Raw genomic sequence first — 288358 nt, forward strand, 5'->3', positions numbered from 1 at the left:
AAAAGATAAAAATATTATGCTGTGATCCGCATCCAATTCCCATTGTACTCCCTGGATGCAAATGGTTTTCTCTAGCACAAGTCTATTGGAATTGGCCTGAATCATCTCCTTGTTGAGAAGAGCCATGTCCATCAGGCTTGATCATGACATAATTTTGCTGTTATTGTGCATGGTGTTCTCCTGGTTCTGTTCATTCCACTCAGCATCAGTTCATATAAGTCTTTCCAGGCTTTTCTGAAATCAGCCCTAAGCAAGTCTCTTAATCTTAGTTTTCTCAGTTGTAAAATGGGGATAACACCCCCCACAGTTGTTGTGAGAATCAAATGAGATCATTGTGAAATTTTTAGTCCAGACCACATTTATTATTCATTATAGAATTTCTAGCTGTTACAATGTAGGTGCAATCAGATTTAAGACTCGAGATGCTGTTGCCAGAAACCCCTAAAAGAACACAGACTGGGTTCTGGAATCCTCTCAACTCCTTTAGATTGCGTATTCCCTGAGGTCAAGCACTGTCCAGTTTGGGGTTATTATATTTTTAATGCCTATCGCAAAGCAGACATGCAGAAAGTGAAGAATCAAGATGCCTTTGTTGAGGATGAAAGAGGAGAGTATAAAAGCTGACTTTAAAGCTTAACATGAAAAAAGAACTACTAAGATCTTGACAATTCATCCCATCACTTCCTGGAAAATAGAGGGAGAAGAAATGGAAGCAGTTATGAGACTTTTAATTTTTGGACTTAAAGATCATTGAAGATGGAGACTTTGGTTGTAACTGAAAGATGCTTGTTTCTTGGAAGGAAAGCTCACTAACAAATAGAGATATCACCTTGTTGGCAAAGGTCCATATAATCAGTTTTGATTTTTCCAGTAGTAATGTATAACTGTGAGAATTAGACTATAAGAATAGCCCAGTGCTGCTGAATTGATGCTTTCAAATTGTGGTGCTAGAGAAGACTTTTGAGCATCCCATGGACAGCAAGAAGGTCAGATCAATCAATATATAAAGAAATTAATTTAGTCTATTCACTGAATGGTCAAATACTGAAGCTGAAGTTTCAATGCTCTGGCCAAGAAGGGACTCATTGGAAAAGACCACTTTGTTAGGAAAGATTGAAGACAAAAGAAGAAGGCGGTGGCAGAGAAGCAGATGGATAGAGAAGGTCATGGAAACAATGAACATGAACCTGTGTTCATAATGATGTATAAAAGACCTGGCATGCTATGGTCCATGGGGTCATGAAGAACTTTTCATGACCAAATAACAACAAAAACCACTAGTGCCTACAACAGTACAGATGCTTAATAGAGTTTGATGAATTAAATGACTCGATCAGGAAAACTGAAAAAACAAAGATTCATGGTTTGGTGGAGCTTGGGATAAATCACTTCTGAAGCTTCTTCATATTAAGAACCTCAAGCAAAAGCAGTTAAAGGAAGAGGTAGAATTCAAAATCATTATGTACCCAGGGGACAAGAACAACCCATTTCAATTTTGGATCTCATTCTTTGTTGGAGATTTTTTTTTTTTACAATAAGCTAAAAATCTACTTTCCCATCAGTTGGCCCTAGTTGTGTGCTTTGGACGTGTTAAATATTTATTAAGTATCTACTATATGCTAAGCACCGGCTATAAAAAGAAAGTAAAATCAGTTCCCACCCTAAAAGTATTTATGGCTGACCTCCTTCAGGTACACACACAATCTCAGTGTCCTTTTTAAAAATGTGTCAGTCTGTATCCCAAAGAGATCTTTAAAAAGGGAAAAGAACTCCCATGTACAAAAACATTGGTAGCAGCCCTTCTTGTAATGGCAAGGAACTGGAAACTGAGTTTCCATTAGTTGGAGAATGACTGAATAAGTTATGGTATATGAATGTTATGGAATATTATTGTTCTATAAGAAACGATCGGGAGGATGATTTCAGAGAGGCCCGGAGAAACTTAAATGAACTGATGCTGAGTGAAATGAGTAGAACCAAGAGAATATTGTACACAGCAACAACAAAATTATATAATGATCAATTTTGACAGATGTTTCTCTTTTCAACAATGAAATGATGATTTAGACCAATTCCAATAGACTTGTGATGAGAGAGCCTTCTGCATCCAGAAAGAGGACTATAGGCACTGAATATGTATTACAGTATAGTATTTTCACCTTTTTGTTGTCGTTTGCTTGTTTTTTTCTCTCATTTTCCCCTTTTTGAGCTTATTTTTCTTTTGCAGCATGATAAATGTGGGAATAAGTAGAGAATCATTGCACATGTTTAACATACATTACATTGTTTGCCGTCCAAGGGAAGGGTATGGGGGGGGGAAGAAAGAGTCAAATTTGGAAGCAAGGTTTTATAAGAGTGGATGTTTAAAACTTATCTTTATATGTATTGTGAAAATGAAAAAGCTACTGTTGTAAAAAAATATATATCATCCAGAATCAGACACAGAACTCTTAACAGGGATCTAAGAAGAGCTTTCAAATTCAAGTCCTCGTCTCCCTGGTTCTAGATGCTGGCTGCTCCCAACAGCCTCTACTGATCCAGCAGCTAGAGATCAAATCTCTAGGTCTATGTAAAATGAACTGCTTCTGAACATGATTTAATGAATCTGATTCTGGGATATTACTTTTTTCTCATTAATTTTCACCTTCACAATAACTTTCTCCTTCTGAGGGGTTTTTAGGTGAATTCTACTGGCATGAAGTTATCAAAGGCTGGTTGTCTTAAGGACCAAGATTTAAACTCTTTATAGTCATACAAATTCCATCCATTTGGTCCCTATTTGTCTCCTCAAAACTGGATCCTGAATTAATTTATTAGATCATTCTTATAACAAAATCCCAGCTCTTGCAATTGACTCATGTTCAATACTAGTTTTCTAATATAAGTGTTTCATCTTACATTTATTCTTCTTCTAGTGGTTATTGGTTATACTCTGCTGCCCTGCCATCCTCAGCCCTTCCTAGGACATAAGGCTCTGTCTAACATGATGGGCTTGTCCAGGATCACATAGCTAGTAAATATATGATGAGAAAGAATTTGAACTCAGGTCTTTCCTACTCCAGGCCCAGCATTCTCCATTGCATCACCCAATTTAAACCAATTTTAAGATATTCATTCAACAAACGTATATTAAGTATATTAAGCCTGCCTGTGTATAGAGGGAAGAACCAATAAAGCCCAAATTTGACTGTACACAAATGACTCCTTTTTCTGGCCTTGCTAGAAGTCCATTCATAGAACTATGGCACCAAAAGATAAAGCTTTCTTCTTTGGAAGTCGATTCCCTTGGAATAGAGTGCACCTCATTTTGCTTTTGTGAGATCCATCAACATTTCCACTGCAATAGGAAGTAATGGTGGCTCTTCCTCAGACAACAGTTCAATTCTAGTACCAATTTCTGGGTCCAGAAATAACTCCTTATCAAGGATGTCCAAATCGGGAGTTGTTGGATGCCTTGATGCCTTTGTGAATTTCTTCATTTCAATGATGAAGGCCCCAACCTGTCCCTTGCCCATATCCTCTTCCAAATTTGCCATAATGGGTGGTCTACCCGACTTGCTGGAAGTAGTCCTCACTTTCTCTTAGAATTTTGAGGATATCAGTGGATTACATAGGTTGTCCTTTGTTCTTTTCCCATGACTGTATCTCATAACAAGAGAGCAAGCAGTTAGATATAGATTATGCATATGCAGTCCTGCAAAATATATTTCCACGTTGTAAAACAAAACAGCCAAAAATCAACAAGATAAAGTGTTTTCTTAAAGTATCTCCAAGCTGCATTCAGACTTTCTCAGTCTCTTCTTCAGGGGTGAAGAGCATTTTTCATCATGATTCCTTTGGAATTGTTTTGAACCATTTTATGGCTAAGATAACTGAATCATTCATAGCGGACCATTACACAGTCTTGGTCGGCCTCCAATTTATTTCTTTGATGACATCTTTTTTCTTTACTTTTTTACTTTTTTAACCACTCTTAATAGATAGAACTCATTCCCTCTAGAAATTAGTTTATATAAGCTTTGTGTTCCCTTATGTGGGTAGATGCTGTACCCTTAGTGAGGGCAAGAATGATTTTGTTTCCATAGCTCTGGTACTAGAAGCCTGCCTGGCACATAGTGAAAGCTCAATAAATGTTGGGGACACATTGATTTGTAGCCTCAACCCCAATGGAATAAAAATTTCTTTAGAGCAAGGGATATTTAGCTTTGATCTCTCTATTGCCAGTACCTAGCAGCAAGTCTGGCATAAACCAGGAATTTAAAACTGATGAACTGAAGCTGTGACAATGTGACATTAGTTGCAATATGTCCCTCAATAGACTATGAGCATCTTGACGGTAGGGATTGTTTTTTACCTTTCTTTATATCCCCAGCTATTATCACAGGTCACAGCACATAATGTACATTTAATGAATGTTTGTCAACTTGACCTTAGTCTCCATTAGTGAAAATTCCTACTATGTTTAAGCTCAGTATTTCAAAACTTCCTGTTCCCCATGGTTTCTGACCACTTTCAGGGAGTTTTCAATAAATTTCCATGGAAACAGATTACTATTTATATCCTGTATTCTCTAGCAGATGGATTTCATGGTTGGCCCTAGTCTGATTACTGTGACTGTGGTAATCTCTTTCAATTTGATCTCAATCTTAAAACGAGTCATTGACTTATATTTCTAAGTGATTATTATGTCATAGAACCCAACCACTTTTCCAATAGTCACTTAATTAATCAACAAGCATTTACTGAGTGCCTGTGCACATGCTCCCATCAGTAGTCACAAGAGTAAAAGGATGAGCAAAAAAGAAACCACTTCTCCAAGAAGTACAAGCTGTTTTCTTTGAGACGCAGTGTTACATAGTACATATACCGCTGACCTTGGAGTCAGGAGGAACTGGATTTAAATTCTGCCTTCAATTGTATGATTCTGGATTAGTCTGAGCCTAAATTTCTCCATCTGCAAAATGGAGGTGAGGATTGGACTTTATAACCCCTCAGATAATAAGATTCTCAACTTGAAAGATACAATTTAGGCAACCTATATAAATATTGTCCAAATCTATCACCAAGAGTTCTCAATGTGGTCTTGGATTAGGACTTCAAAAGCCTGGAAGATAAAACTCAGAACATCTAAAAACCAATCTAGCCTTGTTTGAAGAGGTTTATCATCAAGAATATGTAAGATTATATTTTTGACTATATCAGTTCAGGAAGACCAGGATGAAGATAAAAGTATAACCTTGTAATTCGATCGATCTCTCTCTCTCTCTCTCTCTCTCTCTCTCTCTCTCTTTCTCTCTCTCTCTTTCTCTCTCTCTCTCTCTCTCTCTCTCTCCCCTCCCCTCTGTCCCTCCCGCCTACTCTTCTTTCTTTTCTTTTCCTTTTTTTCTTTTCCTTCTTTCTTTTCCTTCTTTCTTCTTTTTTTTCTTCTCCTTCTTTTCCTTCTCCTTCTTCTCCTTCTCCTCCTTCTTCTCCTTCTCCCCCTCATCTCAAAAATCTAACAAAGAACACCTGAAAATTATAGATGGATGCAATGAGAAAACCGAGTGAGACTAAGGCTCTATTTGGCTTTCTGGCTAACTTTCAAGGAAAAATGTTTGTGAGGAATATTAGAATTGATGTTCTTGTCCACTCAGTCTATTGAGAAGGTATCATGGCACAATTCCTGGGATTTCGTCACTGGCTTACCTATTTGGTTCTTCGTTCTCAATATTTACTTTGCTAAATTGATTTAAATAAGTAGCTTGATGGGGAGGTTTAACCTCAAGAAAAAAAGGCTCTGAGAACACAAGAGCTGGCCACAGGTGTGTGAAGGTCTATCACATAGAAGATGGCTCAGATTCATTTTGCTTGAGCTGGGCTGGTCTTTCTCCAGATATGGTGTTTTTCTTTTCTCTGGAGGTCTTCAAGTAATGGCTGAGTATCTTTTTGTGAGGTAAAATAAAGAAAAAATTCTTAGATATAAGTTAATTTGGATGGCCTTTGAGACAACTTCCTTTCTCTTCCTTCCCTTTTTCTCTCTGAGACTCATTCTATGATTTTGTAACTTGATTTCAAAAGCTTAATCTTAAAAGCAAATTAGGTAGAGCTCATGGAAAGTGGAAGAAATAGCTCCAAGGAATTATCTTTTAGATTTTTGGCTTCCAAATAAAGCTTTCAGCACATGATGTTGCTTTTCCCTAGGCTTGCCATTGATCTTATTGACTGGTCTGTGGTCTGTCTCCTCACCTGGATTATCTTGGCTTCCCATATAAATAGGATCTCCTGGGACTAATGTACAAAAGCAGTTATCTCCCTCTCCAGGGAGGCTGAGATGCCTTAATACTGTCAAACTGCTTCTAATCTGACTGTCAGATCATGGCCTGGCTGGGGTGTCTATATACAAGAGTGATGATTTCCCCATCACACTAAGCAGTTCACTAGCTGAAATGCTTAGATAAGATCTAAGCTATTTCTTAGAGTTGTCACCTATCGAATTAAGAAGTTACCTCTCCCAACAGCTCAATGGCACCTGGTTTGCTAGATTTGAAGAAATAATAGGTTATTCCCCACCCCCACTCCCTTTTTCAGTCCACGCAATCTCAGTGTGTCAGCATCTCAGCTTTATGTCACGTTTTGTGTTATATTTTTGGGTTTGTCATTCTAGAAGCTGAAGCTTTATCCGATCATTGCAGAGAAGACACGTCTCATATTCCCAATCCATTACTGAAGCATCAAGGTGAATAGAATAATAGCCTTGAAGGCAGGAGAAGCTAAATCCAGAAATGCCCTCAGATGCTTAATTAATATGCAATTTATTTAGCAATATAGTTTTAGAGTTACAAGAAACCCTAAAAGCCAACAAATCCAATCCTCTCATTCTCTAGATTGTAGGAGGTTAAAAGACAGGCCTGGTATCACAAAACAAGTAAGTGACAGACAGAGGATTTGAACTTAAGTCTTCTTGGCTCTAAATCTAACCCTATATCCTCTGTAATATCAGACTAATTTCAGTTTCCCCATCTGTAAATGGAGTTAGTAGTATTTACTGTGGGTCATTGTAAGAATTAAATGAGATAATATTTGTAAAGCACTTAGCAAACGTTAAAATGCTTAATAAATGTTAGTGATGATGGTGATGAAGATGATTGATAAAAATTGTGATGGGGGTGGTGATAATTTTGGAAAATCATGGAAAATGGGAGAGATTCCACTCAGATTGAAGTTGGGAAAATATTGTCCTGTTATTAAAAAAAAGAAAGAAAGGGAAAAAGAAAGAAAGGAAAAAAGAAAGAAGGGAGAAAGAAAGAAAGAAAGAAAGAAAGAAAGAAAGAAAGAAAGAAAGAAAAGAAAGAAGAAGAAGGAAAAGAAAGAAAGAAAAAAGAAGGAAAAGAAAGAAAGAAGGAAAAGAAAGAAGAAAGAAAGAAAGAAGGAAAAGAAAGAAAGAAGGAAAAGAAAGAAAGAAAGAAAGAAAGAAAGAAGGAAAAGAAAGAAAGAAGGAAAAAGAAAGAAGAAAGAAAGAAAAGAAGGAAAAGAAAGAAAAGAAAGAAAGAAAAGAAAGAAAGAAGAAAGAAAGAAAAAGAAAGAAAGAAAGAAAGAGGAAAAGAAAGAAGGAAAAAGAAAGAAAGAAAGAAAGAAGGAAAAGAAAGAAGGAAAAGAAAGAACGAAAGAAAGAAAGAAGGAAAAGAAAAAGAAAGAAGGAAAAGAAAGAAAGAAAGAAGAAAAAAGAAGGAAAAGAAAGAAAGAAGGAAAAGAAGAAAGAAGGAAAAGAAAGAAGGAAAAAGAAAAAAGAAGAAAAGAAAAAGGAAAAGAAAGAAAGAAGGAAAAGAAAGAAAGAAAGAAGGAAAAGAAAGAAAGAAGGAAAAAAGAAAGAAAGAAGAAAGAAAGAAGGAAAAAAGAAAGAAGGAAAAGAAAGAAAGAAAGAAAGAAGGAAAAGAAAGAAAGAAAGAAAGAAGGAAAAGAAAGAAAGAACCAGTCAATTATAGCCCATTGAGTTCGACTTTGAGTCCCAAAAACATTCTAGAGCACATGATTAGAGAGGTGGCTGATAAACATATAGAAAGAGAAGCAATGGTTCTAAAGAATCAGCTTGGTTTATCAAGTACATGCTTGTGAAGGTCATGCCAGACTAAGCTAAAGTTTTGTTTTATTTTGTAACAGGATTGCTAAGCTAGTAGGTAAGAGAAACATCATAGATATAGTTTATTGAAAATTTTAAATGTTTTTTAAATAATATCTAAAGACAATTTTAACATTTATTTTTAAAAATTTTGAATTCCAAATGATCTCCCTTCTTCCCTTACTACCCTCTCCCTAAGATGGTAAGCAAATTTTTATACAGATTTTAATAAGTTTTTGATAAAATATCTCATTCAATTCTTATGGAGAAGGTAGAGATACAAATCTATGATATATACAATCAGATTGATTCAAAGCTGATCAGATGTCCAGCCCCAGAGAATAGTTGTGAATTATATATTAAGGTTTCTGGAGGATCATCCCAGGGATCTGTACTCTGTCATGTGTTGTTTAGTACTTTTATCAATGACCTGGATAAAGTCGTGGATGTAATTTGATGATGATTTTGAGCTGCGAGGAAAACTAAAATGTTGGATGAAAGAATCAGGATCCAAAAGGACTTCGATAAGCTAGAACATTGGACCAATGTTAACAAGATGAAATTCAGTAGGAATAGAGATAGTCTTGCACTTGAGTAAATATAAGACTTTCAAAAGGATAAAGAGGGGTAGGCAGGGTTGTAGATAGTGAGTGTTGTGAAAAATATCTAGAGGGTTTTAATAGATAACAAACTCAATAGGTTTTACCAGTGGTAAAGAGGGAAAAAAAAAAAAAACTAATGTAATCTTGGACCATATTAAAAAAGGCAGAGCTTCCAGGAATGGGGAGGTAATAGTTTCATTGTATTCCATCTTTATCAGATTTCATTTGAAGTACTGGGCTCAGTTTTGGGCACCATGGTTTAAAGACATTGAAAAACTGGAGTCTTCAAAGGAAGGAGGCAACCACGATAAGAAAAGGCTTTGAGTACCTGAAATATGAGGATATAGGTTTAAACTGGAGAGAAAAAGGGAGCCATGATAATTGTCTTCAAATAGTAAAATGCTGTCTTGTGTAGGAAGGAATAGACTTGCTCTGTTTGGCTCCAGAAGGCAGAATAAGGGGTAAGGGAAGGAAAAAGACAAAAGGAAACTTAAGTTTATGTCAGGAAAAAGCTTCCTAAAATGGGATCTTCTGACGGTGGGCTCCTCTTCTGTAATGATCCTGAAAAAGATTTGGATGACCAACTTGTTGGATTTTTGTAGGTCCCTTCCAATCCTCAGCTGCTTTAACAACAATGGCACTTACCTCCCAGAGTTGTTTAAAGGATGAAGTGATCATTTGAGAATGTGTAACTTAGTCCAAACATATCATGTGTCACCTCTCTGCTCAGAGAACAGAGGTGTTTCATTGTCAGTCCTTGGAAGTCAGGATGGGTCACTGCATTGACAAGAATTCTGTTGCCTTCAATGTTGTTTTGAATAACATTTTGTAGTCACTGAATTAACAATGTATTACTTAATGCTGGGAGGCCCTATGTGTGTGTGTGTGTGTGTGTGTGTGTGTGTGTGTGTGTATAATGTATGTATGTATATATATATATATAAAATGTATGTAGGTATATATGTATGTATTAGAAACACATTATTTGCAAACCTTACAATACAAATGAGCTATCATTATTATTCTTCATGCATATAATCATTTGAGAGAAAGTGAATAGAGATCCTGCTTCAGAGTCAGCATATTAATTAGTATTGATGAATGTAGTCTCCACTTCTATAGAGATAAAATCACATCCAGACCCTCCCTACTTCCCCAAAAAGTTCTACTCCAATTCAGCCAGTTGATTAGGATTAAACAATGATGTCCATTGATACCATTACTATTTCATTTAGTGCTAGAAATTTTAGCTGTATCAATGAGACAGACAAGAAAAAGAAGATTAAGGAATAAATACAGGAAGGAAGGAGAAAAAAGCATTTATTAAGTACCTACTATGTGCCAGGCACTGTCCTAGGCATTTTACAAATATTATCTCATTTGATCCTCATAAAGAACCTGGGACATGAATGTTGTTACTATGCCTATTTCAAGTATAAATGAGACAACTGAAACATAAGTTAAGTGATATAATATAAGTGACTTGCCCAGAGTCACATGGATAATATATAAGGCTGGATTTGAATTCATCACCTGAGTCCGGTCTCATACCCTAACCACTGAAACACCTAGCTGCCTTTTGTTAAGGGGCAAAGAGGAAACGAAGTTATCATGTTTTACATCATTAAAGAACTTTAATCAACTAAAATTAATAGAAACAAGTTCAGCAAAATTGTAGTATATAAAATAAACCCATATACATTGCCAGTACTTCAGTATGTTACCAACACAATCCAAAAGGAAGCAATCAAAAGAGAAATTCATTTAAAATGACTGTAGAATGTATAAAATATTTGGGAATCTACCTGGGAAGGATGCATACAGGAACTATATGAATACAACTACAAAATATTCTTTACATAAATAAAGATATCTAAATAATTGGAGAAAAATTGGTTGTTTGTAGGTAGGTTGAACCAATATAATAAAAACAACAATGTTACATTCAATTAATTTATTTATTCAGTACCATATTAATCAAAAAACCAAAGGCTTAATTTTATTGCTAAAAAATTCATCTGGAGAAACAAAATGTCAAAATTCTAAGGGAAAAATGAAAAATTAGCAAGAAAAAGATTGTAGACATACCAGATTTCAAACTATACTACAAAACAGTAATCATCAAAACAATTTGACTAGGCAAAAATATAAAGATAGAACAATACAATTGGTTAAGTATATAATATGTAGAAGTTAAATGAGCACAGTAGAATAGTGACTGATAAATTCAAAGATCCTAGCTGTTGGAATTAAAAATTTACTATTTGACAAAAATTTCTGGCAATAGCAGAAGGCAATTGGACAGAAGCTATGTATATGTATACATATGGCAACCAAGCATGTCCCTAATGAGTACGTGATCTAGACACAAAGGAGAACAAGAGAGACCATAAATAAGTTAGAGAAGCAAGGAATAAATTACCTTTTAAATGAAGAGAAGAATAATTTTTTTCCATTTTCCATTTTGATTATATAAAAGTAACTAATTTTTGCTCATACAAGATCAAGTCAGATAAAATTAAAAGAAAAATAGATAAATGCAATACGTTTCATTGACAAAATTTCACTTCTAAGTAGGAAACCGATTCAAATCTCTAAGAATAAGTGACATTCCCCAATTGATAAATAATCAAAAGACAGGAGAGGCAATTTTCTTTTTTAATTTATTTTTATTTTATTTTATTAAAGCTTTTTATTTATAAAACATATGCATGGGTAATTTTTCAGCATTGACCTTTGCAAAAGTTTCTGTTCCAAATTTGCCCCTCTTTCCCCCTACTCCCTCCCCAAATGGCAAGTAGTCCAATATATATTTAATATTTTAAAAATATATATTAAATCCAATATATGTATATATATTTATAGAGTTATCTTGCTGCACAAGAAAAAATGGATCAAGAAGGGGAAAAAAACCTGAGAAAGAAAACCAAATGCAAGAAAACAATAACAGAAAGAGTGAAAACACTATATTGTGCTCCACACTCAGTTCCCACAGTCCTCTCTCTGGTGTAGATGGCTCTCTTCATCACTGAACAATTGGAACTGGTTTGAATTATCTCATTGTTGAAGAGAGCCATGTCCATCAGAACCAATCATTGTATAGTCTTATTGCTCTGTATAATGAACGGAGAGGCAATTTTCAAAGGAAAAAATTCAAACTATCAATAGCTACGTGAAAAATACTCTAAAGCAGTAATTATTACAGAAATGTAAATTAAAGCAACCCCAAGTTTCTACCTCATATTCATCGGATTATTAAAAAAGGCAAATGACATGTTAGAGTGGAGCATATGAATGCAGCCACATTAATGCACTATTAGTAGAGCAACTATAAACTGGTCAGATCATTTTAAAGAGCAATTTTGAAATATGTGCGAAAAGTCACTAAACTATGCGAGGTTTTTGACTGTGTAAAACCACTACTAGTTAAATACTCCAAATAAATCAAAGAAAGAGGAAAACTACACATTTGTTATTCAGTCATTTCAGTTTGTGTCTGACACTTTGAAACCTCATTTGGGATTTTCTTGGCAAAGATACTGGAATCATTTGCATTTCTTTCTCCGGCTTATTTTTGCAGATGAAGAAATGGAGGCAAACACATTTAAGTGATTTGTTCAGGGTCATAAAGCTAGTAAATGTGTAAGGCCTCAAGTCTTCCTGATTCCAGGCCTGGTGCTCTATCCACTGCACCATCTATCTGGGGAAAAAAGAGTCATGTATGACTGAAAGAACTGAACAATAAAAAATCATGCTTATAGACAAATATTTATAGCAACCCTTTTTGGTGGCAGTGAACTGGAAAGAGAGGAAGGGAAATGGGTCATTTGCTCATACAAATGGAAGAGGCTAAAGAAATTATGAGTGTATGAGGGTGATGGAATACTCTTCTAGTCTAAAAAGGATAAAAGAGATAGTTTCAGACAAAACTGAGAAGTGTAAACTAAAGCAGAGTAAAATGTGTAGAATCACAGGCCAATTCTCTCTCTCTCTCTCTCTCTCTCTCTCTCTCTCTCTCTCTTTCTCTCCATATATATACATATACATGTCTCTGTCTCTCTCTCCTTAGGGCAGAGTAAGATCTATAGAATCATAGGCAAATTCCAGTAGACTTGTGGTAGAGAAAGCCATCGGCATCCAGAGAGAAGAATATGGGGATGGAATGATTTCTTTTGTGTATCGTGATTAATATGGAAATATGTTTAGAAATATGTTGCATATGTTTAACTTATATTGGATTACTTGCTGTCTAGGGGAGGGGGCAGAGGGAAAGGAGGGAGAAAAATTTGGAACACAAGGTTTTGCAGGGGTGAATGTTGAAAAACTATTTTTGCATATGTTTTTAAAATAAAAAAAATAAAAACACAAAAATGTGTAGAATCTGAAGAATAATTTATACAAACACCAATATTGTAGAGATAAATGACTTCCAAAGACTTGTCAATACAATGACCAACCACAATTTCAGATTTATTTTGAATCCTTACCATTGTGAAAGGAATTTGTTTTATTCGACTATGGATATTTGTTATAAATTTTGGTTTCTTTCTTTTTCAATGTGAAGTGAAAGGTAAATGGGAGAAAAGGTTCATTTTCACTAATGGAAAAAAAATAAAATTAAGTTTAAAAATAAATAAATAGTGCATAATTATGACAGGAAATCAAATCCAGGGCCTTTTACATGCAATGAATAAACTCTCCATTAGGCTATCTCATAAATGAAGAAATTCAGAAAACTGAAATTCAGTGAAAAAATTCAATAAATTCAGTAAAGAAAGTTACACTCTTGGACATTAGATCCAACAGATTTTTTTATTAGTTGTGTAGGCTGTTTGAATTTTGAGTGTATGAGTGTGATGGAATATATATAACTATATATCTCCTCGATCTCTGATTCTCTGTCTCTCCCTTCCTCCCTCCGTCATTCCCTCTTTTTCTGTCTCTCCTCTTATACAGCCCTCTGATACAGTAAAGTCACTTCTAGAAAAGGGGTCAGTAGATGATTGCTAGTTTCTCTTACTGGGACAGAGTTAACAGAGAATGAGTTTTCAGGACCTGGGGGGTGGACAGCTCTTCGCATTAGCCAATGCTTTTTATTGTTCACAGTCAAGTTCATGGTGTTCAACTTCATGACATTTGGAGTTTTCTTGGCCAAGATATGGAGTGGTTTCCCATTTCCTTCTCCAGCTCATTTTTTTAACTTTTTAATTTTCCTTAAAATTTTAAAATATTATTTTATCTTTCCAAATACATGCAAAGATAATTTTTTGTATGTGCCTTTGCAAAACGTTATGTTCTCTGCTTTCCCCTCCCCTTCCCCAAGACAGGAAGTAATCCAATATAGGTTAAACATATGCAATTCTCCTAAACATGTTTCCATATTTGTCATGCAGCACACACACAAAAATCAGATCAAAAGGGGGAAATCCTGCTTCTCCAACTCATTTGACAGATATGAAAACTGAAGCAAATGATGTTAACTGACTTTTTCAAAGTCACACAGCTAGTAGGTGTATGGGGCCAGAGTTGAACTCAGGAGGGATTCTTCCTGACTTACGCTCAGCACTCTAACCACTGTATTACCACCTAGATGCTCTTAGCAGACTCTTTCAATAAATAAGGTCTTCCAATGAGATAAAATAATCACTAACATGACCAGGAAAAGTGAGAACCTCTACATTCAGGTAGGGTAGTAAAAACAATCCTCTTTCTTTGTAGTTTGCAGTCATAGCTGGTAAAATTACCATTCTTACCATGTAATTCCCATGGCCCCATTTGGAGAAAATTTCAGTGTAATCACTTTTACTGAAAGAGTAGTGTCAAAACTGAATGGAAAGGGGATGAAGATGTGTCTCACAAACTCTGACATCTGCATTTTCATGCAAATCTCCTTATTCATGACACATCTCTTTTGTTTGGGAAATATTGGATAAAGCTGATGTACTGGTGGTTTAGCCTTTGCAGCCCCATCTGCAAACTCCCTGATGGGATTTTCAATAACTGTCTTCAGTGTCTCTATTCCCTTCCTATTCTTTGAAAATTAGATTATAAATTTCTTATGGATTTCCCATCCTCCTCCCTCATACCACCCCGTATACCCAACTGAATGCCGGGTTTCTGGGAAACATTAGAGTACTTTGAAACATTCTCCCTCCAAAAATAACACAAATAAATATTGACCTTTTTAGTGATTATGGTATTCTTCTTGTCAGTATTCCATAGTTCTAGTCCTTGCTTTTGACTGGAATTAACATAATTCAAAGTTACATTGCACATTATTTCCACGTGCATTATCTCATATGACTCTCGGAGACAGATAATAGTTTAATAACTCATTTCCCAGATAAGGATTCTGAGACTCAGAATGGTTAGATGATTCACATAAGGCTATATCACTACCAAGTTAGGGAACTTGCTGGTTCCATACCCTTTGCTCTGTCCACAAAGAGGACAGTTTTCCCTGGGAATCAAAGCTGTAACTCTCCTATGATGACTTGGGCTTTGCTCCGGGTTTATGAAATAAAGAGCTCACCTGCAGAACTTGTTGGAACCTGAGTTTGATACCTAAAATAAGTAGTAAAATAGTACGAGTGACAATGTCACATAAGTACTTCCCTTGCCCCCTTATGACAGGTTTCCTAGCAGCATTTGAGGACATATTTCATGCTTCTGTGTTTTGGGCTTAACTGAAGTGTAAAAAATTGCTAGTTACAACTCCATGGGAGACAACGGTCTGCAGCTTTGAAAGACCACTTGCACCAATATATGGCTAGACAAATTCCACTCTTCATGTAATTAGATTTTGCCTTATTTCCTTCTCCATTTGGCTTCCCTAAGGGGATGGAGAATGCAGGAAGGTGTCACATAGGAAAGGAAAAAAAGAGAAAGTTGTTCAAAGTTGCTCCTGATCTTCAGAATCCAAGCCTCCCCAGTTAACATCTGACTCTCCTGCCTCACCCTCCTATCTTTCCTTTTCCCCAACTTCTGCCATAATTAATCATCTCAGAATTCAGCCCAAAGCCATGTATGTCCTCTGACAGTTGTGAGTAAGTATGTCTTGTCTCTAACAAGAGTGGATGCTCCCTGAGGGCAGGACTTCATCTTCTGTTTCTTTTTCTTTTCTTTTCTTTTCTTTTCTTTTTTTTCTTTTCTTTTCTTTCTTTCTTTCTTTCTTTGGCATCCCTCCTCTCTTTCAAAGTGGCAGTTCAGTACAGGACGGGGAATATATAATATGCTTAATGAACAATTGTTCATTGAAAAATGAAACTCTCATCAACTCTAGAAATAGCACTGGGCTCCAAGTCAAAGAGACTCAAGTTCATAGGATCACAGATTTGGAGCCGGAAGGAACCTTAGAAGTTAAAAAATTCAATCCTTTCATTTTAGACTTAAATAAATTGAGGTCCAAAGAGATTAACTGACTTGCCCAAGATCATACTGCTAGCAAATATAAGAAGTAGGAGTTCAAATCTCTACTCCATCCTTAATTTCATCCTCCTTAAGTCCTCTGCAGTTTTTGATTTTGTTAGGTACTTTTTTCTCCTGGACACTCTGTCTTCTCTGGACTGTCATGACGTTGCTCTGTGCTGGTTGTTCTCTGTGTGTTCCTTCTGTTTTGTTTGCTGGATCTTTCTTGAGTTCATGCTCACTGACTGGGGGTCCCTCCAGGACTCTGTTCTGGGTTCTCTTCTCTCCTCACCCATCCTATCTCACATAGTAATCTCCTCAACTTTGATAGGTGCTATTTTTCCCAGATCATTCTCTGGGTTACATAGTCATCCCTAGTCTCTCCTGAGCTCTAATTTTACACAATCAAGTGACATCTGTATTCTTTGAAATGGATGCCCCAGGATATTTCAAAGGAACCCAAAGAAAACTCATCTTTCCCTTCAAATATTCCCTTTTTCCTGATATTCTTCTTATTATTTTCTTATTATTCTTATTATTTCTTATTATAATCAAGGTCACCATTCAGTCATCCAAACTTGCAATATCAGTGTTATGGAGTGTAAGTGAGGAATCACTTACACTCAGACCAAATATTCCATCTGTTGTCAAGAATTGTTCTGTCTACTTTCGGAAGAACTCATAGATATGTCACCTTCTTCCCATTCATACTGCTACCACTATGGTGACCTGGTACAGGTCCTCATCATCTCAAGGTTGGACTATTGTATCACCTGCTGATTGGCTCCTTTGCCTCAAGTCTCTCTCCACTTCAGAGTATCCCCCATTCAGCTGCCAAACTGCTTTTCTTACACTGCAAGTGTAATCACATCAGTATCCTCCCATCTTTACTCCATAAACTCAATAAATAGACCCTTATTATCTTTAGAATTAAATAGAAAATCCTCTGGCATTTAAAGTCCTTCACAATCTGCTACCTTTCTTTCTATTATCTTATGTTTTATTCCCTTCCATGTACTCTCCTATACACCCAGACCAGTCTTCTTGTTGGTGCTCTAGGCTTTGAGGCTATGCCTTTTCATTGGCTGACTCTCACACCTAGGATGCTCACCCTTCTCACTTCTGACTTCTGACTTCCCTGTTTTTATTCAATAATTAGCTCTAACTGCATTTTCTGCAGGCAGCCTTTCCTGGGACACATTCTTCTCATTTCACAGGTCTTTCCTCTCACAGATTCTTCCATTTGGGAATATTGTCTCTGCCATTAGAATGTAAACTGTCTTAGGGCAGGGGTCATAGTTTTGCATTTATTTGTAATTCCAGTATTTAGCCAAGAGCTTAATAAAATGCTCATTGACTGACTCACTCAATCCACTACATTAGATTGCCTTGGCTCTAACCCTGTCTTTGAACCAGTCATTTTTTCTCTCTTTGGGACTTAGTTTCCACATCTATCAAATAGCAAGATTGGACTAGATGAACTGTAAGGGTCCCCTCAGTTTGCGATATGTTGTTTTTAAAGTCAGAATATTGGCTAGAACAGAGGAATCTGCTGTTGAATAAGGCAAGCTTGGTATTCAGAATCTATGACTCCATCATGTCACAGACCAACTATTCAGCCCCCAAAGGGAAGATCGGCCAATGGAGAGCCAGGAAATACTCCCTGGGTCTGGAGGTCAGAAAATCTGAATTTGAAAGAACCCCAGGGCAACTGGAGACATTGGAGTACTGTAATGAAAAGGCTGCTAAATGTGAGGTCAGAGAATTTGAGTTAGTTTGGTAAAAATTGTGAAGAACATTTAAATCTGATAAAAGAACAGAATCCCTAATTAGAGTCTTTGAAAAATAGAATGAGTGGTCTGGGGAAGCGGTGGCTTCCCCTTAATTGGAAACTCTGCACCACAGTCTAGAAGACCACTTGTCAGAGACATTGTAGGGGGATTAGATCACATCTAAGATCCCTTTCCACAATCTTGGATTTGGGGACTCTTTAGCTTCTTAACCAGGATGTAGCCACTGTTAAAATATGCAGAGGAAAAACTCTGAAACCGGCTAGCTAGAGAAGAAGAAACATTTTTAGCAACAAACAGAATTTTCCCCCTGATGACTAAGAAAATCAACACAATTCCCATGAAAGCAAAAACTGGTGGTAAGACTGTTTCTATGCAGACTTGTTTCCTAAACATCATCCATGCTAAATGAAGATATTGTATTCAGTGCAAAATAGGAATTGAGGAAGATAAAGGAACCCTTTTTTCATTTGTATTAACAACAGACAGATGCTGCCAAATGAGCATATTTTTTCATATTTATGAATTTGTTAACCATGTCAGGAAAGGTACGGAAGGATTAGAGAAGGACAACTGTCCCAGATATCAAAAAAAGGGAAAAAATGGAGACTGAAGACTACAAGTCAATGAGAAATCATTCCTGGAAAAATTTTAGAAGAGATTATTAAAGTGGTGGTTAATAAACACCTAGAAAGGGAGGTTCTAAAGAGACAACATTGTTTTATCAAGAACAGATCAGGTCAGAATAATTTTATTACCATATTCAATATCAAAGGCTATTAAGCTAGTGGATCTGGAGTAGGAAATAATAACAACAACAATAATAATAACACTTTTCAAGTTTTCAAATTTGAGTCTCACAACAGCCTTGTGAAGTAGGTGCTATTGCATCATTTTACATATGCGGCACAAAGAGATGTGGGGTATGAAATGATAATAATAACACTTTCAAGTTTTTAAAGTTTAATACACAATCTCATTTGAGCCTCAGAACAGATGCTATTACACCTTTTTACATATGAGGAAACTGAGGCACAAAGCGATTATGTGATTTACCTAAAACAGAAATCCAGGAAATATCTGAGACAAGATTTGAATTTGACGTTTTTGCCTTTGGGTTCAAAGGCTGTACCACTTAGCTGTCTTCTTAGATATAATTTATATATCTATCTATATCTATCTATATATATATAGGCTGTACCACTTAGCTGTCTTCTTAGATATAATTTATATATATATATATGTATATATGTGTGTGTGTATATATATATATATATATATTCCAGCAAAGTATTATGCAAAGTTTGCCTTATTATTCTATGGGAAAGATGGAGAGAAGATAATAGTTCAAATTTGCTGATTATTGAAACAGGTTGAATGTTTGTTTGTAAAACATAATCATTGATGATTCAATGTCAACATAAAAGAAAGTTTCCAGAGCAGCACACCAAGATTCTGGGCTTGGCCTTTTGCTCATTAAAACTTGTGAGTTTCTTAGAAGAAGGCAAAGAGAGCATAGTTATCAAATTTACAGGTGGTACAAACCTGAAATACTTGACTACATATTGGATAACATATTCAGAAAGGGAAAAATTTTGACCTAAGATATTGAGCTGACAACAAGAATATACAATTCTACAGGCATAAGTTTCAAAAAAATCAATCCACAAAAACAAAATGAGGAAGGTATGGGTAAACAGCAGTAAAAATCAGGATTTTAGTGGATCTCAAGCTTAATTTCAGACTACAGTGTGGAATGTCTGTCAAAAAAGCTAAAGAAAACTTGGATTTTATCAAGAAAGGCATCATATTTATGATAAAGAAAGGTGATAGCCTTGTAATACTCTGTGTTCTGGTCAAGTCAAGATCATATTTAATTTTAGAAGTCATATTTTAGGAAGAATGTATTGATGGGTTGGAAAGCATTCAGAAAAGGGAGCTCAGGATGATGATAAGTCTCAAAATTAGGAATTTTGAAGAAGAAAAAAAGAAGAATCAGGATTGGAGTTAGAGCAAGCATCATACCTGACTTTAATATCTGTCCCAAGAAAGCAGAAAAGGGAGCAATGAATAAAAGCTGGATGCAAAGAGGCAAATTTGGGCTTAATGTCAGGAAGACATTTTCCCTTCACTTGAGAGTTTCAAGAAAAGGCTATACCAACACTTATCAGATACATCGTTTATTCAAGTAAAGTTTCATCTATGAGATCCCTTCCTACTATGAAACTCTGCAATGGAGTCTCGGATTTGATTTCTAGATGTCTTTCTTTTTGTCTTCTACCAAAACCATTTGTTATATTCCTTCAAGAAACACTTTGAATTCATCAACAAACTTTTTTTTTTTTGGTATTCCCAGGACGTGGCCTAATTCCTTGTCTATAGTAGGCACTAATTTTGTCATCTAGCTTAAATAGAATGGCTCTATCTTTTCACTTGCTGTTGTATATTTCACATATTTAAAAATAATTAGTACATCGTCTTCATTCTTCTGTTTGAAGCATAAAGAGCTTGATAAAGAGTACTTTGTTCTATTCCAGAAAGGTTCTTAGGAATAGAACTAAAAAAATACTAATCCCTACCTGTTATGTGCACTACCGAACACCAGAGGGCACTCTGGGAGAAGCACCAAACTCTATGGCTCTTTCAATTCAATTCCACAAACATTAAGAACTACCCAAGTACTAGGCACTGCTCTTGAGAAAGGGAATACAAAAGGGGGGGGGGAGAGGAGAAATCCTCTGCCCTCAAGGAGTTTATCTTCTACTTTCAAAAGAACAAGCTGTCAGTCAATTCTTGGCTTTTTCCCTCTAGAGATAGATAGTCATATATTTCTAAGATTATAGGTAGTATTTCCACCAATCTGATTATTGCATTACAATCAGGAAAACTTTCCCATCATTCTCCCTTATTTTAAGACTTCATTGATTCATTGCTTTCCAGATCACTTATAAATAAGCATTTAATCAGATTAAATAATTTAAGATAATTCTTGCATTTAATATAGACATTGGCAGTAAATCCCCTTCAATCTTCAGCTTCAGTCCCTCCTAAAGATAGAAATGCTCTGAGCATTAAAATCTGTTTTTTGCTTCCCATCCTGGAGAGAAGAGCTATCCTGGAAATTCCATTCTCTGTAGCTCCCATCTGGAAACTTAGTCAAAGTTATTTTTTTTTCCTTCACTTACAAAGTCCATGCATCTGGCAGATACATTTCCTATTAATCCCATTCAGAAAATTTGGAATACCTTGGGACCCTCTCCTGAGAACAGTGAGCTTCAAGAAAACAAGGTAGCACCAGGTGCTGAATGTGTGGTCTTGGCTCCCTGATTTTACATGGATCTTCTCTTTATAGCTCTGCCTCCTTAAACTTGGGCTTCAACACAGGAAAAGGTAGTCTGCTGCTGGAGTCCTTCAAAAGCTAATTCCAAGGCAGAGATGGGGGGTTGAGTGAAGAGTGAACTGTTTCCAATTGGTTGTCATTTTTTTATCCTTTCCCTGCCCCCTCTTCCCAGGTTCCCCTTGTGTGCTAGTGGTGTTTCTTATGCAAGTGTACTCTGCCTAGTGTCAGGTCTCCTTATGGAATAGGTGATCTAGATTTTACAAGGTAAATATTTCCAGGTCCTATAACTGTTCTTCAGATTGTAACAATGCAAATACTTATAGCTCCTATGAGATTCTGGATGAAGACCGAGATGACATCACTAGGTTAGAGTCGAGTTATACTGTGTCTGATCAATGTGAGCTTGGAGTCCTCTGCCACAGGTTGGATACAGATAGTCCCTATGAACATTTGGAGGGGACTCTCTAATTTGGCACATCTCACATTTCTTCTGAGCTACTTCAATTCTGCTTTGTTCATAGAGCACAGCACCTTCTCTGGTCAGGGCACGCCATGATGGATGATCCTTTTCCAGGTTCTCTTTTGTCATACAATCAATTCTGAAGTTGTTAAGAGAGACCTTGAGCGTGTCCTTGTATCTCTTTTTCTGACCACCTTGCGAGTGCTTGCCCTGTGAGAATTCTCCATAACATATATGTGTGTGTGTGTGTGTGTGTGTGTATACATAATATATATATATATATAATATTGGCAAGCGTACATTTGGCATTTGAACACTGTGGTGAGCCCAATGGGGTTGTGCTCTCTGCACTAAAGTTTCCTTTTTCAGCTCATTTTACAGATGAGGAAACTGAGGCAAGCATGGTTAAATGACTTGGGTCACTTAACTAATAAGTGTCTGAGGCAAGTTGAATGAATTCAAGTCTTCCTGACTCCAGACCCAATGCTCTATCCATGGTGCTACTTAATTATGTCAGTCATTATCTCTAACATCCCATGGAGATCTACATCCTTGAATCCTAGGAACCTACTATACAGCATGAGTCTTTCTTCATATGGCTAAGTCTTTAGAACCCTTTCCTCACCTCTTAAAGTGTAAATTCCTTGATATTCATACTGTGGACATAGTTGTCCAGACTACTAAATTGAGAGAGCCATGAACAGACTCCATGGGGAAAGAGAAATTGGAAAGGTACATTTTGAGGAAAATGAGGAAGTTGAGAAAGATCCTCCTAAAGGAAGCAGAGGTTGGCTCAGGTAAGGTCAAGGAGGATAGCCTAGGTTAACAGAGAGCAGAAGGATGGGAACCAGTGTCTGGATTTGGTAGACAATGCAAAGAAGGGAAGAGATGGAGAACACTGAACTCCCTCCTATCACTTCTAAATCATATTTTTCTAATTTTTTTTTGGATTCTAGAAGCCTCCTTTCAAGTTTAAATGGACAATTTTCTTAATAAGAAGAGCTATGGGAATATATTTCCAAAACCAACTTTCATTACTTCATCATTTTGCCCAAGGCCACTCCTGATGGATTTTCATTACAGAAGAGCAGATGGGAGGTAAGGCTCTGATAAGGGAAGTTAAAGAGATCAAGGCAGATCTAAAGCTGGCAAAGGTTTCTAGTCATCTCTTTTATAGATAAGGAATCTGAGGCTTGGAGAGGGTGAGGGATTGTTAAAAGTTATGCAAACAGTGGATGACACAGAATTTAAGAGAAAGGATCATCTATTCAGAACTGGAAGGGACCTCAGAGGCCATCCTGCCCAATTCCCTTATTTTAAAGGTAAGGAAGCTGGATTTGAACTCCAGTCCTCTGTAGAATCTGTGCTCTTCTCCCTGTCCCTTATTGGGCATGTCCTTGAAGCAACTGTGACCTTTGAGCAACAGGAGTGATTAAAGAAAGAAGCTGAGAAAGTAGTGGTGGGAGGAAGGTGTCCTGGACTGTGATGGGAATAACCATAGGCTTCTTGTCTTTCACAATTAATTCCTTTATTCTTGTTGTTGGCACCTATGAAACCCACCCCAAACAGAAATGGCAGCTGACTTGACTAGGCTTTATAATGAGTCTGAAATTTTCCATCCCAAGAGCAATTAGCCTTTTTTCCTGTCAACATTTTCCTTGTCAACTGAGTCTCATTAGTCTACAGTCTGGATTAGAGAATGAGGAGCCGGAAGGAACTTTAGAACAAGATCAACAATGCCAAATCCCTCACTTCACTGATTGGGAAAACAAACCCCAAGAGTCAAGGGCACTTGCTCAGTCAATCAATCAATAAGTCAATCAGTCAATAAGCATGGAGGATGCAAAGACAGTCCCTGGTTTCAATGGTAGAGACAATAAGCAAACCACTATGGACAAAACAAGATACAGGATTAAAAAGTTGGGATTCCCATTCTGGCCCTCTAATTTCAAATATCCTGTCATTCGTTTCAGCCAGACTGCCTCATATCTTCTGCTAGAAATCTCCCTTTAGTCATCGTGATCAATGTGATGGTTAATTGTTGCCTGGAGCAGGGTGCCTGGAACATAGGAGATTCTTTAATAGCACTTGTTGATTGTTTATGGGAACCAGAGTCAGTGAATTTCACCACAAATACATACACACACACACACACACACACACACACACACACACACACACACATTTTTGTAAGTCCTTAGTCTTTACCACATTCCCAAGGCTGGATACAGGGAAACAATGAACAGCACAAAGGTACATAAAATTTAACTGTGCAGTGACAACTTCCCTACCTCTAAAGGGAAATGTGGAAGTCGAAGAAATCAGTGAATTTAAATGACTTTTATTAAATATGTCAAAGAATTATAGAAGTTTATGTGTGGATTGTTCTGATTTTTAAAGTTCCTCCAAATCTATGACTAGCTAAAATATTTCCTAATGATTTCAGTTCTATTCTCTAATTTATTTACTCACTAATCAGGTAGACAAATGTAAAACTTATTAGCCCAATTTTAAAGTAGAAAAAGTTGGAGCAGAAAGCTATTGACATGTAATCGGTGACTCAAAGTACATTTGCAAGCTCTCCTTATTGGTGGAGATAGTTTAGCCAGTGCTGTGCACCTATGTAAGAAGTAGAGTTAGTGAGAGCTTGGGAGAAATCTTTTTCTTCTGGCTTCCAGGTTTAAATGAGATGTTTGGATCCAGACTTTCTTCAAGTCCTTTAAAGGAGAGAAAGACTCAGAATATGTAGAAACTCCAGCACATGGATCATGTCCCTAATTTCTTAGATCCTCAGAGATGTTAGAGAATTTTCCCTGAGTTCTAATATTCTCACTGTCTTGATTGAGTTGAGTTATCTCACTCCTAATGGGAAAGTTTATTTATACTGTGTATTATCTGGCATGAATTCTCCTGTATGTACTTTCTCCGCTCCCTATTTTGCTCTGGAATTGGATAAATGGCCCTGTTACCTATTGTATATTTGTGTTCATTATGGTCAATCAATAGAGGAGCAATCCTTTTCCTTTAAGGAATAGTGATCAGGAATGTTGAATTTAAAAATTATTTTCCCTAAACTAACACTATTTAAGAAAGAAGTTGATTTAACATATAAAGGACTGCTTACCATCTGGGGGAGGGGGCGGAGGGAGGGAGGAGAAAAATCGGAACAGAAGTGAGTGCAAGGGATAATGCTGTAAAAAATTACCCTGGCATGGGTTCTGTCAATAAAATGTTATTTTTTTAAAAAGAGAGAAAAAGAGAGGAAAAAAAAGAAAGAAGTTGGATATAACTCTAGTCTGCTACCACCTATCTCTTGGTTCCCCTTTGACAGAAATCAGTTTCTTTTGGATAAAAGTGGTAGGGATGGAAAAACAGTCTAGAGATATTTAAAATTGCTTCCCTATCAGCCACATGTAGACACATATAACCTACAAGGACAAATACAGTGTTCCTATATCTCACTCCTAACCTACTCCTCATGTCTTACAGACCTAATAATTATATTCCACATTTATAGAGAGCCTTAAGATTTTTACTGTGCCTTTCTCACAATACCTCCATGAAGAAAATAATGATAATTGCTACAATTTATGTAGCCCTTTGAAGTTTACATAACTCTATGAGATAGATGTTATTAAAGTCCCAATTTTTAAAATGAAGAAACTGATCTGCAGAAGGTTTAAGTGATTTTCCAGAGTCGTATAATTAAGTACCTGAGGCTGGATTCAAATACATTACCTTTATGCAAGATTGTGCCAATAGTATTCATTAACTTCTTATTGATGAGGAAATTGAGGCTCTGAGAAGTTGTGACTTCTGCCATGATCTCATAGTCAGTAATTGAAATTCAGCCATCTTGATTCTTAAACCAGCACTCTGAGGGAGCCAGAGCTGGAATTCATCAGTGTAGAAAGTTTTAGGAAGAAAACTTTACCCACACAGATTGGCCACAGTGTCTATCTGTCTCTGTCTCCATCTGTCTCTCTCTCTCTCTCTCTCCCGCAATAAAAATAGTGAGCGTAAATATTGTGAATGACTCAGAGGGCAGAGCATGGCAGCTTCTCTCAAATTAAGAAAGATATTTTTTTAAAAATAATCAGAACTGTCCATCAAGATAATGAGCTTTCTCAGAAGGCACTGATCTAGAAACCAAGTATAGTTGACCATCTGTTAGAGACAGTCTAAGACCAATTTCTTGAGTTGAAAAAGAGGCTGTAAAAGAAAATCTCTTCTATTATGATTGGCAATGTAGAAATGTAGAAAAATGTAGAAATTATGATGGGCAATGAACTTGGTGTTAATGGATTAAGTTTTGAGTTCTGATTCTGCTACTTACATTACATCTGTACATACTTACAACTTACAGTTGTATGGTTTAGTCATTTTTTAAAAACTGTGTCTCAATGTCTTCATCTTTAAAATGGGTTAATGATCCCTGCACTGTTCAATACATATTCATTAAGTACCCAAACATTGGAGATACAAATAGTATGTATTTCTTACCTTCAAGAAACTTATATTCCATCGAGGAGAGGAGGTTATAATGTATATATGTCAAAATCAGTGGATATAAAGTAATTTCAGGAATGATAAAGCACTAAGAAGAGGATGGGGGAAAAGGTTTGGATTATTTAATGAGAAAAGGCTTCATAAGAGAACAGAAAAGAAGGAAAAAGAAGAACTTAATAATGTATTCTTTTTTCAGTCATCATATTAAATGAATAATCAACTAAAATACCCAAATCTTTTTTTCCCAAGAACAGCTATTAAGCCATCTCCATATCCTGTGCTCAATGCAATTTTTTGTTTAGTTTTATTGTAGGATTTAGCATGAATTCTAATTCAATTCTACCTTTTTTTTTGAACCATCATTCTATCCATTGTATTTTCTTTTGGATCTTTATTCTGATAGTCAATGGCAGCTAGGTGTTACTGTGTGTGGTTAGTTGATAATACAAAGATAAAATAACATGTCTACAATGGTGAACTAGACATTTTTTCTGTACTTCTTCAAGTCTCTCCAAAACAGAATTTATGTACAAAAGATAAAGCATCTTCAGCTATCTACAAGATCTTAAACTCCCAGAATTCAAGAGAACGTAAAAAGAAAAAACCCAAACCCAGGAACTGATGCTCACTGACCCTGAGCTCACTCAGCATCTCTTCCCCACCTCCCAAGCAATATATTGGCAGTAAGGTTGCACTAGCAGATGCAGGATATCACAAAAGCACACATTAAAAGTCACCTTTGTACTCTAGTTATCGCTCCTTTCAATGTCATACTGAGGTGCTAAAATTTGTTCCATTTGTTGATGGCCAATTTTGTCACAGTTTTTCAGGAACAAAAGCCTACCAGGGGTGATATTCCAGTATTACCAGCATTGTAAAGCTCTTAGCTTCTGTTGCTGGGAAAATCAGCTTTTTCTGCTGCTCCAGAGAACTAAGGAACAGAGAATGAATGTACATGTGCATGTAAAGAACACACTGTGCATGTGAGGGGATATGTAACACTCTACCGAGCCTGAGGGCAAGAACACAGTATCCAGGTGGAACTAGTTCTGATTATTTAAAAATCACTTGGGGTGGACAACAAGGCTGGTGAACCACAAATTGCCCAGTGTGGAGGAGGCTGGGATACTTTGAGATCCAGTCCCAGTTTTGAAATCATAACCATAGGGGAGAGAGTCAGAAATTGAATAATAAGAAAAATAAAGAGGGAAGGAGAGAATGAACGTACCAAAGATTTCAGGAAGCAGAAAATTAAAGACCTTAATCATACACAGATAAATCAAGAGAAAAAAACAATAGCATCAGAAGGAAATGTAGCCGCTTCCAGATCTGGTAAACAAATTCAGGCACTTATGAATAAATAGTGCAAAATAAAGGAAAATGATTCCACACTTGTTGAGAAACAGCATCAAAGCAAGGGCTAGAAATGAGAAAAAGATAATTCTATGGTTTCAGAAAGAGAAAAAGCAACAGAGTAGTGGGTGAAGAGATGTAGAAAAGATTTAAAAAGTGGAGGGAAAGAGGCTTTACTTTAGAGGTAGAAAGAGTTCCACTAATGAATATTTCTATGGGTGAAGAAAGATAATTGGTGAAGTTTTAACACTGAATAAAACTTAAGAATTTAATGCTTGGAAGTTTATTTTTTCCTGGAGAAGGGGAGATGGAATCTCTGGGACAACTGGCACCTGGAGGAGTACGAGAGCATGGACATAGAGAGATATCCAGGCAAAGATAGAGAAAAGATCAATAGGAGAGGGCATAAATGCACTCAGTATCCTAGGCCTCTGTAAATATCTAGAAGGTACCAGGTAGCAACTGTGATATATTGCCAAGAGAAAAGAGAAATGGGGAAGTAAAAGGGCTTCAGCATCTTGTTATTATTGTATCCTTCTACTTTGCACAGCATTCTTCATGCTATGCATGAATCATTCCTGTAAACTCCCCCTATCCCTACCCCGTCATCCCACGTCCCTGCCTTCTTGGTTCAGAGAGATCGGGGCAAAGAAATATTAAAGTGTGCATTTATCATAATGTTGCCTCTGTAGAAGTGATAACAATGGCTTTCAACTAAATTTACTAAGTGCTAGAACTTGCTTTTCTCCAATTGTTGCCAAAGCTGGTATTGTTCAGATATTGAAAAGTCCCCGTGTTAATTATTCCTCACATTGACTTTACCAGTAATAATGAGCTTTCTGAATGTCCTCAGAGAAAAGGAAGGATGTTAGTGTGTATGGGAGGTTAATAGCCTTGATCTTTGAGGAACAGATGACAGTCACCAAAAAGAAAAGGAAGCTGATGCCTAAAGAGGCCCTTGATTTAACTTACTTTTTCACATTGATTATGTGCCTAGAGACCTGCATCCAGAACATAGGGCTCACCGGCCAGAATTTGTCACTAGGAGATTGCGCAGGGCTAGTTTCCACGTAAGATCATAGATCTAGAATTGAAGGGATGTTTTGGTCCTTCCTCTCAATTGTACAGATGAGGAAACTGAGACCTAGAGAGGGAAAGTAACTTGGTCGATAATAAATGGCAGATTTGAAGGAGTATTTGAACTGGTCTTGCCTCAATCCACTGTGCCATACCACCATACAGATGAGACCGAACTATGTGAGTCTGTCTTGAAAGTGAGTCAGCTTGGAACATGGGGAGGGCATGTAGTCCGTGGAGTGAGTCCTGAACAGAACACAAAACAATTGCTTTCTCCAGGCTTCCCATCTGGGATCATGGCAGACATGGGGTACATCTTTGAGAGCCTCCAATAAATCCTGGTTGGGACTTTAAATGATTGGCTGGGAAGAGCCAGACTGGGAGACATCCTTTCCTTCCAGGACTTGCCAAAATTCTGTTCTCAGATGCATTCTTCCTTATTTCACCTAAAAGTTTATTTCTTCTCCAGAACTCCTCCTCTTCTTCCCTTTTCCTCCACCTTTCAAGGTTTTTTCTATGACTGAGAGGGAAGGGTGTTTGCTGCAATTCTTCCAGGCCCAGTGCCTTCCTTTTCCTTGAAAAGCAGCAATTCAGGGCTAACTGACAGGGGCGTATCTGGGAAAAGGGATCCTGCCATCCTTTATCTTTCCCAGAGAAATCATGGCATTGGTAAAGCTGCTTTTAGAGCTTGATGCCCCATCTTAGTCTTCTTCCACCCATCTCACAGACTGCTAAGCTGGCAGAGTTCCCAGATGCCCCTCTAGGCATATGGGCAGTTGCACATGGATTCTTGGTGGTGGAACTACATTTCTTGTCCCAAAGAAGAGGAATCTGGCCCTGAAAAGTTGAGCATGTCTTCTAAAACAAAAACATCTACCTACTGTGATCTTGGCCCATTTCCCAGTGCTGGCGACTAAGGTACTGGTAGCAGACTTGATCTTCCTAAACCCTCCTCTTCCCTTCTCCTCCATGAGGGAGAATTCCCATCAGAAATAACTTTCATGTATATTCACTGCATCAAGCACTATGTTCTTAATTCCCTGACTATCTTCATACATATTCCTGCTCCCCAGCCTTCACCTCATGGGAAACTCAAATTAATATCGTTGTACTTAGAAAGGATGTCAATCAGTTGTTTTATGACTCCATCCACTGTGCATTTGACATTCTGGACAAAAATACTCCTTCCTGGCTTCCACTACCCAATATATATTATCTTCTAATAGGCTGGCTATGAACTCCCTGGGGTCCAAAACTGACTTGCTTTTTACATTTATGTCTGTAGTGCTCAGCACAATACCTGACATAAACTGCTTCCTTTCTTCTTTCTTTTCCTCCCTCCTACCCTCCTTCCCTAGCCTTCTTTCCTCTTTTCTTCTTTTTCCCCTTTTTCTTGTTTTTTTTCCTTCCTTCCTTCCTTCCTTCCTTCCTTCCTTCCTTCCTTCCTTCTTCCTTCCTTCCTTCCTTCCTTCCTTCCTTCCTTCCTTCCTTTCCTTGACTCTTTCCTTCCCTCCTTTTTTCTCACCTTTCCTTACTTCTTTCTTTCCCTCATTCCTTTCCCCCACCAAATTAAACAACAAAAAAATAAGAAAAATAAAACTCTTATAGCAACTATGCATGATTCAGCAAAAAAAGTTCTAACATCAACTCTATTCAAAAATAAACATGTCATTGTGCATCATGAGTCCATTACCTCTCTGACAGGAAAGCGTTGGTGATTAGTAGTTTTGCCTTGCAATTAAACCTAAACCTGGCTCTTGGAATATTCCAATTCCTCAGAGTTCTTCCTTCTGGGGCCAAGCAGAACACTTATAATCCCTCTTTAGCATGATAGCTCCTTCAACACTCAGTCAGCTATCATGATCTTTTCCCTCTCCCATACTTCTCTTATTCAACCTAATTCCTTCCACTGTCTTTAATGGATCTTCATATAACATGTTCCTTAGATCAGTCATCTGATCATCTTTCTCTGGATGTTCTAGAATTTATCAACATTGTCCCTAAAGCCCAGACTAGAAGGCAGTACTCTATATGTAACCTAAGTAGAACCATCACAGCTCCCTCCCCACCCCCCCTAGGGATAGGCTCAGAGGATAAAGAATCGAGATCTGAACTTCAAGGGCCAATTATCCCAGTCTCCTAATTTTACAGATAAAGGAATTTAGGCCCAGGGAGTTTAAATAACCTATCCAAGGACATTATTTTTCCATTAATGCAATCTAACATTATGTTAACTTTTTTGGCTGCCATATCAAAATGTCAATAACTATTGAGTTTGTTGACCACTAAAACCACAAGATCTTTTTTTCTTTATAGATGGCTGTCTAGCTATTCTTCCCTAATATTTTTGTGAAGCTTAAGTTTTGAAGCTAAGTGGAATATTTTGCAAACATCTTTGTTTAATCTCAGTACATCGCTCTACCACGCTACTCATCTACCATTTTAGCATCCCTCCTACCATTGAGTCATTTGCGAATTTGATAGACGTGCCATCTATGCTTCTGTACACGTCATTGATTTAAAAACTTTGAGCAGTACAAGAACAAGAAGACGTGCTTGATCTCTATACTAGAGATTTCCTTTCAAGTTTACATTGACCTATCAATGCCTACTCTTTGGGGTCATTCGTTTAACTAATTTTGAATCCACCCAACTATATTCTCATCTTTTCCAACTTTTTTTTATTTTGTCTATCTGACATAAGACTCTTCTAAATGCTTTGCTAAAGTTTAGGTAAGTCCTTTACATAGCGTTCTCCTCACCTATAAGTCTAATAACCTTGAAATAAAAGGAAAGCAGATTAGCATCATATGGTCTATTCTTGACAAAGCCTAAGTGATAGTTTGATGAAGCTGTCTTTAAATGATGATGTCTTCCTTTTCTAGATTTCAAAAGTCCATTTACAATGGACTTTTGGAAGATAATAAATGAAAAATAATAAATTAATGAATTTCCCCAGAAATCAAAATCAAGCAAATGAATTAATAAATTTTAGATTCCATTCTCTATCCTTCTTTGAAAGTGGAGACAATTTTCGCTCTTTTCTAGCCCTGTGGTACATTTTCCATCACTTTTCACAGACTATTGACAGTGGTACAGGTATCATATATTCCAGTTCTTTCAGTTTCTTGGCATGCAGTTCTCTCAGGCCTGAGAACTGGAGCTCATTGAGGGCATCTTGGTACCCTCTTACAGTCTTCTCATTTGTCTGGGGTTTCAAATCTCTGATTACCATTTTTGTTCTGTGCTTCCCAGAGTGAAGATCATTGTTCTTAGGAGAAAATTACATTCTAATTCAGCTTTTTTCTCTGTTGTCCATAAGCATCAGTCCATTCACACTAATCAGTATGTTTTCTTCTTTGGACCCTTCTCTTACCCACAATATAACTCAACAAATCTCTGTGTTGTCCTTGGCTCCTGGTCAGCTTCAGATCATTCTGGTCTTTTGCTCCTGACACTACCGTTACAACCCTTTGGCTTCATTCTCCAATTGATAAATAGTCAAAGGATATGAACAATTTTCAGATTAAGAAAGCAAAACTATTTCTAATCATATGAAAAGGTGCTCTAAAGTACTATTGATCAGAAAAATGCAAATTAAGACAACTTTAAAGATACCACTACACACCTCTCAGATTGGCTAAGTTGCCAGGAAAAGATAAAGATGAATGTTGGAGGGGATATGGGAAAAGTGGGATGCTTTGTTGGTGGCACTGTGAAGAGATCCAGCTTTCTGGAGAATGATTTGGAACTATGTCAAAAAGTTATCAAACTGTGCATACCCTTTGATCCAGCAGTGTTTCTACTGGGTCCGTATCCCAAAGAGATCTTGAAGGAAAGAGCCCCACATGTGCAAAAATGTTTGTGACCCTTTTTGTAATGGCAAGGAATTGGAAACTGAGTGGATGTCCATCAGTTGGAGAATGGCTGACTAAATTTTGGTACATGAATGTTATGGAATATTATTGTTCTATAAGAAACAATCATCAGGATGATTTTAGAGAGGACTGGGGAGACCGACATGAACTGATCCTAAGTGCAGTGACCAGAACCAGGAAATCATTGTATATGACAACATTAATATTATATGATGATCAATTCTGATGAACATGACTCTTTCCAACAATAAGATGACTGATCCCAGTTCCAATGATCTTACGATGAAGAGAGCCATCTACACTCAGAGAGAGAACTGTGGGAACTGAGTGTGGATCACAACATAACATTCTCACCCTTTTTGTTGTTGTTCATTTGCATTTTGTGTTCTTGCTCATTTACTTTCTTTTTTGATCTGATTTTTCTCGTGCAGCAAGAGAATTGTATAAATATGTTTATACATAAAAAACAACCCTTTGGCTTCACATTCCTGCTCTTGCTTTCATTTTTATAAATATGTCTTTTTTCTTCCTATTTTATTTTTTTAAATAGCTTTTTTATTTTCAAAATACATGCAAAGATAGTTTTTACATTCATCCTTAAAAAACCTTGTGTTCCAAATTTTTCACCCCCTTCCTCTCCCCAGACAGCAAGTAATCCAATGTATGTTAAACATATGCAATTTTCTGTACATGATAAATATATCTTTTAAAGAAATCTAATGTGATTAGTGTATTTTCTGGATAGCCATTGCTTTATCATTAATTAAATGTTCATTTTCCATCTCATCCAAATCATCCTTTTTTATAGTTTCATTAACAAGAATTTCTCATTCTTCTTGGATCAACTTCTCCTGTATGAGATTTTACCTATACTTTCTCTGAACCCTTTAAAATCTACTTTCCAAAGATGTAAGGTACTTGTCAAATCACACTTGGTTTTCTTCTCCTTATCCAATATGAATTCTATAACAGAAGAGTCATGTGCCCCAAGGTTACCATTGTTAGTAATTGAAACCAACCCCTACTTTAGAATCCTTTTGATCTTTTAGAAAGACTGAATTATCCTTAAGGTGCATTTTGTATATTTTCAAGGATTCTGCTTCTGATGGAGGGATAGTTATAAGAGACATTGAAATAAATGGACCTCTTCTTCACCCATCATGATAATATCGCGATCCATGTGAGGTTTGTTTTAAATCTGTTTCCTTAATTCCTCATGCAATCCCTCCCTCCTGGAATGTAGGATGATTTCCAACAAAATAGCAACAAAATACCAGGTTTTTTGATGGTTGAAATTGATTTCTGGGTTTCCATATATTGGACTGACATCAGGTAGAGATTGTAGCATGTGCTCTGTATAACCCAATTATTCTCCAAGGATTCCAACGGCCATTCTCAGCCAATCCCCCACCACAAATATCTAAAAAGAAGAAAAAAGTTTCCATAAAATTAACTAGTTTATATTTTTTAAAAGTCCAATGTTATTATGATATTTCATAATTATGGTCCCTCAGCCCTTCAGAGAAGAGGGGAGAGATGCCTTCTAATATTTTTCCTTTGAGTTAATCCTGTTCTTTACAATTTCACAACATTCACCCTTTGATTGCTTTGTTGATTTTCCATTTGTGAAGTTGTCATCATTGCACACATCGATTACCCGGTTCTGCTGACTCCAATCTGCATCAGTTCACATGAGTCTTTCTATATTTCTGTGCATTCTTCCTGAAACCAAGCATTTTCTCTATTAACCTAGAAAGTCCTTCTTTCAGCCTTTACATCTTCTTCAGGACAAACTTTTATCTTGTGAATCCCCAGGTACCACTAAACAGAAATAAACATAGTAACCCCTCTGCCTGCCTCTCAGATGGACATTTAACCCCCTGGTCATCTCACTTCATCTCTCCATTCCTCCAGGTAATTCTTCACAAGTACAAGGTACAGAGTGCTTGCTATTCTATATTAATAAAGGGAATTTCCTCACTGGAAGTTCTCTGTATCAGTGAAATCATAGATCTCATCTTCCTAAAGAAATCTCCCTAATACAATGCCAGCCTAAGGAAGGCAGGAACTTGCTTTCCTTTTTCTTTTTGTATCTCCAGCATCCCACACAATGCCTAAGACACAGTGGGTGCTTAATAAATAAGTAAAGAATCAATAAAGAAATCAAAGCAGATGCAGAACTGTGGAAACCAATGAAACCTTGCCCGCTAGTGAAACAGTTTAAGTCAGAATAAGGCAGGCACAGGGAGGGAGCATGAATTCAAAACAGAAAATTGTTAGTTTTTTTGCTGCTACTTCTACCTTTGTCAAGGTATAATTTGGAGTCAATTTTAACAGATTTGCTGCTAAGTTATAAAGTTAATGTTTATTTACCTTCCCTGAGCATGGTCCTGTCACTTCTTCTATAAGTACATCCATAATTTGAGCGTGTGATTTCTACTTTTCGTTTAGGAGCACTCTCTCAGAGACATAAGAGAGTCAAAGGCAAGCAAGACATAAATAAGACTCTCCAGGAATCATCTCTCAGGACTGAGTAATTAAAAATAAATAATAAATAAAAAGTAAATCTAAAAAAAAATTCCTTGGGAAAGATATGCACAACCATGGAAAGGTCTTATGTGTCCATTTCTCCTAGATAGTTTGGTATTACCCATAGTTCCTCTTAAAGAGGGAGCCTGACATAAGGGATAAATTTGACCTTGAAGACAGGACATCTGACTTCTGATCCACAAGATCTGTGTAATCTTGGAGCTCTCACTTAACTACTTAGCACTCTAGGCCAGTTAGAGTCTCCAAAGAGAGGGCTGTGGTCTAATATGAAGGAGGTTGTGATAACCTTCAAATTATCACAGTGGAAAAATCAGAGTGGGAGTCTTATCTCATCCTCTATCCTCTCTCACTTCCATAGCCATTAGTCTTAAACATTTATACTGCTTCCTTCAATACTGTTCACTCCTTTCCCCTTTACCTCTGGACCACCATGGCTGTTGCTGTGGGAGGTGAAATCCTCTACTCCTCACCCTAACATTTTTAATCTATCTAACCTCTCCTCATTCTCCTCTGTTGTACCTCAATCCTAGATATGTTCACTAACCATGAGTTTCTTTTAAGGCTCTATATTATTTTGTTTGATAATCTTATCACTTCACAATTGTTAAATTATTTTTTTAAATATATAGATATATATGTATACATATATTTTTCTAAAGCTTTTTATTTTCAAAATACATGCATAGACAGTTTTCAACATTCACCTTTGCAAAACCTTGTGTTCTATATATTACTTTTATGCAAATGATTCTCCTAACTGCTCCCCCAGCATCCAGATTCATATTTTCAAGTCTCCTTGTGCATTTTGAATCGGATGTCCTATAGTCATTGTAAACTCAATGAGTTCAAAATTGAAGTCATTGTCTTTCCAGTCCCCCTCCCTCCTCAAGCCTTAGTTACTTCCTAACTTTCCTATTATTAGGGAACACCACCAAGCTCCCTAGGACCAAGGATCATAATTTAAGTCCCATCCATGTTTCTTGACTTTTAAGTCCTAGCCAAAATCTCTCCTTCTTCAAGAAGACTTTCCCAATCTTCTTTGAAAATAATACCTTCCCTCTGTGATTTGCTCTGTCTAGATATTATTTATACTAATTGTTTTCTTGTTGTCTCTCCTATTAGGAGACACAGAGAGACTGAGAGACAGAGACAAAGAGAAAATTATCAAATTCTCTGTAGGTAATCCAATTGGGAAACTGAGGCTCAAGTGAGTGAAATTATTTATTGCAGAGATCACACAATTAGAAAGTGGTAGATCAAGGATTGAAAGCTGAGGCTTCTGGTTCTAAATCTAATGCTCTTTCCAAAGCAAAACAGCTGCCTTTCCCACAGTCTCATAATATTCATAAAGTGTTCATACATTATCCAGAGAAGAAATTTCTTAATTGGAAGGAAAGTTTCTATTAAATTGAAAGTAGAAAAAAACTATCTATGTGAAACAGAAGATTGACTGAGATTGGCCTTTAATTAAAATAAAATTTGAATCTTCAGGCCAACTTAAATGTCACAGAATGAGTTCTTAAATCTTTAATATATGAATATTTTCAACTCATCTTTTTTTACAATAAATATATTCACATTCAATTCTGAATTTTACATTTCTGCTGGCTAGATTGACCCTAGTATTTAAGAAGATGCTCCTCTGAATTCTGTGTATTTGATGAAAAGTCTACATTCTGACAAGTCACTATAATAATGTGCAAGAAATGCAGTAAGCTACTAAATAAAATTTCCTTGATATTCCCAGGTCCTTTTTAAATATGAATTTTTTTCTACTTTGAGCATATTTTCATCAGAAATCTTATGAAGAAGAATGACCAACTTCTTGACAACCAATGTGTATTGTCCTTGCAATATACTTCACTGGAAATTATCCTGTCCTTGAGAATTGTGATTGAAAGAGACCCCCTGAATTCTAAGTAAGTATATATTTTTTTAATGGAGAGAACAACTTTCTTTAAACAGTGATACACACAGATATCTAAAACTAAAAAATTATTTTTGATTTATCATGAACCATTTTTTTTTGCTAGAATTGTTCAGGTGTTGAGAAAAAATAATTAGTTGCTCAAGACATCAATCTATGAGACTATTATGGTATCGATGGATAAGAATGGTCTGACTTCCTGAAATAGTTTTATCATTTTGTAAAAACAAACAAAAATCAAACTCTGTCCTCTTGCCTCACATAACTGATCTCCAAGCTTTATTCTTTGTAAGTCACAACTCACTACAAGTGGGCTATACTTCCTGCCATTTCTTCCTCACTTGGTGAATTCCTTTTTCTCTCATTCTCTTAATTTCAAATTCCCTTGTCATCACCTTTCATTATTCCCTCTCTTTTTTCCCAGTCTCTGACAAAAAAGTGATCCTTTTATTTGCTAAAGACAATCCTTCTACACAAGGATTTAATCCATCATCTCCCACCTTCTCCAGATAATTTTATCCTCAGTTACTGACTTCCCTCCTCATTTTTATTCCCCTATTTATTAGTTCTTTCCTACTAACTTCAAACAAGTCAAAATCTTCCCCTTATTTAAAAAAACAAAACAAAACACTGTAATTAGATCTTACAATCATTCCATCAATCACTTTGTATCTTTCTTCTCATTCTTAGCCAAACCCACTTATAAAAGCTGTCTGTACTTTCTGCCTCCATTTCCTTTACTCCTTCTCTTAAGACCATTACAATTTGGTATCCAACTCCATCACTCAACTAAAAATGGCTCTCTCCAAAGTTACTCTTTAACTCAAATTGAGTTCTTAAGATATACAAAGTCATCTCTTAATTGCCAAATCTGAAGATCTTTTCTCACTCTGAATGTCTCTCAATCTATCTGATGCTTATGGCATTGCTCTTCACTCTCTTATCAGTTACATCCCATAAGATCAGATGTCTGCTTCTCAGTCTCCTTTCCTGATTTATTTCCAATATAATTCAATCTAACCGTATTTTTTGGAGATTTGGGGTCTTCTGAGAATCAGACCCATAGCTGCATCAGATCATATGGCTGTAGACCCTATTTCCAATGGTCTTTGGAACTTCTTTTGATCTCATTCACTGAAAATCCCTTAAGATCAGACTGATAAAATAGGTGGGGTGACTAAGTTTCTTTCAACTCCCATCCTGCCTCTAGGAGCTAGCACAAAGATTATGCATGTTAATCTGGAGTTTCACTTTGCAAGAAAAGAAGAGACATGATGGATTTGGCAATTGTTTTTACTAGTATCCCTGCAGTTATGCAAACTATTCCCTTTACTATATTTAATTTATCTGTCTATCATTTCATGCAAATGCTTCTAAGCTCAACAATACTTTTTTCTTGACAAAATTAAATTCTCTCTTCCTAATTCTCATTCTTAAAAATATATCTTTTGTATTTGTCTCAGTGTTCCCCAAATTCTTTCTTTTTTAAAATAACTTTTTATTGACAGAACCCATGCCAGGGTAATTTTTTACAGCATTATCCCTTGCACTCATTTCTGTTCCGATTTTTCCCCTCCCTCTCTCCACTCCCTCCCCCAGATGGCAAGCAGTCCTTTACATGTTAAATAGGTTACAGTATATCCTAGATACAATATATGTTTGCAGAACCGAACAGTTCTCTTGTTGCACAGGGAGAATTGGATTTGAAAGGTATAGATAACCTGGGAAGAAAAGCAAAAATGCAAGCAGTTTATATTCATTTCCCAGTGTTCTTTCTTTGGGTGTAGCTGCTTCTGTCCATCCTTGATCCATTGAAACTGAATTAGCTCTCTTTATCGAAGAGATCCACTTCCATCAGAATACATCCTCAAACAGTATTGTTGTTGAGATATATAATGATCTCCTGGTTCTGCTCATTTCACTCAGCATCAGTTCATGGAAGTCTCTCCAAGCCTTTCTGTATTCATCCTGCTGGTCATTCCTTACAGAACAATAATATTCCATAACATTCATATACCACAATTTACCCAGCCATTCTCCAATTGATGGGCATCCATTCATTTTCCAGCTTCTAGCCACTACAAACAGGGCTGCCACAAACATTTTGGCACATACAGGTCCCTTTCCTTTCTTTAGTATCTCTTCCCCAAATTCTTTCTGCCAAAGACTTCCATGACATTGTTTGATCTGGATTCTCCTCATCTCTTTGACTACTTGTTCATTGGGTTCCAACAGTACCATACAATGATTAGTCCCAAACTGTTCTGCTCAGTTCTTTCAGGATTCCTGGCCCCTTAAATGATTTCTACTGCATACAATGGCCAAATTCTCTATCTCCATCTGCTGTTGTCTGTATAGAGTTCCACACTTGAAGTTCACTAATTTGAATTCATCTTTCCCTCCCAAGTAAACACCCCATCCCAGATCCCTATAACAGAAAACATTACCTCCATCCTTCTGGCAGCCTCAAAACTCTTTTCCTTTCCTTGCTCTCACAATGAATTCATTACTGATCATTTATGTTTTGCTACTTCTTTATCTACCTTCATTTCATCATAACATCTTTTTTACAATGAATTAGAATGTCAGATGTTATATATCCACATCTGGGAACCGAAAACATTCTCTTTGCTTTTTCTTGTGTAGAGAATAATGACATCTCCTCCACTGGTTGGGAATTTCTTGAACAGAGATTGTATTTGTCTTTGTTTTGCCTTTCTTTGTATTTATAGCCCTTACCACAATGCTTGACCCATAGTAGATGCTTAATAAGTTGCTATTGAAGTGACTGATTGATACTTGATACTTTGTGAGTCAGAGTAACTTGTACATATCTATATCTATATATCAAATGTTAGAAATACAAGCTCAACCATAGATTGTTCTCATCATTACATTCAAGTGTCTGATTCCTAACACTATACATGGAATTGTTATGACCAAAAACAGTGATTAAGTAAGCCATATAAAATTTTTTCAGAAAGTGTTGTGGTTCATTAATGCTTTTTTTAAACAACCCCCCTGATCTTTCATTTGATTTGTCTTCCTTGAATGCAGCATAAGCAAATCCATTCTCAGTGTAGCAGTGATCTCTGTGTATATTTTACATTATATTTCAGTCTAATGCTTTGGTAGTCTTGGAGAATTCTTCAGTCCCCAATGGCACTGCTTATGAGGCTGGTACGGTTATTATAGCTTTGTCTGGGTGAAGCGAGTTTGTGCATCTGTTTTGCTTTTCTGGCTACATTAGTGATGCATTATTAATGCAGGTAGAAGATGGTTATTTTTGGACTTGGTCAAATTAGGAAAGAAAGAGCATAGAAAGAACATGGGGTGATTTAAGAGAAGGATAATCCTAACCAGGAAGTGGAGAAATGAGTGTTGGGTCTGGAGTTAAAAGAAAGGGAGGAATCATTTAGACTATAGCTTCTTAAACTGTGGGTTGCAGCCTTATGTCTTATAATTGAGAGTAGGGGGGTCAGGAAATTGTAATGAGCAAATGTTTGAGTTGTACACCCTTTTTTTTACATACCTACATACTCAGGATGAAGGAAAAATTTCGTAGAAGAAAAAGGGTCATGAGCTTCTTAAACTTTTCATAGGTGAAAGAATTGAGGGCCAGAGAAGTGAAAACACTGATCCAAGATCTCACTGACAGAAAAATTGGATTTGAATGCAGGTCCAGAGCCAGAGATGATAATTCAGGGAGCTATTAGTTCAAATTCTACCTCTGACAATTATTGACTGTGTAATCTTTATGAGACTCAGACAATGACTGTCCATTGTAAATGGCTGCAATGTGGAACCACAGGCTTGTTGGGAAATTGCAAAGTTCTTTAACAACTTTCAAGTTTCTCCCTGAATCAAAAGGACCATCTGTTCTTTTTGGTGGCAAGGTATGGTTCTGAGTCTCAGATGGCCATGATTTTCAGAGAATTAAAGGTGAGGATGATCCATGATATGGAGAGCAATGTGGAGGCGAGAATGTCACAACACCTTATGGATAAGGGACAGCCCAGGAGAAACTGCTTGAAGGATGCAGAACACAGACTACAGATGGGCTGGTCACACAGCAAGGTCACCTGCCTGAAAAGTTCTTCATTATTGTCTCTGGATAAAACACCTTGATGTTTGTTTATGGCATGATGCATCTTGGGCAGATCTTTATTTTAGAAATCTCAAGCTGATCAGAAAACAGTTTGGAGAGGGGAGCTTAGAAAGAAGGAAACTGATGAGGTAGCTTTTAGGAACCAGTCATGTGACGAGCCTCTGAATGATCTCAGGGGCTGTGTGGTGGAGTGAAGTGAGGCAGGTGCAAGAGTTGTGGACTGAGCACTAGGAGACTCTGGTAATTGACTGGCAATTCCCAAATTGCAGACCTGGAGTACAGAGAAGATGACAGCACCTTCAGCATAAATGGGGGAGAAAGGAGGAGGAATGAATTTAGTCCCTTTGAACAACTGGTATTTGACCATCCCAACGTGGAAAAGGACAAGTTCATAGGGGATTCTCACCTGATAGTGTCTCAGTATCTTGAGACATGGTACACCCTCATTTCTTGGTACTCCCAGAAATCTAAAACCTTAGATTTCTGAAATCTGGGCTGCATGGAAGAATAAGGTGCTTATTATGTCCTAGAGAAGGAATATTCACATGGAGGGGATCCCAATCACTAAGAGAAGCATGACCCCATTTTTAAATTCAGGATTAAAATGCTGCTTTTTTACCCAAATGTTCATGTAGTAGAATCACACTAACTTAAAGGACATTTGTGAAGGGGAAACATTCATTTAGACTCTTCCAAGTGATTAAAGTGGAGGAGTTAATAGCAGTTGGAGGTGGCCCAGGAACTCACTAGGTTCCAAGATTACTTAGATGAGGTTGCACTAATTAACAGATCAATATGATGATAACAATAGTAAAATTGAATTGAAGACTTCAACCACATCTTAAAGGGCATCCAAGAGAAAAAGGAAATAAAACCTGAATGTTGTAAAGGGAAGCCTGAGGTCCCCTGAAAAGTGCATTATAGATCTAGTCGGAAGACAAGGGTGCAAATTCACCTTTGTTCCTTATTCCCTGTGAGACCTTGGGGAAAACCCCATTTTTTTTCCCTTCTGTGAAATGAGGGGATTTGACTAATGATCTCTGAGGCACTTCCAGCTTTAAATATGTGTCCTTGGGATCCACAGGTTTAAAAGTAAAGGATGAAGTTAGATATGAGATGTCAGGAAGAAAGGTGACAGGATACAGCAGAGAGTCCTGGACTTGGGGTCTACAAGACTCCCAGTTCAAATTCTGCCTTATGACCTTTGCAACTTGGCCGATTCACTTGGCCTTTCCAAACCTTGGTTTCCTTATCTGTAACATGGGTATCTTAGTCACATTTTTCTCACAGAGCTTGTATGTAAAGTACCTTGGTGACTTAGATGTACAATATAAAAAGTGAATTACGATTATTATTCTTAATGATTATATAGATTTGTCTAAGAAGAAGGGTTAATTCCTTGAGTCTGGAGTCCTGAGATAACAATAGCAAAGAGTTCTGAGGCCATTCTGGATCCTGCCACAAACATCTTAGAACTGTCTCCAGGGCAGGTAGGTGGTGCAGTGGATAGAGCACCAGTCCTGAAGTCAGGAGGACCTGAGTTCAAATCTAACCTCAGACACTTAACACTTCCTAGTTGTGTGACTCCAGGCAAGTCATTTAACTCAATTGACTCAGGGGAAAAAAAAAAAACCTGTCTCCAGATATCATTGATGTATGGCACAAAAGAAAGAGCCCTGGGTGAGGAGTTCAAATACTACTCCTGGTACTTGGAGTGTCTATGACCTGGGCAAGTTATCTCAATTATCAAAGCCTCAGTTACTTCATCTGTAAAAAGAAGATTGGACCCGAATATCCTTCCAGTTTTAAGTTGAAGGGCAAATAACCCTATATGTTGAGGGATTTGGAGGAAAGAATAGTCAGTAGAGAAAAAAATGATTCAAAAACATGGGATGACATCAAAGAATAGCTACTGCTGGAAATATGAGGGTACCCAGTGAACAAAAGAGCAGAAAGGCATCAGATGGCATCAGACTGCTCCCTTTCTAATGGTTTTATGTAACTCAGCACTGGATGGGGTTGGACAAAGTGACCGCCTTTTAGTCCTGAAATTCTAGGATGCAGTGACTAAATCTCAGGTCTTATGAGCTAACCCAAAGTACTTCCTTTGATCCTGTTACCTCTTTAGTGGAAGAAGCACAGCAAGAACCATAGGAGGGTATTAGCCAGAGGCAACTTGGGAGCTGGCCATCATCTTGTATACGAGGGCTGAAGGCTACGTGGGCAGGTGTAGCAGGCTATAACCAGGACCACATCCCAGACAAGTGACCATCCAGTGTTGGCTGAAAGACTTGAGTTGGGAAGGAGGAAGGATGGATGGCGGAGGCCGGACTACCTCCCATGAAATCTGCCTCTTTGCAACTTCCCCCTCATTCATTAGTCTAGCGAATCGAATTCCTTTGTTAGATGATGCTCTTAAAAAACCTAAGGACAGTCGTCGGGGCCCCCTAGATGTCTTCTCTTTTCCAGGTCAAAAAGGTCCAGTTCCATCCCCTCATCTTCACATGGCACCAAGTTGAAAGGTCATGCAGCTTCTTTATTAAGCAATGGCAACTTCTTGATTTGACAAGTGTCAAGCATCTTCAGGCTAAGAAAATGACCCGTTATCTACTCTTTATCTAGAACTTTTCCCTCTAGAATTCTGAGTAAATTCTGGGTCGGTGACTGTTGCATAGCAGGTACTTTACAGACTGCTCTGTGGCTGAGCATCTTGGAGGGTTAACTGGGGCACCAAGGATTCAACAACTTGTCTGGGGGATGGTTCACTGCCAGGCTATCAGAGGTGGGACTTAGATTCGAACCCTGCTCTTCCTGTCAATATGGCTGGCTCTGTCCATCACCGCACCTCTGGGGAGTCCCTGTTATTTGCCTCTGGACTGTCACTAGTAGTCACTCATTGGGTTGAATTGCTTTGGAGAGCTCCAGGGATATGAAAACTTACAAGAGTCCCCTAGATTTAGGAAGAAGTTCTTCCTTGGCTCTTAGTTGCTGCTCTGAACTGGAGAAATACGGGCATGGGCTACTGACTCAATGTCCACCCAAAGTTCCAAGGCTGGCTATGGGAAGGAGCAGAGGATGTCTTGGATACTCAGTTACTTTAGTGATGCTGGGTCCTAGAACCCTCTCTCCTCTCCAACACACCACCCACACAGGGAGGAGTAGATGGGCTGGACAGAGCCCTGAGTGATTCCGCCCCGGGGGAGCTGGAGGCACAGGGCACAGGCCAGGAGGACTTCCGTCACACATAGTGGAGCTGTTCAGGGCAGCTCCTAAGGACTTTTACCCAGAGACTCTATTTATATAGTCTTTAAGTTAAAAAAAGAAAATTCCCCTCCCCCTTCGTAATTCATTATATCCTGCTTAGAAAGAGAAGCACTCTCTTTCCCTTTCTCCAAAGAAAACTTCAGGTAAAATCAGCCCCACCTCCACTTGCGCTCTCACAAATGGGAATGTCCTGGAGCTGTGCAGCAGGAGCTTTTCTTGCCCATCTGTGACCTCCCCCCCACTCCGTTTCACACCCCCCCCAGTCTTCTCTCGCTATCTGTGTCTTCTCTATGTGTCTCTCTCTGTATGTCAGTCAGTTTCTGTCTCTCTCCGTCCATCCCTTCCTCCCTCTCGTTCTCTTTCTTTCCCTCACTTCTCTTCTCTCTCTCTCTCTCTCTCTCTCTCTCTCTCTCTCTCTCTCTCTCTCTCTCTCTCTCTCCTCCTTTCTCCCTCTCCCTCTTCCTCTCTCTTTCCCTCTTTCTCTTCCTCCCTCCTCCCTAACCCGCCTCCCTCGCTCCCTCCTCCCTGCGCCTCTCCTTCCTCTTGCTCTCCGTCGCTCTCCATCATTCTATCCTATACCTCTCCGCCGGCTCCAGCTTCTCGCTGCCTCCCTGCTCTCCCCCTCCCCCCTCTTTTCCGCAGCCCCGTGCCCCCAGCCCCAGCTTCACTGCCGGGCTCCCTGGGGCCTTGCTGCGCCTTTAAGCTCTCCCCTCCTCCCCGCGGCCCCTCCCGCCCTCGCCCGCGGCCGGTGCCCCCTTCCCTAGTCCCTCCCCCTGCATCCCTGGGTGTCTCCATCCTGCCGCTCGCTCGCTCGCTCGCTCGCTCCCCGGCTGGCTCCGTAGTCCCCGCTCTGTCGGTGGGTCGGGCTTAGCCGCCACCCGCCGCCCGCCGCCGCCGGCCTCGGCCCGAATCTCCTCCTGCCGCCTCCATCCCCTGCCTCCTGGAGCCTCAGCAGCAGCCCCAGCCATGGCCGACATCAAGACGGGCATCTTCGCCAAGAACGTGCAGAAAAGGCTCAACCGAGCTCAAGAGAAGGTGCTCCGGGGAGCGGGGCGGGGTGCGCGCGGGGGCGCGGGGGCGGGGGCGGGGAGAACCAGGGTACGGGACCCGAGAGGAGAGGACCAGGGAGGGGGAGGGGGCGGCTCCGGCCAACGTGTTGGGGAATCCCTCCTCCCTGTGCCCACGGCACCCACGGGGACACACACGCTGCGGCACACACACGGGGACACACAAACACACCACTCACAGTCACAATCACACAAACACATCACTCACGGACACACACATACAAAAACACATCATCCACAAACACATTACTCACGGACACACACAGACAAACATCACTCACGGACACACACAGACAAACATCACTCACGGACACACACAGACAAACATCACTTACGGACACACACAGACAAACATCACTCACGGACACACACAGACAAACATCACTTACGGACACACACAGACAAACACATCACTCACGGACACAAACACATCACACACAACACATCACTCACGGACATACACAAACACACAAACATCACTCATGGACACAGACACACGCAAACACATCAGTCACGGACACACATACACACACATATCACTCAAACACATCGCCACACAAGGACACACAACTTAGAGAAGCACAAGACAGACACATACACAACAACCAGAGATCTGGCAGACACGAACCCGACACTCAGCCGAGCCGCAAAGACCAACTCACATTTATGGACCCGAACTCTGGGATCCTCAGACCGGCCTGCTCCGGAAGTCCCCTCTCCTCCTCCCTTCTCCGCCCCTCCCCCACTATTCGACTTCCCTCTTTCCCGGAGATTAGGGGTGTCGGGCGCGTGGGGAGCAGCACACCTGGGTGACGGGAGGAAGAGTTGCCTTGGAAAGGGCCAAGGAGTATCGGGAGGAAGCAGCAGTAGCTGCTGGAGGGGGCTTTAAAGGAGGGATGCGGGCCGGAGGGGGATTTGCGAGCATCCTTTCCCGGGTCCGCGGGGCGCGCATAGGGGTTGCACACGCGCACTTTCGTTCCTACCCACCCGCGTGGGTGTCTCCCCCCCGCAGAGGTCGCCAGTGACCTATCTCCCTGAGGGGGTGGGGGTGGAGGTCAAGGGGCTGGACCCAAGGCTTAGGCTTGCCGGCCGGAGCCGGGAGCTGACGGAGAGGAGAGCTCTCCTGGCAGAGGGAACACGGCGTCCGCGTCCCCGGCTCTGGCATCCTCCTGCACTTGGCTGCAGCGGGACGGAGAGATGCAGGGAAGTGCTGCCCATCGCTCCCTTGGACGGGGGAGGGAAGCCGCTGGCTTGTTAGCCGAGCAACTCCGAGCTGGGAGCCGAGAAAGCCAGGGTCCATCCGGGCTGCGTGCGGCCAGGGCGCGTTGGTGCAGTGTGTCCCGAGCACGCGGACCCAGGCCTCTCGGGCTCTGGCCTGCGCCGCCTCTACCACCCCGAGGGGCTGGCTGGCGACGGGGAGGGGGGAGCCTTGGAGCCGACCTGACCCTCACGAGAAGAGGCAGAGCATCTCCGGTTCTGGCGGCTGGCAGCCCCCTCGCGACGATGCCCTCTGCCAGTGGGCGGAAGAAGCAGCCGCTCCTTCTGTCCAGGGCTACATTCAAGGCATTCTGGAGCTCAGGAATGGCCCCTCTGCGGGACTACGGACAGCAAGGCCGCCTCACGGCTGCGCCCCCGAACTCCCTAATATTTGTGCTTTGCATGCAAGGGGTGGGGGCGGGGTAGGAGGGCTCCTCCACCGGGGCTGAGCCGGGGACCGGGAAAAGAATCTTCCTGGCAGTGACAATGGCGTGCCTCCCAGGCCGGCTTGCGTTCACGTGGTGGCAAGATTTTCCACCCTGGGGAGGGCCCCAGGTGTGCAAGCCGAGGCTCTCCCTGGAAGGCGGGCAGGCCTTGGCTGCCTCATTTTTGCAATTAACTCGCACCTTCCGGGCTTCTGCCTCCAGCCCTACATTTATAACCCTGGGAGAGCTGGGGGTTGGGGGAGCTCCTGGAGAAGGCCCGGTCCCCGAAGGAGGGCGTCCTCGGGGATCCAGTCCTGGTGCCCCTGCGGCGCGGCTCGCACATGCCCACTGCCAGCCTCGTAAGAGGATTGTCATTCTTTTAATATCCACCCAAGCCCTTCTTGAGCACCTATGACCTGTCTCCTGGGCGGCTCGAGACAGCTCAGTGACCCACTCTTCCAAGTGCTTCCTGCAGGGTTTCCGGTCTTCAGAAACTAGACTACTGGGGCACTTGGAATCCGGGCTGGCTTCTTTTCCTCGTTTTGAGATGTTCCATTTTTCCTAACTGTATTTACTCTTGTCTCTTCCCTGTCTCGCCTTCAGAATGAATACGGATTGTCTAGATGGCGTTACAAGAGATCCACCCCCATCTTTAAAAAATCTCTCTTTTTGTTCTTGTTCTTCCTTCCCTTCCTTTTTTCCTTCCTTCCTTCCTTCCTTCCTTCCTTCCTTCCTTCCTTCCTTCCTTCCCTCTCACTCACTCACTTCCTCTCCTTTTCCTCTTCTAACTTTCTCCCCTTTTCTTCCTCCTCCTCTTCCTTCTCTTTCTCAGCTGGTGAAATGCATGCTGGTATATTAGACAACACTGGATTTAGTACTAAGGGACTGGAACTTGAATGCCAGCTTACTATGGTGATCTTGGATGAGATGTAGTTACACCGAAGAGAACAGAGGTCTTGGAGTTAGAGGAACAGGGTTCTTCTTCTGCCTCTGTTACTGGCTAAGTGACCAAGAGGAAAATCATCACCTCCCTGTCACTCAGTTTCTTGACTGCAAATTAAGTGGCACTAGATGCCCTCTAATGGCCTTCCAGAAATGTCTATTTATGATTCGGTGACCTTTCTGAGCCTCTTTTTTCTCACTTGCAAAATGAGAGATAATAAATCCTGTGCCTTTTGGGGAAAAAGGTTGTTTTGAAGATCTAGTGAGAAATCAGGTGCTATATAAAAGGCAAAGCATGGCTTGTCTAGTTATTGTTATTATTGATATTAATCATAATCATTATTTGGTGATCATGATGGGACCTTGTAGAAAAATAGAGAAAAGAACAAAAATGACAAGAAAAAAGAGAGGTGTGGTGATGAGTAAATGAAAACATCTTCACTAAACTTGGGAAAACACAAGACACTTGTCAAATGAAAAGATTTTTATTTTTCCACTTTCAATCTTTTATTTTTAATTAATTCCATGTAAAAATTTTATATTTTATTGTTAAAAATTTTGAGTTGCAAGTTCTTTCCTTTCCCTCCCTCCTCTTTTTCCTCATTGAGAAGACAAGTGTGTGTAATCATGCAAAACATGAATATAGATGTATATATATATACATATTAAATAGAACAATTTGGATGATCATTGTCCTTTTACTTTTTATTTTTAGCTCTATGTTCTCTCCTTCCTTTCACCTTCTCCACACCCACTGAGAATGCAAGAAACATGATACCTCTTATAATATACAGCCATGCAAAATATATTTCTACATTAGCCAAATTCTCAAAAAAATTAAAGGAAAATATGCCTTAAAGTGTACTCTCAGTTCATCAGCTCCCAGTATGGAAGTTTAGCATTTTATATCAAGAGTCCTTTATATTTGTGGTGGATCATTGTATTGAGCTGAGTTAATAGATCATTTACAGTTGATTTTCCTGAAAATATTGCTGTTACCGTGTGCATTGTTCTTTTGGTTCACTTTGCATCAGTTCATATATATCTTTCCAGGTTTTTCTGAAACTACTGCCATCATCTTTTCTGACAACACAATACTATCACTTTCATAATCTGTTCAGACATTGCCCTATTGATGGGCGTCCCTTCAGGTTCCAATTCTTTGCTACCACAAAAAAGAGCTGCTATAAATATTTTTGTACGTGACTCATTTTCCTTCTTCTTTGATGAATGATTGTTTTCACTGAAAAGGATGTGGTGTGGTGGGAATGGATTTGGAAGCAGGAAGAACTTTAGTTCAAAACCAGCCTCAGACATTTACTAGCCTTGTGACCCCTGGCAAGATCCTTAAAATCTCTTTGCTTCAACTTTATCATATTAAAAATATATAATTCCCAGAATTGTTGTGAGACCCAAATGAAAAAATGTCAGTAAAATACTTTGCAAACTTAAAAGTAGTAAAGAAATGTGGGTGGTACTATTATTGCATATCAATTTTACACCTTTTTTTTTTTTACCTCTTTTTTACCTCTTTTCAAAGAAGCAGCTGGAAGGCATAATGGATAGAAGGCCTGTGCCTCAATTTCTTCAGCTGTTAAAGTGGAAATAATTCGAGCACCTACCTCTCAGAGTATATATACTCACACAATATAATATTTATAAAATGTTTAACACAGTAGCTGACTTATAGTAGGTACTTAAAAATGCTTATTTCCTTACCTACCACAAAGAAATCTCATTTGAGGTGTATGATCCTTATTTGGCACCAATCGGTCAAGAAACACTTATTAATGTCTGCCAAGCACTGTGCTACCTGGCCATGTTCCTCAGACAAAACCAACTCCCATGATGCTGGCTGGGTGATGGTCCCTGTGTGAACATTGTCTCTCTGTACTTTTGTGCTGGTCTTTATAAGTTGCTAGGAATAAAGAATCCATCACGCGTCACCTTGTCGCACCGTAAACTGAGGTAGACTGATGCTGTGCTCATGTAGTCAGGGTCAAAGGCTTCATTCTTTTGTAAAGATGGACGTGCTCCATGGCAATAGGCGATTTTCAATACTCATCCTTCAATACCCACTTGCCACTTGAAGACAAAGTGACCGAGTGGGTGTGAAACTGTGGTGGAAGGATCGGTCCATTTTTGATATTCCCAGTGTCTAGTACAGTACGTGGCACAAAGTAGATGCTTAATATATGTTTGTTGCTTGGTTTGACTGATGACTAGTCAACTTTGAATAAAGAAAATGTTACCCTTGGAGGTTTCATTGTGTTCTTCCATTCTGTTCCTTCATTTAGCCCCATTCCCTTTTCTAGCATCTTTAGTTTCTCCCTTTCCACCGGAAGCTTTTTTCTGTGTCTACAGAATGTAGTGTTCTCATCTTAAAACAAGAGCAAATTCTTCCTGGCTCCCACTCAATACTTCCAATTGAAGTATTTCCTTCCTTTCTTTTCCTTTCCTCTCTGTCAAATTTGTTACATTTCTCTGCAGTTATGGCCCTACCACATAATGTTCTCTTCCCACCTTTTATCTGATCCCTCCATGTCACTGATGCTGGTGGCCACATCCAGAAGAACCTTGATTTCATGGTCTTTGACATCTCTACAACATCTGATACCCCTGCCTCTTTCATAAACCGTCCAGTTGTCCTCTTGCTGTGTTTTCTGTGGCACTGGCCTGTCCTGGCTTCTTCCTAACACTCTTGTTGCTCCCCATGTTGGCATTCCCCCAGAAGTCTATACTCAGACCATTTCTCTTCCCTCTTACCTGAGCTTTTACCTGCTCCTAAGGTTTTGACTATTGGCCCACATGAATGTTTCTTCTTTCCTTTTTCTGTACATCTATAATAATTGCTATCCAACTCTTTTAGTAATTAATTTCGTCCTGCTGTGTGGTATCTCTTTCAGATTTTTGTTGGGCTATTATTTAAATCTTAGATTGTAACTGAACTTTTCATGTTGTAATAATCTGGGGGAAAAATATGTTTTCATAGTTCTGCTTAAAAAAATCAGCTCTTAAAGTCCAAGATTGCTGAGATACAGCTAAGCCAACAATTCATGTGAAGAACATTTAGGGGTCAATTGTCTGTAGAAATCCATAGCGTGACATGAAATCTCAAAGGGCTAATGCTATCCTAGATTACATTGGAATACATAGTGATTATAACAAGGTTAAGGATTAGTTTTCTGTTTGGTGCTCTGGTCATATCACAGGGCTCTAATTCTGCATTCAATCCGAGCAGCACATTTTAGGAAGGAAATCAGCAAGATGGAACGTATGCAAAAGAGGGTAATTGTGATGGAGAAGAAACCAGAGATCATTCCATAAAAAGATTCATTAAAAGAACTGGAGGTGTTTAACCCAGAGAAGGGAAAACAAAAGGTGCATGAAAGTTGTTTTCAGGTAAATGAAGTGCCATCAGATGATAAAGAGAGTCAGCTTATTTTGCATGAATTTAGAGAGAAAATTAGAAGCAAAGGGTAGAAGTTTCCCAGAGAAAGATTTTAGATTTGATGTAAGAAAACTCTTCCCAATAATCAGAGCTGTCCAAAAATGGAATGAGTCTTTTGGGAGGCTGTGGGCTTTCCTATATTGGAGATCTTCAAGAAGAAATAGGATTACTTGGGTATTTTGTAGTGACAATTCTTATTCAAATATGGCTAGAACTAGGTAGCCTTTGAAGTCCCTATCGGCTCTGAGATTCTGTGATTCTATGATTCATATAACTGTTGGTATTCACAATATGAGATCCTTGTCCAATGACTAACTAGTTGACATACAACCAGAGGAAATGAACCACATTCAATATTGATGTTCTTGTTATAAATGAAAAAACAAGACATAAGTTTATTAAAACAGAGTGAAGAGAAAGTTCAACATGTAATAGCAAATACAAGCATTGATGCAGCTGGTTTTATCATATGCCCAAAGACAACTAGGAACATCATTTCATCAATCCTTGGTCATCTCATCTTTTGTCCTTAGTGATTATTAATTTTTTTGCTAAGGCAATTGAGGTTAAGTGACTTGCCTGGGGTCACACAGCCAAGGAAGTGTGAAATGTCTGACACTAGATTTGAACTCAGGTCTTCCTGACTTCAGGGCTGATGCTCTATCCACTACACAACTAGCTGCCCCTCTTAGTGATTATAAACAAAAAGATTACCTTAAAATAATTTCATCTTGCTCAACAAAATCTGTTTTGAAGGATGAAGAGAGAGCTAGAGAAGTTATACAAAGAACCTGATGGGATCCTTCAAAACGATTCCTTACATACATATATTGGCAAGTGGAAAGTCAGTGCTTAGGTACAAGTGAATCTGGGATGATGGAAATGCTCAGAAAAAACCTTGGCTATAGTTCTGACAAAGGAATGTTCCTCTGATAGTCTCCCTTGGTCACATTTGGGGCATGGAGAATCTCAGACCTAACATTCAGTGGAAGAGTTCTGCCGCCACCATCCTTATTCTCCATGGCAACAGTTGTTTAAATGGTTTCAGACAGCTAGTGAATTTGCAGGACTGAGAAGACTGAATTTTCTGGGTTAAATGAACATTTTCCATCTATTTCAGTCAACTGCTGGCTCTATCTACAATTCCTTAAGGCATCTGTTTCCAAAACTCACGGGACTTAGGCTTAGGGCTAGAAGGGATGTTAGAGAACATCACATATATACACCTATTTTATAGATATGGAAATGGAGGAACAGCAAGGCGAAATTACTTACCTGGGGACACACTACTGGGTAAGGACCTAAGGCAAGATTTGAATAGGAGTCTTCCTGATTGCCAAGAAAGTTCTCTATGTATCATAAAAGTGTGCCTCTCAGTGTCCCATGGTGCATCTCCATAAAATCCCCTTTGTAGTTTAAAAAAAATAACAGCATATAGTTTTAATCTATAGGGAAGATCATTTCATTCTAGAAATCCATGATTTTTTAAAATTTATTTATTTAGCCTTCTATTCTTTATAAATTTTGAGTTCCAAATTCTCTCCCATCCCTCTTCTCACTCACTAATAATGCCTTCCAGCCATCCTCTGTGCATGTCAAATCATGTAAGACATATTTCCATGATCATCATGTCACTAAAAAGCAAAAACACCAAAAGAAAACAAGAATACTTCAATTGACACTTATAGGTCATTAGTTCTCTCTCTGGAGGAGGATATTATTTTGCCACCATTCTTTTGGAATTGTCTTAGATCGTTGCTTTGACTGAAGTAGCTAAATCTTTCACGTTTGATCATTATTATTATAACATTTGTTATTACTGAAGATTGTGATCTCCCAGTCTTTTCACTTTACTTTCCATCAGTTTGTATTTTTTTTTTCTGAGCCATTCCCCTTATCATTTCTTATAGCACAATAGTAGTTCTTCACAATCATGTATATCAACTTCTTTAGTCATTCTTCAATTGATGAACAACATCCCCTTGGCCAATTCTTAGCCACCACAAAAAGAATTGCTGTAAATGTTTTTATATTCATAGATCTTTTCTCCTTTTTTTAAAAAAAAATTCTTTGGGATAGACCTAGTAGTGGTATCAGTGGGTCAAAGGTTATGCACAGTTTTGTAGCTCTTTGGGCATAGTTCCAAATGATCCTCCCAAATCACTGGACCAGTTTACTACTCCACCAAACAGTTCACTAGTGTGGCTCTTTCCCTTTGCCCTTCTTCATTTGTCCTTTCTTATAGATCTGAGATGGTACCTAAAAAGTGTTTTAATTTGCCTTTTTCTAACCAATAGTGATTTAAAGCATTTTACATGATTATAGATTACTTTGTTTTCTTCTGAAAATTGCCTGTTTATATCATTTGGGGAATAGCTCTTGTTTTTTTTTTTAATAGATTTGATTCATTTCTATACTCAACATATTTTATAAATGAGGTTTTTATCAGAGAAATTGCTGTAAAAAGTTTGATATTTCATTTTCCATGATACTTTTTAACAAAATGATGTTTCCCTGATTATCCCCGTTAATTTTATCTATTTTTGTTTTTGCTTTGACATGATGATTGCTACCCCCTGCTTATTTTTTCCTTCAGTTGAAGCATATAAGATTCTGCCCCAGTCCTTTATTTTAACTCTTTCACTTCTGTTTCAACTGTATGTCTTGTAAACCAAACTTCTCAAACTGTGGGTTGTAACCCACATATGGAGCTGAATGTGGGCTCATGAAAAATTGGCAGCAATAATGTAAAAGCCAAAAATTAATTCCAAATCATACGTGTAATGAATCTGAGGTGTCTCTGGAAGTACTTGCTGATTCTGTTTCTTGCAACTTCACTGCAATCTTGGTTCTGGATACACAACATGCACTTTATATCATGCATGTATGAATGCTGCCAGAAATACTTTGTCTCAGATACAAGATGAGGTCACGTACAGATTTTTTGAGTGAAAAGGGGTCACAAGTGAAAAAAGTTAAGGAATCCCTGTTGTAAACAACATATCACTTTATGCTGGAATCTAATCCATTCTGTTGAGTTCCTCTGTTTTATGGGTGACCTTATCCCATTCACAGTCAATTATGATTATTAACCGTATATTTCTCTCCATCCTATTTTCTTATTTCTCCTCTCTTGTTATCCTGTCTCTCCTCAAAAGTGCTTCTAATCACTTCTTCCCTTAATCTGTCTTCCTTTATATATACTTTTTCTTATTTCTTTCTCTTCATATTTCCCTATTGGGTAAGTTATATTCCTATACACAACTGAGTGTATGCATTTGAATTATGTATTATACATTATATATTATATATACATATGTATATAAATATGTGTATGTATATATGCATATGGATACATATAAACACATATACATACATATATTCTTTCCCCTTTAAACCAATTGTGATGGGACTGAAGTTCAAGCATTGTCTGCCCACCTCCCTTCCTGTCCTCTCCCACTATAAAAACTCTTCGTTATGTGTCTCTTTTAGGTAAGACATTTTCTCCCATTCTGCCTCTTCCCCCATTTTCCAGTGCATCTCTCTTTCTCACCCCTTCATTTTTTTGTGATCCTTCCAACATAATAGACTACCATCCATGCCTTCTATGGAAACTCTTTTTAACTGCCCTAATAATGATAACATTCTTAAGAGTGACACAAATCATCTTCCCATATAGGAGTATAAACAGTGTAACTTTGAAACCTTTATGATTATTTTTTCATGGTTATCTTTTAATGTCTCTCTTGAGTCTTATATTTGAATGTCAAATTTTCTATTCACCTCTGGTCTTTTCATCAGAAATGCTTGAAAGTCCTCTATTTAATTTTAAACCTCCATTTTTTCTCCTCGATAAATAGATTATTCTTGGTTGTAACCTTAGCTCCTTTGTCCTTCAGAATATCATATTCCAAGCCCTCTGATTCTTTAAGGTAGAAGCTGCTAAATGGTGTGTTTTTCTGACTAGCTCTCTGTTTGAATTGTTTCTTTCGGGCTGCTTGTAATACTTTCTCCTTGATTTGGGAGTTTTGGAATTTTCACTTTGTGATCTCTTTTTTAAAAAATCATTAATGGATTCTTTAAATTCAATTTTAGTCTAATCTAAGATCTAAGATATCAGGGCTATTTTTCTTGATAATTTCTTGAAATATGATGCCTAGGTTTTTTCTTTAATCGTAGCTTTCAGGTAATCCGGTAATTCCTAATTACTTCTCTTTGATCTATTTTCCAGGTCAGTTGCTTTTCCAAAGAGATTTTTCACATTTTCTTTTGCTTTTTTTTATTCTTGTGACTTTGTTTTATTGTTTCCTAAAGTCTCATGAAGTCATTAACTTTCACTTGCCTCATTTTGGATTTTAAGGAATTACTTTCTTCAGTAAATTTTTGTATAATCCCCCCCTTTTTAACCACTAGTCCAATTCTGTTTTAAGGGGATATTTTCTTCAGTATTTTATGCTCCTTTCTCCAAGCTGTTAATTCTCTTTTCATAGTTTTCTTACATCAGTCTCATTTCTTTTCTCAATTTTTCCTCCCCCACTAATCTCTTTCCTTAATTATATCAGTAGTCCTTGGTAAGTTTGGATCCAGCTAGCATTTTTTGAGGCTTTGTTTATAACTATTTGCATATTGTTATGGTCTTCTGAGCTTATCATGATCTTCTGTGCCACTGTCGTAGCTTTTTATAGTCAAAATTTTCCTTGTTTGCTTTTTTCCCCATCTTCTTTCTTGACTTTGAACTTTACATTAAAGTTCAGCTCTGCTCCCCTGCGAGAGATGAGGAATTGTCCCAAGCTCCAGATGCTATTTTCAGACATAGTTCCAGGGGTGTGCGAGTTTTCAATACTTCCAAGATGGTGGTGTTAAATCTTTTTTTTTTTTTTTCATAACTTTCTTACATCATTTCTTTTCTCAATTTTTTCTCCACTACTCCCCATGCCTTAAATGCAGTTTCTTCTTATCTCCACCTTGTGTAATTTCCAAGTTTATTGATACCCAGAGCATTTATACAAATATAGGCAGCATGACTGTCCCTGCAAGGAGTATGGAGTCTAAGGGATGGGGCAGAACACACATAGAGAATTGATGGAAAAGGAGGATCAATATAGTGGGGATCTATAAAAGCCTCCTCCCAAATAGGGCCTTTTTTGATCTCTCTCTCTCTCTGTCTCTCTGTCTCTCTCTATATATGTATATATGTATACATATATACATATGTATATATGTATACATATGTGTGTATGTATATATATATATGTATATATATATATATATATATATATATATATATATATATATATAATATATATATATATATATATAAAACTTCCTTATTTGGGCATACATTATCCACTGTCCTTCCCTTCCTTCTTTGACTCCAAAATAACATGGAAGCTCTTTGAGGGCAGGGAAATGTTTGGTTTTGTTTTTGTATCCCTTGCACTTAGCATAGTGTCTGGTGCATAGTAAGCACTTAATAAATGTTTATTGGATTAGATTTAAATGATCACTTCCTTTAAAAACAACTATACATGCAAAATAGGCCTTCACTCTTGCCAAGTTGGTTTATAAACAGGTAGTTCTATACTTTTCTTCTGGAATTGTGTTCTAGCTGGAAAATGGTAACTGTTTTGAGAAACCCATTTTGGGAGAGGTCCAGTTAGCTTTTATCTCATCCTGTGTGGAGCAGGTCTTGATTGTCTTTGAATTATCCCCAGTTCAGACTCTCTTGGCCCTCTGACTCCACTGAGATCAATTGCTTGTTCATAACTGATTCAGGGCCTGAATAATAAGCTATATACAAAGCTTGTTTTGTAGTGGCCAACTCAGCTCTGACCCTACTTGTCTTCAGGGGGTTATGAAAGGCATGTCTCTTTCTTTCTTCTGGGTTACCCCGAATTTTGATGGGGACCCTTATATTCTTTCATGTTACATACACAGTAGAAAATTGGGGTTAATGAGAAGGATTCACTTATTTTAAGGCCATCCTAAACATTAGTGGGCACAGTCGGTCATGAGTTTTTCTTTTGGAGAAAATAGAAAAATCAGGCATTGACTGGCTGTGTAAAATAAAAAAAAAAAAAAATCCCAGAAAGGAATTTTCTGTGTCAGCTATTTCCTCATACTGAATGAAGTACATAGAGAATCAACTTGGAAACTAGAGGACATGAATTTGAATTTCAATTCCGTCACTCACTGAATCTGTGACCTGATAAAAGTCATATCACCTTTTAGACTCAGTTTCTGCGTCTGTTAAATAATGAAGAGATTGGACTGATATTTGAAATACCTTCTGATTCAGATCTCATAACAAACTCTGGGATGCACTAATAAAGGGTTCTTTTGTATAGTGATGTGTCCTTTAAATGAGCATGTGTTCATAAATGACAAATCACATCAGAATTCATCTCCTTCGTGGGCAGGGAGACCAGCTAAGAGACTGGGAGAAAAGGAGCAATTTTTTTTGGCTCCAAACTATGATTTCATTGGTATAGGGAATTCCAACAGAGGAAACTCCCTCCACTCATGCAGACTAGTACTGATAAATTGCATTGCAATTTATAGTCTTAGATAGTTACTTGGATCATTGAGAAGTAAAATGATTTGCTTATGTTCACATGACTAAAATGTGTCATGGGTCAGTGGGATTTGAACCTAGCTATTGCTCTCTCTCTGCTTTGGCATGTGACCTCTCTGAAAAGGAAACGTTATACTGGAATTTCTTAAAAGCGCTTGAAAAAGCCCCTCACAAAGTCATTATGAACAAGAGGAAGATGTGACAGAGAAGGGGTAATAGGTAGATTAAAGACAGGATGAATAAGCAGACCAAATGACTGATTTGTTGAAGCACATCAAATGGAAGGGATGTCTCCAATGAAATGCCATAGAGCTCTAGATTGAAAAAATCATTGGTATAAAGACAGGATGGAGAAGATATGGCCACACAGTTGGAAAGAATCTGGGGGTTTGAAGTCTTCTTAATGGATTGCAAGTTTAATATCAATTATATTACTGAGAAATCTAAAAAAGCAAATATAACCATTCATTAGCAATGAACAAATGCTAGTTGATTTGATTTGTCAAATTGAATAGTGGAAACTCTCTTCAAACTCTGGGTTAATGGCAAAATCTCTGGGTCAATTGGAATACTGAAGGAGGGACAGGCTTAGGGCTACATGTTGTTTTAGGTCAAATCATCTGATCATGTTCCTGATGGAATTGTAAATATTTAATAGAATTAGTGTAGAAGATAAAAGCAGTGATAGTCCCACTGTACTCTGCCCAGGTCAGATCCCATCATTAGAATTGTATTTAGTTCAGTTCACCATCTGTGAAGGATGTCGCCATTCTAGAACTGGTCCAGAGGAGGCTATTCAAAATAGGGAGGCAATTTGAAATCAAGCTCTCTCAAGTTGGTGGAAGGAATGGAGATGTTCAGCCTGGAGAGATCATAGATGGAAGACTCAATAGATTAATGTTCCTTGAGAAATTAAAAGAGAAAATGGCCTCCAGCAACTAAATAGATTCTATTTTGTGTAATTATGAAAAAAAAATCTGAACAAGAATGGTGCAGGAGAAGAAGTGGTAGCTTGTGAATCAAGGGATACCTGACTCTTGGCAGCTCGGATTTCACATGAGGGTATTTTACACAGAGAGTCCTCAGACAGAGAACAAACACATATTCCTTCATCCAAGTCATAACCAGTTGCATAACATTATTTCCCCTCCTGCTCAACTAACTTCATCTTAGGTATCCTTATTCTTATGGGATTTTCATGTCCTGAATTACAGAACTGATCTCAAAATGAATTTTGTGCTGCTTTTATTCAGGCTCTAAATTTGCTTGTTATAATTCTGGTGATTTATGTGAAGGAAGTGGACAGCATAGTAACCAATTTCATCTTCTCTAAAGTTAGCTCCTCTTTGTTGTCTATGAGTGTGTGTATATAAGTATGCACATATATACATACACACATATACATCTACATCCACATCCACACACACAAACACAGGTACATTTTTGTGTGTTGTCTCTCCCAGTGGAATATGAACTCCTCGAGGTCAGACTCGGTTTTGCTTTTGCCCTTGTGCTCCCAGTACTTAGCAGAATGGCTGATATGTGGCAGGTGCTTAATAAATACTTGTCCACTGATGAATACATTAAAGCTCCAAGCCCTGTGCCTTACATTTGGCAGAACAATGAACAGATGCTAATTGATTTGATTTGTCAAATTGAATGGTGGAAATTCTCTTCAAGCTTTGGGTTAGTGGCAAAATCTCTGGACAATGAGAATACCGAAGGAGGGACAGGCTTAGGGCTCTATGTTGTTTTAGGTCAAATCATGTGGTCACGTTCCTGATGAAATGCAGAGGGAGGTCAGCACTCTGGGAAGCTCAACATTAGGAGAAAACAGCTGACGGTGCACATATCACTTAACAGCAGGATCCCAGACTGGTCCCAACTCATGTTTCCCTTTGTTCACCCTCTAATATGGGAAGTGCTTTCTGGGTCACCAGAAATCCTAGGGCTGGTCACCAGCATTTTTCTACAATTATTTTATGGAAACTGTTGCTTGTTTGTTCTTTAAATAAAAGGTGGTGGTGGGGAGTAATGGCTCACTTCAACTTCAATAAAGTAATTCTAGTTAACATAGTTGATTAACTATTTAAAGAATTAGCTCTCACATTGGCGAAATTCTCTGGACAAAGTATCCCTTTCCTCCTTCCATCCAATTTCCACTTGGGTCTGCCTCCTCAGCTCAAATTCTCCTTAAAGTTTCTTGTGGGAATCTGCCCCTGACATTTTCAAGGCATAGTAGAAATGGACTGTGGTCTTACTCTGATTCTTGATTTTACTTCTAACTCTTCAGTCTGTTCCCTCCCCACCTATTTCTAGATTCTAGTTTTTTAGTTTGTTTTCACTGTGTTTTTTCCATTTTTATCATTGTGATGCACAGTACTTAGAACAATAGCTGATCCTTAATAAGTGCTTAATTAATGCATGTTCTTTAATTAATTTTTAAGCATCTATTCACCCATATTACTGTTTTGTGGAGACTCCAGGGTCCTCAAACTACAGCCCGCGGGCCAGATGTAGCAGCTGAGGACGATTATCCCCCTCCCCCAGGACTATGAAGTTTCTTTATTTAAAGGCTCACAAAACAAAGTTTTTGTTTTTACTATAGTCCGGCCCTCCAACAGTCTGAGGGACAATGAACTGGCCCCCTATTTAAAAAGTTTGAGGACCCCTGGCAGACCATTGAAGTACTTCTTAGAAATGTGAGTGCCTCTGAAATGCACAGAATTGAGGAATCAAATTTCAGAGTTCAAAGGGACTTGGGTAGCCATTGGATCCAACACATAATCCAAGAAGTAGTTGTCAGATCCCTGTTGCCATGCCTATGAGAAGAAAGCTACCGATTCCCAAAGATGGAGGCTACATTTAGAGGTCTCCAATAGGAGTGAGGTGAGGAACTAGACAATGCAGCCTAAACTGGCTTCTTTGCAACTTTCATTCATTGGTACTGGTTCTCCCCTTCGGGGCCAAGAAATGAGTTTGATTCATTCTCATGTAATGGCCCCAGATACTTAAGCAGAGATCCCAAATCCCTCTGGATTCATCTCTTCTGTATGGTGAGCCTTCCAGGCTCATGTACCATGGACTCAGGGCTTCCCCATCCTCTGAGCCCTTTCCTATTTTTCAGACTTCCTAGATTTTAGCATTTAGTGCTGAGCTCATCCAGCTGTTGTCTAATCAGGGGAGCATCTAGGACAGAGGAACCTTTTTGGTCATCCCTGGAAATTCTCTCTCTGTTTTGACGGAGCCCAGGATCATATTTGATCTTTTGGCTGCAATGTTAATAACTACCATCAGAATATGCAAAGAGTATTCCAGGCATGGGGGCAGCCACTGTCGTGTAGGGAACAGGAGGCATGACAATATGGCTGGATGATAGAGGGCAAAGGTGAGAATAATGAATAGCAAGAATGGACAGAGAGCAAAGGGCCACATTGTGATAATCTTTAAAAACAAAGTTTGGTCCCAGAGGCAGTAAAGAGTCATCGGGATTTTTTGAGGAGGGGAAAATTTATGCTTAAAGAAAATCACTTTGTCAGCTATTTGGAGGATGGATTAGAGTGGGAAGAGTCTTAAGACAGGGCTTTTAATTAGATAATTTTTACAATTTTGAGATGAGAGATAATGAGGGCTGACATTAAAATGATGATTATGAGTTGAGAGAAGGAAATATGGGTTCAAGATGCTAGAAAGAAAGAAAATATAATATTCAGTAATCTACTAGATGTATCATTGAGCAAGAGGGAGGGGGTGACGTAAAGGCTGTGATCTTGGGAGATTGAGAGGGTGATGAGATCTTCAATAGAAACAGGTAGTCTGGAAGAGAGGACAGTTTATAGTTTTGTTTTTGACCTGTTGAGATTCCTATAGAACATCCAGTGTGACAATGATGAGGTTTAGATTTGGGGTATCCAAATGAAATTAGGGTTTCTGGTGGTCGGGAAGTTAAATGAGGTCTAAATGAGGTTTAGTGGCCACGCAAGAGTAGGGAATTCTGGGATTCCCTTCTGGCGGCACAAGCAGTTCTCTGTAAATTCCTTTCAGGATTGAGCCAGCCCCACCCAGGTAATAAAGATGAAACTGTTTGTGCTTGGGGTGGAGTCCCCTCACTGAGGCAGAGTTGAAGAAGATTTCTCCTTTAAGGATTTTTCAGAGTTTTGGGGTTCTCTGTAAAGGAATTTACAGACCCAAAAACCTAGATTGATAAAAGAGGTTTATTATGGGGATTGGAAGGTGAAAGTCTAGTTAAGGAAATAGGTGAGAGTAAAGAGGTACTGGAAACAATATTCCAGTGGGCAGAGAGTCCTTGGGGTGCCAGGTGGGGTACCAGGCATGGTGCTGGCATGTTTGGACCCTCTGCAAAGAGAGGGTTTTAGTTTGGCTCTTTTACAATAGGGGGCTTTGGCTACAGAAGGGGGCTCATGGGTGGAATCCCAGGTTGACTCTTTGCTGGGTTTCAACTAGGGCTAGAATTTGAATTGAATTCAGTGGGTTTCAGGATAGAGCCAGCCCCACCCAGGTAACAAAGATGAAACTGTTTGTGCTTGGGGTGGAGTCCCCTCACTGAGGCAGAGTTGGAAGAAGATTTTCTCCTTTAAGGATTTTTCAGAGTTTTGGGGTTCTCTCTTCATTCCCCCCTTAAGCAGTCAAAACTTAAATTCATTTAAAGGAAAAAGAGTTGGGGCAGTGTTCCTTATTGAGCAGAGTTGAAGGAGATTTTCTCTTTCAAGGATTTTCACAGTTCCCAGGGTCCCCTCTTCAACAAGAACAAGATTATACGATAATCAATTGTGATGGATATGGCTCTTTCCAACAATGAGATGGTTCAGGCCAGTTCCAATGATTTTATGATGACGAGAGCCATCTACACCCAGAGATAGGACTGTGGGAACTGCATGTGGATTACAACATAACATTTTCACTCTTTTTGTTGTAGTTTGCTTGCATTTCATTTTCTTTCTCATTTAAAAAAATTAATCTGATGTTCTTTGTGGCAAGATGATTGTATAAATATGTATGTCTATATTGGATTTAACATCTATTTTACCCTGTTTAACATATATTGGATTACATGCCATCTAGGGGAGGGGATGAGGAGAAGGGGGTGGAATTAGAATTTTGTGAGCTGGTTGTTAAACACAGTTCTCAATTCAGCCAGCTCTTTCACTGATAATGTTATTTGTCACTTTATAAGAATTGGTGTCAAACACAGAAGAATCTATCTCCAATATGGTACTATCTACTTTCAGTAATTGTAGCTTTAATAATGAATATTTGAAAGCAAACTTAATCACATTTTGTTCCGATGTTGCTAACATGATGCCGGGAAGAAAGTCTGGAGTAGTCACAAAGCTGTTAGAAAATTTTCCTAAAATATAATTTGACACTTTAAATCATCAATTGCAATTATCACTTGGTGATTCAATATGTGAAGTAAAACAAGTTAACCATTTAGAAGTATTTCTGGATAGAATATATTCTGCTTCTTACCAACCCAATAAAAGTCAAAACGAGCTAGGAGATATAACTAAAACGCTTGAAATTGAAATGATGAAATTGATTGAGCGCTGGAAAAGTGAGGGAGAGCACAGAGCCTACAAGCTGCCACTCCTCTCTGGTGAAGATGCCTTGCGTCATATACGAATTTCTCTCATTTTTCTCCCTGTTTGGGTTCGGCGGAGAGATTGCCTCACATGAATTCTTGTAAGATCTTTCTTCAATGATTGACATTCTTGAAGAATTTTCATTACTTTCAACTGCATTGCAGTCAAGATAAATTAATATTCAGAAAGTACAAAAATTCATCAGACAGATCATAAGAATTTTAAAAAATTAAAAATTGCTATTGGAAAGATGATATCGTGGTGAAGATTTGATTCAATCTGATAAGTTCAATGACATTCTATTTAATAAAAATTAATATTCTTAGGAATATATAATAAAACAGTATATTTCTGCCTTTTGTTGGGCAGAAACAGTTACAAAAATTATTTTAAATTGTTATGATTTATTTAAACGATTTATTTGGTCTCATGAAGAACTAATTTTACCATAACGAACTGGTGGGAAAAGACTATATAATTTAAGTGAAATTTTAAAACCTGAAGTTGATTTGATTGATTTTCAGCATTTCATAGATAAGAATGCTGAATCAACAATCCTTGGAACCATTTGGTGAAAAATTAATTATTAGTGAATTAATAGTGAATAATTAGTGCTATAGTTGTCAGTACACATGAAGCTGAAAGAGGTTTTGATTTAATAAAAAAGCAATCTGTGTGGTGCAAGTAACAGACAGTAGATCACATAATATATTTAAGGACAATAACTTATTGGGAAAAAAGTTAGTAGTTTGGGATGATGCTCCATCGGTCAAATCATGACCAAATTGCAACTATAAATTGCAAATTACAAATGTTTTGGTAAAAAACCAACCAAATCACTCTATGAAAATTACTTGGTGACATGTGATTCACAATAAAGAGTATTACATTTTGTATTGTTATTTGTAAATTGTGTATTGCATATATTTTAAATCAATAATAATCATTAAAAACTTAAGCATGCACATATATACATACTTTATTCCCCTACCTTGTCTTAAGAAAGAGCTGGTTGTTAAACATTTGCCAGCAGGACTATGGAAGAAATTGTAGCCAGTCTTTGAAAGGGTGCTTCCTGAGGGAAGTAGGATCATCAGGAGGTAGCCAGCTGTCAGTGAGAGCCAGAGATAGAAGGACAGAGAGAAGAACTAATGTAAGATGAAAAGAAACTCATTAATTATCGAGGAGGCCTTCTCGAGAACATAGTAGAAGAGGTGAATAGGTTGAGTTGGGCATTCAGGAAACTAGGGGATAGGACTGAGGTGAATGAGAACAATATTTTCCAAACCTTCAGAGCAATCCATGTATTACGTAGATTGAACATAGAGAAAAAGAACATGCTATCTAAGTCTTTCTGTGATTTAAAGATGTTTTAAATCCCCAAATCTGTCCCATTTGGCTGGCGAACAATAGCTATCATTAGGGCATACTAACGAAAAATAATAAATATTGTGTTATTAATGCAGTGGTTCAAGGCAATCACAATAAATCTGAGATGGAAAATGTTGATCACATTCAGAGCAAGAACTATGGAGACTGGATCAAAGCAGAGTATTTTCACCTTTTTGGTTTTTGTGGTTTTTTTTTTTACCCTTTTTTGCTCTGATTTTTCTTGCACAACATGACGAATATGGAAGTGTGTTTAAAAGGATTGCACATATTTAACCTATAGCAAATTGAGGAGGGATCAGATTGGGGAAGGGGAAGGGAAGGAGGGAGAAAAATTTTAAACACAATGTTTACAAAAATGAATATTGAAAACTACCTTTATCTATATTTGAAAAAACACTATTAAAAATAATTGTGTTGTTATCAACTAGAACAAAGCAGTCTATTGACTATTTTTAAGGCCAACTAGGATTTATACCAAGAATACAAGCACGATTTAATTTTAGGAATACTCCATAATAAATCTTATCAACCAGAAAAATGATCACATTAGATAGTTATCTCAATAAATGTAGAAACTGTCCTTGAAGAAACATAGCATTTCGTTCTTTTCAGGGCAAGGGCTGAACCTGGGACTTCACTGATGAAGGGAGCTCCAGATAGAGAAATTCCCTCTATTAATGTATGTCTGTATCTTGTCTGCAATTCCCAGTGGTCCACAGTTGCCTAGAACCCTGAGAGTTTCCCTAATTTGCCCAGAGACTCACAGACGCCATGTATCAGAGGTAGAGGTTGAACCCATGTTTTTCTGGCTTTGAGGTTGGCTCTCAAATTTTATAATAAAAATACTTTTAAAGGAAGGTACACAATAACCTCTCCCAAATACTTCAAAACAAAATAACTTGTCAACAGAAACTGTGACATCGGACAATGGAATACAAATAAAACTGAAGAACAGTGAAATAAAGGGAAAAAAAGTGAGAGCAAGATTTCTCTATAAAGTGATTAATAAGTCCTCCAACAAAAAAACTCTTTTCTGCTGTCTTTATAAGCTAAGATTGTTTGGGCTCTGTGGTATATTAGGGAATGTCCTGACCAATGGAAATGACCTTGAAAAGAAAGGTGTCTCCAGGATATACCCTTCTGCAGAATGGAGAAACAGCTGCATTATTCCTACAAAAAATGGGTAAAGCTGGGATCAGTGAACTATCTGTCACCTTTTCCAATCTATATAGTAATAAAAGTAAAGGGTTAGCAAAAGTTAATAAAAGAAATCTAAATAAGTCAAACTTTTTGTTGACAATTTTAGCTTTTGGCACACCTTCATTTCGAAATATGTAACAATCATAAGAGTAAATGTTGTGTTTACTATGTTTGTTACTAAATATGCATTTACTATGTGTCAGCCACTGTGCTACATGTTTCACAAGTATTATATTATGTGAAATACTATGGTTCCAAGGTCTTCTCCCCTTCTCAGAGCCATTATAAAAGATGACTTCTATAATGAGAAAAACAGAGAACAACAAGCTGCAACAAAACTAGCCAAGATAGTAGCCTTGTCTTACAGTATTTTTCATGTTTCATCCATCAAACAGCAAGCAATTTTTAAACACCTACTATGTGTCAACCACTGTGCTAAGCGTTGGGAGTACAAAGAAAGACAAAAGACAGCCTCTGCCTTCATAGTTTAATGTGGGAGACTACAAGCAAAGAGCCAGATGTTATTGAGATAGATCCAGGGAAGGCACTGGGGTACCCAGAAAGGCTTCTTGCAGAAGGTTAGACCTAAGCTGAGGCTTGAAGGAAGCTAAGGGGAGGACCATTCCAGATATGGGGGGCAGCTGGACCAAGTCCCAGAGTAGGGAAGGATGTACAGTTTTTTCTTCTCCAGAGTCAAGCTTGTTCACTGTAAATCACACACCTTTCAGTAAAAAGAAATGAAGGGAATATACATCCGTAATGAAGAGGTTAAAAAAAAATCTCTAGTTGTAGATGATGTGATTGTCTGTTTTGAAAAACCTTTGGGGAAAAGCTGGTTGGTGGCTTGATTTTTAGTGACCTAGTAGCGTGTAAGATATTCTTAACTCTCAAATATAGTATAAGAGAAATCTCTAAACTTATCTCCATTTGACTATATTACTTAAACAATTTAGGGAAAATGTTAGAAACCATTTGCAGTAATTACATAATCCATAAAAGATTTTGGTGTTACCTTGACAAACACCAGAGACTGAATAGAAAGGACATTTTTAAATCATTTTGACAGATTTAAATGCTTGAATTTTATAGAACAGCTGGACACTGAGAAGGCCTTTTATTGCAATGATCCTCTGAGACATGCATGGAGAAAGTGGGGAGCAAAGACCTTGAGTGATATCCATGGTTCAATGCCTCAGAAGTCAGCTGGAGAAATTGAACTTATGTCTCCTAACTCCAAGGCCAACAGTTTTCCAGTTCTGTTGTACTGATCTCAAAATGAAAAGATTGGAAAGATCTCCCTGGTGGGATGTACCTAGAATTTCATTGGTATAAGGAACTTCCAGGGGAAGGATTCTTTGTCTTCCAGTACAGATTATTGCTTTCTCTGTTTAGAGTTTTTGAGTCTTAGAGCCAGTCCATTTTAGATGTAGTCCAGTTCTTCCTGCCTTTGAGACCAGCTCTCTCTCTCTCTCCACTACACCATACTGTCTTTGCATATAGCTAGTTCAAACTATGATAGCCAAACTATCAATACTTCCCAAATAGATTGATGGATTTGTGTCAGAATTAGATAAAATGTACAAGGAATAAAAAAACAAATTTCAAGCAAAAATTTCAGGGGAAATTGTAGCGAGAAATTTTTGAAGGAACAACTGGTCTGCCAGGTTTTAAAATAGCCTCTAAGGCAGCAATTATCGTGACTAACCCTGGATAAAAATAGGAGGGGATGGATCAATGGAAAGGAAGAGACAACCAGAAAAGTAAGCAAAAGCAAATGAGATGGTGGTGTTTGAGAAACAAAAACTGAAGAAAGGAATAATTATTCCATTAAAACTGTTTAGAAGATGGATATTCACAGCAGAAAAGTGATTAGACTCACCTTCCACAAATGCCCATTCCACATCATAGTTGGCAATAGATCCTAATATTTGGGTATATGTTTGTGTATGTGGGTTTGTGTACACATATATATGTTTATTTATGCATGATATGTATGTGACAGTATCCTGAGAAATACCAGAGACTGATATGGAGGATATTTTAGAATGATTTTGACAAATATAAAAACTTAACCTTTGTATATATATATATAAAACATGTGTATATTTTAAAATACTTTTAAAAAGGGAAAAATGAAGGAGTAATATACTTATCTTAGTTGTAACAAGGAGAAATGTTTTTAATCTATCCAAAAATGGAAGAAATTACTGCTGAGAAATCCAGAGATTCAATTATTGAAAAACAAAAATAAAAATCTATTTATCTCAAAGAAAAGAATTTTAAAAATAGTATGATAATTTTTTCTCATAAGAAAACAGATATCCAAGGTCTAAATGGATCAATTCAGTGTTATGAATTAAGCTATGATGGGGGTTCTCATAGCTGGGAGGGAAGATTATCCTTTCTAGTACAAATCCCAGATGCCACCAACTGGTAAAATAACATATGAACTGCTTTGTAAATATTAGTATACAAATACTGTTATTATTAATTATCTCTATTAATAATTATTAATAACCTACAAGAATGATATACATTTGGAAGGAAATAAATGTTAATTACCTTTAAAAATTTCAAACTCCCCAGTCATTTGAGAAATGAAAATTAAAACTTCTCTTAGTTTAAAATATGGAAAATGCTAATTAAAAATCAAATTCCATTTGATTGAACTGTGGGGAACAGACACACACTCCCATATCGTTAGATTAGGAGTTTTAATTTGATTCAGTTTTACTGATGCCATATGGTATAAAGACCTGGAAAAGTGAGTAGAACCTTGACCCATTGATCCTGGGATTAGGGCCATGTTTTAAAGATATTCTTAAAAGGGAAGAAAAGACCTCAACATTGATAACGATTTAAGTCATGACCTTGAAAACTAGAAGCACTCATCGATCAGAATGGGAGAATGAATTAATTTCAGCATCAGTGTTGCATGATGCCACTTGGAGTTAGGAAAGACCTGGATCTAAGTCTTTTCTCTGACCTCTCCCCCCACCACATCCTGATGGTGAGACAAGCTGCTTCCCTCTCTGAAATATAATACTTAAAGTTTTAGAAAGGGTTTTGCAAATATTATCTCATCTGATGCCCACAGAAATTCTGAGAGGTAGCTACTATTATTGTCCCGATTTTACAGCTGAGGAAACTGAGGCAAAAAGGATTAAGTGACTTGCCCAGAGTCATATAGTTAGCAAGTATCTGAGGCTGGATTTGAAGGCAGATCTTCCTGATTTCTGGCCTGGCACTCTTTACACTAGGCCACCTAATGGCACCTTTTGTTCCATTTCTACAGGTACACACGTGTACACAGGTGCATATAATTATGTACCTACAGCCAGATTTACATTCTCATGTTTATGCTGTGACAGGTGCACATATTCACACGGGCATAGACATACAAACACAGCCACATATATTCACATACATAGATTCTACATATCAAATAGCTAACCCTCTGATTGGCTTTTAAAGCCCTTCATGACATGACCTGTCTGCCTCGATAGTCTTTTTTACATCTTCCTGTCTTCCACAGTGTCTTTGACCTAGTGACAACAGTCCCCTTGCCGATCCTTGAACAAGACAATCCATTGTCCAAATCTACATATTGGCACTTGTCGTCCCCTGGGTCTAGAATGCTCTCCATACCCTCCATCTTTCTCAGTTTCCTTCTTACCTCGGATTAAGTCCTACTTTCTGGAATAAGCTTTTCCCAATCTGCCTTAATGATAATGCTATGTCTTTATTGATTCTCTCCAATTTATTCTCTCTATATTTTGCTTATACAGTTGTTTACATGTTATCTAGCCAATTGCATTGTGAATTGCTCAAGAGCAGGAACCATTTTTTACAATTTTTTTGGCATCCATCATTTATCTCAATATCTGGAACAAATTGGGTATTTTCCAAATGAACTGACATGTATACACAACCAAAAAGATGTATATACATACATACACACATATACTATATATATATGTATATGTACATATATATACACGTACACACACACACACATATATACTTACATGTACACCCACACATTCATGGAACATTTAGACTGTGGAGAAGTAGCCATATTTCCTTCCTTCTTTCCACATTTTTGGAAGATTTGAGGTTTACTCTCTTATGGTTTAAGAAAATATTCTCCCCAATATTCTTTGTTTATTTGCTTTTTAATTTTTTTTCATGAAGAGAAATATCAAGGAGGGACGCCATCTTTGCCCTCCATGTATTTATTTTAAGGGTAATGACCGATAAAAAAAAGTAGATTTGCTGCAGAAAGCTGAATTTCCACTCTGAGTCAGGGAGAGTGTCCCCACAGTGAGAGCTGCTCACCAGGCTGCCTGACCAGGGGGATGATTTCATCAGTCCTTGGAATTTTCAAGCAGAGGCTAGATGAGAACCAGTCAGGATCCTTGCTCAGAGAGGGTTGGATGAGATGCCCTTAGAGGTCCCTTTGAACTCTGTTATCCTGGGATTGTGGGATTGTGGCAATCAGGTGGGGACAGATACCCAAAGCTCTCTCTGTTCATCCACATGCCCCAATTATGCTGATGTGACTTTGAGCTCCCAGAAGCCTCTACCAAGAGATCTGCATATTTGCTGCAAACACAGGAACAAGGACCCAGCTGTGACTTTGCTAGGCTGTTTCTCAAAAACGTCTGGCATGGAAGGTCTTTGCTATTCCCTGCTGCCATCTTCCCTTCTCCTCTTTTGCCCGCCCCCCCCCCAACCCTCAACCCAAGCTCCAGATGCCCAGGAGAGACAATTTCCTACGTCATCCTGAGCTGGCTGCCACTATTCTTCAGTTAGCATTCTTTTCCAAGTCTGTGTCTGATAGTCACTTATATGGTGGGATTTGGGGCAGCAAATGTTTCCACAGCTTCCATTTTATTTAGACATTCTGAAGGTGTTTTTCTTTTCTGCTACATTCAAATAACCTTTTTTTTTCTTGTTGTGGAGGCTTGGATCAGAGATGCTTAGACAGATTCTGAGTAATTCTCTGACTTGCATTGAATCAGATGCTCCTAATTCAGGAATACTGGGAAAATCCCTTTATCATCTCAATATTACTAAGGAAGAAAACTAAGGATGAATAACCATGAGTCCCAAAGACTTAGGGAACCCCAAAGAGCCACAAGCCAAAAATGAGAATGCCTCTATCTAAGGCTCCCCAAAGTTGGGCGAGGTGGCTTCTGGGGTCCTGTGTGACTCTGGAAATCAGACATTCTTCATTGTGGGACTATTTGAAACTAAGCACAAAGATCCTGCTCGCTCTTAGTGCCTGAGGATTCATTTTAAAGGATGTTTAGTCTAGGATTCAGGCAAAGGCCTGTGGGTTTCTTGTCTGAAAGCCAGAAAGGACTGAAGAAGCCATTTGAGCTAAGACCTTCATCTTTATAGTTGAGGAAAATGAGACGCAAGAGAGTTCAATGATTTTTTCATTGCCTCCAATAGTAAATGGTAGTACCCTGACTAAAACCTTGACCCTCTGATTTCAAAGCAAGTGCCACTTCCCCTCTACCATGACGTACATTCAAATCCCATCTTTGCCATTTACTTCTTTTGCTGGTTCCCAAACCTCTATGAGTTTCAGTTTTCCCATCTTGAAAATGAAGAATTATTTCTCAGGGTCTTCCTCAGGACTTCATGACTTGCTGGTTCCTTCTCTTAAAGAATATAGAGACAGACCTAAGAGAGACTTTGGAGGCCATTTGTTCCAATTGACTCATTTTTCAGAAAGGGGAAACTGAGGCCCACAAAGGTGAAATGATTTGCCTGTGATCACACAACTAATGTAATAAAACTGAAATTTGAATCCCAGAGCTTTGACTCCAAATTCATCTCAGTGTAAAAATCCAGAGCAGAGTCTCAAAAGTCCACTTTCATCAGCATTCCTGATGCTCCTCCTTGGTTTTGCCAGTCATCAGTGCCATCCCTACTTGCCTCTGGCCCCCATGGAATCTAGCTAGAAAAGCCATTTACTTAAGTCACCTGATGACCAGAAGGGAACTCTGGTTGACTAGAGAGGAAGGAAGAAGGACAGGGCTTGTAAATGTTATCATACAGACTCCAAGACTGGAGTGCTTAGCATCACAGGGTCAAAAAGGGACCGATCTGATTCTGCTCCTGAGAAAGAAGTTATGTATTCCTAGAAATGAAGATGAGGCTTCTGAGCATTCCAGGAATGGGGGGAAGTCTTTGTGAAGGACGACAATTTTAGTGGTAATAAAACTTGGATCAACAATATGGGCTGAGATTGACGCTAACTCATTCGGCACACCCTGTTCTTCCTCTTCACAAATATAAAACGAGCAAAGTGCACGATTGCTTTACTTACACTTAAGTAGTTGACAGAAAGGAGTTCAATCTATTCCTTTTTATTGCTTTATCTAACTGTTTATGTGGAGTGTTCTTTGTGAGGAATTTAATTGAAACAGTATTAAAATCAAAAGGATCGGTAACAATTGAAAAATGTTAAAATATGTTTATCGTTTAATGGTGCTATGTTTGCCTTACTTCTCTTTTTAAACCCAGCCCTAGACTATCAAAACCAGTAGTTATTTTTCTCTATGTGTGTAATTTCTCTTGTGGAGTGCTGCATTCATCAATATCATTAGTCATGGGTCAAACTGAGATCCAGGAGCTCTATTGAAATGGTACAAATGAAAAAGCCACCAAGTGGCCCAGTGGATAGAGTCAGGATAGCGTTCAAATCTAGCCTCAGAGATACTTAACTAGTTGTGTGACCCTGAAGAAGTCATTTAATTCTGATTGCCTAAAAAAAGGAAGAAAAGAAAAAAAATACAAATTTAAAAATTGAGGATCATAACATCTCAGAGCTTTAAGCCCTGAATGAACACATTCTGCCTTTAATAAGTAAGAGGCGAGGACTGGAATTAGAGTCATTTCTAGCTTTGAAAGTATCATTTAGTTCAGCATTATCTTATTCCCTGATGATGATTAAAAGAATAAAAATGTAGAAAACTTCATTCCCCCACCAGTACAATAATAAATACTGTTATAAGTAAAAAAGGGGAGATTCTTCATTTTCATCTTTTAATCCCAAACACTTAGTACCTTGCCTTTGCAGAACATGAGAAATGTACTGAATTCTCATGGAATTGATATTTAAAAGAAGGGATATAAGATGCATCCACAAAGATTCAGAAGGAGACACCAAATAAATGCCCCTTCTGGACACCAAACAAATCCTTATTTTGTTAGAATTTTTATAAATATTATATTATATATGTATAATGTGTAATATATAATATAAAGTTTTTCCAACCAAAATGAAAATGCCCATTATTTTTAAATTAGTTCTGTATTCTTTTGGATCATACATTTGATATGTATTGTGAGTGAACTGACTTTATTTACTCCTCATAAAGTCCTTTTGTGAAGCATTGTGTAACATGGAGGGGTCCCTGTGTTCCCAAGCTATAAGCCACCACCTCATAAGCCCTTAGCAATCAAGAAAGGGTTCAGGTACATCTCAAGTATGCCCATCATCCACACCTAACCCTCGGAGGCAGGTAGCGGGTCCCCTGTCAGTAGAAGTTTTTAAGAAAAGGCTGGACAGACACTCATTGAATATGTGGTAATGGGGATGCTCAAACAAGCGTGAGAGATTTGAGGACCATGGAGAGTTCCTATCCAGCTCAGTGATTCTGTGCTTTAAGGATGGAAAAGTAGGTCAGCCCAAGCCCTTGACCATTGTTTGTTCAAGCTGTGCTGTCAAGCCCACTTGGTGTTTATAGCATAACAATGCCTGGCATTGTGTCCCTTGTCTGAATTAACACTTTGCTGATTGTCTCCTCCATTTCTGACTCATCAGACCCCTTGCCCTTCCTTCCATTGTCCCTGCTGAGGTTTTTTTCTCTCTTTCTTTACTCTCTTTTAGAAATAGGGAGGGCAAGACCAGCAGAGACAAGGGCTTTTCTATTCAAAGAGGAGTCTGAAACCTGGGACCCTATTAATTGCTTACCCCAGATGGCCTCTGTACACTCATTGTTTGCTGTGCACAGTCAACGTGGGTTTAGGAAACATCGTTAGGTGCTCAGCTGCTTTTGCAGAGCATCTTTAGATCTATAGAAGAGAAAAGGAGCCTGGGCAAAAGGTGGTTATTCTCTCCTGCACAGAAATGCATCAGGAGAGGGCAGCTGGAGCTCTGCTGGCCAGTTTGTCCATATTAAACCAATAGGCTTATGCTGAAGGAAAGGAATAATCAATGAAAGAGAGACCCTTTGATTGACATGGATGAGATAACCCACATAAGAGGGAAGGCAGGACTTGTGTAGGAGAAGGACCTTTGCATTGAAAAGGAAAGTACAGAAAAGGGGACTAGGAAGTTTAATATAAAGGCTATCTATTATCATTGCCATCTCTTCTCTTTTTTTAACCTGTTATTATTGTCCTTGTGACCTCAACAGAGCTCAGTGCAGAGCAGAAAGAATCCAGCTAAATATAATTCTTCAGAAAGATTCAAGAGGATGAATTCCTTTCTTTCAACTTTAGCCTATTCCTAAGAAAACTTCTCTTCTCACCAAACTCTCAGAGCTCTAAGACACTGTTTACTATGATTTGGACAATTTCCCTGAGTCGGATTTCTCCTTCATAGTATATATGCTGAAGTTAATGGGAAATGTACTTGGAATTCATGAATTGAATTTAGCCTCTTGGGAAGTGGCAGTTGAGAGCCTGTCATAAATGCTGAAAAATATGATGTTGCATCCTGATGTGAAGGGAAGTTTTTCGGAATCATGAGCCATCATATGGGAATCAACCTTCTTTTAGTGCTAGGGGCTATTTATACTCATTTTTCTATATTTCCATAATTCAGCAGACTTGTAGATATTCCACCTCCCATTGCTATGTTTTGCTTGGCCCAGGCTGTCCTCATGCCTAGGACACCTTCCTCCTCACCTCTGTCTCTTAGAATCCCTAGCTTCTGCCAAGGTTCCGCCTAAAGGTCACTTTCTCTAGAAAGGTTTTCCTCATCCTCAGTTTCTAGTCTTCTTTCCAAATAATTCTGCATTTATTTTGGTGTTTTGCTTTCCTCTTGGAGAATGGAAGCCCCTTTCTTCTTCTTCCCTATTTGCCTTAATTTCTCAAAAATTTTATGCAGTCTCTGGCAGATAGCAGATCTGTAATAAATACTTGTTTTTGTACTGAATTGTACTGAATCGATACTTAAATCGATAATTGTCACTTGTTCCTTTGGTACATTCCTTTGATAATTGTCATCTGTGCCCTCCCTCTTCTAAAACAGAGTCATTTGGGAGTTGGAAAGGAAGTCAGAAGTCATTCAGATCAAATCAAATCTGTACATGAATCCTCACTATCACTCCCTGACCAGCAGTCTGCTTGATGGTCTCTGAGGAGTCCTTGCCCCCTCTGGAGATGACCATCTGTGTTTTGGACAGCTCTCTGTGTTAGAAAGTGGTTTATGATGCAAACCTAAATGTGACTGTTTTCATCTCCCGGTACTCCTGGTTTCTCCCTCTAGTGTCAGATAGAATGAACAAATCCTTCCTCCATTTATTAACCCCTCCTGTGTATGACATAGACATCATACTTCCCCCTACCTTGTCTTCTCCTCTCTGGATTGCACATGAGTCGTTTCTTCATCCGATCATCTCATGTGATTCTTATTCAGGTCTCTCTATAAGTTCTTCCTAGAAGATCTGTTTATACATAGGAAGGTAGTGAATATTCTTCAGACTGGATTTTGTGAACTCCACTAGTTTGTTTTCCTTCCTATATTGGCATGGGGTTAAATATTTTAAAAGTATTAATAAAAATGCTGATGTTGGAGTTATTGAATTAATTATGGCCTAATTAAAAATGACCTAGTGACACTGGAAGAAGATGAGGTTTAAAAATAAAATGGAAACAAGCTATTCATGCTTATCTGTGTATATGTACTTTGATTATTTTATTTATTAATATTGGAGACACTTTTCATTATGATAAAGAAAGCTGTTTGGCTTAATGCTTGCTTTTCAGCTCTAGGCTTCTGTGTGCTTTTGGATCATCTATCAAGGATTTTAATTTGATTTTTTTAAAATACAGACTGACTAGATCACAATTTTTAATCTTTTATCCCCTCCGAGGACTGTTACCCAGGAAACAAAAGCAGTAAGTTCATCTTTTGCTGTCATCTGGGCTTCTGTCTTACGCGAATGGTTTGCAAATGTTGAAAGGGGACTGGTATTAGAAATCGCATGATCTCCAATTGGCCAATGGTTTTTAGAGTAGCCGGATTGGAACAGAGGTGGTGCTGGTCATCCCTCAGGAATGGCTACACTAATGACTGCTAAAAGTAGTGAATGGGGAAGTCACTAAGAAATTGGCAGGTTGAGAGGGAAAATGAGCTGATGCTTGCTTATTGGACCGAATGATCTGCAGGGATGAGAAAATGCAATTCAGGCAAAAACTTGGGCAATTAGAACAAATTGGGATGATGAGGCCATACTCGTGACCACCTCAGTACTTAACCAGAGTCTGTTTCATGATGTTTTCTTCTAAAGGAGTCACATTCCATTGCTCCCTGTTGGCTCCCTTCAATTTAGGAGAAGACAGGGATGCTGTTGATCACTGATGTTCAGATGAGCAGGGAAAGAACATGTGTTAATGACCTTAAAGTCCTTTGGGATTGTTGGTTAGGAGAGGAGGGAAGATGGGGTTTTTTGTGTGCTGCAAGATGCATTCTCAGAATCTCCTTCTCTTCCCTGGAAGAGTCCTGACAATAAAGTTATGTAGAGACAGCCATTGTCCTCTGGGTTTCTTGCCATCTGTCCTCCAGTATTCTCACCTTGAATGGCACCACAGAGACCTCTCCATTCCTCTCCTAAGTAAGTTAATCCTCTCAGTTTTAAAACTCTGGCTTGGAGCTGAGCTGTCCCCATTGGCGAGTGAATGAGCTCAAACTCACCTAATCCAATCTCTCTAGCTAGACAGTGCTCCTGACCATTTCCATCTAGTATTCATCCCAGGCTTCACTCTTCTAAGATAAGGAATCACATCCATATGGTCACGTCAGTCTATTACAGAATGGTTCCATTTGTGTCACGGTGACTCTTCTGTATGTGTGGTCTTCTACCATTAAAATATAACATGATTGGGGGAGGGAGTGTTTCATTTTTGTATTTTTATTCCCACACAATGCCTGGCACATCTCTAAAATTAACAAGTGATTAATTAAAAAAAAACTTTTCCTTCAGTCATGTTGAGTTTAAGATAAACCACTTAATTTCATTCTGTTTGAGATATATATCTCAAATGAATGTCTTGCTTTTATGATAATCAATATGGTGTATAAATGCAAAATTATAGAGTTTTAGCACTGGGCAGAGTCCCTGAGATTAGTAGGTACCTACAGTGCCCTCATTTTTGAACCAAAGTAATTGAGACCCAGAGTGTTTCAATGACTTCCCCAAAATTAGCCCTCTAATTAACAGAAAGTAGAGAAATGAGTATCAAGATGGCACTATCTTCCTAAGTTCAAACTCAGTCTTAGATACTGACAGCTGTGTGAACTTGGGCAAGTTACTTCATCCTGTTTACCTCAGTTTCTTCATCTGTAAAATGAGTTGGAGAAGGAAAAAAAGCAAACTACTCCAGTATCCTTGCCAAGAAATTCCAAATGATATCACAAAGAGTTGAATATGACCGAAAAATGACTGAACAGCTACAAATGGGATCAGAATCCCAGCTTCCTGACTCCCGGCACATTGCTATTTGACTTCAATTCAGCAAGCCTATGGGGAGAATCAATGTAAGGCCCTGGGAATAGAAGTAGAACAATAGCATCCAATGCTTCTAGCTCTCAAGAAACTTTTGTTCTACTTGGGGGAGGTTAAAGTTATGCATAAAATAGTTTGAACACTACTAGGTTTGTACCCAAAAAGAGATTAAAAAAAGATAAAGGAAAAGGACCTATATGTACATATGTATGTGTGTGTATGTGTGTGTATATACATATGTATATACACATATATATAATGCTCTTTTTTGGATACAAAGAATTGGAAATTGAGGGGATATCCATTAATTGGGGAATAGTTGACTAAATTGTCATATATAATTATGATTGAATATTATTGTGCTGTAAAAAATGATGAGCAGGATGCTCTCAGAAAAACCTGGAAAGACTTACATGAGCCCATGCAAAGGGATTTCCCTTTATACTTAATATAAAGTAACAGTAATATTGTGAGATGATCATCTGTGAATATCATAACTATTCTCAACAATACAACGATCCAAGACAACTCTGAAGGACTTAGGATGAAAAATGCTATGAAACTGATGGTGTCTAAATACAGATTGAAGCATACTGTTTTAAACTTTATTTTTCTTGAGGGTTTTTTTGGTCTATGTTTTCTTCTACAATATGACTATTATGGAAATGTTTTGCTGACTACACTTGTACAACGTATATCAAATTGCTCCCATTCTCAAAGGTGGGGGAGGAGGGAGGAAGATAATTTAGAATCAAAGTTTTAAAAATAAATGTTAAAAATAGTTTTTATATATAACTGAGGGAAAATAAAATGCTAAATAAGAAAAGTGAGAACCAAGTGTGAAGATATATGAAGCGACTTCACAAGACCAAAGGTGCTCAGAGCAGGAGGATTGGGAAAGGCCTAATGGGGGAGGCGGCACACTCCAAAGATAGTCAAAGGCCAAGGGGAGATAAGGCTTGTCCACAGCTCCAACGATGGGGACATACCACCTCCCATGAGCATCAAAGCCCCTTTGCTGTTGTTATTCCTTTTATTTGCACCAGACTCCCTTCTTTTTCACTTCCTTCTATAAGACCGTAAAAATGCATTTGGGAAATAAAATCCTTGGCCAATGCTCCAGTGAACCATCAAGGGGCTTGGTCAGTAGCCCCAGTTCCCTTTCTAGACCGTGTAGAAAACTGACTGACAAAGGAAGAAAAGGGCAGTTGCTCCATCAGAGCCTTCCAAGACACATTGTCCTCTGTTGGCCTTGGGTGAGGCTGCACAGAAGGTGGTCCTAGTACAGTTGTGTGGAAGAAATTTCTGTAGGCCTGTGTCTGAAGTCTCTACTTTTCCAGTGGCCTCCAGACCAGGGATTAACCCTCAAGTGAAACCATCTTGGAACATGTTTTTTTTTCCTTTTTTGAAATCTCTAAATAATTTAATCCCCGGTTTAAAGGTCTGAGCTGGCAGACAATCGATATTCTGTCACACTGATCTCGAGCTGTGGGCTAGTGATCCTTGCAGGGGCAGAGTGGGCTCAGCTGGCCAGAGAACTCACTGATGTGATGTCTGTGTTACAGTGAGCACCAATAGAGAGCCGCCAAGCTGGACTGTGCTGGGGCAGAGGTTCCCCATGGACTGTGGAAGAGAATGGGAGCAAATTAGGGGCAGCTAATGTGTGTGGCACAGGGGAAAGACAGGAGGTTAAACATCTGGATTCAAGGCCTGATGTGTCACTGATGTGAGCTTATGAGCTTATAAAACTCATGTCCCTACTGGCCCTCAGTTTCCCCATTTTTTAATGAAGGGGTCTCTAAGGTCCCTTCCAGCTCTAAATCCATGAAACTATAACCCCCTAGTGTTTGTTTTATGAGGCAGGAGGGGATGTGCCTCTGAGAGCAGCAGTCAGGACTTCATGTGTTTGGTGTGTGTGTGTGTGTGTGTGTGTGTGTGTGCATGGGCACACTCCTTGGAGGGTCTGCAGTGGATTTATGTGCTGCTCTGGAGAAAGAGCACAGAGTATACTAAAAATGAAGTGGCAGTAATGGCGTGCTCTGCCGAAGCCCCAGCAACCTCTTCTCTAGGTCTTCCCAGAACCTCCATCTTTAGGATTCTCAGGTCAGCCACGCGATGGGATTTTTTCTGCAGTGTTTGTGTTCTGGCTGTCTCCAGCTTTCCCCTCCTCTCTCATATTTCAGGTTTCTTTTATGTATTATTGTTCTTCATTAAAATATAAGCTTTTCGAGGATGGGATCGATCTTTCTTTCTGCTTGTATTTGTATTCCCAGAATTAGCACCGGACCTAGCCCACAGTAAATGCTTAATAAATGCTGTCGACTTAATTTGACTTGAAAATTCAGGTGAGATTATAGGCCCCATCTTCTGTGACTAGACACACCTTCTGTCCTTAGGAAGGTATTCGTAGGGAATGAGGTTGTGATATGATGCCCTGAATCCCAATTTCTTGCCCTCCTTGACATGTTTATAGTTACTCCTTTTTCCTTCTCCCCTCAAAGATATTTCTGAGTCCATTTAACTTGCAGCGGAAACCTTCTCCCTCCCTCCCCACCTCTCTCTCTTCCTCCTCCTCCTCCTCCTCCTCCTCCTTACACACACACACACACACACACACACACACACACAATCTCTTCAGCAGTTATAACAATAGAATGAAATAGAAAAATAAAAAGTAACATATCTGGATGTTTTCTCAGTCATCATACAGAGATTCTAGAAATTCAGTGGGTGAATGTGCACATCATTTCTGTACATGTTTCCCTCTTTATGATATGATCTCTCTGAGATCAGAGCTTGGCTTATTTTTCTGTTCATTTGGCATATGCTTTACACAGAGTGAGCAATTAATAAATGCTTTGTTCATTCACTCATCACTACTTTTGGAACTGACTGGCTGGATTTTGTATGAATTTCCAATGACCTTAGTCTATTGTATTAACGAATACTTATTCCTTCAGTCTTTTGAAGTTTGGTATTATGACATGATTAAAAATGCTGCTCTTATCTTTTTAAGATGAAAATATATTTGGATGATGATGGACTCCAGGCTATCATAGTATTTTAATTTCAAAAGAGTTTATTGGTCGAGTTGTCTAGGATATACTGAAGTCTATATTTGTCATTGGGTGGGGGAGGATTTGTTCTTTGTTAGTCAATGAAAGATGATGAGCTTATAATGTATAAAATTCTAGCCACCAGGTCATATTATGCCAGGTATTCAGCAAATGCTAACTTTTTAAAGCAGGCAGCAACAGTTTCCATAGTTTCTGACATTTCCTTGTATTATCTACTTTAGTTATTAAATCTTGGCTCTTTAAGAATAGCACATCTGTGGTTTCTGGTAGCAGTGAACCTGGTTTTGAATTTTTTCATGGTACATTCTGCTGTTTTCACAATCAAATTTACACGATAGTTATTCAACTATTTTGAACCGATATATTGTTGTCTGAGTGTACAAAGGGTGTTGCCTATAGGTGGCCTTTTTATTTCACCTTTAGATCTTACTCCTTTCATAGGTTTTATTTGTAGATAAATTTTCAGATAGAGTTGGCAAGTCCAATAGCGTACAGCTATTAGTCTTTACTGTTGCTCAAGGAAAATGATGTCTACTTTGCCTAAATTTATTTTTGAAAACCTGTTTATTATGTGTCCTGAGAATGGTTTACAATCTTTTCCCCTTTTGATGAAAATATATTCATTTTTCCAGAGCTTCCTTGAATTAATTGGATTTTTGTTTCATTAATATGGCATAAGTTTTTCTTAAGATTTTTCCATATTGGTTATGGTCCATTTTATAGATGTGGGGCAAACATGTACACTATCATTTCCAAATTACATTTGCATATTTAAATTCTCTAAAAGGATACATTAAATTGGTATTTATATTGGTATTACAGGGTTTAAACTTGTTTTTCCCACTGTGCTTAGATTTTTGGTATACTAATATGTCTCAATATGCTCAATCATAAATTTCCCCTTGATAATCTTATATTCAAAGTGTTATGTCTGGAGGACAAGAAGATATTTGTAGTTATAGTCTTTGCTCATGAATTGTTTCAATGTGACTTTCAGATTTGAGCTGAAGATCTTCATTGTCTAATTTATTTGCCATCCAGACAAAATTTTATACTTTATACAAAAATTTACAACCTGGGAAATAGGAGCTATTGTCATTCCCATTTTACATATAAGGAGATCGAGGCAAACTGAGCCTAAGTCTAGGGTGATACAGTTAATAAGTCTCTAACTTCAGATCTGAATTCAGGTCTTTCTGATTAGAGGCAAAGCTCTCTATTATACCAACTAATTCCCTATACTATATTTTATTTTAGACAAATCACGAAGGTAAATGTTTACTATATGTGTCTGGGAAAATGAAAAAAGAAGTAGGAAGTAAATGTTTTGGTTATTGTATTCATTTTAAGATTTAATCAAAGTCATGTTGAAAAAGTTCCTGCCCTCAAAGAGCTTATAGTCTAGTTAGTCAGTTAAAATATGGAGTATTTGAGCAACTTTTGCCTTTGACTATTTAAAAGTTCCCATGACTACATCTCCTTCCCTTCCTCCCTCCTTCTCTTTCCTTCCCTCCCTCCATTCCTCCTTCCCTCTTTCCCTCTCTCCCTCCCTCCTTCTATTCCTCCCTCCTCTCCTTCTTTTCCTCCCTCCCTTCTTCCCTTCCTCCCTCACTTTTTCTCTCTCTGTGTGTCTCTGTGTCTCTCTCTCTCTCTCTGTGTCTCTATGTCTCTCTCTCTCTTTCTCTCTCTCTGTCTCTGTCTCTCTCTGTGTCTCTCTCTCTGTCTTTCTCTCTGTTTCTCTCTTCCTCTCTCCCTCCCCCCTCTCTCCTTCCCAACACACACACACACACACACACACACACACACACACTCTCTCTCTCTCTCTCTCTCTCTCTCTTCAGTAATTATAACAATAGAATGAAGTAGAAAAATAAAAAGGTAACATATCCTGGATGTTTTCTCAGTCATCATATGGAGATCCTAGAAATTCAGTGGGTGGATGGGTAGTGGAGCTGGGAATCTGAGGCTTTTCAAATTTTATTAGCAGTGTAATACAGTGGAAAGAATCTTGTCCCTGGAGTCAGAAGGCTAGCATTATAATCCTACTTCTGACAGTGTGACTTTATCTAGGTTACTTAACCTTCCCCCTTCAGTTGTCTCATCTTCAAAATGAGGTCATTGGATTAGGTGGCCTCTGGGATCTCTCACTTTTCAGCCCATGATATTTTAGTTAACCAGGTATGGATTTCTCATCACGCCACAGGAGAGTCTACGTATTACAAGGCGTCTGTTGTGATGAACTTTAATTACTCCAGAAGGAGCATATTGTAGCTCTAGTGAATTTGCTCCGTTTGCTTGCTGGCCACTCATGGTGTGGGTTGAGAAATTTCACCAAGGAAACTGTGCTTTAGGTTTGGGTTCTGAAGAGTATTAGGGGAATTTTGAGGCTGGCTGAAGCTCTCCGAGCCCCAGAACCCTTGGGAAGGCTTGTGAATATTAGTCCGTGGCATCTGCTTGTTAACTAGAATTGTTCTTGACATGGCAAATTACCATTTATGAGAAATACAAGACATTTGTTTAGTGATTTATTTCCAGGAAACCTGTGCCCTGACAAATGGGAGCAGGCTGCTTTTCAATTTTCTGGAAAATTGTTTCCATTCTTAAATTTCCCTAAACAGCATGGATCAGTGATGATTCACTCACACATGCAGGTCCACACACACGTGCACACCTAGACACCTGCCTCCCGATGACTTAAATCAAATCCAACATGTTCATTATGGGTTTTTGCCACTTTCTTCCAGAACTGATCCCTTCCCCTCTCAGAATTCTGTTCCTCTTTCTTACTGACTTGGATGTCTTCTGGAGTTCAATGTACTCCTTTTCTTGTTGTCTACATTCTATGTCAAATTTTCCTTTGTGTAGGTCATCTCATATGTCCGGATCGGACTTCTACTCACAAATTGGCTTCTTTTCACCATCACCTCCTCAAATCCTCCAAATCTAGGATTGGTAAAGATTTGTGAATTCTATGAACTGCATTGTTTCTCCTTGATATAGATTACCCCATTTTTGCCAATTCATTCTGGGCAACTCTCACATCGAATCTTCTCTAAATCCATCATGGTGGGAATGGCCTTTCTCATATTCTGTGGTGTGAAGTCCAGTGGACCACATGGGCACTTTTTAAAGGAATTGTGTATTTCTTGAATGGAACTTTTGCTCTCATAATTTCTGGCTTGTGATGCGAAACATCCCATCTATGCCTTCCAGTGTACCTCTTTGAGTGATCCTCGATTGTATTTCTTTGGAATCACAGGATTTCATGACCTGCAATCATCAGTATCATGAGATGAATATAATATTTCACAGGATGGGCCTTTATTTCAGGGAGAAACATTGGCTCAATGGTAGAGTTGTGTAGTTTCCCAAAAACCATCCAACTCACTGTTCTCCTTGTGTTTAGTTCTAGGTCTCTTGCATTATTCTTTGGCAATATCTGCCCAAGATACATATCCTGCTGATTTTATGATCCTAATGTCATAGATTTAGAACTAGAAGGTACATGAGAGAACATGGAGTTCAAATTTTAAGTAGGCCGGGACCTGTATTTTGTGTGATTTTCATAAGACAGGGTAGATGCTAAATTATTCAGTATTCAGGTACAAGACCCAAATACAAAAGTAAGAGAATGTTGATGTGATGAAAAGTTCACGTGACTAGGAAGGAAAATGCTTGGCTTTTAAAAGTAGCTCCATTCCTAAGCAATTATATGATCTTGGGTGAGTCACCTAATCTCTGAGCCTCCATTTCCTCATCTGGGAAATGAAACAATTGTCCAGATAATTAGTTGTGAAGCTCAAGTAAAACAACTTGTATGAAAGGGCTTGGAATCAGAGTATTTCTCTAAAAGGAACATGATATGAGATTCTGCTAAAGTGACAGAAAAGGAAAAAAAAAGTAAGGGAAATCAGTCCCTTGAACAAGATTGATTGTTACTAAGAGGTGGGGGGTGGAGATGATCCAAGTCTCTACCATCCATGTCTTGGTCACCCTGTTTTTGACTTCTTTCTCATACTAAGGGGCAGAAAAGACAATGGGAAAAGGCCAGTGGAGGAGAAATGTGATGCAATAGAGAGTTCTCACCTCAGAATTGTAAGGTCAGGGATTGAGTCTTGTCTCTGCCATTTACAGCTGTGTGACCTTGAGTCAAGTCCTTTCAGTTCACCAAGAAGCATTTCTCATGTGTGCACCTACTGTGAGTCACACAGTAGATACTGAGGATTAACATGAAACAGTCCCTTCCCTCAAGGAGTTTACACTCTTTGGGGGAGATGCAACAGTACCCAAGTAAATTGTATAAAATATACCCCAAACCACACAAAGTAATCCAAGGGAAAGAAAATATTCATAGCCAAGGGGATCAAAGAAAGATGTCTTGAGTTCTTTTTTTTTTGAGTTCTTTAATGGAAGTTAAAGATATAGTCAGTTCTATTTTAACATGATATGGCTATATTTCTAAAAAAAAATCAAGTGGCTCATGGGTGTGACTTAATATTCAAAAACTTCATTAATGGCACATGAAAAAAGTAGGACCCTAATTAGAAAGGTAGCACAACATGCTAAACATGTTGGTTTTTTTTTAGTTCTTTTAGTCATGTCCAACTCTTTATGGGTCCATTTAGGGTTTTCTTGACAAAGATTGGTTTGACATTTCTTTCTCCACTTCACTTTACAGATGAGGAAACTAAGATAAATAGGGTTCAAGTGACTTGCCCAGGGTCACAGAGCTAGTATCTGAGGCTAGATTTGAACCCATGAAGATGAGCCTTCCTGATTCCCCAGTGCTCTGTGTACTATGGCTTCACCTAGCTGTCCAGTTAAGAGATACACAAAACAAAAATAGTGGCAGTGTCCCCTAACTGCAGTTCAGCCTGCATCCCAATTCCCACAGAGATGACAAAGTTAAAGACTACAGGTTAAAGGGTGACCCTGGCCGACCACAGCCTCTCCTGTTTTTCTCCTGCATGAGAAAAATATATAAAAAATGTGGCACTTTACCTTAAAAACACCCTGAAGTTTGCTCATGGCAGTGACATTGGAAAAGTTACAGCTTGTGGCTTATTCTGAAGAAGTGTTTTTGGCATTCTAAGTATTCCTCACAAATGGAATCACGAATAAGCAAACTTGAAATCATGCTCATCTCTCTCATGTCACCTCCACATCAGACACGCTATCCTGCGACTCGCCACCTCCAGCCTAGTGACTTTCCATTGTCCTTCGGCTGCTTTGTAATTTGGATTCTCGCTACGCTTTTCACCCCCTTCTAGTTTAAAATCTGTATTTATATGCCCTGAAAATCACAAGGTAGAGATTTGCGTGTTCGTTGTGTTTCAGGTAGATTTTTTTCCTTCTGTTGAGTCATGATACCTTCACACGTTTTCTCACCAGTCCAAATCTGGCCTCTGGAGCTTAGGCTGTGATTCTGAACACTTAGTCATCCCTCTGAGAAGAGCTCTGATTTGTGCCTTGGACTGAGCCCCAGGGTGGGAAAGATTTTCCAGCCTCTTTTCATTCCCTCTCCTTCTTGGAGGTTGAATAAGTGAAGGACGATGAATATGTATAAGGTGGCCATGTCCTCTCTGGGTTATCTTTGTTTTAAGTGGCTTCTTCCTAATTTCATAAATGTCTCAAATACCCCATGCAGCACATTGTCTATAGGATTTCTTGCATTAATTATAGAAAGATCAGGCTTTGCTTAGTCAGATCCCCCCAGGTGAGCTGTCTGCTGCTCCAGCTAATAAGTCATCGAATAACTGGGTACCAACACCTTTGAGGCACTTGCTACTGTACTTGGTGCTGGGATCTAGAGATGATGACCCAGCTCCTGCTTTCAAGAAGAGTCTGGGATTCAGACTGCCTTTGCTATTTCAGCTGTGAATTCGGGGGCCAAGGGGCTGGGCTTGGAATCAAGAAGAGCTGAATTCAAATCCCACCTCAGCCACTTAATAACTGAGTTATCCCGGACAAGCCACTTAACTTTTCCAGACCTAACTTTTCTCATCCGTAAGATGAGAGGGTTCCATTTGATGTTCTCCAAAGCCCTTTCTATCTGTGTATGCAGGATATTACCAGATGTTATTTCACCTCAGTTTCCTCCTATATAAAAGGGTTAAACAAGATGATTTCTAAGATCCCTTCACCTTTAAATCTATGATTTTAGATTTATAAATCTAATTTATAATTTATAATCTATGGCAGACACATCATTGGAATACAAAGTGATGAAGAGAAGTCAAAAAACCATTAAGCATTTATGACAAGTAGTGGAGGGAGCCAGTGACTATGAAAAGATTATGGAGACATCATGGAGGGCAGTTCAGGGAGGTTATGTTTTTTTAAATGATTTTAAGGCAAAAGTTTGGAAGGATCATGATGGGGGAGGCCACCAGTGAAAATGCAGTGAGGCTTGAGGTATCCAGTTTGGTTTGAGTGTGGCTTAAGAGGGACAAGAGTCCTATAATGTTGGGAAGGTAGATTGGAATCATATTAGCAGATTTCAAAAGTTAGACTCAGGAGTTTGTATTTTATCATAGAGGTGCTGAAGCCTTTGGAGTAAAGGTGGAGAATGATTAGACTCATGTGTTAGGAAGATTCTTGATAGCAATGGGAAGGATGGATTGGAGAGAGGAGGAAGAGAAGGAAGGGGACCCTCGAACAATTGCCCAGACCAATTGCAGGTAAGAAATGAAGAAGGCGTGATGTAGCATTGTGGCCAATGGTCAATGTGAAAGATGGAACTTGATGAAAGATCGGCTGCAGGGATGAGGGAGAGGGAAGAGTGAAATGATTCTGGAGTTTGGAGTCTGTGTAATCAAGGGATCCCGTAATAGAGGCCAACCAAAGAGATAGTTGCTTTCCAGATTCTATGTAAAATAAAGGACAAGAGTTTGAACCAAACTACACCTGGGACTATGGGGCGATTTCCTGAAATAGAATAGTGGTCCTGTGAGTGGAGAGAAGGATAGATCTGAGATGTGGCAGGGATGACATTGAGATTCCTTGGTGATACATTGGATATTGGAGGTGGGGTGAGAGAAGAGAGTCAGGAATGACTCCTAGTTTATAAAAGTTGTAACTAGAAAGGCAGTGGTGCTCTCAATGGAAATATCAAAGTTCAGAGAAGGCATGGATTTACAGAGCAGATAATGAGCTGTTTTGAAATTATTGAACTTGAAATACCATTGATGAAATAGGCCTAGAATTCAGCAAAGAGGCTAGGGTATGATATTTGCCTAGAGATCAAAATAAAATCCAAAGGAGTTGATGAGATCAGAAACATACAGATCATCAGATATAAGAGGAAGAGAAAAAAGAGAGCTCAGAACAGACTCTTGGGAAGCAGCCCCAGTGGAAGGGCAAGAAATGAATGATGATCCAGCAAATGAAACTGAAAAGACTCAGCCAGACATATGGGAGAAGCACCAGGAACACAATGTCTTGGAAGCCAAGGATGGAGAGAATATGCAGGAGTGGGGGATGGAGAGGAGAATTTCATAGTAGTAAAATGACAAAGAACTTAAGAAAGATAAAAAGTGAGAAACATACAGGGGACAAAGGCGAGGAGGAGGAGGAAGGGAATAAGGAGGAAAAAGGAGAGAATGAAGGCAAGAAAAAGAGGAGATAAAGAAGCAGAAGGGAAGAGAATAAGGAGAATGCTTAAAAAGGCAAACTCCTAGAGGAGATGAAAGTGGATGGGAGCAAAGACAAATACAGGGTTTGACTTTGGCAAAGAAAAGGACTTCCCCAAGATTGGAGGAAAGGAAAAGACAATAGGGAAGGTTACTGTCGTTGCTTATTCTTGTCTGACTCTTTGTGACCCCATGAAGCACACCGTCCATAGGATTTTCTTGGCAAACATACTGGAATGGTTTGCCATTTCCTCCTCCTGTAGTTTAAGGCAAATAGAGGCCAGATTTAGTCAGCTTCAGTGTTCTATCCACTGGGCCATCTAATTACCTCTGAATATATTTAGTATATAGTTGTAGTAGGAAAGAAGAGGGAACTCAGGAAGGATGGAGAGCCTTTTTTCTTAGAAAAAATGGGACAGAAGGTGGTTTACTAATAAAAAGTGGGGAGAAGATGGTAGGGAGTTGAAGAAAGAAGATTTGAAATAGCTCCTACAGGGATTGGGATAGAGAGTTGATTAAGAATAAAGAGCTTCTGTGCATTAGTGAGGACCCAGATCTTTGTCCTACTGTGAAATTTTCTTTAGGCACTAACCAACTGGTTGGTTTCCAAAGGGGCCCAGAAATGGGTTTTGTGAGCAAGTCAAAGGCGGATGATTCAGTTCTATAATTATAGCCTGGAGGAGTTCCTAGAATCATAAAATCTTAACGCTGGAAAGGACCTTGGAGACCATGTAACCTAACTGCCTTATTTCACAGAGGAGGAATCTGGACTCCAGAGATTGGGCAGTGTGTTCCTAGCGAGCTATTCTTTTTCTGTTTAATTAAAGAAAAATCTCATAATGGAAATGAAAAGTATTGGATGGGTCAGCCTAGAGGATTGCTCCTAGTTCCAACTAAAAATACTTTCTAGCTATGTTAGACATTTTCTCTGTAGTGATAGAAAGAAGAGTGAATAGGAGTCAAAAGAATGAGCCTTGACCATTGACAGCTACTAGATATGTGACTGTAGACAAGTCATTTAACGTCCCCAAATTGCAGTCTCCTCATCTAAAAAATAAAATTGAAAATATCTATATCATTTACCTCAGGTGCTCATTACGCAGCTTACAGCACTGACATAGTGTTATCATTCGAACTATAGAATTGCTAAGTTATACAAATTACCCACAAGTTCAAACCACTTTTACTTTCCAGAAAGAGCATCAGCTGAGACTGGCAAAAAAAGTGAGAGCTTAATATCCTGGCAGGGGTGACTTTCTACAATAATTACGGCTTTAGAAATATCCTGATCTAAAATATTAAAGAAGAGGCAACAAAAATAACCGAATGCTGTGTTAATTCTGTGGGCTACGTACAGTGATGCTTAGCATATTTATTAATCGAGGGCAATTTTTCTATCAAACTGTAATAATATAATGACAGCTTTTAATGTGAAAGAAAGCTCCAGGCAGCTCTGCATTCACGTGAGATCCCAGCAACAACTTGACTTAAGCTGTCAGGTGAATTTTCACTGCATGTCTGTCTCCCTAGAGCTTGGGCTGCCATGGGCAGGAGGCAGCTAACTATCTGATGGGATTCAGGGGCCCCGTGAGGTCTCTAGTTTCCATTCCTACCCACTTCTAGGGTTTCTAACACCAGCTTTGGAAATTTCACATTTGGAGATTAATTTCTTTGGTTTGTCAGTCTGTTAGTCAGTTAGAAAATGTTTATTAACACACGTTATGTGTCAGATACTGGGCTAAGTACTGAAAGAAAAACCAAAACAACCCTTTCCCTCAAAGACCTTATATTCTAATTCTATATTCAATACATGAAAAGAAGCTGAAAGAGAGTTAAGAGGGTTAGAGGTAAAGAGTGAGGGCTCCCAGCATAAGGCAGTTAGTTGCAAAATGATGAAATGGTTGCCCTTGGTGTCTTTCTTATGTGGAAGATCTGGAAGGAACTCTCTAATTTCTAGCTTCCAGAAAGCTTCACAGCTTCTCTGTGGCCATAGGGAAAGAAGGATACCAGATATAGAGGGTACTAATGAGTATCTTTACTCTTTAAAGTAAATATCTCTGGATTGGATCAAGCATTGAGTCTTATCAGTTGCTCATACTTCATCATGATTGAATTCATAAGGAGAGTTTGAAAGGGGACGAGTAAAGGAAACACAAGGAAGAAATGGAAAAACATGTAAAGCATTTTGCAATAGTTAAAACGCTCTATCTACCCAGAGGAGATGGAAAGATTCTTGCTTCAGCATTTTTAAATGGCTCTCATGTAGTTGGGATAATTAAGCTTAATTTAATGGCCATTTATTGAACATCTAGTATGTGGAAGGTGTTAGCGGAGCCATACTATGAGTTCCTGGGGAGCAGGGATCCTTCTTCTGATGCTGACTACCTGAGTAGCATTGGACAAGTCATTAGGAGCCCTTGTTTCCTCATCTCTGAAAAAAAAAAGGAGCTGGACTAGATGGTCTTTCGAGTCGCTTTTGTTTCTAGATTACCATTTCTGCTCCCTTCCCCGCCATGTAGAAATATAAATATGTTGCACTACTTCTTTTTCTCAAGAAGTTCACGATCGATTGCAAGAGAGAGCTGCACAAATATTTATAATAAGTGAGGAGTGTTTTTAAGTGCTGTAGGAGAGGTTCAAACCAGCACGATAGGAGATTTTAGAGTTTTAGAGCTAGGAGATAGGAGTTTTAGAGAAGAGAGGTCAATGAAGTAATACCTGTCAGCTTAGCCATTCTTGGGGAGATTGTGTTTTCAATGGATAACTTATTAGGATCTAGCTATTTGTAATGTTTTCTTTTTCTTATGACCCTTCCTCAATTTTAAGTCAGAATAAGAGTTATCAGAAAAGATAATAATGAGCTAAGTGACTGAAATCAGGATTATGGCTTTTTTTTTGGTTAATAAAGTTGGATCTCCTTGATGAAGAAATCGATCTTTTCTTTATAATGGGACTTATTTCCCCAATGACTCTCAGAATTGAAAGAGTTTGAAAGCCAAAAAATGATTTTGCTAGTGAAAAGAAAGGCGATTTATTAGGTGACTTGGTTAGAGTGGAAGCAATGGACAGATATAAAGCCACATGGAGGTTTAGTGACAGAAGCACCAGTTCTCCTATTTTTCTTTTACTTTTTTTCTTCTTCTCTGATAGCTAGGTGAGAAGACAAAGTGGACCTAAGATGTTGATTGATGATATAATTATCATATTTGCTGGAATACTCAGATATCTCTGGCCCTAAGTTTCTGTTAATAATATTATTGTCAATTAATTGAAGTAATTTTGATGGATTATTTTCCTTGAAAGACAATGTCTTGGATGATCTCTCTCCTTATATTCCTTGCATTGCCAACAAAATTATCTTCATTTATTCAATATACTTCAGCTAGTCAGGGACCTTTTCATCTACTTAGTTAAGAAGATGTGGCAAAGTTCTGGCTGAGGAGGGCTGTCTGCTGTGTTTCCAATTCCTGCCCTTTACTAATTGGGGCAGAGAATGTGGAAACAGAAGCCCAGGACATCAGAGCCCTTTGAGTCTGGCTCGCACTCAAAAGGATTTCTTCTAGGACAAACCTGAAAAGTAGTCCTTGAGCCTCTTTTCATATAAAGATCTTGGAAAAAGAGGAACCCATCACTTTTCCAGGCAGCCTAGTCCATCTTGGGATAGCTTTCGTTCTTAGAAATCTTTTCTCACATTAAGCCTATTTGATCTATTGGATGAATTGACCTCCTTGTAATTTCCACTGATTTCTTCTTATTGCTAAGGACAAACAGAACAGATCTACACTAAAACCTCCTCCTCTCCATATGGCAGATTTTTGGATAGTGGGAGACTTTCCTGTGCCCTTTGGACTTCTCCAGGGTAGATATTTTCAATGCTTTTAATTAATCCTTATGTGTAATTGACTTGAAAACCTTCACTTTTTTTCTCTCATATAAATGTTCTCCCGCTTATCAAGGACCTTCTTAAAATGGGGGTTCCCAGAATCAAACCCCCAGTTGTATTCCTACATCAGCACCTGCTAGCTGTGTGATTTGGGCAAAGCTTTCACATTTCTCAGGCTCACTTTACTCTTATGTAAAATGGGAATAATAGTACCTCTCCCTCACAGAGTTGTGAGGATCAAATAAATTAATATATGGAAAGTATTTTTCAAACTTGAAAGCATTATATAAAAGCTAGCTATTATTATTATCTTGTATACATACATATATGTGCACATATGTATATATACATATATAAACATATGCATATATATATTCACACACATTTTATTGATGTTTTCTTTTTTTTCTTCTTTTTCTTTTTTTTGTTAGGGAGCAGGGTGGTGCAGTGGACAGAGCTCTGGGATTAGACTCAAAAAGACCTATGTTCAAATTCCCCTTCTGACAATTAACAAATACATGATCCTGGCAAGTGATATAACCTTTCTCCTTCTCAGTTTCCTCATCTGTAGAATGAGAATTTTAATAATACCTACTTCCCAGAGTTGTTGTGAGAATAAAATAAGAGAGCCTATGTAAAGTACTTTACAGAGTTGAAAATACAATATAAATCCTAGGGTTTTGGTTTTGATTTTGATTTTTTGGCATTACTGATGCTTTTTCACTGATCCTCTTTTTCTTTACTCAAATGATTAATATAAACTCTGAAGAATATTAGGCCAAGAACAGATCCATGGGGCTTTCTATAGGATATTTCTTTTCCAGTTGCCATTAAGATCATTGAAAAGGGTCATTCTCTGGGTACATCGCAACAGTTCCAAATCTGTCTCTCCATATTTGCCAAGAGAATAAGCATAAAATGCTTTGTTAAAATTTAGGAAACCCAAAGTTTTTCAAATCTTGTTGAATGACTTGATATAAGCTTGCAGAAGCCATGGTAGTTCTTTCTAGGGCACTGCTTTCTTCTATTTTCACTTTAAAATTAAATTACATTTTTAAAAAGTTAAAAATCTTTTCTCTCCCTCCAACTCCACTCAAAATAAAGAAAAATGAAATCTTTGCAGTAGATATGCATAATCAAGCAAAACAAATAATAACATTGACCACATATAAAAACTCTGAACTCTGAGTCCCTGATCTTCCTGAAGATAGAGATCAGGTCTCAGCCTGAGTCCTTTGTATTCAGGGTTGGTCATTGCATTGGCAAGAGTTCTTAAAACTTTCACTGTTGTATGTCTTTACCATAGTTGAAAATGGATTCTTCTCTTGGTTCTGCTCACTTCATTCTGCAGAATTTCATATGAGTCTCCCAAGCATTCTCTAAAACAACCTTCTTTCTTCATTTTGGTATTTTCTTACATTAATATACAGAGTAAGCATTGTATCAATAGTTATTATTTTACTGTCTTTAGCTATACCCCAATTAATGAGTACCCCTCTAGTTTCCAATTCTTTGCCAATGCATAAAAATCTGTTATAAATATTTTTGTATATGTAGATTCTTTTCCTCTTTCTTTCATCTCATCGGGGTATAGACACAATAGTGGAATTTGACAGAGCAAAGAACATGAAGTATTTCAATCAGCCTACCTTCCAAATTGCTTCCTATAATAACTGAACCAGTTTATATCTCCATCAACTATGTATTATTATACTGATTTTCCAATTTGTCATTTTCTTTATTATTAAAAAATATTACCATGATGAATATGAAATTGAACTGCTTTAGTTTACATTTTTAAAGTATTAATCATTTGGAGCATTTTTTGGCATTTTATTCCTTCTTCTGAAAATTGCCTTTTAATATCTTTAAGTATTGTTGTTTAGTCACTTCAGTCATGTCTGACTCTGGTTTTATTTGGGGTTTTCTTTGGTGATTTTTCTCATTACTTATTTTCTAGATATTCTCAATCATCTATTTCATAATGCTATCTGATTATTCCAATAATCACATTTCAGATTAATCACCTAGAATTTGAGATCCTATTTTCTTCCTTTTTTGAAAATAAAATTTCTATTTGCTTTTTTTTTGTAGTCCTATAAAAACATCTCTCATTTCCATAACTTTACAAAATTAGTTCCTGTCAGTACATCACATCTGCCATGTTTCTAGTACTCAACAATAATTCATCTGGATTTGGCAACTTAAATTCTTGTAGGAAAACTAAAGTGTTCTCTTAAAACATACCTATTTACATTACATATTAGTTCCCAGAGGGAAAGCAGGGCATAGTGAATAGAAAGCCAATCTGAGAGTCAATAAGATCTGGGCCCACTCGTACTTCTCACACTATTAGATGAGGGATCTTGAACCAATGGTCATTTTACTAATAGAGAGGTGTTTGCCATCTCCACAGGCTCTTCTTGCCAATGAAATCAAATTTTCTTAAAAATAGCTTCTTCTTGGGCATTTATGTTCTGTCCTTTCCTGTCTGGAAGTTATTCTTGGCAGAACTCATCTTGAAATTCTTGTCATTGTAGCTCCAAAGCCTAGCGCAATGCCTGGCACAGAGCAGGTGCTAAAGAAATACTTGTTGGTTGATTGGCAGAGAAACTAAAGCAAAATAAGCTTCAAGTGACTCTTCCTTTTCTCTTGTCAAGTTTCCTCTTTGCATCTGCCTAGGCAGTAGTCGTAGCCCTCCTTTGAGGCGCCTCTTTTTTCCCTTCTTTGAAGTGTTGTGCTTATGGGTACTCATAGCAATGTGACTAAAAATATCTTTTTTGTTGTTCTTAGCTTTCCTTGCCAGCTTCAATATGCTCTGAGTTTCAACACTCTTGTCATAAACATAAGTATTGTGCCGTGCTTGGTAGATTTACCCTCTGTTACCTGTCCTTGCCTCAGCCTTCTGCACATAGCTTTTTCAAATTCATTTTGTTGATAAATTCTCAGTGTGTTCTCTTTAATCTTTTCAGACAACTCTCATTTTCCCACTTCATTAGAATTTTCCCCCTTTGTCTTCTGAGAATTTTATTCTTGCCTGTTTTCCATCTTTTCTCATCTGACTTCCCGAATAGAATTTTGGTCCACATAATCCTAAGTATACTTCCTCTGAATGCTTTGAAATTTGCTCTTCTAAAATATAGGGTACATATAATAGTATGCTAGGCCTTCCTTCTCTAAGGATAGACTCCTTCCTTTTCCTTCTCTCTAGAAGGCTGCAGTCATTTCTCTCCAGGGTCCCACCGCCCATGTCAGCCACATCAGCCAGTTTTTTCCTCTGATAGAAAATCACATCTAGAATGTAATTTTCTCCTTCTTAATCCTTCCAACTTCAAAAGGATGAAAATATCATTATGCTAATTCAGGAAAGTATTAGCATCATCACTTTGGGGAGAGAGTAAGTGATAGCAGGTATCTGGATAACTAATGTCTGCCATTGTTGTTATAACAGGCATCTTGGCCAAGCTTATATAGTATGGTTCCCAAATTTTTTGTCTATTTCTTTCTTCTTAGGTAGTCAGTACTGTGCTCTGATGAAAAAAATGCTTCTTTTCATTCTTTCATTCATCATTACCCAAATGCTTTCTTTTATGCTCTCCTCATTCTGGTCCTAATATTTCCTCAAAACTCTCTGTATCTTCCTCCTTTCTTCCCTTTCTCTCTCTCTCTCTCTCTCTCTCTCTCTCTCTCTCTCTCTCTCTCTCTCTCTCTCTCTCTCTCTCTTTCATTCTCTCTCTCTCACACACACACTCACACTCCTTTTATCCATTGTTTCTTTGCAATAAGTCATACCCATCTTGAACCATATTCTTATCATCCTAATCATCAAATCTGTGAGGTCAAATATGCTTCAAAAAATCTTGAGTTCATCTTGATTTTTGCTTCTAATTGGTGCACTTGTATAAAGACATTTAGGGATATGGGATTTTACTACTGTTCCCTCTCTTGTCATTTTTCTTCTGTGAACCTCTACTTTTCTCACATATTATTCTCCTTCTACATCAGAGATATTTTCTATGACATTTAATTTGGCATACAAATCCCTAATTTTACAGAGGTGGAAACTGAGACTCCAAAAAGCTAAATGACATAAATTGGCATTGGATCCAGAATTTGAACCCAGATTTCTGGATCCCAGATCCACCACATCACCTCCCTCTGTATTTGTTGCTTGGGTAGACATTATTTTCAAGGTTACTTCCTGCTTTAAAATCCTGATTAAGTTCATGTACACTGACTCTATAGGGAACGTGTCTTTTTTTTTTCCCTGCATGCCAGCATGAATGTACTTATGCTTGGCTCAAGATAGTTCAGAATGCCAGGGAATTGAGATACATTTTACTTTGTTATCTTGGGAGCTTTGCTCTGAGGGACCCAACTGGATCTTTGAGCACAAAAACTTTGCTGGCTCAGCATGCTATTTTGAAATGCACTGGGGAACCTGGAGATGTGCAGTTGTATACTAGCTCAGCCATACATTAGCTGTGAGACCACAGGCAAGCCACATAATCTATTTGAGCCCTACTTCTCACAGCTGTCAGTAGGACAATAATACAGGGATGTTGTGAGAAAAACTATTTTAAATTTTAAGTCACTCCAGAAATGGGAGGTAAAAAGGTGGGAACCTGGGTAGCTGAAGCCCAGCCAGTGTTTCTCTGTCAGACTCTGAGGGTCATTGACAGGATTCTCTCTTTTTTTCTATTTTTTTCTGAAATATATTTCATGTCCAGCTTCAATCTGATTTCTCGGGCTGCTTTTTCAGTTGCTATCATTGTAATCAAGAGATTAGAGAAAACTCAAGGAACACTGATTGACCCTTCAACCCCATTTTAGCTGGCCTTTGTGCTAAATTACAAAACACTGGCACTGACATTTCCATATTGAATACAGCACAAAACTAAGAAGTTTGGAAAATGTATGAATTATACTGTCTGACAACATGAACATAGAAAGAGCATCCCCTCAGTGATTTTACAATTTTCATTAAACATACCGTTTTTCCTTCATAATAGACATTACTATCTCTCTTCTTTGCCAGCACTAGTGTTGGTATATTGGTAATAAAGAATCACAGAATCTTAGAGGGGCACATGAACATACCCAAGTGATCATCTATCCTTTTCTTGAAGACTTCCAGTGATTCGGAATTCATAAGATCATGGAATTGAGGATTGGAAAAGACTTTTTTGGCCATCTAGTCCATCATACCCACAAGAGGAATCCCCATAACAAGTAATCCTTTATTCTCTGCTTTGTGTCTTCCCAGGAGGGAGTCCATCACCTCCAGTGATGCATTGGGGGGAGGGGCACCTTTCATCCTTAAGAAGCTTTTCCTGACATTAAGCCTAAGATGGCCTCTTTCCAACTTCCACTCATTGCTCTTAGACCTGCCTTCTAAGATCAAGAAAAAACAAACCTAATCCTTGTGTGTAAGAGTCTTTCAAATACTTGAAGATGGCATCTCTCATTTAATATTTTCTTTCCCAACCTAAACATAAGTAGCTCCTACAACCAATTCTTAAATAGCATGGATTAAAGAGCCTTCACCATTCTGTTGTCTGCCTGTTAATATTCGTAAGATGAACAATGTCTTCAAAGAGCAGAACCCAGAGCTAATCTCAAGACATTCCTGGTGAGGACAGAGTACAGGTGGACTCTCATCTCCCTGATCCTGGAAAGTACGCCTCTCAATGCAGCTCAAGATTGCATTTGCTATTTTGGCTCTTACATCACACTGCTGACTCAGCCTCTCAAAGCAGGCTGTTCCATTTTTGGATGGCTTTAATTATTGGGGCGATTTTCCTTATATTCAACTGAAATCTGCCTCTCAGCAACTTCTATTGGTCCTACTCTGCCATCCAGGGCTAAAACTAATCTCTCTTCCATATGACAACCCTTGAGAGGCTTAGAGAGAGTTATGATATCTTCACTAAAACTTGCTTCCAATCAAGCAGTCAAAGTAATCAGAAACAAGTGCTTCCTACGTACCAGACACTGTGCTGATTCTGAACGTGCAAAGACAAAATCAAATCATTCTCTGACCTGGAGAAAAAGCTTAATTTAAATAGGAGAGAAACTATGAATATATTAATATATGTTCATGGTATCTCTTCTACTTAAGTACATAGTATATAAAAATGTAGATAAGATAGTTTGCAGGGGAAGGCATTAGAAGCTAGAGGAAAGATCACAAAACTCTCCTGTAGAAAGTGGAACTTGAATTGAGTCTTAAAGGAAGTTGGTAAGCAGGTTTTGAGTCACCTCCCAAAACTTACCTCTGTCAAGCATTGTGTATAGCAATAGTAATACAAATAAAAGTAGAAAAACAGTATCTATGCTCGAGGAACTTATATTCTAATAGGGAAAGACATAAAAGGAATCTGAAAATGGATGTGGGCAGGAGAAAAAGGTACCTAGTTTGGGGCATGTAGAGGAAGTGCTGAGTAAAGCCTTCAGAGGAATGATATGCAACTGGCTTGGGTGTACTCCTTAAAGGAAGCTTTTGAGAGGAAATATGAGGTCAGATGGAAAGGCTGCAGGAGAAGACTATACTTCCCGAGTATGATCTCCAGTGCTGGAGTGAGACTTTGGGATGAAGAGCTGGGGCATTGTTCTATTTTTTTCCCTTTATTCCATTAAAATATCTTCCAGTGATTTTCCATATTCTTCATATTCCTTTTTATGACACAGTAAAATTCTATTACAGTCATATACTACAATATGTTTAGTCATTACAGTCATATACTACAATATGTTTAGCCATTCTCCAAATATTGGAAATCTACTTTGTTTCCAATTCTTTGCTGCCACTGAAAGTGCTGTTATACTTTAGTGCATGTGAAATGTTTCTATCTTTTATTTTCTTGTGACTTATGACTAGAAGGAGCATCTTTGGGGGAAAGGATTATGGAATTCTTAGTTACTTTATTTAGTTACAAGCTTTTTCATTACAGATTTGCTCCTCCTTGAAAAGCTAACTTTTTGCTATATAGGAATAATAGCATGTGTTTCCCAGATAGCCATAGGAGGGACAAGCAGAAATATATCATTCTCCCAAAGTAGCCCTCTAAATAGTTTCTGGAGAAGAGACTTAGAAACATGCCTAATGTCACAAAGCTGAAGTAATAAATGTCATTTCCTAATTCCAAAGCTTTGCCTGAATCTCAGCCTATGTATAATCCAAAATGCCTAAAGATACCAATCTCCCAGCACTAATAATGACCCTCCTTTAATACCCTGTGATAATGCTGCACTCACTCACTTCCACAGACTGCTACAAAGAGAAAGCAATCCAGACCTCTTGATCACTGGGAACCATTATTGAGTCACATCACTTTGCATGTGCCCCTCTCCAGGGTGCTGACCATTTATTGTAGCGCTAAAAGCTACTAAACTAATAAACCTCCCTGAAAAGACGGGTGAGATTAATTTGGCAAGAGTAGTTCCTGTTTAATTTTCTAGCTTCAAAGGAGGAAGCATGGAAGATGAGCTCCTTAATGTACAACTTCTTTTTGATGTTGCCATCACTTAGAAATCATAAATGGTCTTATTTCCTTTCATTGATCTAATGGGTAAAAAAAATGAGCATTATCTAAAACTACACAGCTTTATCTATGAAAACTGCTTCAGATAGCAATAAACCCCATAGCATACTATAAAGGAACATCCTTTAGTATTTAAGTATTCAGTTCTAACATTTTATTTCTCAACTTAAAACTTCCCCATATACCCAATTTTAAAATCCATGGTCTTTTCAGTCAGATGCTTCCTGGATTATATCCTGAACACATCATCTCTCCCTTCTTTTGCCACTCCAATAGGTTTAAAAAATAGTGTCTAAATGTGTTTTGTTTAAAATTTGGTTTTCAAATATTTAATCTGAGAAGAGTTTATTGATGAAGAGAACTTTTCTAGGCCCAAAAGATTCCAGAATCCTGATCAAATTAATGGTGGTCTAGATACTGATTGGAAAGCTCCATGAATGTATTGATATAAACTTCCTGGTATTGATGCAGATTGCAGCCTAGCTGTGAATTCTCTTCATGTGTGATTCTTGTCCATTTTTTTAATAAAAAGGAATCTTGGCATCATGGATAGGAAACTGAGTTTAAGTTCCACTCCTGAAACCTGAAATAGTTTTTGAACCTTGGGGGATTCACTTAATCTCTTAGTGCTCTCAGAAGTTCTTTAAGGCTCTATATTGCAGGAGAAGAAAATGACAAAAAACATTCAGTACATTTTCTAACAAAAACCCAAATGGGATCACTAAGACTTGGACATGACTGAAACCACTTCACTAAAGCCAGGGTCTTTTCCAGGGCATTAGACAAGGCTTCATGAAGGAGGCATCCTTTAAATTGGTCTTTAAAGGCTAGGAAATAATAATGGGAATAATCATATAAAATATAAATTCCTTACGGATATGGAGACTCTCATTCAATCTTTGTCACTATTTCTATCAAAGGGTCTATCACAGTAAATGGCATATAGTAGGTGCTTAATAAGTGCTTGTTGATTGATTAAAATAGCCACACTGACAAACTCTGAGTCCCTTGAAGGGTTCACAAAGTAAGCATTAGGCAATTTTCTTTCCCAGCACTCAGGAGAAACAAACAGTGTCCTTGTGAGGGAGTGAAGCAGTTGGAACTGAGCAGATGAAAAGGGGACAGAAGGCATTCACAGCACAACACTTAACTTGAATAAAAACACTTCCTAACTTATGTTAGGAAGTTCTGCATATTGTATACATGGGGGATAAAGCTAAAGTAGACTGTTCTAAATCCTGTTGTTCTGAGTAGCCATGAAGCCCAAATGATCACAACGGATGAGATTAATCAACAATTATCTCAGCACTCAGATCTGAAGACTGTGGCATCCTAGAATATATTTTTTTCCTGGTGGATGCTGGGATTTCACTTTTAAGCCACGTAAGGTTGCCCTTGAAGTTATCATATGGCTACAGTCGAACACTGGGGATGTCAGAGAAAATTGGGCTCTACTGAGCTCAGCAGGCTGTATAGAACCATTTCTGGCCAGCAGCAAAGGCTTTTATTAAAGCTCAGTAGTTTTATTGAAAAGGGAAAATAAACAAGGGCATTTCGGAGCAAGTCCCGATCCCTCACTGCAATGAAGCATCTTCTGGGGTTCATGCCCTGCTCTACAGAGAGCTTTGTAGAGCACAGAGCACTAGCTCTGAAATCAGGAACTTGGGTTCCAAGCTTACCTCTGAGGCTTATTTCCTTCATGATCACGGCAATCATAGATCATGGGATCTAGCTTCCTTAGATCTCAGTTTCCTCATCCATAAATGAGGAAGTTGAACTGGTTGACTTTAGAGGTCATATCCAGCTCTAATTTAATGATTCTATGACCCCTTTGGCTGGGGAAAACTAGGGGACAGCACCTTTACCCTCTTTTACCCCAGATTACTTTGTTGCCTCATTCATTACAGCCTGGGCTGGGGTCTTGAGGGGAGAAGAGATGTGATAGAAAGAGGAATGACTTTGGAATCAAAGAAATCAGATTGGAACACTGAATGTAAAAAAAAGGGCCAAAGGGGGCTGCAGAATCTCTAATACATCCAGTGCTTTGGTTTCTCTCTTAGGATTTTTACTCCATAGTTAATTCATATGCATAAACATCTCACATATCCCAACTGAAGCATCCAAGACAGAAAGACAAATATTGTTGGTAGAAATTTCACTTGAATTTCAAACTCCGATAATGATGTGTAAATAACCCAGCCTGGCCACAATAGTGCAATGTTTTCTGGCTTGTCTCCTGAAAGATAGGGAGAACCTTGGCTGAAACTCCCTAGTGGATGAATCTGCTCCCCTTAATTGGAAGCAACATCTGAAACCAAATGAGATGGGCTTGATTTTGTGTCACAAGACCAAGGCTTCTGTTTGAGAGATTTCAATTTGAGATCACTAAAGTTTCCAGCATGAACACGTCTAGGATGATTTCTTTTTAATGGTACAGGAAGACTTGTAAATGAGAACATGATATTTGTAATCAACAAAGAGTATACATGCTGAACTGGGCATTTCACCCAGATGCTCTCCACCCTACCAACCATGCATGGAACACTTGCTATATGCTAAGCTCCTACTGTGTACAAGGCTCTTCATCACTCATTTGCTGAATGAAAAGCAGTAATTGTATACTTTCAATGAACCAAGCTTTGAATACACACATATGTAGATAGATGTATATTATATATGTATATGTCTCTACTCTTTATAAACTGACATTCTAATAACATGAAATGATAAATATCGGGGAGTAGCCAGGAAAGGAATATTTGCATCCCTTTAGAGACATGTCAGTTAAATGACATTCCCTCTTTTGGAGTGATGGTACTATAAAATTAAATACTGCTGCCAATCAAGAGATAGAAAGAAGATGGGGTAGGTTAAGAGCCGATAACAAGGACATGGCCAGGTTGGGGAGTGTGGAAAGTGGGAGGTTGATCTATTCTAACCCGCATCTGAACAAGAACCTTCTGCACTTTATAACTAGTTTGCATACATATAGTTCTTTAAAGTTTGCAAAATGCTTTCTATGTATTATATTATTTGATCTTCATAATAATCGTGGGAGGTAGATGCTATTTTTATCCTCATTTAACACATGAGGAAACTGAAGCAGGCAAAGGGTAAGTGACTTGCTCAATGTCCCATAATAAGTCTGAGGATTTGAAGTCAGGTCTCCCCGACTCCAGCTCCAGTGCTCCACTAATTGCATCACCATGTCTCACAAGTGTTCATATAGTCTTTAAAAAAAGAAAAACTCATCATGAAAGAGATCCTTCTACTTCCTCCTTCCCTCTTTTGGCTGCCCCTTCAGAAAGGTCAAAGTTAACCTTTCTATCCCTTTATCCATTGCTTCTTGTTCTGTTCTTTGGGGCCAATGAATATGAATATCTAACTCTTCTGTCTTGACAGGCTTTCAAAACTGTTCAATAGAGCTCCCCCTTCCTGCTGTCCTGACCTCCCAGCCTGTTGGGAAGATCAGGTGATGAATTCTATTGGTCTAAATCTAAGTCATCTCCCCTCCCCTGCCAATATGGCTTCTAAAAAGTCCAAGTATTAGGATTCTAGTCCCCTTGGAAATCCCCCTTGAAATTCCCCGTGAAGTATCAGGGGCAATACCTGCATCTTTCCCATTAACCTGGACTGTGTTGGACCCACCTGTGACTGAAGCCCTAGTTGCTATGGGCAGAGAGAGGCAGACTGACTCCTTCTGTGTTTGCTTCATATCTCTCTCTGGAGTCTCTTAAGGTCCAACCTTGAGTCCCCCAGGGCTTGGCAGATCACTGCAAAACTAATGCTTTTAATGCTCTCTCATTCTCTCCTCTCCATGTTTAAGCCTGGAGATGCCATCTGGGTGATGGTAGCAGGTGATACAAGGGAGGCCTCCTCATGACCAGGGTTCCAACCCCCCACTCTGGAAAGCTCAGGCTCTCAGTCTTAAAGGAGTTGAGAAGGAATCCCTGAATTTGAGGGACTGAATTTAAAGCCTGTGGATCTCACCTAGGCCTCAATAGGGAGCCCCTTTGACCACATACATAACCAGAACTCTCCAGCCTTAACTTTAAAACTTGAGATACAAATCCATTTGACCTGTTCAAAGTGGAAATAGGTGGGCAAAAATGTTTGTGGCAGCCCTGTTTGTAGTGGCTAGAAGCTGGAAAATGAATGGATGCCCATCCATTGGAGAATGGCTGGGTAAATTGTGGTATATGAACGTTATGGAAGATTATTGTTCTGTAAGGAATGACCAGCAGGATGAATACAGAGAGCACTGGCGAGACTTACATGAACTGATGCTAAGTGAGATGAGCAGAACCAGGAGATCATTATATACCTCAACAATGATACTGTTTGAGGATATATTCTGATGGAAGTGGATCTCTTTGATAAAGAGAGCTAATTCAGTTTCAATTGATCAAAGATGGATAGAAGCAGCTACACCCAAAGAAAGAACACTGGGAAATGAATATAAACTGCTTGCATTTTTGTTTTTCTTCCCGGGTTATTTCTACCTTCTGAATCCAATTCTCCCTGTGCAACAAGAGAACTGTTTGGTTCTGCACACATATATTGTATCTAGGATATACTGTAACCTATTTAACATGTAAAGGACTGCTTGCCATCTGGGGGAGGGGGTAGAGGGAGGGAGGGGAAAAATCAGAACAGAAGTGAGTGCAAGGGATAATGCTGTAAAAAACTCCCTGGCATGGGTTCTGTCGATAAAAAGTCATTAAAAACAAAAAGAAAATAGGTGGGTAAAGGAAGCAAGGGTAATGATTATCATGGACTTGGAAGATTTCTAATTTTTGCAAATGAAGAATTACCTTAGGAGCTGAGTGATAAAAACTATTGGCCTTTTCCAGTCTTGAGAAACTTGTTCCAGTGGTGAGTCTAAGTTCAATACCATAAAAAGAGGCTCTGAGGTCAGAGAATGTGGGTTCAGATCCCAATTCTACCCCTATCTCTGTAACATTGTCAAGGGAGTTAGGTTAAATGACTCTTGAAGTCCCTCCATCTCTAGATATAGGATCATGTGTATTGTCTTTTGGCAAATCAGTTAGCATCTCTGGGTCTCAGTTTTCCCATCTGTAAACTGAGAGGTTGTAACAATTAGATTCTGGCCACCCTTCTATCACTAGTGAGAGCTCCTGCAGATACCTTTCCTAAAATCCCATGTCTTACAAATATCCTTTCTCAAAAAAAATGCCCTCCTTGCCACACCAATCAAACTCCCAAGAAATTATTTTACAGACCTAGAAAAAATAATAACAAAATTCATCTGGAAGAACAAAAGGTCAAGAACTTCAAGGGAATTAATTTTTAAAATGCCATTGAAAATAACCTAACTGTGCCAGACCTAAAACTATATTATAAAGGAGCAGTCATCAAAATCATTTGGCACTAAGAAATAGAGTAGTCGATCAGTGAAATAGAGCAGGTTCACAGGACAAAATAGTCAATGACTACAGCAATCTAATGTTTGAGAAACCAAACAAGATTTAGAAAGAAGATGGGGTATGTTAGAGCAGATAACAAGAACATGGTCAGGTTGGGGAGTGTGGAAAGTGGAAGACCTCAGCTTTTGGGATAGAATTCACTATTTGATAAAAACTTCTGGGAAAATTAGAAATTAGTATGGCAGAAACTAGGCACTGACACACACCTAACACCATATACCAAGATGAGGTTGAGATGGGTTCATGATTTAGACATCAAGAGTGATATTCTAAGCGCATCAGAAGAACATAGGATAGTTTACCTCTCAGATCTGTGGAGAAGGAATGAATTTATATCCAAAGAACTGGAACTTATAATTGAACACCAAATAAATAATGTTGATTATATTAAGTTGAAAAAGTTTTGTACAAACAAAACTAATGCAGACAAGATTAGAAGAGAAGTAATCAATTGGGAAAATATTTTTACATTTAAGGATTCTGATAAAGGCCTCATTTCTAAAATATAGAGAGAATTGACTCAAAATTATAAGAAATCAAGCCATTCTCCAATTGATAAATTGTCAAAGGATATGAACAGACAATTTTCAGATGAAGAAATTGAAACCACTGCTAGTCATATGAAAAGGTGCTCTAAATCATTATTGATCAGAGAAATGCAAATTAAGACAACTCTGATTGAATAAGATGACAGGAAAAGATAATGATGAATGTTAGAGAGGATTTGGGAAAAGTGGTACACTAATAAATTGTTGTTGGAATTGTGAATGGATGCAATCATTCTGGAAAGCAATTTGGAACTATGCTCAAAAGGTTATCAAACTGTGCATCCTCTTTGACCCAGCCAGCAGTGTTTCTACTAGGCTTATATCCCAAAGAGATCTTAAAAAAGGGAAAGAGACCCATGTGTACAAAAATGTTTGTGGCAGCCTTTTTTGTAGTGACAAGGAACTGGAAACTGAGTAAATGCCCATTAGTTGAGGAATGGCTGGCTAAATTATAGTATATGAATGTGATGGAATATTATTGCTCTGTAAGAAATGACCAGCAGCATGATTTCAGAAAGGCCTGGAGAGACTTACAGGAACTGGTGCTGAGTGAAATGAACAAAACTAGGATTTCATTGTACACAGCAATGACAAGATCATATGATGATCAATTCAGATGGATGTGGCTCTTCTCAACAATGAGATGATTCTGACCAATTCCAATGATCTTGTGATAATGAGAACCATCTATACTCAGAGAGAGGACTGTGGCAACTGAGTGTGGATCACAGCAGCATTTTCACTTCTTTTGTTGGTGTTTGCTTGGATTTTATCTTCTGTCTCATTTTTCTCTTTTTGACATGATTCTTTTTGTGCAGCAAGATAATTATATAAATACATATGCCTACATTGGATTTATATATATTTTACCATATGTAACATATATTGAATTACTTGTCATCTAGAAAAGTGAGTGGGAGAAAGCGGGAAATTTGGAACACAAGGTTTTGCACAGGTCAATGGTGAAAAATTATCATTGCATATGTTTTGAAAATAAAAAGCTTCAATTTAAAAAATGAGAAAGATAGATAAAGAAAAAATTATTTTCTTTATCTTTTTTCTCCTTCCCCTTTCCTCTATGTACCACTTGAGTTCAAATCCTTCTTCTCATTCTTATTGCTGTGTCAGCCTTGATAAAATTTCACCTTATCCTTAGTTTTCTCACCATAAAATGGGGATAATTAAAGTACCTACTGGACCTAGTTCTAGTGAGAATCAAAAGGGATGTGTATAACTTCCTTTTCAAACCACTGAACACTATAGAAGTTACATTAGTGAATTTCATTTTTACCCAATGTGGTTCTTTTGGGAACAATAGCCATCAAAGATGGCACTGCCCACGGAGATGGCTAGTTCCAGAAATGATTGCGATGAATGTGCCCTGAGTCCTGTGCCCCTAATATTAGTGCCAGGCTGAATTGTCTTGAAAATTGATGGGATAGGGCAGGGGAAGGAGGTCATTTAAATAGTCTGTTCTATTTTTGATTCCAATAACAGGTGGATTGTATGGAAGCTTTTTTTTTCTCAAAGGTGCTTTCAGCATTTTGCAGATGCTCCCCTTCCCCCTCCTTCTCCTGTTGTCTCCAGGACATAGGAAGAAGGAGATATTATTAGTCACCATTTTAGCAAGGGAGCAAGGTAAGCAGAAAGTGTGACCTGCCTAAGGTCATATTTCCGCAGGAACACTCCAGGTTTTCTGCTGCCCAGCTTGTCCCACTTGATGTTGCTGTACTACAGTCCAATTCTGCAAGCAGATCTTAAGCTGATTAGGATATTAGTCTTATAGGTTGGGACCAACATTGGAGGCACTTCATCTAAAACCTTCACTTTACAAATGGGAAAACTGAGGCCAGAAAGAAAAGTAAGTTTCCTGTAGTTACACAACAAGGATTCGAACTCAGATTCTCTGATTTCAGATGCACATTTTCCCCACAGAACAGGCTACTTCTCACAGAGTAGATCATCAGATAACATTTAGGAAAACTTGTCTTTAAATACTCTTTAGGATAGCTGGTGCTGTGATGCAGTTTTGTTTTTTTTTAAAGCCCTAGATTTGGAGCCAAAGAACCTGGGTTCGAAACCAGCTCAGCTGTTTATTACCTGGATGATATTAAACAAATCGTTAACCATTTGGGGGTGTGAGCTATTTCATCCATAAAAGCTGGGGTTGAGCTGTTTAGTGGCCCAGAGGGGCCTTAAGCGCTTGTGAAGCTAAGCCTTGGTTTTGAATCATGGTTCTGCCATTTTCTGCTTGAACAGCCACATGGGAGTCCCTTAACCTGGCTGGATCTCAGTTTTATCACTTTTGAACTGAGGGCTTAGATTCAGTGATCTCTGACGTCCTAGCTCACTTCTCTGAAACTCGATTTCTTCATTTATAAAAGGGGAACAGATGTTCCTGCAGCCTCACCTTTAAGGGCTATTGTGAGATTGTCTGTAAAACACATTGCAAACCTTGAATCTATACAGAACCAGCAGTTCTCGTCATCTTACTTTTTATTAATTGCTCATTTACTATTACTTTGTGTAGCAAGCATTGGACGAAATCATCACGGAGCTACAAAGTTTAGGTGAGAGAACATCCCAATGCTTATCAACTCTCTGAGATTCAGGGGCAGGGAGATTGAAGTGAAGGAAAACCAAATTCTCCTTGGCGTGAGCCAAGCCATACTCAGTCAGCTTCATGGGCACAGAGCCTCTGTGGGGCGCATGGAGGGAGTGTGTGCTGCAGCAGTGCCTGGCCTTCTGATTGGCGAGATGGCCCCTCCTGCTGACCTACATGTCTCTTCACAGAAGAATTGTGGCCTTTGGCAAAGCAGCAAGGGTAAGAGCAAAAGTTTGTGAGTCCTGGACTGCAGGGCTTTCTGGGATTTTTGAATCTTTGGGTTATTTTGGGCTATTCCAAGGATTCCATTTTGATTTGATCCATTTGATTTTGAGGAGTGAGTGTCTTAGAATTTCAATCTGTTCTTCTTGGTTCTGTCCGTGAAGCCCAAGCAAGGAAAATTTTACCTTTCCTATTTTCCTCTTTTTACATGAGTTCTTAAGTACTTGGAAACCTCTTATGTGACCCACTTACTTCTTTCCTCCTGCAGGTTAAGGATCCCCAGATCATCAACCAGTTCACCTTTAAGATGGAATTAAGATCCCATAATTATATAATACCTTTCTATTTTGTCAGAGTCTTTCCTATAATGTGTCCAGAACTAGACATAGTATTTCTCAGGCTTTCTGACCAGGGAAAAGCACAATTCTTGATTCTGGAATATTATGCCTCTTATTAAAGTCTAATTCTCCTTGGGCATCCAGGTGGCACAGTGGATAGAACTCTGAACTTGGAATACTCATTTTTATGAGTTCAAACCTGGCCTCAGACACTGACTAATAGTGTGATTGTGGGCAAGTCATTTAACCTTGTTTGCCTCAGCTTCTCATCTGTAGAATGAGCTGGAGAAGGAAGTGGCCAACCACTCCAGTATCTTTGCCAAGAACCCCAAAAGGGGTCACAAAGAATTGGGCATGACTGAAAATGACTGAACGACAGCAAGGTCCTCCCATTCGTTTGACTTTTTTTCTTAGTTCTCTTTGTTGGGTCTTCAGATTATTCCCATTAGCCATGGGTATCCCCCATGTGATGCCCAGTGGTCTCTCTCATACTATATCATTTAATGATCCTATTAGCTTCTCTGAATTCAGTTTTCATGTTTATAAAGATAATTCCCACATTTTTCCTTCCAGCTTCAACCTTCAGCTCTCCAAGTTCCTCTCTTGTTAGCAATTTGAACTAGCATCTCGAATTCAATTTGTCCAAAACAGACCTTATAGTCTTTTCCCTAAATCCTTTTCCCTCTTCCAAGCTACTCTATTATTGGCAAGAGTACCACCATTCTTCCCATTGTGCAGACTTACTTCCTTACTATACTCACTGCACTCAATTGGTCTATTGATAAGTTTTGTGGTTTCTACTTACTTTTCCTCTATGTCCCCTCTCTCCACTGAGAGCTGCTGCCCCAATTCATGCCCTCATCATCTCATGCCTAGATTCTTGCAGCAGCCTCCTAATTGAACTTCCTAAATTGTCTCTACTCAATCTAATCCATCTTTGCAGCACTAAAGTGACTTTACTAAGTGTGGATCTGACTTTGTCACCTCCATGTTCAGTAAATACCAGTGGCTCCCTCTAATCTCCGGGATTAAAAATAAAACTCCCCATTTAGCATTTAAAGACCTTCACAATCTGTCCCTCCTACTTCCTCATGTTCTCATACTTTCCTCCTCTCCACGTACTCCACGATCCAGTGGCACTGGCCTTCCCATTGCTTCTCAAATATTACCCCATCACAAATGCCTTGATTCTCGTGTCCTTTATGCCCCAAATGCTCTCTTCACCTCTATCTCCTGGCTCCTTTGGATTCTTTAAAGACTTTGCTCAAATTCTCCCTTCTATAGGAAACCCTTCCTAGTCTTTCTCTGCCTCCCTCCCATGGTAGTGCCTCCCTTTTGAAATTCCCCACTATATACAAACTGAGAAATACATAATATTTGAGTAGGTTGTCTTCCCCATTTGATTGAGATCCTTAACAGCAGGGATCATGTTTTGTCCTTTCTTTACTTCTCTAACACTTAATACATTACCTGGCACATAGCAAGTACTTGATTAATGTCTATGGATCGACTGACCTACGACCTCATTAGCTCCTTTGGCTAATGTCGCATCTTAATCCCATTGAGCTTGCAGATTGAATAATAATCATGCTTTTGCCCCACACCTCCTATCTTGCATGTTTTAAATTGATTTTTTGAAACTGAAGTCTTAGATCTTATCTTATTCCCCACTGAATTTCATCTTATCAGATTTGGACCTTTGAGATCTCATCAGATCTTAACTCTGCTACAGAACACAATAGCTATGACTTTCAGCTTAATGTCATCTGGAAATTGCCTAAGTTTGTCACTTAGCCAGCTAAGTGGTGCAATGGAGAGAGTTCTAGGCTTGGAGTTAGGAAGACCAAAATTTGAATCCTTCTGTAGCTATTTACTGGCTTATAACTCTGGACAAGTCATTTAATCTCCCTTGGCCTCAGTATACTTATTTGTAAAATTTGTGTAAAAAAATTGTAAAATGTAAAATTTTGTGAGGATCAAGTGAAATATATGTGTAAAGTGCTTTAGAAAGCTTAATATTCCAGGATAAGTGTTTGGCTCTCATCCAATTCACTGATAAAAAATGTTAAAGCACATGAACCTATCGGGTGTTCCAGTGAGACCTGTCTCCTTATTGACATTGAGCACTTAGATCTGTTCATGCAACCAATTTCAAATCTACTTATCTTCAGCGTGGATGAGCTCACAGCTTTTCATCTCATTCGCAAGCATCACGTGAGAGACTGTGTCAAAAGCCATGCTCAAATCTCGATAAATTGTGTCCATGGCATTTCTGTGATCCATCAGTGTTGTTATTCAGGGGAAAGAGAAAATAAGGCCATTCTGGTTTTCGTGAGGAAGCCATGCTGGCTTTTTGTGCTCACTGCTTCTTCTTCTAGATGTCTGTATCTAAAAATATATTGCAAGCTAATAATATCTTCTTGACTTTTGGCAGTAACGGAAATTAACTTCACTGGCCTACAGATCACAGACAATACGCTGGCTTTCCTGTTTTGACACTTAGTAAATATGCCCTTCTCCAGTCCCGCAGAAGCACTTCATCCATTCTCCAGAACCTTGGTTTTCTTTTTTAAAATTAACTTTACATGTTTTATTGATAGTTCTTGTCTTTCAGGCCACAATTATTTCCATTCATGTTTTTGCAGTCTTTCAAAGATCACGGGCAATTGTTTAGCACCTATGTTGTCCAAGTCCTCCCAAGTGCCCTGGGATATAATTTGTCCAAATGAGTCAATTCAAAATAATAAGTGGCATCTAATTGTCTCTTTTCTTCCATGTATTCATTTCAATTCCATATTATCTATTTTCTCTCTTTTTTCTAGTCCAAAGTTCATTCTCCTTGAGGGAAGAAAGAGAAACAAAATGAAGAGCTTAGAAATAACCAGCATCATTTGTACAATTTTACAGTTTGCTCTTTTGAGCTTCTTGAAAACTCTGTGAGATTGATTTTAATAATCAGTTTACAGATAACTAAACAAAGGCTCAGTAGCTTATTCACAAGCATAGGGCTGGAAAGTAGCCAAGGAGAAAACTCAGTATAGTCCTTCTTAATGACAAGTCCAAGTCTGTTTGCAATTTCATGCTGCCTCTCACTTTGCCTTCTCTAAATTGCCTGTTAGTATCATGCCTTCCCCACCAAGTTATGTCCATATCCTTTTTTGATCCTTCACTTTTCTGCAATGCCTTCTTTCATAAACCTAAGCTCATTCTGTGCATTAGAGTCATTAACACTCTTAAATGACCACGTCACCGATTTATACTCTAAATTGTTACCTGTCTTTGCTTCTTTTTCTCTTAAAATTTGAGTTGGCCACTAAATTCCCTGTGTATCTCCATCGATTTTTAGTATAGTTCTTCCTTTTCTTCCTCACTGGAATTGTTTATATGTATTCTTGAGAACTCCCCAGTTCTCTTCAATGGGCATGCCTTTTATGTTTAGCCAAAGGATCCTATGTATCTTTTAAAAACTTTTTTACTAAACCCTTGAAAATCTGCTCTCCCCAGATCAAGGATAGTTATATAACTCAGCCTGCCTTTTTCCCTCCTTTATCATGCATTACAAGATAGAGTGATTTCTTCCCCCCAAGGTTCTCATTATTTCTTCTTTACCAGTTGGTTTCTTTTTTTTTTTTCACAGAATCAGTTCCAAAAGAGTTCCCTTGTTCCCAGCCCCCTTGTTGCTACCTCCATCTTTTCAAAGATGAAATGATCATGAAGGCAAGAAAAGCATTTATGAATGCTCTGTTTTTTGGTGTAGAACCCTGGAGGGGGAAATAGTTTCCATCTCTCAAGTCACGGGTTCATTTTAAAAACCAGGACCAGATTTTCCCTTTTCATTTATCAACACCTCCATGTTTGTGTTCTTTCTCTTCCTAGTCTCCTTTTCTAGTCCTCTTAAAATGAACTTTTCAGTGTCTTCAGCTTATCTTTCCCCCACTGATTGCTATTCCAAATATGTACTGAATTTAAAAGTGGGCAAGATAGTTAGGGATCAATGTAAAAATCACATGGGTTAAAATCAATTATACAAATATGAGAAGGTGGAGAAATGATCAGATAGCTTTTCATCTGGAAAAAAAAAGATCTAAAGGTTTTAGTCTTATCACAAGTTCAATATGACCCAGCAGCAGGATGGCAGCCAAATAAATGTGAATTCTCTCAGGCTGCATTAAGAGAGGCACAGCATCAAGGAACAGGAAGGTGATATATTCTTCCCAGGTCAGGTCATTAATTTGTGGAGCATTTTATTTAGTACTGAGCATCATGTTTTGGTATATATCTTAATAAGCTTAAAGGGAGCAGGGCAGGGTAATTAGGATGGTGAAGGGCCTTGAGTTCGTAACACATATGGATTGTTTGTAGAAAATGGAGATTTTTCGCCTGGAGTAAAGTAAATGGGGACAAGGGTTGGGGATGTGCATCATAATGGTTGTATACAAGAATTATGTCATTGAAGAGGGATTCAACTTTTTCTGTTTGACCCCAGAGCGTAGAACAAGGAGAAATTGGGTAAAGGTGCAAAAAATAGGTTTCAGCTGGATATTAGAAACTATGTGCTCCCAATGAGAACCACCCCCTTCTAATGTAAAACAGGCCACCTTGGAAAGATCTCCAAGCAAAAACTAAATGACAAATTGTCTGGAAAATTGTATAATGGGGATTTTTTATCAGGGAAAGATTGGACTTCATGAACTACATAACTTCTGAGATCTCTTCCAACTCTGAGATTCTTTGACTCTCTCATTCAAATTATCCTTCTGATTATTTGTGGTCAAAATAAGTCATTTGCTCCATAATTGAAATACCAGGAAGTAGATCCAAATCCATAATGTGCCAAGGACAGAGCCCTCGGATTATTCCTTCTCTTCGTTCCTATTGCCCAAGTGCTGTAAGTAGAAAAGAAGTGGTCTCATTGTCAAACCTTGAACACCAGAAAAATAAACCGAGTTATTCTAGGCCTCATTTCTGCCTTACTGCATGGATAGCATCAAGAGTTAGACAAAGAAAGCCCTCTAGCAATGGGAAAAGTATAAAAAGAGCAAAAAGGTCTATCCTTAGGCATTTAAGTTAAATGTCTGATTCTGATGTCTGATGTCTGATTCACTCTGTTATTGTTTGGGACCTTGAGAAACTTTTTCCATAGTAAAGTGTGATGACCGCGCTAGCACCCCAGACACCCTAGAATCAGCCGGAGTCAGGATAAGCTAAAGTCCTTAGTCTTTATTCTTGGTCTTAGATGCAGGATTGAACAAGATGGAAGCAGAATCTCTGCAACTGCCTTCTCCCTTATCTACTGCCAAAGAATGACTCTGGCTCATCTTACTCCACCCCCTAGTTCCTCCTACAATCCTCTGTATACATCAATCATTGAGCCAGCATGGATAGTGGAAACGGACCATTTTCCAAGCACATGCCCATAGAGTATTGTCCAATCGGTAGTTAGCCTCAAGTGCTCAGCAGTCCCAACCTCAGTGCATTGACTCAATAGTTTCAGCCCTCTCCAGTAAAGTACTTTGTAATCTTCTAGGCAGAAGGTAGACAAGACCTTGAGGTGACATAATTAAATATATATGAACAGATTTTCCTCACCACACAATCCCTGATAAGTGGTTGGTCCTCCAACTTCCTCTTGAAGACCTCCAAGGAGGAAAGACCCACTATTTCTCCACATGGACCATTGTACTTCTGATCTGCTGGTGTTATTAGAAAGTGCTTCCTGATATCAAGTTTACATCTTTCTCTCAGAAACTCCCCCTTTTTGTTCTTTTTTCTGTCTTCTGGGACCAATCAGACAAGGCTAAGCATTCTTTCACTCGTTCTTCAAATACTTGAATAAACTTATCATGTGCCACTATGAATCTTGGCTCCTTGAGCTCAAGTCTTCCTGATTTCAGAACCAGTGCTATACCACTGTGCTATCTACTTTACCTATATCTTTATTCAAAATATGATAAAAATATTGAGTAGTGTAGAACAAAGACATGATTCCTAGGACACTTCAGCAGAGATCTCCTTTCAAGATGACATTATTACATTAATAATTACTATTGGGGACTGGTGATTCAATCAATTTTGAATTCACCAAACTCTATTCTCATCTAACTCACATCTTCCCACCTTATCCACAAGAATAGTATGAATAACTTTGTTAAGTGTTTTGTTGAAATTGAAGCATACAGCTACACCCAGCGAAAGGACTCTGGGAAATGAGTGTGAATCACTACATAGAATTCCCAATGCCTCTATTTTTGTCTGCCTGCATTTTTGTTTTCCTTCACAAGTTAATTGTACACTATTTCAAAGTCCTTTTCATCTTGTGCAGCAAAATAACTGTATGGACATGTATACATATATTGTATTTAACATATACTTTGACATATTTAACATGTATGGAACGACCTGCCAGCTAGGGGATGGGACGGGGAGAAGGAGGGGAAAAATTGGAACAAAAGGTTTTGCAACTAATCAATGCTGAAAAATTACCCATGCATATATCTTGTAAAAAAAAAAGCTATAATAAAAAAATTGAAGTATAAGGATTTTATAATATGCTTTTGATCTATGAAGCCTGTTATCCCATAAGAGAAAGGATTATGCATTCTGTATTATACATTCTTTTTTTCCTCTCAAGAGTGTCTTATTTTTCCAGTTACATCAAAAGATGGTTTTCAACATTTACATTTTAAAGATTTTGAGATCCAATTTTTTTCTCCTTTCCTTCTCCCTTTCCCCAAACAGCCAACAATCAGTTATGGGTTATATATGCACAATCATTTTAAATATATTTTCATATTTGTCATGTTGTGAAAGAAAAATCAGAACAAAAGGGAAAAAAAACATGAGAAAGAAAAAGCAAGCAAACAAAAGATGAAAGTACTATGTTTTGATCCCCTTTCAATCTCTATAGATCTCCTTCTGGATGCAGATGGTATTTTCCAACCCAATTCTGTTGGATGATGCTTCAATTCATGTAAATCCTTCAAGGTTTTTCTGAAATTAGCCTGCCCATCGTCTCTTGTAGAACAACATTGCATTACTTTCATATACCAAAATGTATTCGGCCATTTCCCAATTGATGGACATCTATTCAATTCCAGTTATTTGCCACTACAAAAAGCACAGCAACAAACATTTTTGCACATGTGGATTCTTTCCTCTCTTTTACAATCTCTTTTGAGTTACTGACCCAGTAGTGACACCGGCTGAATCAGAGTATGCACAATTTTATATGCCTTTGGCCATTGTTCCCAAAGGCTCTCCAGAATGGGGGGAACATTTCACAACAACCAACAATGTACTAGTGTCCCAATTTTTCCACATATCTTCCAATATTGAGGCATGAGGCATTTTTGATTATTGCTTTCTTTCAAAATACACACCAACCATCCTTTGAAAATTTTACCAGTAATGAAAGTCAAGATCCCTGACCTATTATAGTTTATAGATGCCAGTTTCTTTATTTGTCTGAAACTTGACACTTGTCCCATTTTCCATGATGTTTCAACAATTAAATATCTTGGAATACATTTTGTGTATTTTGTTCATCACAGTCTAATGTAAACTCACCGAGGACCATGAATTATGCCCTTTCATCTTATCACATTTTCACTTGTCTTGGATTTCAATTCCTGTTCAGCCTTCTTTATTTAATTCTTCCCAGGTGCTTCTAAAGTTCCTCATTATAATCTCATTAATCATTCTGCTTATTTGCTGCTACTAATTGTTTGGCATTTCAACTCTTTTCCTCTGATATGTCTCATGTTCTATGCATGTATTTGTCCCTCCCTTCCCCCATCTATAATCCCATAGCTCTAGAAAAGGGCAGTGATATTTTTCTCTTCCCTGGAAAAGAAAGACTTTTTGAACAGGATACACAAGATTACTGATTAAAAATCTGGGGGTCTATTCTCTTTTCTCTTAATGTTTTAATACCTCCTTAACATGAGACAATAGAACTTGTCATTTAAAAATGCTAGTTTTATGAGGTGAAAATGATACAATATTTGGAGTGTTCGTGTCTTTTGTGTAAATTGATTCTGACATTACCTAATTAAAAGAGACTAAGAAGAATCATACAAGCTCATATTTACTAGTTGGAAATTTGAATGAAGATGTGATTTCATCATTTCTATCGGATTTCCTCCAATCAATTAATCAACCAGTATTTATTAAGAACCAGCTACATGCTCGGCACTGTGCCAGGTGCTGAGGCTACAAGTTCAGAGTTTTAAAATCCTTATTCATAGAGAGCATGTATTCGAATGGGGAAGACGACAAGCATTTGTAAATGGCTATATAGCATGAATAAATATACACACACACACGTGTGTGTGTATGTGTGTGTGTGTGACTTAAATTTAAAATTGTTTGGGAGGGAAGGTGCTAGTAATTGAGGGGATCATAAAAGATTCTATGAAAAAGATATCTAAATTTCATCTTAAAGGAAAAAAGGGAGCCTGTAACACAGAGGTAAAAAAGAGGTCTCCTAGATATAGGAACAGCAAGTAAAAAGATAAATAGGTGAGAGCTGGAGTGTCATTTGTGAGGAACAAAGAAAAGGTTAAATTGGCTGGATCGATGAGTGTGATTTAGGGAGTTATGTCTTTGGAGGCTAGAATAGTAGGCTGGGACCAGGTGGTATAAAGCTTTAAGGGCTAATTGGAGGAGTCTTTATTAGATTCTCTATGCAAAATGAAGCCATTGTAAGTGATTGAAGAAGGGAGTCACAGGGTTATATTTGTAGTTAAGGAAAATCCTGTTGGTAGCAGTATGAATATATTCTGGAGTGAGGAGAGACTTGAGGGAGGGAGCCCAAGCAGGAAACTCTTCCTCTGAGAGATGATGAGGACGTGGCTTAAGGGAATAACTGTGGAAATGGAAAAGAAGGGTCAGATATGAAGCATGATGCTGATCACAAGCTACCCATGTCTGCCCCTCTTGTGCATCTCTTGCCACATCGTTCCACAAACCCTCTATAAATCACTTGATATTGTATGGGTATCAGAAGGGCTGTCCATTCTTTATCCCTCATTCTCCTCACATGATTGGCCCATCTTCTCTGGCCATCCTTGGGATCCTAGAATCATAGACTTCGAACTAACAGGATCCTCAGAGGACATCTAATTCAAAGTCCTCCTTTGACAGTGTAGGAAGCTAAGATCCAGAGGTGAATTCACTTATTTATGGTAACACAGGTAATAAGTAATAGAGCCAGGATTCTAACCCAAGTCCCCTGACTCCAAATCCAACTTCCATTCCATTGCTCATTCTGTCATTCCATCAATCATCTCTTTCTTGATGCATTTCACCCCGTTTTTGTACAGTTATCCTCTGACACTATGTAGCAGCCTGGTTTGAAGAGAGCCACATCCATCAGAATTGTTCGTCATATAGTCTTGTTGCCATGTATAGTGATCTCCTGGTTCTGCTCATTTCACTTAGCATCAGTTCATATAAGTCTCTCCAGGCCCCTCTGAAATCATTCTGCTGATCATTTCTTACAGAAAATAATATTCCATACCATTCATATCTCATAACTTATTCAACCATTCTCTAGTTGATGGACAGTGACAGTTTCCAGTTCCTTCCCACTCCAAAAAGGGCTGCCACAAACATTTTTGCACACGTAGGTCCCTTTCCCTTCTTTAATATCTCTTTGGGATATAAGCCCAGTAGAAATATTGCTGTATCAAATGGTATGCACATTTTGATAGCCTTTGGGCATAGTTCCAAATTGCTCTCCAGAATGGTTGAATCAATCCACAACTCCCTCAACAATGTATTAGTGTCTCAGTTTTCCCACATCCCTCCAACATTCATCATTATCTTTTTCTCTCATTTTAGCCAATGTGAGAGGTATGTAGTGGTACCTCAGAATTATTTTAATGTGCATTTTTCTAATCAATAGTGATTTAGAGCACCTTTTACATATGACTAGAAATGGTTTCAATTTCTTTATCTGAAAATTGTCTATTCATATCCTTTGACCATTTAGCAATTGGAGAATAGCTTGAGTTCTTATAAATTTGAGTCAATTCTCAATATATTTTAGAAATGAGGCCTTTATTAGAACTCTTGAATATAAAAATATTTTCTCAATTTATTGCTTCCCTTCTAATCTTTTCTGCATTAGTTTTGTTTGTACAAAAACTTTTCAACTTAGTACAATCAAAATTATCTATTTTGTGTTCAGTAATGAACTCCAGTTTTTCTTTGGTCACAAATTCCTTCCTTCTCAACAGATCTGAGAGGTAAACTATTTTTGTTTTAATTCACTTATAATAGCACTCTTTATGTCTAAACCATGAAGCCATTTTGATTTTATCTTGATATACGGTATTAGGTTAATGCCTAGTTTCTACCATACTAGTTTCCAATTTTCCCAGTAGTTTTTGTCAAATAGTGAATGTTTATCCCCAAAGTTGGGATCTTTGGGTTTATCGAATACTACCTTGCTATAGTCATTGACTATTTTGTTCTGTGGACCTAACCTATTCTACTGATCAACTTCTCTATTCCTTAACCAGTACCAAATAGTTTTGGTGACTGCTGCTTTATAATATAGTTTTAGGTCTGGTACAGCCACCTTCATTTGTGTTTCTCTTCAATAATTCCTTTATAAATTCTTGACCTTTTGTTCTTCCAGATGAATTTTGTTTTTATTTTTCCTAGGTCAGTAAGATAGTTTCTTGGGAGTTTGATTGGTATAGCACTAAATAAATCAATTATTTTTTTTATTGTATTCACTTGACCTATCCACGAGCATTTGATATTTTTTCCAGTTGCTTAGATCTGACTTTATTTGTATGGAAAGTGTTTTGTAATTTTGTTCATGTAGTTCCTGACTTCCTCTTGACAGATAGATTCCCAAATATTTTATATGATCGACAGTTATTTTAAATGGAATTTCTCTTTGTATCTCTTGCTGTTGGATTTTGCTAGTGATGTATAGAAATGCTGATGATTTATGTGGATTTATTTTGTATCCTGCAACTTTGCTAACATTGTGGATTGCTGCTAATAATTTTTAGTTGATTCTCTAGGGAAGGGGAAGGGATATTGAGGATGGTCCTATGGAGAGAGAGCTTGCCATGGATTCAGGAAGATGAGTTCATACTCTGATCCTCTGATCAGGAATTGATCCTGATCAATTCCTTAATTTCTTAACATACCAGGTAATGCTCTAAAGCCATTAGTTATAGATCAGTGGAAGGTCTGCATTATTGGAGGAATTTCTTTACTGAAACTTCCATGATATTCACAGGTTTGAACACAAAATTCAAATATCTATATCTGCAATTAGATATATAGAGACATATATTTACATATAGATATATGTATACATAGATTAACATAGATGATAGCTAGCTAGATGATATAAAAGTGTATCTAGATATGTAGACATTTATATAGGGGAAAAGAATACACATTTACAGAGCACCTACTGTGTGTCAGGCACTGTGCTTTATAATTATTTCATTTCATCCTCAAAATAACCCTGGGAGGTAGGTGCTATTATTAACCTTCATTCTAAGTTGAGGAAATTGAGGCAAACTCAGGTTAAGTAACTTAAGAAAGATCATATAGCTACTAAGTGTCAGAGGCTGGCTTTGAACTCAATTTTCCTGACTCCTGTCTGGACTCTGTTTATAGTTACCCCAACTATGTTTGCACAAAGCAATTCAGGATTTATCTTCCCCGTTTTTTTGTATCTCCAGGGCCTGATATCTTTTTAAGTGCTTAATAAATAATATTTGATTGATTGATAGTAGCAAATTGGTCCGAATAGTGAACTCTAAGCCCAAAGACCCATCTTTTTACTTCCTCACACTTAGTAAGCCTGTGATCTTGGGTTAGTTTCTGAGCAATGGTCTTCCCATCTGGCAAATGAGAGTAATATCTGCCCTGACTATGTGAGAATCAACAAGAGCCTAGATGTGAATATTCTCAGGAAGTTGTGTGTCTCCATGCCAGTGTAAGGCTCAGTGTATGGGAACAATCAGAGCTACGTCCAGAGTTAGAAAGGCCTCTATTGGCCTCTAGTCCATCTATTACTGGGTTAGGTTCTTCTTGGCAAATGCTCAATGAGGAGTCAAAATCTACTGAGTTCTCCACACAGTTCAAGCCACTGTGGAGGGAGCATTCAATGTTAGGAAGCTATTCCCGACATCATGTCAAAATGGAGCTCTTTGCAATTGGCACCCGTTACTCTCTGTCCTGGTCTCCAGAATCAAGCAAAACAAGTTAGCTCTCTTGCCTATGACAGCCCTTCTTCTGCTTGAAAGAAACTCCCATTCCCCAACCCCTGCCCTCAGCCTTTTCTTCCCTAGGTCAAAAGCCACCAGTGCCTATAGGTGATCACATATAAATGGCATGAATTCAAGACCCTCTCCATCCTGGTACTGCCTTCTCTAGATGTTCTTCAGCAATATCCTTTCTCAAGAATGGTACCCAGGGCAGAAACCCAAACTTCACACCTCTTGGTTTGAATCCAGTTAAAAAGCCATGTATTTAAACCTTCTTACGGGCAGGGCACTCCTTAGCAGCCGAAACTACGAAGATGAAAGTTATTTTTTACTTAATTCCTAAAAAAAGGTAATCACCTTACAAAAATGAATATCATTAGCATGACTTTTACAATGTCCCTCCCACTTTAGTTTTGTTCTCATTTTGTTTATTCTCCAGTGTCAGCCTAAGTCAGGCATCAAGCATTTTTATGGGCCTGCAGTGTGCCAGACATTATGCTATTATAAAGGAAACAAAAAAGTGAAATAAGCCATGCACTCAAGGACCTCATGCTGGGTCACTGACACTATGGATCTTTCTCTCTTCCTTCCCCTCCTCGCCCTCCCCTCCTCCTTCTCCTCCTCCTTCTTATCCTTGTCCTTGTCCTTCTGTGCTTCTCCTTGTCCTTGTCTCCTCTTCCTGTTCCTTCTTCTTTGCTGTTGTTTTTGTTCTTCTCTTCATTCTCCTTCTCCTCTTCTTCTGCTTCCTCCTGCTTTTTCTCTTCAGCTTCTTCTCCTTCTGTCTTCTTCTCTTCTTCTTCCTCTTTCTTCTCCCCCTTCTTCTCCTCTTCCTTATTTCCTCCCCCCTCCTCTTTTTACTCTCCCCTTCTCCTTCTGTCTCTTTTTCTTCTTCCTCCTCCTCTTCCTCCTTTCTGCATATAGATTTTTTGACATAGATCTAGATCTGGAGATCATATTTTACACAATCTATCCTCCTTTGGCCATTTATCTCTGGCCCTCAATTTGCTTCCATTATGCAATCCTCTCCCATCTATCTTTCACTGACCCCCAGCTAGTTGGGTGTGCCCATTGGTAGAGGTCTTGAGATCTCAGAATTTCAGTTTCCTGACATAGGATGTTTGATGGAAAAAGGGAGAGAGGAAGGAAAGAGAAGAATTAGGGAAATGGAACAGCACCCATGACGACTTCGGGAAAGAGGAGTTGATGGCCCAGAAAATATGGGACAGACATGGTCATACATGGAAAGGAACTTCTAAGATCACACTGGCTATCTTCAGGAATACAAATTTTTTTTTAGTCTTGCCCCTTCATTTTACAGATGAGTAACTGAAGCCCATGAGAGTCAAGTGGAAGGACCAAGGTCATGGAGATGACAAGGCTAGTGAAGAGCCTTGAATTTGTGCCATGGGATCTGAAGAAACTGGGAATGTTTTGCTGGAAGAAGAAAAGACTTTAGATCTGAAAGTTGACTTCAAGAATTGTCAAGGCTGTCACATGCAAATCTTTGCTCTGCTTGTCTCCGGGAGAGGAGTAATGAATAGAAGAAACTGATTCAGACTCATTTATATGGGAATACTTATTAACAATAGAAACTGCCTCAAAGTGGAAAGGGTTACACAGGACACCAGGCTTATCCCTCTTACTGGACACATTCAAGCAAAGGCTGGATGATCATTTGTTGAGGAAGCAATTTTAGGTGGTCTCAAGAGTTCCTTCCACATTTCATAGTCTGTGATTCTATGTGGCTGGTTTCATTTAAGATAGCATCATGGGTCATGAACCAACAATGGACTTTTTCAGAGTATTGTCCCCCTCTTTTGTATCTGGTATCTCTGTATTTATCTGGTCATTTTAAATGATCAGAAACCTGATTCCAAAGACTGGGCTCTTTCTGCAGGTTCAGAGTGCTCAGCAACATATTCTATAGACATTGTGATTGCTCAAATTAAGACTTGCCCAATTCTCTCTCCAATGGATATGTTCTCAACCCATCTGTGTTTCCCATCCTATAAGTCTCTTGTCCATATCCTCCCAAAAAGTTCATCACAGGAGGTACTTCCAGTGTGTTATAGACCCTTTTCAATTTCTCCTGGCATTGTGAAAGTACCAGCTTCCACTTCTCATCCCTTGCTCTCACCACACGACCAGCTCATCTTCTCTTCCACACACTTTCTGGGTACCGTCCTGTTCTTCTTTGGCATTCCTACTTGTTTATATGTTGCAGCTTGCTCACTCCTACCGGGTCTGGTATTCATAATGGGCATCTTGAATAATACTTTGGAGCTATATGACAGCTGCTCTTGTTAAGGGGAAGATCTTTCAGAAATGCTCTATTGTGCTCAGCCTGGGATCACAATGACTTGTATTCCTCAAAGCCCATTACTAGAGTGACATTTTGTTTTCTTTGTGCACCAGGTTCTTCAGAAACTCGGCAAAGCTGATGAAACAAAAGATGAGCAGTTTGAGGAGTATGTACAGAACTTCAAACGACAAGAGGTGAGTCCCTGAAATCTTGGTGAATTCACTGCTAGTTCCCATGTAACTAGGATATATTCAGACTCATCAGAAAAGGCAGGCAAGGTTCCTGCAGATGCCAGGGCAGCAGGCAGAACTTTGTCAGTGTTTTGTAGAAACTGGGGTCCATTCCAAAAGATCAAACAGGAAGAAGGCCCTTAATTTAGGATGAATTTATTCTAGGACTTTTGCAAAGCTGATAACAAATTCAGCTAAAATGAATGATAGTTTTTTTTTTAATGTACACAACTGTAATTTAAACATTATAGAAAATTCTGCCCATCTTGTGTCTCTTGTTGCAAAGATCCTTCAGTAGATGGCTTTGCTTAATGTAAAATTATTACAGAAGCAGATGTAACTCTTCTATCTCCTAGATCCCCACAAGGATTTCTGGAGCCTAAGGAGGCTCTTTCAATGCAGGATTTTAAAACTGTAATCTCCTAAAAGGCAGGGACTTAACTGGCTTTGTACAACAAGGCTAAGTTTGAAAAGAAAAACAAAGTATAATGTCTGGGAAATGAAATGACTTTTCAGAATTTTAATGTGATGACTAAGTTAAAGATTGTAGAAAGTAATAAGAGTGAAAAGCGATTGGCAGAGAAAAGATGAAGAAATGGGAGACAGGTGCACTTCTGTGGGTGATGAGTATTTCATGTGTCTTCACTTACAGTTGGTGTAGTAGTTTATTTAGCTTTATTTTTAAAAAAATGTAACAATGGGCATATGGAGAGTTGACTGGTTCAAGAAAAAAGGAATTAATAAAACTTTAACGCAGGAGGAGGAATAGAGAAATGGGGCCCAGGACCCCTCAGTAGAACTTTTAAATCTATTTTAGACAGTATGATAGTACTGATGAGTTGGATTGTTGTTACTTTGGTTATATTGGCCTGATCCAAAGTTCACAACAGGCTCGGGAACCTGGGAAGCAATAGCAAATTAGAATTGTCCGAGAATCAGGCTCAAAGGCCTTATTGACAACATTAGAACATGAAAACTACCTGAGAAATATTGTCTTCTTCATGTCTGTTGTATGACAAAGCTGAGTGTTGTACCAGTGGCCCATCTCATCACTTCTTTCCTTGGAGAATCAGGTTGATTGTCTTAAATCAGGGTCCTCAAACTTTTTAAATAGGGGTCAGTTCACTGCCCCTCAGACTGTTGGAGGGCCGGACTATAGTAAAAACAAAAACTTTATTTTGTGGGCCTTTAAATAAACTTCATAGCCCTGGGGGAGGGGGATAAGCATCCTCAGCTGCTGTGTCTGGCCTGTGGGCCGTAGTTTGAGGACCCCTGTAAAATCGTAGGAAGTCTTCCTATCCTCTTTCCACAGGAAGGATTTAGCTGGCCACTGTCACTTAACCCCAAGGAAAAGCCCATCTCTAGTTGAGCCTTAGAACTCAGGCAGCTTGTCTTAAGGACTGATGCACTGAACTTTCTTAGGGATGCACACAACAGGGGACTTAAACAAGATCCATAAGCAGAGCCACCCAAATAGCCATTTTCTTCAGAGCCACATGTATTTGTTCAAAGAGATCTCCCCTGGCCCTCCTCCTCGTGTTACTGCATTCAGTTTACTGCCAAAGGATATGGATCAGTTTAGAAACATGAATCCAGAGACTTAGGCTCTCCTGTTTTCAAAGGCTGCCTTCAGAAAACCTCAGAGTGGGCAACTCCAAGGATCTTCTCAGAGCTATTGGCAGTGACTGCTGCCTCCCTGCCCCCACAGCTGTCTTTCTGATTATGGTGACGGTAAAAATCATTGAAGAGGAAATTGAACTAGGAGTATGGATTTTTGGGTTCTAGTCCCACTTCTGGTCACACAGTGACACATTATTCTTTTCTTTTAATATGTATACAATATGGGGTTTAGAGAAGGAGTTTCTAAGAATCCTTCAGTTCTAAAATTCAATTATCTCTGTCTTCTCTCTCTGGGCCAAAACTGGGAGAGGGAAAATGGGAGAATGGGGAGGAGACTATAAGCCTGGAGGAAGAATAGTGTGACCCCTGTACACAGTTTACCCAGTTTGAAGATATACACTCTGACCTTTTAAAAATATTTCAGTAAATGTTCTGAGAACTGGTACACCCCTCAGAAGGAACCAGTTATTTTCACCTGCTTAATGACATTTTCATATCCCCAGTAATCCAGAATTCCAACCTTTGAATGCACCAAGCCGTGTGGTTGTTTCCAGGAGGAGGACTCATTTGGCGTGGTTTCTGCAGGGTGACCTTTTGCGGCATCTCTCTGGGTTCTGTTGTCAGGGCAGGCTCAGATTGGTGGGATCTCTGAAGAGTAATAAAAATCACAGAGTCTGTTTAGCCAGCACCTGGCAGGCTACCTTTTCCTACTTCCAAAGTCATAAGGGGATGATTTTTTGTGTTTCTTCTCTAGCATTTAGCCAATAGAGTATGAAAACAACAACCAAAGCAACGAGTATTTATTAAGCATCTATCATATACCAGACACCGTGCTAAGACAAAGACAATCCACGTTGCCAAGGAGCAGGGACAACACAAAAGGAACTACATCCAAATGAGCTATGTATAGAATAAATCAGAAGTAATCAGCAGAGGGAAGGCATTAGTATTAAGGAAGATCAATAAAAGCTTCTCGCAGAAGATAGGATGCTAGCTGGGACTTGCAGACAGTCAGGGAATTCAAGAGATAGAGACGAGGGGGAGAGAAATACAGACATGAAGAACAGCTAGAGAAAATACCCACAATGAGCAGAAGGAGTGTTTTGTTTGAAAACTAGCAATGAGGCCATTATCACTGGGTGGAAGAGTCTATGGGGGAGAGATGAAAAGAATAAGAAGATTGGAAATGGAGGAGGGGGGCTTTGAATGCCAGGTAGAAGATTTTTACTCTTTGTTCTTAGGATAAAGAGTAGTGAGAAAGCTGGGGTGGAAGGGTGGCATTTTAGTTTTAAGTTTTCTGGGTTGAGAAATATTTTGATATTATGGAAGAATAATTGAACTCTTTCTTTCTTGGAGATGTTAGCAGATAGATTTATAAATTTGAAGGGATTTTTGAATAAGAAATGTATTCCTTAAAAGCCAAGTATAAGCATTTGGGAAGGATTTAATTGTATATATAAAACCATATATACAATAATAATAATTATATAGCTATATATAACTATAAACTATATATAACTAAATAACTATATATATAACTATAATTATAGTAACTATGTATATATATAAAATACCTACTATGTACCAGGCACTCTTCTTATCTCTGGAGAGGTAAAGGAAGATGAAAACAAATACACAAAAAACAGTTCAAGAAGTTTATAATTCAACAAGAGAGAGAATTTTATGCAGATAGGCTATATATAAGATAGATAGGATGAAAATAAAGAAGGGAAAACACTAGAATTAAGGCCTATTAGCAAAATCGGAAGATTTTGAAGATGGGATTTTATCTGGGACTTGAAGAAAGTCAAGGAAATCAGATAGCAGCAAAAATGAGGAGAAAGAACTGGCATGGAGACAGCCAGAGAAAAACCTATATTGTGGAGATGTAGGGTCTTTTTTGAGGAACAGTCAGGAGAATGATATCATTGGATCAAAGACTATGCATCTGGGAGTAAGGTGTAAGTAGACTAAGGAGGTAGGAAGGGGACAGATTTTGAAGAGCTTTGAATGACAAAACAGAAGGCTTTATAATCGATCCTGGAGGCAAAAGTGAGTCCTTGGTATTTATTGAACAGGTGGGTGACATGATCAGAATTGCATATTAGGACAATCCCTCTTGGGGCTGAATAGAGATTGGGATAGAGTGGCGAGAGACTGGAGACAGGAAGAGCACCCAGGCAACTATTCCAATAGTCCAGGTATGAGATGATGAGGGTCTGCACCAGGATGGGGGCAGGGGCAGAATAGAGAAGGGGGTGGATTGGAGAGATGCTACAGAGGGAAAATCTACTTAAGTTAATTAACATAAGGATGTTGAAGAAGGAGAATGGCTTCTCAGAGGAGAGAGGCTGAGATCTAAACCTTGAAGAAACATACAGATTTGGAGTGGTGGAGATGAGGAAGGAATGGGCGACGGTTTATGTAAAAGCAAAGAGACTGGAAAAAACATGTCAGGTGAAATAATTGATTGCCTATAAGCTGACAGGGTATATCATAGCACAAGATTGTGGAGGATTTTGACACTAGACTGAGGAGATAAAATCTGATACGAGAAGTGATGATGAGCCAGTGAAGCTTTATGGGTAAGATGAACGATATTACTGACCTATGAGTTAGGAAGATTGTTTTGGTGACTGGTGAAAGTTGGATTAGAAGTAATTAGTTCCAGTAGTCCAGTGGGTTTACTTTGTCCCATAAATATGACTGTCTTCCTGCCGCCTCTATCACCAAAAGCAGACCTGTTTTTTAACTTAAAGTCCATGACGATGGCTCCAACTCATCTTCCCAGACCTAATGTGTGTTCCTCCTTTTCACACACTCTAGAATTGAATCACACCGAGCTTCTTGCTTTTCCTCCCACTTGACATTCCATGTTCCATCACTGTTCCTCTGAATGGAATGTCCTCTATGCCTAGGATGTACTTTTTCCTCCTTCCCTTTTCTTCTTTGAATGATCAAGCTCGGATCTGTCTAATAGCACCTTTACTTCCTTTTGCCTTGCTGCTAGTGCTTCTCCCTCCAAAATGATCCTTTGTTCATTATGTGTATCATTGGACTATATTTATACCTGTAGATAGCATTTCTCCATAGTAGAATGTGAGTCCTTTAAAGGCAGGGATAGTTTCATGTTTATCTTTATTTTCCCAATGTTTAACAAATGGTAAATGCTAAATGCATCTTAATTGAAGGACAAATACGATCAAAAAGTATTATTTTATGTGGGAAATAGGCATTTAGAACTGTGCCAGACCTGATTCCCAATGCCCTGGTCCTTTTGGCATCTACTGCAGTGTGAACTGGGGTACTTACCTACGGTCCTGGTTTGGCTCCAGACAGGTCTGCTCCTTGTAATCACAATTTTTTGCAGATTTGTCTTCCATTTCTATTTCCATCTTTATCACATTACATTGTAAGCCCCTTGAGAGCAGAAAAGACATGGATTCTGAATTTTGCTTTTAAATATTTTTAATGTCTAGCCTAGGGTCTCATTATGAGTTTAATAAATGTCTGTTAAATCAAGCTAGATAGATCATCCTCCCAATCCTAATGTGAACCATGCATGGAAATGAGAATGCCTTCCATTTTTACATAGATTATAGCCAACTCATCCTATAAAGAGAGTTGGGACCATATTTTTCAGCAACTCATGAATAAGTAAGTCTTCTGTCCTCAAAGAACAAGTGGTTAGATTCAGGGTTTCTAATTAGAAAAACCAGCATTGTATATTCCCTTAGTTTTCTTGCCAGTGAAAACTCATTGGCTATTACTTTGGTAGTGATATGTGGGCTTTGGAGGAAAGGAAGTGGGTAGGAAGTTAACAAGCAAATTAATTCAGGTTCTTATACAAAAAAAATGGAAAATGAATGATCTTATAAAATGCCAGCAGAACAAAGCACAAATAGCCCCATTGCTAATGTCTCAGTGAAGGGGATTAAAAATGCATGGAAAGCAAGGCTGGGTGCTGTCCTCTCTACAGTGTTGGAAAACCAATGATTGGTGAGAACACATCGGAGGACCAATAAGAGCCACAGAAAGAGTTCTCGGCCTTGTTGGCAGGACAGCCAGCCTTTGTGTGAGGCTGTAGTTTTGTCTGGGATTGTGTGGGGAGAGTAGTCTGTGGAGAGGGGGAGGGGACAGTGTTGAAGAGGGAAAGAATAATAAAGTTCATGGAAGGAAAAATCCTCATGAGCTCAACTCCATGGAACACTGACTCTGAAACTGAATTTGCCCCTGGTTGGCCTGCACGAAGAACAATAGCAAACCGAATCTCAATTTTTAAATTAATTTTTTTTTGGTTAACAAATATTTCTTTTCTCTTCTTCTCACTTTCTCCTCCCTTTATTGAAAAAATAAATCAAAATCAAAGTAAATATATATATATATATAATGAATATATGGAGTCACAGAAAACAAATTTGCAGGTGAAAGTTATTCTATTAAGAAGTGGTTTATGCTCGTGGGTTAAAGGGGCAAAATTTTGCAGAAAACAGGATCCCAAGTCAGAGAATCTTATAGAAGATCTTATAGAAGTGTCAGTCACATAAGACCTCAACAAACTAGCCCATTCCCCAACCCAGATCCCTGGGATATCTTGTTCCACAAGTGCCCCCTCAAACTTCTACCTGAAGATCTTCAAGGAAGGAAAACCCTTTCTCCCATCTCCAGAAAGTTCATTCTACTCGGGGACAACTCTGATTGTTAGGAAGATCTTCCTGACCTCTATTCTCAATTTTATTCCTTGAAATTTCCACCCATTATTCTCAGTTCTTCCTAGAAGGCACTATGGCTCTCCTGTCTCAAATCTCCAAGTCTTTGCCCCCGTTCCTGAAGCCTGCCTATTTGGTTATTTTTGTCCATTTTTGGATGACGATTGACCCCTAGAAAGGCAATTTGATATAGAGGGTAGAGAATAGCCTCAGAATAAGAAGGTCTGGACTCAAACCTTTCTGCTACACCAATGAGCTGTGTGACCTTGGGCAAATGTATTAACCTTTTGTTGCCATCTCCTCCCCTCCTTCTCCATCCCAACCTCAGCCCATTAACACTCTCACTTTCTGAAATGCAGTGCACTGGCTGGTCTGTTTTAGTGAAGGGAGTATTCTGAGCTTACATGCTAACTGGCAAAACAGATCTTCTCCAGAACGTAGCTCATCACTCAAGCTCAAATATAGACAGTAAAACAGTTTGATGGATTCCTTTTGTTTGGAGCTGAGCTTACCAAACTTGTTGGTCAAATCTGATTAAAATTGTCTGTGTATTATTGATAGGATATTTTATGTCTTCCTTCAATTTTTGACACTTCTTTAAATTAATGTGACATTATTATAGGGCTGACAGGTGAGGAATGGACTCCTGTAGAGAGCGGAGACTATCATGAAGTAGAGTTCATGAAAAAGAATAAAGACATTTGCTCTTTTTCATGAACTCTACTTCATGACAGTCTTTCAGTTAACCTAAGGTTTAAAAATTCCATGAGTCTTGTGTTTAAAACAGTATAATTTTTATCATTTGAGCCCTAGTCTCTGTCATGGACTGGGCTAACATTTTTAAGTGAGAGCTTTCACAGTTCTGGTTTATTTTCTTACAAAAGGAAATCCAAGGACACATCAATGTCTGGCTAAATTTTTTTCCCCAAAAGGGCCCCAGATCCTATGTAAGGATTTGGACTGACAGACACTAAATCTATGGGTCATCATTTATTCAAAGCAACAAAAAGTGCCAAATATTCTTGTGCCCAGGTTCCTTGACCACCAGGAAAACTTGCCTCCATTTCCACGATCTTATTTTAAAAATATTTCCTGAAGTCTAAATTGTAAAGCTCCCTTTAGCACAAGTTTTTTCTCCCCTTTTTAAAAAGATTTTTTATTAAAAGTTTTGAATTCCAAATTCTATCTTTCCTTTCTCTCCTCTCTCTTCTCTTCCTGCCTGAGATGGTAAGCAATCAGCTATAGATTATACATGTGCAATTATGTAAAACATTTCTATATTAGTCATTTTGTACAGAAGACTTGAATAAAAGAAAAACAAACAAAACAAAGACATTGAAAATATCATGTTTCCATCTATATTAAAAAAATATCAGCTTTTTCTTTGGAGGCAGATAGTATGGTTCATCATTAGTTCTTTGGCATTGTCATGGATCATTGTATTGCTGAGAATAAGTCATTCATAGTTCTTCATTGTACATTATTGCTATTGTACAGTGTTCTGGTTCTGTTCACTTCACTCAGCATCTGTTCATATAAGGCTTTCCAGGGTTTTTCTGAAATCATTTTATCATTTTTTATCCACAGTAATATTCCATTACAATCAAATACCACTTGTTTAGATATGCAACGAGACAGTCTGAGTTGGCCCATATGACAATGGACCAAATGTCAAATTGATTTAATTCTCCAGAATTAAATGAAGTTGGACTCAGGCTTAAGATCTGTCTTAACAAAATCTCTGGCAACAGTTGAAGTTCAGAAGGAAATAAATCATCAAAGAGATGGGGTTTAATGAGGGATCTCACTAAACCATAACTATTATGACTATCATTCTGCAATTGATGGACTTCCCTTTGATTTCCAATTCTTAGTCACCACAAAAAGAGCTGCTATCAATACTTTTACATAAATAGGTCCTTTCCCTTTTTGTTGGATAGCTTTGGGATATAGAACAATCAGTGGTATTTCTGGATCAAAGGTTATGTACAGTTTTATAACCTTTTGGGCATAATTCACATTGTTCTCCAACATGGCTGGATAAATTCACAACTCTGTCAACAGTGGATTGCACGCTTTTGAGGGAGGGCTTTAGAGTATCTCAGGATGTCCAGTACAAGGAACCTGTGCTATCCTGGATGCTCACTATCTGTTTGACCCCTCTGGGCTTAATTAAAATTGTCATAGGCAGCATAGTGGAGAAGAGAGCTAGATTGGGAGTCAGGAAGACTCCCACTTTAAACATTTAATTGTCTGACTCTGGGCAAATCATTTTACCTCATTCAACCTGAGAATAATAGCTCCTTTCCCCCAGGGTTGGATCTATGTGATGATACAGGCAACGTACTTTGTAAACCTTAAATCACTGATGGAAATTCATGCTATTAGGATTACGGTCCTGCTACCTAATTGTTCTACCTCTTAATGGTCCTGCTTCCATTTAAATCTAGTGGCCTTTAAACTTTTCCAGGTATTTAGTTTGTGACAGTTCTGAGAGACTGGGTGGAATCACTTTGCCATTTGAAGAGATTCCCACCTCTATTCCATTCCATTCCTGCTCAGTTCTCCCCAAGTAGCTCTTGATGGATATTTTACATTTAATATTGAGCTAGAATATCCTAATCATGTCACGGATTACCATTTCCGCAAAAAGTTGCCATCTCTCTAGGGAGCCCAAAAGGCAATTGGTCAGCTCACCCAGAATCCCAGAGCATGGCGGGACCCCAGAAGCCATGGAGGATGTAGCTGAACTAGAAACTCTTCAGGAACACATCAGCAAATGCCTTCAGTTAAGAACTGCCACCTCCTAGGACAAACCTTTCCACTTTTGGAAAGGTCAAATTGTTCATTTGTTAATTCACCCAGAATTTGGTAGGTCACTACTGTGTGCCAGGTGCTGGGCAAGATTCTTTAAAAAATATAAACACAACCCCCCTCCCCCCAAAGCCCCACAAATAAATCAACTCCTGTCTTCATGGAGCTTACATCTACTGATGTAACTTGCATTAAAATAAATAAATGTAAAATATAAACAAAGTGACTTTGGCGGGAGTGAGGGTTGGAGGAGAACATTGGGAAGGATCTCACGTGGGAGCTGCCCTGTGACCTTTGCTTTGAAGGAGGAATTTCAAGAGGTGGAAGCAAGAAAGGGAGGGTGCTTCAAGCATGAGGCACAGCCTGTACGAAGGCAGAGAAATGGAAGAGGAGTAGCATGAATAGAAATGAATGAATGATGAGCATATATTAAGTACTTACTGTTTGCCAAGCAATGAACTAAACTTTAGGAAAACATATACCAACGGCAAATGGGGCCTGCCTGCCAGGAGCATACAGTCTAAGAGTAGAAACAGCATCTCTCGAGAATGGTAGCATGAGATATACTCTCCATCCCTAACCAGTCTGGTTCCTGGTCAGCAGAAGTCTCCAAGCCCAGACCCTAATCCCTCTGGCTTTAGAAAACCACAGAGGTGGTGCTGGAGAATAGTCACTCTAATCAGTCCATTGTCAGAATTTTAATCTACCCATCCTGCTCCTGTTGTCACACACACATGCTTATATAGGCCAACTCCTTAGACTGTCTAAGGACATCTAAGACAGACTCTACCATCTCTCTGCATTGAGAGACTACTCACAGATAGACTCAATGCACACTCCTTCCCTGGCTCCTCCTAACTCCCTAGACCCTGGGAGTCAGCATGGAGGGAGACAGTGTGAATATTAGAGAGAATTGAATCTCCCTCCCTCTCTTCCCTTAAAAGTCAACCATTCAAAACACATTGTTTAATTCTATTTTATTCAGCCCATGTCCCTATCATGTTAATAAAGGGCGTCCTTTGTAACTGTGAGAAATGTCTCATGAGTTCTTCACATTATGAACCGCTCTCCCATGGGATAGCCAGGTGATATCTGATAGTTCCTTAGTACTACTTCTCAAACACGGCCTTTAAGAACCCAGATTCACACATATATTCCCAGAGGAAATGACATCTGCTGTCACTTCCTTCTTTCCCTCCTCATTTATGTACCTTCTTCATTAAAGCTGGGACAAAAGATAAATGATATTGTTCTGTGGACTCCTTCACTCCATGTCCTTATGAGTCTGCTGTCCTTGCCGCACACCCTGAGCTGAAGAAATTGTAAATGAGCAAACTCCCGCCAGCTTCCCCTTTGACAGGCTTTTGTCCTCTAGGTTGTCAGTGATCTATTAACTTGTCACACGGTGAGACCTGCTCGAGAGCCCCGGGGACTGCCTGCCTCTCCAAAGCTCCGAGATGCTCCAGCTAAAGCATGCTTTGATCTTCAGCGATTGCAGAATAATTGTCGTATTAGTTATCGGTTAGCAAGGTCCCTAATATGCACTCATTAAACCCCATCTCTTTGATAATTTATTTCCTTCCGAACTTCAAATGTTGCCAGAGATTTTGTTAACACAGATCTTAAGTCTGAGTCCAATTTAATTTTGCTCTGGGGAATTAAAGCAATTTGACATTTGCTATTTTGCTCCTAACTTTATTCTCCTCCTGTATGTATTTAGAAAGGGAGAAATTTCTGCAAATACCAAAAATAAGCATCTAACTCCTGGGGCCACCACTTCTCCATCAGCCTGTGTTTGCCAAGCTAATGCAAGTCTGCTTGTAGACTGGGAGCAGATGCAAGAGACAGATAGAGGGCAAAAGCTGGGGCAGCTTTCCTCCTGGGAGAGAAGGAGAAGGCGTACGGGCAGACCAGGGCAGGCTGGCAGTCCTCAGAATTATGGATTGGTTCAAAGCTTGTACCGGCATCTCTGAGCTTTTAGAGCTGTTCTTTTATCTATCTTGTAGGTTTCTTGTAGGCTTTGAGGTAGAAAGACAAAAGAGTCCAGGATTTATTCTAGCTACCAACTTTAAAGCTGTGCTCCTCCTCAGCTCCTGGCCACGAGAACCTGAGTCTTGGTCCCAGACTGCTTATGGAACAGTGGGTAGAAAGATCAGAGCTGAATTTGTGTTTGATGTAAGAGGAACGATGTCTTAACAATGGGAATTCTTGTGTGGTCCTCTTCCCTGCTCGCTATGTGCTGTTCTCCCTCCATGCTGACTCCATATTGTCCCCATCCATGGTCATTCCATACTGGTCCCATCCATGGTCACTCCATATTAGTCTCTTTTCATGGATGCCATGTGAAGATCTTCACCCAGTTCTGGATCCATTTTCCTTCATTCCCTGGCCATTCACTCTCCCTTTTACCTTGTGTTCTCTCCATCTGAACTTGTCTAATGATCTTTAGGTAGCAGAGTAGAAACTCTGTATTCATAGGCCAGAGGCCTAGATCACTTTCTCGTGTCTGTCACAATCTTTGGTGGAGCTGATTTATATCCACTCTTGGAACCTCAGTTTCCTCATCTGCAAATTGAAGGGGTTAGATTCAATTCTCTCTAATATTCACACTGTCTCCATTTTCCCAAGATTTTTGAAATTTCTCCATTGGAGTTTGGGGTGGTGGTGAGAATTTGCAAGACAGGGGAAATGAAGATCGAACAATTTTGTCTCATGCCTCAGATATAAATGATCCTAAAAGAAAGAACTCTTGGTAAATGATTTCAATTTGTTTCTGTGAAATATTACAGTTCTGTGGGATAGGAGATTGAGCTGTTTCTACTATCAATGAGAATCTACTTTGGTTCCAGTTTTTTGCTGCTCTCAGACCCCAGACTGGCCTCCTCCCCAATTCAGAGCCATGTCTGGGTCAGTCAGATCTCAGAAGCTACCCTGACCTTGGCCATGTTTTGGGGCAGTTTGTGGACTGTGGCATTCTGGGTAATGTGAGCTCTGCTCGGGTTGTCTGCCTGGAAAGGAAGGGATGATTTCTTCCCACCTCCTCTCCTGGGCAAGCTTAGTACTATTTCTCATGAACAAAAAGAACTGAGTACTCATATTCTGTCACAAACAGGGACCTACTTCACCATCTGGAACTCGTGCCCATATCTTGTCATTCATTCTCCAAGTTCAGCTGCCTGGGGAATACCAGTGCGGTTCACCCCTCCTCCCCCAAGAGAACTGTCATCTGGCCCAGATCCAGAAAAAAGGAGAGAAAACAGCCTTCAAGGTCTCATGTGGCCTGTTTGGATTTTGGGTTCTACCATTAAGCTTCAATAATTCACCCAGAATTTTTTTCATCAATTCTGTTTTTCAGTGTCTACTGGACCAGAGGAATAAATGGCATTTTATCCATAATATATTTATCTGGTCCTAGAATATGAATTAGTCCAGAGCATTCTGCAGGGTCTAATCTAACATTGGCTATTTGCCAAATCACAGAAATATCCATTTGAAAAGGAAAACATGGAGTTCCCGGGGCCGTACCCTTCAAACTGGACTCTTGGGAATATATCTGTGAGGAGCTGAGCCACCCTCAATCCATGCTGCTCTGACTGGTGATGGCCCAGAGCTCACTATTTCAAACCTGTCCCATGCCTTCAACTGTGCTTTGCCCCAGTCAGCTTCCTGCTCTACCACCCTACATCATCATGTGTGTCCCCCTACCCCTACTCCTTTTACCTCTGGTTTTGGAGACAGTTATCCAATCAATGCTTTCATTCCTTCTGAAAGTTGTCCATCAATAACTTCATGGCTCTATCTCCATTCCTGTGATAAGGCAGACCAAGAGATTCCCTTCCCTAGTCTCAATTTCCCATGTGGATTGTCTTCTCCTATTAAAAATTCTCACTTCTTTATGTCTGATTCTGTCTCTTTTCCATCTGTATTCCAGTGCTCAGCCCATTTCTTGACATATAGAGCCCAGTACTTAACTCTTTCTCTCTTTCTTCCTTCACTCCCTCTTTCCTTTCTTTCTTCCATTCTTTCTCCCCTCCCTCCTCTTTCATACGGGGCTTCAACAAATGGGAACATTAGCTGGGACAGAGATATTGGATCAGTGTAGCATCCAATGCTGACTTAAGAGATCTGATGGTAAAATGTTCCTGCCACATCTGGGCAGAGAAGTGGGAGGCTAAATGTTAAATCTCACACATGAGAAGAATTGATTTCTTTGGCCCAACTGTACTTAATTTTTTTAGACAAGGGAGGATTTAAAATTTTTTTGGTACAGAAATGTAGGGGAGGAAATGATCTCGATGGATTGTATGCTGGTAAACATTTAACAACTGGCTCTTCAAAAAATGACACTTTTAAATTTAATCTACATCGTTACCATTTACTTTATGACTTTCAAAAATCAAAACAATCCACAAAACAAGGAATCTAGCTCTAACTTTTGCATTTGCTGATTTCTGAGTTCCAAATGTTCCCATCAAATATTTAACACTCATCTTTCCAGAGCCAATCTAACTTGACTTCAGAAAACCTCTAGAAGAATTTGATGTCCTTTGCTGAATGGTTGGTTAGTGAGGTGAATCGAGTCCAGGATGTTTCTCCTGCTTTGTCTTTAGTACAGTCCCTCCTCAACGGCTCCTCAATCTTCTGTGTCACTTCATGGCTTCTTTCTGACGAGACGGGCCATGGTTTTCCTGCTTTGATCTCCACCCATAGGTTCTCCAGCCTGCTTTCCTCTTGGTGGATAATGAGCTTGTGACGTGTTCTAATGCTGATTCTGTAACAAAAGGGAATGTTAGAAAATTATGAATAAATCAGCAATACAGATTCCCAACCGCCATATTTATTCCATTTCAGGTGGGACTCAGAGATTGTATCCTATCAGCCTCTCAGTGGACCTGGGCCTGTTTAGTGCTAGGATAGTGAGATTAAGCTTTATAGGGTGCATGGGATGTTCAGGGAGGACCAGCACCTCTCATGGGGGGAGGGGAGGCTTGCTGAGTGCTTCCCAGGGCTCCTCGTCCACCTCTGTTGTTCACCTTTCCCAAACTCTCACCTGTGGTTCCATGAAGCTGCAGCGTGGGCGGTGGCCACATCCCGAAGCCCATCACAGCAGATGGCTCAGCAGGCTGAGGGGAACCCACGGGCAAACCTCATACCCACTGGTGAATTAGGGGGATGTCTATCCCAAGCATGTGAAGACGTCCCCAGGAGGAATGGGTACACGAGATCGATTTGTTCCAATGACTACAAAGGCAGATGGAGTAGAGTGGAGTGTTTAGAGTTGTTTAGCATCAAAGACTGCATCCTGGGACGTTGCCAGTCCTTCTGCCTTTTGTCCTGCCACCGGACTTTGATGGATCTGAGAGGGAGAGGGAGGTGGATGAGTGTGCATCTCTGCCTCATTTAGATCCAATTCACACAGGAGTCAAGAGAATGTCATTGGTTCTCTTTGAAATGAAGGATGGACAACAATAATTTGGATCGGATTAGAAAATTGCAGAGGGCTTCACCAGCTCTGAGATTCCATGGGAAAAAAGTCTGCTGGGCTTAAGCTGGGGCCGGCCGGCCATTTACCAAGCTCTTAAGCTGTGTGAGACTGAGCCTTTCTCATCACAGTCCAACCTGGATCCCCAGAAAGGAGCATAAGGGAGATTTGGGCAGGCCGTCTTGCTTGATTATGCACGCTGCACTCGGCTCCCCGTGAGGATGCAGAGCCCATCCTCCCTCCTCATTCACTGTATGAGAATCAGTCCCAAATTAGTCCAGATATTGATCTCTCCTAGGATCAGTCCTGATTTATGAGAGTCTTCCTTTTTCCCTAAAGAAATGTTTCTCACTAGAAGCATCTCTTGGAATAAAATGCACAGTCCTTATTTCTTAGCAAAATCCTAGAAAATACTCAACAGCACAGTGTACAGAGTGCTAGAACTGAAGTAGGAAGGCCTGGGTTCAAATGTGGTCTTAGGCACTTACTAAGCTAAATGTTCCTGGGCAAGTCACTTCATCTCTGCCCATTTTTTTTATCCATATCCACTTACCCTCTAAGTTAGTGAGAGTTTCAAATGGGATAATGTTTGTAAAATGCTTTGAGGATCCCAAAGTACTAGAGAAATGCTCATCATCATGATTAGCTGCACTTGGGGCTGGCATCGCCTCATTTCTCTTTAATTTCTCACCCCCAGCACATCACTCAGCTGAAACACCAGTTACTGAAGACTCATTAATTGCCAAATCTGGTGGGCTTTTTTTTTTAGCCTTCATCCTTTGTCTTCTCTCACAGTCTTCATTTCTTCTTTTCCTTGGATTCTCTCTCCTCTCAGGATTTTTATGACACATCTCTGTCTTGGTTCTCCTCCTCCCTCTTTGACCATTCCTTCTTGGTATTTATTATTGGTCACCATCCACATCAAACCTCCTAACTGTGGGTCTTAACCCAATAATTGGCCCAGGCCCTTTCCACTCTCTACATCTGAGATTTTTAAGCTTTTTTTTGTTACTTGGACCTTTGAGTAGTCTCATAAAGCCTATATACCTCTTATCAGAATCATGTTGTAAAAATGCATAAAACAAAATACATAAGATTACAAGGAAAACCAATTATATTACAATCCATTAATCAAAAAATTTTTAAATAGTCCTTAAGTTAACAACTATTGCTTTACACTACTCTGTCTCTGTCTCTTCTATTTCTCTGTCTCTCTGGCTCTGATTCTGTGTCTCTGGCTAGCTGACTCTGTCTCTGTCTCCCTCTCTCTCTCTGTTTTCATATCTGTTTCTTTCTCTTTATCTCTGATTCCATTTCTCTCCATTTCTGTTTTTCTGCTCTGACTCTGATTCTCTGTGTCTCTATTTGTCTCTTGCTCTGTTTATAATTCTCTCTCTCTCTCTCTCTCTCTCTCTCTCTCTCTCTCTCTCTCTCTCTCTCTCTCTCTCTCCATGCTATCATCCTTATTTTTTTTAATAATGTGTTGTGATACAGGAGCCACCTGCCAGTGGCTGCTGGAGATCTAACTTGGACCTATAGAATGGATCTCTTCCTGTAAAAGGATGATGATGATACAAGGAGACTGAGAGGCAGTTGGTGTTCTCTGACCTCTCTCCTGAGAGGTAGTTGAGTTGTCTGACTTCTCTCCTCTTCCCTCTCATTCCCAATCCAGCAACACCTGTGTCAGCAAAGACTGCCCTGCAACTCCTTCAGATGTTATGATTCACAGCTGTGGAAGATCTCAGAGAATTGATCTGCCCCTTCACCCAGGCATTGTCCTTAACAATAAGGGATTTTTACTTTCCAAAATACATGCAAAGATAGTTTTCAACATTCACCCTTCAAAACCTTGTGTCTATATTTTTCTCCCTCCCTTCCCATCCCCCTACTCCCCCAGGCAGCAAAAAAAAAATCCAATTTCTTTCTCTTTGTATCTGTGTCTGCCTTTGTCTCTCTGTCCATCTCTGTCTCTTTCTCTCTGTTTCCATTTCTATCTGTCTTTGGTTCTATCAGTCTCTCTCTGTCTCTCTGTCGATTTCTGTATCTGTCTCTCAGTCTGGCTCTATCTGACTCTTGCTCTCTCTGTCTCCTGCATCTCCTTAGCTCCCATGAGTTTAATTACCTTCCCAGATCTATAGATTGAACCCAAATCTTTCACCTTAAAACTCCAGTCCCATATTGTCAACTGCCTCCTGGATAGTTTAACCTGAATATCTTTTAAGGGTCTGCTCAACCATGACTTCCAAATGAAGCCTTTCTTTATTTCCCCAGATCTAATGCCTCCTCCTAAACCAACTTGAATTTTTTTATGTTTTATAATTATTACAAACTATATTTTACTTTGCACATGCATATATATGTCCATTTAAAACCTTCTCATCCACACAACATCTATAGCATGATCCCTAATAGTATGGAAGTTCCATTAGGGCAAGGGATGTGTCCTTCATGGCTTGTTATCTTTAGCCTCTCACCCAATGCTTGGCACGTATTACTTGCTTAATCCAAGCTTGTTGGGTAATCAAGAGCACTGGCAATTAAAAGCAAAAAAAAAACAAAAGACTAATCAGTTTCCCTCTCAGATCCTAAGCAATGTAGGAGCAAGAAGTCACTTATTACCAAAATTTTTCTTTTAAAAAATCCATTGCAATTCCCCCTTGACTCAAGGGCACAGCAACCCCCACTGAGTGAAGGGGTTCACTCAGTTTTCAGAGGGCATCTTGTACAACCTTTGGAGCCAACAGAAGGAACTGATCCCTCTTCAGGAGGTGAGACCAGTTGGTTTCATCTATGTGACTATTAGAAATGACCACCTTGGTCAGCTCCTTCATCTGCTCTTGAGTGAATCAGTCTCTTAGAAACTGGAAGTTTGTTGCTGGTGGTGGAAACGAGGGCATCGGTCTGATCTGGAAGTCAATAGTTACCACAAGTTTAACCACCCAAAGTAATTGTTTTTATCCTCTGCACCTAACAATTCCTGCGATATAGGAGGTGGGGCACAGGAACAAGTGGCTGGAGGCCTCATGGGCCCCATAGCATTTGGGAGTCAGGAAAACTGGGAGTCAGCCTCAGACAATCACTAGCTGTGTGACCCTGAAAAAGAAACTTAACTATTGTCTCAGTAAAATGGGGATAAAAATCATACCTACCTCCCAGGACATTCAAATGAGATATTAATTGTAAACCGGTTAGTAGAATACACAGAGTAGACAGTCTCTTTTCATTTAGATACTATCATTCAGGACCTACTAAGTGTCAGATATTGTGCTAAGTGGTTTACAAAAATTATGCCATCTATTTGAGGAACTTAACAAATGCTTGGTGATTGGTTGGTTGATTGATTGATTTCACAGGAAATAATGTCCCTGGATCTAATGTGTATAAAGATGGACTGGAGAATATGGTATTTTAATGGCGACTTTTACAAACTCTCCATTTTTCACCCTTTATAACTACAGCCTCGTATGCACTAATTGCTGAGGGCTAATGATTTCCACTCGTCTTCTAGGATGCGTTTCTTTTTTTCTCCAACACTCTGAAAATATCCTTTTGTGTCCATCTCTATAGAAAGTCATCCTTGTATTTATCGCAGCCCGTTTCAGCTTATCTTAAAGAGATTAACTAGCCTTCATTCTAGGCTTACTGTTGGGTCAGACATCAGATTTCATCTGGGATTCCAGAACTTAATACATTTTGCTCTTCCTCTTCTTGCCTTTTTTCATTTCTAGACATTCTCAGAGAGTTTATGACTCTCCAGGCTCACCCTGACCCACTCAATTTTCTAGTTATTGTTGTTTTAATCCATTCTTTTTTTACTTTCCTTGAGACTAGCCTTAAATTGGTATACGATGTTCTAAGGAAGGTGGGGGGGAGGAGGGTAGAAAAACCCATTTGCTCAAGGAAATCTTTATGCCATTGCTCACACAAGGTACGGTTGGTAAGAAAATGGCAGCTATTCAGCTTCCATTCTGTTTGTCTTTGTCCTTCTATTTTTTCCATCTCTCTGTTTCTCCCTCCTTCTGTTTCTCCCTCCTCCATCTATCACTATCTTTTTTTATTTAAAAAAAATATATGGAGTTTGTATGAAGAGATTTATTTGAAGATTTATTTCCTATTTTGTTTATTTATTAAATCAGTATTTTGTACAGACTTATTGGTGTAATGTTGTATCCTCTCTTATGTTGTAAGTTCTTTGAGGGCAGGGACTGTTTTGCTTTTGGATACTCAGCACCCAGCAGATTGGCTGACCCCACATTATCACATAATAAATGTGTTTTGAATTGAAGTGAATTATTAAGATGATAATTGTGAATAGATTTTAATTGGGTCCATTATCACATAATAAATGTGTTTTGAATTGAAGTGAATTATTAAGATGATAATTGTGAATCGATTTTAATTGGGTCCATGTGGAAGGGCCAAGAGACCACCCTTCCTTGGGGAAGAGGGGTGAAATCTTTTTCACTCCCATCTGAGCACACTTGACTTCTGATTTTGCCATTCTTTTGGCCTTGGATTTGTAAGAGGTCTAAGAGAAGTTCTAATATCTCTAAGAAAATGTCAACAATTCAACTTTTATTGATTTTTTTGCCTGTGAATAATTTATCTTTGCACATTCAGTGGTCGTCCTACAGTTCTCTGAAGAGAGATTTCTTAAGAGCTGCCTCTGAGCTTGTGTCTCTAGAGAGAATTATTTAGAACTGTCTGGCTCTTGGAAACTTCAGTTCATTTTGGGGAGGGAGGGAGAAGTGTCAGAGATGGAGGAAAGTACAAAGAGGGAGAAGAATATTCTGTAATAACCAAGTTCTTCAGGAATGGCTGGCAGGCCAATTAGAAGAGAATGGGAAGTGTGCTGAAAGAAGAAATAGGGAATGAGGCTAGAGAGGGGGGAGAAGTCAAACTGGGGGGGTCTTAAATGCTAGTCTGAAGAATTGGGAGGGGAGTCTAGAAAGAGCAGCAAAAACAGAAAATTTTGGAGAGGGATAATTATAGGATCACAGATCGTGGAATTTGGCAGAGATCTAGTCCAATTTTCTCTTTTCACAGATGAGGAAACTGAGGCAAACATAAGTGAAATGATTTGCTGAGAGTCTGCTAAAAATGTCTGAGAAATTATTTGAACTCAAGTCATCCCAACTCCACGTTCAGGGTTCTATTCTAGAACTGTAAGACTTGGCTGCCTCTGACTTGTAACTTAGGAAGCTTTTTAAGCAGCTGGTATGGAGGGAAGAGCCAGGAGCCAGGAGGCAATTATGGTCATCCAAGCTAGAGAGGTTCAGGCCTCAGCTGAGGTCATGTCTGTGTGACTGGAGAGAAGGAGGCTAAATCCCAAAGAGGCTGGGTGGGTAAAATCAACAAGAACGGGTAACTGATAAATTCTGTAGAGATGGCTCTTTTTCCTGCAGCTTGCATGGAGCTGTAGCAACATATGTGTTACAGATATCATTTTGAAACTGTCCCGATTTTACTAACAATAATAACAGTCCAGCTGCCATTTTTACGTCAATTCACACAGAGCATAAGATGAAAAGAATAAGCTTATAACAATAAAAACCACCAGTTCTAACACTCTAGGGATTATGAAGTGGTCTTCTCATAACATCCTTGTGAAATAATTATAGTAGAAATAACATTATTTCAAGTTTACAAATGAGGAAAATGAGTTTCAGAAGGATGGTCATAAATGGTATTCTGGATGTGTTTGTGTATGAGTGTGCTTGCAAGTATTGATTCATTTTAGTTAACATTTATTAGACTCTGGCTGTGTACAAGGCATTCACTGTATTTGGCTTCAAGTTTTAAAAGACTAAATGGAACAGTCCATCCATGAGCTTCTGTTCTGTTGGGGGAAAGCAAGAACATGCTCTTTTGTAGGTCTCTGTTTTGATCACCTTTCGTTTCCCTTTGTTTAATTAATTTTCAGTTGACTCTTATACCTCTTAAAGCCTGAGCAAGTCAACATCAGTGTGCCTGGAATCAGTGTACCCATTTGGCATAAGGGACTCCTGGGGAGGAAATTCCCTCCATTGATGCTGATAGGTACCTGGTCTGTACTTAGAACCTTACTAGGTTGCCCACGGGAGCAAAGAGAGCATATCTTTTGGTTGCATCCAAAGCAATGGATCAAATTTGATCACATTTGGATGAAATGCCCAACTCTTTTGTGCGTTTAAATTCCAGTTAGGAGCCTCTATTATCTCATTTCTGTTATTTTTCAGGCAGAGGGTACGAGACTTCAGAGAGAACTCCGGGGATATTTGGCAGCTATCAAAGGTAATGGTTTCTGAGATGTTTGCTATAAAATAACCTGCAAGAGATGGGAGAAGAGTCTCACAAAGAGCTGGTGGTTGGAGGGGGGAGGGGAGCAAAGACCCTCACCCCAAAGCAGAGCCTAGATGATGGTTGGGTGAAGAAACTAATTGAATACACTTGGACCTTTCAGCTATAGCCAGCTACGTATAACACCACCATTACTGGGTTTTCCTCAAATAGGATAGCAAGGCTGTCTTTAATACTTGGTGGGTTTGTGAATTCACCAGTGTGAACCCTTCCTTCACTGACTGAGATCATGACCCTTCCCTGCCTTAGTAGACAGTCTACAAGTTGCTGTGGCAAAAACATTCATTAGCTCAAGTATAACCTACCAGTGATAAGCCTTTTGAATTTTAGCTAGACTTGTCATTGGAACGAACACACACACACACACACACACACACACACACACACACACCATTGCCAGACATGTTTTTGAAGTCCTTCCAGCTTTATCAGATCCACCAGAACATATGCTTCATGAATCTAGCCTTTAAGAAGTTGCTTTGTCTCCACACCACGAGGCAACTTTAGATTGGACCTCATCATAACAACAAATTTCCAGGGTGATAAAAGTGTTCTGAGTCATTGTGCAATTACAACCTTGTGAGGTGGGTTGTCAAAGTTATTCGCATCCCCGTTTTAGAGATAAAGAATCGAGGCTCAGAGTGAAATGCTTTATCCATAGTCACACAGCTGGGCAATCACAGAGGTGAGATTTAAACGCACCCTCTGGTTCTAAGACCAGCGCTCTTTTCATCACAATTCGCTACATCTCCCAATCCTGATATCAATATAATTTGCTGGAATTACTTGTAATGAGCCTGCAGAGGACTCATTCAATCCCAGAAAATACTTATTTTATCCACCTGAGCCAAGGTCCTCAGAGCATTAAACACAAAAGAACTATAGTTGGAAAGCAACCAGGCCAGCTGCCATTTCTACATCAACTCACACAGAGTATAAGATGCGAAGAATAAGCTTATAACAATAGAAACCACCGGTTCTAACACTCTAGGGGTTGGGAAGTGTTTTTCTCACAACATCCTTGTGAAATAATTATAGTAGAAAAAACATTATTTCAAGTTTACAAATGAGGAAAATGAGGTTGAGAAAGAGTAAGTGATGGGTTAATCCTGAAATGACAGAGAAGGGATTTAAACTGAGATTCTCGACCTCAGTTTCTTCATTGATAAAATGAGGGGCTTGGGCTACATGACCTCTGAAGTTCTTCCCAGCTCTAAATCCTGTGATTTTAGACACACTGTCCCTTGTACTGTGCTTCCAATGACTGATTTTTAAAAAAAAACAAACATCCATTTAAATGAGCATTTTCTTCAAAATATCCCATTTGGGAGGTTCCATATCTATTCTAATGATGCTGTTATTGGTTTAGAACATTCTGGAGTTTGCCTCGATCCATCTCCATTCATTCATTCATTCTTTCAACAAGTAGAAAATATGAAGAATAAAAAGTAGATAAAACACAGTTTCTCCTCTCAACCTTACAATTTATTCAAACTTTTAAAACATGTAGATAAATAGCTAGAAAACAGAGCAACAGGATGGGATTCCCTCCAAAAAATCTTAAAATACAATAATGAAAAAAAAAGGTGAGGAAGAGATAAATAGCTTGGGAAATTTTAAAATTCTTTTTTAAAAATTGTGTTAAACTGAATAACTTTGTAGTTAATTGTTTAGCACTGAATAAAATTCAAAACCCAACCATTATTCAAATGTACGAAAATTGAACCTCGGAGTTGTGCACTGCTGTAAGAACCTGGCGAATTATGGGCACCAAGAACAAGAGAGAGCTTTTGTAATGAGGTCAAAGGAAGGAGAAAACATATGTGAACTCACTGAGACATGCCTTCCTCCTCAGGTCACATTGGGTTTTTTCCCATCAAGGTCCAAATACATCGTGAATGACATATGGACGGCTCTTGCCAAGGCTAACAGTGGGCTTCGATGGGGTGCACACGCATGTAGAACAGCTGACAAAAGAAAGCTGCAAGATGATATTTGCTAATTAGGAGGGAAGTGATGCCCAAGAAAAATAATGCAGGAAAGAAAGAGATGGCTTCTGATTAGAATACTCGGACGACTTTCCACGAGAGTTGTCATCTGCACTTTGGAAGGATTTCTGACAGCAGGAAGGGTAGGGAGCTCATGGTTGACAGAAAGCATAGTGGGAGTGGCTTCTGCTGGTCTGCTTCATAACCTTCTAGGTTTTTGACAGTCAGCCCTTATGTCCATGCAGTAGATTGCTGGTGAGCCAGTTATTGATGGATAAATTTCCATACCTGCTTGCTGAAGACAATTTTGAGAGAGTTTCTTAAACTTTCTCCGCTTGTCACCCCTTTTTGTTTGAGACAATTTTACAGGAAACCTGAGTGTGTGTATATATATACAAATTAAACATTTATTGATAATAAATCATATTTTGTAATCCCCGCATTCAGCTATGAAACCCCATATGAGGCCCTGACACACATTTAAGAAGCTTTGAATTATGATGATAAATTCAAGAAACGTGGAAGATCGAGGTATTGACAAGAATATCAATTTTTAAAATATCTGTTTTTGAGGTTTTTTTTTAAACATCAAGGATTAGTTAGAAATGGTCTTGAAATTTGCCCTCCAAGTTCCTTTTTACTCAACACAAACTAACTCCCAGGAATGAAAAAAACGTTAAATCAAGTTTGGCATTAAGCTTCCGAGACCTTTTGTTTTCTTCCCAAGAATTATGAGGTTCCCCGGCCTGTGATGTTGCTGTGTCCAGGGCAGTAGGGAAAAGCGCAGGAAGGATGGCAATGAGACCGTTCTTCCACAAGCATTTATTAAGAACTTAATAATGAACCATGCTCCGCAATAGGTACTGAGGAAGCAGAAACCAGGAGCGCAGGAGTGGGCCCTGAAGAGGTCCCCCGCCCTCTGTGGTTTTCTTCTCCCCCCTTTCCAGCACTTGTCTGCATGGCAGCATAAAGGTCTCTCCCGGTTTGTTGCTCCCCAGAGGCAGCCTTAGGATGAGGATGCTGGCACCCTCTGCAGGACCACCGCAAATGTGGCCGCCTTTCTATCCCCAGCCAGTCTATCGTGACCTCCCTGAGGGTGGCAGCAAAATGGGCTTCTGCTTATTGGCACAAAATCGGGGGTGGGGAGGGCAGGGGTGCCAGGCCTTTGAAGCACAGAAAGAGCCGTCAGAGGGAGTCCTGATGCAGCAATATTGGAGTGTGGTGTCCCTCCTTCGGTGGAGCTCACTTACTTGGGGAGCCAGCCACGAGAGAAGCTTTAAGTCAATGGGCTCAGTAACGTCACTTCTAGTGTGAGTTCCAACAAATCTCTTAATTCCTCCGTGCCTCAGTTTCCTCATCTGTCGGATGAAGGAGTTAGACCATCAAAGCTCCCTTCCAGCTCCAAGCTGATCTCAGGATTCTATCTGGCAGACTCAACTCCTCAGAAAGCAGCCGAGAATAGAGCAGGGAAATGGCCTCTGGGGAGCCCAGACAACCGCTTTACTCCTGGGCAATCCTGGAGGGCCCAACCGGAGCCCAGTCGTTCTCTGTCTAGACACAATGATAACCATTTGGGGTAACTGTTTTCCCAGGACTCAGAGGCACTGAGAGCAGTGGGAAATCACCACTGAGAGGCAGCAGGAGAGCAAGAAAGAAACACACACACGTGCGCACGTGCGCACACACACACACACACACACACACACAATTTTAAAGATCAAAGACAGGAAGTGAGAAAGCGCGCAATCTGCTTTTACAGCCCCTGCCCTCCACCTCCTTTCCACGTCACTCACAAAGTCCATTTTAATACAAGGCTTTGACGGGAGCTCCTCCGGTGGCCCAGAGCCCAGGCCACTCTAATAATTAGGACACATCTAAAGCTTAACGTGAATGATGTCACTTGGGCTTCACAATAACTCCGAGGGAAAAGGGATATAAATATTTACCCATTGTACAGATTAGGAAACTAAATGTGTCTTGATTGCAGGCACTTTTGAAACTTCAATTTTTTTTTAATTCCTTTCCTCCTTCTCTGCCTCCCTTCCTTTCCTCTCTTCTCCCTCCTTCTCTCTTTTTCTCCCTTCCTCCCTCCTTTCCTTCCTCCCTTCCTCCCTCCCTCTAGCTATTCCCATCCTGAAGCCTGTTACATTCCGGGTACAAATGCCCAGATCTCCCATGTAGAATAGCTATTCCATGTCCATATCCTTTGTTCTAGAGCGTAGTTTTTCCCAGAATCTCTCTCTTTTTCTAAGATGTTGCTAAGCATCATCTTCTTCAAGTACCTTCTCCTGATCCCCCCAAACCTTCCCAAACTACCTTATACTTAATTACTTTATCTACATACATGTAGGAGCATAAAATGTTGGGCCTGGAGTTCAAATCCAGCTTCAGACATTTATTAGTGGATGGCCCTGGACAAGTCAACTCATCACTCTCTGCCTCAGTTTCTTCATCTATAAAGTGACAAAGCTGACTAGATGACCCAATCAGTTTCCTTCCAACCCCCGACATTTGCTACCTGGGTGACTCTGGGCAAATCATTTAACCACTATCTGCCTTAGTTTCCCGATATAAAAGGAAAATCATAATTTCCTTGCAAAGTTGTTTTGAGGAACAACTGAAATAATATCTGCATAAGCTTAGCACAGTGCCTGTCACATAGTAGGTACTTAATAAATGCTTATTTTTCTCTTCTCCACCAATAAAGAAGTTTTCGTCTAATTGGGAAGACAACAGATACCTTTAAAATATATACAGCATTAGGTTAATAAATTTATATGTACGTTTATTATTGTTGCTCAGTTGTGTCTGACTTCATAATCTTGTGGACCCTAACGCCTCAGTACTGTCCATGAGCTTTTCTTGGCAGAGACACGGGATTTGTTGCCATTTCCTTCTCCAGTGGATTAAAGCAAAGAGAAGTTAAGTTATACAACTTAGGTCAAGTCAGACAGTAAGTGTCCGAGGCCATGTTTGGTTCCAAGTGTCCCTGACTCCAGCTCCTTTTATTTACTGTGTCACCTCGCTGCCTGGAATAATAATAATAATAACTAGCAAATTTTTGATCCTTCTGACAACTTTGTGAAGTAGAATATTTTTTGTTATTCCCATTTTACTGGTGATGAAATTGAAGCTAAGAGGTCGTGACTTCTGGGGTCTCACAGTTAGTGGTACCTGGTGCCATTTTGACCTCATATCATTCTGACTTTGCACCTCGTGCTCTATCCATTGTACCACCTGTTGGCCTTAAACACGATCGGTACCAACTCTCCCTAAGTAGAATTCCTTTTCCTCGGCAATGATAGACCAACTAAGAGTCTCTGAAAGGTCATTTAGTCCCCAGATGACTAATAAGTCTAATTAGCATCATCTCAAATCCCAATGTCCATCCCAATATAATTTGTGCTCCATCAATTAAACCCAAATTGAACAAGTATGTCTGTGAAGAAGGGCAACTGATAGAACCAAACATAATCCCAAGATTAGGAATTTGACTTCTTGAACATTTGAGCCTCTGGTTCTGAAATCGCTTAGTTCCCCAGGTAGAGACATTTTTTATGGGAACAAACTGGTCCTTTCTGCTCAAACTGAACTCTTGCCTGTGATTTATGTAGAGTGAAAACTGATCCTTCTACTCTATTCAGGCATGAGAAGGAAAGGCAGCAAAACTTTATCTTCCCCAAAGTTCGAAACTCAGAGGAGAAATAAATTTCCAATTCCTGTGTGTAGTCATGCTTTCCCCCACTATTGCTGCAGCTCAAAAGATATAATATTTTCCTCAAATAAAATTAGCCCTGATATAACCAATGAGAAGCAGGTAGGTGACACAGTGGATAAAGCACCAGCTCCAGAGGCAGGAAGACCTGAATTAAATCCAGATTCAGACATTTACTAGCAGTGGAATGCTGGGCAAGTCACTTAATCATGTCTGTCTCGGTTTACTCATCTGTAAAATGAGCTGGAGAAAGACATAGGAAACACTTCAGTATCTCTGCAAGAAAACTCTAGATGGGGTCACAAAATGTTAGATGGAACTGAAAATGACTAAACGACAATGAGAAAGAGACACAGAGAGAGATAGAAAGAGAGAGACGGAGACTAATAGAACTAAAAATGATTAAACAACGAGAGAGAGACACACAAACACACAGAGAGAGATAGAAAGAGAGAGACGGAGACTAACAGAACTAAAAATGACTAAACAACAATGAGAGAGAGACACACAAAGACACAGAGAGAGATAGAAAGAGAGAGACAGAGACAAATAGAACTAAAAATGACTAAACAACAATGAGAGAGATACAGAGACAGAAAAAATGAGACAGAGACACATATACACACAGACGAAGAGAGAAGGGGAAGAAAGAAAAAAGAAATGAAGAAAGGAAGAAAGGGAGGGAGGGAGGAAGAGAAGGAGGGAGGGAGGAAGAGTGTATTTTTTCCCAACTTCAAAACTCTATTCCAGAGATCTGTGCTCAGCCCAAAGACAGATGACAGTTTTCCAAGATTTTCTCACATTCCTTAGTTGACTAAGATTTGCAGCCCACCATCAAGCTGTCATCAAGCTCAGCCTCATGAACACTGTGCCTCCTCCTGAAATTTTAGGGCCCTTTTCTCCTGCTTTGTCTATTTTCCATTTTTCTGAGGAGTCTTTCCCAATCCTCCTTAATTCTAGTACCTTTTCAATTCATCCTATGTATAGCTTGTTTGTTGTGCCCAACTCTTTGTGCCCCCATTTGGGATTTTCTTGGCAAAGAAACTGAAATGGTTTGTCATTTTCTTCTCTAGCTTATTTTCCAAATAAGAAAACTGAGACAATCAGAGTTAAGTGACTTGCTCAGGGTTATACAACTTCTAAGTGTTCAAGGCCAGATTTAAATTCAGGAAGATGAGTCTTCCTGACTGCAGGTCCTGTAGTCTATGCACTATGGTGCCACGTAGCTCCCCTCTTCTGGAGTAGTATAGTAAAAAGAGCTGTGGCTATTTAGTTTAGAAAATTTGGGTTCAATCCTGGCTGTCACTTACTGCCTGTGTGACTTTGGCAAGCCACACAACTTCTCTGAGTTTATTGTTCATCTTGGGGATTTGAGGGAGCTGAACCTTCACCTTGGGGTCTCCTCACCTGCAGGGGGTGCAGAGACTTGGGTTGTGGGACGCCGGTCCTGGCGGCCATTGGCCAACATTCAGGCTCCCCTGAGGTCTAGGTGGGAAGTCAGGCCCACTGTCTATTGCTCTAATGAACAGTTGAGGATGTGAAGAGTCTCTTTCCAATGGAAGGTTCAATTTTGAGACTTGCCGATTTACAGAATCACAGAATTTCAAAGGAGGTAAGAGGCCAGTGAACTGAACCTTCAGATGGAAAAAAACAAGAATCCTCCCTGCACCCCACCAAGCAAGTGTTCACCCCAGCCCCTTCTTCAAGTGAACTCGGCAAACTTGCTCAACCCTTCACAGGGTTTGGAGAACTCCAGTGTAATGGGCTGAAGCTTGAGTTGATGCACTGAGGTCCCAAGCACGTGAGGCTAAATAGTCATTGGATATATATAATCTTGTGTTCTGGGTTCAAATCCAACTCTGCCATCGCTGCTTATGTGATTTGGGGCATTTAGTGTCTCTGGGTTGTTTCATCAGTTCCAGAATGAGGATATTAGATTAGACAGCCTTTAAGTCTTTTTGGTCTTAAGCTAAGACTTACCTATCCTTTCTTTTTCCTTAATTTATTGTAATACAAAGCATCCGAGCTCTGTGGAGCCCTTGCGTGGGATTGATTTTGTCACCACTGACTCCCCCTCTTCTTAAAAACTGATTTATGGTTTATTGTTATAATTAAAGCAAATCAGAATTAATTTTGTTTTGAGAGTTCTTTTTACAACATCAGCGCACCCACTGAGATAGATGGAAATGATGAGTAGAGGTGAGTCACTGGCCCCAGCCTTGCCCCAGGGATGGCTTGAGGCAGTGCCACATGGCAGAGTTCAGATACTTCCTCTGTTGCTCACATCAGGTGAGTCACACTGTCCCTACCAGCCTCAGTTTCCTTTTCTGTGAAAAAGCCAGATGATCCCTAAGGGCCTTCCCAGCTCCAAATTTCCTGAGCTTGGTGAATAGAAACTCAAGCCAAAATTAGTTATCTCTACCTCCAAAAAAGATTTTTAACTCGGAGTAGCACTTAGGACCATGAATGAGTATTGGAGCCTCTCTGAGATACCAAAGAAACTGAAACCTGGAGAGATCTCTGGAGTTAGCAGAGCACTTTACATGGGTAATGCCATTTAATCCTCACAAGCATGAGAAACTGGCCTTAATATTGTCCCCATTTTATAGACAAGAAAAATGAGTCTCAGAGAATTTAAGTGATGTGCCCATAGTCACACAGCTGACAGGAATCTGAGGTAGTATTGAGTCAGTTCTTTCTAACTTCCTTTATGTTACCTCATCCCCTTATTATTAATAATAATAATATTAATTAATCAATATTATTTAATAAATAATAATATTACCAGGATTTCCTTTGAATGATGCTTATTTAAGGAATCAACAATTCTTTGAGATTTTTACCTTATTTCCCAAAATTCAGGTTGGGCAAATGGTGAGGAAAAAAATCAGTCAGTTTTCTTTGAAAACATTTATCCTTTTTTTTAACCCAATAGGCATGCAAGAAGCCTCGATGAAACTGACCGAGTCCCTCCATGAAGTCTACGAGCCAGACTGGTATGGACGTGAGGATGTGAAGATGGTGGGCGAGGTGAGAGCTCGGGGAAAGCACCCCATACACACCTCAGCAGTTATGAGTGCAGAATGAATCCCTCCATTCTACTGGAACCGTTCTGGGGCTTTAATGGTGACCTATAGTGACCTAGAACCTAGTATAGGTGAGCTGGTATCATCCCCAACTTTCTGGGAGGTGTGAAGATGATTCTCAAATGGCTTTGGAGGGAAGCTGGAACTTCAGAGTCATCTTTCATCTTCAGAATAAATAAACATTTCTTTCTCTAGCTTCTGTTATACTCTGAGGTTTGGCTACATCTTAAACATATAGAGTTATCTCAAATTCAGCATGGACCAAAGAGAGCTTGTTAAGACTTTCCCCATAAATCTCATCCATCCTCCAAGCTTCCAAATCTCCACTGAGGGAATCACCATCCAAGTTTTCAACTTCAGAACCATCCTTGGCTCTGCTCTGTCTCTTCTCACCATATTTTTAAAAAAATTGCCAGTTGAAGTCAATTTTCCTTCCACAATATCTTGAGTTTCTATCGCCTTTCCTCCACTCAGCCACCACCCTGATTCAAGCCGCATTAGTAGAAAATTAAGTGATACACTCTATGGAATGTCACTAAATTTCCTACTGACACACACTCTATGGAGTGCTAGGGATGACTCAAGTTCAAATCTGCTTCCAAATCATAAAGGAGGGAAAAGGAAAAGAACATATAAAATGTTTGGAGCAGCTCTTTTTATGGTGGCAAAGAATTGGAAAATGAGTAGGAGATCTACTCATTTTCCCATTATTTTGGGAATGGCTGAATAATGGGATATTATTATTCTACAAAAGAAAATGATGAACAAACTGATTTTAGAAAGGCCTGGAAAGATTTATATGAACTGATGCTGAGTGATTCAAGGAGAACCAGGAATATATTGTACACAGTAACAGCAAAATTTTGCTTTGATCGACTGTGAAAGACTTGGTTCTTCTCAGCAGTTCAGTGATCCAAGGTAATTCCAGTAAAATCTGGATAGAAAACACTATCTGCATCCAGAAAGAAAACTATGGAGATTGAATGTATATCAAGGCATGCTGTATTCACTTTTTTTCTTCTTTCATGGTTTTTTCCCTTTTTTTCTGATTTTTCTCTCCCAATATGATTCATAAAGAAATGTGTATTTTAAAAGTTAATATACGTGTAACGAATAAAATAAAATACATATGTAAGGGAAAAATAAATCGCTTCTAGCATTTGCCAACTATATAACCCTGGGCATTGAACCTCTATTAGTCTTCATTTCCTCATCTGTAAAACGGCAATAATAGCATCAATCTTGAAGGATTGTTGTGAGGTTCAAAGGAAATTACATTTGTAAAACTTTAGCACAATGCCCAGGATGTAATAGGCGCTATATAAATGTTTATACCTTTCCTTTCCCCATCCATCACCTCTTGCTTAGACTATTGCAATAGCTTCTTAATTTGAGTCCCATCTTCCAATCTCCTCTCACTCCAATTCATCTTCCATCTATAATCAAATGTATATTCCTCATCCCTTCCCTACTCAAAATTTGGCACTGGCTCCCCATGGCTTCAGCATGAGGTACAATCTGTCTCCCACCTACTTTTCTAGTCTTAGTTCCCATTACTTCCCTTTGTTCCAGTCAGACTGGGCTGCTAGCTGTTCCTCGTGTACTACATTGCATTTCCCACCCACCCTTGTGCCTTTGTATAGGCTTCCCATGTCCTTATTCCCTCTTCACTTCCCTATACAATCATCTTCTTACTTCAGTCAGTTCTGATGTCTGTCCGTATCCTGGACAGACTTGGATAGATCTTGCTCAGTTCTCCATTCTCTCTCCTTGAAATGATTTTATATATCCTGTCTGGGCTTTTTATTTCCTTGTATGTATATTCTCTTCTCTCTCTCCTCCTCTCTCTTGTAAAATGTAAAAAAATTTTAGGGCAGGGACTATTTTGTTTGTCCCGATCTCCCTCAGTCCTGGTGGCTTTCCTCTGAAATTATCTCCAAATTGCCCTGTTATGTATCTTGTGTGTACCTAGCATTTCCGGGTGTTTCACCCATTAAATTGTGATCTCTTTAACTACAGGGACTATCTTTCCCCTTTATTTGTCTCCCCAGTGCTTGGCCCAGCACCTGGCACAGAATAAGTGCTTAATCAATGCTTGGTAACTGAGGCTCAAAGGGCATCTTGCTAATAAGTGTCCAAAGAAGGATTTAAACCATATCTCTTCAATTCTAAAGCCTTTTCGTAAGCCATTTCCTTTTGCACTTTTTGTTCTAGCACGTCTTTCCTTTGGGCTTTCTCTCTCTTTTTATTTCCTTCTTTAAATCTTAGACTTCATAAATCCTCTCTGCTCCTTCTGTACACCCTCCATGTGTTCTCTTTGGGAAGTTCTAGTCCTTTATACATGGTGGGAATTTCAATCATGTCATCCCTTCCAGGGCCTAATGAAATAAAAGATTTTCTCAGTATTTAGAGGAATTTCATACAACAGCTAGTGGTTGAAGATGTTTCTGTTTATTTGCTGGTTTACACTTTTCCTAGATCCCCAAACTGTACCATGGAGATAACTGTCTCCTTCCCCAGTGCATCAACCTGGACCTAAAGGCCGTCTAGAAAGAGAGTGGGGAGACTTGGCTGTTTTGCCAACTTCCTTCCTTTTCCTTCCACTAGATGCAAGCATTCTCTCGAGTTCCATCTTGGCTAGATGATCTCTTTCTGTCTCTCCTGTGGTTTTTCTGAGCCACTTCCACAGATTCAATTCCAACTTTGATGTGGATGACTTACAATTTTGTATTTCCAACTGGACATCATCTCCAAGCTCTACACCCATTTTTTCAAGCATCTGCTGATTGATGTCCCCCCGGCACCTCCAACTCTATACATTTAAAAAGAGATTCTCACAGTCTCCCATGAAGCCTGCTTCTTTTCTAGTATGGATGGTGCCATCCTCCCAGTCACTCAACCTTGCTACATCAAGGCATCTTCTATTCCATTTTTCCAACTTTGCATGCCCATTAAGTCACCCAATCCTATCTGTTCTGCCTTGGAGACACCCTGCAATTATTTCTTCCTTCTAGTCCCACTGTACTGACCTCTTTCAGACCTTTATTATCTTCTGGGCAAGGAAAGCAGCCTTCTACAGTGAAAAAAAGCTCCGGTTCTGGTGCCAGAGAACCCTGCGGGGTTCAAATTTTACCTTTGCCACTTAATACTTGTGTGATGTTGAGCAAGTCACTTAATTCTGATGAGCCTCTGAGCTCCATTCCAGATTTGGGATCTGTGATCTCTCAAAGGTTCGTTCAAGTGATCCCTTTCCCACAAAGCCTTTTCTGATTCCCCGACTCCTTTCCTGATGGAAACATTCTCTCCTCTTCTCTTTCTTTGTATCTTTTAAGTTCCTACTATAAGGCACGTGTGTCATGTATTACCATTTCCCCCCCAGATTGTAAGCGAAGGCTCATTGAACTCCCTTTTCCCTTTGACCCCCCTCCCACCACCAAGGCACTCTCCCGGTACTTGCACATGTTAGCCATCGAGGAAACAATCATCATAGAGAAGTGAAAAGGGTGTCTCAAAAGAAGTTCTAATCACATCCGAGGTGATGATCGTCACCTTCTTTGCTTCTGTGCGAGGGAAATGGCCACACTAGAGCATTTTCTCATGGCAGCCAGCGCTCTGGGGCCAATGCAAGAGACAGAGCTCTGGGAAGGATGCAGTCAATGGGCTGGCTTCTTCTGAAACCCTGCCATCCGGATGACCTTGATCCTCAGGAAAAGTTGACAGAGGCAGTGAAACAAGAAACTCATGAGTGTGGCAAGGGCTTGCGGGCTCCGTTCCAGCTTGTGGAAAATTCCAGGGTACGGATTTGGCAAGAAGCGGCCTCCAGACACACATCATTTGCAAATTCAGTTGTTAAATACCTTCCATTCTTGCCTGAGCTCCCTGGTTGCTGTGGGTGGTTAAAGAACCCGCTCCGTTGCAGCATCTTTGGGGAGGCTGTGATAAAGGCAAGGCAGCATTAGCAAGGATGAGATTTGCTCTTTTAAAGAAAGAATGGAAGCAAGCTCTTGTCTCTGTGTTCCATGAAAAGATACGCCCCCTGAAGTGAGCTCGGAGCCCCTGCCGTACCTTGTGTGTTCTCCATGAAACTCGGAAGATTGGCTACTGCGAGAGCACGCGGAATGGAAGCGCTTGTCTTTCCACAGCTGTGTCACTGTCTCCACAGGGTCCTGAGTTAGCCCAAATCTGCATCCTTTACTATGGCGCAGGTGGACGTTCGGAGACTCGTAGGTCTACACTGGGGGTCTTGACCATTTTTTGGTGTTCAGTGTCTATATGACCCAGCATACCTGGAGTCAGGAATCTGGTTTCAGACACTTGATTGCCGTGCAACACTGGCCTCTAACTGCCTCTTCTATAAAATAAAAGATTATAATAGCCTCTACCTGGAAAGGTCATTATAAGGATCAAATGAGAAATTACTGTAAAGTGCTTTCTAAATCTTAAAAGTACTATGTAAATGCTGGCTATTGGTATTATTGTGCCAAGCACCCCTTTGGTGGGATGATGATGATACCCATGGACCTCTTTTAAAAATAATGTTTTTTTTTCCCAACAACCAAAAAATACATTGAAAACAAATTATGCTGAAATAGAGAAACCAACATATATTTTTAAAAAGAGTATCAACTCCTAGTTAAGAATTTGTATTCAAGGGATTACAGGGAACTTAAAGGTTATCCAGTTCTCCCTCCATTTTACAGATGAGGAAACTGAGTCTGATTAATTTAAGTTTCTAGTCCAAGATCATGCAGCTGATGTCTGGAGGTTGGATTTGAACCTGGGGCTTTTCTGGTTCCAATTCCAATGTTCAATCCATTTCTCTCTGTGTAAGTATATTTTAGGATTATCCTGCAGTCCCATTTCTTTTTTTTATTATTTTAGCTTTTTATTTACAAAACAAATGCATGGGTAATTTTTCAACATTGATCCTTTTAAAACCTTCTCTTCCATTTTTTCCCCTCCTTTCCCCATCCCCTCCCCCAGATGGCAGGCAGTCTCATACATATTAAATATGTTAAAGTATATGTTAAGTACAATATATGTATACATTTTTATGTTATTTTGTGCAGCGCCATTTCTTGCAATGAGTTCACCCAATCACTTCAGTCAGCACCCCCCGTCCCCAGCACACAGACACACCACATCTATCTCCATCCCAGCTCTAGCTGCGCTCTTCCACATCATCCTCGGCACAGAGCTCTCGGTGGGCTGAGATGGCTGTCACTGACCCTTCCCCACCAGAAAAGCCATGTTGGATGATGTAGATCCTTTGGAGGGGCTCTGGTGTTTGAAACATCGAATGAAATGTAATTTAGAGAGAAAGAAAGGCAGCACGGGAGCACAACAAGAGCACCAGGAAGTCAGAAAACTGAGGTCTAGAGCGTAGCTCTACCACTCACTTTGAACAACTTGAGCCCTCTGAGTCTCAGCTTCTCTATCTGTAAAATGGGCCCGGCAGTTGTACCCTGCCCATCTGACAGGAGGAGTTTGAAGAAAGTGAGAAAATTACTACATAAACCGACAAGTTTTTTATATTTCTCCATTGGATAACTTAAACGGCTTGAATCGTCCATGGGAACTGCAAGCCCAAGCGTGTTTAAAATTAATTGCACTATGAAATTATCCCGATCTTAGTTAAAGGTGCAGCATCCTAGCATGTGGGGAAGACTCCCTTCAGCAGTTATCCCCCGCGTTCCCTCAGCTGGGAGAGAAATCCACTGCGGACGATCTCATTGTGACTTCTTTTCCTTTGTGGCTCTTTCAGAAATGTGATGTGCTCTGGGAAGACTTCCACCAAAAGCTAGTGGACGGGTCCTTGCTCACCCTGGATACATACCTGGGCCAGTTTCCTGACATCAAAGTACGGTACCTTTTTTTTTTTTTTAAGGGGGAGGAGGAATGAAATGGCTATTGATCTCTGGTTGGGGGGAGGGAAGAGAAGCATGATGGGGGAAGAGGAAAGAGACAGAAGGGGAAGAAATAGACCATGTCCTACAAGGCAAAGCAGAAAAGGCAGGAATTGCCTCCAGCCTGAGTCCCCTGCCCAGTGACAGCTTATGGCACCATGGCTCAGGAAATCTCATTTTCTCCTTCATTTCATCCCCTGGAGCTTCAGCTTCTTGAGAGGAAGCTTTTTGAACCCAGAAACATAAAGGCATAGACTGAGCCAGTTCCTTGCCCACTATACCACACTGCCTAGCTACCGAGTACCTATAATTTTGCAGAATTATTACCTTTCTTATAATTATTTTCTCCCTTCTTCGACATGGAAGGAGGTTACAATCAGAGCACAAGGATCCAAATTCTGACTTTGCCTCTTGTTGCCAGTTTGACCTTGAGCAATTTGCCCTAGCTAAGATTTAGCTTGAATGGCCTCTGCGGTATTTTTCCTGGATTAGCCCAATCACAGCACCCATAATATAAACTCCCAATGCTTTTCTTTTGAATTGAGTTAATGCTCTGTTTGCCCAGCGAATTTCTCCGTAAAAATAGTAAATAAATAAATTGGAAGTAATTGGAGCTGGGGACACAAAAGAGTCGACTGTCTTCATGGCGGGTCACCGGTCCTGGGCACCTCTCCCTTGGCGTCTTCATCTATTTGTAACACAGCAAGTTGCTGGGGAGTGGTCCAAAGGAATTCAGATGGAAACTCCCCTTCAGAATTCCGCCATCTTGGATGGGTGCCATTGGCTGGCAAATGCCCAGAGCCCTTAGATAGTAAAAGGAAACCCTTCTCTATATCTTTTTAGGGTCTCCAACCCCCATATTCTAACCGCCGCCATTCCTTAGCAGACAGTTTTCTTGGTTGCTGTGGACCAAAGCTTTATTCTCTATTGACCAAAGTTTTCAATCAATCAATGAACATTTATTAAGCACTCACTGGATGTTTGGCACTTTGCTAAACATCGGGGATTCAAAAAGAGGAAAAAAGACAATTCTTGGCTTTAAGGAGATTTCAATCTAACGGAGGAGACGACTGCAGATTAATAAATACAAAGCGAGCCATATAAAATAGGCAATAATTAACAGCGGGAAGGTACAAGGAGGAGAAGGTGGGATTTTAGTTGGACTTAAAGGAAGTTAGAGAGATTTGTAGTTGGAATAGAGTAGGGCAAACTTTCCAGCATGGGGGAGAGCCACAGAAAATGTCTAGAGCCAAGACATGGAGAGTCTCCTTCCATAGAATAGCCAAGAGAACTGTGACAATGGATCAGTGACGAGTTTGTTGCTCTCTAAGTTATGTCTGACTCCCCATGACCCATCCACCCCCACCTTGTGAGAGTTTGGGGGGGGGCAAAAATAGTAGAATGGTTTGCCAGTGAGTTCTCCAGTGGATTAAGGCAAACAGAGATTTAAGTGACTTGCTCCCCAGAGTGTGTGAGCCAGCTTTGAACTTAGACCTTCCTGACTCCAGGTCCAGTGTGCAATCCATTGAGCCACCCAACCACTTCCTTATGCTAACTTAGCTAGGATGATCCTATGAAAGGAAGTATTCAGACTGCCTATAAGTGTTTAAAGTGTTTCTAGCCTGATGGATCTCACCAGATCTTGAATTTCGGGGGACATGGCCGTTGAGAACCCAGAGTCTGTTCTACTCCATGATGAGACATCAAGTGAAGGCTTTAATGGAGGACTCCTCGCCCTCTCCATTGGAGTCCATGCTCATTATTCCTAGCTTTGGATATCATATATTGGGAGATAACCTAATTTGGGGGTAACTCACTCAACAAGCATGTATTAAACACCTGTAGCATAGCACTAAGTCTTGACAATTGTCTAGGATAAGAGTCTAGAGGGTAAATTATACGTTCTTCTTTATTCCTCTCCTCCATAGAAGGAGCACTGGACTTAGAACTGGAAGCCCTGATTCAAAGTCTGGCTCTGCTCCTTCCCGCCTCTGAGACTTTGGGCAAATCACTGACTCTCATTGGGCGTTGGTTACTTCCTTCATAAAATGAGGGACTTGGATTAAAAAGCTTCTGGACTCCTGACTCTAAATCCTTTTCTGTCTTTTGGACATTTGATGTCTATCACCACCAGAGGGAGCCTGGGGTGAGGAGGGTGAATCCCATCACTGAACCTAGTGCTATATTGATTAAGCAGCTGTGTCAGAAATACTCCCCAGGTGGGAAAGGTAGACAGCACACAGGCGAGAGGATTTCCTGGAACCTCAGGCGGTAACCCCCTTTGCCCTTCCTCTGTTTTCACACCAGCCCAGGAAGCTCCTGCTCAGAATGATAGAGTTGGACCTTTTGTAGGCACACAGCTTCCTCTGGTGATCCGGAGCCGCAGCTCGACTGTATCCCATCCTGCTCTTTCCCTGTTAGAACATAAGCTCCATACATGTCTGACCTATATTGGATTGCTTGCTGTCTAAGGGAGGGGACGGGGGAAAGGGAAGGAAAAAAATTGGGAACACAAGCTTTTGCAGGAGTGAATGTTGAAAACCATCTATGCATGTATTTTGAAAATAAAAAAGCTAAAAAAAGAAAAGAGTGAATAAGTGATAGAACTGTGGGGGGAGGGGGGGGGAAGAACATAAGGTCCGTGAAGGCAGGGATTGTCTCATTTTTTCTTTGTGTATTTCTAGAACTTAGCAGAGCACATGGCCTATAATGAATTGAGTAAATATGCTTTCATTCATTTTTCATTTCTATTTCCTATCCCTTGCTCTTTCCTTCTTTCCACTCATCTCATCTCCTTTCCCCTCTTAAATGTCATGCACACACCAGCCTGTTGTTATTTACTGCAGCTGAGCTGGAGGGGGGTCTGTTGTTTCCATAACAACCTTGCTGCACTTTTCGGTGTATCCTCTGGTTGCTTTGATGGGGTCTGCCAGCTCTGCATTCACCTGCTCCTTATTGGACTGTTTGCCCCTATGAAAGCTTCCTATGGGCTTCTGGCCAAGCTCATTGATCATAGAAAATAGACTTTTCCCCCCCTTTATTTATTTATTTTAAACTTAAATGGAAAATAGGAAAAGGAAAAAAAAAACTTTGACATGTATATAAGAGAACATAAGAGAGGACTCAGACTGTAAAGCAATAAATTTCCATTTCAAAAACACCTATATAACAAACACTACACATCGGGGTCAGAGCTGTCCATCTTTTCTTTGCTCCATTGTAAATTTTCTTTTGTTCCCTGTTGTGCACTTGTTATTTTATTCTTTCCTCTTTTTTCCCAGAAGGCTACAATAAAGCATATATGTATACACACATATAAACATATGCATACACATCACATACATACATATACACATGCACAAACACACATATACATAGATACATATATATACCTACATATGCACATATATACAGACACATATATAGATATCTATAATCATATACACATATACCTGCAGTCTTTTAATGTAACTACTGGTGAGTCTTGTGTGTTTCTAATTTCGGTTCTGTTGTATTTGAACTATTTTCTTTTAATTTGTTGCTCATAATATTTTCCTCTTGACCTGGAGATTTCAGAGTTTGGCTATAACGTTCCTGTAGGATTTCCTCATGCGATCTCTTTCAGGTGATGATCAGTGGATTTTTTTTCTATTTTTTCCCTCTTGTTCTAACATTTCAAAATAATTTTCTTCAATTGTTTCTTATATTGTTGTATCAAAATGTTTATTGTAGTTTTCAGTAATCAGTAAGATTATTCTTATACTTTCTCTTCTTGATCCATTTTCCAGATCAGTTGCTTTTTTTATGTGATCCTCTCACAGTCTCTTCTATTTTTTTCATTCTTTATATCTTCTTCTTTAAAATTCTGTACCTCCTTTACGAATTAGCTGACTTTCTTTTCATAGTCTTGTTTTTGTTGGCTTGTTCTAGTCTCTCTCATTTGATTTTTAAAGTTTTTTTTGAGTTTTATGAATTTTTTATGCATGACCATTTGTCTATTCTTTGGGGCAAGAGAGGCTTTTTTTGCTTCAGTATTCTCTGAAGATGAACTCCAGTTTTCCCTATTCCCATAGTAACTTTTTGTGGTTGAATTCTTTCTTCTTTGAACATTTTGTAGCAGATTATCAGAGGATTACCCTCTAGACCTGGGATGTGGTGCCTCTATTCTCAGGGCCTCCTTCAGTTCTCCCCCTCTGTCCTGGAAACTTTACCCTCCTGTATATGCCCACAGACAGTGGAAATCCTGTCCCACTTTTTCTGCACTCAGCGATTCCTTCTTGTGCTGGTTCTTTCTTGCGCAAGGCCACATGTTGGCAGTACAACTGGGCCTGGTGTCCCTTATAAGTAGAAGTTCCCTCAGTCTTCCCCGCCTCAGATGTCAGGTTCCCCACACTGTCTGGGAGGTGGGACAGAGGCTACTTCCCATCCAAGCTAGCCCCAGGCCTTGCACTCATATCTGATTTGGCAGAATTCACCTGAAGGTATTTACACTTCGTACAAGCCAAATCTCCATCCCAGTGTCTTTCTTCTGCTTTTCTCTGATTGTCCCCAAAAGACTTCTATTCTGTCCCAACTGTTGATTTTAACTGCTCTACAATTGCACTATTTTGGCTTGTTTTTGGAGGAGATGTGGAGAGCTTGTAATTCTCTGACCTCCTCCATCATCTTTCCAGAATCCCAAAAGTCAAATAAAGTCACACGGGCAAATTCTCTGATTCCCTCCTGCAGCCGAGAAGTAAAGGGAAAAGCAGCAAGTGGCCCCACTGAGATGTTATTCATCTGAGTCCAAATCCCACGGTCTCTCTGCTAGTCCAAACTGCACCCATGCCACGGGAGAGATTCCTCAAGAACCCCAACTTCTTCTCCCATCCTGTATCCTAGAGATGGCTTGCCTGACTTTCCATAATAGTTTTTGTTTGATGTCATTAATACGAGGACAATCCAATAGGGAAACACCTTTTCCCAAGGTAGATCAATAACTGAGCTGCTCTCTGACTTTGATTCTTAAAGTTATCTAATCACATTAGGTGATTGTCTGGGATCACACCGAAAAAGCTGCTTCAGATGCAGGATCTGAACTCAGATCCTCCCGTCTCAGTTCTCTAGTCACTAAGCTGAGCCGGGTGGATTCTTAGAACAAAGCTGACTGTGGCAAATACCCTGGAGGAGCTCTACGTTCACATCCTTGGGTCTCTCCAGATCTCGCCGACCCCGGCACTATCCAAGTGCCTACAGTTTTGTTACTCAGAACTTGGCTGCCAAGCAATAGTTTCAGCCATTCGCGAAGCTGTGTAGTGTCTATGGAGGGGCTGCTCCAGGGACAGGGAGAGCACGTAGCATAAATGGTGGATTATTTAAAATAATGAAGTACCAGTGCTTTGCACACCGGGCTCAAGTCTTGCTTATTGCATGGTGATTGAATTTGGGCAGAATAAATGAGTGGGCCGGAGGTGTGGCAAAGAATTATGACTTAAGACCCGAGGAGAGATTTTTCAAAGCCTGGCACCACGAATCCCATTGCAGTCAACAGGGAACGTGCTGCTGAAACCTCAGGCAACTTTCAAAATATTTATTCCAGTCCATGAATAAGAACCATGACTCAGAGCTCCTCCGGGCTTCTGCCTTTGTCTTCCTTTGTTAGATGGGATCGGCGAAGCAGCTGGTTCAGTTTGCAGGATGAGGCCCTGTCAACCAAATTCATATTCCCAAATGGAACAGACTTCTCAACAGCTTGGTCCAGTCAGGGAGAGCCGTGGGCACTTCTTGGCAAAGGTCACTGTGATCCTGTTTTGGCTCCTGGGCACCAGCCACCAAAGATGGTTTGGCAGGGCGAGCCAAGACACACTCTTCCAACGGGCAGCTATTAGCGGTTTCCTTTTAAACAGGCTCCTTTGTGTTCTTTGTGGGAGAAGGCCGCTGATCAGCTGGAAATGCCAAGGAGTTTTAATTGGGCCTGACTGAAGGAAAAAGCCGAGTGCGTCTTGTAAAAAGTAAGATAACATTGCTTGACCCCTGCCCTCGGTGATGGATGCTTTGAAGAAGGCCTTAGAATCCCAGATGGGAAGCGGAAAGGATGAAGCTGATTTTAGGAATGAATGAAGTAGAGCTTAGAAGTCCAAATGAGGGGAAGTGTATTGTGATAAATGTCGAGTCTTACGTTTGATTTAAAAATAATCAGCATCCCAAGAGGAAGACAAAGGAGACATGGATAAATGGCCTTATTTCTGAAAATAATTGGAGGGTTGGAATGGATGACAGACTCACTGTGAATCAGCAGGAAGATGTGGCCACTCCGTCAGCCAAGGCCATTGTGGATGACATTAAGAGAGGCTGCGAATCTGTAAAGAAGGAGGTGATGGGACTCCCACTCTCAGCCTTGGTCAGGCCACCCCCAGATTATTATGCTCAGTGCCGGGCCCTGATGTGAAAAGGGGTATCACTTAGTAAGTGTCAGACTAGCGCAACCGAGGTGCTCAAGGGCCTTCAGTCCATGACACACGAGGGTCAGTTGAAGGAACTGGCATATTTAACTACAAGGAGGGAAGACTGAGGGAGCAGAGGGCAGGGTAGCTGGCTTCTGCTTTTCACAGAGCTGTTGTGTGACACTTAGTTTGGCCCCAGAGGGCTGAACTTGGAATTATGGGTGCAAATTCCCAAAAGATCAGTTTCCCAGCTATTTGTGATTTCTAAGCATTCATAGAATCATAAAATATGAGGTTGGATGTGATCTGGTCCAACCCATACAAAAAAGTAAGGCCCCACCACCACATCCCCCATGAGTGGGTTCTAGCTCCTGCTTAAAGACCTCAAAAGAGGGGCAGCCAGTTCTCTCCTGAGACAGTCTTTTCTTTATAAGGGAAAAGTTCTTAATAATTAAAACTATATAATGGGAGAAATGAGCTCCTTTAGGAGGTAGTGAATGTTCCTTCACTGAAGTTCTGCAAGGAAAGACTAGATTATCATTAGTCAAGTGTCTCATAGAAGGAATATTTTGCCTAGTACCTATAGCACTGAAGTCCTTCCCGACTCTGAAAGGATTTGATTCTGCTAAGAGGAGGCAGCTTGATACAGTAGAATCAGGCTCATTTAGAGTCAGAGGACCTAGATTTGAATTCTGCCACCACTTCCCTGGGTCTCAGTTTCCCCTCTGTACAGTGATGGGGTTGGACAAAATGGGATTGGCCTCTAACACTCTTCTAGTTCTCTGCCTGGGAACCTATGAACCTCCTCAAAGTAGTGCCCTTGGTGTTTATTCCAGTGTGTGCAGATCTCATTTGCAAATGGACTTTAGCCAAGCAAGAAGGAGATTTTTTTCAGTCATGTTTTGTTTTTTACTCCCAGACAGTCCTGGTGTAATCTCCCACTGTCTTCATCAGACTTGCCTCTGAGTTTTTTCAGCTATTTCCAAAAATCAAATCCTCCCTCAAAGAACGAAAGTGGGTCATCACCGAGGATGCTCCAAGGGCCATCCTGCAGGCTCAGAAGGCAGAGAGGACCTAGAAAAGTCTTTTCAGAAGGGCAGTCTCATTAGCATCATCTCTGCTGGGGGGCTGCCTGAAGGGGGCTGCTTAACAGAGGAGCTGATCATTCAGATCTCTTGAAGCTCCAGTAGACAAGTTACTAAAATGAGTCTCATTCTGTTTCAGGTGTCCCTCCTGCTTTAGGTTTTGAGCTGTTTCTAGTATCCTTGACCTGGTTTAGCACCATATCTTGTATTTGGGTGTAGTCATGGAGTGTGAACATTATTGATGGATGCATCTCTGGGAAAGGACACAATTTGGAAGCACATACCCTGGATTCAAATCCCTGCCCTGATCCTACCTACCTGTCTGACCACAAACAAGCTTCCCTTGGGACTCAGTTTCCTATTTTATAAATGTCAGACTACATGGGCTTTAAGGTCTCCTATTTTGCACGAGATTCCCCACCATTAGTACCAACTGGTTGTGCTCAGAAGGTGGGAAGAGAAAAGAAAGGACAGAAAGCAAGAATAGCAGGAAGTTGGGCAGGGGAATCTAAATTGGTTGAAAGTTGGTTGAGGAGGAAAGGTAGGAAAACACCATAGGAAAATATGGATGGGTAGAGATTGGCTCATTGCCACCATTAACTTATTGCCAATCTTCTGCCCTAGCCAATCTTAGGTCATCGTCATCAATCACATCTTGCCTTCAGATGATACGGAAAGGGATATGGTTTAATCTATATCTGCAGGAGGCAACAAGAAGTGGGATGTCCAATTATTACCTTGCTTTTCTCACCCCAGATCTCAGTTAAAAAATGCTTCATCTATTCACATTATCAAACATATCCTCCATGTTTACAATCTGTAGGTACCAGCCATTCATTGTGCTGGGAAATGGGGATATCAAACCAAATATATTCTACTCTCAGAGACCTTCTTCTGGACAAAGATCAACATAAAACGTCATCATCATTTCCAGTCTTAAAGGACTCATTTCCTGTCATGTAAAGTCGTACTACTTAAGAATACTTGGGTTCAAAAATCAATTTCACAAGGATGATCTATGGGAGACATGACACAGCGTGTATGCAAAAGATGTAGGGATTCTAGTGCACTCGAAATCCAGTGTGACTCAATGACACATTATGGTGGCCAAAAAATCTGGTGCAATTTTATCCCGAGAGAGAGAAGCAGATTGTCTAAGGCTAGGAAGACCCTTTCTAGTTCCCTGCTCACTCTATACAGCTAGAACCTTGATTTAAAGGCTAGTTATTGAAATGTTGGAGGACTTTGGATGACTAGAGAGCATTGTAGAGGAGGCAATCCAGATCATGAAGTTCATGAGTTCTTTCTGCACAAGGGCTGCTGGAACGACTTGTGGATGTTTACCCCAGAGAAGACTTGGAGCAGATATGGTTGCTTGGAACATCATTATAGGGAGGAGGAATCAGTCTTGAGCTGCTTGGCTCCAGAGGGTCAACCAGACCTGAACTAGGAGCAATGGTGAAAGGAGAATCTTCCCAATAATTAGAACCACTGGAAGGTGCAATGAGCTGCTTTGGGAAATGGTGAATTCTCCTTCAGGGGAGGTCTTCTAACAAAGGTTGGATGATCATTTGTTCACTATATTCTAGAGCAGTGCTGCTTACACTTTTCCCCACTCATGACCCCTTTTCACCTGAGAAATTTTTTATGTGACCCTGGGTATATAGGTATATAAAATAAGTATTCAAATCAAACATTTAGTGATAATAAATCATAATTTCCCAACCCTTACATTGAATTATAAGATCCCATATTGGGTTGTGAACCACAGTTTAAGAAGCCGGTTATGGAGGATATTCTTAGTCCTCTGTGGGCAGTGTGAATTGTTTCTGTAGCCTATCCACTCTCTGATACTCTGCTACTCTTACCCCGGTGCCTTTTCTTTCCATTTTTTTTTCTTCAAGCCAATGTACTCCCATAAGCCTTTGCTGAGAAGTTGCTATGATTCCCTGGGAAATCAAGACCAAAAAAAGAACCATCAACTTTAACCTTCAAGGAACCTGTTGCCTCTTCTTTCTTCCCCTGGTTATCAGCTTCTACAAGTAGACAGAGGAGCTAGTTAGGTCCACCTTGTTCTTAGGGTTTGATCGTTTCAGTAAAGGCCCAATCCTCTCTGTTGGCAGATGCGTATAGCCAAGAGGAGCCGAAAGCTGGTGGATTATGACAGTGCCCGTCACCACCTGGAAGCTCTGCAGAGCTCCAAAAGAAGAGATGAAAGTCGCATCACAAAGGTAAGACGTGCTGGGAGGGCCCACGTAACTCTTTCAACCTCCCCTTGAGACCTGGATGGCTTTGTGGGAAGAATCAAAGCCTCAAAACTCTGTCTAGAATCCAGGAGCATCCCAGGCTTGTGTGACTGCTCATTTCTAACCCGCTGTAGGAAATGAGTATATTTCTCGCATTATAACACATTGGTCTGAGACATTTAGACAACCGATATCTTGGTTGAAAGACATTATTCAGCTGTGAAAATATCTGCTCTACCATCTACACCCAGAGAGAGGACCGTGGGAACTGAATGTGAATCACAACATAACATTCTCACTCTTTTTGTTGTGGTTCACTTGCATTTTGTTTTCTTACTCATTTACTTTCTTTTTTACCTGATTTTTCTTGTGCAGCAAGAGAATTGTAGAAATATGTTTACACATATTAGATTGACCATATATTTTACCATATATTGGATTGCTTGCCATTTAGGAGAAGGGATAGGGGAAAGCAGGGGAATATCTGAAACACAAGGCTATGCAAGAGTCAATATTGAAAAATTATCTGTACATATCGTTTGAAAATAAAAAGCTTTAAAAAGAAAAAAAGAAAAAATCTGCTCTGCTAATCTAACACTGAGGGAAACTGAATTTAGGACTGGGATTTGTCCAATGGGGGCCAATTTTAAGCACCTACTGAATTTAATATAATGTCTCTTTCTTCAGTTCCCTTCGGGGTCTCCTCTGGTTAGATCCTTTACTTTCTGATCAGATTGATGGGCTAGCTGGCACATGGGAAGCAGGGAGCCAGGACCCCATCGCACCAGCCGACCTAACTTAAGATGAGTTTTGTAAAAACAATTTTGGCATCTAACCCAGCAAGCCGGATGCTTCGTCCCAAAGTGCCCAGCTATGCTGGTTTATATCCACGTGGTTGCATCATTTTTTAGTTTAATGGAAATAAATAGACATTTGTTCCTTCTAGGCAGAAGAAGAGTTTCAAAAAGCCCAGAAAGTGTTTGAAGAGTTCAACATTGATTTACAAGAAGAGCTTCCTTCACTGTGGTCTAGGTAAAGCCATTTGTCTGAACATTGTCAGATAGAACGTCAGCACCAAGCGGGTGGAGATTTTTGCCTTTAAATCCCTCCGGCCTAATACAGTGCTTGATAGGAGATTGTTATTATTGTCATTTTAATCAATGGATAATTAATTGATTGACTTTCAAAGAAGTTAAACCATGTCCTTTTGGGAGATTTGCAAAAACTCCTTATTTCTACAAATAGATATCTACTAAAATTACCTACTCTTTGTGTCTAAATCATCTTTCTGCCAACCAAGGCCAGAAGCTTACCATCTCCCCTCCTGAGAATGTGATTATAGGGAAGAATTCAGTTTTTCAGTTTTCTGGACAAATCTGCAAAGATGGAGGGAGTTTCTTCATTGGGAATTCTCTATGTCTGTGAAGTTACAGATCAAAGAAATAGATGTGTATGTACATACACCCTATATGAGGGAAGTCAAATTGGTTGTATTGATGTTTGATATTAATCTTTTAATGTAACATTTTAAAGAGAAACTTCATTAAAAATAAATTAGAAACAGTCGGAAATACAAATCCTCATTTTGTCCCTCTCTTTTTTTTCAAAACTTGGATGGGAATAGAGTAACTGAAATGTTTCCTTAACCCTTATGAGTCCCCTTGTTATTGAATGGCCCCCTCTCTCAGATCTTCTCCCTTCTCTTTTTGCTTCCTCCTGGCAGGCGGGTGGGATTTTACGTCAATACCTTCAAGAATGTGTCCAGCCTGGAGGCCAAGTTCCACAAGGAAATCGCTCTGGTAAGTGACAGTAATCATCATTTCCCGTGTGAATTGGACAGTGGACAGATCTCTTCTGTCTGGAGGGACTGGCAGGCATGGGATTCCCCCCTTGCCTGAGACTAGGTCCCTTTCTGTTAACTTGGCCTAATTCTTCATTGTTCTATTGGAAGCATATTTACAGGGGAGACTTGCAGCTTACTTAGTGTTCTCTGCCTGAAAGACTGAAAAGATGTGGCTGATGGAGAGAACTTTCCTAGATCTTTCTTATTTCCTAAAGAAAGATAATAGAGGCCATGCTTTATACTGATTGTAAAGTCATCGATTGAGACTCAGAGGGGGGAATCTTAGGAAGGCTCCTCTCCCCACTCTTCATTCAACATATGAGATAATAGATTAAGAATGCTGGGGAAAAGCTTGAACTGTCCCCTTCTGTGGCCCTCAAAGGGCAGCTGAGTTTCCCAACGAAGATCACTCGGCCGCCATTGCTCAAGCGCATCCACTGATTGATCGATTCTTAAGATTATTATTAAACCGTGTGCCAGCCACATTGTGCCCCCACCTTCAAATCTCTCTCAGTGCCCTCATCTTGCAGCCATCTTCACCTGCCTGGCCCTGGTACTGTGATACACGTGAAGTTTCTCAATCATAAACTTTTTAAATTTAATTTTTAATTTTTTTAAAAGCTTTTTAATTACAAAACACATGCAGGGATAATTTTTCAACATTGACCCTTGCAGAGCCTTCTGTTCCAACTTTTCCCCTCCTTCCCCCCACCCCGTCCCCTAGCTGATACGTAGTCCAATACATGTTAAATATGTTAAAATATAATCATAAGCTTTTATAAGAAAAACATGAGCATTCTTGAGTTAGGACAGGAATAATTTCCCTCCAGTGACAAGTGCCTTCTGTCTCCCTAGCTCTGCCACAAGCTTTACGAGGTGATGACCAAGCTGGGGGAGCAGCATGCGGACAAGGCCTTCACCATCCAGGGAGCCCCCAGGTAAGTGACTGTCCACTGAAAAGCCCGGGCATTCCCAGGAGCCTCATTAAGAACCCACTGCTCCCACACCCCAAGAACTCACACTGATTCTCCACTTAAAAAGTCTCTTTCTCAGGTCATATCTTGACCCAAAGTTACAAGAAAGCAATAAATGAGTGAATGAAAGCATGTGTTAAGGGCTTGAATAGACATTTAAAAACCAACACAGCCCCTCTTCTCAAGCTCCCGTTGTAACCGAGGGATGGTCCAGTGGCAGGGCAGATGACAGAGTCTGTGGTACATTGCCGCCTCAGGTCATTCGATAAGCCCTAGGGGGTGCTCAGGGTCCATCGTCAGATGACAGTGTCTGGGGATCTGAAGGATGCAGTGTCAGCATAGACAGCAAGCCTTGCTGGAAAGATGGCAGATAGTGAGACCCAAATGTGTGAGCAGCCATGTCCACTCAGTGGGGAGCAGAGGGGCCTGGCCCACTTTCCAGAAGCAGGCTCTTTAGGTTTCCTCTGCAGGGCTGGGGAGGTGAAGGACAGAAAAGGGAGAAGGAGGATTGGCAAGAAATTTGACAGAAGGGTTTCCTACAGTGCCTGCTGCTGCTGGGGTTGAGCAAGTAGGTGGACCTTCCCTTTATCCCTACAAATAAAACTGGAAAGGAGGAGCCAGATAGGTGGAGGCGGGTGGGGGGACCAGGAAAAAGCAAGAAAACAGAGAGAATGCAAGACCAAAATAATCAGCAGCATCAAAAGTTTTCAAGAGGTTGAAGATTCTGATGAAGGAGAGAAGGACATTGTATTGGGCAGTTGAGGGACCCCTGGTAATCCTTAAAACATCCATGGGGTAGGTTCAAGCCATATTAAACAGGCCAAAAAAACTAAGTGAGAGTGAGAAAGACACCCCCAAAATAGGTGAATCTGAGCCATGAAAAGGAGAGATCTGAAATGAAGGAATGGGGAAATAAACACTTATTATGCACCTACTGTATGACAGACCCTGGGCTAACTATTTGAGTTGGAGTGTCAACACACTCCAAGCTGTGTTCCTGTGAACTTTGTAAAGACAAGAGAATTCTGTCCATTTTTGTAAACAATAAGGAAGATCCAGTAGATGGGAGAGATTTAAAATGAGCGTGAGTGAACATAAGGAAGTAGGAAGACATAGGGTCAAGGTTAAAGCAAGTGAGCTGGATTTGGCTAATCTCCACTGAGGCACTCAGGCTAACACACTTTCTGTGCATCTATTTTTCTGCCCCAGTAGCATCCAGTCAGCCTCTCCCTAGATATGTCTGCAATGCCTGAGAAACTGAGGCAAGATAGAGATTAGAGAGTTATAATATTTTATTTGAAAGGGAGAGATTGCACTCGGGGCATGCTACCCCTGGAACTGATGTCCAAAGCATCCGGCTCCTAATGTAGTATGTCCTATGTAGTATATATACACGTGGCTCCAAGCTACCACAGAGTAGACTGAGGCAGGGGTGAAGTCAGAGCACTGAGAGTGGGAATAGACTATCAGTCCAGTTCTGACAGGGTAGGCACCAGACATTTAGATAAGATGGGATCAAGAAGAATAATGACAGGATGGGGGAGGCACTGGACATTCTGATAAGTAGGGAAGGGCTAGGGTCATGATGTCTAAGAAAGAAGGATCATGATTAGGCGGGAGGGATGGTGTTGCAGGATTGAACAGAACAATTAGGAACTGAGGCTGAACGATTCAGGGAAACCGAGGCAGGACAATTTAGGGAAATTGAGGCAGGATAATAAGAGGGAACTGTGGCACAACATATCTAGCAGCCTTTCCCTGTGAGACATCGGCATCATCTACCATTGATGCCTTAGTTCTTTCAGCACCTGAGACAATTCTGGAGAGAGCTTTACACCAATATGGCAACAAGCAGCATCTGCCTGAATCTGCAATGTCCCATCTTCTAAAGATGGCATCCGTCCTTTCCTGTGTCATAGGGTTCAAATAAAAGCAAGCAAGAGCACTGAGCTAAGAGGATCTGAATTCATATCGTATGTAGATATGATCATGTCACTGAACCTCTTTCAGTAACAAGGGCTCTGGAAGAATGTTTCTTTAGTCTTTTTCTGTGAAATGTAATCCATAAGAGAAAATCCAGAATCAGTCAACAAACATTGTTTAAACACCTACTATATACCAGGCACCAGACCTAGTTAAATAGTAAGGATGCAAAGAAAGGCAAAAACACAATCTGCACTCTCAGAGTCCATAATGTAATTGAGGAGAGTATATGTGGACAACTATGGACAAATAAGATATGGACAAGATAAACTGGTGAGATCAGTGGATCTACAGTGTGCTCCCTCCCTCAAAGAATTATTGTGATGACCGCGCTAGCACCCAGGACACCCCAGAATCAGCCAGAGTCAGGATAAGCAAAAGTCCTTAGTCTTTATTCTTGGTCTTTAGGGATAGAAGTGAACAGGATGGAAGCAGAATCTCCGCAACCATCTTTTTCAAAAGTGACCCTGGCTAGTCTTACTCCATGCCCTAGTCCCTCCTATAGTCCTCTGTATACACCAATCATTGAGCCAGCACAGGATAGTGGGAAGGACCATTTTCCAAGCATATGCTAATAGAGTATTGTCCAATCAGTAATTAACCCTAAGTGCTTGAACCTATCTCAGTGCAACGACTCAAGAGTTTCAGCCCTCTAAATTATCCCATATAAAAAAAAAAAAATAAAATCAATTTTCTTTAAATTAGCAAGACTAATCAATACATCCCCAAAGCCTGGAGACATGTGCAATGTTTCTCACCCATTGCCTCCTCATCTCTGCAAAGGAGTGGGTGAAATTGGAAGATTTCCCCCTCTCTTTGGAGCTTGGTTTGTTCTTTGTATTTTTGCAGCATTCAGTTTTGGTGTTTGGGTATTGATGGCTCTTTCCATGTTGTTTCCTTGGATCTTCTGTCTTCACTCTGTATCAGTACATGTAAATCCATTCTCCATTTTCATTGTTCATTGTTTCTTATAATCCTCCATTACATTCATCTACCATGGTTTGTTTAGTCAGTTCCCATTCAAAGAGTATCTACTTGGCTTCCAATTCTTTGCTACAAAAAGTGCTCCCAATTCTATTTTGATGTTTATGGGGACTCTCCTTCTTATCAATGGCCTCTAGGGCATCATTTGCATAATTCCATATTACTTTCCAAAATGGTTGTAATCTTTCAGAGCTCTACCCACAATGCATTAATTTATCTATCTTCCCATAATCCCTCCAGGGATCTCTGCCCTCAAAGAGCCTATATTTATTCATTCAATTAGTTAGCATTTCTTAAGCACTGTGCCAACTGAGTTTAAATCAATCTAGGAGCATTTAAGTACCTATTACATACCAACCACTATGTTAGTCCCTGGGAATACAAAGACAAAATGGAAACACTTCCTGCTGTCAAGATGCTTATTTTATATGGGTAGTGGGGATAAATATCCAGTAGCAAGTATTTATTAAATGCCTACTATGTGTTGGGCATCAGGCCAGGTGCTCAGATGGAAAAGACAAAAATGAAATAGTCCCTGCCTTCAAGGGGTTTACATTCTTTGAGGAAAAACAACATGTATACAGATAAATAAATATGAAAAATAAATAAACGATGATTTGGGTAGGTAGATGGACACGGAGGGCTCAGAATTCATTACTGACATGTTTCTTTCATTTTCCCAACGTCTTCCCAGAAAGAGGTGGTGAGTGCATGCTGAGAAACCCTTCTCAAAGCTTCTGTTATGACTTGGTTGTCACGGCCATGATTGGCGACTTCTGTCCCTAATCATGAGCAGTGTTTGCTTTCTCTAAAGACCATGAGTCCTCTAAAGGACTCCATTTCCTTTGTCTGCCGAGTCTGTAGCAACCCCTCCACATGTGCTTGTGTCTTAGGTCAAAAAAAGCTGCTTTCTCCTCAAATTGTAATATATAGAAACTTCTAGAGAACAGAGAATACCCCCACCCCCTCGGCATCCTTCTTGGCTATAGTAGTCAGCAGATATCAACTCTACCCATAATTCTTAAAAGTTTTGTCACTGAATGATATCCTTGAACACACACAAGGTGTGACTCATAAATTCACAGGAAGAGTGATCCCTCTGACTATGACATTATGTCATTTGTCCAACAACAGCTGACCAAACACTAAGAAGGAAGAATTTGTGCACTGATTAGGAAATAAACGAGTGCAGGAAGTGGTGGGAGACTCTAACCAAGAGTCAGGAAAACTGGAGTTCAAATCCCACTAGTAACATTTATTTGCTATTATTCTAAGAAAATTGTTTTTGCTTGTCTAAGCCTCCATTTCTTCATGTGTAATATACAGATGATAGTAACAAAACTTTTATTTCCCTCCCAAGGAATTTGTGAGATTTTCTTAATGATGGGAACTCTAAACCAGCTTATTCTCTCCATTTCTTCATGTGTAATATACAGATGACAATAACAAAATTTTTATTTCCCTCACAAAGAATTTGTGAGATTTTCTTAGTGATGGGAACTTTACACCAACTTATTCCCTCCATTTCTTCATGTGTAATACCCAAATGATAGTAACAAAATTTTTATTTCCCTCACAAGGAATGTATGAGATTTTCTTAGTGATGGGAACTCTAAACCAGCTTATTCTCAAGAACAGCTAAAAATGAACTCTAAACCAATTTATTCCTCATTATCACTTCATTGAGATAATATGAAAACACTTTGTAAACCTCAGAGCCCTATAAAATGTCAGCTATCATGCTTTAAAGGCCTGTATTTAATATAAACACGAAGATATAGGATGTACTACATTTAATATGGTTTAAAATATCTAGTTTAAAAAATCTGGCAATGGGATTATAAGAAGTGACATGTTCTAGGTCAGAACTTTCAAACATTTTTGGTGTCCTAGATCCCCTCTCAGAACCCATGTTCTAAATGCATAAAATAAAACATTGGCTTGCAAAGGAAGCCAATTATTTTGAAATACATTTAAAATATATTTTCAAATATATTTTAAAAACTTCCCAGACCCCTGGTTAAGAATTATTAGAGTTTATTGGAATCATCACCAGACTTAAAGTCTGGAGATCTGGGCTCAACCATGATCTTTACTAATTATGCAAGCCCCTGAGCCTCACTTTCTTCATCTGTAAAATGATTATACTGCCAGCCTCCCAGGATTATTATAAAATAATGGGCTTTGTACTACTTTGAAGGGCTATAGGAAAGTGAGTTACATCACTATTATTAATGAAGACTGATTTTTTGGTATTTGCTTAAAAAGAGAGGAAAAAATCCCAGCTCATGCTCAGGCTCTGGATGTTCCTTTCTCTGTTTCTGTCTAGTGATTCCGGTCCTCTTCGCATCGCAAAGACGCCATCACCACCGGAGGAGCCTTCCCCCTTGCCCAGCCCAACCGCTAGTCCCAACCACACCCTGGCACCTAGTTCTCCTGCACCAGCCCGGCCAAAATCACCTTCACAGGTAAGAGGGACAAGGGAGAATGAGGAGGGGTGAGCAGGTGGCAGGGCTAGCGAAGCTTCCATTGGATGCTGTTGTCATGGAGGAAGAGTGTTCCTCAGCACTGACGACATCCCCCAGAATATCAGGAAAGACCGTCGCTAAGAGAATGACCAGTCTGCAAAGTCTGATCTCCCTCCAATCTCCGCAGGCTATTCTTCAGTCTAACAAAAATGAAAATATCCCATTGGCCAACCGTCCTCATGCTCTCTTCCATGTCTACGATATTGCTCAGAAAATTCCTTCTACTTACTGTGTCGATCTCAATCTTCATCCACCAAAACCCAAGCTGTTCTTCAAGGTTCATCCTAAATGCTGCCTCCTCTGAACTTCCTGAACACTTGTATCACCCATAGGGTCTAGCAATTGGGATTTCTCTGCTCGTTGCTTATCTCCCCTAATTGGCTCCCTCTCCTTGATGGTTGCCGGTGTCCAGTCATTTTTAATTGTATCTCTTTGTGATCCCATTTGGGATTTTCTTGGCAGAGATACCAATGGCTTTGCCATTTCCTTTTCTAGCACATTTTACAGATGAGGAAACCGAGACAAATAAGGTTAAATGATTTTCCCAGGATCACACTGGTAGTACACGTTTGAGGCCAGAAGACGAGTCTTCCTGACTCCAGACTTGGCACTTTATCCAACAGACCTTTTACAACCGATGTTTTTAATGCCTCTGACTACTGCAAATTACATCAGTGCTCCAAGACTCAGTTTCCTCATCTGTAAAATGGATTCTAGGATCATAGATTTAGAGCAAGAAGGGGCCATGATCGCAAGACCTCCCTCCCTGCCAGCATGGAGCCTTCTGCAAACAAGAATTCTTGCTGTGATTACCATGATTTCTTTCTTCACATCTTTTTTGATGGGGTTCATCTAGAAATGGTTCTGGGCCGGGTTGTTCACTTGCTGTTCTCGTGTGTATTTAACATTCAGCAGTCTGTGTCCCTCGAGGCTGAGATGATAGGTTAGTGTAGCTGATAGAAGCACACCCTTGGGTTTGCTCCCTGGCAATCACCCCCTTGACCTGTTTCTCTCTGACACTGATCTCCTCTAACAGACTCCCATATTTTAAAGTCATCACCTAACAACCAAGGTGTCTGCATTTGTTCTGACTTTATATACGTTAGAGAAGGCCAGAAGCTGGAGATTTGGGTTCTAATCTATTCCTAATTATATGAATTGGAGAAAGTCATTCTATTTCCCTAGGACTCAGTTTTCTCATCTGTAAAATTAGGGAATTAGAATAGATGATCTTTCTAAAACTGTGATTCTATGGGCTTATGTTTCTATCTGGATAGTTTCACATATCACCTCAGGCAACACGCGCACCTCGGTTTCCTTATCTGTAAAATGACCTCTGAGATTTCTGTCTAGAAATGTAGGCTCTGTGATCCACTCCAGATAATTGAATATGTGATCTTGAGCAGGGCATTGAACATCTTCAGGTTTTCCTCACCAATAAAATGGTGAGTGGCTTAGACCCGATGGTCTTTGAAATTCCTTCATGTTCTAAACCACAATCCCGGGACTTCTCCAGGATCTCTAGGGAGTTCAGAGGATCCTTGATCTAAAGCTGGGGGGAGGTGAGGAGCCCCAGAAGGCAGCAAGTCTGATCCAGGGACCCACAGGTAGGTAGGGAAATATCAGGTAGGATTTAACAGTAGGATCTCTGGCTTCTGAGCCAACATTCTTCCCCTGGGCCTGGTACCTTCTTGTGGTACAAGTTCTGGCCCAGCCAGGGGAGCAGCCTCCCTGGAAGAAGGCACGGTGCTCCAGGGGAGGACTTAACCCTGAGAGGCCAGTTCTGCAGGTGTGTGTCAGTCACTGACATTGACTGCACACGTTTACCATTTTCATCCTTTTTTCCTAGTTGCGGAAAGGGCCTCCTGTCCCGCCTCTACCCAAAGTCACGCCCACAAAGGAACTGCAACAAGAGAACATCATCAGCCTCTTCGAGGACAACTTTGTCCCAGAAATCAGCGTGACGACTCCTTCTCAGGTCAGTGGTCCGGCCTGTGAGGGTGGGGCAGAGCAGGGCCCACAATGCTGTGTGTGTGTGTGTGTGTGTGTGTGTGTGTGTGTGTGTGTGTCCACTCATGTCCACGGCCCAAGCCAGGACAGGGTAATTGCTCGTGCCTACAGGAAGGAAAGCCCCTGAGGAAAAGGAGTAGAGCTGCTGGAATGACTGCCTGCTTCAGCTTGGGATTAGCATGTGGTCCCTCCCCGTATCCAGGTGAGGGTTTTAAGAGCAAATGGAAAGTGAGTGGCTTGGGTTCCAAGCTCCTGCTGCTGCTACCGGATGGTCTAGAGCAGCTCGGGCATATCTGGACAGCCATCCCTGTTGTAGGTTGACAAAGGTCTAATCCATCTCAGCTTGGTAATGAGCTGAAGAACAGGATTCAATAGCCTGAGACGGCTCTCATTCTATTTCTGCCCTTTATTCTCTTGGAGACCGAAGGCCAGGCCCATAAACCCCCCTCCCAACCAAACTGGCCACATCTCTTCCTCAGTCTTCTGTAGTCATTATTGTAGCAGCTCCTCTTGCCAGCTAAGCAGCCAGAAACCAGCCAATAATAGCCACAGGATTGTAGTAAGAATGAATGGATGCATGGGCGGCTGGGTGGGAAAAAGCCTTCATCTAGTGCTCGCTATGTTCTAAGCACTGGAGCTGAGCCTTCGGAAACCAAATGCACAAGTGAAGTCAGCTGCTGCCCACAAGGAGCCTCTGTTCTAAAAAGCAAAACACTGTCTATTGGAGACTGATGGGCTCGGCAGGGAAAGTAGCAGCAACAACAATAGTAGTAATAGTAGCAACATCAATAATAGTAGCAGCAGCAGCAGCAGTAATAGTAGTAGCAGCAGCAGTAATAATAGTAGCAGCAGCAGTAATACTAATAGCAGCAGCAGCTGTAATACTAATAGCAGCAGCAGTAGTAATAGCAGCAGCAGCTGTAATACTAATAGCAGCAGCAGTAATAGTAGCAGCAGCAGTAATAATAGTAGCAGCAGCTGTAATACTAATAGCAGCAGCAGCAGTAATAGCAGCAGCAACAGTAATACTAATAGCAGCAGCAGCAGTAATAATAGTAGCAGCAGCTGTAATACTAATAGTAGCAGCAGCAGTAATAGTAGCAGCAGCAGTAATAGCAGCAGCAGCAGTAATAGCAGCAGCAGCAGCAGTAATAGCAGCAGCAGCAGTAATAATAGTAGCAGCAGCTGTAATACTAATAGCAGCAGCAGTAATAGTAGCAGCAGCAGTAATAGTAGCAGCAGCAGTAATAATAGTAGCAGCAGCAGTAATAATAGTAGCAGCAGCAGCAGTAATAGTAGCAGCAGCAGTAATAATAGTAGCAGCAGCAGTAATAGTAGCAGCAGCAGTAATAGTAGCAGCAGCAGTAATAATAGTAGCAGCAGCAGTAATACTAATAGCAGCAGCAGCAGTAATAATAGTAGCAGCAGCTGTAATATTAATAGCAGCAGCAGTAATAGTAGCAGCAGCAGTAATAATAGTAGCAGCAGCTGTAATACTAATAGCAGCAGCAGCAGTAATAATAGTAGCAGCAGCTGTAATACTAATAGCAGCAGCAGTAATAGTAGCAGCAGCAGTAATAATAGTAGCAGCAGCAATAATAGTAGCAGCAGCAGTAATAATAGTAGCAGCAGCAGTAATAGTAGCAGCAGCAGTAATAATAGTAGCAGCAGCAGTAATACTAATAGCAGCAGCAGTAATAGTAGCAGCAGCAGTAATAATAGTAGCAGCAGCTGTAATATTAATAGCAGCAGCAGTAATAGTAGCAGCAGCAGTAATAATAGTAGCAGCAGCAGTAATAGTAGCAGCAGCAGTAATAATAGTAGCAGCAGCTGTAATACTAATAGCAGCAGCAGCAGTAATAGTAGCAGCAGCTGTAATACTAATAGCAGCAGCAGCAGTAATAGTAGCAGCAGCAGTAATACTAATAGCAGCAGCAGCAGTAATAGTAGCAGCAGCTGTAATACTAATAGCAGCAGCAGCAGTAATAGTAGCAGCAGCTGTAATACTAATAGCAGCAGCAGCAGTAATAATAGTAGCAGCAGCTGTAATACTAATAGCAGCAGCAGCAGTAATAATAGTAGCAGCAGCTGTAATACTAATAGCAGCAGCAGCAGTAATCATAGTAGCAGCAGTAATAGCAGCAGCAGCAGTAATAACAGTAGCAGCAGCAGTAATACTAATAGCAGCAGCAGCAGTAATAGTAGCAGCAGCTGTAATACTAATAGCAGCAGCAGCAGTAATAGTAGCAGCAGCTGTAATACTAATAGCAGCAGCAGCAGTAATCATAGTAGCAGCAGTAATAGCAGCAGCAGCAGTAATAACAGTAGCAGCAGCAGTAATACTAATAGCAGCAGCAACAGTAATACTAATAGCAGCAGCTGTAATACTAATAGCAGCAGCAGCAGTAATAGTAGCAGCAGCTGTAATACTAATAGCAGCAGCAGCAGTAATAACAGTAGCAGCAGCAGTAATACTAATAACAGCAGCAGCAGTAATAATAGTAGCAGCAGCTGTAATACTAATAGCAGCAGCAGCAGTAATAATAGTAGCAGCAGCTGTAATACTATAGCAGCAGCAGCAGCAGTAATCATAGTAGCAGCAGCTGTAATACTAATAGCAGCAGCAGCAGCAGTAATAGTAGCAGCAGCTGTAATACTAATAGCAGCAGCAGCAGTAATAATAGTAGCAGCAGCTGTAATACTAATAGCAGCAGCAGCAGTAATCATAGTAGCAGCAGTAATAGCAGCAGCAGCAGCAATAACAGTAGCAGCAGCTGTAATACTAATAGCAGCAGCAGGAGTAATCATAGTAGCAGCAGTAATAGCAGCAGCAGCAGTAATAACAGTAGCAGCAGCAGTAATACTAATAGCAGCAGCAGCAGTAATAGTAGCAGCAGCTGTAATACTAATAGCAGCAGCAGCAGTAATAGTAGCAGCAGCTGTAATACTAATAGCAGCAGCAGCAGTAATCATAGTAGCAGCAGTAATAGCAGCAGCAGCAGTAATAACAGTAGCAGCAGCAGTAATACTAATAGCAGCAGCAGCAGTAATAGTAGCAGCAGCTGTAATACTAATAGCAGCAGCAGCAGTAATAGTAGCAGCAGCTGTAATACTAATAGCAGCAGCAGCAGTAATAATAGTAGCAGCAGCAGTAATAGTAGCAGCAGCAGTAATAATAGTAGCAGCAGCTGTAATACTAATAGCAGCAGCAGCAGTAATAATAGTAGCAGCAGCTGTAATACTATAGCAGCAGCAGCAGCAGTAATCATAGTAGCAGCAGCTGTAATACTAATAGCAGCAGCAGCAGTAATAGTAGCAGCAGCTGTAATACTAATAGCAGCAGCAGCAGTAATAATAGTAGCAGCAGCTGTAATACTAATAGCAGCAGCAGCAGTAATCATAGTAGCAGCAGTAATAGCAGCAGCAGCAGCAATAACAGTAGCAGCAGCTGTAATACTAATAGCAGCAGCAGGAGCAGGAGCAGCAGTCAGAGTAGTAGCAGTAGTAAGAGTAGCAGCAATGGTAGTAGGCTGGGGACTCCCAGGAAGGGTCTAAGGTTCCTCAGGCCGGCTCGGAGGACTCCAAGGCTGGAGGAGACGCCATGACAGTCTATCCAAGTATTTAAAGGGCCGTCAGTTGGACGTGGTCTCTACTTGTCCTCTTTGGCCTCAGAGGACAGAACTAGGATGATGAATGCAATTGCAGGGAGCTGAATTTAGACCAGACATTGAGTGTTGGACTGGATGACTTTTTAAGCTCTCTTATGAGAGCCTACCATGAAATTCTTACATTTGCAGCTCTCCCAGTGTGGAAAGGGCCTGCCTAAAGGGAATGGGTCCCTCGTCACTAGGGCTTCAGCCTGAGGTGACTTGGGTGAGTTGTTCAGGCAATTCTTGCTCAGTTCCAGAATGGACTAACTGTCCACTGAAGATCCTCCCAACTTTGCGATTTCACGGCTCTCAACTAGCTGGCCTTGCCTTTTTTTGCCTTGTTTCCTTTACTTTTTGACATTTTCCTCAGTATAAGTTTTAATTCTTTTTCTTAATCTAAGTATTAGCAACATCTTGCAGCAGATGGATTAGCCCAAGATTTGAAGCATTTCTACTAATTATATCTGGTATTATTGTCACATGCAAAGTGAAGGATTGAGATAGCAACCCAGCTGGGCCCCAAATCACTTTTATTTAAAATATCCAGAAATTTTTTTTGTTTGAATCGAAGTAGAAAGTTAATCAGTTTTCTCGTCAGAGGATATGAGTTTGAATTGCAGATTTACCCTTTAGTACTTGTATGACTTGGAGCAAATTTTGCTCCTCTTGGCCTCTGACGGGACTGGACAAGATGACCCTGGAGATCTCTTCCAGCTTAAATCCCTGCTCCTGCCATAGAAGCTTCTTACTGTCCATAAGGATGTAGCTATGAAGGTTAAGTTCCTTGGTTTGAAAAATGGTGCAAAGGGCCCCATGGTGGAAAGACACAGAAAGCACCAGCTTTGGGTGAACTCTGACATCCATCAATCCCTTTTGGAGGAGAGAGCTCTCTCACATTTCACAAAAACCATTATCTCCCAATTCAGTGTTGGACTAAATGACTTTTTAAGCTCACTTATGAGAGCCTATCATGGACACCGCTCAGAGACTCAGTTTCCTCACCTCTAAGATGGGGATAAAAATACTGGGAGTCCCTCCCTCACAGGGGCATTGTTGCTCATGGCCATAAAATGCTTTGAAAGCTTCCAAGTTCTCTAAAAATGCCAGTTTCTGTCATCATCATTATCATTATATCCCAGCAGCCTTTGAATGTATAGAAATAGAGTAATTCGCAATCTGATGGAGACTTCTAAGTTCTCTTGGCTCTCAAACAAAAACGAGAACATTAACAAAGCCATTTGGATTGTAAAGAGATCCGATTGAGGGAGGGGGTACACAAGCAGCAGGCTGGTCCATCTTTTTTTCCAAAGATGCTGTCCTTCTTCATGTCTGTGGCCACCAGAACGGCCTTCACAACCTCCAAGGCTCCTTCTGGTCCAAAGTCCACGTCTACCATCGTATGACCTATATCCCACTGACATGCAATCGGGGTCCCTGCCCCTTATCACTGGGGTAGTTGGGACATTCGCTAGTGAAGTCACTAGACTAAGGGCACCTGTATTAGACCTGCCCCGGGGGAGTTGGCAGAATTCTCTGCAGAGCTGTGACACGTGAGGAGTGAGGGGATGGAAGCATCATGAGGAGCTCTCATTTATTTTTAGCAGCACACAAATGAATAGATAAGAGAGAATAAGCAGAATCACAAAGGGAAGATGCAAGAGCAGCTGAGGGAAAACAGGATATTGCAAATTAGAGCACTGGCATGGATCTAAATGGGCTTTGCTTCCCTGGAAAACATGCTTTGTATACACAGGGTATCTGATTTCAATTAATTTTTTCTTAATTCTTTCAGTAGTTTCTCTCCAAATGAGCTTCTCCTTTGAATAGAAAAGATAGGTTGGTTTTACAGAAGGGATGGGATCAGAAAGTAAAAACTGGAAGGGACTCCACAGGGTATCTAGGAGATAGGACACCAGACTTGAATTTGTTGGTCTCCTGCCTTAGACATTTACATGCTCCCTAAGGCACCCTAAGAAAGTTATTAACCCTCTCAGCCTCAGTTTCTTTAATAATAAGGGGATTAGAAGGAGAAATCTTATCTCATTGCCAGGATGATGAACCATTTCTTGGACCCTGAGTTCCTTAGGAATATCCAAAAAACATAATGGATGAAGGAGATCTTTAGGAAAAATAATCCATCTGCTGGTTTCACAACCTCTTAGCTGTTCTGGATCTACTCCCGAAAGGTGATGAGCTATTCTTTCCTTATTCTTTCCCCTAACTCTGCTCTCCAATAAGTCAGAATGAAAATAACATCATCACTTGCTAACACCATCACCGGAATGGATCTGTCACTGTGGCAGAAATGGGAGGAGCTAATGCCAGCAGTACTTCTCACCTGATAATAAAATGTTCACAACTAGATATTAATAAGCACAAATTTATACAATGAAGGATTGTGTCTCCTTGTGCCTCCTTCTCCTCTCTAATAGAACTCTTCTAGGATGCTCAAGTTGGAGGAGATACTAAAAGTTACGTAGATCGATTCCTTGTTCAATAGATGAAGGTCTCCCCAAGTCTCCAGCAAGTGCCCATCTAGACTCCCTTGGAACATTTCCAATGACAGGGAGCTCATTCCTTTGTCAAGTGAATGGGAAGAGCACTACTTCTGGAGGTTCCATCATGCCTTTGACAGTGCATTTGTGATCCTGAAAAAAAAAACCACTTCACCTCTCTGAGCCTGTTTCCTTCTCTGTAAAATGAGATTAGACTAGATGGACTCCTAGGTGCCTTCCAGCTCTTTATCTGTGATCCTATTCTAGGTCTGACCTTCACTTCTCTTTTGTTTATAGCAGAGACAGAAGAAAAGAAGATTGGATATTTAATGAGTAATTGATCCATTTATTTTCCCTTCCTAACTTATCTCTAACAAGGTCCTTTCTAAGTGGCCTTAAGCTGTAAATTGTGTCAATTAGCTGTTTTTTTCCTTCCTCAACTCTTAGATAATACATTTTTTTATCCACCCCTTGTCTGTTTAGCAGACAGTTCCCAGTGTGATTCTTCACCCCCATCAGATAGTCTAGACAGTCAGCCTTCTTCTCTGTTGACACTGTTCCATGAATGATGACTGTATGAGCTCAGTAATTTAACTAGTTCTCACTCCACCAAACTGGATTATCATCCAGTCCCCATCCTCTTATCTTGTCCACAAGGACGACCTGGAAGACTGTGGCACCATAGCCTTCCAGACAGAGAAGAATCTCTTATATTATGACCCTGGTTTAAGGATTTATTACCCTTAGAATTTTCAGGGTTTTTCCTAGCGCATCCACTTCTTGCAAGTAAAATAAAAACTGGAAAGATTCCAGAACTTTTGCCCTTCCCTTGGCTTGGTGGGCAACCTCTATGCCCGGAGCGATGGTCCTTGCTGGCTATTCTAATGTAGAAGGATGGGTCCCACTTAAGGAAAACGGGAGGAGACCATTTTCGAAGCATTCTGATCAGCAGCTCACTCTCTGCTTCTGTCTGGACACAGGTCAGCTCCAGAACACTGCTTAAAAACAAATGCTGGAGAAAGCTGACCGTCTGTCCTCCAGCTCACCCAGTCACACCGTTCCCACACTGGGAATATGTCCACGTGGAGGGGACCGTGGGAAGCTGTCATTTCATGAGAGTCTGTTCTGATACATTTTTAGTACAGTTTCTGGTGTATTTCCTCCCAAGGTAGTTCCTAAGCCTGCTTCCTTTACATAATGAACCCTATCACATCTTTGTAAGCATACTGGACTTGGCAGTTCCTAAGGGCAGAAACCTTCTCACAGCAAGTCACATTTTCACTGTGCTTTTCCTACAACAAACCTATGTGCCAGGTTAATTTTATAAGTAAGGATGGGACTCGAAGACATTCAATGTCTTGTCCAGGGTTACACAGCTGGAAAGAGCCTGAGACTGGATTGACTGGACTTTCAGCCCAGTATTTTGTCCGCCATCTAGTGGCCTCATAGTGTATTCCACAGACTGTGGGCTTAGTGAATATTGGAAGGATGTTGCTTGTGTGACCACATCCTGTGTCCCCCAGGTTAGATGGAGGATTATCTGAGTCACCTTAAAGTTTCATGCAACAAAGGAAAGACATATCCTGTGGACAGTTAGAATGTTCCATTACAAATTCATGATGCTAAAGAAAAACAAGGAAGGCCCCCATCGATCACATTTAAAAGAGCCACTATGGCAGGCGCTGCTATTGGACCACATGGATGAGGGTCCCATAGGAAGGGCAGGCAGAAAAGGGTCGGGATCTGCATAACTGGAGGGTGTATCTGCAGAAGTGTGAGAAAAGTTCTTTTGGAGGTGAATAGATGATTATGTTTTTGCCGCCATTTTGCCTGAAAAGTCATTTTAGTTGTGTTGAAATAGATCTTTTGTGGACAGAGTGTTCATGACATTGATTTCATTAGACACTTGATTTTGCTTTTTTTTCACAAGCTAGGGCCTCCAATACATCCCATCAACTCCTGGACACCTTTCATTGTGTAGGAAATAAGGGCGACAAAATCCATCTTCTCTACTAAATAAATGATGATGATGATAATTCCCAAACTCATGCCTTACTGATGGAAGCTCAAGAGAACTATCTTTATATAAAAGCTGAGAGCCAAAAGATCTGAGTTCAAGTCTTGTCTCAACCATTTACTAGCTTAGGCAAATCATTCATTTTTGATACAATGAGGAAGTCAGATCAAGGTTCCCCTTTCCCAAATTTAAACAGTATGTGATTCTACAGAATTTATGTTGACATTTTCTTAAATCATGAGAATATTACAAATGTCTGTTGATGGTAGCTTTGGAATCTTTTTTGAGACATAAATATTGCACCCTATATTCTTATCTTTCCCTCAGGAATTTTTTGGACAATCTCATAGATTACACTCAAGAGTTCAGATTATTTTATCAAATGAAATAAATTGAAGAATCTGTTGTTTTAAAATAACTTTTCCTTCTCAAGCAAATTTCTGGTTAGCTCTTGCCTAATGACACGAGTGATGAGTTTATGTTGCACACTTAGTCTGTATAAGATCTGGGGTTTTAACAAGAAAACTTAAATATTCCAAAAACTTGTTGCCCTTGAACCATCACACAGATCACCAATCTGATTGAGGTTTTCTTGTGAAGAGATTTTCCCTCTATGACAAGAACCCTCATTTAGGAAAGGACGGGCTTTGGCTTTATGATCTCTGCATTCATCTCTATGTGGAGTCAGAGAAGATTAGCAAGTCCAATCCATACCTGGACAGGAAGCCCCTCTATACTTGTGAGGATCTTAGTTTTCAAGATAGGTAAAATCTCAAAGATCATCTAATTCATGAATTCTTCACTCACAATACACTAATCTTTTTTTTTTAATTTAAAGATCAATCTTTGATAATCTTTTAAAGATGAGTGTATTCTGAGGGAAGAACTCATGAATATCTTTAAATAGTAAATATCTTTAAAAGATATAAAATATATTTAAAAGCTATTTTGAGAACTATTTTAGTAGAGTTGGTTTCCTTTATAATGTGGCTATATTATATTTTATTCATTTAAAGATTGATTTTTAAACAGGGGCCATAGACTTCCCCACCATATTGCCAAAGGGGTCCAAAAAAGGCTAAGATTCTCCAATCTGGCCCAACTTCCTTATCTTTCAGAAGTGAAAACTCAGGCTCAGAAGTAAACTGACTTTCCCAGAATTACTCAGGTACTAAGTGGCTGAGTTGTCTACTCTTCTGATTCCAACTCAAACACTCTCTCCATTGCACCAAAGCCATTTCCTTCTTCCTTGGAAATTCTAAGTATCCATAATTTCAGTAGAGAATTTATTCTTTCCACCGAGATAGATTACAGGCCCTCTGTGAATTAGGAAATGCTCCTTGAGAATAAACATGGCCACAGACGGGTACCAAACTGTGAGATTATCTGCTTGGGGATGCTGCTCCCTAAATCAGGCTGGTCTCAGCAGTTTGCCATGCCATGCCATGATACATGAATGTGTCTGTGCTGGAAGCCTCTGAGAGCTCAGGATTGTCTCCATGCCATGAGGTCATATCAAAACAGGAAGTGGGCAGACTATCCAAATATCTCCAACCAAAGAACCCCGAGCTTCTGCTTGAAACATTTGAATGATGGAAGACCAATGACATTGCACTTTTGGACATCTCTGATCTTTGGGAGGCTTCCCTTACCCTGAGCCTAAATCTGAATCACAGGTCAGACCATTCCTTCCAGCTCAGCTATTGCTAAGAAGAGAAGCTAAGGAGCATTTATTACCTATGCCAAACTCAGTACTGGACCAAAATGTGGTGATCCCTGGCCTTATAGCAACTATATATTAGCGTATCCATTCAAGGCAGAGCCAGTGAAAAGCTTTTGAGTGGATGGGAGTGTTTCATCATTTTTATTAAAACTGATATGTGAGTGTAGAGAATAAGCCAAAATTAGCATTTATTTTTTCCATGATATATTCCCCCAAATAACTCTTAAATTATAGCCCCCTCTTTGTGTCTTGATACTTAATGAGAGAATTTTAAGGTCTTCCCTATCCCTCCTAAAAAATGCTTCCTAAAAGGCACCCAAACTCTAGCTAACTGGATGACACTGGTCCAGAATAGCTTTTGTTCTCAAGGCCTAAGAATAAACAGAGAAAAAGGAAAAAAAATCCTGAAAGAAAAATGAACTGGGTCCAAAGACTGAAGTTGGGCTTCTTGACTTTGTTCAACCACAGGCTATCTGGTTGGCAATAACGGATCTTTCCCTTTGTTTCTTTAATTGAAAGTTAGATAAGAGCAAGTGTAAACTGGCTTTGGGATCTTATGGATGTAAGACACAGCTGAAAGGTCACTCCTCTGTTTCAGAAGCTGCAACAGCTCCCTATTGTCTCCAGTAGAAAATCTGGCTCCAACCTGTGTTTCTGAGCTCATGGCGTATAATTTTCCCTTCCTCCCTCTACATTCCTGACCAAATGGCTCCCCTGGTTTAGACCTTTCCTGATAACCCCTCAAACTATTAGTTGGCTTACCACCCTCCACAAAGTTACTTTACATGGATTTTGGATAACTTTGTATGTACGCATCTTCTATCAGACTAGGAGAATACAGTCACCATAAGGCCAGGGATCATTGGTCCTTGTATCCCCAGTACTGAACTTAGCATATGTAAGTACTTAATAAAGCCTTTTTTGGTTGGATTGAGTTGACTCTTTGATCTCATGAGGATGAGCAGTCCCTTTACTGGTGCAGGTAGCAATCCCTCCATCTTCTCATTCATTGGGATCCTTGTCTGAGGCTTTCAGAAAATCTCCTCAAGGGGTGATGATAGACCACAGTCCTTTTCCTCATTATTTTTTAAAATTTCTTATTTATTTAATTTTCACTTTATAGACCAAAACAAGCATTTCCATTACATAGTATAATTTTTAAAAAAGATAACCATCTTTTTGCACATGAAATTGCAAATGTATTATGTACAACTTGCTACCCTTAAAAAATATAATAGTTATTATATAAATTTCTTTTTCCCCCTTTTAAATTTTCTTCCTCCCTCCCCAACCATTGAATGTGTAACTTGGTTTTTGTAATATTTAATATGGTGAATATACCGGAGGAGCTCTTGGCCACTTGTCCATTTGGTATTCATCCCTCGCTCTAGCTGTAGGCTTGGGAAGCAATGCATGGCCTCGTGATCAAGGAAGCCTGGCCCAGACCAATTCCTGACATTAATTTCAAGTCACTGACCTCTTCCTTAACAGAATGAAGTTCCTGAGCCAAAGAAAGAAGAATCTTTGCTCGATCTGGACTTTGATCCTTTCAAGCCAGATGTTACACCGGTGGGATCAGCAGGAATCACCCACTCACCCATGTCTCAGGTAGGGGATTTTTTTTTGGCTGGGGGGGGGTGGTAGGTGGGTGTGGGTGAATGGTTGGCAGATTCAGACATTCATTTTTCACTTCTTTGCTAACAGGAACATGATTGTTTATGGAAAGATCTTTTCCCTTTCTATATCCTATCTACCATTTCCCACACACACACCTCAGCAGATCCCTTTTTCTTAAGGGAAGGTAAACAAACCAATGTTTTCTATATGTCCCCAAATCTTTCCATCCTGTTTAGTTTTCTCATTCTATAAAAGTGCCTTTGAACAGGTAACATGGTGTAGTGGGTAGAGAGTTGGCTTAGAAGTCAGAAAGGCCAGGGTTCACTTATGTCTTTGATACCTACTGATGGTGTGACTATGGGTAAGTAACTTAGCCTCTCAGGGACCTAAGCAACTCCTCAAGACAATATTGGCAGCCTAAATTGATAGAGGGGATTTCTTCTCCTGGAGTTCTCTTTACCAATAAAATTCCAAGTTCCATCACTGTCCTTATACCCAATCTCTCCTATTCCTGGCTTCTCAGGGCTGATATCTATGAACCAACTAGGATACAGTTCAGAGACTGAGCCATGTTTGAGAATTAACACCTTTGACCCTAGTAACTTGATTCTCCTTCCCCCAAGCGATTGTCTTCCCCTTTCTCCAACTAAAGGCACTTTTCTATGAGAGAAATGTGATATCACTTATTCTCACTGTTTTCTGTACCCCCAATTACCTTTCTATTTTAACCAGGAAGAATTAAGTCTGCCTTTAAGGCTCTCATAGACCCCTCTGGCACAGAGGTTCTGCTTTGATCCTTGCTTGAACCATGATGGTTTCCTAGGGGATCTGAGGGAAATTCTCCCTCCCTGTCCTTTTCTTAGCTATCAGAATGAAGAAAAAGACATGAAAGGCTGGTTCATCCAAAATAACAAGCATTTTTAATGTGTTTGACCTTAAACTGTTTTTGAAGAAATATATCCAAGTGTGGATCTATCTATAGATAATTTCTAAACAAAGAACTGAGCCATCCTGGGCCAACTCAACTAATGAGAAGCTGATAAGCCTCTCATGGCCTCAACTTGGAGCCTTCTTGGCTTTTCCCTGCAGTTGTGGATGCCTCTCTGGGTATTGGCCTAAACAGAGACCTCCCATATGGGTTTTCTGTAAGTGGGTGCCCTCTGCTGATTCTCCTACCTCAATCCCGACTAGTCTGAATAAGCAGTAAAGGCAGCTCCATTCTGAAATAGGAAAGGACAGAGTAAAAACAGACTCCAACTTGCCTCTTGTCTAGGACCTGGATTTAAAGATTTTGGGATCTTATGGATGTAAACCACATCTGAAAGGTCACTCCCCTGTTTCAGAGCTTCAGTGGTTCCCTATTGTCTCCCTGTATTCAGATAACGGACCTTACCCCGTGCTGCAAAGCCCTTGTCTCCTTAGTGGTTGAGCTCTAAACAGACAAATACCTTTTCTGATGTTAAGGAAAAAATGAAGTTTTCCAGGCTCAGGATACTTACCTGTTGTTCTTTATTATATTAGTGTGATTTACTTCCCTTCCATCCAAATAGACTCTTTGCACAGCCTTTCCCCTCAGGTTTGGGGATCAATATTCCTACTATCGGATTTCTCCATATTTGGATCTTGGCCATCTGTGCCCTGCAGTGAGTTCAGGCTTGATCCTGAGGACTGATAGATGTGCTATGAAATGGCTCTTTTATCTAGAGAAAATGGTGGGTCTTGTCAGTTTAATCAGTGCATGAGCTCTTATGTAATGTAAATATTAAGGTATCATCTCCTGGGGAAATATAAGTGGTCCTTCTAAGTGGTAGATGGAGTCTCATGAAGAAAGCCATTTTTAATTAAATAGAATTTGAAATAGTCCCAGTCCATGCTGCTGCCTTTAGAATTCTGAGAATTCTAATGGGAGAATGTACTAGGATGGGGCCATTCTACCTAACTCCACTGTGATAGGGATTGGGAATGGGAGTGACTCAGAACCCAAGCCCTGGAGTTTTCACCTTAGACTCAGAGATAAGTCCATAGAATCATAGACTCAGTGCTGAAAAGTACCGCAGAGACCAATGAGTACATATTCTTCACCTTACAGATGAGGAAACTGAGGTTCAGACAAGTTAAGTCACAGTGTCTGAGGTAGAATTCAAACCTCCGCTGAGTCCAACTACAGTGCTTTCTCAGCTGTGCCATATTGTCTCTTCAAGGTGATTTTTTGATCTTGGCATTTGAAAACAATGGCACTAATGAGGGGTCACGTTTAGTTCTGAGTTTTCTCCTCTGCTGTTTGATTTCAGCATTTCATTATCATTGCAATGAATTTGTCCCACTGTCACTGATTGGCCTAATTGAGCATGTGGTGATGCTGGTCATGTGGCTCAGACAAGTGATAGATAAAAAGACACCCTCCCTTCTACCATTCCCAAATCCCTCTGCTCCCCACTCGAAGAGAAAGACGAAATTCTTTATGATGAAGACACTAGAAGTAATTTAAAATAACATATAATTAGGTTTTGTAGGGAAATTCTACTAATTACCAGTTAATTAGTAGGACTGAGAGTCACTTGAGGCTTTAAACCAGAAGGTAGAATTGGAAAAAGCAATCTCTTTGGAATTGTTGGAAAAAGAACAGTGCCCTGAGCTTCATCTAATGGAGAGTGGCTCGTGTCGACATACTGAATCCTTCCTTCTTCCTCTGTTGAGTCCCTTTCCAAATGCACAGGATAGAAAACAATGCTGAAAGGGATCTCAAGGTCATCTTGTCCATCCTTTCTTCTGCTTCAAAGCTAGAAAGTCATCATCCAATCTCTGTTCAAAAACACCATGGTGGAGGGACTCACTTCCTCTCCAGGCAGCCCACTTTCACCTCTTCTAATTCTCATTCCTAAGACTTTTTCTTCCACAATGTCACCTGCTTCCCCACGCAAAAATCTTTCATAGCTCCCCATTGTCTACCAAATAAAATCCAAATTCTAACTTGCCATTCAAGGATTCTCCCAATCTGATTCCAACCTAGTTTTCAATCTCACTATATAGCACTGGATACAACAGTCAAACTGAAAAACCCGCCGTTCTTCAGACTCCTGCTTCTAGACTTTGAGGATCAGAGCCTTTCAATCTCTGTCTCTTGGTACTACTTCCTTCCTTCAGGCTCAGCTCAGATGTTATCTCCTTCAAGAAGCCTTCCTTGACCTTCCTACCTAGAGATTCCCCTTTCCCTTCTTCTCTGTGTCAGGTGGTTTGAACTTCTCTATACACAGATATTCCATCCTGTGTTTTAGCTTTTCATGTGATCAATCGTAAACTCCTTGAAGGAAGGAAAGAGTTTATTTCATATTCCTGGCAGCTAGCATCATGGTGGGCATGTAATAAGCACTTCATAATTGCTTGATGGTTGAGTGATTGTATATGTGTACTCTCCCGTCTACCAGACTATAAACTCAGAGAACTTGCCCATTTCAGTTTTATACACTGAGTACCAAACCAAGAATAAGGAAGGTTTGTTGTATTGAACTCAACAAGATTTCAGCCTTTGTTATCCATAATCCTTTCTTATTTCCAATTTTTGATATTGTAAAGTAATCCCCCACCACCATCCCTTGGGAGAAGCCAAATGGCTGCTTGACCAGGAGCCCACTGAACCAGCCATTCCCCCAGACTCTAATCTAATGGACTGACGATGTTTCTTTTGTTTCCTTTTCAGACATTGCCCTGGGACTTGTGGACGGTAAGGCTTTTTCTAAGGTTTGTCTATGCTGATACCTCTGGGTCACCAGAGAATCTGTAATGCTTAAAATTCTTCACCCAAGCTTTTGTTTAAAGAGAGCTAAAGTCATGTCACGGCTCGCTAATCTGATCTCCCTAGAACGCTTTCCAGACTGTTGAAGCTACACTGGATTTCTGGAGGCCTGCCACTCATTCAAACCGTAGGTCACCCAGGGTTTTTGGCTGGCTTGTTTGGGACCTGGATCTGTGATTTTTACCAGTGTGGGAAGGGGATGCCCAGTGGGGAAACACCCTCCCTGGTACACACAAGCAGCTGATCTTTGCTCCTAGCTTTTGGGAGCTGAGTAGAATGCTGAGAGTTGTCTTGTGGTGTGTGTCGGAGTCAAGACTTCTTGGCTCGAAGGCCCTCTGCCTCTATCAATCTGATGCACAACCTTAAGTTGCCTCTACTTAACTCTGATGGAACAGTCAGGAAAATGAGAAAATAGAAACCCCAGGTTCACAAAGTTTAGTAACCACAATAAATTGCGACAATAATAATAATAAAGACAGGGTTAAGGTTAACCCCAACAACAACAACCACGACTGCAACAATAACTACTATCATTTATATAGCCCTTCTGGGTTTCCAAGGCACCTATTTTCCCCTTTTAAACATTGAAAAGTCAGGCTGGGAGACAGACAGCGACTTTCAGAGGATCACCCAGCTAGACAGTGTCTCCTATAATGTTTAAACTAGGATTGTCCCGACTCCAAATCTGGCTGCCGCCGAGACGTCGAGAACACAAGGTTTAGAGACTGGACACTTAGGTCTCCATGCTTCTTACCTTGATTCTAGTTGACATAGTGTCACCCAGGGGTCAGAGGGCGAGAGGAGAAACCTCACTCCTCAACTTCAGAATGAGGACAAAAATATGTTTAAAGGTAGATTGTTGTTTTGTATCTGAAGCCACTGATGTCTGCTTATCTCCTAGAAGCAGGGATTTGTCACCTTGCTTGTGTATCCTGCCTGTCCCCTTTGACACATCTTGATCTCCCCCATCGGATGTGTGTGTCTTTCTGTCTGATATTTAGGAATGGAGAGCAGATATCACAGCTAAAACCTGGCATCATCTACAGGGCTGAGCCCTCCCAGCGTGTTGCTGCAGGGTTCTAAGGGAGCTGACCATCAGTGCTAAAGAGCTGATAGTGAAGGTCATTTTCTGCTGGCCTTTGCAGGGTAATTCAGGGAAGGGGAGCTGAGCAGAGTAGTTCTCTGCACTTGGATCAGATTTAGGCTCACCTCTGCCTCTCACTTACTGTAATCATGAGTCATAAGGCCATTTAATCTCTCTGAACCCCATCTGTAAATGGGTATAATAATGACTGCACTTCACAGGATTATGAGGAAAATACTTTTGTCGATTGGGGAGTTCAGTACCTGGGCTATCTACTGTTCAGCTCTCCTAGCCCTTCCGGGGAGACTCAGAAGTGAGAAGTGAGAAGTATTTTCTTGGTCAGAGCCAGACTAAAAACAAGGGACCAGTAATTCTAGAATTGAAGATTCCCTTCAGCACGAGGCACCATTGCTTATAGCTCCAACTGTTAACGCAGATTGTGTACACATCGATAAGGCTCCCTCAAAGCACTGACCTGGACAGGTGGAACTGTCCATCAGTCCAAGGGATGGGACTAAATCCAAAGGTACCATAGGTCCAAATGAGTAACCACACCTATTTCTAAGCATCCAAGCCCTAGCTAGGTAAGTCTGAGCCAGGCTGTGGTGCATCTGCTAGTGAGACCTTTTTGGCTCATCCTCACCTCTTCTCAGCTTTATGAACCCTCTCTCCTTCTCAAAATTAATTTGTATTTTCTTTTGATCTGCTGTAAATGTGTGGTTTCCCTTCATTAGAATGGAGGTATACTCTGACGACAGGGATTTTTGCTTTTGTCATCGTATCCCCAGCGCCAGCTCAGTGCCTGGCGCACGATAGAGCCTTCATAAACCTTTGCTGCTTGACTTTGTCATACCCGCTCTTGCCTTTGCCGTGTCTCTCTCTTGCCTCATTTGTCTGATTTTCTTCCCCACAGACGAGCAGCGACCTGGTCCAGCCGGTAGGTTGACTTTTTGCAGTTCCTCCCTTTGGTGTCGTGACGAGTGTGTGGTGCTTGTGCCTTTGTCCCTTCCAAAGAGTAGTAGCTTTTCTCCTGACCTCGCCGGCCGCCCCCGTAGGCCGGGGCGCCTCCCCGAGACCCTCGCTAGCTTCTCCTTGGCGTTGGTGTGGTCGTGCTGACACGTTGACCTTTATGTTTTCTCACCCACTCTTGCCATGACCGATTCATCTTACTTTGTTTTTTCCCCTTTGCTCTTCTGCCTGCTCTAAAGCCTGACGCTTCAAAAAGCCTTTCCTTGTGTAACCTGATCATGGAGGAAACTCCAGACCTCGGGTCAGCCGAAGACATTCCCGACCCCCACAGTGACCTAGGGTCATTCATCTGGGGCTTAGAGGTTAGCACAGACAGTGTGAGCCAGGAGGCTATAGCAGGTGATCCTGAAGAGGAACCTCTGTTTGAGTCGGGGGAAGAGCAGAGAATGGCGGAGGTACCCACTGAAGCATTGCCTCCCGGTACCATGGAGAGCGACCATCAGCCATGGCCGGCTGTCCCAGAAGAAAACGCATTGATTTTCCCGGAGGCGGAGCCAGAAGTTGGAGTGGCCATGGATCCAGAGACGGAGCGGCCTTCTGAATCCTCACTAGATTCTGAGATCCCAGTTATGGGAGCTGGAGTCCTTCAAGAAGAAATCCAGCAAAGTGTGGAACAGACAAAGGAGGAGGAAGGGAAGCGGGAAGCCACGTGGGGAAGCTTGGAGACGTGTGCAAAGGTAGACACCAGCAGTGTTAGCACGGCAGGCTTAGACGGTGCAGAGGAGAGTGAAGAGGAAGCTGGGGCAAGTGGAGGAAGCAGAGAGCCACAGCAGCCTGAGGCAGGAGAAAAGGGAAGCCAGGAAGCCTTCAGAAGCACAGAGGAGAACAGGATTTGTGAGAAGGAGGGCTCTTCAGGGCAAGGCCCTTTTGAGGAAAGGGAACCCAGAGGCAAAGAATTAGATCTTCTGGGTCCATTGAGCAGTGTGGCCCAAAGGTTAGATTGTGAGGTGCCGGTAATCGTTAATCACTGTGAAATTGCCAAGGGCCTTGAAATTGAACCTGAGGATGCCTTGGGCATCTGGAGTCCAGAGCACCGGGCAGAGCATGTGGCAAATATTGAGGGTATTAGTGCCGTAGGAGGAATCGGAGCCTTGAAGGAAGGAACAGTCATTTGTGCAGGTTCTCCCGGCCTAGAGGTGGCCCGGGACTCAGAACAAGACTCCACGGCTCTGGGCAACATTCACTGGGATGCTGGGCTGAGCAGTATGGAGGAGGCTGCTCATCAACTTGAAGGTGGCAGTGTCCGCACACTCCCAAATGCCAGCCTCAGTGATGACCTCCCAGCTGCCTTCATCCCCCTCCGGGATGAAACGGCCCCGCCAGTCAGAGCCCAGGCTGCCCCTTTGGATGGCACCGGGGCCAAATGCAGTAATAATTTGGGTGCAGGTCAAGCAGAAGATTCACTGGGAGAAGGGATTGAAACCACAGTCCCCCAAGACAGTGAAACTAGCATTAGCAAGCCAGAAGGCTCAGAGGCAGATCCTTGGGGGATAGATGCGAGTCAGATTTGGCTGCCCAACTGGGACCCTACTGTGACTAATGAGGATTCCTGGAACTTCACTGGTCCACCAGATGGCCCACAGAATGGCTTGGATCACTGGCCTGAATTTGTTAATCAGTGGCCCACCCGAGACGTGGGAGGTTCCGGTAGTTGCTGGGAAGATGCGGGCCTAGATGCCAACAAGAGGATGTTGGAGGCTCATTTGAAAGCAGGGTTATCTGGGGAACAGGCCAGCATGAGTGTCTATCAGCAAAGCCAGGATTTAGCAAGACCCATGGCTCTGTTCCACGTGGGCAGCTCCCCAAATGCTAGCACCGAGAGTTCAAATAGCCCCAAAGACAGTGAGAACAACAACTCAGACTTGTCTGAAGATGAGATTGCTAATCGGAGATATGGAGTGTTGTTCCGAGAAGTAGAGGCTGAGAAGGAAGAGGTACCTACCCCAGTGTGTAGCCTAGCCTAGCCCGAGACCCCCTAGGCCCCGTTACCCCGTGTTCTCTACACGTCCATGATCCCTGCCTTCCTTCTCCGAGTGAGCCCTTGCTGACCTCCTTGACAAACTACCCTCCAACCTCTGAACTCTGTGCAGCCTGACCATACAAATAGGTTGACCAAAAAAAGGGTGACCTTATATAGACCAGGGGGATCCTGTTCTAGGCCTCTGGCCTGGCTCCTGAGTATGGAGATGACTGTTTTCCTTCCAATCTGCCAAGTCAGGAACAGAACAGACACGATTCATGGGGACTTAGATTCTGAACAGGACCATAGCTGTCCCCTCCTCTAAGCCCTTCTTTTGACAGGGGAGGGTACTGAGACCTAGAGAGGTCTCAGAGAGTGGTAGAGCTTGGGTTTGAACCCACCTACCCAATGCAGGTTCTCTTCCCATCGCTTTCATCTTTGTACTATTATATTTGGTACTCTCAAGGAGCTTACAGTTGAGCAATGCAGCAATAACACTCACACATACACACAAATTGGGAAAATCTCACTCTGGGTAAAATCAGAACTTTGCCATTTAGAAAAACCAAGGAAATCTCTTCTGACGATGACTAAGCCCATGATGGCCACGGCCTGATGGTGGAGAGACCCCAAGGCTCACCTTAAGAGCTCACCGCTTTGAGCCATTCCACCATTGCTGAGGGAGGGAACCTTTAAGAATAAAGAAATAGTCACCAGAAATTAATGGAAAGAGCGCTGGACCTTTTTTTGCTGGCAGCCTATTGGATGTGCTCCCTTGTGGCTTCCTCCATCCCATGAGTTCTCTTGCTCATGGACTTTCCTCTTTCTCTCCATTTTGGTTTCATTGGTGATGTAATGTTGTTTTTTCCGTGTCCACACGTAAAACTATATGCATGTTAACCCAGGTGATGAAGACTTAACAAATAACGCGTTCTGGTCTCCACTTCCACTTAGGCTTCCAGTGGCACCTTCAACGGATTCGCCCAGGTAAGAAATACATGAGTTTGAGGGCAACTCTGGGCCTCCAATGACTACACTTTGCTAGATGAGTCTCCAAGTGGGTGGATCAGATGCTGCTTCTTTAAGTCAAGATGTCGATAAATGATACTTATGAGATTCGAGCTTGACGGGTCCTTGGAGGCCACATAGTCTGGCTCCCGCATTTGGAGATAAGAATTCAGAGGTCCCTGGAAATTGTGATTTGCTTAAAGCCAAATAGGGAATAAATATATGAAATGATCCCTTAGGCTTCAAGGCTCCCAAGGCTTTGCTGTCAAAAGGGAGGATTGGGGCTGCTATTGACTGGCCGGGGATGGGAGAAAAAATGGGGCAAGAGATTTGTGAGGAAGGCACTCACAAAGTTTCTGAAGAAATCTCTCCCTGAAACTCAATGTATTGGATGGAAACCAAAAATAATAAGAATGAAAGCCACAGTGTATCCAGGGAAGTGCCATGTTCTCCGCCCTGCTCAGATATGAGTGGAGAACTATATATTTTAGGAAGGACAATGAGAAATTGGAAAGTGAAGGGCTTTGATTCTATGTCACATGGATATCAGCTGAAGTAACTGGGGTCATTTAACCTGGAATATTCTCAACTTAGGGAGGGAAAGGAAGGCTCCTAAGATATTAGTCTAGATGTCTCATGGAAAAGGGATCGGACTTGGACTTTTTGGCCTTTGAGGCAGAATGAGAAACCATGGGTACAAGCCACAGAGCAGTAAATTTAGGTGGAATATCAAGAAAGAAATGATTTGAGCTGCCCCTGACACAATAGAATGGGCCTCTCAGTAAACAGAGGCCAGATGACAACTAATCAGCCATGACTGTGATGGGGATGCTTTGGCAGGTAGGGGTCGGGCTAGATGGCCGCTGATTTCCTTGCCAATTCCATAATTCTGGAATTCTTCTCTCCAGTTTGGTTTCCAGTGCCCACAGTGTCTCATTCTGGCTCCATTGGTGTGGGGCTGATGGCTATCCCACAATCTCAGCGTTCTACTGCCCCTGCCCACTAAGTTTAAGAGGATGCCAGGATAGTGCTGCTGCCAGAGTGTTCATTGGTTCATACTAAGTGCACAGATGGTTGTCCCTGGCAAAGAGTGAGTCCACATAAGCACCCGAGGACGCTCAGTCCTTTTAAGGGAGATAGGTCATTTAGAAACATGTTCTTTACCTGTGAACAAAAATCACAAAGGAGACCAATTATATTGAAATATTAATTTATTTTCTTAAAAGCCAAATTCATAGACTCCAAATTGGAACCCATGATCTAAGGTAATTTAGACCCTAAATGAATCCACCTATGATAGACCCATCTCATGGTCTGCCGTCTTCTTCCTGAAGCCCTCCGATGAGGGCCAATAGGCCATCCTATATGTGGTCAATTCTGTGAGAAAGTTTCCTTCATGTCAAATCTAAAATTGCCTCTTCTACAACTTTGACCCATCATTCCTAGTTCTACCTTCTGAGGCTAAGATGAGCACAGTTTGATATTTCTTCTATTGTTCCCATTCAGAAACCTGAAGATAGTGATTAGATCATGTTCCCCATGAGACTTCTCCAAGTTAAACATCCTCACTGAATCCTTGTATGACATGGACCCAAGACCCGTCATCATCTTTGGCCTTTTGTTAGACCATCTCTGGGTTATCCATTTCCCCCTTAGATTGTGCCTTGAATTGAATGCATGCTCTAGATTTTATTTGATCGGGGTCAGGGTCTGATTTGGTCCTAACCTAATGCCTGATTTGAAATTAGGACCTAGTTCTTGTGACTAAGACAACTACTAAGGAAAGGGTGTCTTCAGCCGGGTTTCTGGGCTTTGACTGAGGAGAGAGGGGGACAAGGGATACTCAGCCTGAGCCCTCTGGACTAGTAGGCTGTCAGAATCACTGACCCATTCCCAAGACGCATCAGTACACAGATACAGATATGGGTTAGTCCCTATCAAATCCAGAACCTCACTAGTTTCTAGTAGATGCATCATTTTGGATCCCAGAAGGCACCAATTTGGGTCTCAGCAGGTGTGCAGAATGAGGATGGCAACAGACAGACTCTGAGGAGGATGTATTTTTAGGAATCTTTTTCTTCTCATTCTGTTATTTCTTCAAGCCCAGATGCATATTCAATGCAAACACACAAGAGATTGTGGCTGAGTCTTTATTTTTTAGTTCAATTTCTTTATTTAAATTCAGAAGATTTCTAATTACAAGCATTAAGGTGACATTATTTAAATGTTCTCTTGGGGAGGGTTGAAAATGCTGATGATTTAAGAGCTCCCTTTCTTCCCAATGCCCAGCCTCAGGACACTTCTCTCTTCGCCATGCCCGCCAGTCAGGCCGTGATGGATACCTCGGTAAGTAGTTCTGGTTTGTAGACAAGTGAAACGGAAGCACTTTCTTTCTCCCCTATTTCTACTGACAACTCTATTGGGGGTGGACACTCAAAATGGTGGATGTCCAGGGACCTCTGTTCTACACAAACAGGTTGGAGAGCTGGGGAATGCTGCTTCCCTGACTTCTCAGTTAGTCTATAGAACAGGGATTCTGAACCTGGGTTTATGGGGGAAAATATCCCTCTTTATTTCACTAGAATTGGTGCCCTTGGTAAACCCATGCATTTGATTTGCTGTACTTCAAACCATTCTTCTACATGGACTTAATACTGACATAAATTGATGCGGTAAGAATCCTCCAAGGCCTCCCATTTTACTAGGGCCAAGTGATTCCCCCAGGGACACTTGCAGCGAGGTTGTGTAGGAGGCAGGTCCAAAACTCAGGTTTTCCTGACTCCAAGCCCAGCACTGTACCCCTGGGTCACTTAGCCGCCCATCTGGTTCTCTTTCCTGTCCCACGTGCATTGTCCTATTTACATGAAGCAGTGTCTATAACGTTTCTTGTTTTCAGTCGGAGAGATTGTTTTTCCATGAGGACATTCCATCTTCACCTATTTCGGCATTTCCTGTTGGACTTCTAACCTGGTCCTCCATAGCACTCATTTCGCTTTCGGTCATTCAGAGCAGTTTTTCCCACAAGCAACTTTTCTTGTAATTTCTGGAAATATGTGTCCTTCACTCTTAGGGAAATCTCAGAAAAGGGGCCCTATTTTTTGATACCGCGTTCTGAGGTTAGCTCAGTGTTTACCAAATGAGTATTTATGGAAGCTCAATGGCATCAGCAGGCAAGTCGGGAGCTTCCTCAGCAGGGCTATACCATAAAGTCCAATGGTGGCGAGTTTGGAAAATTTGCCAAGTTGGTCAGATGGAGAATGCCATTCAATAGCCTTAACTGCCAAACTTGCCTCGGTGATTTGGGTTCACTTTTCATATTTTCTCTTTCTCCTAACCACCCCCAAAATAAATAAAACAAAGGCTGAGTCGGAAGAGGTGCCCCCCACAGAACCCAAAGCTGAGGAGCCCTTGGCTGGAGCTCCTGCTGAGGGCCAAGACATCCAGCCTAGTGAGGCAGCAGAGGAGGCTGAGGTGAGTGTCAGCTTCCATTACCACCCATCATGCCCTGCTCACCTCCCCACCACCAGAGTCATCTCTCCATTCATTCATTCATCGCCCATGCCATCATTCTGCTTTACACATCACTGCGGACACCGGTCCCATCGTGAATATCCCAGCTGAAAGAGAGTTTAAATAGGTTTTCTGGTGCCCTCGACCTTTTAACTCTCTTCCATTCCATATCCCTCCTTCACTCACTGACCAATGACCGTTTTCAAGCAAATGTGCTCAGACTCCTAGAAGACAGTGGTTCTGTTCAAGTAGCTATAGACCTGATTTCTTGGATAAAACACACTGTGGCATTGACACTTTTTAGGACACCAGGTGTTTCTTGTGGTCAAATAGTCGTGTGTGTGTGTGTGTGTGTGTGTGTGTGTGTGTGTGTGTGTGTGTGTTTTAGGGAAGGAGAGAGGGAAGAAAGGAGAGAGATAGGTAAATAAGAGGGAGAAAGGGAGAAGAGAACAAGGAAGGAAGAAGAGAGGGAGATAGAGAGAAAAAAGAAGAAGAGAGGGAGAAAGAGAGAGAGAAAGAAGAGAGAGGATGAAGGAGGGAGGGAAAGAAGGAGGGAGGGAAGTAGAGAGAAAAAGAAAGAGAGAGAGGGGGGAGGGGAGAGAGAGGGAGGAGGGAGAGGAAAAGAGAGGGAGTATGAAGCTTCTGGGAATAATTTTTAATACATAAAATAAAGTGCATAGGATTTCAAAAGAAACCAATTATATTGAAATGGTTATCAAAAAGGTTTTTTCTTTAAATTCATCTATTTTAAGGTAAGAACACTATGTAAAGCATTCTATAAGGATTAGGATAGAAACTGAGGCTTTGGGATAGGGAAGTCCTGGGTGAAGAAGCTTCCTAAACCAGTTCAGGCCGGTGACTTCTCAGCCACTTCTAATCTTAGACAGCTTCCCACAATCCTGAGATGGTCAGTGGTTTGCCTCAAGTCAGAATTATGAACACATGCACGAGCCATTACCTGCTCCCAGTGCAAGTCTAGTCTGCCTACATTGGCTGGTGTGAACTACAGCTAGGAAACATGCTGGGAAATGGTAAATGCTAAACAGAGATGAACTTGACAGTGCAATACATATGAAAGTCAGGAAGTGCTACTGAGGAAAATTGACTTAAAAGATAAACAGAAAGTGAAGACCAATTCATTCCTGAAATTCAGGAAAAGGTCTGAAGAATTTCAATCATTGTGTCATTTACTACAGGTTTCCACTAGAAATCATACAAATAGGGAAAAAAATCTCCTTGTAACCCAAAATAACATTTATTTTTGAGATTGGATAACTAGGAATTGAGAGTTCATGCTGTACTTGCCTTAGGTCATTTTTGCAATAAGGTGTGTAGACCATCTGTCAAATCTGTCATTTTTGAGTAGACTAGAAGGAAAAAGTCATGTAAATAATGAAGTGATGGTAGGAAGATTGAATAGAGAAAAGCAGAGGGGATCTGTCCTATTTTTGTCTGAATTATTTCCAGTGGGCCCTGTTAGGAAGACAAAAAAGCCCATACGTTCTGTCTGAATATTCCTCTATAAAATGTTGCCATTTTCCTTGTTCGGAATATTGAGTGGAATATACAATAAGTCAAATTTAAGTTTAATGTAAGGAAAAACTTCCCAAAATACATGGGGTGTCTTTAAAATGGAGAGTTCTCTTTCCCTGGAGGAGGTCTGCAATCAGAAGTAACATGATCGATCAATAGGAATCATGGGCTTATAGACTTGAAGCTAGGATTGATCCTAAAGACCAACCTCTTCATTTGACAGAGGAGGAAGCTGAAGTCTTGCTCCTGGGTGATAAGAAAGAGAATTAGAATCTGAACCCAAGTTCTTTTTGATGTTAGCTTTCTTCTAAACTGAGAGGCTGTGATGGTAGAGAGTTGTGATAGATTCCCTCATCCATCTAACTCCTACTCCCATCTTCTTTAGCAGCCTCGTTGCCTTTTCAAAAAGTTTTCTCTGGTCTCATGAGAGGGGTAGACTTCATTACATGTCACTAGGAGACTTCCATACCATTCAAAGGTTATTTTACAAGTCTATTAAAGACAATAAAAGGGAGGATAAAAAATGTGGTTGATTATAGAATTCATCTTGAAATTTCTTATACAGGAAGAAGATAGTAGGTATGATTTTGTTTCTTTGTCAAATGTGATAGTTTTAAAGAAAAGTGCTTCTGTTAATTCAGTCCTGCCTTTACCTTCTACTTAGTTTGCCCATGCTAAGGGCTTCATTTTTATTAATAGATCTCTCTTTTCCTCATTCTTTTAGTGAATGAATAAAAAAGCATGTATTAGGTACTTACAATATACAATGCCTTTAAGTACTGAGGATACAAATAGGTAGGGATGATCCCTGGTATCGAGGAGTTCACACTCTAATATAAAACCTGCAGGAGCTTTTAACAGCAAGTCAGTTGGGGAAAGTTCATGGTTTTTAGGGTTCAGAGTCAAACTAGAGGGTCAGGTCTCTTCTTTCATGTAATTTCCATTGGTAAAATTATATGTTTCTGATGTTAGGCCATTTGGCAATGTCAAGGATATCGGTGTTAAGGTCTTTAGGAGCCATAGTTATTGAGGAGGCATGGGGTTTCACCATCTACAGAAGCAGTTTCCAGTCATATTTCCACAAGGATTGTTTGCTGGAATAAGGATTGGGCTTAACCCTTATTGGATTATTGGATTAGATGGAGAAGAAAATGTCAAATCACTTCAGTATCTTTACTAATAGAATCTCAAAGGGGATCCCAAAGAATCAGATCAAACTAACCATCATCAATAATAACAAAATATATCTTAATACTTTGCTGAAGTTAGTGTTTCAATGAATTTTTTATTTGACTCTGGGGTTCTCCAAGCAGACCATCAAATCATTTGCAAAAGTTGATGTTGTTGTTTCCTGTATTTATTCCCTCAATTTCTTTTTTTTTGTCTTACTGTTAAAATTAGAACATAATAGTAGCAATATCAGACATCCTTACTTTACCCCCGATCTTATTGGAAAGATCTCTAGTTTTTCAACTTTATGTCTAATGCTAATAGTTTTAGAGATGAAATCTTTGAGATTTCTTTGAGAATCTTTGAGAATACCTCCTTATATTACTAATGAAACTGAGGCCCAGAGAACTTAACAGATTTGTTTATCACACAGTCAATAAGAACTATATTTGAATGTCTTAAGAAAGAAATACCACCTGTGTGACCCTGGGAAAATCAGTTGCTCTCAATTTCAGCTTCCTCATCTGTAAAATCAGTCACCCTACAAGCATTTATTACTTTCCTATATATGCCAAGCTAGGTGCCAGGAGAATACAAAGACATAAATAAAGTGATCCTTACTGTCAAGAAAGGACCTTACCATCTGTAGGGGAAGACAAAGTGTATAGATAATAGTGAAATGTAGAATCATGAAATGGGGATAATAATTAATCAATGAACAGTCATGTATTAAGCATGTGCTTAATTATTCTGTGTTATATTATGGTGCTAAGCTTAGCAGTTACAAAGAAAGGCAAAAAAAAAAAAAAAAAACCCTACCCATCCTTGGAAGGAACTTTCATTCCAATATATACCTTATCTCACAGAGATACTCCCAAGCACTATGTGAACATATAATTGTCCAGTTGGTGGCACTTAGATTTGAACTGAGGTTTTCATACTCCAAATCGATCATACTTCCACTGAATCACTGTCTATTCTCTCTTCCTGGCTAGGGGTACAAACACTGTGGGTAAAAAGAACTATTTCTTTTTATTCCAATACTTAGGAAAGTGCCTTCCAAATAATATGTGTTTGTAAAATAAATATAGAAAAGAGTACAATAGGGAAACTGAAGATTCAACATAGGGAAGGGAAGGGATTACATGGTTATAGGTGCATTGTTTAATAATTCATATTCAGCATCACTTCAGGACTTTTTCTTTAAGAATCTCACTAGAACTCCTTGTAGGGAATGACACAAAGCCAAAAAATGCTTTACTTAAAGGAGATAGTGCTATTTACAAACAACTCCAGACTTCATACAAAAGTATAGCACTTATCTTTGCATATATTTGAAAAAGTGAAATACTATTGGAAAATATATTTTTTAAAATATGGTGCCATTAGCTCCTTATTTGAGAATTATGCTATAGGATAATACATCTAAAGCCATGAGGGACCTCACTTGTCATCTAGTCCAATCTTCTCATTTTTCACAGATGAGGAAACTGAGGTCCCAATTGGTTAAGTGATTTGCCAAGATCAAACTGTAGGTGTCAGAGGCAGGATTTGAAACAGTGTTTTATGAAGGCTCAACTTGTGCTCTTCCTTTTAGATCACAATAAAATAGAGGTCCTATCCCAAAAGAGATGCACAAGTTATAGAAAGAAGGAAGAGAAACTCAAGAAAAAGGCAGTCAATTGCCTCTTCCCCCTTCTTTTTTTTTTTTTTTTTTTTTTTTTGGCTAAGTGACTTGCCCAGAGTCACACAGCTAGGAAATATGAGACCAGATTTGAACTCAGGTCCTTCCTAACTTGAAAGCTAGTGCTCTATCCACTGCACCACCTAGCTGCCCTCCTCCCTCCTTCTAAGAGAATACTTTGCTTAGGAGTTAAGAAGAAAATGGAATTTGTACACCCATGCCCATAATTTGCTTGCCCATAATTAACTCTAATATCATACATAGGATCAAAGATTGAGAGTTGAAAAGAATCTTAGATGTTATTTTAAATCACTCTTGCACTTTAGTAATGAAGAAACCATGAGGTTTCCAAGAGAGCACAAGACTTGACTGTGGCCATGCAGTTACAGTAGTATCTGAACCAGGATTTGAACCTGGCACCCCTCACTCCAAGCCCAGTGCTCCATCCACCACAATAGGAAGTAGAACCCTTCTAAGATTTGGTTTCTCCTGGGGTCAACAGTGTGACACTTAAAGAAACAATCATTTCTATCTGTAGCATATTTCTGCCTCCAATTCACCCCTACTTTCAAGTATTTAAAGTCTATTGGAGGTTCAATTTACTCTAATTAATGTTTCTAAGTCTACAATCCTCTCAATGATATGACATCACATTTTTTTGGCTAAAAATAAGTAATTAATTTCAAAAATAAAGGCACGTAAAAAATAAAAAATAAAACTGAGACCACAGGCCTTCCTGTCATCATCCCTAGGATAGTCCCCACACCATTTTGGGGGGCCAAGTCATGAATTCTTGCCATGCCAAGTTCCTTCTTCACTCTGAATTGCAAGCAAGAGAGAAGAATGTAGGTGCTTTCTTGGTGGATGAATGTTGAAATTGTGATGTTTGGGATGGGCTGTTTCTCTCAGGATCTTCATGGAAATTAGTGAAAGCCCCCACGTCAGTGTCCCCCAAATCCAATGCCAGCATGGCCCAGAAAACTCCTGCTAATAGTAGCAAAAATAAGATGAGCCCTTCCTTCCTCTACTATATCTCCAAAGCTCCAATCTCGGCCTTTACCTTGGCCCTTACTTGCATTTCTCTTGAAACTATATCTCAAATACTTGACTCATACCCTACAATTGCCACCAGGGGATGTGGGCTAACCAGCTATAGCCCTGAAGGATCTATTAATGGCAGGAGCAATTTGCATCATGGCCCCATCGCATGCTGATTTCTTTTCAACATTCTATGTATTGATACAACTTATTTTTACTTCACTTTTATTTCTAAATATCTTTCTTCCCTACCCCAAATCCAACCAGTCTTCCCTCGTAACAAAAAAATTAAAAAGAAAATGGGTGGGAGGGGAATAATTTAGTGAGGAAAAAAATGCCACATATCAACCAAGTCTCCAGTATATGCCATGTTTCCTATCCATAGTCCTCTACCTCTGCAAAGAAGGGATATTTTCTCATCTCTTCTTTAGGGACAAGTTTGGTCTTTGTAATCATAGAGCTTTCAGCTTTGTTTGTTTGTTTGTTTTTTGCTGATATTATTTCCACATCCTATTCACAAGGGATTTTTCTTCCCTAAGGCCATGATGAGCCTTTTGCCAATTGCCATGAATCTTGTAGTCATAACACTCCCTGCTGCTGGTGCCCCAAGCAGCCCCAGAGATGAGTGAAGGATGATTACCTACTGCTGGGGTCAAGCTCATCACATGTTTTTTATTTGCCAAACACCTGGGTTTCTAAAGTTGACACCCAGGTACCAAATCAGTGTTCTCCCTGCATCTTTCTTCCATGAAAGGAGAGCATCACATTCTTAGCCACTTAAGGATTGTCCATGACTTCATTGTATATACATAAGATCATAGAATCATAGAATTCATCTGAAAAAACCTGAGACCATCTAGTTCAACTTCTTTACTTAATAGATGAGGAAACTGAGGCTCTAAAGAGGAAAAGTGACATCTAAGGTCACAGAGGTAATCGGTGCAAAAATCACTATTTAAATTAGGGTCACTTGCAGAATTGACCTGCCCTCTCTTACAGAAACCATACAGAGCACGTGAATATCACTGCAAAGTTATTTTAGATTATTTTCCAGAAGAATTAAGCCAAAATTGGAATGTTGTTATGAAAAGACAAATGTTACTATGTGTGTGTGTTGTGTGTATGCATGAAAGGAAAAGGAGGAAGAGGGGAAGGGAGGGAGGGAGGGAGAAAAGAAGGAAGGAAGGAAGGAAAATCAAAGAAAGAAAAAAAGGAATCAAAAAAGAAAGAACCAAAGAAAGAAAGAATTAAAAAAAACAGAGAGATGAAGGAAGGAAGGAAGGAAGGGAAGAAAAAAGAAGGGAAGGGGAAAGGAGGGAAGGAAAGAAGGAAAGGAGGGAGAGGGAAGAAGGATGGGAGAAAGGAAGGAAGGGAGAGAGAAGGGGGAGGGAGGGAGGAAGGCAGGAAGAATAGCAAAAAGCAGGAGTCCATTGAGAGTACTGGGTCTGATGTGAGGATTAAGCAGACTCTCCATTTACCATCTTTGATTTAATTTCCTTTCCTGAGTCAGGAAAACTAACTTTACTATTTACATAAGAGACAGGCCTGTGAGGAATGAAAAACAAACTATGTTGGTTTCAATAATGCATGGTATAGATCTACTGAAAAATCTGGCCTTGGAGGGGAAACCAATCTTCCCCAAAGGGAAGAAATCGTTCCAATATTTATTTCAGTAGAAAAGTCCAAAGATATAGTAAAGAATAGAAAAATGAAACAAGCAAATTATGCACATTCATTTTGAAAGCAATCACCCTTTGCCAAAATGAATTGATCATCCATAATGTGGCTTTCATTTTGTTTTTAGAAAATTGTGTTTACCTGAAATGTCCAAGGCATAAACAATATTTTAGCATTTTCCAGACAGAGTTGCCGTTTGATTTTTGGTAGCTTTGCGCCCCCTATTTTTTATCCTCTAACAGAGACAGAGCAGTTTGGACAAAGAAGCCACCAGTTCCTTCAGATTATCTTCTGTGATTTTATTTTAAATCACCATAACTGTCCTGGTCTACTTCTTCTGGGCCTGCCCCAACTCATCCGTACTCTTCCTAAAGGGTCACACGAGACTGAATATTATTTCCCTGATGATTCTGCCTAGAGCAGAATATGGAGGCACCGCCATTAGTATCTTGTCTTGGGCACTAGACTGCCATTAACAAAACCAAAGTTCACTTTGGTTTTCTTCCCTTCCATATGACACTGGTGATTCATGTTGACTTGTTAGTCCACTGACACTTCAGGTGTGTGTGTGTGTGTGTGTGTGTGTGTGTGTGTGTGTGTGTGTGCATGTGTAAAATCAAACCTTGCTTCCCTGTTCTACATTGAGGCCCCTGTTTATTTTTTTCTTTCTTGTCTTCGGCTCAACATTCTAGCCTATTGAGATATCTGTGAGTTGTGCTTCTTCCGTTCACCACATTAGCTCTCCTCTTAGATTCAGTTCTCCTTTTTTAACATTTAATCAAAGTGCTGTCAGTCATCCATAAATCAGTCTCCTTCCCTGAACTGGAGTATTGGCAAGTGAGCTATCCTTGAGCTTCCTGAGATAGAATTTAATAAGGGATTGCTTCCTTTTACTGAACAAAATCCATTTGTTTCCATGACACTAATTAGTCACAAGGCAACTTACTGGTGGGTATAACTCTACTTCCCCTTCTTTTGTACTCCCTATGGGCCAGCACAGAGAGCCATTTTGTAAATAGACAGTGACTCACAACTAACCAGTCAACCTACCGAGTATTTATGAAGCAATAACTGTGCCAAACTCTGTGCTATTCAGGGAAGCTTTTTAAGCAAAAGTGAAAGTTACTACTCTCAAGGAAGGGCTGGCATTAGCAGCTTGTGGTGGAAAAGTAAGCATCCCCTCTCCTTGGAGTCTTCTTTTTGACTGCAGATGTTCTTGGAAAGGAGAGGATGGACACTGAATCCCATACACCTCCTACTGCATCTTCTTTTCCTCTGGCCCTCCCAGGGCATCTTGGGGATGTCCACTGCCCGCTCTGTTTTCTGATGTTCTCAGAAGGTTCTCTCCACCTATCCAGATATTCTTCTGAGTCCTGTGCTTTGGCACATCTACTAATCCAGAAGAATCCATCCATTTCCACAAAGGTGATTCGAAAACCCTCTCATTTTCATTGGATGGAGCTGTTAGAAGTTGCTATGGCAACAGTGTTGCCCTCAATAGAGTTGTTCCTCCATCTGGTCAGACACAGAGTTTATGACAGAACCCCAGAATGTTAAAATGAAGACGGGATTGGCTGTGGAGTTCAAACATTCTCAGGGTTTCTTTAATGGAAACGAAACTCAGAGATGCTTTCAGGGGTGGGAGGAAGGGGGGACCCAATGAACTGGGAAGGGACAGCTTTCCTCCTCTTTAGAAAAATGCAACAGGTTCAGGATCAGAATTTCTCAGAAGCATTTGCTTTGATGAAGAGCTCAGAAGGAGAGATTTGACCTGTAGTATTTGGAGTCTAGACCATATGAAGAAGGAAAGAGTTAATATCCTGCTCAGACTTCCACTACCACCATTTGATGGTACGTCTATTCAAGGCCTGAAAAAGTCATCTGTTCATCTTGGCTATTTCCTGGGCTTTCAGGCTATACCGATCAGAATCTTGTTTTCTTAATTAATTAATTGATGCTTGCCTATTGCTGGTTGAGGGTTCAAGTAGCTTTGACCCAGGATTCATTGATGCTGGCAAGCTCTGGAGGGAATCTGAGCTTAGCTTTATGATAGGAGAAACTCACTGAATATGAAAGCAGCATGCTCAGACACGAGTCCTAATTCTACTCCATGCTAGCTCTGGAATATTGAGTAAGGGATCTCACTTCTCTGTTGCTGCATATAAATGAAGATACTGTGGCAATAGCAGAGCTGGGCTTTGAGGCTGGCGCAGCATCCCATCTGGAAACTTGCTTTATTCCCAAAACAATCTCTGAAGTCAGTAGTGTAGATGTCATTAGTCCTGTCTTATAAATCAAGAAACGGTCTGAAAAAGCTTGCAATCTGCTCAAGATCACATGGATGGTTATATGAGAAGTGGGATTGGAACTCAGCTCTTGTTTCCCATAATACCTGCTATCTCTCAATAATACTGGTAGTATCTACCTTACAGGATTATTGGGATAATTACATAAAGCAACATCAGGAACAATGGCTGTTGATCTAGAACCTTAAACTTTACAAAGTTCTGGGCATACATTATCTCATTTGATCTTCAGGACAATCCTGGGAAATAAGTTAGCTTTGACCCTTATCTTCAATTTACAGATGAGGAAACTGAGATTAGGGTGAAGTGACCTGTCCATGGTCACCTATCTGATAAGTATCTGGGGTAGTATTTTATTACAATTCTAGTACCCATACTTGCACTCATGTCTAAGGTTCTTGGAAATAAAAAAAAAGTATTCTATAAATGTTTAATTGTAAATGTATGTTTGTGGTAGTCAGCATAGACAAGTCGATGTTACTTGACACAATCAAGGAATCCAAATTTTCTTCCCCAGCATAGGACTATTTTTATTAATAACTTTTTATTTTCAAAATATATGCAAATATTGCAATATTGATCCTTGCAAAATCTTGTGTTCCAAATTTTTCTCCCTTCTTTCTCCCTACTCCCTCCCCTAGACAGCAAGCAATCCAATATAGTTTAAACATGTGAAATCCTTCTAAACATATCTTCACATTTATCATACTGCACAAGAAAAATCAGATCAAAAGTGAAAAAGGAGAGAGAACAACAAGCAAGCAAACAACAACAAAAAGAGTGAAAATGCTCTGTTGTGATCCACACTCAGTCCCCACATTGCTCCCTCTGGATGCAGATGACTCTCCATCACAAGTCTATTGGAATTGGCCTGAATCACCTCATTGTGAAAAGAGCCATGTCCCATTAGAATTGATTATCACATAATCTTCTTGTTGCTGAATACAAAATTCTCTTGATTCTACTCTCTTTACTCAACATCAGTTCATATAAGTCTCTCTAGGCCTTTCTGAAATCATCCTGCTGATCATTTCTTATAGAACAATAATATTCCATCACATTCATGGACTTATTCAGCCATTTTCCAACTGATGGGCATCCATTCAGTTTCCAGTTCCTTCTCAATACAAAAAAATACAAAAACATTTTTGCACATGTGGGTTCCTTTCCATCCTTTAAGATCCCTTTGGGATACAGACCCAATAAAGACACCCAGCCCAATAGTCCTTTGGGCATAGTTCCAAATTGCTCTCCAGAATGGTTGGATCAATACACAACTCTACCAACAATGCATTTTTAGTGCCCCTGTTTTCCCACATCCTCTCCAATATTTATCATCTTTCCCTGTCATCTTAGCCAATTTGAGAGGTGTGGAGTGGTACCTCAGAGTTGTCTTAATTTGCATTTCTCTGATCAGTAGTGATCGATAGTGATATAGAATATTTCAATAGACTAGAAATGGCTTTCATTTCATCTGAAAATTGTCTTTTCATATCCTTTGACTATCAATTGTAGAATGCCTTATATCCTTATAAATTTGAGTCAATTCTCTATATATTTTAGAAATGAGGCATTTATCAGAGTCCTTGGATGTAAATTTCCCCCCAATTTTCTGCTTTCCTTTTAATCTTGGCTGCATTAATTTTGTTTGTACAAAATCTTTTTAATTTAACATAAGCAAAATTATGCATTTGCATTGTTCTCTAGTTCTTCTTTGTCCACAAAAGGAATAGCAGTTTTATTGGTCTCCTTCTACCTGTGACAGGTGATGTCCTCAGCTCACCCTGAGAAGGGAAGCTATATTCTGAGGTGGCAGCATGACTCAGGTCATGCTCTTCCCCCTTCTACAAAGTGAGTTGGGCTAAATGATTTCTACAGGCACTTTCAGCTCTCACATTCTATTGTCCTAGTGGAACAATTCCTGGGATGGCATGTATGTCTATAATGAGAGAAAAAGCCTGGTCAAGTTCACACCTCTTCACCAACCTGGCTCCATATGGACTTTTTAGCCACAACCATTCCTATAGTCTATGTACTGAAGGGCAGAGGGGCTCCTGTCTGTGTTGGAAGACCTTCTCACTTTGAGGAGATCCCAGACCTGAGATATGAAGTCTGTTACTAAAGCAAATAATAAGCATTGACTAAGCACTTACATTGTACCAGACACATGCTAAGTAATTTGGGGATTAGAACAATCTCCATTTGAAAATGACAATAGGGTCAACTAGGATCTAAGGAGCAGAAGTGAGGAGGAGAATATTGTAGTCACAGGATTCACACTGTGCCAAGGGAAGAAAGTGGTGTGTGTGTGTGTGTGTGTGTGTGTGTGTGTGTGTGTGTGTGAAAAACAGCAAAAAGGCTGGTTTGGCTGAGGACTTCTTAAACTTTTCCCACTTGTGATCCTTTTTTTGCCTGAGAAAGGTTTATATGAACTGGGTATATAAATATATAAAATAAGTATACAAATCCAATATTTGCTGATAATAAATCATAATTTCATGATGCTCACATTCAGTTATAAGACCTCATCTAGGGTCAAGAACCATAGTTTAGAAAGCTGGGGACCAAACCCTAGAATTCACAGAGAAGAACATGTATGAGGAAGCTGGAAAAATAGGGTGGGACCAGGTTGTCTATTTGATTCTAGAGACTACAGAAAGCCACTTCAGTTTTTAAGGAAGAAGAGTATGTTCCCTGGCTGGAACTTCATTCAAAATGATTGACATTCTCATTTTCTTTTTTTTTTTTATCATTTGGAATATGTGTCCCAAAAGTATTTTCAGGAAATTATCTTAAATTTAAAAAATAAAAGAAAAAAAATCAACTTCACTGGAATAGGCAGGAGAGGGAGACAAGTGAACCCAAACCGTGATAGCAATATGAGATTGCCCAATTCCCAAAGGCTCACCGCACAACCGCTGAGAACTACCATTATCGGCACACAGAAGCAATAAAAATGAAATCTGGAGACGGGAAATATCCCAGAAGTCTATTACTGCTCATAATTTGGGGTCTTAGTCATTGCCAATGTGCTTCTACAACATAACCTGGGAACGAGGCTGATTTGCTTTGCCATTCTTCCCCGTAACAGAGCTTCCTCTCATTCTTTCCCACACATACCCATTTCCTTGTGCCTCCATTAAGTTTGTTAATGACTATTGCAGTGCTTTAAGGACGCCATTGTGAATGCCATTGTCTCACATCTGCTTTCTGGAAGGAGGCTGATGGGAAAAGGGAGGCAGCTGCATGTACCTAGACAGCCAGTAGTGAAATGCCTCCAGGGAGACCTGTTTGATCCAGTGAAATCACTGGCGTTTGGTGCCTCCAGAAGGCGAGTCTCTGGAATTAACGTGGGATTAATATTTAATCCTCTAATCATCATGCTGGATGAGCTCTTAAGCATTTAGGGGTCTCCCAGATAGACCCACCTCTGCAGCCAATGGGGGCCTATTTTAGAATCTCCTAGAGATGGCGGTAAAATCATTTGATTTTAACATAAAGAGAAAAAATAGGATATTGTGGCTTCTCAAAGGCTGATGTGTGTTCAGCAGATTCATTTATCTTCTCTTTAAAATAACTAATATTAGTCTTTTAATTAGGGTTATTTCCAGCAGCAGTAACCACTTCCTCTAACAGGCACAGGCTAGAAAGCAGTGTTCTTCCCTTAAAGAGCAGACCCAGAGTATAAAATAGTGGTACTAATATTGGGAAGAATAAGCATGATGATGACCATAACAATAGGAATGCATTTAGGAGTAACCTCTTACTTTATTGATCAAATTTAAGAGTTTCTGGGAAACTCTTGGCGGTTTTATCCAGGAGATAAAACCATGGGTTCCATGAGTTTGAGTAAATCATTTCACCTCGCTAGATCTGTTTCCTTATCTGTAAAATGAGGAGTCGAGGAGGCAGCTAGATGGTACCAGAGAGGACTAGGCCCAGAATCAGGAAAACCTCAGTTCAGATTTGGCTTCAGACCCTCAGTTCAGATTATGGATGGTTTAGGAAAGGTGGTTCAAATTTGCCCCCAACCCTTTGGACTGTGATGAACAGGGCCCCTTCTTAGCTTCCGCACACAAACCACACAGATGATGCAGCACAGACAGATAAAAGGGACTTCTCCAGGCCCCCCAGCCAGGAAGTTGTAGCAGAATTCAAAACACAGGCCCAGGTCTCTAGGCTGCCTCTCATATAGGGGAGCTAGCCAAGGATATGTCTCAGAACCCGGAAAGAGCAGCAGCCTCCAGGCAAAGAGAAAAGATGCACATCAGTACATGAAAAATAGCCTCTTCATTTTAAAGGCTCTTTGGGCCCTTCATCCCCCTTCCCCCATCCAGTCATTCCATCCTTGTAAGGCCCATTAGGGTCCTGCTTTCCAGACCCAGTCTTGCTCAGAGCCCGAAGCTCTGTGACACGGACTCCCTCTGCTGGCCTGCTGACTGCTTAACAGCAAGCATAGAACTAGCCAGAGTTTGGCAGTTGGGACCAGAGCAGATGGGGACTGGGAGGAAACTGAAAAATCTTCTAGTCCAACTGATCTCATTTGACAGAAGTGAAACGGAGGCAGGTCCTCAGCCTCCAAAGTCAGGGCTTCTCCCATGAGACCTAGTTACTTTATCTGGGGTAAGTATCAAGTTTCGGATGTAGGAGTTTGGGATCCTCAGTTTCAGACTCAGGGAGACCACCCCGGTCACTTCCTCTCGAAATCCCAGGGGACTGAAAAGCTATAGGTGGCAATCTGTGTTATTAGAGGGAGTTTTCTTAACAGGAGTTCCCTATATTGATAAAATAGAGATCAGGACAAGGCATCTCCTGCCTGTGATATGCTGCGGGACAGACTGAGGCCTCCAGAGGCTCAGGAGGTCTTGGTTGCAGAGGGCTCAGCCTAACAGGGAGCCCAACGAAATCTAAGACTGATATGGTGAGACCTCAAGAGCACAGAGCCAGCCGTCTACCTAAAGAGAGACCAAGAGGCCAGAACTAGAATCGGTCAAAGTTTCTGTGCCAATCAGGGCGGGATTGAGCTTTGTAGCTAACCTTGCACTTCCAGCCCAGAACAGGTCAAGAGGCCCAGGCTTAACACACACACACACACACACACACACACACACACACACACACACACACACTCCAACCTAAAAATAAATTAAGAAGAAGCCAAACTGCAGACAGAGATTGCCTTGCCTGAAATGGTCATAATTCTTCTTGAGACCCAGCGAATATAGAGTTCTACAGATCATCCAAACAACCACTGACCACTATATAGAAATAAATAAATTGGTGAGTGAGCTGAACATTGATGGTTTGAGTGGCTGGACTGTCAAATTACAGGCATTAATCTGAGAAATGGAAGCTCATACACTTTGCTCATAAGAAGGTAAGAAGGTTTCAGTCCATCAGAACCATCTCCTCCTTTACCTACAATGCTAACAACTTTGATTTCTTGAATAACAGCAGATAGAGGACATTTAAAATGGAGAAAAGGAGTTTTGGAGAAGATGGGGTGGAGCTGAGAGAGGGTCCCCCAAGTTGCCTAATAAGGAGAGGTCAATCCTTCCAGGTTGGAAACAGAGAAGATCAAAGATTCCTTGAAGCTACTGCATTTAGAGGCCAGTAAGATAGGAAGATGTACTCTTTAAAAAAAAAAACAAAAGACAAGGAAAGGGGACCAGCAGGTGATGTCCAGGGAAGGGTCACACACCAGTTGACCATGATGGAAATAGAAGCAGCTTGTAGATTTTTTTGATAATAACTCTGTACCAATGAAAAAAAAGGAGTTCAAATAATATATTTTTAAGTTAAAAGAGCTAATTTACTATTAAAAATTGTATTAATGTCTTTTGTTTTTCTATTACAACTCTTTCCCAATATGGGCTACCATACCACCAATTGAGTCATCTCTTAAAACAGGAAAGAAAAGAAGGAATTAAACAAAACCAGATATCCTGGTAATCATCTGCCAGGGGAGCCTGACCTACATCCTCATCCTTCTCCTATATTTCCCCTCAGAAAATGTATATGTGTTCCATGATCTACCTTCCTGGGACAGTCTGGTCATGACCCTTTGTCAGATGGCTGCTGCCTTCCAGTATTGGGCTCGTTTACCTTGTTGTGGTGATTGTGTGTTTTTTTTTCTCCTGCATCAGTTCATATAGGTCTTCCTATGTTTTCTAACCTCCTTAATTTGTCATTTCCTTTGGTTTGGTCATATTCCATTACATTCATATGAAAAAAAGTTGATCTAATGAGTCCCCAGTCGATGATGTTTTTGTACAGGATTTGTGTTTTAAAAATTACTTTTAGAAATATTCTGGGATCCACAGGATCTTTATCTTTTTATCTTAGACCTCTTTAGAGGTATATGCTTAGTAATAAAACTCCTAAGTCAAAAGAAGTAAGTAGTGAATTGACTTTTTCACATCATTTCAATTTTGTTTCCAGAATAGTCAAATCACAACTCCAGCAGCATGTACCTTGGTTCATCAATCTTCCCAAAGCCTCTCCAGTTCACACCTGATTTATTTTAAAAGATAATTTGTCCAAAAAGTATAAAGAAATAAACTCTCAGCTATCCAGAAAACTTTTCTCTTTAGTAACTCTCCTCTTCCAAAGGTTCTTCTGAATAGTTGGAGTCCTTTTATAATAAGGTAATGTGGAACTGTAGTTTAAGAGAACACGCTAACCAATACTATGAGTTATTGGTCTTCCAAAGCAACTTCCTGTTTTGTCTTTCTTGTCCTTGTTCTAATTAATAGACCGATACCCTTGCCTCTAATTGGATCTTTTCACTGGTGAAACTATGGCTGTATAGAGGCTTTGTAGCTAATAGTGCAGCTCTTGGGAGCCAAAAGGCTTTTTCCTTTTATGCCTTCAATACAATCTGAAGTTGAGTATTCCTGACAATGAGTGTCATTGAACACCTGGGAGCACCAGAAATGATGATGATGATGATGATGATGATAGCTAATATTTATGTAGGCTTTAAATTTTGCAAAGTACAACATATATGTTGCATATATCGTACCATATATTTTGTTAAGCACTAAGAAAGAAAATTTAACATCAAACTTGCTTTAAGAATTGATTTAAGTGCCCACAAAAGATCTAATTTTAGAGATATAATAAGGGCAGGCCCTCTGGACTTTTCCCATAACTGTAAATTAAGAGGAAACCCATAGCAACATTCAAGGGTGTGTTTCCTCCATTTCTTTCTTTGCTTACTCCACCAATGATGGTAGCCTTGACCTACAGACCTGTTGTGGATAAGAAATTTATAAAGTCTAAATTGCCCCAGAAGTGCCTATACCCCAGCTAGCTCCATTTGTTGGTGTAGTTGGTTCATATTCAATTTTTCAAGGGTCATTTCATGACCCATTTAAGGTTTTCTTAGTTTGCCATTTCCTTCTCCAGCTCATTTTACAAATGAGGAAACTAAGGCAAACAGGAGTCTTTTTTGTAACTATTTGAATCCATATTTGAATTAAGGAAAATGAGTCTTCCTGACTCCAGACCCAGTGCTCTCTCCGTTGTGTCATCCAGTCAGCCCCAAAGTCATGACTAGTTACAGCTTTGCTATTTTTTATTTAATGTAATTCCCCTCAGTACTCAGATGGACACTGGGATCCAGTGAATTCCAGTGCCCCGGAGAGTTCTCTGAAAAAGAAGAATAAAAAATTAGGAAACAGGCTTTGGTCAAATTTGAGTTTGTACTCACACAAATGGGCCGATCTGACCTCTTTGGGCTAATCTTCTTATTTGTAGGTGGTGACAGCAGAGGATGTTGACACAGTCCCTGCGGCTGCTGGAGCCCCAGCGGGGGCTGCCGAGGGAGCCCTAGAAGCCGTCACAGAAGGAGAAGCCCTCCCCTTGGGTGAAGGAGAGAGTCTTGTTGAGACCCAAGCTGTTACAGAGACCATGGAGACCACTGAAAGTGATAGAATTGGGACAGAAGGAGTGGAAGCAGCTGGAACCCAGGTAAAGGCCCTGATGGAAAATGGCGGCTCCATGAGGTCAGACAAAGTAGCGTGTGTTACAAAATGGCAAACATACTTGTAGATGCTGCAATGGTGTGTTTCCCGTCCAGGTTATAAGCCTGGAGGATCAGGTCAAAGAGTGGCTGCTAATAATCCAGTGTCACCAGGAGGTGTCTTACCTGAGACCTGGCTTGGCCCTGTGCTGTTTCACATTTTATCAATGACTTGGATGAAGCGATAGACGGAATAGCCATCAAATTTTCTGAAGACTCAGATCTGGGAGTCGTAACTAACCTAGAGTGTGACAGAGTCAGGATCCAAAACTCTCTTATCGGGATAGGGAAAAGGACAACAAAGGTCATTTTCAGCCTGCTGCCCATTTTGTTTTGTTTTTGAATAATTGCATTTTAAAATATTAAAAACCATTCTTAGCTGGAGGATTATACCAAAAAAACCCCCAAAAAACAAAAAAAAAGCAGCCGGTCAGATATGGTCCATGGGCAGTATTTTACTTTTTGTGCATTAGAGCATTGAGCTGAAAATCAACAAAGATCATTGTAAATTCTTGCACTTAGCTACAAGAAAAAAAATCAACTTCAGAAGTAGAATATAAGATATATAAGATAATATATGAAATAAGAATAATATAAAAGAAACAGTTATTCTGAAAAAGATCTGAAAATTTTTAGTGGACTGTAAGTTCAATGTGAGTTGATGTTAGAGTTGAAAAAAAAGCTGATGCAATTTAAGATTGTCCTTAGATGAATAAATGCACCTAATAATAAAGTGGTGAGATTCCCACCATCCTCTTTCCTCTGACCTCTTTTGGACCATCATTGATCAGCAAGAGCATCCATAAGAGGGCCCATGGTGAAGGTCTCGGAGAGCACATCATATGAGCATTGATAAAAGGGACAGAGGATCCTTAGTGAGAAGAAGAGAAGGGGGAAGAGGGGCACAGAGATGTGCTGTCTGGATATTTGAAAGGGTGTCTTGGAGGGTGGGATCTGTTCTGTCTTGGATCTGAGGCTGAAGGAGGAGCAAAGGGATAAAAGGTGCCGAGGACGATTTCAGCTGCACAGAGGGGAAGCCGTCCCCAGCAGGAGAGCCAGGGTCCCCAGGTCTGGAAGAAGAGGCTGGATGCTCATTGGGATGGGTGTATGAGTGGAGTTCGGGGCTTCAGAGCTCCTTCCAATGCTAGTTCTGCATTTCTGCAGACATTTGGCATTTGATTTGCTGTAGCAATGTGCTGTTTTTTTCTCCCAGCAAAATGTCTGCTCTTAGAAGACTGGGATTGTCTTGGTCTTTGTTTATTTAATTTTTTTTTGGTTGTCACTTTTGTTTTTATTTGTAGGGAGTAGAGGGAGCTTCTGGAAAGAAACTCCTTCATCGCCTATAAAGACCTTCCCTGCAACTTTTGATCTTCCACAATTGGGAATACTAAGAGGCTAATGGCTTTCCCAGGGCCATTCAACCAATATGTATAAGAGAGACTTTGGAACTAAGCTTTCCTATCACTGAAACCAGTTTTCTGTCCACTAGATCCCATTGACTTTCTTCTCTGGTACTACATAGGAGGGATTTAGAAGTGCCTGATAGATAAGGAAATGAATAATATTAATAGCCAGTATTTAAATTTTGCCAACTATGTGCCAGGAATTGTGACCAGTGTTTTGCAAATGTTTTCTCATTCTATCTTCATAACAATTCTGGAAGGTAGATCCTGCTTTTATCTCCATTTTACAGACGAGGAAAATGAGTCAAACAGAGGTCAAGGGACTTGCCCAAGATCACAGAGTAATCTAATAAGAGTCTAAGGTTGGTTCTGGATTCAGGTCCTCCTATTCTAGGCAGCACTTTATTGTGGAAGAAAGAAGGATGGATGAATGAATGGAAGGAAGGAAGGAAGGAAGGAAGGAAGGAAGGAAGGAAGGAAGGAAGAAGGATAAGGAAGGAAGGGAGAAGGGAGGGAGAGAGGAAGGAAGGGAAGAAGCTGCTACCTTCACTCACCCTTGATCTAAACCAATTTCCTTTTTCTGAAGAGGAGAGAGTTAAATGGATCATGAGAACTGACTTTTAGAATTTGATGGTCTATCATTGGAAGAGGGATTAGAGTTCTTCTTTTTCCAGGACAGAACCATAAGAAGTTGCAAAAGTTGCTTTCAATACTCTGAAAGAAAAAAATCACAATACACACAAGTGGAATCGGCTTTCTCTGGAGATTGTAGTTCACCCTCTGGGAGACCTTTGGGTGACTACCCCTTTGGGAATATAGAAAAGGAAATTCTAGTTCAAAGTAAAAGTAAAATCAGTGGTCTCTGAGGCTTCTCCTTGAACCCTGGACATTCTACTATTAATGTTCGTTGAAATGCATTTTTTCTAGTTAAGTGACAGTTTTGATAATTTTTTTAATTATAGTTTTTTACTTACAAGTTCTATGTATGGGTAATTTTACAGCATTGCCAATTGCCAAACCTTTTGTTGCAATTTTTCCCCTCCTTCCCCCCACCCCTCCCCCAGACGGTGGGTTAACCAATACATGTTATATATGCTAAAGTATAAATTAAATATAAAATAAGTCTACATGTCCAAACAGTTATTTTGCTGTACACAAAGAATCAGACTCTGAAATAGTGTCCAATTAGCCTGTGAAGGAAATCAAAAATACAGACGGACAAAAATAGAGGAATTGGGAATTCTATGTAATGGTTCTTAGTCGTCTCCCAGAGTTCTTTCTCTGGGTGTAGCTGGTTCAGTTCATTACTGCTCTATGGGAACGGATTTGGTTCATCTCATTGCTGAAGATGGCCACGTCCATCAGAATTGATCATCATATAGTATTGTTGTTAAAGTATAGAATGATCTCCTGGTCCTGCTCGTTTCACTCAGCATCAGTTCCTATAAATCTCTCCAGGCCTCTCTGTATTCATCCTGCTGGTCATTTCTTACAGAACAATAATATCCCATAACATTCATGTGCCACAGTTTATTCAGCCATTCTCCAATGGATGGGCATCCACTCTGTTTCCAATTTCTGGCCACTACAAAGAGGGCTGCCACAAACATTTGTGCACATACAGGTCCCTTTCCCTCCTTTCTGATCTCTTGGGGATATAAGCCCAGGAGAAACACTGCTGGATCCAAGGGTATGGACAGTTTGATAACTTTTTGAGCCTAGTTCCAAATTGCTCTCCAGAATGGCGGGATGTATTCACAATTCCACCAATAATATATTAGTGTCTCTGTTTCCCCAAATTCCCTCCAACATTCCACATTATCTTTCCCTGTCACTCTAGCCAATCCCTCAGGTATGTAGTGGGATCTCAGAGTTGTCTTAATTTGCATTTCAGTTTTGAGAATTTCTAAGTAATTTTTTTCTTCTTCAGGAGAAAATCATTCCTTCAGTTGTCATTGAGCCTGCATCCAACCATGAAGGGGAAGATGAGCAGGAAGAGGAGCTTGGGATGGCTGGAGAGGTCAAAGAGGCAAGAGAAATTGCCCAGGAGGATATCAGTGAGACTGCGGCACTGGCCAGTGACCAGAAGCCACTGGAGGATGCTCAGCCTGCAGCTCCTGGTGGAGTCTCTCCCCTCCCATCCAGTGGTGAAGCTGCACTAGTCCCTCCAGGCTTCCTCTACAAGGTGAGGTGGTTCCCCCATCACACAGTCCTTTAGGGTGGGTTCCAGTGACAGCAGGAGCATTGTCCTGGTCCTTAGTATCTGTTCCCACCCACTTGGGCTCAGAAGTGACCTGGACAGTCCTCAAAGCTACAATTCCTTCCCTCCTTGTCTCCTGGATCTCTGAAAATCCCTAACTTCCTTCAAGGCACAGCTAAACTATCCCTTTTCCTGACCTCTTCAGTTATCAGATCTCTTCCCTCTAGCCCCTCAAATTATTTTACACTTTCTTATCTATTTTATACCTACTCATTTCTATACATGTTATTTTTACCAATGGAATATGAACTTCTTAAGAGCAGGTCATTTTTTACTCTACAATGCCTAACAGAATGAATGGATGGATGGATGGATGGATGGAGAAACTCAGAGAAAATCTTAGAATCCCTAACTTGAAGGGACCATGGGGTCCAATGGCCCAACTCTCTGATTTTACAGATGAGCAGACTGAGGCTGAGAGCATATTTGCTCAGGGTCACAAAGCTAATTAGCGTGGGAAGCATAGACATAGGTTGGGACTCACTTCTTCTTGACTCCAAGCCCAGTGATCTCTCCACTCTGTCCCTAGGTGCTTCCACCAGATAGCTGGACTCTTTCATTTTATTTATAACATAACCAGTCCAGCCTGAAAATTGACTTGTCCAAGACCCCAGAGCAAAAAGGAGGTTCAAATACAGATTTCCTAACACTCAAACTTGAGCTGGTGCTTATTTTGCAGATACTTATCATGTGCTAGGGTTGAAAGAAAGCGTAGCTAAGTCATTGTCCCCGCCCTCATGCAGTTTATAACCTAGTACGTGAAGGTGAAGGACCTCTGATTATAAAATGCAAATTACTGACCCAAACTGATGCCTTGAATTATAATTTTCAGGAACCTGACTTGAATATGGAAGCACATGCTGAGATGACCTTTGGATAGTCCATAAATCATGCTCATTCAAACTGCCCCGGCTGAGGGCCAGGGCTCTGTTGTCTCCCTCCTCCATGAACTGCACTTTGCTGTGTGCTGGTCTTCAATCTTGCTTTTATTTGTTTTAAATAGCACTTTGAAGGCTGCATTCAGCAAAAAAACTATTATAGGTATTACTATACCCATTTTACAGATCAAGAGACCAAGGCACAATGATTTTCCTGGAATCCCACAGTTCCTCCTAAGAGTTAAAGGCAGGATTGGACCCCAATCTCCTGGACCAGTGGGCTGTAGATTTTCCAGAGGATGTACTCAGGAGGGTTGGGTTTTTACTTTTTAGCTCTCCTTTCTAAGCTGGCCTGATGGTCTTTCATCTCATCTCTTCAGGTGGAAGTGCTCCATGATTTTGAGGCAGCTAATTCTGATGAGCTTAACCTGAAGCGCGGTGATGTGGTCCTGGTGATCCCAGCAGAAGCAGAGGCTGAGCAGGTAAAGCTGAACACCTTGGTGCCTTTCCTCAATTTTCCCATCCTCCTCCCATGGTTTTTGGCTCTTTTTTGTCCCTGGATATTTTCATCCAGGGACTAGATGTCTCCCTCTTCTGGAGAGTTCATCCATGTGACCTCTGGATGGCCATGGCTGAAGATCTCTTTCAGTTGGAGTCTAAAAAGAGGCTCCTTTTGCTTGGCTTTGGGGGCTGAAAGGAGAACAGTGAGTAAATGTGACAGAAAGCTGGGCTCCGGTTCCCCCATATAAAACACTTCCTGCTCAAGCCTGTGCAGAAGTAGAAAGGACTGTCTTGGGAAGTAGTAAATGGTCTTATCACAGGAAGTCTTCCAGCAGAGACTGATTGGCTGCATTGCAGAAATTCTGCAGAACAGCCCAGTCAGCGTCTTAGGAACGGACCCCTTCCAACTCAGAAATCCTGGGATTCTATAAGGGACCATTTTGACTTGTGTTTGCTGCTTTAAGTGACCATTGGGATTCTTAAACTCATATACTTAGCAGTCTCAGAGACCATCTAGAACAGTTCCCTCATATGAAAGTTGAGGAAACTGAGGCCCCAAGAAAAAGAAGTGATTTGAGCCAAGATTTGCAGCCAATTCCTCTGATTCCAGATAGCTTTCTCTCTCTGTCTCCCTCTGTCTTTTAGAAAGGGAGCTCTTTTGCAGAAGTTTCTTTTGCTTCCTCTTGAAACTGATCTCTTAGTTCTCCATCCTATGCTCATCTTTTATGTATTACGATGTTGGCTAATGCTTCTCACATCTTCCCCTCATAAGCCAGTCATGAGTATTTATGACAAGAATCAATTGAAAACATATCTACGCCCCACCTGACCTTTCCTCATTTCAATCCCTTCAAGAGAAATCCTTAACCTTGGCCACCTTCCTTTATTATTCTCATGAGCTTCAATGGAATTAAATATGGGCATTTGTGAGAAGAATGGACCCTTATATACTTAGGAGAAGTGGTCAAAATGCTTCCTCTATTAGTTATCTATTCAAAGCCCATCTTAGTCCTTTGTATGGATGACATCATCATTTCCAGAAGGCTGTTTTTCTCATCAACTAGGATATTACTAGTTATTTTATTGAGTCTTTTAATTACCATGCTTCTTTTCCCCTTCTTCAAAATTTGCCTAAGGGCTTAGATTTCTTGTCTGTTGGGCAGTATCTGTTTCTATGCTCCTCACAGCAGAGATGCAAATAGATGAAGCTTCCTGTGCTCTTATTTCTAATGTTCTTGGGCTATGTGGGGCACAGACTCAGATTAAATCTGCTCCCACGCTAGCCCAAAGTGATTCATCTTCCTTTGAGGATTCAAGGAATATCAGTATTGCCCAGGAAATAAAACTTCTCCCAACATTTTCACTTTCATCTTCCACAACCAAATCATCCTCAGCTTCACAAGTCCTTTGAAGCCACAGCCAGAAGTTTTCCAACAAACCATACTATACTGTAGGGTTTAGAACAAGAAGGGACCAATAAGGGCCTTTGTCCAACCCCTTTGATTCTCCTTTGTCTAGTCTGTTTCATAGAGCTACCTCGACTTTTTTAACCAAGACCAGAAGTTCTGATAATTGCTGCTTCACAATATACTTTAAAGTCAAGGAAGTGCTATTCCTTCATCGCTCGTATCTTTTTTAAAAAATCATTTCCTTTGATAGAGAGCAAAAGCTTTTCAAAAACATTTTTTATTATTTTATCAAGCTCTATAAAATACTTCTTTAGTAATATGATTGATATAGTATAAATATATTCAGTTTGATAGTATGGCCATTTTTATTATATTGGTACAGCCTAGCCATGAACACTGAGTATTTCTCTAACTATTTAGATTATTAATTATAAGTTAATTACATGTGAATAACTCTGGGATTTAATTTATCCAAGTCTCTTTTGTGCTTTGATAGGTTGATCCCCAGATGTGTGATGCTTTTTGTAGTTATTTGGAATGAAATTTCCCTTTCTTTTGTTGCTTTTTGTATTTTGTTATTATTATGGAGAAATGCAGTCATTTTTGTAGTGGGAAATGTTGATGAAGTTACTCAACTGGCTTTGGGTCTAGCCAGTGTGTCCTTAAATGTGTGGTTGTTTCCCCCTAGAAAAGTACAAGTCCCATGAGAGCAGGGACGACTGTTTCTCTTTGTATCGCTGCAATGTAGTGTAAGGCTTGGCACAAAGGAGGAGCTTTTAAAATGTTGGATTGATGTGTTCATATAAAGCCACTATATACATACAAGGGAATCTTCTTTCTCCTCCTCCTCTTCTTCCTTTTCTTCATTGTCACATCATCATCACCATCCTTCTCTACGTGCAATGGAGGGATCCCTGACAGAAGTCAGTGGACATGAGTTCAAATCTTTCTTCTGATCCTCATTCAACCTCCCCAGCTCTTAGTCACCTTAAGATAAAGTGGAGGGCCTGGACTAACCGGCTGCTGGAGTTCCTCCCACTGCTAGATCCCCTCCAATGTTCAGCACGATGATCCTGAGAAAACTTGTCCTTTCCCTTGCAGGATGCAGGCTGGCTCAACGGCGTGAAGGAATCGGACTGGCTTCAGTACAGAGACCTGGACACCTACAAAGGCCTCTTCCCAGAGAACTTCACCCACCGCCTGGATTAGTCACCCCCTCTCCCCGGCCCTCCGGGGCCGAGGTGAAGCTGCTCCGTAGAGAGCTTGGCCAATGGCTTTCCAAACCGACGGGAAGACGAGGAGCCCGCTTGGGGGGCTCCACCGCTAACGCTTTACAGACTGGTGTCCCGCAAAGCCGGGGGAGACATATTCAAGGAGCATGTGTTGAAAAAAAAGTTAAATTAAGTCAAATTTTAAAAAGTCAAGTGAACTCCTCCGAAGCAGCCAAGGAGGCCGTCCTCCTTCGTTCTGTCTGTGACAACGGGTTTGTTTGTGCTTTCTCTGAGCTATGGTGAATCCCGTACTTGATCCCTCCCCATAAAGTCTCAATTAGCTTCCTCAAGACCAGAACCTTAATTTCTCTGCACTAAGTGTATTGTATTGAGCTGCTGTGCTGTGGAAGGTTTGATAAATAATCCTGTGGTGAGACACAGTCCTTCTTCTTCCCTCCCCTCCTTCTCTTTCCTTCCCCTTCCAGTTTCCTTCTTCACCCCCCCATCCTTTTCTCTCTCTTTCCATCTTTCTCTCCCTATTCTCTTTGTCTCTCCCTCCTCTCTATGTCTCTCTCACTCACTGTCTCAATTCTTTCCTCTCTCTGTCTCTCCCCTCTCCTCTCCCTTTCTGTTTTTGTCCGTCTCTGTGTATGCGTCTCTGTCTCTGTGTGTCTCTTTGTTTCTCCTCTTTCTCTCCCTGTCTTCTGCCTCTCTCTGTCTCAATCTGTCTTTCAGTCTGTCTCTCCATGTCTGTCTGTCTGTCTCTCTCTCTCTCTCTTTCTCTCTCTCTCCCTCTTTCTTTCTCTCTCTCTCTCTTTCTTTCTCTCTCTCTCTCTTTCTCTCTCTCTTTCTCTTTCTCTCTCTCTCTTTCTTTCTGTCTCTCTCTCCCCATTCCTCCTTTCCTCCCTTCCTCCCTCTCCCATTTCCCTCTCTCCCTTCCTTCTTCTCTCCCTCCCTCCTTTTCCCTTCTCCCTCTCTCTCCCTCCTCCTTCTCTGTCTCTCTTTTGCTCTGGGTTGTCTTTGTTCAAATCTTAACTGCTGCAAACATTTTCAGTGTTTTTTTCTGCCATATCTCTCTATCTCATATATCTCCAAGCCCATTAAACCCTCCTATGCAGCCAGAGATCACAGGCCCTCTGTGCACACTTGCAGCCCCATAGGCCTCCCCGCCTCCTTAGTCCAGCCTCTCCTTCGGTTCTATACCTCGGTGTGTCACGGGGACGCGTATTGCTCTTATCCTTTCTGGCATTACGGTCCATGGTTTTGTTTCCCGAGCAAAACCCTCAGCCCTGTTGCCAAAGCATGGGACGGCGTCTCTGTGTGTATAATGTGCACTTTTCCCAGTGAGATGATGAACAGTGATTTTAAAGCTGCAAAAGAATCTGACATCAGTGACTTCTGTTGCTGAGGATGAGTGAGTAAAATGTTCCCTCTCATTAATGTGACATTGAAGAGTATACTTTTGTATGAGTTTGGCCGAAAGATGGGGGAAAGAACCTATCCCTAAACACACCTCCGTGAAAAAGAAATCTCCCATTTACTTTCACTCCTTATATTTATGCAGCTCGCCTTCACAGATCCTTTAAACAAATTCAATGATATATCGTGTATCCAGAAGTCATCTGTAACGATTACGTTTTTCAGTGTTGTGTCATTCCAAATAAACCTTTGATCCTTCACACGTGAGCTCAGTTCCTCTCGAGGAGCGGCGTTTCTGAAAGTTTGGTTCGGTCTGAAAGTCAGACGTGGGGAAAAATGGAAAATTTCCATTTTACAGATTAAGGGCTTGGGATTTGGAGAGATTAAGGGACATACCCAGGGTGATATGTGTCTGACTGCAGATCCAGAAGGTAAATAATGACTTACTCAGAGTTAGTGGGAGCACCAGAACCAGAATTCTGGCCTCCTGCTTTCCAGGACAGGATTTTCCAAAGTGGGGGACAGAGGAAAGGGACTGTGAATAAAAGGACCTGGCTCTGATCCTGCTTCTGCCTCTGTTAGACACAATTTCTTTATCTGTCAAAGGAGGAGGTTGGAGTAGACGACCTCTTAGGTCCCTTCCAGCTGTAAATCTATAACCTTAGGAGTTGGTAACATCAGAAACGGGGGCCTCTCAATCCTGCTCCCTAAGGCACACACCAGAAAAATGAAAGCCCACAGAAACTTTTGGTTGGCAGATATCTAGGCCTTCTCTCTCCTTCCGAACAGCTCTTAACGGCGGTGAGATGGCAGCCCCTGAGGAAGGGCCCTGTCCAGAGTTCCACTAGTGAGCACCAAGTCTGGCTACTAGTGGCAAATCCAGGTTTACTGCCTTCATAATCAGCAATTCCTTTTCACAGCAGCCTCACTCAAGACCATATTTCTTCCTGGCATTTTTATGTCACTGTGTCTGTAGATGAATAGATCAAAGAAATAGGAAAGTCAGTTAGTGGGTCCATTGTCTGCAGGAGATAATTCTTCACCCAAGCAAAGGGACTTTTTGGTGATTGAGTATGTATTAATCTCCCAGCACTCTCTCCAGGATATACGGTGACCAAGACTCCGTATTTGCCACATGTTTGCTTTGTATATGCTCCTGATTCATGGTTAAAACTCTCCCGTGCAAAGCTACTGACTCCTATATTTTATGGAGCTCAAGAAAATAGTTATTATTAGGGTCAATTTTTTTCCTGGAACTAATTTATGATAGAGCTATGGCATCACATATGGCAAGAAGAAAAAGGGATAATAATATGGCACACATAACAACATCATTTCTTCTGCATAAAATGGAATTAAGAAAGATTTAGGTCCGAAGTAACTCCTCAGCTTTTGGGCACTGCACTGTGAATATTAAAAACCAGTATTGAAAAATTAGCCAGGGGAAAGTGGAGCCAAGATGGCAGAGCAAAAGCAAAAACAAGGACTTACCTGAGCTTTCCACCAAAATACCCCCAAATACCTTTAAATAGTGACTGTAAAATTCTAAAGCATCAGAAAAAGATGAAATTAAAATCTTTCCTAGCACAAAATAACTTAGATGGTTAGCAAAAAAGGTCTGTTGCCCCAGGGTGAGAATGGAGTGTAGTCCAGCACAGGTTGTGCCAGCATAGATCAGGGCCCAGCAAACCAGGAGCAGGCATCTAGGTGACTGGATCAGTGGCAGCAGTGGTAATTTCCAGACTTCTCAGCCCACAGACAACAAGGGGATATGACAGTTGGTCAAAAGAAGATTGATGGGGAAATCACCAAGGGCCTATGTTGGATCTAGGTCATATACCTGGATTTCAGTCCTAGTGCAAGGAGGAGCACAAGCATATCAAATGAAGCAGTGGAGTAGGGACCCTAGTCATAGTTTCATGGTTGAAAAGCGTGCTCATGTCACTCATAGACCAGTGTGCATTACAGGAGAATAGTGAACATACATCTCCTTAGATCATACCGCCTTTAAAGGAGCAAAAACTTACAGGTCCCCAGAATGACCTCTGAAAATAGCTGTATTAAAAAATCTCCCTCCACTTGGAAAGCAGAGCCCCACTTTAGCATAGAGTTAAAAGCCAAGAAATAGGCTGTGAAATGAGCAAACAAAACATATGATCATAGAAAGTGACAAGAAAGGTCAAGCCAAACATTCAATAGAAGACAACAAAGTCAAAACGCCTTCATCCAAAGCCCCAAAGAAAAATGTGAATTGGTCTCAGGCCAGAGAAAAGCTCCAAAAATAATTTTAAAATCAGGGAAGAGAGATAGAGGAAAAAATAGGAAGGGGAATGACAGTGATGCAAGAAAAATCATGAAAAAAGAGTCAAGAGTTTGGTAAAGGAGGCACAAAAAAATACTGAAGCAAACTATGCCCAAGGACTATCAAAGTGTGCATTCCCTTTGATCCATCAGTGCATCTACTGGAGCTGTGTGCCAAAGAGATCACAAAAGAGGCATAAGGACCCACATGTGCAAAAATATTTGTGGCAACCCTTTTTGTGGTGGCAAGGAACTGGAAACGTGGTGGACATCCATCAGTTGAAGAATAGCTTTATAAGTTATGGTACATGAATGCTATGGAATATTATTGTTCTATAAGAAATGATCAGTAGGAGGATTTCAGAGAGGTCTGGAGAGGCTTACGGGAGCTGCTGCTAAGTGATTTGAGAAACCCAAGAGAACATTATACACAGTAACAAGATTATATGATGATCAATTGTGATGGACTTGGCTCTTTTCTACAATGAGATGATTCAAGGCTATTCCAATAGACTTGGGATGGAAAGTACCAAGGGTCTCCAGAGAAATAATGGACACCGAATGTGGATCAAAATATTATTTTCACCATTTTTTGGTTGTTATTGTTGTCTGTTTTTTGCTTGTTTTTTTCCTCATATTTTTCCCATTTTGATCTGATTTTTCTTGCCCAGAATGACAGATATGAAAACATGTTTAGAAGAATTGCACATGTTAACCTATGTCAGATTATTTGCTGTCTTCAGGATAGAGGAGGGAGGAAGAAATGAAGAAAAAAATTTAAGCTAAGGCTTTGTAAAGACAAATGTTAAAACTATCTTTGCTGGGACAGCAAGGTTGTGCAATGGATAGAGCACCAGTCCTGAAGTCAGGAAGACCTGAATTCAAATCTGGGCTCAGACTCTTAATGCTTCCTAGCTGTGTGAGCAAGTCACTTAATCCCAATTGCTTCAGGGGAAAAAAACCTACCTTTGCATGTGCTTGAAAAAATAAAATAACTCTTAGGAAAAATATTGAAGAAAATGACATCATAGGTTAAATAAAAGTGGCACAATCCAATGAAGAGAAGAATGCCTCGAGAATCAGACTTGGCCAAATGGAAAAGCTTGAACCAAAGCTCACTAGAGAGAATAATCTCTTAGGCAAATGGAAGCTAATGACTTTATGAAGCATCAAGAAACAATCAAACAAAATCAAAAGAATGAAAAATAGAAGAAAATATGAAATATCTCACTGAAAAAACTTACATAGAAAATAGATCCAGGAGAGATAATTTAAAATTTTTTGGACTACCTGTAAGTCATGATCAAAAGAAGAACCCAGATATCATCTCCCAAGAAATTATTAGGGGAAACTGCCCTGATATTCTAGAACCAGGGTATAAAATAAAAATTGAAAGAATCCTTCAATCTCCACCTGAAATGAAATGCCCAGGAATATTACAGCTGAACCCCAGGTCAAGGAGAGAACACTGAAAGAAACCAAAAAGAAACGATTCAAGTATTGTGGAATTACAATCAGGAAAACATAAAATTTAGAAGCTTCCATATGAATGTATCAGATAGCTTGAAATATGGTATTCTAGAGGGTAAAACAGTGAAGATTACAACCAGGAGCACCTACTCAACAAAACTGAGTATAATCCTTTAGGATGAAAAAATACATATGAAATAGAGGGCTTTAAAAGATTCCCAATAAAAAGACCAGAGCTGAATAAAAATGATGACTTTCAAATATAAGAGGAAAAATAAGAATAAAAAATAAACAGGAAAGCAAAATCATAAGGGATTTGTTAAGGTCAAATTGTTTATATTCTTACCTGAGAAAATGATATTTATAACTTCCAAAAACTTTCTCATTCAGGCAGTTAGAAAGAATATACATAGACAAAAAGTAGTACAACTATGCTCAAAGGGCTATAAAAACTCTGCCCTTTGATCAAGAAATATGATATCTAGGTCTGGATCCCAAAGAAATAAAAAAAAGAAAAAGGATCTATGTGCACAAAAATATTCATCACAACTTTTAATGGAGGCCAAAAATTGGAAATTAAGTAAATGTCCATCAACTGGGGAGATGACGGAATAAGTTGTTGTATATGATTGTGATGGAATGCTATTGTGCTTTAAGAAATAAGGAACAGGATACTCTCAGAAAAACGGAAAGATTTACACGAAGTGAAGCAAAATGAAATGAGCAGGATCAGGAGAATGGTGTACACAGTGATAGCAATATTTTATGACAATCTTTTAAAATGAATTGCTTAGCTATTCTCAGCAAATACAATGATCCAAGACAATTCCATAGGATTTATGATGTAAGATGCTGTACATTTCCAGAAAAAAGAATAGGTAGAACATGAATGAATTTGGAACTCAAAATTTGAGAACAAAAAACAAAAAACACCACTCATAGAGACTCATGTCCTCACCAAAATGACAATAGACCAAAAAAAGAATGTTCCTTCCAATGTGATTCATGCAACTCAACAATTGCAAATTGCCCCCGCTATGACTCTGGTTTGTGACCTCCCACAATTCACCATAGAAAATCCATCCAATGTGCTAAGGAAGTAACCTTTCTTATTAACATTATGAGAATACTGATGAAACATATAGGCTCCTCACCATGTGACCAGCCCATTTTCTTTTTCACTAATAGATCCCTTTTTGCCCTTTGTTCCATCTTTCCTTATTATCCCTGATTTACAGCCCACACCATCCATTGCCTGAAGAATATTTTCTGAGTCAGCCACAAAACACAAGGAGAATATTTGCCTTAAATAGGTAGATCTTGTCTAAAGGGAGAAGTTTGAGTCATTAAAGGAGTTTTGTAATTATTTTTTAAAGACAATACAGCTATTCTGTTTAACTCTGAACTCAGCTCCTTCTCAGATCAAATTAAGCCAGCAATTATTTATCAAATTGGTACAATATTCCAAGCACTGTTTTAAGAGCTGGAAATATAAATACAAGCTTATATTCTCAACAAGCTTATATTCTAGTGGAAGAAGACAAGACAGCTGTCATATCGATATGAACACACAAACTCATACATGTGTATGTAGATAAATATAAAGCCATAACCTTATTTCAGGGAAGAGAAAGGTATCTCATTTTTAAAAGAAATTTTGATATAATTATGGGTTATATATATATTTAGACAAAGCATTGTGTATTCCTTAATCATTGACAAGATAAGAGAGGTTTCACAATAAAGAAATATCGATTTAGATGTTGCTTATTGTCAGAAAATTTATCCATTTTCCAGAATTATTAAGATATATATTATTAATTCAGGTTATATTTGTATATGTATTTATATCTATATATACATACACACACACTAACATACAATTTCATACACAAGTTATTCTGTTGTAACATGACATACATTCCCAAAACTCAAAAATTTTATCAGTGAGATATAGACAAAAAAATAAAGACCTATTAAAAATGGTAGCATGGTTTTATGCCTATTAAATAATTAAGATAAATAAAGGTAAATGGTGATGATATCTGTGACCTCTGGGTGCTTCTCTGCCTGGACTTTGGTTCCCAGGCAGCCCTTGGCTGGCAAAGCCAGTAGCTAAAGTCAATGATGGATGGACATGAGTGGGAAGTTGCCCATGGCTTTTACTGCAGCAGAAGATACATAACAAATATGGCATTTTGCCTGATGTTTGTTTATGGAAGTAGGTGTCAGAAGGATTGCAGTTGTGAATTATTATGAAGAAATAAAGCTTTCTACCTTCTTGATTTTTCTTACAGAGAGAAACTGCACATAAACAAGCATATTTCTCACTATGTTCAAATTTTCCCCCAACATCAATCGCTTTGAACAAACTTGTATTTTCAAAATGAATGTTGTAGCCGAACTATATGTAATCTCAGACAAACATATATGCACATGCATATTTATATATCTTGATATGGATAGCTATATCAGAAAACAGATAGACAATAGATAGATAGACAGACAGACAGATAGATAGATAGATAGATAATGGCAGCTAGGTGGTGCAGTGAATAGAGTGGTGGGCCTGATATCAGGACTCAGGAAGATCTGAGTATCTAAGATACTTACTAGCTTAAATCTTAAGATCCAAGAATCTTAGATACTTCTAGCTGTAGTTCTCGGTTTGCCTCGGTTTCTTCATCTGTCAAATGATTTGGAGGAAGAAATGGCAAACCAGGATCTTTGCCAAGGAAACCAAAAATGGGGTCGTGAAGAATCAGACATGACTGAAATGACTGAACAATACTAATAGGTACATGCATGTGTGCATGCATGCAGTCAGAGGAAGATTTAGGCACTTACGCATATATGTGTGATAAATGAGCACTAAGACTTGCTCAAAAAGGAAGACAGCTTTTTCATTTGGCGAAAACCTTCTTTGGAATAATTCATGTGCTCTAATGAGTTTTTCCCAATATCGAGGCAAAGTAAGGAAGACTGTCCATATGTTGGGTTTCTCCTTATACCTTATGGAGAATTGATGTGAGACCTTAACTTGGAGCTGTCCAAGGTAGATCAATAGGGAAGAACTGCAATCTCTGTTCCACATGAGGAAGATCAATTCATTTGAATATCTGAGCAATCAAATAGAAAGATGCAATGGGATCAGTTTCTAATTATATTGAATGAGATCTCCAAAGGTTGCCATTGCCATCTTCCTTCTCTTGGCTGTCTCCTTGGCTACAAAGACTATAAACAATCACCTCCTCCATCTAAGGACATCTAAGGACATCTAATGACAGGTTCTGGGTCTCCAAGTTCAAGTCCCCACTGCTCAAGGTCTATGTTGCCAAACTAACAATCCTCTTTCCCTTCAAAACTTAGGAAATGTCATCTGATTCCTGACCCCCCCTCTCTACACTCCAAAGGAACACAGTGAGTTGCTGTCTTCAGACAAATGGCACAGTGTTGTGTTACAACCCATAAATTTTACCGCCACTCTCCTTATCCTCTGCCCTCTTTCCACTAAACCCTGATTCATTTCATTCAAGACAGTGGACTATCTAAATTGAGAGCTGAAAGTATCTTAAAATTCCCAGTCTCCACTTTCATTTGAAAAGGAAGAAACTGTGGCTAATATAGGTGAATTGGTCTGCTCAGCATCCAGGATTTGCTGAAGCAGACTTCTAGCCCACAGATTGCATTATCACATGCTTAGTTACCCATAGTGCCTAGCAGCCCAGCATTTTCAAGCAGTCATTTAGGATATTGTTTGCCAGCTCATTATATGGGGCAGGTTTGAAGTCCACCTTGCTAAACTGGGATGGCCATGTTATCATGATTTCCATCTCAAACCGACATTCAACCTCACTGTCTGGCCCACATGCTCTGGAAGGCTAAGTCAGCAGAAAGATAATACTGAGTTTGAGTTTTCTAATGGGTTCCACAAACAACTCCAAGGCCCTCTCTTTGAGTTTCTGCAAAAGAAGAGGCCAGTAGGAAAACTTATGTGTTTGAGAGCAGGAGAATTGTACAAATATGAGGCACCCCAAACTGGTCATATGCCAACTGTGTGAGACATTCAACAGATCACAGAAGGGATTGTGAAACCCCTCTCAACCTTCAACCATGCTCCCAAGGCTTGAAATCCATGGGATCTGAGTTAGGGGATGGCAGGAGAAGATGATGCTCCATACCTCCTATTCAAGCACATCTCCAGAGACTGACCACAAGGTAATTTTTGCTTAAGTTCTTCTTGACTCAGAGTATACCTTAATGTCTGATCGATATGGAAACCAACCAATTGCCAAACACTCATTAAGTGCCTCACTTCCATTTTTCCTCATTTCTGTATCCACTGTGCATAGCCAGCCAGTGAAGTTAAGTGACAATAAATATCCCTGCAGATTACAGGCAAGTCACCAAGGGTGGCTCTGAGGTTACACCTGCCTTGCAGAGTTGTGGTCAGGCTCAGTTGAGATCATGTCTCTTAGTGTTTTGGAAAATGATATGCTAGAGGGTAAGATAATTGAATCCACATGAGAGTTGGGGTCCTAGATGTATAGGCAAAGCTTGTGGGTAGTGTACATAGATATGATCTGAGACCTCAACTCTGCAGGGGAGGGGAGCCAAGAACTGTGTCTGAACCATAGGCACGCTAGGTAGGAGGGCCCTGGGAGCACTTCAGAGACTGGGGACTCTTTATTCCCATAAACTATCTCCATGTCTATGTCTCCATGTGTCTATGGAGTAGGGGTTGAATCTGAGTTTAGAAGGAAAACCACTTATCAGGAATATGGTGTTCTCTCCACCAATCAAAAGCCACAAATCCTATCATATGTGCATCTATCCAAAAGTCACAAATCCTATCATATATGCATCTAATTTCTTTCCTTCTTTGCTTCTTTCCTTCTTTCCTTCCTTCCTTCCTCCTCTTCCTCCTCTTTCTTGTTCTTCTTCTTCTTGTTCTTGTTCTTGTTCTTGTTCTTGTTCTTCTTCTTCTTCTTGTTGTTGTTCTTCTTCTTTTTCTTCTTTATCATTGCTGTTATTGTGGCTTCCTCTTCTTTTTCTTCTCCTCATTATTATTTTGTCATATCCAGTTATATCTGATTCTTTGTGACCCCGTGTATGATTTTCTTGGCAAGGATACTTGACGATGCTATTTCTTTTCTAACTCATTTTATAGATGAGAAAATTGAGGCAAACTGGGTTAAGTGACTTGCTTAAAAACTACAACTACTAAGTGTCTGAGGCCTGAAGTGAACTCAGCAAGATGAGATTCCTGACTCCAGGCCTGCACTACAGCACCACCTGGCTTCCACAGTAGGCAAAAAGTTAAGGGTGGAAGCCTGGTTGCAATAGAGATACCCACTATTTTCACAAACATTATCATAGCCTATTGATAGGTATCTTGATGCACTGGCTAGTAATTTCTGGGGTGTTTGAAAGATGTGGGAGAGAAATACAAGGCTCTGAGTCTCTCGGTATAAGCTTGACTCTCCATTCTAATCCGCCTCTGCTGAAGAATGGAGAATTTCAGAAGTAAGCAACAGAAAAGAGTTGTTAAAATGTGGTCTGTGGATTCTCTTGCCTCTGAATGGTTGTCATGTACTCAGTCTTGTGCCAGAGACAGCTCTAAAGAGAAAGAAGACACTATCTCTACCCTGAGGAAATTTTTAATCCAGAAGGAGAATAAAGATATGCATTTAAAATAACTTTAATGTGACATAAAAAGAGATGGCTGAACTACAAGGGAGGTACCCAAAAATACCAGGAGAGAGAAGAAGCAGTCAGATACCTTCTGGCAAGGGAAAGATCCTTCTTTCCTTCTTCCTTTTTTCTCCCTTCCTTTTTCCCTTCCTTCCTTCTTTCTTCCTTCCTTTTTCCCTTCCTTCCTTCTTTCTTCCTTCCTTTTTCCCTTCCTTCTTTTTTTCTTCCTTTTTTCCTTCTTCCTTCCTTCCTTTTTCCCTTCTTTCTTTCTTCTTCCTTCTTTCTTCCTTTTTTGCTTCTTTCCTTCCTTCCTTCCTTTCTTTTTTCCTTCCTTTCCCCCCCTCAATATATTGAAGTTCACAGACTAGATTGAAACCCAAATTACTGTGATTCTCATTCATCTGCTCTACCACTTAGTTCATACACATTTAATATCATTACTACTTTTTTGTTTATGGTACCTTTTATCAAAATGTACTTTCCTTCCTTAACTTTCTTAATAAGATCTATTTTTACTTTTGCTTTATCTGAGATCACAATTAGTATCCCTGCTTTTCTTTACTTTTACTTTTTACTTTACTTTTTAATTTACTAAATAATTTTATTATTTAGCATAATAAATTCTGTTCCAGTCTTTTACCTTTATTCTGTATGTGTCTCTTTGTGTCAAATGTGTTTCTTGTAAACAACATATTGTAGGATTCTGTTTTTTAATCCACTCTGCTACTCACTTCCCTTTTATGGAAGAATTCATCCAATTCACATTCACAATTATGATTACCAGTTCTTTTATTTACCCCCATCCTATTTCCTCCCCTGTATATACTTTTGCTCCCTCTTTCCACCCTGTCCTTAGTTGCTGTGATTCTCATTGATTGGCCAACAAAAAATTCTAGGTCAATCCCATTTGGTCTTTGTTTTACTTTCTCTGGTTTAGATATTAGGCTCATAAAAGAATACTGGTAGACTGATCTCTTTCTCAATTAAAAAAAAATTGTGAAGTTTGAGTACTAACTTTTATTTAAAAGTTTGATGGAATTCTTCTATGAAACCATCAGGATCAGGAACTGTTTTGTGTGTGTGTGTGTGTGTGTGTGTGTGTGTGTGTGTGTGTGTTTAACTTATGTAATTCCTGTACAACTCGAGTTGCTTTCTCTTCTGAGATCAGATTACTTAAGATCTCTATCTGATCTTATGATAGTTTGGGTAATAAGAGGATATTCTGCTATCTTTTTGTATTCTCAGTTTTGTTAGTATATTATTATGCATCATATGTTCTGTATATTCTTACTTTTTTTCTGATTTTGTGTGATTTTACCTTTCTCATTTACTATTTTATTGATTTGATTTTCTGCTCTTCTTTTTAATAGGATTATTTAAGAGTTTGTCAATTTTATCCATCTTTTCAAAAAACCAACTTATAGTTTTATTTCATTTCCATAGCATGTTTGTTTATAATTTTTCATTTCTCCCTTAACTTTTCATTCTCTTCTTTTGTGACTATTTTAGGATTGTCAATTTGTTGGTTTGCTAATTTTATTATTTTTCTATTTCAGTAATGTTTGCTTTTGAGGATATAATTCCCCCACCTCCAAGGCCTCCTTTAGCTACATCTTGGAAATTATATCATAATTATTCATTTTCTTTTAAATAGTTATTTTATATGATTTGTTCTTTAATGCACTCATTATTTAAGATTTCACTGTTAAGGCTTTATTTGAAAATGCCTTTTTGTTTATGATCTCTGTTGCTTTTTATTGACTTTTGGTTTATAAAGTATTAACTATTTTTGCCTTCATACATTTTTTCAATATCTCAAAGCTCTAGAATGTAGTCAACTTTTCTAAAAGTTTCATGTGTCACTGAAATATATGTATGTTATTCTGCTGTGCCATTTAGAAAGCACTGTAATTTCTCCAACAATTTGTTCAATTCATATTTTCCTTTTTGTTTATCTTTCTTCTGGACTTATCCAAAACTGAGAAAGGGATATTGAAGTCTCTTTGGGTTACTATCTCTTTGTTTTTAAACTTTTAATGTTTCATTTATAAATTTGAATGCTAAGACATTTAAGTTTATATGGTTTTTGTTGTTATTAGTTACTTATATAGTTCCTTTCAGCACAGTATAGTTACCTTATTTACTTTTTTCAATTTTTGTTTTTGCTTTTTCAGATAGTATAACTTCAAATCCTGATCTTTTAAAAAATTCTCTTGGTATAGAGTATTTTCCTATTCCCTTGTTTTATTTTGTATACATTTTGTTTTTCAATGTATTTATTATAAGCAACAAATTATAAAGTTTTGTTTACATTATTCAGTCTGTCATTTTTTACTTTATTGGATTGCTTAATATATTCATATCTGAAGTTATAAGTTTCTTCCTTCATTTGTCTTTAATGTTAAGAGTTTTTTTTCAAGTTATGATTTTCCCTCATTTTGCTATAAACATGGTACCTTGACCCTACAATTACTTCAATCTCTTTTTTAAGTTGTCAGAGTCCCTCCCTGCTCATACCCCTCCCCCCAAAAATTATGCAACCATTACTGAGTTCCACACCCTCCCCTGGCTACCTTCTTTTCCCCTACATTTACCTCAAAAATCTCTTCCCTTTGCCTATACTCTCCCACTTCCCTGGGTACCAGGTTTTAAGTGTCCTAACCCCATATAAGACAAATAGACTTTTCAAGCACCAGATTCTCCAGGCCACTTCCATTATAAGGTCCCCACTTAGAGAGATCATCTCTTTGTATAGATAAGATCATTCATCAATGTAATATCCCGCCACCACAAAGGTAAGGACTCCTTTTTTTCTCCCCTTTTTAATTCTTCCTTCTTCCTTTTCACCTATTCCTCTATAAGTTTTTCTCTTTCTGAGATCACAGAGGTCATCTTGCCCTCATTAATAGATCTTGATTTGACCCCAGAACATCACTCCATTGTTCCTTCTTCTGCTTTATGTACCCACCTATGTTGTAATGGATTCCCCCCCACAAAAAAAAATCCACTGATTCACCTATAGCTTCTGTATCCAGTTTGCTGCTGTTGTTTTTGCCTATTGGATTTATTTGCAATTCCTCATTTCTCTTCAAAATAACCTCTTTGTTCTATTTTTCTTGTTAAAAAAATTCGATTTATTTGTTATTTTTGAATATCCATCTTCTTTTCTGTGGGGTTCAGATTTGGAGGAGAGATCACCCTCAGTTGTGTCCTTAGATTTATTGCTCTTCAGAACACATTATTCCATTCCCACTATCATTTCTAGTGAGTTCTGAATATTCTTGTATTATGCAAATACCCTTTTGCTGGTATTTGAAAATCTTTCTCTTGACTCCTTGTATAATTTATTGTTTCTGAACTGAAAGCTTTGGATTTCTTTCATCATGGTGTTAAAATTGTTGCCTTATGATCTTCTGGGAAATATATGGTCCTTAAATTATCTCTAAATATAATTTCTTCAAAAAATATTTTGTTTATAAAGTGAGTCTATTTTCTTTTAATGTTGTTTTGTTTTTCTTCTAAATTGGCCTTCATTTCCAATCTTTGGTATTTTGGGTGAGATTCTTTCAGAAATCCAATTTTTTTATTATAGCCATTAGTTTTACTATCCAAGTCATAAATTCTGTTCTCATAATTCTCATTTCTCTTTTGTGCCACCCAGGACCAGTAAATTGTGGTTCCATGTTCTTCTCAATAGCCACGGCATCCTCTATTTCAACAAGTATTGAATTGCTTTTCTTTGTTTTCCAATATTTGTTCATAAGTGAACTCATGTACTAGATTGAAAGCCATATTTCCTTCAGTCAAGATTGTTTTTTTTTCTGTTGATTTATCTGCTTACATTCAAAATCTTGGAGTTTTCATCTTCCTGAAATCTCTGGAAATTCTGGGGGGTGGAAATCCCACCCCCACTTTTTTCATATCCATAGTGAAATACTTTCTTTCCTATTTAACATTTAGAAGTAAAATCCAAAGAACAATGATCTGATATCCTCAGGATCAAGAGTATGTCTGACAGTTATTTGGTTGATGGTCACCTGTAAGTGAAAAAGCATCATGGTCAGATGTTTCTCTGTTGGGGTTAAACTCTGGGGCTCGTGAAGGAGCATAAGGGCTTGTGCCTCTGTCTTTCATTCTGCCTCTTGTTCTTCCTCCCTTCTTTTGGAGTGTTACTTCTCAGATCACTGGAGAATAGGGAGCCAGGTGAAAAACAGTCCCCTAAAGAGTTTGGGATTGGGTGGAAGTGGGTGAAAGGGAGAGGACTGAAATCCTGGGAAGGCCACCCAGAGCCTCTCTCTGAGAAACCAGGGGGTGATGTTTCACTGCCGAAGGGAGTAGATGTGGCTCAAAGTTTTGAGGTGAGTAAATTAGATGTCAGTGCTGAAGTGGCCGGACCCTTCCTGGGTCTCTGAGGGCCCTGGAAACATTAATCCTTGAAAAGAAATGAGGATACGAGCTCCTGGGCAAGAATCTTGAGTTGGATTCCTCTCTCCTCTGGAGATTGCTTACTAGAGACACTCACACACATACACACACTCACATATACACATACACTCACTTTCACACACATTTGCTCACACACATTCTCACATACACTACACTCACACATGCACTCACTCTTACATATACTTACACGTCCTCATATACACTTTACACTTACACACTCACACATAATACATATACTCTCTGTCTCTCTGTCTCTGTCTCTGTCTGTCTCTGTCTGTCTGTCTCTCTCTCTCTCTCTCTCACTCTCTCTCTCTCTCTCTGTGTCTCTCTCTCTCTCTCTCTGTCTCTCTCAAACACACACACACACACACACACACACACACACACACACACACACACACCAGGCAGTGCTCCCTTCCCATCACCATTAGGTGATTTCCACACTGAGGAAAAATATTCTTGACTCCTGCTAGTAGGGATTTCTCAGGATTTATTCTGCTTAGATTTCACATGGTTTAGTGAGCAGACCATCAATGTGAGGAAGACCTAAGTTCAAGGTCCATCTCTGCCACACACTACTGGGTGATCCTGAGTAAGTCACTTACCTGCTCAATACTCCAGACACCCTCTAAGGCTCCAATCTATTAGATAGGAACTGATATACATTATGAAAGGAATTCCTCACAGGGAATTCCCCTCAACAATGGAACTATAGGTTCCCATGCCCTCTTCTCCAACTATGTACACTACCTGGTATCCAGTAGTGCTTAATAAATGCTTATTGAATTTAAAGCATTGTGCTAGAATCCAGAGATCCAAAGACAAGAATGAGACAGCTCATGATCTGAAGAAGATGGCCTCTTGCTGAGAGAATACAACATGTATAACAAAGTTTCAGTTCAAAAAAACAGAAAAAAATCATTTTTCATTCATCTGTGCAGGTATGGTAATCCCCCTGGCCCAACTAGATCATCGGCTCTTTGAGAGCAGGGTCCATGTCCTTTTCATCTTTGTGCCCAGCACAGTGTCTGCACATAATAGACACCTAATAAATGGTCATCGATTGATTTGTATCCCTGTCCCCCAAAAGTGGCTACTCCTAGAAGGTGGGGCATGTCTTATCTCCCCATAATGAGAGTGCATCTGGACCCTGGCATGGGGATACTGTATAAGCAGAGGGACAGTGGGCCTCCCCAGCAAGGCAGCACCTGCAGCCAGCCCCCACTGTGGGCTCTCTGAAGATTCTCCATCGTCACACACAAGCACCTCCCTCGGCCCCACTTTAGAAAAAGTGAACTCCAGGAAGAGAGCAGGTGTCTGCTTCGCCGCAGCTCCACACTGACCTTCTCTAGGGGCTTTCCTTTTATTCCTTCTCCTTCGAAGGCCACAGCCCAAGAGGCACAGAGATGTCTGGGTACCTGACCCTTCTCTTAGCAGCTGCTCTAGTTCCCGGTAAGTTGTCTGCCCTGCTGCTCTGGGAAATCTGGGAAGAGCTATCCCTGGCTTCTTGCTCACCACCAACTTCTTCCTACTCTCCCCATAGCTGGCCAGACTTCCATCAGCCTGGAACAGAAGGTTATCTCCATAACTCGCAACGTAGATGGGTCTGCAGCCTTGATCTGTGAGATCTCCAGTCCGCAGTTCGATAATATCCACTGGTACCGTTACCAGGAGGGGAGAGCCCCGCAACGCCTGCTCCGCTATTCCATGACCAAGTCTGAGTCCGTACTGGATCCGGGGTTCAGCTCCGAAAAGGTCAGAGGTTATAAGGGGAAGGACAACAGCTGCCGACTAATACTGAGTCAACTACAAGTGAGTGACTCTGGGATGTATCACTGTGCCAGCTGGGACGGACCACAGCAGCACAGCTCTCCCCAACTCCTGGACAAAACATATCACATGAGGTTTCTAGCCAGGAAGCAAGCCTCACTTCAGGAGAGACTGGACACTACTGAGCCTTCATGTGGACTGAGACAACCATTAAACCCCAGAAATGTCCCCAAACCCAGGAACTTGGCTCACACCTTTCAGAGGTCAGTAGAATCCCACTCCTTCATCTACCTAGAACAGACACTGTGAATTCAGAGCACCTGAGTTCTAAGACTGATTACCTATGTAAGGGGGCAGCCAGGTGATATAATGGATGGATTCAGGCAGATCTGAGTTCTTTATAAAGCTCCAGACACTTACTAGCCGTGTAATCCCAGGAAAGTCATTTAACCTGCATTTGTCTCAATTTCCTCAAAAAGGAGATAATAATAGCACTGACCTCCCAGATTGTTGTGAGGATGAAATGAGATTGCAAAAATCTTAGGTAGTGTCTGGCACATAGTAGGTGCTGTATAACTATTAATCATTAATCATCATTGAACCAGCTATATCCAGGGAAAGAACTCTGGGAGATGACTAAGAACCATTACATAGAATTCCCAATCCCTCTATTTTTGTCCACCTGCATTTTTGATTTCCTTCACAGGCTAATTGTGCACTATTTTAAAGTCCGACTCTTTTTATACAGCAAAATAACTGTTTGGACATGTATACATATGCTGTATTTAACTTATACTTTAACATATTTAATATGTATTGATCAACCTGCCATTGTGGGGAGGGGGGAGGGGAAGGAAGGGGAAAATTGGAACAAAAAGTTTTGCAATTGTCAATTCTGAAAAATTACCCATGCATATATCTTGTAAATAAAAGGCTATAATAATATAATAAATAAATAAATAAATAAATAAATAAGATCATTAATCATCACTTAACCTTCTTGGGCCTATTTCCTCATCTGTAAGGGGAGATTATACTAGATGTTTCTGAGATTTTCTCTAGCTCTAGATCCTGAGCCTAAGTTACTCAACTTTCCTGAGCTTCAGTTTTCTTTTATATAATAGGAAGTTGGATTAGAAAAATAATATTGAGCATTTATATAATATTTCAAAGTTATTATCTTAGTTCATGTTCATAATATCCATTTGTGTATCCATTGAGGTTTGTGTTATGTTTAAATAATGACATTTTATTTATCCCTAGATACATGACAAGAACATTTTGAGCATTCAGTTTAACAAGATTTCCAGTCCCAACGTTTTCTCCTCCCCCTTCCCTCTTCTGAAGAAGATAGGCAGTTTGATTTAGTTTATACATGTGCTATCACGTAAATATATATTTCCATATTAGATACTGTCATGGAAGAAGAATAGATCAAAGGGGGAAAATATAATAAATAATAAAGTAAATTATGTATATAATTTATTTTATTATTTATTATATTTTTATTATATATATATATATATATATACTTAGACCTGTATTCAGGGTCATCGGTTCTTTCTCTGATTATAGATACCATTTTCCTTCATGAGTCCTTTGAATTTGACTGGGATCATTATGTTCCTGAGAAGAGTTGAGTCAATCAGTTGATTGTGACACAATGTTGCTGACACTGTGTACAATGTTTTCCTGGTTCTACTCATTTCACTTTGCATCAGTTTTGTGCTATAATTATCTTCATTTTGCTGTCCTTAAGTGATTTGCCTAGAACTAGTTTCAGAACTAGTAAGAATATGAAGCAAGATTTGAACTCAGGTACTCCTGACTTTAAGTCTAGCTAGCCTAGTTCATCTCTAGGATTCCTTCCAACTTTAAAACTCAAATCCTGTGATTCTGAACTTCTCCAAAGAGGATACCAGGAAAGAGCTATTATTTTAGATATGTCTTTTTTTTTTCTGTGTTGTCCCTCTCTAGTTTGATCCAATGCTCAACGGTAAATTGTTCACCATCCACAACAAGAAAGATTGTTTGATTGTCATTTGTTACATAGGTATTGAAAGTTTGGGGTAGAAATCATTTCAACAAAAGGCCCTTTTCTTCTCATTTTCCCACTATCTTACAGCTTCTTATACCTTCCTTGGCCTTTTTCATCTCTTGAATGCCTATCTAGATTTTGAAGCTAGTTCACATGCTACATTTTCCCACATATCCTTTTATTCTCTCCTACAGGATAGGAGAATAATCTTCCTCTTGGACCTTGCTCTACAACTCTCAAATTCACTTGATATATAATGTGTGATAAATGACCACATGTCGATGTATTATTGGAGACATCACCTACACCTCATAGAATAGGTGTTGGCATTCTTCCTATTATTTGCATCCAAATCCACTTGATAACATGGCTTCTGAGCCTTCACCAATGTGTTTATCCTTATTAGTAAGCCAAGGGACAAAATTAATTCAAAGAAAAGTATTTTTAATGAAATATCACAAGAAAATTGCCCTAAAATTTCCCCATACTTTATCACAAATGCTTATACTTTTGATGGGAAGAGAGAAGACATATATGATTCCATATATGTGACCCACAAAAAATAAGTGGAGTCATACATTTAACAGTCATGGAGTCTCATGCCTCCAGTGTTGCAAAGTCACTGATATCTTCTGATGATGTCATCATATGGCACCTACTGGATTTGATTCTCGGTGATCTCTACTAGATCCACAGTCTCCACCAGATACAACTCCACTCACTGTGTCATCTCAAATAGGATCATGCTACATCCTCCTCATGAGAAGAGTGAACTCTCCCATCCTCTTTTAGTTTAAAGCAACTGAAGTTTTCCATTACACCCCACTTCCAAGGAACCCTCAGAGAATCATCTTTACTTCAAAGCCTTCAAAAAAACCACAGAACTGAAGGGCAGGAATCACTCTTTTATTATACCCACAGAGTTCTAGCACAATGGTCAGAAAATACTTTTTAATCACCCTGAATCATCATGGCTAATAGGAAGAAGTCAAAAGATATCTGTGACTGCTATAATTTGGAGAAAGAGCCTCTGAATCATGCATTTGGGAAACACACTTTCAGACATCTAAGTGAGCATGCTGTAAGGTTGAGATAAGTGTGTGTAGTGAGGGACATTTCACTTGTCCTTCGAATAAGTGGCATCCAAAACTAGACGCAAAAGTGATGTATAAATAAATGCACAAATGAATGGGTGGTTGGGTGAATAAAAATACATTTATGAAGAGTTTGCTTTGTGTCGGGCACTGTGGTTAGCACTGGGGAAACAAATATAAAAATGAAGACCCTACCCTTGAGCTCAGGGAGTTTGAGTTCTAAAAGGAAAAGACAACACACAAGGAAGTAATAGACAGGGAGGTATGTTTCTGACTGGGAATCATAGAGATGGTGAGGGAGGACCTAGGACAACTGAGCAACATGAACTTTCTGGGAATGTTAGTGCTGAGATGATCACTTTTCTAAGGGAAATAAATGGGGTGTGTGTGAGTGTATGTGTCTGTGTGAGTTTGTGGGTACACACATACATGTGTGCATCTATTATGTGTGTATATGCATGAGTGTGCATATGTGTGTGTTTGTGTGTGAAAGAGGTTACAAGGGTGTCTATGAAGATCCTGGAGATAGATACAAAGACACACACAGAGAACGCATTTGTTGTTCATTGTTCTAAGTCCTAGAGGAGACAGCAGGGTTAGAGTCAGATTATTGGATCCTATTTCTCCCTTAATGCTGTATAAATTCAAATTACCTTTCTTGGTTGCCATTTTAATTCAAATTTGGACCCTAAAAGCCCCAACTGTTTCCAAACTGCTCTCTAGCCACACTTCTTATATTTGTAAAGTTGATTGTTTGTCTCCAAGTATAATTTGTTTATCTTCATTCATTTTCATTGGATTCGATTCAGCCCAATATGTTAATCTCACAAGAGGCCATTAAATCCTGATCCTGTCTTCCACTGTGTCCCTCTCCCTCCAAACTCTATGTCTTCTTCAAATTTAATCATCATGCCATTTATGTCTCTCTGTGTCATCAAGAAAAATTTTAAATAACACTGAGTAATTTAACAGAAACCCTGGGGAACTCCACCGATGACTCTGTTCCAAGGTACCTTTGAATTGTTAGTAACTATTTTTTATACCTGTCCATTCAACTAGTGCTGAATCCATCTTTGTGTAGGGAACACCAGGATATTCAATAGTCAAGGCCACAACTTCTCATCTTGCCTGCAAGAATACTATGAAATCTTTTACCAATTAATTTCTGAAATTTTAGCTACTAAATGGCCCTAATCTACCATGTAGTAACCTTGTTAAAAAGGGGAATAAAGTCAGTTTAGCATGATCTATTCTTGATAAGGTATCTAGATGGTGCAATGGATACAGTCCTGGGCCTAGACTCAAGCAAGATGACCTTAGAGTAAGTCTTGCCTCAGAAGTATACAAGCTGTGTGACTTTGGGCAAGTAATCTAACTTCTTTTGGCCCCCGGTTCCTTATCTGAAAATGTGGGTAAAAATTGCACCTTTCTCATTGGGTCATTTTATCAGATGAAATACACTGGAATTCTTTGCTTATTTTAGAGTGATATAGAAATGTAAATTGGCCAGCTTCTTTTAATCATCTCTTCCTTTTTTAGCTGCTCATTTAACTTAACTTTAATAAGACACTGTAGAACTGTATCAGTAATTAAAGAAAAAAGCACTGGCCAATAATCTATAGATTACATTTGCCCTTCTCTGATTGGGTAGGACTTTTCTTATTCTCCATTATATTTGACAGTGCTTTCAGTACCCAAGGATATAATTTCTCTAAAAGAGGTGACAGATTCTTCAAGGATAGCTAGATATTCTTTTATTACCCCGCTAATTCTCAATGGAAGTAACTCCCTATTAACCCTTTGTGTTTTTCCTTTTCTGCTCAAAGGTCATTCTTATTGGCAGAAAATCCATCAACAAAAGAATAATTATATAATTCTGTCTTTGACTTTATTAATTATTGTCATAACATTCATTTCAGATTTGGTTCTTATTTATTCTTTGTTCTTCCTCTTTTCTTCAGTATTGCTTCCTTAAAAATAAATTTGTAATTCTTATCTTTCTTCCCTCATCAGGCTTACTCCATCATCTGCTTTATCACCCCAAAGCTTTTTCTAGATTATGCCACATTTCTCGCAGTCATTTTCTATTACCTTTACTTGCTTTTGTCTTCTGTGTATGTCTTATAAAAATCCAAATTTGTTAATGAGTTCCTGTGTATCCACGTTGGTTTCTTTCAACAACTACCATTTTACTTCTTTACTGAATTTTTTCTGCTCATATTTTCAGATCTTGATAGGAGTTTCCCAGTTCTCCTAAATGACCATCCCAGTAGAATTCTGGGACCATTTCTATGTATTTTTTAGTCTCTCCCAACATTTAGGGCACACAGCATCCTATGGCCAGTTTGCCATTTTTCTATATTACAACTCTAAGAGTAATCACTTGCTATTATTTCCACCCCATAAGCCATTTGAGCAAAAATAACAATAAACAACAATGTCATAAAATGCCATCATTGATGAGGACTTCACTATGAACAAGGGAAGAATGTAGGTTATGGAGAGTTTGAAAAGATATTTGTTAAGTTTGTTTCAGCCATTACATCATCTGACCCTTACAAAATTATCCTGTATGGTAGACACTATTGACGCCATTATTCCTACTTTACAGGTAAGATCCTCTGAGCTAAAATCTCCCCATCCCTCAAACTAAAGAGCCATTAATGAGAGCCATTTCTACACTCTTAAATTTTGGAAGGATGTTGTACATGCAGGTTCACATGAGGGGCTTTGTGTAGGGGAAAGGGCATTGGACTTAATGGTCTGTGGTATTTTGTTGCTACCTCACTGTGTGACAACAGGCAGATCCCTTTATGTTTCGGTTCCTGAGTCTGTAAAGTTGGATTCAATGATATCTATGATACCTTCCAGCTCTATCATTCTAGCACCTCAGATGCCTTCGGAAGAACATGAACAATCCCAGTATTGCCCAATAATGGATAAACTTTATCGGAGAAATTATAGTGCCTGGTATACGGTTGGGTGTTTACAAAAGAGCAGTGAGTTTAGGGAGAAAGGATAGAAGAAATAGGAATGAAAGGACTTGGGAATGGTAAAGTTTGGGTTGAATATGCACTAAATAAAATTAGAAAGAAGTCAGTTTTCTTTGTTGGTTAATGGATGTTCATTCTCTTTAGACTCATTTTGGAAAACCAATCCTTAATTATTTACCATAATGATAGCAGAGTGACATTTTATCCTCATTCATTGGGCCTCCTTCAGGTTTACCTCCCTTTGTTTTCTCTCTCTTTTTCTAGCACTTAGCCTGGGTTCTGGATGGGTTATTGGACCATAGCACCTGCATCTCTCCCCACCACAGCCAAAAAGGAAGTGATTCTAGAAGAGCAGCATTGGGAGGGGCCTTTCTACTGCCTGGTCGCAGCCTTAAGGACTTCTCTCATCCAAATCTCTCCAGAACTGTGACCCAGAAGAAGTTTTCTTTCCATCTAGGAGCATGGGGGGACCCTTTTTCTTGCTTTTGCTTCCCCTCCTTCCTGGTGAGTCTGTTGTGGTCATGGCACCTTCGATACTGGGGGAAGGGGGAACAATCCCAGGCTCCTTCATTCTCTTCTTACCTGATGGTTTTATTCTCTTTACAGCTCATCTGTCCAGAGCCCACCTGGAGCAGGAAGTCTCTGTTGTGGGCATTCAGGGCGGCTCTGCCATCCTCACCTGTCAAATCTCTGGTACTATTTCCACCATAGTGCACTGGTACCAGCTCCAGGATGGGAGGCTCCCAGAACGCTTTATTTACTTTAGTTTATCATTAGATATAGTCAGGTATGATAAGGGCTTTAATAATAATAAATTCCAGGCCCTTAAGGATGAGTTTAATGCTAGGAAGAGCATTTTACACATCAAGAATCTGGATGTGAGTGACACTGCCATGTATTACTGTGCTGTCTGGGACAACCACAGTGCCTCAGGATGTATCTCCTTTGCACACCAAAGGCCCTGTTGTCTTTGGTATTTTAGAGCAGGACAAGCTTCTCCTTCAATTCTATACTGTCCTTGCTCCCCTCAATCTGTGTGGGAACTTAGCTAATCTTCCCTCCATGGATGGGGAAAGTCCTTCCTCCAGTCCCACAGACCCTACCACCCTCCCACTAAACACCTAGTCCAAACTCTAAGAAAATTAACTGAGAGCACACAAATCCATCCTCATTTCCCAGGAGCTGATTGAGTTTCCATCCATAACCAAATGATTTTTATGCTTGGACAACAATTTGGGAATAAGTTTAAAAATCATAATGTAATAAGAAGATTAGCCAAGGCAGAGACCTAGCATCAAGCTTCCAATTTCCCTCTCTAGCGGATTATACAGGGAATGCTGAGGTTCTGAACCAAGTGTGTACACAAGAAAGCTGATATGGAACTCCGCTCTTTTGTAGGTTTCCTCCCTGGCTATGTTCCCTCCTCTCTATTCTCCCTGCCGCCACGAGAGGACAGGTCCTCATTACTAATCCCTGGCACCAAGTCAGTCTCCTGCCTGTACTTTTTCCTTCCTCTGACCCATCCTTCCTTCATTTCACTAACAGCTCACTTTTCCAGAAATCTGTTTATGTTCCCCCTCAACTCCTAAGACCTCAACAACTCCCTCATATTTATTGAATAGCATTTAAATTTATCTGTACAAAAAAATCAAAAGAACTAAGCCTGCAACCAAGAATATCATATTGAAAAAATGCATCCATAATATTGAATGAGAAAAAAAAGGACATTCAATGAACTTGCAGATTTCCCAGACTTCCTATCAACCAAACCTGAACTTAACAAAAAATTTAACATACAAGAGCTAATAATAAAAGATCAATTTCAAGGAATTCAATATGGGCAAATGATTTATGGGGTTTTTTTTTTCCCATGGGAAATATATACTATAGGTTTACGATTCACATCAACAATAGAGTAGCTCAAAAGAAAGATTGGCAGAGTTAAGGTAAAAATAGTAATTATATAAAAGAGATACAGAGGAAGAGTAGAGGCAAAGGCATTAGAAGGGAAAGGAGTACTCGGTGTTCTCAAAACCTGTTTACACCAGGAATGGGTTTGATAGACACTATTACATTTATACCATGAAGGGTATAGCACCTTCCAAAATCTATAAAGAAACAAGGGAGGAAGAGTGGGTGGGCACGGAAGCAAAGGGAGTGGGAAGAAGACAAAAGAAGGAGTTAAGGTGGGAGGTTAAGTAATAGCAAGGCAAAGTTAAGGGGAACAATTAAAGTAAAGTCAGCAGGGATAGGAAAGATATGTGTGTGTGTGGGGGGTGTTGTCTCTGTAGGTATGTATACCTAAATATATCTTTTCTTAACTATAGCCTGCTTGGGAGTGATGGGGGTGATGAAAGGGAAAAAAAATAAAGTAAATAAGGTGCGCAGCAGAGAACAAAACAATTTGCAGGGAAGTAAAGAAAAAAATGGATGTTGATGAATACAATTTCTTTTACTAATATGTGTGTGTGTGTGTGTGTGTGTGTGTGTGTGTGTGTGTATACTTTCTTGATCTGATAATTTATTGTTATCTATTTTGAATCCTCCCTGATGTTCTGCTGGGCATATGATAATGTTCTTTTTTTGAATACAATATATAAATATATATGAATATGAATATAAAACAATCCTTTTCTGTTTTTCTTATTCTGTTTTTTTAATAAAATAAAAAATATAAACTGCTTGAGAGAAAAATAAATAAATAAAATAAATTTAAGTCTGGCATTCAAATCTCTCCACAATGTGACAGCATTCCCAAACCTTATTATCCATTACTCCTCTCCATCTACATGCTGGACCATTTTCTAGCCCCTTAACAGGTTTTCTTAGCTCTATTCTTTTGATTATGTCATTCACTATATCTGGAATGTCCCCCATTCTCCTCCCCACCTCATATCCTAAAGGCACTAGGGATCGTTGGAGATTATTGAACAATGATCACAACAGCAACAATAATAACTAATGTTATATAACATATTAAGGTTTGTAAAGCTATCTACAAATAGTATGTTATTTGATCTTCCCAACAGCCCTGGGTGGTAGGTGTTATGATTATGCCCATTTCTCAGATGAGGAAATTGAGGCACACAAAGGTTAATTGGCTTGTTCCACTAGTGATAACTAGTAGGTTATCTGAAACCCAGATCTTTTTTACCTTCAAATTCAGCGCTGCACTACCTGTCCATCCTTATGCTTTAAGATCAGTTTGACTTCTAAGTGGAAAATGGGCTGGAATGGGGAGAAACTTGAGAGAGAGAGACCAAGAAGAAGACTAGGGCAATAACACAAGTCTGAGATGAGGGACGCCTGCACTAGGACAGGAACGTTAGAGAAGGAGACATATATGACAGTTGTAAGGATAGAAACAACACAACTGGGACTGACCATTAGGCACGAGTGTGAGTGCTGGTCAAGGATGGCACAATGGTCAGGAGCCTGGATGACTGGAGCATGTTCAGACCAATTTTGGAAAGAGAGGGTTTGAGGGAAAGATTATGACTTAAGTTTGGGTCATGATTAGTTTAAGATGTCTCCAAGAAATCCAGTTTCAGATGTATCTAATGAGGGCGAGCCTCTGGTTACCTTTTCCTGGGCCTTGCTTCCCTTGATCCAGAATTCTCTCTCTTAGGCCATTCATTCTTCATGGTCAGCTTGGCCAGGATGCCCCTGCTGCAGGTGACTCTATGATATTTCTTCTCACTTGACCATTGATTTCCTACTGATGTCTTCTACCCCACCCAATTCTGATGAAAGGAGAAAGGTCATCCAACTTCTTATTGGCTCCTTATCTCATTTTTCTCACCCAAATTCAAAAAGAAAAAAGATAACTGAGTGTTCCCCATCCCCATCTTGCAAAGAGCAAGATAATATATACATTAGAGGAAGGGGCCAACATAGGAAAGGTTTATCTATTCTGCTAATGGAGCCCAAGCAGAGGTCCCAAGTTAAAAGAGCTTTCTCAAGTAATATTTTACAGCACATAGGAGCAAAAAAATGGAAATAATCCATTCTGTTCAATTAAACAAGCATTTATTAAGTGCTTGTTGTATAGTGGCCCTGGTACAGGGAAGACAAAGATAAATACATGCTTTCCTTTAAGATATTTGCATTCTATGAAGAGTAAGAAAGAATACATAAGAAACAGGCGATCATTTAGGAGAGGAGAGACTATTAACAATCATTCTGACTTTTTCCTTTTTCGGGATTTTAATGAGTGAGGTATCTTCTCCTTTGCTGTTCCTCAGATGAGAAAAGCAGGCCCAGCTATGAAGGAGCCCACACCCAGCTTTTGGATCTTTTTCTTTGGATCTTCTGTTTGAGCAATGCTAGTAGCTAATATGTCTACAAGATTTTAAGGGTTACTAATTATATAGATGAACTCTTATGAGACTCATAACAACTCAGATGAGGTAGGTGCTATCAGCATCCCTGCTTTTATAGAGGAGAAAACTGAGGCTCATAAAAGTGAAGGAAAAGTGGCTTATGTTCTCACAGCTCATGGCTATCAGAAGCAGGGTTTGAGCCCTGATTCTCTCTTGACTGTATAGACTGTACGTTTTGTGGCATCATTTAATCTGTTGACTCTGAAAACTCATTTTATCTCGGAATCAGGCCCACCTGGAGCTCCACTTGAAATGGAGATGGAGGATGATGGAAATAGTCCATCATGTAAGGTGATGCCATAGCAGAGAAGTCTGGAGAGTCAGAAATAAAGCAAGTGGAGGAGAAAATATGAGGAAAAATCTTCCCCTCAGTGAGCACTAGTCCAAAGTCAAATGGGCTGCCTTGAGAGAAGCCAGCTTCCTTCTCCCTGGAGCTCTTTAAACAGAGTCTGAACAATTACCTATAAGGCACTTTAAGGAGGGGAATTCTTTGTGTGTTTGACTAGTGGCTGCGGCAGACCCTTCTGGCTCTCAAATTCTATGGTTTTGTCTTCATATTTATCCTCATTAAATTTCATTTTGTTCAACTCAGATCAATATTTATTTGAGCCGAAATGAATTGACCAATCTATGTGAAAAAAATTGCCTGTGTACGGTAACTCCAACCACTTCTCACCAATATGCTCATGTATGCACTTATGTTCTCGTTCTCTCTCTCTCTCTCTCTCTCTCTCTCTCTCTCCTTCAGGAGTTAGCTTGTAGTCTAGGCTGAGTCAAGCTTCAGTATACCATGAGAGGGCACTAGAGAGCAAGAACTCTATGGAAACTGGAACCTCTTTTCATCCCATAGTTGGACCCACTTGCACAGTTAATATTGGAATGGAAATAGTGGAAGGCACCGATGTAAATCATACCACATGAAATCATATGGAGAAGCCCGGAGAATCAGCAGCTGAGCAAGGAAGCCACAGAAAAGTCAGCAAGAGTTGGACCGCTCAAGAAAATTGATTGCGACATCAGAGTAGCTGGAGCTGGTGAAATTGGGGGTTGAATCCTAAAATGGTCACGCCGAAAGGATTATTCAAGACCATCTCTTAAACTCCCTCATTTCACTACTGAGGATCCAAGCACCCATTTCTCTCATGCTTTACAGTTTACAAAGTCTTCCCAAAACTTAATTCCCTTCCCAAGTCACCACTCCTCTTGCATCCATCTAGAGCAAGGAAGGACCTCATTGCCTTTCATTGGGATATAGAAATGGCTCCCGTTTGATTTTCCTGCTTCCAGGTTCTGTCCTTTTCGATCCATCTTCTATACAAAAATAAAAGCAATCTTCTTCAAGCCCAATGACTATGTCATTTCCTCTGTCCAAGAAGTTTTAGTGAGTTCTTATTGTTGGCTCTAGGATAAAATACAAACCCTTCATCCTGACTTTTAAAGCCCTTCACAGATTGGTTCCACTTTGTTTTCCCAGAGATTTTAGATAGCTCACTCTTCTGCAGCCCATGATCCAGTCCTCCTGCTGCCCCCCAAACTCATCTCCTCTCTCCTCTCTCATCTCCATCCCTTTGTACAATATGTCCCATGCCTGTCATACATTCCTTGTGACCACCTTAATAATCTAGGCTTATCCTCAGAAGCTGATCTGAGGTGTGACCCCTGAAGAGAACTTTTTCTTGATCTCCTTAATTATCAGTGGTCTTTCACATCTTAAATCCCCTATATTTGCTTCTCTGTGTACTTGGTGCCTCTCCTTCAGAAAATGTAAGCTCCCTTGGGTGCAGGGACTGTCTCTTTTTGCCTTCATATCTCCGGATTGAGTACATGTGCCAGGCCCAGAGTAGTCACCTAATAAGTATCTGTTAAATCTCATCAGATTCTGGGAAACAGACCAAAGGATTTCAGGGGTCCTTCTCCAAGAGAACAAAGTATATAGATTGCTGAGGATCATGGAGTCTTCAGAATAAGGCTGAGGTGGACAAGAAACTAGCATTTTACCTCCAACTCACCTGACATAGCTTTAAAGGCAGTAAAGCAGTATGGCCTGATGGGAAAAAACCAGGAGGGGTACTCTTAGACTTCCACTTACTAAAGAGGCATTATGAACACTAGCTTTGGAGTCAGAGGAGCTGAATTCAAATCCTGCCTGGGATATTTAGGATTTATGGCACCTTGGATGAGATTTTCCACTGGTCTAGAATTTCATTCGTTGTGTGTATGTATTTCATAAGTGTGTGTATTTATCTATCTACATATTATATATATATAGTATCGCTATCTCTATTATATATGTGTATACATATATATAAATGAAGGAATTGGACTCTCTGATCTTTGAGATCCCTTCTAGCTCTAAATTTTTCATTCTAAAATCATTGAGCAGTTTGACAAATATTTATTAAGTGCCTACTATATATGAAGTCTCATGCTCAACATGGGTTACCCAGAGAGCAACCAGAGTGAGGGGTTCAAATTGTCTTTCAGGTATCAAAGGAATAGAAAAGGAGCGTGTGACTCCTTCACAAACACACAGACTGCTCGATGTAGTTAATACTTAATCCAGCATCATCAGGCCAGCATGTTTTTGCACATAACTGGATTTTCTCTATAAGTGAAAATGAATATTTAGAGTACCAAACCCTTTTTTGTAAAAAATGTTTTTTACCTTCCTTAATGAGCTCACAGTCTCCCAGAGGTAATAATATGTCATATGTACAAAAATATAGGACAAGGTGATGTGACAGAGAAGAGCTCTAGAAGATATTCTGCAGAAAAAATAGAGGTAACCAATCTCTGTTCTTGAAGTCTCTGTGTCCATCTCTGATATTCTGGGATTCTGGGACATGACCCTTGTAGGTGGTGGCCAGTTCCTCTGCAGCAAGTGGTCCAGGGCTTCCAGGAGCATTTTCCTTTCTCAGTTTTCTCCTTTCCTTTTTAAAGCTCATGAAACCATAAAAAGAAGGCTGACAATTTGGGTTTGAGTCTTAAATCTGTGGCTACTAGCCAAGCTGACCTTAAGCAAGCCCCTACACTTCTCTAATGCTCAGTTTCCCAATCAATGAAATGAAATGACATCTTCCCAGATATCCCTAGATATCCCCAATGGGATGTCTTAAGGACCAAATAAAATGCATGTGAAAGCCCTAGAGTAAGGTTAGCTATCATCAGAGCATGATCTTTATCTCATCTGGCATTTGCCAGCAACAAACTGGATGACCTCATTACTGTGTGACCCCGGGGAAGTTGCGACTTTCCTGGGCCTCAGTTTCTTCCTCTGCAAAATTCAAGAGTTGAATTAAGCAGCCTCTGATTCCCATGATCTTTAAAGTTTATTATCTAAGACATATGACACCATCTTTCTTAGCTGTTCCCACCTTCCCAATATGCCTCAAATGAAAAGCTGATTAACAGGAGTCAGAATCCAAGGGAGGGTAAGTAAGTTGCTCTTATTGAGGACAAAGAGCAGTGCAAGTTCAAGCACCATCTTTCATGTATATTTGCAATTATCATCTTTTTAAAAAATTATATTCATCTATTTTAAATTTGTGGAATAAAGCAAGTATTTCCATAATATATAATATAATTAAAAGGATGATTGTACACAAAGCTCACATTTATTATGTACAACTTGCTATTCCTGGTAAATATATAATAAAGTTATCCTGTAAATTTTAGTTCCCTGCTTTCTTTTCTTTCCTCCCACCCCCACATCATAGTAATAGCTGACTTTAAACACATAAACACATGTGTATGTATATGTATACATATGTATGTATATATAATTATTCTATACATCTATTTTTCAGGGTTTTTTCTGAATGTAGATAGCATCTTCCTTAATATCACCCTTTCATTTAATTTAGGAATTCATAATAATCAAAATGACTGATTCACTCAAAGTCATTCTTAAAACAACCTTGCTGCTATGGTGTACAATATTTTCCTGGTTCTGCTCATTTCATTCTTTATTATTTCATACATGGCTTTCTGTGTTTTTCTAAGATCATTGAGCTCATCATTTCTTACAGCACAGTAGAACTCTGACATGATCATATACCAAAACTTGTTCAGCCATTTCCCAATTGATGGCACCCCTGAAATTATGCCATAAACATTTGAGAATGCATAGGTTCTTTTTCTTTGTTCCTAATGCTCTTTGGAAATAGAGGTAATGGTATTGCCGGGTAAAAGGATATAGACATTTTAAGAACTCTTTGGGCATAATTCCAGGCCACTCTCCAAAGTGATTAGATCAAGTTCACAATTCCAAGTCAATTAGTGTCCCAGTTTTTCAATATTAATTGCTTTTCCCTTCAATCATTTTGGTCCATCTAAAAGGCGTAAAATGATATCTTAATGTTGTTTTGATGTACATTTCTCTAATCAATAATTATTTAGAACATTTTTATATGACTATAAATTATTTTGATTTCTTTATTGGAAAACTTCCTGTTTGAATCCTTTGAGTATTTGTCAATTGGAGAATAACTTGTATTCTTATAAATTTGACCAAGTTTTTGTCTATTTGAGATATGAGATCTTTATCTGAGAAAACATCTAGAAACGATTCCCCCAAATTTATTTATTCTCAGATATAAGCTGCCCCAAGTATCTTGGATCAGTTTTAAACTACAGAAGTTTAGAATGTGTTTGTGTGTGTGTGTGTGTGTGTGTGTGTGTGTGTGTGTGTGTGTGTGTGTGCGTGTGTGTAGATTATTTATCTCACTGTATCTTCTTTAACATAAGTCTCCTTCCCTCTTAGGGCTTAGTACAGTGTCTGACACATAGGAGATATTTAATAGATGTGTGTTCTTTGATTAAGTGATATGTTCATTGAATGATTAGGTCAAATCAGAGAAGAACACTTTGCCCTGCTCTGAAGATGTCTCAAAAACTACTGAATGAAGAATAAAAGCTCCTGGGGGTAGGCCTTCTTTCATTTGGCTTTGCATCTTCAGCCGCTGATATGCTATATGTTGGTATACTGGGAGCTTTAATGAATACATGATTAATTAAATTGAATTAAACCAAATTCTATCTTCTATCCTCTCCAGGCTGTGACTCTTTGGATTCCTCTCTGATGTCGTACAAACCTCTTAACCCTGGAAGTTCACTTCACCCCCACATTTCTCACACTGGAAGTGCCCTCTGTCCCACGACCTCTTTCTCTGGCTGATTCCTCCCAGAACTTCCACTTTACAAAAGCATGTTCACCATGCCTTCATTCCTCTCCCAGCCTCACTCATGATGCTGAACTTTCTCTACCATGTAGCCTTGCCCTAGAACCTACTACTTTCTTCTTCCATGAGAATGAAAGCTCCTTGAGAAGGGAAACTATCTTCTTTTCTTATTTTGTTGTATTACTGGACTCAGCAAAGTGCCTGGGACAAAATAAATATTAATTACATATTATATTACATTACATTACATATTACAATTACAATTACATTAATTACATATAGATGTGTGTATGTATGTTTTATGTGCCTGTTATGAGCCATGTGCTGAGCACTGGGAGTACAAAAAGTACCAAAAGACAGTCCTTTCTCTCAAGGAATGTATGGTCTAGTGGGGGAGAGAATATGCAAACAAATGGATAGAGAGCAGGATAAATAGGAAATAGTTAATGGAGGAAAGATACTAGAATTCAGAGGGGTGGGGAAAGCTTCCTGTAGAAGGTGGAATTCTGGTTGGGACTCCAAGAAATCAGAGAGGCCAGGAGTCAGAGGGGAAATGGAAGATTGGATCAGGAATAAGTGACAGCCAGAGAGAATGTCTACAATGCAAAGGTGGAGTGTTCCATTCATGGTTCCCCGTCCCTCTTAGGGCCTAATACAGTGTCTGACACATAGGAGATATTCATGGTTCAGGAGGTCAGTGTCCCAGGATCAAAGAGCACACATCAGTTAGCAAGATGTAAGAAGACTGGAAAGGCAGATTATAAAGGGTTTTCAGTACCGGACAGAGCATTTCTATTTGCTCCTGGAGACCACAGGGATTATTGAGTCTGACATGATAAGGAAAATGAGGAAATTTGGGGAGATTACTTTAGTGACTGAATGGAGAATGGATTGGAGTGCAGAGAGATTCAAGGCAAGCAGACCCACCAGCAGGCTATTACAGTGGTCCAGGTGGGAAGGGATGAAGGGCTGCACCAGTGGAGATGATGTCAGAGAACAGAAGAGAATATATTTGAGAAATCCTGCAGAGAGGAAATTGACAGGTTTGGTACTAGCTGGGGTGTGGGTGGTGAGACTGTGGGGAATTCAGGATGACTCTTAAACAGGCCTTGGTCCTAGCTGGGATGTGGGCGGTGAGATCGTGGGGAATCCAGGGTAACCCCTAAGTTGCTTCATAATTGCTTGTTGGTTTGCTAGCTTGATTTGAAGTTCGTTGAGTTGAATGACCACTTAGAGTTTGCAGAAGAGAAGGTTTGAAGGGTAGATTTAATAGTCATCTTTGGTTATTTTAAAGATGTAGAAGGATTCCACTTGTCATGACTCCAAAGATTAGAGCTGAGGGCAAAGGAGAACTGTTCTAAGTTCAGACTAGATGTTGGGAAAGTTTCCTAATAATCCCAAAGTTGATTGGTCTCTCTCAGGAAGTAGTGGGATTTCCTTCCTTGGAGGTTTTCATAGAAAGTAGGAAACTATTTGTTAGGGATATTATAATGGGGATTCATGCTCCGGTAAGGGTTAAACCCAGCAGCTTCAGACGGACCTTCTAGCTCTGGGATTCTGGGCCTGGAGAGTTCTGTCTCCTCCTCCCTGACACCAGACTATATGCTTCAAAGCCAAGATCTAGAGCATAAAATTTTCATGACTGATTTTACTTCTCCATTCAAAACATCCACCAACAAAGCAAAGAGAGAGGGAAAGGATCCCATCCTTGTCCCATGTACTTCTGCTGAAGACACATGGTAGCCTTTATACCTCCAACCATATTACAGGGAGCCCTGCTGCGACAGACTCTCTAAGCTGAGTCCGGAAAATCTGGGCAAGTTGGCCATCCAGCCTCAGTTGATTTCCTGCCCAGCTTCCCAAATAAAAAAGGAAAACGAGAAGAAGAACCAGATGCTCTCAGGGTGAGAGATGGGAGTCATAGACAGTGGTTAATTAATTAGCACTCATCAGGCACCTCTGCCCTTGACATAGTATTAATAATCAGCTCTGCTCCCAGAAGTAGAGTATGTGGTTATAAAATAGGCTGGGGCATGTAAGATTTTTATCAGGGTCCTTCAATCCTGCTCCCATCCCATCAAGCCACCAACATCCTCTTTCTAACAGAACAGGATGTGCTACTTCTCCTTCCCATCTACACAGAAAGTTGAGCAGGTGGTCTTGGAATGGTTTCAACTTAATGGTTTCAAACTTAAGATCCACTCCCAAGTAGCTCATGTTCCCAAGCTTCCTGCGTCTCAGAGAACAAAGCAATCCCCACTCCCCAGCCCCAACACACACACACACACACACACACACACACACACACACACACACACACGTGGTGTTATAACTTTTTCTGTTACCTAAGAGAGAAGGTTCAGATTTCCTGACCCCAGTTTCACATGCCCTGAGGTCACTGCCTTATATGGATTCCAACTGTAGCTCTGGCACTGGTTTTCTTGAGCTTGGCAAATCCCTTTACTTCCCTGGCCCTATGTTTATTCATCTGTTCAGTGAAGCATTTGGACTAAATGATTTCTGAGGTCTTTTTCAGCTCTGAATCAATGAACATGCAACCTTCATAAATTTTATTTTATATAATATTTATATATATGTAAGATAATAGATAGTTATTTGATAGGGATGGTAGAAAAATAAACAATAGAAATATAGATTTTGGTTTGTTGTTATTCAGTTGTATCTAATGCTCTGTTATACCATTTGGAATTTTCTTGGCAAAGACTCTGGAATGGTTTGCCATTTCCTTCTCTAGCTCAATTTACAGATGAGAAAACCGAGACAGAGTTAAGTGACTGCTCAGGATCACACAGCTTCTAAGTATCTGGGGCTGGAATTGAATTCAGGAATATAGGTCTTTCTGACTTCAATCCCAGCACTCTATCTACTGTGCCACCTAGCTAGATAGCCAGATGAATAGATGAATGAATGGATAGATATATAGACAGACATATAGACAGAAAGGAGAGATAGATAGACAGAAGATAGACAGAGAGACATATAGTTAGATAGACAGACAGACAGACAGATAGACAGAAAGGAGAGATAGATAGATATAGAAAAGATAAATAGATGATGGATAGATGATGAACAGATACATGTATAGATAGATGTATGGTTTTAACTTAATGGTTTCAAACTTAAGTTCCATTCCCAAGTAGCTCATTTTCCCAAAGCTACCTGCATCTCAGGGAACAAAGCAATCCCTTTGTCCAGGATGGATGGATGGATGGATGGATGGCTAATTATCTTCAACTTATCTATCCAAAGGATATCCTCTCTACACACTTATAATCCAATGACAATGAACTTCTTGTGGTTTCTTGAAGTCCTTCCCTTTACACTAGCTTCCCTCATGCCTAGAACAGTCTCACTCCTTATCTGCCTCCCAGATTTCCAGGACTTAGCTTCTACAGGAGGCCTTGTTGGCCCCCAACACCCCACTAATGTTCTTTCTCTAAAATTGCCTTCCATCTACTCTGTAGATATTTTTATTCTCTTAGTTATTTATGTTTTTTCTCTCATTAGAATGTGAGCTTCTTGAGGTGAGAGGCAATTTTTGCCTTTCTGTGTATCCCCAACTCTTAGCACAGTGCCTAATACTGAGAATGGTCTTAATGAATGGTTGCTGTTGCTTGGTCAGGCACTGCACTAGCCATGAAGATTATAGAGAGAAAAGCAAAACAATTGCACCAGAGGGTTTGAGAAGGAAGGGACCTCTGAAACTGTCCCTCATTTTACAGAGAAGAAAGTGAGGGAGGCTGGGAAAAAAATAAGTGATTTTTGAAGTAGTTAGAGTCAGAGATGGGATCTGAACCTCAGACCTCTAACTTTAAATGTTGCCAAGAAAATATGCACAGATAAGTAAACACAAAATGCTCCCTCAGAATATTTGGGGGCATTGGGAGAGCTCTAACAACAAGGAAATCATGAAGGGCCGGGAGGAGGAGGTATTTCACTTGATCCCCAAAGACAAGTAGAGATCTCATCATTTCAGGGTTGGGGGAAACCATTCCAGACATTATCCTTCAGGGTTTGGGGCTATTCAGATAGAAAGAACCAATGAACAGGATGGTAGAGCCTTCATACAAAGGCCAGAGATGCAAATGGGCACTCTTCTGCCTCAACACAGAGGGTCTAGTCTGTCAGAGTCCCTAGAATTCAAAGGCCAAGATCAAGATCCAGGAGAAAAAGCAGGGAACAGGGGGTGTGGGCAGGGGAGATAAATATGAATAGAGATAGAGAGATGGAAAACCACATTCATAGCTAAAGAGATACTTCGAAAGATGAGAGATACATATATAAATGTAAAAAGAGATGGAGATAGATACATATGTACAGAGAGATCAAGAGAGCAAGACCTTAAGATAGCAAGACAGATATAGATAGATACATAGAGGTAGCTATACATGTAGAGAGATAGAAAGATCAAAGATACATAGAAACAAAGACATAGATACATAGATAGATAGAGATACGTCTAAAGACTGATACTCACATGAAACATTTATCAAATACTTACCACATACCAGATATTGTATTAAGTGCAATGGATAAAAATCCTAAAATGCACCAAGAAATCCCCCGGGTTCCAGATGCCTGGATTCTGATGAGAGAAGACGACATATAGAGTTAAGTCAGAAGGGAAGTGTTAGAGGGGAGCAAGGTGGTCCAAAGAGAGGCTGGGTAGAGTTCTGGAGGAGGTTCACTTTGGACAACTTAAGGTAAAAGCAAAGAGAACGCAGGTAGAGTCCAGGTTATTCTTGGAGAGGAGATGGAGTAGGAGACAAACATACTGTGCAAAAAAAAATTTAGAAAATAAGATTTATCAGTGGGCACAAATTATATTTTGAAACAATTATTATTAATTAGTCCAAACTGGGCGTGATACTATGATGTAACCTAATTAGATACTGTAGTCTATACAAATCCAGGTCAGTCAATGATCCCCTGTAGCTTGACTGCCACATCTTGCTATGACAAGTCCACCAGCAGGACCAAGACTCAAGTCAAGGCAAGCAGTTGGGATTCTTCAGAGAAAAGCTGTCTCTTAGAGCAGCTTCTATAGAACTGAGACCGAGGTTCCCAATTAATCTCTCCCCATCACCCGATAAGTAAGACTCCATCCTCAAATTAGCTTACAACTCAGTCTAGGAATTAAGTAAAGTACAGAGACAAATATTACACAAAATAGAATATAAATGTATAGGAGAGCCAAAAATAGGATATTACAAGAGTTGAAGAATAAGGATTTTTTTTTGCAAATTTTTTAATGTTTTTATTTAAAGTTTTGAGTTCCAAATTCTGCCTCTCCTACCCCCTTCTTGAGATGAAAAACAACCAGATATAGGTTATATATGTATAATTATGCAAAATGTTTCCATATTAATCATTTTGTATACGAAGTCTCAAATAAAAGGAAAAAGGGAAGAAAGAAAAGAAGAAGTAGCAATCTGTTTTCAATCAATATCAATCCTTTCTCTGAAAGTGTATAGTATGCTTCATCAATAGTCTGTTGGGGTTTTCTTGGATCATTGTACCACTGAGTTACAGCCAATTCCTTATGAACAATATCGCTGTTACTGTGAACAACATTCCCCTGCTTCTATTCACTTTGCTATACATCAGTTCATGTAAGTCTTTCAGGTTTTTCTGAAATCATGATGCTCATCATTTCTTATAAATCATAAATTGTATACTACAGCTTGTTTAATCATTCCCCCACTGATGAGCATCCCTTTGATTTCTAATTCTTTACCATCACAAAAAGAACTGCTATAAATATTTTGTACAAATAGGTCCTTTCCCCCTTTTGGGTTGTCTGGGATATAGAACTAACAGAGATTTGCTAGATCAAAGAATACTCACAGTTTTATTACCCTTTGGGCATAGTTTCACATGACACTCCAGCATGGTTGTATAAGTTCACAACTTCACCAATAATACATCAGTGTCCCACAAACTTAGATCTTTCTTTTGCTGAGGCAATTGGGGTTAAATGACTTGCCCAGGGTCAAACAGCTAGGAAGTATTAAGTGTCTGAAGCCAGATGTGAACTCAAGTCCTCTTGACTTCGGGGCTGGTGCTCTATCCACTTCACCAATTAGCTGTCCATACGTAGGTCTTTCAAACTCCACATCCAGGTACTATATGCTCATTAGCTGTGTGAACTCAGACAAGTCACATAATTTGTCTCAGTTGTTATAAAATATAAACAATAATAAAACCTACTCAATTGGTTGCTGTGAAATTGAGTTCATTTAGATAAACTACTTTGAAGCTCTAAAGTGTTTAATACATATTAGCGCTTATCATTTGAAAAGAAATCCAGTAAACAGTCTGGGGCATGGACATATGCTTGCATACACACACACACACACACACACACACACACACACACACACATGTGAGCATGTGTAGGTGTGCAGGCCAGGAACTGTAGCAATAAAGAACTGACAGAAAATTTGTTAGTTTCAAATCATTATACAAGAATTAGATCTAACTTTCCCCTAAATACAAGGTGGTGTATTCTTCCCTAGGGAGGAAGAATGCCCCTAAACAAGGGTCCCTTCAGAAGTCCCAAAGAAATAATCCAGGCCAATGACGCCAATGGAAGAATCATATAAGAACAATGGATGAATCAACTCAACTAGACTCTTGGAATAAACATCATTTAATTTTTTAAAAAATTCTCCAAATAGAGTCCCTGCCCTCAAGAACTTAGTATAGGAGGGGCCAAGGTTGACACACATGAAATTATTGTAGAAAAACAGAGAACGGCATGTAATACAAAAATTAATTGATGTAAAATATAAATAGGAAGAGAAGACATATTAGTATGGATTGAAGTAATAAGAGATGGTGCCATTACACAGATATGTCTACTTAGACTAGAAGTGGAGATCAGAAAGATCTGGGTTAAAATTGAAGACTTATTTCCAGTGTTTCTGATACCCAGAGGTGTTAAATACATACTTCTTGCTTGACTCCACTTGCTAATTATGAGCCTCTGGGTAAGAGACTTCAGGTCTCTCTCAGTTCCTTTATCTGTGCAATGTAGAACAGAATCCTTCCACTGAAGACCCAAATGGCTATTGGGAGGGAGGTGATGGTGACTAGACTTTGTGCTTTCACTAGTTTAGATGAGGAATCTTTCTATTAATGCAAGGTGGCTCCTATGCTACAACTTACAGGACAGATAGCCAGAAGACAGAGAGATCTAGAGAGCAATCTGGAAGGAGTCACAAAGGGTTAAAAAAATGTTATACCCCTTGAAAATGTGTATACTCGATCTGTTTCCTAAGATGATCGGGAGAAAAGGAAAAGAAATGACAGGTTCTAAAATACTGCCGGCAGATCTCTTTGTGGAGGTAAAGAACTGGAAGTTGTGAGGATGCCCATTAATTGGGGAATGGTTGAAGAAGTTATAGTATATGATCAGGATGGAATACTCCTGGTCTATAACAAATGATGAGTCTGGGGATCTTAGAAAAACATGGAAAGACTTGAATGACATAATGAAGAGGTCCAAGAGAATGTTTGTTTACAATAATAGCCATATCATTTTAGTAACAGCTTTGAGTTGAGCAACTAAATCATTTTGACTTGTAAATATCCAAATTGATTATAAATAACATGTGAAGGAAGATGCTAACTGTATCCAGAAAAAGAAATGAAATATAAATATAAATATATGTATATATATAGAGAGAGAGAATGGCTTACATAGATATCTGTGTCTAATGGTCATCTCTCCAGGGTGACATGAGATGGGGGAAAAGTTCCGCAGTAACTTGATTAAATATTTAAAAAGAAAAGCAAATGCAACAAGATAGATTTGCTGTTTTGCATACAAAGCTCTTTTTTCTGTTCTACTTTTTCTGTAATTCTTAATTTCAAAATTGAAAAAATAATAATTTAAATTTGTTTTTAAAAATCCTGTGAAAAGAAAAAAAGGAAGTAAATTGAGAAGTTATAACTTACCTAAGGTCAAATGGTTCAAGGACTTCTTGACTCAGAGACTCAATCTCTGTCTATTCTCCATACTACCTCTCAATGAGAATAAAGCTTTAAAGAAATATAAGATCTTATTTTGAGGACTCAGTGGGGTCTGAGGAGCCATCAGCAGACAATCTCAGAATGTTTGGGGCAGAAAGCGTCAGAAATGGGTCAAGACACCATTTCTCTGCCTTCCTATTTAGGGAAGGGAAGTGGAAGCCAATCAACATTGATCTTGCCAAGCTTGCCCCCTCCCATGGGGGGAGTCCTGGTCTGCACCTCTTAGAAAGGTTGAATGCACAGTGAACATTAAACCAGGACTGAGCCTTTTCTCTGCTCTCCTGGCACCCTCCCCACTCACCCCATCTCTTCACCTCTCAGTCTCCTCGCTTCCTTGGGCTCCCTTCAGATTCACAACTGGCCCAGCCAGAATGAGCCTCCGCCAAGTGCTTGCTGTGGCTGCCCTCTGGGCCAGTGAGTTCCCATCTCTTTCTTTTCAGATCAGGAGAGAAAAAAAAGAAATTTTCCAAAACGCCCCTTATGTCACTATGTTTTTTGTTTCTAGTTGGCCAAGCAGACACAGAACTGAAGCAACCTCAAGTTTCCATCACCAGCCAGGTAGGAAAAGCAGCACGGATCACTTGTCAAGTGTCACCCGGCATGTTGGACTTTGCTAGTCGATACATACACTGGTACCAACAGAAGCCAAACCAGCCTTTGCAACACCTGCTCCTTATCCGATCAACCAGTAAACTCGAGGGAAAATCCTTAGGTAAGGTACAGAACAAATTTGTGGCAGAAAAGAATGAAGACAAAAGTACATCAGACCTAACAATAAACGCCATAACCCCTGAAGATGAGGGCACCTACTACTGTGCATGCTGGTACGACCACAGCCATCAACTTTCAGTGACAAGATGTACAAGAATCCTGCCCTCCTCAGTCTCTTCCCACATCCTCTTCCCAGGCGGCCGCCTCCGCATTTCTGGCTCCCATCTCCAGTCTGCCTGCAGCACTCCCTGCATTTCTTCTCAAGGCCATGAGCCCTGTGTCTATGTCATTCCCCAGTCTTGCTCCAATTCACCCAGGTCCCAAACTCCCTCTATCACCACCATAATTATCTACATTTCTATAGATCTGTAAGCTTTCCATTGCTTTTATAAGTTGGACAAGACAGCTCCTGGGGTCCTTCCAATTCTCAAACTCTGTCATTCTGCTTTTTGGCAGCGGCATTACATTATAATATGGGGTCTCATCCCCTCCACCACCCTGAGGACAGGTCCTCTTCCCAGAGGGTGATTTGCTAAGAGATGGCTTAAGGGCCTTTCCTAGCATCACCAAGATAGCAAATATCGGAGGCAGAATTTGAATCCATGTATTCCTGATTCCTGTCTGTCTCCTTGTTCACATCTCATGTACCAAGATCAGTAATTGGATATAATATTCCTTATGAGAAAATGAAAGAAACATGAAGAAGGAAGACATTAATATCCTCTCTTCATTCCTTAGTTTCTGAAGCAAGTCAAATGCAATTCGGACTAAATGGCTGGGGAGATGCTGTTTCTCCTCATTATTTCTGCTGGGGCTTCATTATCCTCCAGTGACCAAGTCTTGATTCGGGTGGTGTGTGCCCAGGGCTGTGGGAAAGATGAAAGGCGTCCAAGACATGGTTCCCTTCAAGAGACTTCCAATAGCCTTGGGGAAATCACATGACCAGGAGTGAAATAGAATGATAAGTGTCTAAAAATGGTCAATATCTGAAGTGGAGGTAGAGAAGGAGGGGAATTTTTAGTCATGGAGGGTAGAGGAGGGGCAATGAGAGTGCTCCATGGAGGGAAATCCAAGAAAAATGAATGACTCCATGAGTCAAAGTTAGAAAGAAAAAGGGAGGCAAATTCTCCAAGTTCTCCCGTTTTTGTACAACACACGCAATTGAAACTATAAAGAATCACAGAACTTCTTTGACAAGTATTCTCTCCAGGAAATGAGGCCCAAAAACTTCTCATGTACTCTTTTCAATAGCATTTCTCTAATATTAAAACATTCACCCAGTTAATATCAGCAAACATTTATCAAACATCTTCTACGGAGCCTTTTAATGTTCCTACATCCCAGAAAATTCTCTGAGATCATAAGTTTCAGAACATTCATCTATACTGACTGAGAGCTCCTCTAACTAGAAGTTCCTACAACAATGAAATGCTTTCAGGCATTTTGTGGAAGCTGGGGATAGAAAAGCAAAAATGGCCCTCAAAGACCAAAGGTTTTAGGGGGAAGCAACATGGACACATAAATAAGAAAGTCAAAACTACGCCCAAAATAGGAGATGGAGTTTGGACTTGGGATTTCAATCCTATCAGGAATTCTCAGACAAGGAAACTCCTTCTATCAATAGAAACCAGAGCCTTTTCACAACATGGGACTTTAGAGACTTGCCTGGTTTACTAGAAGCTTCAATTAATCACTCAAGGTCACACAAGTCAGAGACATGATTTGAGCTTGGGTCCTCTTGATTTTGAGGACGGCTCTCTATCCCTATTCCATGCAATCTCTCATTTAAAAAATACCTAATTTAGGGCTGGGGAAACCCTAGTACTGGAAGGAATTCAAGAAAGTCCCTCTGTAGGACAATAGAGCTGATCCAGGTCTTGGAAGAAGGCTCAGAATTTGAGGAAGAAGAGGAGGTAGGGAGAGTTGACCTGTTGTCACAGTTCCAGGAACAAATAGAAAATTCTTCATTCAGTGCTGAATTCTTCATAAGCTGTTCCTTTCCTACAATGCTAGTGTTTTCTACACTACACACACACACACACACACACACAAGCACAAAGACATGCAAAAATACAGACATATGAATACACAGAAACACACACACACAATATAGGCACACACACAAATACATATATGTACAAACAGATTCCCAGACACACAAACACACACAAACTGAAACAGAAACACGCACATGAACACAAATAAACACATACATGAAAACATGCAAACACACAAACACATAGTAAGTGGCAGAAGTGGGTCAAGATCACATTTTCCGCCTTTATCTTGGGGCAAGGAAAATGAAAGCCAATCACCATTGACCTTGGCAAGCTTGCCCCCTCCCATGGGGAGAGTCCTGGTCTGCACCTCTTAGAAAGGTTAAATGCACAATGAACATTAAACCAGGACTGAGCCCCTCCCTTCCTCTGCTGACTCCACAGCAGGCCTCCTGTTGTCCCCCTTCCCACTCACCCACTCTCCACCTCTCAGTCTCCTCACTTCCTTGGGTTCTCCTTGGGTTCACAACTGATCCAGTCAGAATGCGTCTCCACCATGTGCTTGCTGTGGCCATCCTCTGGGCCCGTGAGTACGCTTCTCCTCTTTTTCGGATCAGGAGAGAAACAGAAGAAATTAGCCAAAGCCCCTACTCATGTCACTATGTTCTCTTCTTTTACTTCTAGTTGGCCAAGCAGACATAGAACTGAAACAGCCTCAAGTCTCCATCACCAGCCAGGTGGGAACAGCAGCCCGGGTGACTTGTCAAGTGGCCGGCTTGCAGAACTTTGCTAGTTGGTACATACACTGGTACCAACAGAAGCCAAACCAACCTTTGCAACACCTGCTCTTTGTCCAATCAACCAGTAAACCTGAGAAAAAATCCTTAGGTAATGTAAGGAACAAATTTGTGGCAGAAAAGAATGGAGACAAAAGAACATCAGACCTAACAATAAACTCCCTAACCCCTGAAGATGAGGGCACCTACTACTGTGCAAGCTGGTATGACCACAGCCATCAACTGTCAATAACAAGATGTACAAGAATCCTGCCCTCCTCCATCTCCCCCCACATCCTCTTCCCAGGCGGCCGCCTCCTCCTCTCTGGCTCCCATCCCCAGTCTGCCTACAGCACTCCCTGCATGTCTTCTCAAATCTATGAGCCCAGTGTCTATACGATACTCTGGTCTTGCTCCAACTCACTCAGGTCCCAAACACCCTCCATCACCATAATCATCCTCATCTCTACAGACCCGTAAACTTTCTGCTGCTTTTATAAGTTGGACAAGACAGCTCCTGGGATTCTTCCAATTCTCAAACTCTGTCATTCTGCTTTTTGGCAGTGAGCATTACATTATAATGTGGGGTCTCAACTTCTCCACCACCCTGTGGATAGGTCCTCTTCCCAGCAGAGGATTTGCTAAGAGATGATTTAGGGGCCTTTCCTAGCATCACCAAGAGAGCAAATATCTTTTTTGTTTGTTTATTTGTTTTTAGTCTTTTTTTTTAATTCTTTACAACACTATCCTTTGCACTCACTTCTGTTCCAACTTTTCCCCTCCCCAGATGGCAAACAGTCCTATACATGATAAATATGTCACAGTATATCCTAGATACAATATATGTTTGCAGAACCGAACAGTTCTCCTGTTGCACAGGGAGAATTGGATTCAGAAGGTATAAATAACCCGGGAAGAAAAACAAAAGTGCAAACAGTTTACATGCATTTCCCAGTGTTCCTTCTCTGGGTGTAGCTGCTTCTGTCCATCATAGATCGATTGAAATTGAATTAGATCTTCTCTTTTGTTGAAGAAATCCACTTCCATCAGAATACATCCTCATATAATATTGTTGTCAAAGTGTATAATGATCTTCTGGTTCTGCTCATTTCACTCAGCATCAGTTCCTGTAAGTCTCCCCAGTCCTCTCTGTATTCATCCTGCTGGTCATTTCTTACAGAAAAATAATATTCCATAACGTTCATATACCACAATTTACCCAACTATTCTCCAATGGATGGGCATCCATTCACTTTCCAGTTTCTAGCCACTACAAACAGTGCTGCCACAAACATTTTGGCACATACGGGTCCCTTTCCCTTCTTTAGTGTCACTTTGGGGTATAAGCCCAGTAGTAGCACTGCTGGATCAAAGGGTATGCACAGTTTGATAACTTTTTCGGCGTAATTCCAAATTGCTCTCCAGAATGGCTGGATGTGTTCACAATTCCACCAACAATGTATCAGTGTCCCTGTTTTCCCACATCCCCCCCAACATTCCACATTATCTTTCCCCGTCATTCTAGCCAATCTGACAGGTACATAGTGGTATCTCAGAGCTGTCTTAATTTGCATTTCTCTGATCAATAGTGATTTTCTTTCATATGAGTGGAAATAGTTTCAATTTCATCATCTGAAAGTTGTCTGTTCATATCCTTTGACCATTTATCAGTTGGAGAATGGCTTGATTTCTTGTAAATTAGAGTCAATTAAGAGAGCAAATATCTGAGACAGAATTTGAACCCAGATATTCCTGATTCCTGTCTGTCCCCTGGTTCATCTCATGTACCAAGATCAATAATTGAATGTAATATTTCTCATGAGAAAATGAGAGAAACATGAAGGAAGACAGCATCTTCTCTTCATTCCTTAGATTCTGAACCCAGTCAAATGCAATTTGGATGAAATGGCCGGGGAAGCAGCTTCCACCACTGAGACGCTGTTTCTCCTCATTATTCCTGCTGGACCCAGTCAAATGCAATTTGGATGAAATGGCCGGGGAAGCAGCTTCCACCACTGAGACGCTGTTTCTCCTCATTATTCCTGCTGGCGTTTCATTATCCTTGTCAGTAACCAAGTCTTGAATTAGTTGGCATGTGCCCAGTGCTGTGGGAAAGATGAAAGGTGTCCAAGATATGGTTCCCTTCATGAGATCTGGAGAAATCATATGACCAGGAGTGAAATAAAATGTCATGTGTCTAAAAATGGTCAGCATCTGAAGGGGAGGAGGGAAGGAGGGGAATTTTTAGTCATGGGGGGTAGAGGAGGGGCAGTGAGAGTGCTTCATGGAGGGAAATCCAAGAAAAATGAATGACTCCATGGACCAAAGTTAGAAAGAAAAAGGAAGGCAGATTCTCCAAGTTCTCCCGATTTTGTACAACACACGCAATTGAAACAATAAAGAATCGCAGAACTTCCTTGACTGGTATTCTCTCCAGGAAATGAGTCTCAGAAACTTGTATTTCTCTAATATTAAAACATTCACCCAGTTTCTATCAGCAAACATTTATCAAACATCTTCTACGGAGTCTTTTACTGTTCCTACATCCCAGATAATTCTCTGAGATCATAAGTTTCAGAACATTCATCTACACTGACTGAGAGCTCCTCTAACTAGAAGTTCCTACAACAATGAATTATAGGTCCAGAAAAAATATGCATTCAGGCATTTTGTGGAAGCTGCGGATAGAAAAGCAAGAATGGCCCTCAAAGACCAAAGATTTTAGGGGGGAAGCAACATGGACACATAAATAAACATAACAGGAGACAGGGGTTGGACTTGGGATTTCAATCCTATCAGGAATTCCCAGATAAGGAAACTCCTTCTACCAATAGAAGCCAGAGCCTTTTCACAACATGGAGCCTTAGAGACTTGCCTGGTTTACTGGGAGCTTCAATTAATCACCCAAGGTCACACAAGTCAGAGACATGATTTGAACTTGGTTCCTCCTGATTTAGAGGACGGCTCTCTAGCCCTCATTTCATGCAATTTCTCATAAAAAGAAAACCTAACTTAGGGCAGGGGAAACCCTAGTACTGGAAGGGATTCAAGAAAGTCCCTCTGTAGGACAATAGAGCTGATCTGGGTCTTGGAAGAAGGCTCAGAATTTGAGGAGGAAGAGGAGGAGGAAGAAGGGGAGGAAGAGGAGGTAGGGAGAGTTGACCTGTTGTCACTATTCCAGGAACAAATAAAAAAAATCCTTCATTTGGTGTTGAACCCTTCATATGTCCCCTTCCTCCAATGCTAGTGTCTTCTACCTTCCAGTGTGCTACACACACACACACACACACACACACACACACACACGCACGCACAAAAACAAGTCAAAATACAGACATATGAATACACAGAAACATACACACAAGCACAAATTTGCACATAAAAACACATACACAGAAAAGGGCACACACACAAATACACATATGTACAAACATACAGATTCCCAGACACACAATTACACACAAACTGAAACAGAAACACGCACATGAACACAAATAAACACATATATGAAAACATGCAACTACACAAACACACACAAAGTGGCAGAAGTGGGTCAAGACCACATTTTTCCGCCTTCATCTTGGGGCAAGGAAAACGAAAGCCAATCACCACTGACCTTTGCAAGCTTGCCCCCTCCCATGGGGAGAGTCCTGGTCTGCACCTCTTAGAAAGGTTGAATGCACAATGAACCAGGACCAGGACTGAGCAGCTCCTTTCCTCTGCTCTCCTGCCGCCCTCCCCACTCACCCTCTCTCCACCTCTCAGTCTCCTCGCTTCCTTGGTCTCCCTTCAGATTCACAACTGGCCCAGCCAGAATGAGCCTCCGCCAAGTGCTTGCTGTGGCCACGCTCTGGGCCGGTGAGTTCCCTTCTCCCTCTTTTCAGATCAAGAGAGAAAGAAAAGAAATTTTCCAAAACGCCCCTTATGTCGCCATGTTCTTTATTTCTAGTTGGCCAAGCAGACATAGAACTGAAGCAGCCTCAAGTCTCCATCACCAGCCAGGTGGGAACAGCGGCCCGGGTGACGTGTCAAGTGGCCGGCATGCAGAACTTTGCTGGTTGGTACATACACTGGTACCAACAGAAGCCAAACCAGCCTTTGCAACACCTGCTCTTTGTCCAAGTAGTCGGTAAACCTGAGAAAAAACCCTTAGATAAAGTATGGAACAAATTTGTGGCAGAAAAGAATGGAGAGAAACATACATCAGACCTAACAATAAACTCCATAACCCCTGAAGATGAGGGCACCTACTACTGTGCATGCTGGGAATACCACAGCCATCAACTCTCAATAACAAGACGTACAAGAATCCTGCCCTCCTCAGTCTCCCCCCACATCCTCTTCCCAGGCGGCCGCCTCCTCCTTTCTGGCTCCCATCCCCAGTCTGCCTGCAGCACTTCCTGAATGTCTTCTCAAGGCCATGAGCCCTGTGTCTATATCATACCCCAGGCTTGGTACAACTCACCCAGGTCCCAAACTCCCTCCATCACCATAATCATTCACATTTCTGCAGACCTGTGAGCTTCCCTTTGCTTTTATAAGTTGGACAAGACAGCTCCTGGGCTTCTTCCAATTCTCAAACTCTGTCATTCTGCTTTTTGGCAGCGGCATTACATTATAATGTGGGGTCTCATCCTCTCCACCACCCTGAGGACAGGTCCTCTTCCCAGAGGGTGACATGCTAAGTGATGACTTAGGGGCCTTTCCTAGCATCACCAAGATAGAAAATATCGGAGACAGAATTTGAATCCATGTATTCTTGATTCCTGTCTGTCCCCTTGTTCTTCTCATGTACCAAGGTCAGTAATTGGATTATAATATTCCTCATGAGAAAATGAGAGAAACATGAAGGAAGACGGCATCCTCTCTTCATTCCTTAGATTCTGAACCCAGTCAAATGCAATTTGGACCAAATGGCCGGGGAAGCAGCTTCCACCACTGAGAAGCTGTTTCTCCTCATTATTTCTGCTGGGGCTTCATTATCCTCATCAGTGACCAAGTCTTGATTCGGGTGGCGTTTGCCCAGGGCTGTGGGAAAGATGAAAGGCGTGCAAGACATGGTTCCCTTCAAGAGCCTTCCAATAGCCTTGGGGACATCATAGGACCAGGAGTGAAAGAGAATGGCATGTGTCTATGGATGACCAAGGCCTGAAGTGGAGGCAGGGAAGGAAAGAAATCTTTGGTCATGGGGAGTAGAGGAGGGGCGGTGAGAGTGCTTCATGGAGGGAAATTCAAGAAAAATGAATGACTCCATGGGTCAAACTTAAAAAGATAAAGGGAGGCAAATTCTCCAAGTTCCCCCATTTTTGTACAATATACACAATTGAAACAATAAAGAATCGCAGAACTTCCTTGACTAGTATTCTCTCCGGGAAATGAGGCTCAAAAACTTCTCATCTGCTCTTTTCAAAAGCATTTCTCTAATATTAAAACACCCAGTTTCTATCAATAAACATTTATCAAACATCTTCTACTGAGTCTTTTAATGTTCCTACATCCCAGATAATTCTCTGAGATCATAAGTTTCAGAACATTCATCTACACTGACTGAGAGCTACTCTAACTAGAAGTTCCTACAACAATGAAATGCTTTCAGGCATTTTGTGGAACCGGGGGATAGAAAAGCAAAAATGGCCCTCAAAGACCAAAGGTTTTAGGGGGAAGCAACATGGACACAAAAATAAGAAAGTCAAAACTACGTCCAAAACAGGAGACGGGGGCTAGACTTGGGATTTTAGGCCTATCAGGAATTCCCAGATAAGGAAACTCCTTCTACCAATAGAAGCCAGAACCTTTTCACAACATGGAGCCTTGGAGACTTGCCTAGTTTACTGGGAGCTTCAATTAATCACCCAAGGTCACACAAGTCAGAGACATGATTTGAACTTGGGTTCTCCTGATTTTGAGGACAGCTCTCTAAGCCTTATTCCATGCAATCTCTCATAAAAAGAAAAAAATACCTAATTTAGGGCTGGGAAAACCCTAGTACTGGAAGGGATTCAAAAAAGTCCCTCTGTAGGACAATAGAGCTGATCTGGGTCTTGGAAGAAGGCTCAGATTTGAAGAGGAGGAGGAAAAGGAGGAGGAGGAAGAAAAGGAAGAGGAAGAGGAGGAAGATGAGGATGAGAAGAAGAAAGAGGAGGACGTAGGGGGAGTGAACCAGTTGTCACAGCTCCAGGAACAAATAAAAAATCCTTCATTTGGTGTTGAACCCTTCATAAGCTGTCCCCTTCCTACAATGCTAGTGTCTTCTACCTTCCAGTGTGAGACACCCACACACATACACACACACAAACACAAATGTGCACATAAACACACATACATAGAAATAGGCACACAAACAAATACACATATATACACAGATTCCCAGATACACAAATACACACAAACATAAACACACAAACTGAAACAGAAACACACACATGAACACAAATAAACACATACATGAAAACACACAAATACACAAACACACACAAAGTGGCAGAAGTGAGTCAAGACCACATTTTTCAGCTTCATCTTGGGGCAAGGAAAACGAAAGCCAATCACCATTGACCTTGGCAAGCTTGTTCCCTCCCATGGGGAGTGTCCTGGTCTGCACCTCTCAGAAAGATTGAATTAGACCAGAACTGAGCAGCTCCTTCCTCTGCTGGCTGCACAGCAGGCCTCCTGTTGTCCCCCTTCCCACTCACCCTCTCTCCACCTCTGAGTCTCCTCACCTCCTTGGGTTCTCCTCAGGTTCACAACTGATCCAGCCACAATGAGCCTCCGCCAAGTGCTTGCTGTGGCCGCCCTCTGGGCCCTTGAGTACGCTTCTCCTCCTTTTTGGATCAGGAGAGAAACAGAAGAAATCGGTCAAAGCCATGCTCATGTCACTATGTTTTCTTCTCTTATTTCTAGTTGATCAAGCAGACATAGAACTGAAGCAGCCTCAAGTCTCCATCACCAGCCAGGTGGGAGCAGCAGCCCGGGTGATTTGTCAAGTGGCCGGCATGCAGAACTTTGCTGTTTGGCCCATACACTGGTACCAACAGAAGCCAAACCAGCCTTTGAAATACCTGCTCTTTGTCCATTTAACCAGTAAACCTATGGAAAAATTCTTAGATAATGTAAGGAACAAATTTGTGGCAGAAAAGAATGGAGACAAAAGTACATCAGACCTAACAATAAACTCCATAACCCCTGAAGATGAGGGCACCTATTACTGTGCATGCTGGGAAGACCACAGCCATCAATGGTCAATAAAAAGAAGTACAAGAATCCTGCCTCCTCAGTCTCCCCCCACATCCTCTTCCCTGGCGGCCACCTCCTCCTCTCTGGCTCCCATCCCCAGTCTGCCTGCAGCACTCCCTGCATGTCTTCTCAAGGCCATGAGCGCTGTGTCTATACCACACCCCAGTCTTGTTCTAACTCACCCAGGTCCCAAACTCCCTCCATCACCACTATAATCATTCACATCTCTATAGACTTGTAAGCTTTCTCTTATTTTTGCAAGTTGGACAAGACAGCTCTTGAGGTTCCTTCCAGTTCTCCAATTCTGTCATTCTGCTTTTTGGAAGAGAATATTACATTATAATATGGTATCTCATGGCCTTTCCTAGCATCACCAAGATAGCAAATATCGGAGGCAGAATTTGAATCCATGTGTTCCTGATTCCTGTCTGTCCCCTTGTTCACATCTCATGTACCAAGGTCAGTAATTGGATATAATATTCCTCATGAGAAAATGAGAGAAACATGAAGGAAGACGGCATCCTCTCTTCATTCCTTAGATTCTGAACCAAGTCAAATGCAATTTGGACCAAATGGCCGGGGAAGCAGCTTCCAACACTGAGACGCTGTTTCTCCTCATTATTTCTGCTGGGGCTTCATTATCCTCCAGTGACCAAGTCTTGATTCAAGTGGCGTGTGCCCAGGGCTGTGGGAAAGATGAAAGGATCCAAGACATGGTTCCCTTCAAGAGCCTTCCAATAGCCTTGGGGAAATCACATGACCAGGAGTGAAATAGAATGTCATGTGTCTAAAAATGGTCAACATCTGAAGTGGAGATAGGGAAGGAGGGGAATTTTTAGTCATGGAGGGTAGAGGAGGGGCAGTGAGAGTGCTTCATGGAGGGAAATCCAAGAAAAATGAATAACTCCATGGGCCAAACTTAGAAAGATAAAGGAAGGCAAATTCTACAAGTTCTCCCATTTTATACAACACATGTGATTTTAGAATCACAGAACTTCCTTGACAAGTATTCTCTCCAGGAAATGAGGCTCAAAAACTTCTCATGTGCTCTTTTCAAAAGCATTTCTCTAATACTAAATCATTCACCCAATTTCTATCATTAAACATTTATCAAACATCTTCTAAGGAGTCTTTTAATGTTTCTGCATCTCAGATGATTCTCTGAGATCATAAGTTTCAGAATATTTTCATCTACACTGACTGAGAACTAGAAGTTTCCTATAACAATGAACTGCTTTCAGGCATTTTGTGGAAGCTGGGGATAGAAAAGCAAAAAGATCCTCAAAGACCAAAGGTTTTAGGGGGAAAGCAACATGGACATATAAATAAACATATCAGGAGACAGGGGCTGGACTTGGGATTTCAGTCCTATCAGGAATTCTCAGATAAGGAAACTCCTTCTACCAATAGAAACCAGAGCCTTTTCACAACATGAGGCCTTATAGACTTGCCTGGTTTACTGGGAGCTTCAATTAATCACCCAAGGTCACACAAGTCAGAGACATGATTTGAACTTGGGTCCTCCTGATTTAGAGGACGGCTCTCTAGCCCTTATTCCATGCAATCTCTCATTTAAAAATACCTAATTTAGGGTAGGGGAAACCCTAGTACTGGAAGGGATTCAGGAAAGTCCCTCTGTAGGACAATAGAGCTGGTCTGGGTCTTGGAAGAAGGCTCAGAATTCGAGGAGGAGGAAGAGGTGCAGGAGTTGACCTGTTGTCACAATTCCAGGAACAAATAGAAAATCCCTCATTTGGCGTTGAACCCTTCATAAGCTGTCCCCTGCCAGCAATGCTCGTGTCTTCTACCTTCCAGTGTGATTCACACACACACACACACACACACACACACACACGTGCCCAGAGGGCGGCCACAGCAAGTACTTGGCAGAGGCTCATTCTGTGTGACAGTTGTGAACCCGAGGGGAATCCAAGGAAGCGAGGAGAACAAAAGGTGGAGAGGGGGGTGAGTGGGAAGGGGGACAACAGGAGGCCTGCTGTGGAGTCAGCACAGGAAGGGAGCTGCTCAGTTCTGGTCTGCAAAATACATGCACAAATATAGACATACGGATACACGGACACACAGACACAAGCACAAATATGCACATAAATACACACACACAATATAGGCACACACACAAATACACATATGTACAAACAGATTCCCAGACACACAAATACCCACAAACTGAAACAGAAACACTCACATGAACACAAATAAACACATACATGAAAACACGCAACTACACAAACACACACAAAGTGGCAGAAGTGGGTCAAGACCACATTTTTCTGCCTTCATCTTGGGGCAGGGAAATGAAAGCCAATCACCATTGACCTTGGCAAGCTTGCCCCCTCCCATGGGGAGAGTCCTGGTCTGCACCTCTTAGAAAGGTTGAATGCACAATGAACATTAGACCAGGACTGAGCAGCTCCCTTCCTCTGCTGACTCCACAGCAGGCCTCCTGTTGTCCCCCTTCCCACTCACCCGCTCTCCACATTTCAGTCTCCTTGCTTCCGTGGGTTGTTCTCGGGTTCACAACTGGCCCAGCCACAATGAGCCTCCGCCAAGTGCTTGCTGTGGCCGCCCTCTGGGCCCGTGAGTTCCCTTCTCCCTCTTTTCAGATCAGGAGAGAAACAGAAGAAATCGTCCAAAGCCTCTACTCATGTCACTCTGTTCTCTTCTTTTACTTCTAGTTGGCCAAGCAGACATAGAACTGAAGCAGCCTCAAGTCTCCATCACCAGCCAGGTGGGAACAGCGGCCCGGGTAACGTGTCAAGTGGCCGGCTTGCGGAACTTTGCTGGTTGGCCCATACACTGGTACCAACAGAAGCCAAACCAACCTTTGCAACACCTGTTCTTTGTCCAATCAACCAGTAAACCTGTGGAAAAATCCTTAGGTAAGGTAAGGAACAAATTTGTGGCAGAAAAGAATGGAGACAAAAGAACATCAGACCTAACAATAAACTCCCTCAGCCCTGAAGATGAGGGCACCTACTACTGTGCATGCAGGTACGACCACAACTATCAACTGTCAATAACAAGACATACAAGAATCCTGCCCTCCTCCGTCTCCTCCTTTCTGGCTCCCATCCCCAGTCTGCCTGCAGCACTCCCTGCATTTCTTCTCAAGGGCACGTGGCCTGTGTCTATACCACACCCCAGTCTTGCTCCAACTCACTCAGGTCCCAAACACTTCTCCATCACCACTATAATCATTCACATCTCTACAGACCTGTCAGCTTCCCGTTGCTTTTATAAGTTGGACAAGACAGCTCCTGGGCTTCTTCCAATTCTCAAACTCTGTCATTCTGCTTTTTGGCAGCGGCATTACATTATAATATGGGGTCTCATCCTCTCTACCACCCTGAGGACAGGTCCTCTTCCCAGAGGGTGATTTGCTAAGAGATGATTTAGGGGCCTTTCCTAGCATCACCAAGAGAGCAAATATCTTGTTTGTTTGCTTATTTGTTTTTAGTTTTTTTAAAAAATTTCTTTACAACATTATCCCTTGCACTCACTTCTGTTCCGACTTTTCCCCTCCCCCAGATGGCAAACAGTCCTATACATGTTAAATATGTCACAGTATATCCTAGATACAATATACGTGTGCAGAACCAAACAGTTCTCTTGTTGCACAGGGAGAATTGGATTCAGAAGGTAGAAATAACCCGGGAAGAAAAACAAAAATGCAAACAGTTTACATGCATTTCCCAGTGTTCCTTCTCTGGGTGTAGCTGCTTCTGTCCATCACTGATCGATTGAAACTGAATTAGATCTTCTCTTTTGTTGAAGAAATCCACTTCCATCAGAATACGTCCTCATATAATATTGTTGTCAAAGTGTATAATGATCTCCTGGTTCTGCTCATTTCACTCAGCATCAGTTCATGTAAGTCTCGCCAGTCCTCTCTGTATTCATCCTGCTGGTCGTTCCTTACAGAACAATAATATTCCATAACGTTCATATACCACAATTTACTCAACCATTCTCCCATTGATGGGCATCCACTCTGTTTCCAGTTTCTGGCCACTACAAAGAGGGCTGCTACAAACATTTTGGCACATACAGGTCCCTTTCCTTTCTTTAGTATCTCTTTGGGGTAGAAGCCCAGTAGAAACACTGCTGAATCAAAGGGTATGCACAGTTTGATAACTTTTTGGGCATAATTCCACATTGCTCTCCAGAATGGCTGGATGTGTTCACAATTCCACCAACAATGCATCAGTGTCCCTGTTTTCCCACATCGCCCCCAACATTCCGCATTATCTTTCCCTGTCATTCTAGCCAATCTGACAGGTGTGTAGTGGTATCTCAGAGTTGTCTTAATTTGCATTTCTCTGATCAATAGTGATTTTCTTTCATATGAGTGGAAATAGTTTCAATTTCATTATCTGAAAGTTGTCTGTTCATATCCTTTGACCATTTATCAGCTGGAGAATGGCTTGTTTTCTTGTAAATTAGAGTCAATTAAGAGAGCAAATATCGGAGACAGAATTTGAACCCAGATATTCCTGATTCCTGTCTGTCCCCTGGTTCATCTCATGTACCAAGATCAATAATTGAATGCAATATTTCTCATGAGAAAATGAGAGAAACATGAAGGAAGACGGCATCTTCTCTTCATTCCTTAGATTCTGAACCCAGTCAAATGCAATTTGGACCAAATGGCCGGGGAAGCAGCTTCCACCACTGAGATGCTGTTTCTCCTCATTATTCCTGCTGGTGCTTCATTATCCTTGTCAGTAACCAAGTCTTGAATTAGGTGGCGTGTGCCCAGGGCTGTGGGAAAGATGAAAGGCGTGCAAGACATGGTTCCCTTCATGAGATCTGGAGAAATCATATGACCAGGAGTGAAATAAAATGTCATGTGTCTAAAAATGGTCAGCATCTGAAGGGGAGGAGGGAAGGAGGGGAATTTTTAGTCATGGGGGGTAGAGGAGGGGCAGTGAGAGTGCTCCATGGAGGAAAATCCAAGAAAAATGAATGACTCCATGAGCCAAAGTTAGAAAGAAAAAGGAAGGCAGATTCTCTAAGTTCTCCCGTTTTTGTACAGCACATGCAATTGAAACAATAAAGAATCGCAGAACTTCCTTGACTGGTATTCTCTCCAGGAAATGAGGCTCAGAAACTTGTATTTCTCTAATATTAAAACATTCACCCAGTTTCTATCAGCAAACATTTATCAAACATCTTCTACGGAGTCTTTTAATGTTCCTATATCCCAGAAAATTCTCTGAGATCATAAGTTTCAAAATATTCATCTACACTGACTGAAAGCTCCTCTAACTAGAAGTTCCTACAACAATGAATTATAGGTCCAGAAAAAATATGCATTCAGGCTTTGTGGAAGCTGCGGATAGAAAAGCAAGAATGGCCGTCAAAGATCAAAGATTTTAGGGGGGAAGCAACATGGACCCAAAAATAAACATAACAGGAGACAGGGGTTGGACTTGGGATTTCAATCCTATCAGGAATTCCCAGATAAGGAAACTCCTTCTACCAATAGAAGCCAGAGCCTTTTCACAACATGGAGCCTTAGAGACGTGCCTGGTTTACTGGGAGCTTCAATTAATCACCCAAGGTCACACAAGTCAGAGACATGATTTGAACTTGGTTCCTCCTGATTTAGAGGATGGCTCTCTAGCCCTAATTTCATGCAATTTCTCATAAAAAGAAAAACCTAATTTAGGGCTGGGGAAATCTTAGTACTGGAAGGGATTCAAGAAAGTCCCTCTGTAGGACAATAGAGCTGATCTGGGTCTTGGAAGAAGGCTCAGAATTTGAGGAGGAGGAGAAGAAGGAGAAAGAGGAAGAGGAGGAGGAAGGGGAGGAGGAGGAGGTAGGGGAGTTGACCTGTTGTCACAATTCCAGGAACAAATAAAAAAATCCTTCATTTGGTGTTGAACCCTTCATATGTCCCTTTCCTCCAATGCTAGTGTCTTCTACCTTCCAGTGGGCTACACACACACACACACACACACACACACACACACAAGCACAAAAACAAGCCAAAATACAGACATATGAATACACAGAAACATACAGACAAGCACAAATTTGCACATAAAAACACATATACAGAAATAGGCACACACACAAATACACATATGTACAAACATACAGATTCCCAGACACACAAATACCCACAAACTGAAACAGAAACACACACATGAACACAAATAAACACATACATGAAAACACGCAACTACACAAACACACACAAATGGCAGAAGTGGGTCAAGACCACATTTTTCCGCCTTCATCTTGGGGCAAGGAAAACGAAAGCCAATCACCATTGACCTTTGCAAACTTGTCCCCTCCCATGGGGAGAGTCCTGGTCTGCACCTCTTAGAAAGGTTGAATGCACAATGAACCAGGACCAGGACTGAGCAGCTCCTTTCCTCTGCTCTCCTGCCACCCTCCCCACTCATCCTCTCTCCACCTCTCAGTCTCCTCGCTTCCTTGGGCTTCCTTCAGATTCACAACTGGCCCAGCCAGAATGAGCCTCCTCCAAGTGCTTGCTGTGGCCGCACTCTGGGCCGGTGAGTTCCCTTCTCCCTCTTTTCAGATCAAGAGAGAAAGAAAAGAAATTTTCCAAAACGCCCCTTATGTCACCATGTTCTTTATTTCTAGTTGGCCAAGCAGACATAGAACTGAAGCAGCCTCAAGTCTCCATCACCAGCCAGGTGGGAACAGCGGCCCGGGTGACGTGTCAAGTGGCCGGCACGTGGAACTTTGCTAGTCGGTACATACACTGGTACCAACAGAAGCCAAACCAGCCTTTGCAACACCTGCTCTTTGTCCAAGTAGTCGGTAAACCTGAGAAAAAACCCTTAGATAAAGTATGGAACAAATTTGTGGCAGAAAAGAATGGAGACAAAAGTACATCAGACTTAACAATAAACTCCATAACCCCTGAAGATGAGGGCACCTACTACTGTGCATGCTGGGAATACCACAGCCATCAACTCTCAATAACGAATCATAAGAATCCCGCCCTCCTCAGTCTCCCCCCACATCCTCTTCCCTGGCAGCCGCCTCCTCCTTTCTAGCTCCCATCCCCAGTCTGCCTGCAGCACTTCCTGAATGTCTTCTCAAGGCCATGAGCCCTGTGTCTACACCATACCCCAGGCTTGGTACAACTCACCCAGTTCCCAAACATCCTCCATCACCATAATCATTCACATTTCTGCAGACCTGTGAGCTTCCCTTTGCTTTTATAAGTTGGACAAGACAGCTCCTGGGCTTCTTCTAATTCTCAAACTCTGTCATTCTGCTTTTTGGCAGGGGCATTACATTATAATATGGGGTCTCATCCTCTCCACCACCTTGACGACAGGTCCTCTTCCCAGAGGGTGATTTGCTAAGAGATGACTTTCCTAGCATCACCAAGAGAGCAAATATCGGAGACAGAATTTGAATCCATGTGTTCCTGATTCCTGTCTGTCCCCTTGTTCACATCTCATGTACAAGGTCAGTAATTGGATATAATATCCCTTATGAGAAAATGAGAGAAACATGGAGGAAGACGGCATCCTCTCTTCGTTCCTTAGTTTCTGAACCAAGTCAAATGCTTTTGGGGGTAGAATTTGCACCAAATGGCCGGGGAAGCAGCTTCCAACACTGAGTCCAAGACATGGTTCCCTTCAAGAGACTTGGAGAAATCACATGACCAGGAGTGAAAGAGAATGATGTGTCTATGGATGACTAAGGCCTGAAGTGGAGACAGGAAAGGAAAGAGATCTTTGGTCATGGAGGGTAGAGGAGGGGCAGTGAGAGTGCTTCATGGAGGGAAATCCAAGAAAAATGAATGACTCCATGGCCCAGAGTTAGAAATAAAAAGGGAGGCAGATTCTCCAAGTTCTCCCGTTTTTGTACAACACACGCAATTGAAACAATAAAGAATCACAGAACTTCCTTGACTAGTATTCTCTCCAGGAAATGAGGCTCAAAAATGTGCATTTCTCTAATATTAAAACATTCA

The 288358-nt window shown here is 40.1% G+C and overlaps 1 protein-coding gene and 1 gene segment (V, D, J or C); both read left to right on the plus strand.

Annotated features, from left to right (window-relative positions):
• Positions 1–44808: 44808 nt before the first annotated feature.
• AMPH (amphiphysin) lies at positions 44809–229588 on the plus strand. 2 transcript variants are annotated; one of them, XM_051978706.1, is made up of 21 exons: positions 44809–45395; positions 123980–124060; positions 144940–144994; positions 153699–153793; positions 159614–159709; positions 169386–169493; positions 170455–170540; positions 171232–171307; positions 172207–172289; positions 177622–177760; positions 179670–179798; positions 191207–191323; positions 195030–195053; positions 197123–197146; positions 200153–200185; positions 202496–202552; positions 203567–203677; positions 220886–221098; positions 224484–224738; positions 226072–226173; positions 228703–229588. In XM_051978706.1, the coding sequence occupies exons 1-21, from the start codon at positions 45327–45329 to the stop codon at positions 228808–228810; spliced, it is 2061 nt and encodes a 686-aa protein (XP_051834666.1). In that variant the 5' UTR covers positions 44809–45326; the 3' UTR covers positions 228811–229588. The 2 variants fall into 2 exon arrangements, with proteins under 2 accessions (XP_051834666.1, XP_051834676.1); XM_051978716.1 differs by lacking the exon at positions 203567–203677.
• A 40295-nt stretch (positions 229589–269883) lies between these two features.
• LOC127543889 (probable non-functional T cell receptor gamma variable 10) lies at positions 269884–270740 on the plus strand. The segment is given in 2 exon segments: positions 269884–270071; positions 270163–270740. Coding segments are annotated over 2 exon segments (621 nt in total).
• Positions 270741–288358: the final 17618 nt, after the last annotated feature.

Source organism: Antechinus flavipes, chromosome 1 (genome assembly GCF_016432865.1).
Source record: "Antechinus flavipes isolate AdamAnt ecotype Samford, QLD, Australia chromosome 1, AdamAnt_v2, whole genome shotgun sequence".
NCBI lineage: Eukaryota > Metazoa > Chordata > Mammalia > Dasyuromorphia > Dasyuridae > Antechinus > Antechinus flavipes.

Bases quoted from the DNA above. Each gene is read 5' to 3' on its own strand.
- AMPH (XM_051978706.1), top strand. From the start codon at position 45,327: ATGGCCGACATCAAGACGGGCATCTTCGCCAAGAACGTGCAGAAAAGG. The intron at 195,054-197,122 runs GTAAGGCTTTTT...TCTTCCCCACAG, and splicing joins TGCCCTGGGACTTGTGGACG to ACGAGCAGCGACCTGGTCCA. The intron at 203,678-220,885 runs GTGAGTGTCAGC...TCTTATTTGTAG, and splicing joins AGGCAGCAGAGGAGGCTGAG to GTGGTGACAGCAGAGGATGT.